Here is a 270,961-nt window from a genome sequence, read left to right on the forward strand (position 1 = left end):
AGTGTTAAAGTTTTAAATATCACTGGGTGCTGCAAGCTGACTTAGGGTCACCAGCTCCTGATTTTTCCTCAGGGTTGACCCCCGAAGCCTTTCCCATGATTGGGTATAGCTGCAAGGCAGCAGAGGTTCGAATTCAGAGTTTTCCTTCTCCTAGGTGGGTAGCCAGCCTTGGCTATCGAGCCCCTCCTGCCCGAAGCTTACTGGTTAAGGCGCCAGTTACTCGCCTTTTAATATATAATATATTCTTAAAATGAGAAATGGTATACATGTTTATTTATGCAATATAAGAATAAGTGAAATATTGTGGATGTAGTATATTTACATTAATTTGTATTATTTAAACAGCTTTAAAAAAATAATATGCCAGAAACCATTCACTAAATGACTAGTACGTTACAAAAAAAATATTTCAAGTGATAAAGTATATACATTAAAAAAATTACACTCAGTGAAACATTTTAACGTAGCGTTTAACAACTTTCTTGAGTATTTTTTTTTTATTGACCAGTAAGATCTAGAGATTCTAGCCCTACAACTGAGAAGCCATAGCCGAAATTCGCTAAATATGTTTAGAGCTGGTCACAAAAAAAAAAAAAAAAGCTATAGACAGAAAACATCAACGGGAGTCTTGGCTCTAGTCCAAAAGCCAAACAAACAAACAAAAAAAAAAAAGAATATATTTTATAGAGTCTATAATATTATGAATATTGTTGTTTATTAGCATATATTTTGTATATTTTATACAGTTTAGATTGCAAATTGTTTGCATAATAAGCTATTTTATAATAGATGCATTTTTACACAGAGAAGTAGAAGATTTAAGGGAATGTCTGTAAAGAACAAATGTTAACAATAACTATTAAACTAAAACAAATTAAAATTACCTATCTCGATCGGTGTACTTTAATAGCACAAAAACTACATATGCAGATGTTATCATATTTGACAAATTATCACTATTTTCTTTTTTCATTTTAAAAAATTAATCATAGACACTAACGAAAATTTAGAAGGTCCAGATGTCAATTTTAAAGTGCATATTTCGTCTTGTACTTTTGTTTTTTAGTTGTCAGATTCACATCTTTCTCCTCATCTGTAAAAAAACAAAACGAAAACAAATAAAATAACAAATAATAATTTTAATAGTAACAAAGTAATATTATTTAAAATGTAAAATAAACCAAAGCATCTCCTGCTCTAGCCAAAACCATTGAGCGAAAACATCGATGAGTCGTTTTACTTTTCTACCTAGAGACGGTTTGTTGAAGTTAGGTCACCACTAACACAATGGACAAACTTGTTGTCTTGTGTAGGATTTTATTTTAATTTTAAAGTTGCAATATTTATTATTTAATCTGTAGCTATGGCTCAATGTACGCACAGCCCGGCAGTTGCATAATAACATACTGAAGAGACCTAAGTTCAAACACAACACGAGATATCAATCAAGAGGATCAAAACCAGATGAAGCTTGGCAACCTGCTGACACTGAGGCGTGTTGAAAATGAATTCTACTAGGTTTCATATCATTAGACTCAATCAAAAGAAATAAAAAAAAATAACCACAATTCAACGATAAAAGGACATTCACATCAAATAAAAGCCCCTTATATCAATCTGTCACCACCTCAAAGTTGGTTCAATGCAGTAGATACCGTATCTTGATATCTGTATTTTTCGAAACTCGTAATTAAGAAAGGGAACACTTTTAACCTTGAGCTAAGAAGTTACTTGATAGCAGTCAGCATGGGCGTAGCCAGGATTTTTTTCGGTGGGGGGGTTTTGGTGGGTGATTTTTTCTCCCCTCCCCCCCCCCAACAAAAAATATGTTTGTGAGCGTGTGTGTGTGTACATAATAAATCCCTTCATTCTTTCGGAAGACGTTTATTATAAACCTTGAATAGGCTCTTCCTGGAGTTAGTGGAAAAATTGTAGATTCCCCGCCATTGCCAGCAAGGGGTTCTGGGGGAGCGATGTTTGGTACGATGGCTGGGATTCTTCGGACAAGGGACGTGAGCTTCACCGGGCAATGAGTAGACCAGACCAGACAAAAGAGATGCTTGGTGTTGCTTGGTGGCAACTTAATCGTGCGGAACAGGCGGTCCTAGCCCAGTTCCGGGTCGGACACTGTCCAATTGGTGCTTACCTCGGACGGTGGAAGGAAAATTACGACACACGGTGTCGCCACTGCATGGAGGACGACGAGACAATAGGACACATTCCTTATGAATGCAAAGTTCTGCACGAAAGACGATTGGAACAAGGATTTCATAGAGAGATAACTGGTACATGTCCGACACAAAGGCTGTCCTTGTACGGGGACAAGGCAACCTTAAAACTCACTGCTGGCTTCCTCTCACGTGCTCTAAGGGAGTAATTCCCAGCATGTTTTTCGCTGCCAATGGGGTTTCTGAATCGGGGGAGCGATGTGAGCTCCACCAGCGCGGGGGGGGGGGGGGGGGGAAGCCCCGCCGCCAAGCAATATTTCCAGTATTAAAAGCTAATAAAATTCATATTAATATCTACAGTGCATTATCCTGCAATTACTTACTGACTTAGATCCTTTCGCGTCGTTAGGCGCATTAGGCGGCAAGCTGCTTCAACAAAAATCTGTCACTGGCAATGTCTGAAGCCTCTTCCTACATGCTCTGAGAACCTCAATGAAAATGTAGCGCCAAGTTGTACTAGGATGTCCCTGTTTGCGCATTTCCTCGCAATAGCCTCCATGTCATTGCTAGTCTTATTATGCGTAATTCATTTTGTGGGAGATAACGTCCCGCAAACCTCACGCGACGCTCTGTCACAACCTTACTATGGGGTCGACTCCCAGTTTGGCATAGGATTTTCTTGATTGAGACACAATCTCTTTAACTGACTCCTAAAATCCGTCTTAGCCGCCTTTGTTGAGCTATATTTAGTGCTTTTCAATTTCGGCAGATGACTGTTCACTGCACTATATTGATGAAGCCCAGCCACTGGTAGAAATGTTTAGCTTCTATGGCTACGCGCTTGGAGTTAGGTAACTGTAGTTTGCTTTAGATTTTATATGAAAAAGGAAAGTTTAATCGTCAAAATCATTGGGGGGGGGGGTAAACAAAAAAATCTATAGTTTTTTTTTTTATTCAAAACCCCATTAGCTACTGTCATATATTTTAGTGACTGTAGTTTGCTTTGGAATAAAATTGAAGAGAGAAGTTTTCAACCTCAAAACTACTCTCTGTATGGGGGTATTTAAACTCAAAACCTTCAGAAGGGGTTATAAACTTTAAAAAAGCCCTCTGGAGGAGGGGGTTAAAACTTAAAAGTCCTCTTGGCTTGGCGACGCTCATAGGATTTTGAGTGTGTAATTAGCTTTTTTTTTTAATTGAAGATGTATTTTTTAGCTTCAAACGCCGCTGAAAGGGGTGTGGGGTTAAAATTCAAAACCCCTTTTGGCTACGCACATAGATTTTTTAGTGTGCAATTCGCTTTTTTTATATTGAAGGGGTATTTTTTAGCTTAAAACCCAGCTGAAGGGGGGTTTTAAACACAAACCCCTCTTAGCTACGCGCATAGAATCTGGTGACTGATGTATGGATTGTTTTATATTGAAGAGCGGGTTTTAATCGTAAATCTCGGAGGGGGGTTTAAAATCAAAATTTTCCTTATCTATGCTCTTGGACATTGGGGATTCTCGTTCCCATTCTTTTTTATTTCGGTTTTGTTTCATGGAAGAGGGGCATTGGATTGCGAAATCCCCAGGTAGGGGGTTTTAAACTCAAAACCATCTTGGCTGCGCTGGGGCAAGTGATGGTTTAGTATTAAAATCTTACCTAAAATAAATAGAATCAAAGCAAAAAATCAGTCACTAAATTCCGATCCCCCCCTGCGGGGGAATTTCATTTCTGGCAGTCGGTAAGAGCCGTCAGTAGAGGGCATTCATTGAAGCTGTTCACTTCAGACAGTTATTGTAGGCAGTCACTATTGAGTTATTATAAGGCAGTTGAGATTTGTGCCAGTTACTAAGTTATTACTATATTTGTCAAGTATTTCTATAAAGGATTATTACTGATTATTCTTAGAGTATGTATTTTCTTGTGGTGTTATTTTTGTATATATAAAGCATATTGATTGTGTCTGCTACATCAATTGTTATTTCCTCATGTACGAAACAGGGGTATGAACGTACAAGAATTCATCCTGACAATGCCTACTTATAACATTATAATATGAACCCAATGTCACTCAAAGACAATCTAACATAACCTGGTGACTCAATCATATAAGTATTTAGGTTTTAAAGACTAACAAAGCTATTATTAACATCAAACAAAGTACAGCAAACAAAGATTAAAATCACCTATAACTAAGCCTACTAACCAACCACCGAATAACTCTTAATGTAACAATAGGACAATATAAATGAATGGGCTTTGTTGCTGAATATAAAAATTATATGTGTCAGACGCGAATAGCCCAATTTTTCAGTAAAAGAAATTACAAAAGTCATTTCTCTATAGAAGAAGTTACAAATGCTATATAATATACAACCACAGACCTATAAATACTACAATAAATATAGGTTTTTGATTTCTAGTTACGATTTATTTAGGTAGGTGATGTTTTACTACTTCATACCAAGTATTAGAGTTAAAAAAAAACCAGGTTAGTTTCTTGTGCAACGCTATTAGCTAACACCGCATATCATCTCTCCATTAGTATATTTAGACCTATATATAAAAAATCGAATTGATCTAGTAATAGTATTGATTGAGACTAGATTGCCGAGTCTAGCCTATGCTATGGCTATAGTCAGTTTTATTAGAATAAAGTCTTGACATTACTAAAGACTTAAGTTTATTAATTATCAGATTATTAGATATAGGCCTAGACATAGGACATAGATCTAATAATACTGTAATACATTTACCATACTCTATACTTAATCTACTAGACTAGTATCAATAGATCTATTTATAATCTAGTCAATCTAGATCTATACAATATTCATTATAATAATTCTAGGCTACTTATTTAATAAGTTAGTACTTAGACTTAGATCTATTATAATTTATTAATAGATTTACTTTTCAATGCCTAGACCTAATAATAAAATTGCTAATGATGTCTAATGACTGATTATTTTTATTTATTTTTATATTAATAGGCCTACTAGATCTAGGTCTAGACTCTACTTAAATCTAGTCTAAAATAATGACTGTTGTTGATAATACGGCACGTCGGCTGAAAGTAAGCTGAATACAAAGTAAACACATATAAAGTGTTTTTTTAGGTGCCGGTACTCAGTGATAGATTAGCTAACTTTCAACAACTAATAAATTAACAATTAACGTTGAAATACAAGAAAAGTAATAATTTTACCGACATTGAAAAAAGTTGCCGGTACCCCGTACCGGTATGTACCGTCACAAAAATATATGTATATCTCAATCTTCTTTCATTTAATTTTATTTTGCGGGGTTATTGCTACTTAATACATTGATACCGGATCGATTCATATAGGGCCTAAGTATACAAGCAGGATCTCGAGCATTGGATAAATTTATTTTTTAAATACAAAGTTTTATGGAAGAGGCAATATATTAGTTGTTTTAAGTTTGTAATTTCTTAAATTCAAGCTAAAACATCGAAGCCTACATTTTTACACTCATTTCTAAACAATTAGAAGAGATGGACTGACACATAGTGTACATTGTGTACATTTGCAAAAACACAAACTCTCTTTGTAATCTTATCAGTTAGACTTTCAAAACTATTTTTAAAAAAAATAGTGATTATTTGTACTGTATAATTCTATTTATTATTCCTTTTTAGGCTGTTTGGAGAAATCAGGTATACCCATTAGGAGAAAACACGACCCCTTTACTCAAGAAAAATTTAAGAAACTAGAACAGACACAAAATAGACAGTGACATTCATTACAAACTAATATTCAAAACTGATTAGAGTAACACCTTTTTAACTAATCATTTAAAGTTTTAAATCACTACAATTTTTTGCCACAGTTATTTAGTGTATGAAATTGTGTATCGGAAAATGCCGGGAACTTGAAATAAGCTAGTCCTTAAAAAACAACACAGATCTTGGTTAAAATACTCATCAAATAAAGTACTGTAAATGTGTAGTTTCACGCGCTAGTTTCAGGTCTTTTCTTTTTATAGCCTGTATCGGGTTTGATCCCATATGCCCGTATTTTTGAGCAAAATTTTTTTCTCTATCAGGCACACTTAAAATTATAGCATAATAATGTCAGTTTAATTTAAAAAGAGAATTGAAAAATGCAAAGATATATAAGGAAAAAAGCCACTTCCGGCCCAATTTGTGATTCAACTTTTTAATCAAAGAAACGAAACGGACTAGTCCAACATAGCCCATTTAATGTAAATATAATTGAGAAGCTAAGTGCCGAAACAATGTATGATACATACATAATACTTAGTTAATAAATATCAAACAAACAAGATTACAATCTCAGAGATGGCCCCCATCTAATCCGCCGATTGGAAAAGAAATATTCTAGTATTGATTTTTTTTTAAATTAGCGGCCCCCGAAAGGAAAATAGAGGCTATTAGTTTTGCGTGGTCTGTCTGTTCGTCCGTCCGTATTGGAAATCCGACACATAATATTTTAGACCTTTCAAAGTTCTGATGAAACGGCAACTTTTTTCTTTTCCGAGAGTGAAAAATTTAATTTTTAAAATCAATTATGCAAGAGTTTTTTTTAAAATAAAATACAAAATTTTTACAATTATTCATTATAAATAGTAACAAACAAGTGAGGCTACTTAGTAAGGGAGGCGACTTTTTACCATATTTTTAACAAAGGCCGCCAAGTGCAGACTTCATATGCTAGGTTTGACAGACTGTCTAAAATATCTGAAACAGACGAGGTATCACCACAAATACAAAGCTAGGGGTCTATCAAGCTGTCAACCTCCCTACATTGCTCTATGCCTTAGAAAAGTGGACAGTGTACAGAAAACATGCAAAGACACTGGAAGAAGCTAGAAAAAAAAAAAGGAACCCGCATAACTATCTAGTTCCCCACGAAGGGGCGATAAATGTAAATATATAGGAAAATGTTTAAGCATTAACTTTTTTTTTTACTATTAAGACATTATAAGATGTTGACTTAAGTTCAAACCTAACACGAGATAGGGGAGATCAATAATGAGGATCAAAACCCAAGTAAGCTTGGCAACCTGCTAATATGATCAAAACTGAGGAAAATCTAGAAGAGTTACAAAAGCTTCCAATTAAAATTAAAACAGTATACAATTATAGTGGTCATAGCGTAAATGATTGTGTATGGATATATATATATATATATAGAAAAATGCAGGGTATCAGATACAAGAAAAAGAAGACAAATGAGTTTTACAGTTAAGACTCCGGCAAGCAAAACCAAAACAAAACGAAACGTTCAGCATTGTGACGATAGGAAAGCTAACCTGGTTCGTTCATATTGTAAGGCATGACTCACTATCAAGGTACATTACAGAGTATATGGCTCCTTTTGTCTCGAAAGGCAATGGATGCGCCCAAATGAGTCACTAGTTTTGGTTTAATCTTGAGACGGGGCAGAATCTGGTGTGGCTAATCCCTACAGAGTAGGGAGCTGGATGGAAGGGTTTAATGAAAAGCTGGCTGGATTACGTAAAAGAAACTGTTCCGGCCTATCCTACTAAGAACAGCTGCTGAACGAACTGTCACAGTACCCTTGTCTCAAATATAATGGGTTCATTCAGGGGCTATATGGGCATTCTAGCAAATGCCCGGTGGGCTGGTACCCCAATGGGACGAGGGCCACCTAAAGGGCCTCATGAAGTATTAAATTGTTTAAGGTTGCATAGTATTCTATTGAAAACCGTCATTTAAAAAAAGACTCTACAGTGTATTGCTAATTTAATCAATCACATTTTCCGAAATAATGTAAGCCTTATAGCCTTCACCAGTAGACAGTGCTACTAGTAAGCTTCATCCTATAAGGGCCTACACACTTAGCAATTAAAAAGCAGCCTAAGGCCCATACATCTTACAAAGATATTAAGTTCACTGTATTCATGCGTAAAGTTATCGATACATTATCAAACTTAACAAAACAAATTTTTATGACAGGTAGATCTAGAATTGGATGCCTATCACATGATATATAAGTTATGGGCCGAATAGTTTAGAAATGCACAGGTCGACTTTGACACCCAGTCAGGGGCGGACTGGCTATATGGGCAAAGGGGCAAATGCCCGGTGGGCCGGTACCAAATGGGCCGGTCTGGTCGCGACCAAAAAAAATATTTAACGCAGACAACTTTAAAAAAAGTGACAGCAGCAAGACACAAATGCCCGAACACGTTTTCTTGTTGTTGTTTTTTTTTTTTAAATTCTTATTACAATTAATTTTGTTTGAAATTCATCAAGAATATCAACAACAAAAAAATACACTATACACTGTATGTGTTATCATTTGCAAAACGTTAGACAGTACTTTCCGCAATGCACGAGCGGCATGGACTGCTTTGATGTCTTAAAGGTTGTGTTTGGCCTCATCATTTTGCTGGTCGGCATGGGTCTTTGATGGCAATCCCATTTTGTTTTGCTCCTTCCCTCCCCCGTCTTTTAATGGTCCCAATGAAATTTAACCAAAAAGAGGGATGAGAGAGGTTTAGTTAGAAAACATTGATATAACGCAGCAAAAAAAAAAAAAAAGATAGGCTCGACAATTAGAAATTAACTTTAACACATACACACAGCCGCGAAATTGCAAACAACCCTACTTATTCACAGCTCAATAGGGGTATAAAGCTCTTCTTTCTGCGATTTGATAAGAAAAAGTAAGTTTCTTTTTGTTTATTTTTAATAACATAGATCTAAATATTTAATAAAAAAATAAATCTACATCTAAATCAATTTTTATACTATTATAATTAATGGCAAACTTATGCTTAGTAATAATAATAAGGCTAGTCTTCGAGTCCGAAGATTAGTGAGGAATGCAGTATTTCCCTTAACTGCGCAGCCCCAGCTCAGACCAATATATTTTGACACATTCAGGGCAAACATAACCATTGTCCGCAGGTGGTCGATTTTAGATTCTACTTTCGCCGTCTGCGTTTGTCCTCGGCAGCAGATTTTTCTTTTGGTCTCAAATGTGTATCCCGCGGCCTTCGTGAGTGACCTCCAGCTGTCTCGTTCTGAGGCCGCATTCAACCAGGTGCTCGATCTCTTCTACGCCAGCCAAGGAAAGTTTGACGTGGGACGCCTCTGTTACATCGACCACCTTTTAGCTCACCAAAAAAGACTGCCTTTGGCATACGTTCGTCTCTCATACGGGATACGCGCCCTACCCAGCCTAACTATCGGACCAAAAGAAGTCCCTCTATACTGTCCATACCGGCGTTCGCAGAGGACATCGCTGTTTGTATTGCGGTCTTGCCACCGTATGTCCATGATAGAGCGCTAGCATCTTTGGTAGAAGCGCTCAAGAAGTCTTAGATTTTTCCTGTAAAGTGTCCATGTCTCAGAGCCATACAGAAGGGTTGAGAGAACCACCTCCTCGTAGACACTGATTTTTGTAGGCAGGCGGAGCGATCTGTTCCGCCAAACTCTCGCCTGAACGCGTCCAAAAGCGCTACTAGCCCTGGCCAGACGGTTATCAACTTCCCTTGAAAGTAAGGCGTCATTTGACACTATACTACCTAGATATGTGAAGTTGTCTACCACATTAAGTGGCTGTCCGTTTACAGTGATCCTTGGGGCTGAGTATGTTTTATTGGGTGACTTCTGGAACATGACTTCTGTTTTCCCGAGGTTTATTTATAGACCGAAAGAGGCGGCAGCGTATGCAAATTCGTTTACCGCGTTCTGGAGGTCATGTTCATTGTGAGCTAGCAGGGCGCAATCATCGGCATAGAGTAGCTCCGTTATGACCATCTCCTTTGTTTTTGTATGGAATAGTATACGTCGAAGATTGAACACATTGCCGTCAGAACGAAACCGGATATAGATGCCTTCGTGCAATCGCTGCCTCATTTGACCCAGCATTACGCCAAAGAAGATAGCGAATAGAGTAGGAGCAAGTACACAGCCCTGCTTCACATCATTTTCTATTGGGAAGTGATAAGAAAGGGCACCATTGTGTATGATCTGGCCTCTTTGTTCCACGTGAAGCTGCTTGAGAATGGAAAGGAACGTAGGTGGGCATCCCAGCCTAGCCAAAATCCTCCACAAACCATCGCGACTGACAGTGTCGAAAGTCTTGGTGAGGTCCACAAAGGCAGCGTATAGGTTTAAGTTCTGCTCTTTGCATTTTTCTTGTAATTGTCGCAGAACAAATATCATGTCAGATGTACTTCTACCGGCTCTGAAACCACATTGGCTTTGAGATAAGACTTCGTCCACTAAAGAGTGGGTTAGTCGGTCGAGCAACTTAGTATGAAGTCATTAATGATGAAAATTATTACAATAATTTATATAGCGCTGTCACATCCGATATTTAATGAAAGGAGTTTTATATTTTCAATAATGGGTCATGGTATATTCCTATACAAATGGCGTTTTTGAGAATGTACTAGGAGGAAGCAAGAGCTTTTCACATTAAGTAAGTGCCTCTTTAACCGTTCTACTTTCTCTTGTCTTTTAATGGAATGGGTTGCCTGAGTCAGCCAGGAAAATTAATGATTTAGCATATTTTAAGTCACAGATCACCCTACATGACTAGATTGACACTTGAAATGCGTAAGACGTAACAATTTTATTTTTTGAAGAAACGTCTGTAATCTGTAAGTAATACCAAAAAGCTTCAAACTCATTAGGCTGCTATTGTATTGTTTATAGTTTTCAGACTACATACATGTATTAATAGAATACATTATGTAATCCTACGAATGCATACATCCAGTTTTCGATGCGTTATCAAACTTTATATATTTTGTAGAGAATTAGGCTTACACCTATAATATAACACATGGGCGAAGCCGGGAGGGGAGGGTCTTCAAACCATCACTTGCCTCATACCTCATTATCTGAAAGGGAAATTTTACTTACTGCCCAGTGCAGCCAACTTAAGCAAACTACAGTCACCAAATTTCATGAGCGTAGCCAAATGGGGCTTTGTGGTTTCCCTTCCCCCTCCAGTTCAAAAACTAAAGCATTTTACCATTTTCTACCAGTCGCTGGACTCCATTGAATAGCAGATTTGGTTTTTGAATTTTTTTAGCGAAAGAGTAGCAGGCTAATTGCACTGTAGATACCTCAGAATATGCATTTTTAAAGCTTAAAATAACGGAAATAATTCTTTGTTCCGGGGCTTCGCCCCGAATCCCACTAGGAGGAGCTCACAGCGCTCCCCCGAACTTCCTAGCTGCCCTTTGGCGGTGTGTACTGTCTTTCCACTAATTATAGGAAGAGAGTTGTGATGTTGCTAGTTCAGGCTGTCTTGAAGTCAACCAATTACTCTGCAATCGTTTGGGTGTATTACATGTAGTTGAACAACAATACAAACAAGAACTGGCACATCGATTGTAACTAGTGAAGAGATGTAGTCGACTCTGATGAACAATTGTACATAGGTTTATTCTGATAAAAGGCCACAGTAGAAGTCTCTGTCACTAAACACGTCGTTACCCTGGACTATTCTATCGCTAACTGATTTTCCGGTCTCTAACCCAACATATCCCAAACGTCACTAGTCCCGTTCAATATGCGTCTTCTATGGTGCGTCGCTAAATAACTAACCTATATAAATAAGGTGTCTAACAGAGTATTCTAGGCTGGAAAAAAAAACGTTTGAAAGATTGAAAGATCCGAATATAATGAAGGTTAATTACATATACACACACACTAATATATATATATATATAAATTGCGGAGTGAGGTAAAAATCCCCCCCCCGTCCACCGAAAATATATGACATGCCATTTGTGGGCCGGCTTATATGGTAATGCCCGGGCCGATTTTGATACCCAGTCCGCCCCTGCACCCAGTCAGCCCCTTGAATCATTACACCAAAGGATTGAGGATTTCGCGATATGGAGAGCACAAACTGTAATAATAAGTGACTTAAAAGACACCATTAACATAAAACTCAGGTGTACCCAATAGAACGGTCTAAGGCTAACTGTTTATGATTGACACTAATGACCTAAGCTATTGTATCTGTTCAGGAACAAAAGTCAGGTTTTTGGCACATGATTGCATAATAGGCTGTATAGAACTACAATTTTACAAAGAGAATTAGAAGAATTAAAGCATTGTCCTTTCCACCCAGTGGCGTACCTAAGGGGGGGGGGGAGGGGGGGAGAATTTTAAGATCCCCCCGGGCCCCCACCTGGGGTCCCCCAAATGGGTGTCCGAAATTTATTTGTAAATACATAAATTAATATATTTGATTGACAAATAGTGTCATCGGGTGTCTTTCTTTTTCAACATTTATGGATTAAATTTATAACAAAGACTAAATCTAGATCTAGGTCTATCAGTACGTTGACTTTGTTGACATTTAAAAAATATTTTTCCTACAGAGATCAAATTTTTTTTTTTAAAGCTAGTTTTACATTTTAAACTTTGTTGCCACGAATAAAACTGCATGATATACACGCGAATTCCAGGTATCTTTTTACCTTTACTAATAATAGATCTAAATGGCGAGTATTTTATGGCTACACTAAGTAATCTTGAAGCAAAATTTACAGAATCGAGTATAACAGATCCAAAAGTTATTCTTAATAATGCTAGAATAGTCCATTATTCGGGTTTGGCGTCTATAATTTCAGAATTAAACTTCATACTCGAGTTATTACCCCTCTATTCATTTTTCCTTAATCCAATGGAAACTCTATTTTTATTTCCATCTAATCCTTTTGCTTTCGCACAAAACATAAACAACAAACAATGACGTAATATAATATAATATTAGCACATCCTTCCTTTTGAAGTTATTATCACATCCTTCCTTTTAATGTTTTTAAGAGTGATATCAACTAGGAACTTTAACAATTGTCCACTTCTGGTTGTCTTGACTGGCACAACAAGCTCTCTAGACGTTGGTCTATAACTGTCTGTTTCGTTTGTTCCAACAGTTTGCAATTCATTGTCTTCATCGGTATCATAGTACCCAGAGATGTCTTCATCGAAACTCTTATTCAAAAAGCGTTGATTTCTTCTGTATGTTTTTCCATCGTTTGTCTTTATGATGTAAAATCTGTGTGCTGAATGTTTATTTTATGACAACTGCTTTTTGCCATGTTTGACCTAGACGAACTCTCCAACAGAATAATCTTTAGGTAGTCTTGCTTTTGCATCGTATTTCACTTTGCTTTTCATCTGTCTGTCTCTGCATATTCAGCTACCGATAATTTCAATAGTTTGGGATCAGTTGGAATGATTCCCTGAGTCTTCTGCTTGTCAGCAGTTAAGATGGTGAATACGACAGTCCGCTTATCGGAGTATTTCTATACTCGAGCATAACAAGATATGGATCTTTCCCACTTTTGTATGCTTTGAATACTTTTGCTTTCGCACAAAACATAAACAACCAACAATGACGTAATACCATATAATATTAGCACAGAATCTTCTTCATGCAGTGGACAATTACGAATTTTTTGCCTATCTTGAATTCTGGTCAAAGCTCTTGCGCCCAATTAATATAGTTCAGAAGAAACTACAAAATTCTGGACTGCATATATGGGAAGCTGCTGAAGAAATTAGTACCCTTTCATGCTTTCTGCAAAATAATGAGAAACTGACAAAACCCAATCCATCGAAAAAGCAAAAGAAGGTAGTGAATACTATGGATTCCCTGTAATTAAAACAACCAGAAGAAAGAAAAGACTTGATGGAAAGTTGAGTTCTAATGTAGGACTGTCAATAGAACTGCAATTCAAACGTGTTGCGACAGAAGTGCGGGACAGATTTCATATGGAGATGAAGGGCAGATTCCAAAGGCTGGAAATAAAATGGATACCTTTGGGTTTCTTCTTGAACCAAGACACCTATTAGATGAAGACACGCTTATGACAAACTGTGCTACTTTTCCTGTTTGTATTGTTACAAATGACAGTGGTAGGTAGAGGTCAACGTATGACCCCGGTGAGATAACACAGCAGCGGGTGTTCTCTGGAATGTACATGTATAAACAAAGACAGGATGTGACCTTTCCTCACGTGTTATTCCAGAGGATACTAGCCGTGTTTGTGCAACTTTGGACAAGCGATTAGGGACTCTATATAAGCCAGAGAGTTAATGTGAAAGTTAGTCGTGAGTTAGCCGTTATAGTCAATACAGACGATGTAAGACGTGTGGGGCTCTAGTGGAAGAGAAATGTGTACGACTCGATGCAAGTTAACTAGGGTAGAGTTAACTGGAGTGGACTACTGTCGTTAAAGTCTATGCGGCGAACTACAGTGGACTTGAGCCGTTACAGTCGATACAGTCGATGTAAGACGTGTGCGGCTCTGATGTGGTAGACTTGAGTACGACTTGGTTCAGCTTTGGGAGACCTGGAGCGACACTGGGAAGTGTGTCGTTGGTCTGTTCTGTGGAATACGGCTCGATGCAAGTTGAGAAGAGATGAATTGCAACGAAGTGAAGAGATGAATTGCAACAAAGTATAGCTAACTGTAAACTGACAGATATTGTACAGTCTTCTACGCTACATGTTACAGTAACGAATTGTTAGAGTTAATAGTCATTAAAGTTATATGAAACTGAAAGTTTAGTCGTCAAGTTCTTTGCTGTGTTTTTATTTGTGTGCCTACTAATACATTTAGCCAGAAGATTCAGAAATACGTAACAGTATGATGAAATAAATGGCAAATCGCTTTTTCAATGATGTCATTGATGCACGAGCCCTTTTCATCAACAAACCAGTAATACAATCATCAATAGACATATTGATGAAACAGGCTTCATATGGTAATTACGTGTGCTCAAACCTTGCAACCTCCTCCGAATACCGCTAACTCATGCCACTTCCATTACGTCATGTGAGAGATCATTCTCAAAGCTCAAGCTCATCAAAAACTATCTCAGGAGCACAATGACGCAAGAAAGGCTTATCATGGCTTTAATGTCAGTGAAGTCACAAATACTAGAAAGTATCGATGTAGATGATGTTATAGATTTTTTTGCTTGCTGCACAGAATGCACCACGTGAAGCGATAACAATTGAGATTAGACACTTGTGCATTATTTAACAAATAAACAACGGTATTATTCATTAAAAGAGTCTTAATGATTATTTTTGTTAAGCTTACTGATATACTGAACCAATTTGATTTTGGCCTTATATATTTTTGCGTACATTATCTCATGTTATATGACGAATGTCAAAATGCAAGGGGCCCCCAAAGAGATCATTCCCCCCCGGGTCCCCAAATCCCTAGTTGCGCCACTGTTTCCACCCTGTAAATTGTCGATTTTTAAGAGTAACTAAAAAACTAAAACAAATAAAAATTACTTATTTCAACCATAGTCGATCAATGGCACCTACTTTAAACTCAAAATATGTAGGTTTTTATAATAATTGACAAATTATCATTTAATCTTATCTTCTTTTTTTCATATAGATTACAGACATATGTGTATTGAGAGAGGAAATTATGTTAATTTAAATGATTTATGATCACCAGAGGTCATCAACTGTTCGGTTATTGTCTTTTCTGATAGAAATGTATTTTTTGAAAGTGCAATGCAGCTCTGTGTTATTGGGTTAAGCTATATTTATTGCTAATATATGCTATTGTTATGGGCTTTAGATTAGTTATGCTTTTATTAGCTATGTATTTTAACAATATCATGGTCGAATTGTTCAGGGATATCTTAATCTAACACTAATCCACAATTATATATTAACAATCTGTATTCCATTACCCTATCTTAATACCTCTATAGTTTACATTTTCTACACTCTTGCGTATTCGACTATAATTGGCTGAGTTTATGTCCCTTTTTTACCAGTGTGGTTTTATTTGATCACTATAAAAATGCTGAACATTGTAGTGCGTGGGAGGTGCGGTCAGCACTCGGTGACACCGACCCTAATGACGCCGCCGCATAAGCCTATGTTTTGTCTAGGAGTACGGAAAAACATGGTAGCTAGAAAGGTTTCTGTTTGAGCAGCATTTGACTAGAAACATTTTTGCTGTATACCTTATTTGTCAGGTGTCAGCGAACTCTATAGCTCTGACATTTCAACATTGTGAATTAAAACACATTATTTTGGTTTCAATCTTTCTAGTTTTCTTTTCTTACAGACTTTAGGTACAGGTGATATATAATAAATGTATTTTATATTGGTCTGACAGACTTTAGGTACAGGTGATATATAATAAATGTATTTTATATTGGTCTGACAGACTTTAGGTACAGGTGATATATAATAAATGTATTTTATATTGGTCTGACAGACTTTAGGTACAGGTGATATATAATAAATGTATTTTATATTGGTCTGACAGACTTTAGGTACAGGTGATATATAATAAATGTATTTTATATTGGTCTGACAGACTTTAGGTACAGGTGATATATAATAAATGTATTTTATATTGGTCTGACAGACTTTAGGTACAGGTGATATATAATAAATGTATTTTATATTGGTCTGACAGACTTTAGGTACAGGTGATATATAATAAATGTATTTTATATTGGTCTGACAGACTTTAGGTACAGGTGATATATAATAAATGTATTTTATATTGGTCTGACAGACTTTAGGTACAGGTGATATATAATAAATGTATTTTATATTGGTCTGACAGACTTTAGGTACAGGTGATATATAATAAATGTATTTTATATTGGTCTGACAGACTTTAGGTACAGGTGATATATAATAAATGTATTTTATATTGGTCTGACAGACTTTAGGTACAGGTGATATATAATAAATGTATTTTATATTGGTCTGACAGACTTTAGGTACAGGTGATATATAATAAATGTATTTTATATTGGTCTGAAAGCGTCGGGGTAGCCAGGAATTTTGTTCGGGGGTCCGGGCACTATTTTCGGTTTTATAAAATGCACATTTTGAGGTGTCTACAGTGCATTATCCTGCTATTAAATAATTTTAGATAAAAAAAAACCCAAATCTGCTAATCACTGCACTTTATTTAAGTAGCCAAGCGACTTGGTAGACATTTGTAACCCCTTGGCTACGCTGATGGAATTTGGTGACTGTAGTTTGCTTTAGATTTTATAACGAAAAGGGACGTTTTATGATCAAAACCATCTGTTGGGGGGGGGTAAACTAAAAAATCTTTAGAGTTTTTTTTTTAAACAAACTCAAAACCCCTTTAGCTACGCTTTTAACTTTGGTGACTGTAGTGTGCTTTAGAATAATATTGAAGAGGTTTGTTTTATTTTACCTCAAAAGTCTCCGTAGGGGAGTTTAAACTCTAACCCATCTGGAGGGGTTTTAAACTTGGATCTTTCTGGAGAGGGGCTTAAACTCAAAACCCCCTTGACTAAGCTCATAGACTTTTGTGACCTTAGTTTACATTAATTCTATATTGTAGAAGTGTTGTTTGTTTTCCAAACCTCTTAAGGCTGTTTTAACTTAAGGTCTTTTGGAAGGTAAATTATTTAAACTCAAAATCCACTGGAGGGAGATATTTAACTGAACCCAACCCTAACCCCGACTACGCCCATGTCTGAAATGCTATACAATTCCATGCTGTTCTTATGTAGTCATTTTGGTTGTACTCTAGATCTAGTGTTCCTATTACGTAGTAGCCAGGATTAAGAAAATATCAAATTCTTCTTTAACTTCTTGTTTGTTTCCACGGGCTTGCCGTGTTCTTGAGTGCATACCAGACAGACTACACTCAAGTTGACTTGCCACGAGCTTTCCGGTCATGTGATCTAAAGGGACGTTACCACAAGGAAGAAATAATCCTTGCCATCACAAGTCCATGTGTTGACTTCCTTTGAATACTCCATGAATTTTATTTTCCTAAATCGCTCCAAACACGAAGATTAAATAACAAACGTTCCGTTGATTTTTTAACATAACGCACCCCACCCTTCGAACTCTCTTTTACACATGTACATGCTCACTCTTACACACTCACATAAACACTAAAGACTATATGACCTAATAGATTGAAATGTCAGAGTAGCCTGTAAAATTAATTCAACCATTTTGTTAGATAGAGCTACAAATGTATCAAGTACATTGAATTATACAATAAATAACAATTTCTTTCTAACTATTGTAGTTATCAATTTGTCGCTCAATTATCTTTTTAAATATTAACTCTAAATTATACGGATTTAAAGATATATTGCTATTAACAACTTTAATTCTACTTGACCACTCTACATTTTAGTATTCAGACACTATTGTTAGGTTCAAGTTATAAATCATCTAACCTGTAATTTTACGTATGTTTAAAAACAATAGTCAGATTATGATGAACACTGGTATTACAGTTGGCCTCCAGGAAGCCTTTGATAGTGCTTCTAGCATTTAGAATTTTTTTATATTTTATGGTTTTCAATGTTCCCATTGTCTGTGTGACATAAAACAAGTGTGTGTGTGTGTATTTGTGTACCTTTCTTCCTGAAGATAAGTCTGTATGTTTTATCTATTTCACATTACTCGATAACCCATTCAATCCTATTAAATAATCTTTGTAGTAATCTTTTTAGTGCCCCCAGAAAGGGGAATAGACGCTATTAGTTTTGTTTGGACTGTCTGTCCGTCAATCCATAATCCATCAATCTCATAAACTAGAAAATATTTGAAAATCCAACATGATGATATTTTAGACCTTTCAAAGTTCTGATAGAACGGCTACTTTTTTCTTTTCTGAAAGTGAAAATTTAAAATTTAATTTTTAAAATCAACTATGAAAGAAGTTTTTTTCATAAAATTACACCATTCTTACAACTATTCACTATAAATAGTAATAAAAAAACAGGGGTTATTTAGTAAGGGAGATCTCCTTTTACCATATTTTCAACACATTTATGCAAATGTTTTACATTTAAAAATAAAACGTTTATTGAGTGTATTTTTTTTTTCTACAATTGTATTGCTAAGTCAAATAAGTTCCTTCATACTAACTACAAGATTTACAAAAAGAAATATTTTCTTATATTTTGAAGAAAAAATCTATCTATGTATATAAGTGGAACATAATTTAAAAAAACAATTAACAAGCAGTTTTTTCATATTATCGGGTTAAGCGTACAGCATGGTACAACACATACCATACTGGAAAAGGAAGGAGAGATTGTTTTTTTACGGAAATATTTTTTTGAGGCTTTGAATAAGAGATTAGCCATTTACAGAACAATTAGATCAATTAAATAATTAATATAAGACATCAGTTAGGCCAGGTTCACATTGAACTTCTCCTTCACTTTCACATATCTCTTGGTCTGCTGGACCGTTGGGCACTGGCGGATCCAGGGGGGGGGGCGGTAGGGGCGATCGCCCCCCCTCCCCCACTCGGCCGAGTTTACACAATTTGTATACGAATTTATTACTTATGTTAATAATATATACTGATTATTTATATTTCAACCTATTTTTAGATTATTTCGCCCCCCCCCCTTTTCTAGTATTTTGGCCAATTTGGTAGGATCGGAAGGAGGTGATGGCATCAATCCGCCCCCCCCCCCCCACCATAAACTTTCGAGTGGGGGGGGGGGCGGTCCTATGTATTTCTAGAAATCACAGCTTACTAACAGAATCAATTAAATATCTATATGATTAAAACTTGTTATTGGTATTTTAACCGGTCTTTATATTTTGTCGTTCACCTGTTGGCCGATTGGAAGGGGAGGAGCGAATACCTCTACTGCCCTTCCCATCTAAACCCTTTGAGTGTGTGGGGGGGCGGTCCTACTTTTATGGAGAAATCATAGTATGTGAACAAAATTAATCGAATATCTATATAATATAAACAGGTGGAAGTGCGATACATGCAATCACCTTCCCCCCATCGGACAAATCAATACTTTTTCTTTTTGTATTATAGTAAGAAATTACAAAATTAAAAAATCTGTCACTAATATAATTTATATATGCTATAAAGTAAATTTTTATATCGAGTCGCCCAACCCCTATTCTTTAATGCAAAATGCAATCATTAGCAGAAATTATAAAAAGGAGCGAGGATTAAACAAAGCAAATTATAAACTCAAAATGTTAAATGTTAATGTTGAAGCTAAAAAGTACCTCTTCAATATAGTCGGTCTTATTTCAGGAGACGAAACTCAGTATCGAAGCTCGATAGAAGAGTTTACAAACTGGTGCACCGACAACTTTCTAGAACTGAATGTAATAAAAACTAAAGAACTTATAATAGATTTTAGAAAGAAAAAACTAACTATACGTGAACTGCAAATAAACACTACATCTATAGAACAAGTAAAGGCATATAAATATCTAGGCGTTATCATCAACAACAAGCTTTCATGGGAAGACCACCTTGGAACTCTGACAAAGAAAACAGCCCAGCGACTCTTTTTTCTATACAAACTCAACAGTTTTAAATTAAACAAGAAGATCCTTGAGACATTTTACGGCGCGACTGTACAAAATCTGCTAACATACGGAATAAGTTGTTGGCAAGGCAACGCCTCATCTAAACTGTAGCAACGTCTAGAAAACATCATTAAAAAAGCATCAAAAATTACACTCACAACATTACCACATTTAAAGGAACTTTTTGAACAAACGTGCCTAAGAAAAATCGAAAAAATCTTGGAAGACAACGGCCACCCGCTCCATCAGAACTACGCCAGGTCGTCGCGAAGTGGGCGACTGCTGTCAATCAAAACAAGAACGGAGCGGTACAAAAACTCGTTCGTACCTCACTCGGTCAGACTCTATCACCGCCACTCATTGATCAGGGAACATGAAATGCACCAAGATACCTGTGTGTAGTCGCTGAATGAACTCTTTATGTTGTCTGTTGTATTTATGTGTATTTTTCTGTTGTGTTGTCTTTATATGAGAAACGAGTCCTTGTAATCACAACAAATTTCCGTAAGGATCAATAAAGCAGTCTTAGTCTTAGTCTTAGTCTTAAATAAAAGCAAATTACTCACTCTAAAATCTATGAGCGTAGCCAAAGAGGTATTGAGTTTAAACCACCCGCCAGGGGGTTTGAAGCTAAAAAATACATCTTCAGTGTAAGAAAAAAGAAAATTACTCACTCTAAAATCTATGAGCGTAGCCAAAGAGGTATTGAGTTTAAACCACCCGCCAGGGGGTTTGAAGCTAAAAAATACATCTTCAGTGTAAGAAAAAAGAAAATTACTCACTCAAAATGCTATGAGCGTAGCCAAAGAGGTATTGAGTTTAAACCACCCGCCAGGGGGTTTGAAGCTAAAAAATACATCTTCAGTGTAAGAAAAAAGAAAATTACGCACTCAAAATGCTATGAGCGTAGCCAAAGAGGTATTGAGTTTAAACCACCCGCCAGGGGGTTTGAAGCTAAAAAATACATCTTCAGTGTAAGAAAAAAGAAAATTACGCACTCAAAATGCTATGAGCGTAGCCAAAGAGGTATTGAGTTTAAACCACCCGCCAGGGGGTTTGAAGCTAAAAAATACATCTTCAGTGTAAGAAAAAAGAAAATTACGCACTCAAAATGCTATGAGCGTAGCCAAAGAGGTATTGAGTTTAAACCACCCGCCAGGGGGTTTGAAGCTAAAAAATACATCTTCAGTGTAAGAAAAAAGAAAATTACGCACTCAAAATGCTATGAGCGTAGCCAAAGAGGTATTGAGTTTAAACCACCCGCCATGGGGCTTGATGCTAAAAATACCTCTTCAATATAAAAAAAAAAGCAAATTACACACTAAAATTATTTGAGCGTAGCCAATCCAATCGGGGGTTTTGAGTTTAAACCCCTCTCCTACAGATGGCTTTTTTTTAAAGATTAAAACCCCTACAGATGTTTTTTTTTTAAAGTTTAAAACTCCTCCAGATGATTTTGAGTTTAAGATCCCCCTACAGAGCATTTGGAGGTGGAAAACCCCCAACAGATGATTTTGACGATAAAACTTCCCTTTTCGAAATAAAATCTAAAGCAGACTACAGTCACTTAATTCCAATAGCGTATTCAAGAGAAACTACACATTTTTACCAGTGGCGGGGCTCCATTAATAAAGTGCAGTGAATGGTCATCTGCCGAAATTGAAAAACACTAATGTGGCTCAACAAAGAAGGCTAAGACAGATTTTAGGAGTCAGTTATAGAGATCGGGTCCAAATCAAAGAAATCCTATGCCGAACTGGGAGTCGACCCCTTAGTAAGATTGTGAGAGAGCGTCGCATGAAGTTTGCGGGACATGTTCTCCGACAAAAAGAATTACGCATAAGAAGAGTTGCAATGATATCCTAGTACAACTTGACGCCACTCGTTCTTGGAGGTCCTCATGGCAGGTGGGAAGAGGCTTCAGACATAACCAATGACAGATTTTTATGGAAACAGCTTGACAGCAAATGCTCCGAACGGCGCGGGAGGGTCTAAGTCAGTAAGAATAGCACATTAGGTTTTTGAAATAAAATTTTTTAATAGCAGAATAATGCTCTGCAGGTACCTCAGAATATGCATTTTGTTGGCTTTCAATACCAGAAATAGTGCTTGGTGGCGGGGATTCGCCCCGCGCTGGGGAGCTCCTAGCGCTCCCCCAGACCCCTTTGCTAGTAGTGGCGTGAGATCTACAACTTTATGGAAACAGCTTAACGGCAAATGCGCAGAACGGCGCGGGAGGGTCTAAGTCAGTAAATAGCACATTAAGTTTTTGAAATAAAACTTTTTAATAGCAGGAAAATGTAGTGTAGATACCTCAGAATATGCATTTTGTTGGCTTTTAATATCAGAAATAGTGCTTGGCGGCGGGGTACGGACACGCGCTGAGGGAGCTCCTAGCGTTCCCCCAGACCCCCTTGCTAGTAATGGCGGGGAATCTACAATTTTTCCACCAACTCAAGGAAGAACCTATTCTAGGGCACAATAAACGTCTTCCGAAAAATGAAGGGTCAGAATGTAACAAAGAATATGTACACACACACACACACATAAATACATATAAAAAAAATTTTCGCGGGTGGGGGGGGGGGGGGGTCGGGTGGGGGAGAAAAAAATCCACCGGCCAAACCCCCCCCCCCCCGAAAAAAAATTCTGGCTACGCCCATGTATATATATATGCTGAACGCACGTTTATGCATAGGGTTAGGGTGTACTGGGCGTTAGGGTTAGGGTTTGGAAAAATATCGTCCCCCCCCACTCCAAAGTTCTGGATCCGCCAGTGCCGTTGGGGCACCACACAAGAATTGTCAACCTTCTTTCTCCATTCCTCTCTGTCATTCGCCTTTGATATTGAAACCTGCCTTTTTACCTGCCTGGGTGGACCACTTCGGGAGCCGATATTGAGTTTGTGTTCCCACACAAACTTTCTTTGTAACCTTGTTTTTTAAAGTATAGTATTATGGTATATTGTTAGTAAGTTGTTTAGGTCCTTGGCTACTTTCCTGTATAGTTTAAGTGCTTGTATTTTTGTTCAGACCTTATGTAAAATTACTCCCACATTCTCTTTGTTCTGTATAAGTGTTGTTTGTTTAATGTTTCTGATAGTGTTTTTGAAAATGTAGGTTGGTGGTGGTTCTGTGATATTTACAAAAATAAACTATCTTCGGGATAACCAGTTTGATAACTAAAATTGCTGTACCACATATGTTAGTCGCTGCCTAATGAAAACTTTGGAGTGTGTTTTTTTATGGTAGCTAAAATAGTCTCACACTGCTTTTTGTGGTAATACTTTGGGTTGCTGGTCCACACGATGCAACATATTTTAAATTCTTTCTCTGTTTTAAGGTTAAATGGGATTTTAGGGTAGATTGGCCCAATGTCATAATGAAAGATTTGCTAATGTTGACTTTTGACCCGCGTGCCCTCCCAAAAATGATAAACTTGTCTGTATTTGTGGATATGTCTGGATGAACATCGGCGTAAGCCTTAACATAAAATGCGGATGTTTTAGGAGTCATAAAGATCGGGATCCGTACAGGGAAACCCTATGCCGAACTGGGAGTCGAACACTTAATGAGGTTGTGCAAAGGCGTCGCATGAGATTTGCGGGCCATGTTCTCCGACAAAATGAACTACGCATATCAGGAGTTGCGATGATACGGAGGCCAATATGAGGAAACCGCAAACAGGGACGTCATCGGATTATTTGGCGCCACACTTTCATGTGGGACCTCTGAGCAGTTTACACCAGGTGGATTGAGGCTTTAGAAATTGCCAATGACAAATCTTGGTGGAGACAGCTTGCCGCCCAAATGCGCAGACTGGCCAAATACACAAGAACTAGTGACTTTGTATATGACTAACCTCAAACACACTGAAGATGTTACTTTTATTTGTGTATGTATGTTGATCTATGTTATGTGTCTGTTTTGTTAGTAGTCTTATAGTTTCCCTTGTTCTACTGTTCAGTGTTTTTCTCAAGTATATTATTAGTGTGTCTGTAATCCTGTTAGTTTTTCATCTTCTTGTTCATAACAATAAAATGGAGTTGTATCTTAAACATCAGTGTTGTAATCAAATCTCAATAATTAATATAAAAACTTTAGCTTTGCTTTTCTTGTTTTTTGAAAGGGAGTTTTAATCCTAAAATTCCGGTTGGGTACATTTTTGGAATTTATAGACTTATGGCTAATTATTGACTTAAACGATAATAAATCTACTTTAGATTAATTTGGCGTGGAGAGGATGAAGTTTAAACTCAACCCCTTTCGAAGGGTACGTTTAAGAAATTTTATGACTGTAGTTTGCTTTAGATTTTATCAAAAAGGGAAATTTTAACGTCATGACGTCCTGGAGAGGGGGCTTTAAACTCAAAACCCCAATTTGCTACGCTTACAGAATTTGTGACTGTTATTAAGTTTAATATTGAAAGTTTATTTTTAACCTCAAAACCCGCTGAGGAGATTTTGCAAGCAAAATTCTCTGGAGAGGGCTTTAAATTTAAAGCACTCTCTTAGCTTCGTTCATAGAATCATGTGAATGTTGTTTATATTTGTCGTCAAAAACTCTGTAAAAGGGGGATTTAAACTAAAAACCTAATTTTACCTTTGCTACGCCCATGGACTTTGGTGACTGTCGTTTGCTTTTATTTTCGTTTTATAGAAGAGGGAGGTAACCTCAAAACCCGATAGAGTGAATTTTAAATCCCCCCCCTCCTTAACCTCGCTGGGGAAATGATGGTTTAACATAAACTCTCACCTACAATACCCCCCTCCCAATTCCACACCCCCTTCCCTGCGGAGAGGCTTTCATTTTAAGTGGAAGGGGTTAAACAAATATAGCTACCTTTAATTTCCCCAAACTAATATCAGTTTCTCATTAGAGTTTAGGGGAGCCATAAAAGCCACGATATTTAAAATCTCATAGTTTTCTCTTAGATTAGAACTCAAGACCACTCGGTTCGAAAGCCAATTGCTTTACAACTCAGCCATCTCTTCCCCGTAAATTAGTGTAATTACATAAGTAAGTTTTCCTTTGACTTACCTATTTTTGCACTAAAGACTTTGCCTAGCACTCTGAACTCCTCCTTTCAGTCTGTTCCCCAACGATTTGTCTGAATGCTTTTAAATTACACATAGATGTGTCTGAATATAAGTCTGGAACATTTCTTTGCGTTGGAGGGTTGACCTGATATTCCCCACTTCTATTTGCCAATCTAGCAAAACCCTTACGAAGCCATTTGTAAATCTGTGAAACATTTACAGGCATCAACATTGCTAATATTGCCACGAGCAGCCACTTCACCCATTTCTTTGGGCATTGATTTTCGGAATCTTTTTCTTTGGGGGCTTTTGGTTCGTAAACATGGATGTCATTCGAAGAGCTTTTTATTGAGACTGTCTCATTGACAGTCCAATATACCTTTACTGACTCGTTTGGGAAGCCTTTGCAAAGAAACTTTAGAACAAGTTTACATCTTGAGTCGTTCTCTCCTTGGCAGCCAGGAAGATCAGCATTTGTCCTAACTCTTTCGCAGAATATTAAGTCAGATTCTGCATTTAATTTGCACAAATACTTATCTGAAAAATAATTCAACTTCCTTTCGGGTGACGTGACATTCTCTTATTCAAAACATCCAATTCCTATGTTGCACTTTTTGGCTTGAATGTCACACAAACAGTTAAGCAAGCTGTTGAAAAAAAAAGGCATAAGAAAAAAATAATTAAAATTGTAAGTTTTTTTTTCTTTAAAAAATTTCAATGGAATTTGCTCAATATTTCGAAAACTATTGTAACTGTCTCTTTATTAGAATTCCATCTTTTACATTCGTTATGGAGTGTGTTTGTGTGTTTCTATAGTGACGTTGGGAAGAGGTTAGCAGTTGGTTTTGAATGGTGCAATGTAGGCATGGGCGTAGCCAGGGGGTGGGTAGGGGGTTCTAACCCCTTAACCTCGACATAAAAGTCCCCTGCAGGGGGAGGGAGTAGAAAGTAGTGACCGATTTTTAGCGGCCCCCGAAAGGGGAAAAGACGCTATTAATTTTGTATGGAATGTCTGTCCGTCTGTCCATCCGTCCGTCCCGTTTAGATCTCGTAAACTAGAAAATATATTTAAAAAATCTGACACTATAATATTTTAGAACATTCAAAGTTCTGATGCAACAGCTCCTTTTTTTTTCTGAAAGCGAAAAATGTAATTTTTTAAATCACTTATGCAAGCAGTTTTTTTTTTCATAAAAATACACCGGTTTTACAACTATTCACTATAAATAGTAACAAAAACTGGAAGCTCTTTAGAAAGGGAGCTGACCTTTACCATATTTTAAACGTATTTATGCAAATGGTTTAAGATTTGTGTATCAAAATTTTTAAAATTACTTTTGTATTGCCAAGATATGTAAGTTCTGTCATATTAATTACTACAATTACACACAAAAAAAAGTTATATTTTTTTTTAAAGAAAAAAAAACTATTTAGTATGCATATAAGTTAAACATAATTTAAAACAACAATTAATAAGTATATTATCATATAATTGCGAGAACCGCAACAAGCGGACTGCGCTATACTCGTCTTAACTATTTTTATTTTTTTTACAGATCTTTTTTCCTTGATGATTTGAAAAAGAGATTGACACTTTACAAAACAATTAGATAAATTAGATACTTATTATAAGACATCAGTTAGGCTAGGTTTACAACTAACTTCGAATTCACTTTCACCTATCATTTGATCTGTTGGACCGCTGGGACACCACACAAGGTCTGTCATCCTTCTTTCTCCATTCTTCCCTGTCATTTGTCTTTGATCGAATTTCATTTTGATGTTATTTTGGAAAATATTGAAACCTGCCTGGATGGACCACTTCGGTGGCCGATTTTGAGTTTGTGTTTCCACACAAACTGTCTATGTAACCTTGTTTTATTTGATTTTGTTTATTTTAGGTGGTATTTTAATACTAAACCGTTACTTGTCCCAGCACAGCAAAGGGAGTTTTAAGTTTAAAACCCCATAGCAGGGTGTTTTTTCAGTTAAATTCCCCTCTTCTATAAAACAAAACAAAAAAAAATGCAAACGAAAATTCCCAAATTCCAATAGAACAGCTAAGGAAGATTTTGATTTTGAAACACCTCCGAAATTTTCAATACGCCCTCTTCAATATAAAAAAGCAAATTACACACTCAAAATTCCATAAGCGTAGCCAAATGGGTTTTGAGTTTAAAACCCTTTCAGTGGGGTTTGAAGCCAAAAAATACATCTTTAATATTAAAAAAATCAAATTACACACTCAAAATGCTATTAGCGTAGCCAAAAAAAGGCTTTTGAGTTGAAACCCCCCATTCAGAGAAAAATACCTTTTCAATAAAAAAAAATTACCCACTAACATTCTTTGAGCGTAGCCAAGCCAATGGGGGTTTTGAGTTTAAACCCCCCTCATCAAGATGGCTTTTTTTAAAGTTAAAAGCCCCTCTAGATGGTTTTGAATTTAAAATCCCCTACAAAGACTCCAGAGATATTTTTAGTTTAAAACCCCCAACAGATAATTGTGACCATAAAACTTGCCTTTTCAATATAAAATCTAAAGCAAAGTACAGTCATCTAATTCCAAGAGCGTGACCAAGAGAGGTTACACATTTCTACCAGTGGCTGAGCCCCATTAATAAAGTGCAGTGAATAATCATGTGCCAAAATTGAAAAAGACTTTAGGATTATAGGAGTCAAATAGAGATCAGGTCTCAATCAAGGAAATATTATGCCGAACTGTGAGTCGACCCCATGATAAGGTTGTGACAGGGTTTGATGCTTGCGGGACATGTTTTCCAACAAAATGAATTACGCATAACAAGAGTTGCGATGACATAGAGGCCATTATGAGGATCAGGAACATCTCTAGTACAACTTGGCGCCACACTTTTTTGGAGGTACTCAAAGCAGGTGGGAAGACATTGCCAGTGACAGATTTTTGTGGAAGCAGCTTGCTGCCCAATGCGCCGAACGGCGCGGGAGGATCTAAGTAAGTAAGAATAGCAGATTAGGTTTTTAAAATAAAACTTTTATTGTAGAATAATGCACTGTAGATACCTCAGAATATGCATTTTGTTGGCTTTTAATACCGGAAAGAGTGCTTGGCGGCGGGGTTTCGCCCCGAATTCTGCTGGTGGAGCTCTCAGCGCTCCCTCAGACCCTCTTGCCTTTTTCCACTAACTTCAGGAAGAACATATTCTAGGGTACACTAAACGTCTTCCAAAAGAATGAAGGGTCCGAATATAATAAAGATTAATTATGTACACGCACACAAGTAACAAAGTGGCGATTTAATTACAAATACATCGACAGCCAATTCAACACTAATGGCTACATCAAATACAAATGCTTTCTTGAACTTAACAGAACTGCCTAACTAAACATTACTAGTCTCTCTAGCTCGTACAGCTACATTTTCGAGGACTCAAAGGCACCACAAGTCCTTACTGCTTTGCTGTCCTGGATAGTCCGCCACTGGAGATACAAGTTGATCACTTTCGCCGTGACTTGCGTGCGTAATATTTACGACACTGGTCCTTGCCGAACTGGCGTGTACTGTCACTTGTCACGGTTGACCACTCGTCCTGCGCTGGACTGTGGCGATTTGGGTAGGCTCAAAACACACAGGACTACACCCATCTGTGTCACCACCAGGTTTACAACACTGTCCCCTCCTTTGGTGTGAGAAGTGGGATGGGTTTCATCTTCAGACTTGTATGGAGGACATGCTTGTGGGGCAGGTTGGTAACTCTCCACATGCAAAGGTCCCTCACCTTCGGCATCAGGCTGCGCACCAGGCTTCATTCGACTAGTCTCATTGGTCTTGATCTCTAGACAGACATCTACAGGTTTCAAACCTCGCCGGTAGCTTTTATCATGCAAAATCGCCGTGACTTGCGTGCGTAATATTTACACACAGGTCGTTGCAGAACTGGCGTGTACTGTCACTGGTCACGGTTGACCGCTCGTCCTCCGCTGGACTGGGGCGATTTTCGTAGGCTAAGAACACACACAGCACTACCCTCATCTGTGTCATCACCAGGTTTATAACAATACAAACGTTAAGTCTGTCAGAAACTTGGAGAGCCACTAAAACAAATATTTAAAAGCTCCAGACCTTTGTTAACAAATGCCTACGCCGGATATTAGGAATTAGGTGGCCAGAAAAGATAACTACTATCGTTTTGTGGGAGAGAACTAGACATAAGCCAATAGCCCAAGACATCACAAAACGAAAATGGAGCTGGATAGGACACACCCTGCGAAAACCAGCTACCAATGTTGCAAGAGAGATAGGAAGCAATAGCGGCTTTAGGGTGTGGCAAATAGGGCTCAGCACGACCAGCCGGTTGACCCAGAGCGGGCCATCTGGGCCTCAGGTCTAGAGAAACTTAGAGCAAAAGTACTGTGTTGTAGCTTATCCTCGGATAGGCACCTACTCAAATACCAGGATAACAGTGATATAAAAGAAGTAAGGCTCTTTTGAGCTCCAAAAGTGCTAAGCAAAGAATTTAGGGCACTCTCCCAAACATCTGACCAGTTGAGTGATGAACGTAACATTTTTGTTGCCATGTTTTGAAAAACACAGAGGCGTAAGCTTCTCGCACGCCATTCGACGCATAAGGCTGTAAGCTTTCTCTACGGAAATCAGTTTAAGGCGACTTTCAAAGCCACTTCTCAGCAGGTGCCCACGAATTTCAGGGCTTCTACAAAGGTGTGACACCAGGCTAGACGTTGACGGCCTTGTTTTTTTTTTAATTTCCTCTTTTCGGCTTTTATGATAAGGCTGACTTTGGTAATTGTGTTTCGTCTTTTCTAATGATATAACTCACAAATATCAATTGACGTTCAGTCGACACTTTCCTTAGATGGCGAATGCCTGTGTGCGAAAAGATTTCTCTATTGGTAAATTATCTCGAGAGGATTCGAAAGATCCTTCTTAGCCATTACTACTCCAACTCGGTTTGGTTTACGCCATGGGAATACGAATGCAGCCTGTTTAATGACAGCGTCGATGGCGTCACATGTAAATTATGAGTGAGTCTGGTGTGAATGTACACTTTGGTTTCTTATAATAATGTTTTTTGTTTGGTGTAATGCACAAATTGTAAGACAAATTTCCTTACGGATAATAAAGATTATTATTATTATTATTATTATTGTTCGTGGACTCAAAAAGAAACCCAAACTAGTTTTTAGTGTGAGTACATTATTTACATCCTTTGTCTTTCAAGACATATTACGGTCGGCAACCTTGTCTTGGTTAACCAAATGTCCATTTGTAGCGTACTCGTCATATAAACATCCAGTTACGGATTTACGGCAGTGCGTCAATCCTGTGCCTAAAAATCCGCAAACCTTAAAATATACAAAATACAAATTCGTTGTTTCTTCTAAAATATGGCATTGTATCTTTAGATATTATTATTTTTTAAACGTTTGCTTTTATTATTATCCTGATGATTCAATCGGAGAGTCATACTCACGTCAGTACGTCATCATACGTGCGGATAGACAGCTGCCAAATAATTGACCTGAAAAACTTGGGGCCTTCGATGGAAAGTTATACCGGGCAGTCTTTCCAAGCAAGTTCATTTTTATCGGCCCCCGTAAGGGGAAAAAGCCGCTATTAGGTTTGTGCTAAATGTCTGTCTGTCCGTCTGTCACACTCAGATTACGAAAACTAGAAGAGATATGAAAAATATTATTTCATCATTAAATGCGGCTTGAAAAGTTTAGGTGCAACGGCTACTTTTGGTTTTCTAAAAGCAAACCGATTAATTTATAAATTAATTATGCAAGCGATTTTTTCATAAAAATACACCAATTCTAAAACAATTAGGTAAATTTAAGGGAGGCAATGTTACAATATGCTTACAAAGATGGACAATTCTTGGTCTAGTTTAGAATTTTTGTTGTTTTACATGTTTCGGATGTTCCTTCAGAGTTGTAGTCCAAACCTCCCGTAGGACGACGGCGGATGGGAGCGGGCAGGGTTTGAACCTGGGACCATCGATGAATCCAAACGACAGCCCAGCGCGCAAACCGCACTACCAGACAGCCATGATTTAGACTAGATCAAGATCTATAATTTTAATTTCTAGGCTTAAAGTGTAGATTTTTATTTCTAACGTCTAGATTGTCAATATTGCAATGTTATAAAATACTAAAACTAATCTACTATTTTAATATTTCATATTGCAATTAGTCTATTAATTATCTAGTGTTTTTTTTTATATAAATCTTATATAAATTACATCTAAATTATCCCAAATATATATTTTAGATCTAGATCTAGTAGATATAGCAATGCCTGATCGTGGGGTTAGCGCGCAAGACTGATTATCTCTACGGTCTCGGTTTCATACCCTGCTGGATGCCATCCTCAGTCGACCAGCGAATATGCGGATCCGACAGGGATCCGTCTCCCACGGGGGCCACCTCTGAGTTTGTGTGGCAGCACAAACTGTCTTTGTAATCTTGTTTATATTGAAGAGGTATTTTTTAGCTTTAAACGCCGCAGAGGGTGGGGGTTTAAACTCAAAAAACTCTTGGCTTCGCTCATAGAATCTGGTGACTGATGAATGGATAGTCTTATATTCAAGAGGAGATTTTATCGTTAATTTCAGAGGGGGTTTTAAATTCAAAATCTTCCTTAGCTATGCTCTTGGAAATGGGGATTGTCGTTTGCATTATTTGTGTGTAGATTTTTATTTCTAAAGTCTAGATTGTCAATATGTCAATATTGCAATGTTATAAAATACTAAAACTAATCTACTATTTTAATATAGTAGATATAGATATTGAGAGTGCTAAATTAGTAGTTTAATTTAGGTAGATTTACATCCTCATTCTAGTTTCATTTAGGTCTAAATGAAAATGCTCAATACCAAAAGATTATCTAAAATTGCTCTTCTGACATATTGTACATATCAAGGAGTTGTCATTCCGTAATGTGTAGGTATATTATCAATAGTAGACTATTAGTTTGTAACCAGTTTGTCATTAGATTAAGAGCGATGCCAGGTCGTGCGGTTTGCGCGCAGGACTGATTATCTCTACGGTCTCGGTTTCATACCCTGCTCGATGCCATCTTCAGTCGACCAGCGAATATGCGGATCCGACAGAGATCCGTCTCCCACGGGGGCCGCCTCTGAGTTTGTGTGGCAACACAAACTCTCTTTGTAATCTTGTTAATAAACGATTTTAGTTTCCTTTTCTCACTATTTGCATTATTGCTTTAAATTAGTTGAATTTGATCAATTATCCTGCGGCCAGCATATACTTGTTATTGTTAAAGCTGTCTGGATAAAACCACCTAACTTCTCTAATCTTAAACCTATACTCTAATGAGCGATTCTTGTATATATATATTTAAATATATATACATTTAATGTCTATAAAATTGCAAGGTCTATGTAGACAAATGAGAACAACAATTCTCTGCCTATTGGTCTTATCAGAAAATGTCAAGGTCGATCGTTTGGTTTAAAAATCTCTATTATTAAGTTTTATGAATGAAATCTTTCTATATGATGTCAAATGAAAAAAAGAAAACAAACAAAAAAAAAAACTTGACACCAATTTTTTCAATTGTCCCAGAGCAATCGTAATCATCTTCTTTTTTGAAGTAACGTCTGTATTATATAAGATAAGGAAGGAAAAAATCAATAAACATAATGAAACACTTGCGCACCATCTCACTGTAGGCTCTATTTGTCACCAAAGTAAAATCTACCTACACGGCTGTCCGCAATTAAAATATAAACAATTTATAAATAAACAAATTTAAATTAATTTTTCTTCCATAATTCCATAATAAATCTATCTACATAAGTGTTTGTAAGAGTCTGCGCATGATTAAAGTACAAAATAAAAACGATGTATGTTTATGAATTGCATTTAATACTTGAATAGTGAATACCCTTTTTATAGTGCAACTTTCATTCTTATAGCATTCACAGAGAGCTTGGTCTAATCTCTTTTGTTGGACGACTAGAGGAGGGATACCTAGAAGCAGGTTTCAATTCTGTCTTTAGGCGCTCCTGAAACATAAATCTGCTTAAGTAGCCAGAATCCCATGTCCAGGCCTGGTTGTTGGATAAAAGCCTTTCTAACGACCCACTTAGGCTCCGATTCCCTTCTGGACTTCACTGAAGGATAAGTAGGCAAGTGGCTCTAGTCAATCAACTACATCTCACACACCGTATGACTTATGTCAAAAATGTTACATGAAATATTGCAAAGAAGTATTTTTATTTAAGTCGCTTAGTATTTCTTTTAAAGAAGTAAACATTACAAGTAAAAAACAACAACAAAGAACTATACTAAACTTTAGAAATAATGTCGCAACTATTGAATTAGTTGCATAGTTAATTTTTTTTTAGTCTAATAGCGCCGCCTTCATCACTAGGCGATGACGTCATTCGCGCTATTTTATTTTTTTCTTGTGTAGTATTAGTAATCTCCCCTTGTTGCTTCGTCCTATTTTCTTGTGACGTAAAGTGAATGCGTGCTACGACTTTCGTTGTAGATCGTCTGTTTCGTTCTCTCCATCTTGTAATGTAGAGACAAGTTGTGTTTTTGGAAGCTCTTGAATTTCTCCTTGTGCTTATGTTACTGGACAGCCTTAGCCTTTGTCTTGGATATATGTTTGATGGATTTAAAGGTGCTAATTAGTGACTCGAATCCCTACACCTATATGCATAATAAAACTTTCAATTAAAATTTATTATGACTTGGTAAAATGATAGGTCAAGTAATCTTTTCAAAGTAAATTCCTGACTATCTCTAGCTTAGACAATTTAGAATAATTAACATAATCCTATTATGCAGTTGAATTATTACAATGTGCTCAATCTTCGAACTCTACCGTCCCAAAACAAAACAAAAGAAATGGCCATAAAACAGCCTCTCTACGCCTTATTGGCTCACACTGAACATGATCCTCAGCTTGCGGTCAACTATTTTGCGCTCGCTTCCGCCTTTTTTTTTAAAATTTAAACGGATATTCTGTTCCAGAAGTCACCCAATACATTCTACTTAGCCCAAAGTATGGACAGCCTCTTAACGTTCTAGTCCACTTCACATTTTAGGGAAGAATAGTTTCAAATTGCGTTTAATACAGGGGGATAGCGTCTGACCAGGGCCAGTTGTAGCGAGAGTGAGGCGGAATAAATCGCTCCGTCAGCCTACAAAAATCCGTGTCTACCAAGCAGTGGTTTTCTCAACACTTCTATATGGATCTGAGCCATGGGTAATATACAGAAAGCAACTGTTTATACTTCTTGAACGCTTTCACCAATAATGTCAGCACTCCATAATGGACAAGACTGCACTACAAATAGCGATGCTTTTGTGAATGCTGGTGTGGATAGTATAGATGAACTTCTTATATTCCGATAGTTACGCTTGGCAGGCATGCATACAAACATACATACAAACATACATACATACATACATAGATACATACATAGATACATACATACATACATACATACGCCTTACATTCTACATTATAGTATAGATATATGTATATATATTAATTTTTATATTTCGAAAACGGCTTTAACGATATTCTTTAAAATATCAAGGTATATGCATATAAATGAGAAAAAAATATTCTCAACTCATTGACCACAAGGGGAAAACTCGAGGTCGAATCGGTTTGAAAATGTTTCATTATCGAAACATTAATTCTAACTACAATGTTTTATGAAGGAAAATTTTCCATGAGGTCAAAGAAAAAAAAAACTTGACACCGCTTACGTAGCTAGGCTTACAGCAGTACACTAAAACATTTTTTGGCAAACATGAACACGTTTTAATGAATCAATTGGCATAATTGATCATTTCCGCACCATCTTATTGTAGATTGATTTGCTATGAAACTATGAAAGAGAAATAATGAACTTAAATTTGCTTATGTATGATTAGTTATTGTGTTTAAGTGCTTTATACAGTGTTTACACTTTCATTGTGTAGAGACGTGTAGGTAGCTTTGACTTAGTTTTTATTGTGCTGGTGAATTGTTACCATGTGTCTACCATGAAGTCTACTGGCCCCACAATGAACATGTTATCTAGCTCGGGGTCAACGAATTTGCGTACGCTGACGCATCTTTTGGATTAACTATAAGCCTCGGTAAAACCCCGGCATGAGCTTCTTATAGTCCAACAGTCACGCTGGGCAGGGCACGTATCCCGTATGGGTGACAAACATATGCCTAAGGCAATCTTTTTTATTGAGCTGATAGGTGGTCGGCGTAACAGACGTGCCCCACGGAAACGCTTCTTTATAATATTGGAGTGGAGAATTGTATCAGGCTTTAAAATTTGGAAAACTTTGACACTACGTATACTACAAAAACAAACAAAACAAAGCAAAACAAAATTGACAGTGAAGTCATTGCTATAATAAACGTAAAGGGGGGGGGGAGAGGAACGTCTTGCATAGACTGCTTGATATCACGTTTCTTGAAAAGAGTGCAAGGTAGAATGCGCACTCAGATGTTATACATTATTTATACATGTTTTAACAGACCCCGTAAAGCGACATATGATACAAAGTACTGTGGTATCTTATATCATAGCACACCTAACATAGCTCTCTGAAGTTACTGTATAAAATGGCATCGTTCAAACTAAAGAAATGTTTTAGGATTTGTCTCTTCAAAGCTTATGGTACCAGTTCGAATATCTTGAAATGTCTGGAAAGGGATTGGCCTGACTATATATATATATATATATATATATATATATATATATATATATATATATATATATATATATATAATGTATATTATAATGCAGCTACAATATCAGTGAGGGTAATAAAAAAAAAATAGAAACGTAATTATAATGGCTGTGTACATTATTCATTTAAACTATGTTGTCAAATTCAGAAAATACTTCTTGCATACAATTTTATGTAGTCTAACAAATGTTTTCTTTCTTCGCCGCTTTAACTATTCAATTGGGTATTTTTAATTATTCATACTGAAGTGTCACCAAAATGTCTATAAACAATTCACTTGAGCGCTAATCATGCTACTGTTAGAACCGTGAAAGAACGATTTGAAGTTTGACGGCGATTGAAGCTTTTTGCTACCGCTCTTAAAATACCCTTCAGTAGTGCTATTAGAGAATGGAATGGGTTGCCTGAGTCAACTATGAAAACAAGTTACTTGGCAGAGTTTAAGTCATTGATTAAATACATAAATAAATAGACCTAAGAACACACATGGGACGTAATCCTCTTCTTGTTTAAAGTAACGTCTGTCTTTAATAAGAAGATGAGAACAAGAGGTTAATGCTGGAGTGCTTTAATCCCTTTAGCATTGAGCCAGACGACAAGATATTTTAACAAAAATACTAAAATACATCTACAGGCTGCAAAAGTTTTGAAAAAGATAAAACTAGGAAGTACTTGAACTTTACAATTCCAATGGAATACCGATGGGTCTGAAGGAACCTTTCCCAGCCCTTTTCCTCAAATACATGTCATCGTGGTGTCTTTGAAAGAAGCTTTTCAAAACAAACTTTTAATGAACAACTTTTGAGACATGAATTTCAAATCGAGCAACTCTGTCCATTGAAAACGAAATCGCTAAAAAAATATTCACTTTAAGTTTATTTATAAGTTTTCAAGTTTGAAATCCTGAAAAGCTCATGTACGCTTTTAAATGCTAAGCTTAATAATAACAATAATTGTAATTATTATTTTGTACTGATTAATAAATTCATCGTCGTTACAAAATTAGCACTATAAAGTTTACCCGTTTGCGTTACGAGCTCTTTAAAATCTACTAAGGAAAGCATTTCAGTTGATATTAAATATTTTTGTAATCTAAAATCTTTAATTGTAACTTATGCAATAGCTAATGATAAAATGTCAGAAACAATAAAACTTTAAAATAGAATCGACGCTCAATTTAAAATTCACAAACAACTGTCAACGAATGTAGGTAATTAGCTCACTGTATTATGGCGTAATTAAAGGAGCTAAACAATATTTTTTTTTTGAGAAGATTTGAGGAGAAAGCTGACGGGATGGGGGGGGGGGCGAGAGATCCCACCCTCAACATACCGCACCGGGTGACACCCACCTTGCTGATGCCTCTGCCTCATCCTAGAAATTTCGGGCGTATCCCCGAGTGCCAATAGTTTTTCTGCATTTTAGAACTTTAAAAACGTATTCCCTTTGTGTCTTCTAAGCACTCATTCTCAAAGTAAGAAGGTTGCAGGTCAAATAAAATTAAATTTAGATATTATCAAGACGATAGTCTTTTAAGAGAGACTTTCGATGCAGCAGGGTGAACACGTTTCTAATAAGCTTGATCTTTGTAAGTTCATACTCTGTTTAGCAAGACGTCTTGAATTGGGTTTTAAGTATGTAAGGAAAAATAAAACTTTATGATATATAATTATACAAATATTTCCCCTTTCTTAATTACAAAGCTTATATCAACACACACTCTATCTGTGTCTTTGTATTGTAAAAAGTTTGTACATGTTATTTCTCCCACAACCAATCTCGGTTAAAATTTCGAACAATTATTTCTTGTACTTGACGAAACAAGAATAAATAAAACAAGGTTACAAAGACAGTTTGTGTGGAAACACAAACTCAAAATTGATCCCCGAAGTGGTCTAGCCAGGCAGGCTTCAATATTTTTTAGAAAGAACATCCGAATGAAATTATATCAAAGACAAATGGAGAAAGAAGATTGACAAATCTTGTGTAGTGCCCCAACGGTCCCACAGATCAAAGGATAGGTGAAAGTGAATGTAAAGTTAGATGTGAACCTGGCTTAACTAGTTCCCCTTTCAGACATTGTGGTCTATAGGGCAGATGATGTAAAGGTCATGTTTTTGTGGCCTACGGTTAACGAGGGTGTCATGTAGCCAGCACAACGACCAACCGCCTTTACTTTTACCCAACTAGTGTCAGGTACCCATTAAAGCTGGGTGGACTCAGATGCGCCCAAGGATTCCGAAGTTGAAAATCCCAGTCGTCACCAGGATTCGAACCAGGGACCCCCTGTTTGGAAGCCAAGAGCTTTACAGCTCAGCTACAGCGCCTCCCTTGGCCTAACTGATGTAATTGTTATGAAAATGCTCAATCTCTCATTCGAATCCTTAAGAATAACATATATTCATTAGTTCAAACAAAAATGAAAGGAAAAATGCGGTTTAAAAGATTTGTTTGTGTGTAAATATAGTACTTTGTATAACAGAACTTACATAAATTAACAATACAAATATAAAAACAAAAAGTGTTTGAGTGTTTAATAGTTAATAGTTGTAAAAGTAGTGTATTTTAATGAAAAAACTGCGTTCATAAGTGATTTAAAAAATTTGATTTTTCGCTTTCAGAAAAAAAAAAAGCTGTTGCATCAGAACTTTGAATGGTCTAAAATATTGTGATGTCAGATTTTCACTATCTTTTGTAGTTTACGAGATCTAAACGGGACAAATGGACAGACATTTCACACAAAACTAATAGCGTCTTTTCCCCTTTCGGGGTCGTTAAAAAGTTAATCAATTAGTTAACAATTGGTAGTTAATTATTTCGTTTGGTATCGAACCAGGAAAATAAATCATACATGACAAGTGTGGTGCAATAAGTGTAATTAGTTCCCTAGAGGAGGCTTGAGCACTAAGTCTCAATTCAAACGTACAAGTTTTGAAAAATGCATTTAAAAAGCGATCACTATAACATTTACAATACTCCATTCTCCTTTCCCAATTGGTCTAGACAAGTGCACACTGAGAAGCCAAAAGCATGACATTTTGCTAAACAAAAAACTATTGGTAATCGCATTGATTTGTTATTGTTAGTTCAGATCTATTACAAATTTAGTTTCATGACTGAACCAAAGTATTTGATATAATTACACTGAAAATTAATTACAATTAACATTAGCTTTGTTTTTTAAACGTATTGTTTATGTTTTTCTTTGTTTTTTAAATAATATTTACACTATGACTAAAATTCAAATTTTTAAAGTAATGAATATTCATTTTTTTTCAAAAATATTGTTATGTAGATACATTTTCTTTATCTCCTTCTTGAGATAATTTTTTAAATGCATTGTAAAATAAAGACATTTTACAAGTATTTGAAATGCATTGTAAATAAAGACATTTTATGAAGCACTGACATTGAAAACGAAATAATGCCACTTAATTTAATTTGTTAAATATTGATAATAATGTCAGTTTAGCTTGATTTCCTCAATTCTCCAATGATAATAATAAATATAATTCACCAATGAGTCGAGTGTTTACTGAAGGTAATTTACAGCCTCATGACCAAACACAAGAGGTCGGTCTACTCCCTGACTTGCACCCCACACAATGGAGAGGTGCTGTTGGTGGTAGAACAAGAGGAGCCAAAAGGATCAAATGGACAAGAGAAATGAATATAGAAATAATCAAATCGTTCTTCCATGTAAAAAATTGTGATGATAAACCTCTCCCAGGTTATAGGCGAAAACTCTTCCAGGAATTCAACAAAATATATATTCAACCCTTGGCATTCCTAGGAACATTCTCGTTGCCTGTCAGAGGGCGGTACTTCTGCAGACCTGCCAGATCACCAGAAAATTCCTCAGTGGAAACTGATAAAGGGACTACGATGAATTTTGTTTCCCTTTAACGAAACTTTACCCTGGCTTCGCCAGAGAATGAATACTCGCTCTTTTATAATAATAATAATAAAATAAAGATCTATGCATTAAACGTGCAGGAGTAAATTAGGGTATCTAGTGCCCGGGTAATGCTGAGCAGCCTCTCCGAGGCGCTCGGGGGAAAAAGGCAGTTAGAGAAAACAATTAAGCAAAGAACCACTGCTAAAAGGGTTCCCCAAGGACCCAATCTATTGCACAGGTTGTGATGAAAGAAAGCCTCGACATACATGTTAATATCCTAACACCGTTCTTCAAGGTGTCGTTTTTTTTATTAAGGAGGAGACCTGCATGGCTGATGAGGCAGATAAAAAGATAAAAGTTTCACAGGCATGATCGGCCTTTGATATCGAAACTAATCCGAGCATTTTGGGATACGTGCCTTCAGTAATAGGAATTTAATAATTGACATGTGCTTGGATCTTTCTAAGACCGAAATTTGTTCAGACTGGGATTTGGAGGCAAGCTTCTATAGGCCTATAATTTTAAAAAGTCTTCGATTCTTATGACAATTACGAAGAAGAAGAATTGAATCTAGTTACAATTCCTTTTTTTTTTTTTTTTTTTTTTACAATATTTGTGTTATTTTGCAAAAGGGCATTTTTTTCAGTTGGGTGTCACCCTTGATAGGTGATACCCGGTGAGGCACGCACTATCCGCACCCCTAGCGACGCGATTGCATCGCTCTATTCAGTGTTGGATTGTAACAAGTGTATTTCCTTGTTTTTAATTGGATTAGAAAACCTTTGAAAGACTTTTGTAGGTAGTGAAATGCTTATCTTATCTTATCTCTTTACCTTATATATTACAGACGTTACTTCGAAAAAAAAAAAGATAATTACGTTCTACGCATTTCATGTTTCAATCTAGCCATGCATGTTAATCAATGATAACTTTTCTTTTAAGTTTTAATACATTGATTTATTTGGAATAAATGGAGTATTGTCGGATTAAGACAAAGAAACAGTAGAAAGCTTCTTTAGTTAGCGATTAACTCAAGTATGCAAAACAAAAAAAAAAAAGAAAGAAAGGAAAACATACAAGAGAAATTATTCTTCTTGTTCATAATTAGTATTTTTATCAACATTTAACATTATATAGGCCTACATGTTTTTTCAGTTAATGAGTCTTTTAAGTCTGCAGTTAATGTATTTTGGGTATGACGTTAGGGCATATCATTTTTAATTTGTATATTTAAACAATAAATAGCTCTAATAATTCTAAACGTTGTAGTTACAAACACTTTACCTTTGCACAGTGGACTGTCCAAACGTTTCTATCGTACTGGTGTCTCCTTGTTTGATTGAAATCTCCAGCACTGATGTTTCATTTCTTGGTGCCTTCTGCTCAGTTGTTGACGCACTGCGCTTTGTAGCCACCTGCTGCTGCTCATGACAATACATTGGCTTGCAGAAAATAAATAGTTCCAAGCATCCTAAAATCCATATTAGTTTAGAACAAAGCATTGTTTCTTAATTGCCGATAGCCTTTGGTTGCTTTTTTTTTTAACGTTAATATAATCTTTTACTTTTGTAGTCTGCAGCAGTTGTTAATTTAAATCAAAGTCGAATGTACTGTTTACGTTAGGTTCCTTAGAGTGTCTTAAAGCAATAGAAGTACTCGTCAGAGAAGATGGACCTCAGAGGAATAAGGCGGGGCTATATCTTGCAGCTGACTTGCGTTTGATTGTTGTGCTTCCCGTTGTTAAGTCACGTGGGCGACTTGTAAGAACCATTATTTAAATGAGCTAAAACGAAACAATCACGGACGTATTCTGTTTTTTCAAAAGGGAAGTGAGAAAATGGAAAATGGGAGGTCGGACGGGTGTGGGTTGGAGTCGGAATACGCAACGAAGCAGCCAAACATAATAAATAAATAAACCCTCAGACTATGTCAAGAATAATGAGAAAAAGGGGGAGTAGAGGACAGTATTCAGTATGTGTTAAAAAGTGCAAAGACACATGCAAGAATTTTATTTTGGTTAGACAATGAAATATCAGATCAAAGAAAGGCTTTTCAAACTTTTGTTTACAATCTAACACCTCACCAGCTTGAAAGGATTACCTTAACACTTGCTTGGATATTAAGTCAGAGAAATTTTGTTGTGCATATAAATACAAGCTGCAAAGAGAGTTTGTGTTTTTGCACAAACTCAGAAGCGGCCAAACCCCTCAAAAATCCACCCTTAAGTTATCTGCTGCTAGTTAACGAAAATGATTTCAATGTAGGAATATTAGAAGCTACTTGCAATCCAAAACCTTCTTATCTAATTAAAAGTTTTGCAAGACGAGATTGTTGCCTAGTATTATTCTGCTGGCTGACGTTATTAGTATTAATCGATGAACTAATTAATTTGAAGATATAGTTCATTGTAAGCTTGGTTTATGTATGTGATTACATGCTTATCTAATACAATAGTAATCATGACCTCAGAAAGAATTTCTGCTTTTTTGTTTAGCTATCTAAATGGCTTAAGCATGTAGAAAATCACTACTAATAAACAGCAATTTAACACTTTCTATAAAATCTTGTTTCAGAAATACTAATTATATGTAAATGCAAAATACCTTCTTTCTTTTTAAAACAAAATAAAGACCCTAACCCTAACCCTAACCCAAAAAGTGTTTAAAAAAAATATAATTTAATGAGGAAAGAAAAGGCTTAAATATTAATTTTGAAATAAAAGGATTCACTTTGAGAAGAAAACAAAATAGCCATTCACCTTGCAAACTCATCGGCTCAAAATCTCTGTGAAATCTTGGAGAGTTGACAAGAATCTCGAAAAGGGCTCTAACGATTTTTCTAGAAATTTTACATTTGATATATATTGTTGGGAAAAGAATTACAACAGACTCATCGAACCATGGACGTAGCCAGTAATTTGATTCGGAGGGGGTTGGGGGGGAATGCCCCCCCCCTCGCCAATATATATATATATGTGTGTGTGTTTGTGTGAGTGTGTATACATAATTATTGTTTATTACATTCTGACCCTTCATTATTTCGGAAAACGTTTATTGTAGCCTAGAAAAGGTTCTATGGTTGGGGGGGGGGGCGTTGTGATGTCCCCCAGCGGGGTTCAAGGGGGAACCCCACCGCCAAGCTGTAGGGAGGTGTAAACTCAAAATCCCTTTAGCTACGCAATATAATTTTGTGTGCGTTATTTGCTTTTTATATTAAAGAGGTATTTTTTAGCTTTAAACGGCGCAGAGGGTGGGGGTTTAAACTCAAAAGCCCTCTTGGCTACGCTCATAGAATCTGGTGACTGATGAATGGATAGTCTTATATTCAAGAGGAGATTTTATCGTTAATTTCAGAGGGGGTTTTAAATTCAAAATCTTCCTTAGCTATGCTCTTGGAAATGGGGATTGTCGTTTGCATTATTTTTTTTTTGTTTCGTTTTATAGAAGAGGGGATTTAACTGCAAAATCCCCTGGTAGGATGTTTTAAACTCAAATCCCCTTGGCTGAGTGTTTGGGTATTTCCACATTCATTAATGAGTTTAATAAATTATTATTATTTTGCGCACCTTCTTCTAGGTCTAGATTTATATGCCTAACATTAGAATTGTATATACTTGTACTGATTAGGCTCATAAATAAGCTAAAACATACATTTTATCGTTTGAAGAAGAAATTGGGTTCAGTTAAAAAAAATAATTTTAAAGTCGATGTTGTTTTAATCAATCACTCATTAGTTATTTAAAGGTAAATTATTCGCTCTTATGAAATCAGTCATCAGTTTTATGGATGAGATATTATCTCTTTTTTTTAAAGTATTTCTTTTTAATTGCTAGTATTTAAGATCTAATCGTTTCAGATCTAAATATGGACGAACGGACACACAGACAGGCTACACAATACTTACAGAGGAAACCCTTCCAGGTAGCTAAAAAACAACAACAATAAAGCCAAGGCGCTCTATTAACTTGCACTCATAAAACCTGTTTAGATCTCCCTAAATGGGTACTTTGCATACCCTAGCTGTTTTTTTTTTACATTTGAATCAAGTCTAGCATGCGCCATATATTGTACACCTGTTTCTCTCCAAGCCTATTTAGCGGGGTAGCGAGTGCTCTGAAATAGCTGTGAGGGTATCAGCTTAATTGACATCAATTTTGAGAAAGTTATGGGATATAGCTTTCTAAGAGGGAAGTGGGGACGTTTTACGTAGTGTCTTTGTTGTTTGTTATAGCTATAGAACTTTCTATTTTTTTAAATTTAGATTGGCGAAATGTGACTAATGTAAGATACTAGCTGACCCAAAACTTTTGAGTGTGAGGAGGTTATTTTTCCCAAACTTTTTCTATCTATCTATCTATCTATCTATCTATCTATCTATCTATCTATCTATCTATCTATCTATCTATCTATCTATCTATCTATCTATCTATCTATCTATCTATCTATCTATCTATCCATACATCTATCTATCTATCTATCTATCTATCTATCTATCTATCTATCTATCTATCTATCTATCTATCTATCTATCTATCTAGTCTATCTATCTAGTCGACTAGGAAAAGATTATCTGGCTTTTAAACTCATCTCAACCGTGACTGTTATATTGAAAAATTTCGTTTGAATTATAACTTTTCCAAAGCGAAGTCTTTCTTAAAATAGTTATGATAAATTCATGTCAAATTACACAAACTCTGTCTGGAAAGGGCAAGGGCGGTAAAATGAAAACTATTAATTCTCGCTCCTTTTTATAATTTCTGCTATTGATTGCATTTTGCATTAAAGAATAGGGGTTGGGCGACTCGATATAAGAATTTACTTTATAGCATATATAAATTATATTAGTGACAGATTTTTTTTATTTTGTAATTTCTTACTATAATACAAAAAGAAAAAGTATTGATTTGTCCGATGGGGGGAAGGGGATTGCATGTATCGCACTTCCACCTGCTTATATTATACAGATATTCGACTAATTTTGTTCACATACTTTGATTTCTCCATAAAAGTAGGACCGCCTCCCCCCACTCAAAGGGTTTAGATGGGAAGGGCGGTGGAGGTATTCGCTCTTCCCCTTCCAATCGGCCAACAGGTGAACGAAATTATATAAAGACCGGTTAAAATACCAATAACAAGTTTTAATCATATAGATATTTAATTGATTCTGTTAGCAAGCTGTGATTTCTACAAATAAATAGGACCGCCCCCCCCCACTCGAAAGTTTATGGTGGGGGGGGGGGCGGATTGATGCCATCGCCCCCTCCCGACCCTACCGAATCGGCCAAAATACTAGAAGGGGGGGAATAATCTAAAAATAGGTTGTAATATAAATAATTAGTATATATTATTAACATAAGTAATAAATTCGCATACAGATCGCCCCTACCGCCCCCCCCTGGATCCGCCAGTGTCCCGGCCATTTCATCCCCAATCATTTTTTTCCTTAGTCATTGTGTAATTGTGTTGTTAAAGCTTTGTCTTTAAGCCTTCATTTCATCTAATATATAAATATGTTTATTTAGAATATTTTTTGATACTTTTGACAGTCATTATGCTGTTTATTGTGTTTTCCCCCTTCTCTTCCAGTGGCGTAGCAAGATACCCTTGGGCCCGAATTCAAGAATATGTTGATGGGCCCTCCCCTTCCCCCCCCCCCCCCATACGACAAATATTTTGTGTGACAAAGAATTCCAGTAGTTTGTATGTACCTGTACATTTACTAAAATGACATTCCAATACAAATTCATGAGCCAAGCTGACAGAAACATTGAAAGACCATGTTTAAGTACTGTTTAGCACAGTGAACACAATGCGCAAGCGTCTGGTTTTATTGAAACAATACCTGAAGGCAACTGTACTGTCTGCTCATATTGAATAACCATTATTTCCTTGGCATCGTAAGTAATTTAAAGAAAGATGGTGGTATTTTATTACTTAAGAATGTTTGTTCAGTCAATCCTGCAGACTCACAAATATGAAAACCTATAAATGACAAATTTCTTTGGGTAGTTCGTTATCGGAGTTCACAAAACATTTTCAGAAAATAATGCAAATACGCACTGGGGTTTTATGCCTCCTCATGTGGCTGGTAAGACCTATGTGAGTCCGGAATGTTCGGCTGCACACCGGGCAGGTTATTCCAGCTGGAGCTAGTGTCGTTAACCTTTCTTTTCTTTTCTGACGTTTTTATTCTGCCAGCGTTTGTTCTCTTTTCCTCGACAACTTGTGCGCCAGTTTTCACAGCGCGACGCCATGATGCTCTGTCATGTGCCCCTGTCTCCCAGTTGGCTGGGTTTATGCTGAACGCCTTCAGAGAAGCTTTGAGGGTGTCCCTGAAGCGCTTTCTTTGACAACCTTGAAAGCGCTTTCCTTCGCTATATTGGCCATACAAGAGTTATTTAGGGATGCGATGGTTTTCCATTATGCAGCTGGGACTGCATCAGGATGCATAGATGCTTTTCGAAGGACTTCAGTATCTGGTATATTGTCTTGCCATTTGACATTCAGAATTTTTTTTTTATTATACATGTCATGTGGAAGTAAGTCAGTTTCTTTGCATGTTTTCTGTACACTGTCCACGTTTCTGAGGCGTAGAGAAATGTAGGGAGGATGACGGCTCGATAGATCCCTAGCATTGTATTTGTGGTGTTACCACGTCTGTTCCAGACATTTTAGACAGTCTGCCATAAGATGCAATGGCTTTGGCGATACGCAGGTCAATTTCATTATCAATCTTTCCATTTCTGGAGAGTGTGCTACCAAGATATGTGAATCTTTCCACTGCGTTAATATCATGTCCATTTATCTTGATTCTTGGATCCGAGTAGGCTTTCCTAGGAGCAGGTAAATATAAGACTTCAGTCTTATATGTGTTAATGGTAAGGCCAAAGTCTGAGAATGCTCTTGAGAAGTCACTGACAATGCTCATTTTCAGAGCAGGCATTTAGGCCACAGTCGTCATCAAATATCAAGTCACTGCTGAATTTGTTTTTGATTTTGCTTTGAGCTGCCTCGGGTTGAATAGGCCACCATCAAATCTGAATGTTAAATTTATCTCGTTGTTTTCTCTATCTGTGAATGCATCTGTCAGCATAGCAGAGAACATGATACCGAACAGTGTAGGTGCTAGGACACAGCCTTGTTTTTCCCCGTTTGATACTTTGAAGGGCTCTTTCTTGGACACAAGCCTTCATACCATCATAAAATAGTCTCACCATGGTTATGAATTTTCGTGGACAGCCATACTTTGACATAATCTTCCAGAGTTCTTCTCTGCTAACAGTGTCGAATTCCTTTGTTAGGTCAACATATATTGACAAGAGGTCAGCATTTTGTTGTTGGCATTTTTCCTGGAGCTGCCTTGCCGCAAAGATCATTTCAATGGTACCGCGCTCTTTTCTGAAGCCGCACTGGCTTTTTGTTAGTAGACCATGTTCTGTGTGTTGTATGAGCCGATTTAGTATGATGCGTGCAAGGATTTTCCCAGCAATAGAGCGGTGAGATAGTCGCAAATTTGGCGGTTTTCTTTTTGCTTGTATAAATGGACAATTGTGGCATCTTTAAAGTATAAAGTGGTATTGACTCTTGCTTCCACAATCTTTTAATCAGGGCTAATCCACCTTACTTGTAGACCTCTGCGGGAATAGAGTCAGCTCTTGGGGCTTTTCCGCTTGCGAGCTGTTGAATGGCAAGATCGGTTTCCTTTAGCGTAGGGGTGTCATCCATTTTTTCATTTATTGGTACTTGCTGTAGCCTGTCTATGGTCGCTTCATTTATATTGGAAGGTGTATTGAGAACCTTTTCGAAGTGCTCGGCCCAGCGTTTTAGGATTTCTTCCTTGTCTGTCAATAGGATTGTCCCATCACTCCTAAATAGGACTGCTCAGCCGCTCAGGGGGCTGCCGGACTCTGCTGTGTCAGTGGTGAACGACCATATGGCCTGAGCCGCCTGTGTGCAGTGTTGCAGCTACGGCTTCCAGTGTGCCCACACCTTCAACTTCACTGCTTGCCTGTCGCCTCTGGGCTTTGGTCTGTATTTGGGGGGGGGGGGAAAGACAATTGACTTTGCGCTGGAATTTGGATTTAAGTGAGAAAGATTTGCGCAACACGTCGACCTCACTCTCTCGCCCTAAAGCCCATCCTTTTCCGGAAGCAAGATTTGGTCAAGACGTCTGGGGACAAGTGTGGGTGCAGTGACCTGAGACTTTCTGTGTGTCTTGTCCTGCTCTTGAGTGCTCTACAGCACTGTGCTGGTATTTGCCTTTCTGTCCGATTTGTCTAGTTTTGTGACGTTACGCACAGGCCGCCAAGTCCAGACTTCACATGCTAGGTTTGACAGAACCTCATTGTACTGAGTGCCATGGACACGTCAGATACCCTCTACCCAGTTAAGCCGGCCAGTCAAAGCCGTTTCCGAAGTGTGTCAGCTGCGCACGGTACAGCTTCTGGGAGCCTCAGGTGAGAGTTGGGTACCGAGTGGGGATCAAGAGTGAGCCAAGCTACCCTCAAAACGAGGGTCCACTAGAGGTGCTACCCCTCCTAGATACCCCATACACCCCTAGAAGGATATATGCCAGGGTGGAAGACAAGAAGAAGAAAAATCCGATGTAAAAGTTCACGTTTGAAAATGACATACTGTTTAAACAGGCAATACTGAATGGAAAGAATGTGAAACAGTTGGTGCATCCCCAAAAGTATTGGCAAGACGCACTTGTGATTGTAAATGACAATAACATGGCGGCACACAGTGGGACAAAGAAAGAAGCTAAAGGACGGCTAAGTAAGGCACCGTTGCAGGACATGGATGAACTAACGGGACCTTTCCAGAAGATAGCCATTGACGTCATAGGCCCGTTGACTAGAACTGAAAGTAATAGCTCATACATGCTAACGATACTTGGCATGTTTAGTAGGTACCCGGAAGCGGTGGCATTGTCGAATATAGACACGAAGAACATTATTAATAGCCTAACACAAAAGTGTTGTGGAATGCCGAAGATATTGCTGGCGGACAACGCATCTTAGTTCCGGTCGAATCAATTTAAGAAGTGGGTGGAGCAGCTGGGTATGCGGCATATGACGCCATCAGTTTACCATGCGGAAGGCAACGGAACCAGCAAGCGAGTCAAAAATGGCGCTGGCCGAAATCGTTCAAAACAACCAGAGTCATTGGGATCGGTACATTAGTTTCGTACTGTATGCACACAGGAATAATGTATACGAAGCTACACAATTCTTACCCTATGGACTAGTATATGGACGAAAACCTCGGGAGGAAGTACAAAACTTTAAGGAAGGAAACACACGAAGTACACATAAAATCCGAAGACAATGGGTAACAGTTCACACAAGAATGCTTACTAGTGCTAACAGAACAGAAGAACAAAGACTATGATATCAAAGATATACCGCTGCTGGAAGTTAACAAGAAATAAAGATGAGAAAAACTCACTTGTCGCAGCAGAGAGCAAGGGATATAAAAAACATGGTCTACGAATTCAAAGAAATGTTTTCGAGCTTACCTGGGAAGACTAACGTTGTTAGCCATGATATAAAGCTAATGGAGGATACGCCCAACTACATGAGGCCATACAGAGTCCAATAACATCTACAAGAGAAAGTGAAGAAGGTAATAGACAGTTTGTTATAACTGGGGATTATAGAACCTTTAGTCTCGATGTGACGATACGAAACTTGCATGCAAAGTTCATTTGAGTTTTCCCCAGCAAATTGTGGGAAACTTTTATTTTTAACTTAAAACAATTATCTTATTGTCCACCCATAACTAAATTCTTATAGAATTTATCTCCCCTCGCACAGTTTCTCACGGGACGAATCTCGACTTAAAACATTAACTAGCTTCTCTAGGGCTAACTCTTAATATTTGACCGCTGTTCAGGTGACCAGCACACAATGTATGTATGCATGTTATATTTGTATGAATAGATAGGACATTAATAAGGCGACGATGTATTTATACCACGGAAAGAGTAAGTTTTATCATTTCTTGTATTGTATTTGATTATGATCATACATCAGAAAAGAGTTAAGTCGTTTTGAAACAAGTAAGTGGAGAGAGAAAAATAAATACACTTGTTAATACCCGAAAAAAGTTAGGTGCATAGTGGGAGAACGAGTAGTGATAAATGTCAATTTATTATGCTAGGTGAAATGTCTGTCCTGACGTGTGAAGGAAAACAGAAATCGATGAGGTATAGCTAGACGCACCTATGGTGTTAGCACAACGAACTATGTCTATGCCTAAGGACACCTGCGGGACACCACCTTGGACAGTACCACCTAAAAACACCTAAGTAAAGTATTTGTGCGAATAAACTTGATTTTGGGACACACCAGAGGAGAAGTTGAAGCCAGAATCAAGGCTCAAGTTGTGTTGTTGTTTTTTTATGTTTCCCATACATTTCGGCCCTTGCACGATGTAAGACTAAGACGATAGGTAAAGATATTGACTGGCAATTTTTTTTGAGCGGAAGGGGAGGTTTTGTTATGGTAAGATTAGGAATTTATTATTTGTTTCGGGAATGGGGAAAGTTTTTACTTTGCGACTATAATGTCAAGGTTTTAAAAAAGACAGAACGATATAGAAGTCATCAAAAGAAGATGCTCTTCGTCATTGTAGGAATAAGTATCTTTGACGAACGTAGCTGACATTCGATGGTTCCCTTCATCGGTATTAAACGTGTTTGTTGATCAACACCAGAGTCGACTACCTCTATTGATTGTTCGGCCTTTTGCAGGTGTTATTGAATTATTTTGAGTATTACCACCAGTTTATTGTTTGTCTTCGACACCGCGGAAGCGCCTTAAAACGTACATAGCTATTCTATTCCGAAAATTTTGATTACTGCTGGCATCAAAATATTATTTATTTCTTCCAATATGTCATTACTCTTTTGTTTGGTATCTTTGTTATCTGATAAAATCTTTATAATTCTATTATCTTTATAAATCTATTATATATTGATTTGATAATCAACGTATCGATCATTTTTACCTTTTGACTATAGTTTATGACACAACTTGATCCAGGGTTTAGTTAAATGAAAATTAGTAATCAACTTTGTTTCGTATTTCTTTATTGCTGTTATCTTTTTAATACTTCACACTTACACACAGAAGCTCCAAGAAGAAAGGGTCGAATAAATGGTAGAACCTTGCCATTATTAACTTAATTATTAACATTATTAATTATTTTATTATCTGCTAAAATATGATCAACTATTTTATTGTAGCTAGTGGTAAAATCATTTAACGCAGCTCTGGTTTCAAGATGCTCGATTTTAAATTACGATTATAGAAGAGCTAGAAGTGTCTTATTATTAATGACGTGTTACTGTTTGCTTTCAAGTAAAAAATAACGCTAAATGATGTTTTTGAAATTTCATAAATTTAAACGATCGAAATAAGACCATGGCTTAAACATTAGTGGTCCTTTTGCTAATTTGATGGGGGCTGCCTCTGTAACATTGTTAATGTTTGTATTACTAAATGTAATAAGCTTACTTCTATTAGCTACTTAATATTTTAAATAAAATGTTTACTTTTGTTTTAAGAGTAAAATAATATATTTATTATGTATATATAAAATTAGAAGGCGCGGTGGTTGAATAGTTAAGCGCTGTGGTGCTGGGTTCAAATCACGATGAAGAATAGGACTTTAAATCTCGGGATTTTAAGTGCGCCCTAGTGTTCACGCCTGACTTTAGCTAGGAAAAAAAAGGCGGTTGGTCGTTGTGCTTGCAACATGACACCCTGCTCGTTACCCGTTGGTTAAAGAATAAGATAACCTTTACATCATTTTCCTTATAGATCGCAAGGTCTGAAAGATGAAATTATTTTCCTTTACTTGTGGTGGGTAAGTAAGTACCTATTCCTACAATTTAGTAAGTAAGTACCTATTCCTACAATTTAGTAAGTAAGTACCTATTCCTACAATTTAGTAAGTAAGTACCTATTCCTACAATTTAGTAAGTAAGTACCTATTCCTACAATTTAGTAAGTAAGTACCTATTCCTACAATTTAGTAAGTAAGTACCTATTCCTACAATTTAGTAAGTAAGTACCTATTCCTACAATTTAGTAAGTAAGTACCTATTCCTACAATTTAGTAAGTAAGTACCTATTCCTACAATTTAGTAAGTAAGTACCTATTCCTACAATTTAGTAAGTAAGTACCTATTCCTACAATTTAGTAAGTAAGTACCTATTCCTACAATTTAGTAAGTAAGTACCTATTCCTACAATTTAGTAAGTAAGTACCTATTCCTACAATTTAGTAAGTAAGTACCTATTCCTACAATTTAGTAAGTAAGTACCTATTCCTACAATTTAGTAAGTAAGTACCTATTCCTACAATTTAGTAAGTAAGTACCTATTCCTACAATTTAGTAAGTAAGTACCTATTCCTACAATTTAGTAAGTAAGTACCTATTCCTACAATTTAGTAAGTAAGTACCTATTCCTACAATTTAGTAAGTAAGTACCTATTCCTACAATTTAGTAAGTAAGTACCTATTCCTACAATTTAGTAAGTAAGTACCTATTCCTACAATTTAGTAAGTAAGTACCTATTCCTACAATTTAGTAAGTAAGTACCTATTCCTACAATTTAGTAAGTAAGTACCTATTCCTACAATTTAGTAAGTAAGTACCTATTCCTACAATTTAGTAAGTAAGTACCTATTCCTACAATTCAGTAAGTAAGTACCTATTCCTACAATTTAGTAAGTAAGTACCTATTCCTACAATTTAGTAAGTAAGTACCTATTCCTACAATTTAGTAAGTAAGTACCTATTCCTACAATTTAGTAAGTACCTATTCCTACAATTTAGTAAGTAAGTACCTATTCCTACAATTCAGTAAGTAAGTACCTATTCCTACAATTTAGTAAGTAAGTACCTATTCCTACAATTTAGTAAGTAAGTACCTATTCCTACAATTTAGTAAGTAAGTACCTATTCCTACAATTCAGGATTTCAACATTCGTGTTTTTATACATACATTTTATACAAATATAAGTTGTCTGTACCAGTTTTTTAAAACTGTATTAGTATCAATGTTTATTTTAAGAGCATGTAGTAGTTTCAGGCAATTTTTGGGGCGGATAAATACAATTATTTTTAAATGAAGATCTTCTTCTAATATTGTCTACTTCAATAATATGTAAATTTAATAACTTCATTCTAATTACAAAAAAAACAACAACAAACATTTAATGATTTTCTGATACTTTCTATTTTGCCTAAAATTGAAAGAATCTTAATTCATTCATTTTCTGTCTTTCTATAGCGCTACTTTCATACTTATAGCATGGTATTGAAAATAAAATAAGTATTTTTTTTGGTCGATCTCGGTCGATCATCTCGAAGAGTGTTTCTCAGTTCTGCACGTCTAAGGGAAGCAACAAAATAATATCTGGCATTTAAATATCCAAGTAATGAGAACAGTTAACGCCCCTCGAGTCGTACAAATAAAGGTGTTATCGGACAATATTTTTTAAATTAACTCTGCACTAGAATTATTTATAGTTTTAATAATTATATATTGTTGGCATTCATTTTTTTCTTGTTTAAAATAAATGATTTTTGCATTTGTTATTTGTAGAGGGAACACAGCTGCTATCTGTTTGGAGTTTATTTATTTCATTAAAATTTTACGCCTGTATTGTTGAGGTAAGCCATTTTTCATAAAAAAAAGGTTTCTATAAAATTGTTAGTTCAATACATCAAAAAAAAAAAATCATTATATTACACTTAAACGCAAGATAACGCTCTCCCGTTGTTACGATGTATTCTTACAAGCTACGATTTAAACTGTCATCTCATATTTTAGCACAACATATAGCCAGACCAGACAAAACAAAACAAAAAAGTATATAGACAGACCATAATAATTAAATAATTGTGTTTGTTTAACTAAAGCGTTTAAAGAAAAACAATATACAAAATATTAACAATTGGTTGACGAAAGAAATGTAATGAATCCACGACAGCATAATAGAGAGAGAAAACAAAATATATGCTATAAATTGCCAATGACGTATCAAATTTGTGTTTCGGGGAGGGGGGATATCACTTCGCCCCTACAAAACTGACCACACAAAAAATATGTGTCCACCAGTATTTACTTCTATTTATAACAAATAATGTTATAACTGGGGTGTTGACGTGCATAGGGGCAATCGTGTGTCTGTAATCAGCTGAAACAGTTATCACAGGCCATCGCTAGGCGATAGGTAAACCGTGAAGAATTACTAGTGGCGACTTGGCGACGCTTCAGGAAAGATCTGTGTAATTAACACTACTCATGCAGTTTACGTCGGATGTAGGTTTCTAGAAGACCTTCGATGACACGATATAAAAAGCATAGATGTCAGAGCCGAGTCGCTTTATGATTCACCAATCAGTCTGGTACAGCAGAGTCCAATACGAGAAGCGGAAACCGATAGAATTTGTCACAGAAGTACATATTTTAAACGTCAGTGAAGTTATCCATTGCCGAATTGTTTTATATAATAATATCCCTAAGAGGAAACGCCTCCGAACTGCCCCAGGTCCTTCCGACTCAGCAAGATTACGCCTCTCTCTTTTCCAGGCTAACAAGCTTTAATACGGAGCTGGAAATATGTACGAAGTCTAAGTGAAGACCCGACAACAGAACTCTGCTACAACACGACAGGAGGTAGAGACAACGTGGAAATGTTGATGTGCTTCAAGTTCCAAAGATGAATAAAGTCATCAGAGTTATTGGCAAGCAAATATCCAGTGTGCATGTGAGGACATTCATCAAGAAAAATTAAAATTAATTTCCGAAAATGGTGACAGAGGTGCTAGACAAACTTGAAAGAACTCAGATGCCAGAATGGCAATGCAGGTTCTTAATACGAAATGGAACAGTGGAAAACTTGGCCATCTAATAAAAAAAAAAAACTGCACAAATATTTCTCAACAAGTTGGGTCGCAACAATGATCAGAAATATATGCACAATCAAGTTCACAGGATTACCAGCAAAAAAGAAAAAAAGCTCCTGCTTTAAGGTGCGGAAACCGGTAACACTGAAAATGAGAGCCTCTCCAAACGTCATTCCAGTCATCGTGTTAGGGTAAGTAAAAAGTCTGAAAGTTATGGGGAAATCTGATAGCAGCGTTATAACTGCCTACAAGGTAACGGCGCCTCACGGTAACAATACATAAATGTAAGGGATATTACGTTTATATATGTTAACAAAGAAATAGATTACTGTGTGTACTTTCAGTACCACTTTATCAAATATATTTATAAAATGTACAAGAAATGTTCACAACAAATATATATATTAGTTCATTGTGTTTTTATATACTAGCTAATACAAATTAAACGAAAACATTTATCTTTATTTATAAAGGCTAAGAATGCACTTTGTATACAAATGTCACGCACATTTTTTAAAATGAACTTTTTATGCAACGTCTTTCGTGCAGTAGCGTAATGGCCGGGGCCAAACATGATACTAAACTAGTTCCCTCAAATTTTTAAATAATCATATTTATTTTTTTTTGTTTAGTGCCCCCCATAAAAAAAAAGCGCATACTTTTGTGTGTTTGTCTGTTGGGCTGTCTGACCATCACGTTTAGATTTTTAAAAATCTCTAAAAGCTAATAAAATCGTTAATTTTCCTTCCAAAACATTTTAATAGTTATAAGTATGTATAATAGATTATTCCGTGAGTTTTGTGGAAATCGAATCAACGCCAACAAATGTTTGTTTTCTCTTCTAACTTATATAATATTTAAATTTCTTGCTTAAATTTAGTAAAAACTCATGACCAATAATACGTTGTTCCAGATTTAAAAAAAAAAAAAAAAGAATATTTATGAAAATCTCTATACTGACTTATATTTCATTACATATTAAGTTGTTCCGGATATTGTTTTATACAAAATAAATTACGTCAAATGATTGTTTGAAATCGTCTAATTAACTTATATTACACTTAATATTCTTGGACAATACGCAACTGTTATTTCATTATCGATATCTGATTTTTAACAAAAACACATTTATATTAAATGATTTATGTTACAAAAGTATCGACAGTTTGTTGTTCAGGATTTTAAAATAAGAAAGTAATTTACTACACACAATTTAAGAAAACCACTTTTAAGAATATTTTTTTTCATTTTATTTTCTTGCTGAAACATTACAAAACGCATGTTATCGGTAATGAATGTTCCGAGTTTTATTTTAGAAAAGAAATTACCTATATGACATTTAATTTTCTTACCAATCGTCGCCAAAATTTAATTGTTTCAATTTTTTAATGAAAACTCTACTAACACCAAATAACTGTTGGAAATCCATCATCTAAAATTTATTTTCCGGATTTTTATGAATAATAATTGAACTCTTTATATTCTTTTTAATGTACACTTTTGTTTCATATAGTTATAATGTTTTTTGTTTGATGTAATGCACAAATTGTAAGACAAATTTCCATACGGACAATAAAGATTATTATTATTATTATTATTATTATTATTATTATTATTATTATTATATTGGTATTGAAGAAAATTTATCTAATTCTAATTTTAGCACTAAATTAATTTTCATATGAATAAGTTATTACGTGTAAGCAATTTTCAAACTATTTCGAACAGTAACTGAACATCTGTTTTTGTCTTTAGAGAAGTCAATAATTTCTTTAAAAAATGTTGAAATTATCATCATTTTTTTCTATTTATAGGTAACATAAAATATGTCCAAGGCTAACAAAAAGAAAAAACAAAATGCTAACCATTACATTTGACCAACATGTTCTGTGTTTTTTGTGTGTGGTTCAATCAGTAGTATAAGCATTTAAGTCAATTTGGGCGTCGTAATAGTACATTTTAATTCCTGTTGATTTTCAACAAAATTCGATATTATATATTATATTATATATATTATATTATATTATTTTGCAAAAAGACAATGATTTGTCTTGATTTGTTTTCTTGGGGTGAAACGCGATGATTGTATTTGTGCAATACACCTCCTTTAGTCATAGACTGGTTACACCTGGGTTTGACTTTGATCTTGTCTAGATAGATTATAATAGGCGTCATCATAATTGTGATTCGGATGAGAGCTTGTCCATTTATCGTTTACTCTATTCACTATTATTGTATTCCTTTCTTCTCGATCATCATCATCATCATCCAACTCCATTAGAGTGTGGGCTTGAGAGGCTTAAATCCTTTCTTACAAAAGCCCTGGACAGAAACCCTGCTGACTTGCGTAGTGCATATGTCACCATACAGGTCGAGAATTTTTGGTTTCCCAGATCTGTCGAGGCGGAGATCAGCAAGTCTGGGGCAGTCAAACAGAATATGAGGCACGGTTTCCTCTTCTTTCCCGCAGCGGTGGCACCGTGAATCGAAATTTGGCCATAGCTGTGAGAAATATGAGCCAACAGGACAGTGGCCTGTCGGGCACTGTGCTATAATAGCTTGCTCAGGCTTGGACAGCCTCCACCACTGGGAAGTGCGGTAAGGGCGTATTATACGTTCCCCGACTCCACGGGATTTTAAGGACTTGTCCCAGCACTCAAACCACTTTTCCATTTCTGTTTTTTGAATTAAAGCCAGGGCATGATGAAAAAATACAGCCTGTTCAGTTTTTTTTTTTTATAAGTAAAAAACGCCAAATTTATTGAATTTAAACAATTAAAACAAGACCGAGGCTTGAATAATATTTATCTATGTTTGTGTGATAATACACTTTTTCTTGTAATCTTTAGTTATATTTTTATTCTAAATTGAAAAGTTTTCTTTAATTCAGTCCTACCATATGATAATGTTGTTTTTTTTCTAGCATGAAGAGTGAAATAGCAATATCCTTCTTATCAATATGTTTCGTCTTGTTAACTCTTATCAAGCAAGGTTCAGGTCAGTTTTGGAATATATTTTTTGACTTTCATATTTTTAATTATATATTATAATTTTACAATCTATAATAAGCAAAATGTATTTATTGTGCAAGCCATTATCACTTACTAAAATAATGAATAATTTTCATTCGTCGTTAAAGTCAAAGACACAACTCTAAAATCTAGATCAGAGGTTCTCAATCTCTTAAACTCGGCGACCCTTTTTTTAATAATTTGTCACATTGTGACGGCTCTCATAAGTAAAATTATAGCTAATGTAGAGATATTATCATTCCTACGTTGATGGTTTATCATAAAGCAATAGGTAATTATAGTCTTCATTTGTATATTTCTCCTTATCTAGTAGCAAATAAAAGAAATTTTATTTTTAAGAATACACATATTTTGTTTCTTTTTCTTATTCATCATAGTCAGTATGAATAATTATTTCACTATTTTAAAAGAATAAGAATCTCGGATAGTGTTCTGAATAGTAGTATCTCAACAGTTCCAGCTCCTACCTCATCTTGGTTGCCGAGTGAACATCCCCTCGGAGGTGGCCAAAAGGAACTGGTTTTTGGTTACGGTTTTAAAGGCCAAGTGACCAATGTAAAAATAGCCACCCGACTCCGCCCCCAGCGTGTGGGGGAGCATGGCGAACCTAGTAGCCACTGCACTTGACTCACAAGGTTAGGTATGGAGGTGAAAAGCCTGGAGGTTGGTGCGCTAGAGGTAACAGCGTGCCATAAACGTTGGGAGGTCTCGGAGCCAGTGTTTCCGGAAACACCGGCATTGCACAAAGCCGCCAAGCCGACGTTGTAAGAAACGACTTCTAAAATTTTGCGCTAAGAGGAGCAGGCAGTGCCGACAATGGTTTAGCAGCCGTGGACACCAGTCCAGGGTATTAAGTTATTGCCTCACAAATGGGACAGTCCGATTTGTCTAACATGCAACCAGTACGCCCCCCCCCTGGGGCAGCCTCTCTGAATTCTATGTTCAGTTCTAAATTCGAAAAAAAGCGGGAACGGGCATGACCGACGGAATAGGCCCCGACCATACAATGGCAACAATAGGTTTATGGTCGCAAAGTGTGCTACTATTGGAAACCAATTTTTCTGTGGAGTATCACCAGAAAATGCCGACCACGTCATCCAAAACTGCTGATTTGGAAACCACTGTGCAGTTCATCTCATATATTGGAGAGACCACCCCTTCATTCTGGCTTTACAGCTTACCGGTGTTTCTGCTCGCGTTGCCAGGTACTCGTAACGTTTGTGAGGAATTCGTTAACGGCCCGTGTAGGGAAATCCAGCGCCCCTGCAGGATCTGGAATAAAGGATACGCTGACAGTCGAGGTGTTCAAATTTGGTCAGCAATTCACATGAGTAAATTTTACAACCCACCTAAATCCGAGTTGCAGTTCAAAATGCATGAGTCCTATGGCACAAGAATGATCGTTGCAGGCGATTTTAACGCTAAGTCACTCACCTGGAGGTGCCCGCAGACAGATGTCAGAGGGCGGCGACTGCTCGAGATATGCAACGAAACAATCTGGTTGTCTAGCAGGGTAAAGACTGCCCCCCCGACCTTCTTGCACACGGCAATGGGGGCGTGTTGCTGCCAGACTTGCCACTGGTGTCAGCTGGTTTAAAATTGCAATCAAGAGTGGACGTGCTTGAAGACGTCGGTAGCGACCACCTGCCGACCTTGGTCACAATCGAACTCGCAAAGCTCGAATCAAAAAAGCCCATAATCAGAACCAAAATGGGTGTATAATCGTTCTAATTGGGGCCTGTTTAAGAAGGCGTTGGATGCATTAAACGTATTTAACGACTCTTCGTGGAGGCCATTCTGAACGCCGCTCGTAGGGCAATCCCGAAGTCAGTATGGTGGGCGTAAGTTTAGGCCCTTTTGGTCTCCCGCTTTGGCACGCCTAATCCAACTAAGGAGGGCCTCACGTAGGCGGCACAGTCGTCGACCAAACGAAGATACCAGACGTGCTTATAACAAGCTGTCGGTTGAGGTAAAGAAAGCCATCGAGAAGGGTACGAGACTGAAATGCGGATAGACGACAGGCATGGAAACTCCTTAATAACTTGGCTAGGGCGAATGAACCAAAAGCAGCAGCGCCTCTGTTAACGGCTCAGGGCATGGTGGTAATTGACCGTTGTAGATCGGACGCTCTATACGGTGCCTTTGCGACCATATCTAAGTCAGCGAAGTGACATGTCGAAAGTTCTTAAGGCATCGAAAAGGCCAAAGCTAAACGCTGCATGGTCTATGGCAAAGATGAGACAAGCACATTCACTAACGTATTTACCCATAAAGAGCTAGCATTTGCACTTCAGAAGTGCAAGTTACGGAAAGCACCGGAAAGCCAGATGGTCTTAGCAACGAGACGCTTAAGAATCTTGACCCATCTCGTTGACGTCCAAAATTGGGAAGACGGTGGAACGCAAGGTCAACAGAAGGCTCGTATGGTTTCTGGAAGTGAAAGGTCTAATTGCTCCTGAACATGGCCTGTTCAGGCAGCACCAATATGCGATCGACCAGGTGACACTATTCATGCAGAAGCTGGCGGACGGCTTTCAGTGGAAAAAAACAAATCGAACTGGTCATTCAACGCTAGCGGTTTTCATCGATCTCAAACAAGCCATGACAGAGTTTGGAGGCCGGTTTGTTGTTAAAGCTCATGAACCTAGGTGTGGGTTCTAATATACTAATATGTACCCTCCAGCAAGAACTGACAATAGTGTCTTATTACGCCATGCTATAGGGCCTCGAGGTAAACCCCTCGAAGTCGGTTTACTCGTAGTTAACGTTAGGGCGTGATATAGTGTAGGAACCAGTTGAGCTCCGATGGACTACAAGATTCTGGCATGGGACAAAAAGCTCAAGTACCTCGGGGTCATCCTTGATCAGAAATTGACCTTGTGCGACAAAATCCAGCATGTACGAAAAACATCCTCCGATAGGCTGAACATCGTAAAAAAGCTAGCTGCAACGAAATGGGGAGCGAAGGCGGGTTTGCTGAGATCACTGTACATGGGTGCAGTTCGGTCTCATATGGATTACAGTCTACCTGTTCAGGTCTGGGCTTCGCAAATGTCTCTAGCGAAACTAGACGCTGTTCAGAATCAAACCATCAGACTCATATGTGGCACGTTTCGCATAACGCCAATTGCCGCCGGCGAGATCATGGCCAATGTGCCGCCGTTAAAGTTGCGCAGAGAGCGAGCCGTTCTACTAGCTCACGAGAGATACGGACGGCTGGAGGAGGGATGTCCGCTCAGAAGTCTGGTCAACAACTGGAAGGAAAAGAGTCTTAAAAATCGGCTCTGCTTCATGCATGTGGCGCGTGGGCTGGTTAGAGCGGGCTGCTCTTTCCCCGTCCGGTTCCTTCCCCCCCCTGACAAAGCTTTTGGCATGCCGACGATACAGAAGAGCCTACTTGACCCGGAGGTGACAAAGCGGTGCGATCCTACACGGCAACTACAACAGCCAGAGAGACTTTAGCTTCGTATCCGGCTGGAGTGACGACCATCTAAGTGGACGGCTCCGTGCAGACGCTCGAGGGCACTGTGAGGGCTGGGTATGGGATAGTGGTCCGACTCTCTGGCAATCCCGAAAGTGTGGAGCTGAGTGGACTCTGCAATGGGAAAAGCAGCACGAAAGCTGAGTCGGAAGCAATGCTCGTAGCAAGTAGGTAACGGAAAGAGTCGGAAATGGATCCATGGCCCCAGTGGACGCATGGTGCTCTGCCGTGCGGAACAGGCAGTCCTGGCCCAGTTCCGAGTCGGACACTGTCCAATAGGCACGTACTTTGGACGGTAGAAGGAGAACTACGACACACGGTGCCGCCACTGCGTCGAGGACGACGAGACAATAGAGCACATTATTTATGAATGCCGAGCTCTGCATGCGGTACGTTTGGGACAAGGAATTGAGAGAGAGAATACTGGTCCATGTGCGGCAAGAGGTCTGTCCTTGTACGGGGATAAGGCGACCTTACAACTCACTGCCCGCTTCCTCTTCCGTGCTTTAAAGGAGTAATTCTCAGCATGGTTCGTTACTAATGGGGTTTCTGATTCGGATAATAGTATAGTACATAAATGCTTTACTAGAATTTGAAGAATACGGCGAAAAACTTATCGTATGATTGATTTCGAACAGCTGATCTACATTTATTAAATTGATATTAAAAAAAATAATTTTTCGCCACATCACTATTAATAAGCTTTATAAACTATTTATTTCTTCGGAACATCTTCAACTTTGAATGTGAATGGACTTAAGGTAAATGCAAGCGATATGTCAGGTAGAATTGTAGAATTGAATCTCCTGTTTGCAAAAAAGTTCTTGTACAGTAGGGACACTACACTATTTCATTCGATTATTAGGGACAATATAACCTTTCTCATAAAGAGCAGACAAGCTTGACAACATCTAATTTTGTTAGGAAATCTAACGTTTTATTTTGTAGGAGAAACAATAATTTTCAGAAAAATCAAGGCATATCGCATATGATTCACGCAATGACATTTTTTCATAGCTACTTGTGACAGTGTATTTTTACTAATATTCGTCGATTCAGTGAGTTTCAATACTTTTTTGTGATTCATTCTGTAAGAAACCTTGAAATTCAGATCAAATTTCTGGCAAACTTAGAGTACTATGCAGACACCCCTGATATGTTTTAAAGCGATAATAGTGTAACAAAATTAAAAAAATACTTTTCTTTTACGTACAGTTATAGTCATTTGAAGTGGTTTGTACAAGAAAAAGTAGTCTTTAAAATCGCCATTAGTATTTGTTTTAAAGCAGTCCGCTTATTGGTGTATTTCTATACTTAAGAAATGCAAGATATAGATCTATTCCACTTTTTAATGCTTTGTTAAATACCTGTTTATCAATACCAACATACAGCTCACTTTAACCATTTGATTGAGGGTAACTGGGGCTTGATGTCGTTATCTTGAACCCCATTTCAGTAGCAAACTCTACATATTTATAGTTGTTGAATGGCATATTATCACTCATTGTTTCTAATGTCTAGAAAAAATACCTTACAGTGCAATGATTACAAATGCAGCTCTATTGTTCTCAAGTCGCTTAATTTTAGGTTATTTGGTGAAATAATGAACTACTAGCATGTAGTCATTGTTCCGCGATTCAAACGAATCAAGTGTAATCTTTTCCATTCACTGTCTTGTATAGAGGTATCGATTTTTCTTTAAAATTCATGTCATTTCCTTTTGCCTCTTACCACAATTAATTTTCTTCGCTTAGTTTGAGTTCAGTTTCCAGGCATTTGAAATGTTTTGAACGACTTTAGACTCAAGAAGAAACCTAAAATTCCACATACATTTAAATTTGATTTGTCCTGTGAACTTTTTTTTTAGAATTATAATTTTTAAAGATAAAAAAAAACACCAGCACATTAGCGTAATAACTGGAAATTTGTATAAGTAAAAAATATATCTTTAAGTTTGGGGTTTACATTGAAATAATTTTATTCTTTAAAATTGAATGCCTGTTTTAGTACATAGATATATACTAATTCATGACAAATTATTTGTTTCTATGTCACAATTATCGTTATCTAATTAATTTGTAATAAAAACGAATGCTCTCAATATCAACACGTAGCCGTTGGGCGAAAACTTTGCAAGCTTCAAAATAGCGTTCAATCAGTTTGTCAATAACTTTTTTTTTAGTTTTTGAGACACAACAGTTGTAGAAAGAAGGTGAAAAGTACAACAGCGCCTGGTGATAAAGATACCCAACCTCTGACCGCAGCTGTGTATCAAGGATTTGCCTCTTTAGTCACACGAGAAGTTGCAAAGGCAAAATATCATATCTTGATATGTGAAATGCCAAGGAAAGCAAACATGTCTAGATAAACACACGAACACGGGTAATGCATTATTATCTTCTCCTTTGAACAAACGTCTGTAATAAATAAGAAAAGATAACTTTCCATCTTTGTTCCTCTAATGTACTTAACGGAACAAATGCTACCCTTGTCATGATCAGTCTAATACTTACTCGTTGGAAGAGCTGTTATATTTATGTTGTCTACGAAAAGTTTCTTTGCGGTTGTCAAAGGTGCGCAGTAAGTGCACAGAGAAGAGTTACAACATTGTTTCGTACCTTGAGTGGGTCCCTGTTGAATAAATGGGGGCCTTAAAACAGACCTCAAGTATATCTTTGTCTGCCAAAGGGGGTTGATATGTAGAAGCGACAGTCGGTGTGGTTTGTAAGCTTCATGGAGTCATGCATAATGATTTCTTTAAGCCTCGTTATGTTCTCTAATTGCGTTGCTTCTCCTGGTTTCTTTTTTGTATTGTTTCAAAATTCAAGGATTGGCATAGAGAAGAGGGACTGTCCGGCTTGTGCTATTATAAGGAATCTTTGTGTTCTACGTCGCTTTGCAAGGTTTCTTGATTGCTTCCTCGAAGTCAACTCACATACACACTGAAAGCCAATAGTCAAACGTATCATCTTAATTTAGTAGACCCCGCCTAGAGAATATGTCTTTTGAAATTTTTTTTATTAATCTTAATAAATATAGGTACATCTTTGCTACATCAGATCTTATAGTACCTTCCAGATCATCATTTGAGCTTCATTAGGTGAAGTTGTTAAGATGTCTTTTTTTGGCCCAGATATTGTAAATCTATGTTAAAATTAGATTTTAGAAAAAGTAAATTAAGAAAGACCTTGAAGGAAATGATGACAAACAATCTTCTTTGACTCATTTTGTTGACACAGTTTGCAGTTGCAAATGATGACACGCAGATATCGCCACTGTATAGGGATCGCAAGTCTTATAATTGTTCCAGTAACGGGTGTTATCTAAAAAAAAATATAAGAAAACTTCAGCATCTTACATTCCCAGAAACATTTTCCACCTTTCTGATTACACTTTAAAGTACATTAAGACCAACTAACAACTTTTCAGGGTTGTCCAATAGCAGCATTTTCTTCTTGTTCTTCTGCTTAAGCCATACGAATTTAGAGCACTAATGACTAGATAGTTCTTTATAAAGAAGATTTACAGCGATACAATAACATTCGTTTCTATGAAAAGAGTTCAATAGATAGCTTTTGGTAGATAACATTAAAACCTAAAAAACAACAACAAAAAAAAAAAACAACAAAAAAAACAACAGCACGTATCAAAGTGCAGCCACCAGGTTCACCTGCAAGTTCGTGTCTTATTTTCATCGGCACTTTCTCGTCCTAGAACAACTTCTAATACATTTGCAACATTGCACTGTTAACAAACATGTTACATTTTGATACGTTTTTACTCCATTGAAATACTATTGTAAATGTCTAATTTTGTATTAGGACAATGCAAGATGTTGTTGTGCAGATTCCGCCCAATAATTTCTGCTCAATCAGGGTTGACTACTTCACACTTAAACTCAAATCTCTGCCCTTATATTATCATGGCGTTGTCGGAGTATATTGATAATGATGTGATCTCTGTCGAAAGAAAAGTGACAGATACGTGAGTATTTCTTTTTTATTCACTGACAAGTTCTACATAAGTAGATCTCTTTATATTACATTTTATTTTAGGGCCGGTGATTCATGCATTAAAGATCCTATAATATTTATTTTTATATGTAGGTCTATAGTTCCAACATAAATAGATCTCTCTATATTTAATTTGAGTGTTTTACCAGTGATTCCAACACAAGTATTCCTTATTATATTCATTCTTGTTTAGGGCCGGTAATTCATACATTGTTGAATTCACAATATTCAATTTTATATTTGGGCCTGCAGTTAATACATTAGTAGAACTCTATTAGTCTCTCTTCAAATTTAGTGTTCGACCAGTGATTCCAACATAAGTTGCCCACTTAATATTCGACTAAAGCTTTGAAGCAAAGCAACTAACATTAAACTTAGCTTACGAATTATAAGTCTTCTTTTCTCTTCTTGAACCTGTTCACAAAATTGTCTTTAGTGAGACCAATAAAACCTGCTTACAAAGTTCTTTCCGGACAAAGTATCTCTATCTATTTAAATAGCAGTATACACGCGGCCCGCGGGTATTGATGTGCGTGTCACTGATATAGAGTATTAGAAACAATTAAACAAAATAATAATGTTATAAGTAAAGCGAATGCATGAATGTAAAAATAGTATTAATGGTACTATTAAAATAGGTAATCAACCTAAATTTATTTTTCTTACAAAAAAGTTTGCTTGTATATATAATATATATATATATATATATATATATATATATATATATATATATATATATATATATATATATATATACATATATATATATTGTTGTAACTTAAGGTTAGGCAGTCAACGAAAAGGCAGGCAACTTAACACAGTTTAACAGGAAATAAATACAGGTGCTTATTCACTAGGGTAAACACATAAAATCCTTCAGCTTCCTCAGAGTCTTAGTACTTCCTCAGAGTCTTACTACTAAGTATACCACTCCTTTGCTACGTAACCCGAATGTGGACCAACGACAGCCTTCCCCGCTTCGCTCCAGGTCCCTACTACAACCTTCAGGCAGCACAAAAGTTGGCCTCTTAGTTTCCCAAACATTCAGACTCTTCACAATCCCTGATGCACTGTTCTTCTCTCCATTCTAGTGTCTTCCTGTTTACGTTCACTAGTGCGCTAGTGCGCACCTCAAGCACTGGTGCAAGGCAGGGTTACAACACTACCCCCACCTTAGTCTTTTCGTCCCGAAAAGAAACCTGTTCACGGTTGGTCAGTGCAGGTGGAGGTCGGTCAGTGGGAATCACAGATTGAATGGAGCGTGCTCCCCACAAAGCCATCCACACTGCTCGCTGCAGGTGCCGCTTCCTCCTTCTCCAGTTGATCTGCCTTTGGTTAAGGGGCGTCGTTTTCGTTGTCTGGCCTTTCTCTCAGTCAACACCGACGGCAGCTTCATGGCAGGAAAAGAGGCAGTGGCGGTGGTCATCAAGACCATTGGTCTTACACGTTGCTCCAGCACGCTTCCTCGATGCACCGTAGGCCCCCAGGAGGCCAGGTTGTCAAACATATAATCATGTCATATAATCTTCAAGCGTGTCCTAAAGACATGTCTTTGGGGCACGTGGGCAACGTCCTATGTGCACAAGTCCATCTGCTGCACCACCATCAGCGCTTCTCTTGCTGCTACTGGTATCAGGACAAACGTCAGTTTGATCAATACTTTGTTGGCAGGTCTTCCGGTGATCATACTCTCCCCTTGAGTCGGCCACGTCAGCACAGTTCTTATTGAACGTCTGGGTGCAGGCAGGAATCACGATGACATGATCAGATCTGTGCTCAGCGCTGTCACAACAAATGTCAGGATTTTTGTAGTAGGAGCCAAGCTTGCACGGCTCGCTGTTACAGTCATAAACAACACTACCATCAACGGCGTCTCCGTTGAGTAGCGGATTGTTTACACCTGTCGACATGGTAGCTATCTGGTCATCAGTCTTGTTCATCACGGTATCAAACGATTCATTAGTCTTGTTCAGTGAGGTAATGGTACCTATCTATTTAATCATGGTACGGATCTGCTCGTTGACCTCTTTCAGCACGGCACTCATGACCTCTCTGATATCTGGTTCTACCTCAAACAGGTAGGTCTTGGGATCCTCCCCTTCATCAACCAGGTTCTGTCTAAGACTGGCTCTCATCTTCTCTTTGTCACAGAAGATCCTCAGCTCCCTGGCTCGGAGCTCCTCTTTTAACTGTTTACAGCTAAGTTCATCTAGCTTCCTAAGCGTTGTCATTCTTATCCTTTTGTTGAGCTGCCTAAATCCCACTTCTGACACCAATGGTTGTAACTTTAGGTTAGGCACTCAACAAAAAGGCATGCAACTCAACACAGTTTAACAGGAAATAATAGTTGTGTTTATTCATTAGGGTAAACACATAACATGATGATTCGTCCTTCAGCTTCTTCAGAGAATTACTACTAAGTATACCAGTCCTTTGCTACTTAACCCGAATGTGGACCAACAACAGCTTTCCCCGCTTCGCTCCAGGTCCCTACAACAACCTTCAGGCAGCACAAAAGTTGGCCTCTTAGTTTCCCAAACATTCAGACTCTTCACAATACCTGATGTACTGTTATTCTCTCTCTTCTAGTGTCTTCCTGTTTACGTTCACTAGTGCGCTAGTGCGCACCTCAAGCACTGGTGCAAGGCAGGGTTACAACAATATATATATATATATATATATATATATATATTGAGATCTAGATCTAGTGTCTGATACAGTTTTTGACCTAGATCAAACTTAGATTCATATGTTTAAATTAAATAAAATACATTTACTTTCACTAAACAATCTTTATCTATCATTTTAAAATTGAATTTAAAATTCAATAAGCTTTTTTTTTTAATTTTAGAATATTTTATATCACCCATATAAAGCCTCATTAGTCTGTCAATTCAGCTTGTGTTTATACTGCCCATGTAAGATGTTCGCGACATCTAAATGCAACTATTAAAAGGTATGTCAACAGGGCTTCGCAGCTATAGCAAACGCATTTATGTAAAAATGCTTTAGAAAAACAAAATTGAAAGTTAATTTGATTAAATATGAAATGAATGGACTATATCTAGTATGTTTATGTGTCAAAGTATAACACTATCTTTGCAAAGCGTAGTTCTTTCATCTTAGAGTTAAATTAGACCTAGGGCAGGGGTCGGCAACCTGCGACTCGCGAGCCACATGCGGCTCTTTGGATGTTAAGTTGCGGCTCTTTAGTACCATACTGAAATATTATTTATTTTATCGAAAACAAAATTGAACAAATTAACTAAGATAAGGCACCGATTCTCTCTCTCTCTCTCAGCCGCTTGTACTTGTTCTTCACCGCAACCCTCCCAAGGTCTTCAAATGTAACATATTTGAAAGTGGAAGAACTCAACTTTCTTCTGCCTTATCACTTGATATAGATGTGTCTTGCGACATAAAAGACACGGCACAGGTTAGCTTTCTGTCAGGTATATATCTTCCCAAGGATTGCTAGCGCTCTCGTGACAAACTATAGAAGACTAATCTTATGCCGTGCAAAAATGCCTTGAAGACAATAAGAAGACAACTAAACAAAAATACAAGACGCTAAATTGAACTCTACTGTTGCCAACTAAACAAAAATAGAAGGACGCTAAATTGAACTCTACTGTTGCCAACTAAACAAAAATACAAGACGCTAAATTGAACTCTACTGTTGCCAACTAAACAAAAATACAGGACGCTAAATTGAACTCTACTGTTGCCAACTAAACAAAAATACAGGACGCTAAATTGAACTCTACTGTTGCCAACTAAACAAAAATACAGGACGCTAAATTGAACTCTACTGTTGCCAACTAATCAAAAATACAGGACGCTAAATTGAACTCTACTGTTGCCAACTAAACAAAAATACAAGACGCTAAATTGAACTCTACTGTTGCCAACTAAACCAAAAATACAGGACGCTAAATTAAACTCAACTGTTGCCAACTAAACCAAAAATACAGGACGCTAAATTGAACTCTACTGTTGCCAACTAAACCAAAAATACAGGACGCTAAATTGAACTCTACTGTTGCCAACTAAACCAAAAATACAGGACGCTAAATTGAACTCTACTGTTGCCAACTAAACAAAAATACAGGACGCTAAATTGAACTCTACTGTTGCCAACTAATCAAAAATACAGGACGCTAAATTGAACTCTACTGTTGCCAACTAATCAAAAATACAGGACGCTAAATTGAACTGTACTGTTGCCAACTAAACAAAAATACAGGACGCTAAATTGAACTCTACTGTTGCCAACTAAACAAAAATACAGGACGCTAAATTGAACTCTACTGTTGCCAACTAAACAAAAATACAGGACGCTAAATTGAACTCTACTGTTGCCAACTAAACAAAAATACAGGACGCTAAATTGAACTCTACTGTTGCCAACTAATCAAAAATACAGGACGCTAAATTGAACTCTACTGTTGCCAACTAAACAAAATACAAGGACGCTAAATTGAACTCTACTGTTGCCAACTAAACAAAAATACAGGACGCTAAATTGAACTCTACTGTTGCCAACTAAACAAAAATAGAAGGACGCTAAATTGAACTCTATTGTTGCCAACTAAACAAAAATAAAATTCTGCAGAGAGGAAAATGCGCAAATAGAAAATAACTTTAAAAAAAAAATCTTTTCAAAACCGGATACACCCAAAAGCTAGTGATTTATAGTTTCAAGTTTTTCCTTTTATGTATCAAAATCCCCATTCGGGGTAGGATCATTACAACTCTCTATAGCTTGCGCCGTTCCAGAACCAATCTTTTCATACAGCTTTATTAAGATCAGACAGATATTTAAGTTTAAAAGTATTGAATGTAAACATGGAGTTGAAGCTAGGTGCTGAAACAAAATGGGATACATACATATATTAAACATAAATGAATAGCGGCACCAGGGACCAAGTTTTTAAGAGAGAAAGTAGTGAGTTAAAATGTTACGAAAATAAGGGACTGCTCGACTCTGGATTCGACACCACCGCCTAGCAATAACGCACTAAGCGAACCTAATCTCTAGACCAGTGATGCCCAAAATACGGCCCGCGGGCCAGATCCGGCCCGCGACGTGGTTCCATACGGTATGCCGAAATGTCGGCACAAAGTGTCGAATATATAACATTAAAGAATGTTCTTTAAGCTGGTCAAATGACACGATTACTGTTAGCCATAGAAACAGATCAACTGACCCATCAACTGACCCATCAATTCATCGTCATTATCATCATCACCATCATCATCATTATCATCGTCATCACCATCATCCATCAACAATATAATCATCATCGCCGTCATCCCTCAATCAATCATCATCCATCAATCAATCAACATCATTATTATGGCTCTATTTGACTGAATATTTTTAAAGCTGCTTCAATATGATTGAAGTTTATAAGCGTCGCTTATATCTTGACGTAAGCCTAATGGAGATTACATCTAGATTTTAGATCTAGAAGCAGACCTGGACTAGATCTTAATAGTTCCTAATCAGAATGTTAATTCTAGTGTTAAATCTGTCCATATAATGAACATAGCAATAAATAGTCGCCCAAGTTTGCCATCTTCACTAACCAAGTAAAAAAAAAATGTGTACGTTTTAGCAGGTGACAGTGTCCTGGTTCAAAACTTAGAATGATCCAAAAATCTTTACAATTATTAGTTGTTGTTTTTTGTTTTAAGTTAAAAAAATATTTAAAAAAAAATGTTTGTCTTGTTTCAGCTGTGGTTAGACTTGTAGGGTTGAGTGTGGTTGCTGGTAAGGGAATAAATTTGAGTGTGGTTGCTGGTAAGGGAATCAGTTTGATGCAGCTCTACCTTCCAAAATTTAAATTTAATCTCGGCTGGTCATTCGGCCTATTCCTCATCGGACAATTCACGTTTCTCAGAGGTAGCCAGGGTGCAGAGGAGCATCTGTGTACTAGTCCGACAGTCGCCGTGTATTTTGGGCAAGGCACTGTTAATTAATCTTGATATTCATGTTTTTAAATTGGTTATAACCCTGTTGCATATATTCCACACATATTAATTAACTCAGTTCATGCGGGGTTACTCTCAGGAAGTACATATTATTAAGTTATATATCTATAAAGTAGATCTATCTAATGCCATGATTTCTAATGTCAAAAATAGAGGGGCCCCAGAAGAGGGCAAGTCCCCAGGCTCTTCTATTCAGAGCTACGCCACTAGTAAACATAATCTTGTTCAGCATGGACTTATAGGTGACAGTAGATGTGTATATAAAGGTGGTAGTAGATTTGTACATATCTCCTCGCTATATTCTGGATTGTGTCTACTACACATTTCAATTAATGCTGTAAATGATAACATAATGATAAATATAGACATTATTTGTAATATAAACAGAACAAATGTCTGAAATTAAATCTCAATAATGATCAATAGCTGTAGAGATTTTGTTCTTTTAATAAGAAGGAGAGAAAGAGAAAGAAAAAAAAAGAGAAAGAGATAAAAAAAGAGGTAAAGAGAGGGGGAAGAAAAAGAGAGATAGAAAAAGAGAAAGTAAGAGAGAGAATGACAAAGAAATAAAGAAACAGAGAGAATGACAAAGAAATAAAGAAAGAGAGAGAATGACAAAGAAACAAAGAAACAGAGAGAATGACAAAGAAATAAAGAAAGAGAGAGAGAACAAAAGAAAAAGAAAAACAATAGAAACGCAGAGACAGAAAGAGACAGAAAAAGAGATTGATAATGAGAGAGAGATAGAAATAGAGAAAAATAGAAAGAGAAACAAGAGTGACGAGGAAAGAAAAAAAAAGATAGTCATATAGAAAAAGTAAAAGAGAAAGAAAGAGAGAAAAAGAGACAAAGAAATAGAGAGACTGAACGAGAGATTGAGGACGAGAGAAAAATAGACAATAGAAATATAAAATAGAAATAGAGATGGACAAAAAGAATCGAGAAGAAAGAGAGAGAGAAAGAAAAAGAGAAGGGGTGAGGAAAGAGAGAAAGAGACAGAAAAAGCCATAGAGAAAGAGAGAAAGCAAAATAAAGAAAGCAAGAGAAAAAACAAGGGAGAGAAAAAAGAGAAAGATAGATTAAGAGAGTGAGAGAGAGAGTGGATAGTTCGTTGCATCATAATTTTACATGGTCTATTTCGTTTAAAATGGTTATTCATTAGAGTTTGGGCTGACTCTAGGATAGCTAAAACTAGACCCCCTTACCGTTTCTCCACTGCCTCCCCCAGAGCTAACGTAAAAGCCCCTTATGTTTTATCCCACGTCCCAGCAGGACATTATTCTTTAACTCCCCAGCTCCCCCACACCTCCCGCGGTCCTAGCACTAATTTGGGGCTGTTGGACTATCATCATTAAGTCTCCACTGCCTCCCTCGGGGGCTAACACTTAAAAGCCCATATGGTTCATCCCAGGTCCCACCAGAACATTAAACTTTAACTCACCAGCTCCCCCACCCAAACCGTGGGCCTAGCACTAATTTTGGGAGGGGCTTGGGGGGATGCGTCTAACGTGTTGATGTGGTGCTTGCTTTATTTGGTTAGTTTAGGCGTCCTGTCTTAGTGTGGCGAATGGATCGTATCTTGTGGAGAAAAACTGTCTACGTTTAGTGAAAAGTCTGTGGCCTAGTGTAGGGAATCTTTAGGTCCGGAGCTGTTTCGTCTGTGTTAGCACATATGCATGTTGTCTGAGAGTGCAGATAAATAACATAAAATAAAACAAACAAAAAACATCACAGGCGAACAAAAACAAACAAAGATAAAGATATACAAAAAAACAACAACAACAAACAAACAAAAAATAGCAATCAATAGTGAACAAACAAACTATTAAAATCTAAATATAGAACGGGCAAAACAAACAAACAAACAAAAAAAAAAAAAAACGACAGCAGATTATAAATAAAATATTTTGACATTTACAAAAAATTACAATACTATTAATACTCATGATCAAAATAATAATTGAAATAATAATAAGAAAAATAAATTGTATAGTAGTTATGAAATGCCTGCCTCGTATTTTTTTTTAGATCCCACCACTCCCCGAGTAGATAAACTTTACGCTAAGTGGAATACATTGTTGGCGGACTTCCAAGAAATCCGCTTCTAGAAACGCGAAAAAAAAAATCCAATCCACTAATTTTGATTAGGCGGGTTTCATTGATTAGTTATGGGTACCATTAAATATAGGGTATAGTTGCTTAAGTGAGTTCAATTGATTGAAATAATTAAATACATAAATAATAGCTTTTATATAGCGCTACTTTCATGCTTGTAGATTGCTCAGAGCGCCATGGTCCAATCTAATTTGTGAACCATGGTTTGGGAAGGGGGGGGGGGTTTAGACAGGAAGAAAGACTGTTGGAAATCCGGCTAAAGCAAGGGTCGGCAACCTGCGGATCGCGAGCCACATGCGGCTCTTTGGATGTTAAGTTGCGGCTCTTTAGTACCATACTGAAATATTATTTATTTTATCGAAAACAAAATTGAACAAATTAACTAAGATAAGGCACCGACTCTCTCTCTCTCTCAGCCGCTTGTACTTGTTCTTCACCTCAACCCTCCCAAGGTCTTCAAATGTAACATATTTGGAAGTGGAAGAACTCAACTTTCTTCTGCCTTATCCCTTGATATATATGTGTCTTGCGACATAAAAGACACGGCACAAGTTAGCTTTCTCTCAGGTATATGTCTTCCCAAGGATTGCTAGCGCTCTCGTGACAAACTATAGAAGACTAATCTTATGCCGTGCAAAAATGCCTTGAAGACAATAAGATCGATTCAAATAAACTCGTTTCAATTTCAACTGATGGAGCTAGAAGTATGACAGGAAAAAATAAAAGAGAATCTGCGAGTCTCCACGTATTTCTTACGTTTCACTGCATACTCCAGCAAGAAGTGCTGGTCAATAGCGAGCTGCGGGAGGACGTATCTAGTGGTCTACTAAATTTGTATGGAAGCTACGAGGCACTACGCCAAACAGCAGAGTTCCTTACCAGGGCACTACTGGAGACCTAGGTCTCCCTGCCTTGTCACCAATTGGAGTTCATCTCAGGTCAATAGCACTCGACCATCGTCAGTTGAAAGAACTCTTTAACGAAATGGTGACTCAATATTCCGACCTTCTGCTTCCCCATTAAGTGCTATGTCTTTCTATGGGTATGGTGTTGAAACTTCTAGCTTTGTGCTTGAATGTAATAAATACATTCCGTAGTATTATAGGTATTAATCACCCTGAATTAGAGAAAGACTAATGGTTGCTAAAATGTTATTTTATGATGGATATATCAGGAAAACTTAATAAGATGAATCTAAAACTACAAAAAAAAATGAAAAAAAAAATGAAAACACAGCCGAGTTTTAGAAGAAGATATAAGAGCGCTAGCTGAGCAGTAAAGAGCTTGGCTTCAGAACCGGGGTCCCGAATAAAAATCTTGGTGAAGACTGGGATTTTTAATCTCTGGATATTTTTTGGCGCTCTTTAATCCACCCATCTCTGTTGGGTACCTGCCATTAGTTGGGAAAGTAAAGGCGGTTAGTCGTTGTGCAGGTCACAGTAAAATATGAACTTTACATCATCTACATCATCTGATCGCAATTTGTGAATGGGAAACTTTACTTTACTTATTCAGAGCGATAAATTACTTCATTTTCTCTTTCTAAATCAATATCGCGATAAAACCAGTGCAACTGTTGACAAGAATTACTTTAGCACGGTTATTTAAAAAATTACAGATGAATTCGCTGAGAGATTTAAGCATTTCAAAACCATTCTAGCATTCATAGCAAATCCCCTCAACACAAATAGTAACGAAATCCACATTGAGCCATTTGGAATTGATACTGGACTTTCAAAAAAGTAAAAGTTTCTGGAGTGGAGAATTTACAGTTTTGAAAAGCAAACTGGAAGAGTTGGGGGTCTAGATAAGTCTGTAACACAAAAAAAAATGGACATGCAGCTTTCAAAGAAATGCCGCGAGATGAGGTACTTATATTCGACGCATGGAATTGTCTTCCAGATTGCTACAGTGAAGTGAAAAGGTTGACTATTGGAGTGCTAACTATATTCGGATCGACATATTCGTGCGAGCAAGCATTCTCTTACTTGAATATAATTAAAATTAAAGTAAGAAGCCTACTAACAATTTAAAAATTTAGAGTCGTGTTTGAAAATAAAACAAGTTATGAGCCAAATGTATCCAAACTTTCTAAAACCAAAGCCATCGCTCCCATTGAATTTGTTTGCTCAATAGTTTTGTTTTTGAAGTACATGTTAGTGTTGTATGTAAATGTTTAATTCATTTAATCTGTTTACATAGGCCTACATAAAAAGTAATTATCTAATAATCACATGTATATATTATCTAATTTGTTGTGAAAAACACTAGTCATATTTAAATAAATCGATATTTTTTGTCAGAAATAAATTGATTATTTTTTATTTATCAAAGAACTTTAATTATCCCAGTACTATTTATAGTTGGCACGAAAAAAATTGTGTGGCTCTTGAAAACCTTAGAAATTTTGTAAATTGTAATTTTTGGCTCCTTCGACTGAAAAGGTTGCCGACCCCTGACCTAGGGTTCGAGAGAATTTAAATTCTGCCCATACCTAACATTCCAGTCTTGTCTAATGAAAGAATGTACATCAGGCGTCTAAATTCACAGAAATAAGGAACGAATTTATGTAAAAAAAGCTTTCTAAACACAAATTTGAAGGTTAATTTATTAAATGTGTCAAAGTAAAAAACTATATTAGATCTAGATGCTTTCTATCTTGACTCATGTAACATGACCTAGATACATAAAATAGAAGTCCGACGCAACGATCCCATCGTGTTAAGTCAGTTCTGAACAGAGAAACCCTTTGCAAGTCCGGGACGAAGCGGAGAGGCTAGTAAAGTTTGATACAGCGGTGCAATAGTTATAATAATAATAATAATAATAATAATTATCTTTAATGTCCATATGGAAATTTGTGTTACAATTTGTGCATTACACCAAACAAAAAAACATTATAACTATAAGAAACCAAAGTGTAAATTCACACTAGACTCTCTCATAATTTACATGTGACAAAGTTTATACCAGATTGTTCTTATTTAATGATTTGATTGCCAGGGGGACAAAAGAGTGTTTGTGTCTGTTTGTCTTTGCTATCGGTGTCTTGTATCTCTTTTGTGATGATAAAATCACAAAATCCTGACGCAAAGGGTGATTCTTTATTTCGAGGATCTTGTTAGCTTTTTATAGAGGTTTGTATCAAACAACTGCCCAAATGGGGTTTGTTTTTTGCCAATGATTTTACCAGCAGCATTTAGGATTCTATAAAGTTTATTTTTATTTTTAATGCTCAGATTGCCATACCAGGCAGTGATATTGAAACTTAAAATATTGCAGATATGAGCGTGATAAAACATAGCCAAGGCCTTTTAGAGAACATTAAACGACGACAGTTTTCTTAGTAATCGCAATCTTTGCTGCCCTTTTATGCTGATGTAATCAGTATTTGCAGTAAAATTTAGTTTATTGTCTAGGATAGTACCAAGGTATTTAAAGGTTTGCACAATTTCAATAGTCTCTCCAGCTACAGAAACAATATCATTTTTACATTTAATAATAAAAAATTATCTTTACGGTATTTTTCAATGTGTTCTATTTCTTTGAAATACTCATTTACGTCTGAGCTCTCAGAGAGCAGGGCAAGAAGAGCCGCATCATCAGCGAATTTAGTGAAGGAGCAAAAAGGACTATCGGATTGAAAATCATTGGTGTACAAAATGAACCACAATGGCGATGTCACAGCCCCCTGGGGCGCCCCTGTGTTAACTATGCGTTCACCCTCTGAGATCTCTGGGTCAAAAATTCATTAGCCCATAGTATTATGTATGGACTAATCTTCAACGCTTTCATCTTTTCAATGAGTAAATGAAGTTGTATAGTGTTAAAAGCTGATGAGAAATCAATAAAGAACAATCTTACATAAGTGTTCGGTAAGTCCAGATGTTTGTAGACACAATTTAAAATATTTAGGATGGCATCGTCTACACCTTTACCCTTTTGGTAAGCAAATTGTAAAGGCTCTAACTTATTACAAAGATCATTTAGAAGAAACATTTTAACCAATTTTTCTAAATATTTAGACACAATGGAAGTAATTGAAACAGGTCTATAGTCATTCATTTCTTTTGGTTTGGAAACCTTTGGCGTTGATACGGCGTTAAGGTTGATAAGGGTGATAAGGTTGATAAGGGTGATAAGGTTGATAAGGGTGAAACATTTGTGCAGTCATTGTTACATGTTGCCAATTGTACAGTATTGAACATCAAAGATTGGCGATATTTTGGAGACCTGAGTTGTAATGCTCTTGGAGTTGGTGTAGTTTATAGAGAGTCTGAATAGTGAGAATCGTAATATCTAATATATAAAGCAGAAAGTAACGTATATGTATGTATGCAAGTATGTATGTCCCAAATCGAAATCAAAACTATTTCAACAATCTTGATATAACTTGACATAAATGTTCCTTGGATGCAAACGGGAAAATTAACACATGTAAAGTAGCCCTAAAACAAGTGAGAACAAATCCCCCCCCCCAAAGAAAAAAAAAATTGTCCAGCTCTATGAACGTATTATAACTTCATGGGTCTAGGTCATATACTCATTTTTATGTGAGCCGATACTGAAAGGTCATGCATGCGCAGAGCATAGAATGTCGCGAAGACTACATCCAAATTTAATTCTAAGAACTACACTTTGCAAAGATAGTTTGTTTTTTTTTTACTTTAACATATGAAAAGACAAAAATATAGTCCATTCATTTAATTTTTCATTTAATAAAATTGACCCACAAATTTATGTTTTAAAAACAATTTTAAATAAATTTCGTCTGCGAATTTAGACGTCTAGACGTACTTTTTAATAGCTCCATCATGTTATCGCTTCTTTCATTTGACACTACCGAAGGGTCACGCAGAACAGAAGATCGCATGAAGGCTAAATGTGTAGATCTAATTTTAAGATGGATCTACTGATGCTAAATGTGTAGATCTAATTTTAAGATGGATCTACTGATGCTAAATGTGTAGATCTAATTTTAAGATGGATCTACTGATGCTAAATGTGTAGATCTAATTTTAAGATGGATCTACTGATGCTAAATGTGTAGATCTAATTTTAAGATAGATATAATGTTTGCAAAGATAGTTTTTACTTTTACCTATGGACATACCATTATTTAATCAAATTAACCTTTAAATTTGTGTTTCAAAAACATTTTAACATAAATTCGCTATAATGACGAATAGCTTTAGTTGTGTTTTTTATACATTTTATTGACTCCATTCATAATATTGCTATCGCTTTCCATGCGCCGCGTAGTGATACTAATGAAATTAACATTAGATGTCATGATATCGCGCATTTAGTAAAGACGTATTAATGAATTAATAAACTACATAATAATACACATAACTTTACAATGTGCTTTTTAATGCATAATACAACTACAAATTTGGTATTATTTTAAGTCTCTATTTTCAATATTCTTCATTCTCTCGGATTTTCTTATTCGCAATTAGACCTCTTAACAACATAGTTACATCTGTAACGGATGCATGTGTGATCAAATGTAACTGAAGTATTTCTAAAGATGATTATTTATCCTAGATGCGTGTGTACCTTGTTTGACGTATTTCAATCGCGAGTTCTTGAAATCATGCACACCGTCACAAATATAGATACGGTACTAACAGGAACACAGACTCAATGACCAACTTCAAACAAACGTTTATTACAGAATGGGCCACAGTCTAGTCCGTCTTTAACATGACGTTTACCCCTTAAGAGTCTAGCAGTAACTGATTCTATAAGTCAATCTTAACCTCTAACCCCAAAGTCTATGTCGTCATTCTAAAATATCCGTTCACTGTCAGTACATTTAAGTGCGTAACCCAACTAACTAAACTAGCTATCTAACACATCTATACACAACTACAGTGTAAAAAGTTTATAACGTGTGGAAAATTATACCAATATAATTTGACACGGCAAAAAGCTAAGATGATACTCTATATGGGGGATATTAAATATATCAACATAAAATACGAGTTCAAAATGCTTAGTCATTGACTAGGCTACTATGGCATTCATATTTTTTAGATTCTAGATCTACATGAAATAAAAAAAATGCTTTTTTAACAATCACACCTATACACAATCATTCTTTGCATGGGTAAACCATGATTTTAACCATCTACTTCTTATAGTAACCTATATAAGATCTAAGTAAATAGGCCTATTAGCTTTAAATATCAGAGATCTTGATTAGATATAAATCTACATTGATGTTAATCCATTGTAATAGTTTCTATATCTAAATATGGGCCTATATAAAATGTTTTGATTTAAAAAAAAATAGGTCGATTAGCTAGCTATTTTAATATTTATAATGTTTTGACCATAGACTTATATATTATACTAGACTGGAAACCGGAAATAAATTCTTATCCGCGACTGATCGATTCACAAACCTATACATATATATATTTATGTACGTAAACTCTTTCTTAAGCTCTAAGGAGAGTCGCCCCAATCAATCTTAGAAAAGTAATTATCTTTAGTTTTCAAAGTTTAGGAATAATGCAAAATCATTTCTCGGATATTGACGCAAATACATGAAACAAAGCCACTTCCTGTTTCTTTCCATTGAGATAATGTTTCAAAAATCCTAGATCGAAATAATTCATGTTGAATTAAATCATCTTATGTACATTGGAATAGATTGATTACCTAGATCTTTCTAGATTACGTATCTAAAAATCGCAATATAATAATTATGAGACGAGAGTACTCTTATTGTTAATGTTCAATTACTAGATCTAAAAAATTAAATTATATGTTACATAGTTTAGGGTTGAAAAAAACAAGAACTCTACTTCTTATAACTACTTTACAAAATAACGCCTTGATCCAACTTTCAAAAAAATTTTCACGACATTTTTTGTAGTGTTAAAAAGTCTCCATGTCCAGTCTAGGGTAATATATATAAGTCTATGGCTTTGACATACCTGCGTTCCTTTATACTTATGACAGTATTATTTTGTTAAGTGTTGAAACTTCTTAGCGACATCATCGAACAACATAGATTCTGTATATGTCCGATTATGCATTAACTTTAAAAGGTCTAAACTTAGTCAATAGTTTCTATTTTTAGAAGATGGATTCCAAAGGACCGAAAGCACACACGCAGTCTTAATTGATTAAAAAACAGGCATATGATAAAGTATGGCGGCCTGGTTCGCTTTATAAGATGTACGACATTTTCCTGACTCTCCCTTCACGGCGAGGCTCTCAGCTTGGAGCAGCTATTTATTGACCTTGGTGTAACTTTAGATCGCAAACGAATAATGTTGAGCACATAGAGGAAGTCGAAAACTGTGCATTGTGCCCGAGCAGTCTTCAACCAGTGTATTTAGGAGAAGTCCGATCATAGATAGACTGTAGTCTAGGAATCTATGACTCTATGACAGCTTTTGAATAGCTAAATAATGTACAGTCCCATGCATTAAGATTTGTCTGTGGAATCTTTAGGATAAGCCCAGTAAATGCAGCTGAAATAATGACTAATGTTGGTCCACTAAACCTTAGGAGGGAACGGTCAATACTGAATTTCTTTGAGCGGTATAAAGGCTGGAAGAATACTTCCCAGCTAGGAAACTAGATGATAGTTGGAGATGCAAACTTTCAGACCTTGTGGTCTATAGGGCAGATTCTGTGGCCTACGGTTAACGAGGGTGTCATGTGGCCAGCACAACGTCAGGTACCCATTAGAGCTGGGTGAACTCAGAGGCGCCGAAGATCCCGGAATTATAAATCCCAGTCTTCACCAGGATTCGAACCCCGGTTCGGAAGCCAAGCGCTTTACCGTTCAGCCACCGCGCTTCCAACAACAAAACATTACACTATTTTCATTGTCTTCCCCCTTTGTGATCGACACTGCTTGAAACTAGTATACTCTAACGCCACTTAGCTAGGTCTTTCATCTAACAACCTTCAAATGCAGTACTTAAGACAATTAATGCCTTCAAACCCAGTTCCATTTATGCATATACTGATGGGTCGGCATCGATAAGCTATTGAGGAGCAGGCTTTGGAGCCTACATCAATTTTTTAAAACTCTGGTTCAGGTCCAAATCTTTGGAACCTCTGGAAGTGTTTGCAGTTTTAATGCGAGGCCATGGACATTTGAGGGCAACATAGATTGTCGTTGTCATTGAATCAAAACCTGTACTACAGGCTTTGCAAAGCCCTGGACCATGACCCCCCTATAACAACATAAAGCAATGCTATGCCACCCCTGTAACAATGCAAGTGGGTACCGAGTTACATAGGTGCGACTGGCAACACCATTGCAGACTCATTGGCCTATTGTAAGGGTAAACACCACCCACCAAGAAGGCTGTGAGTTTTATCAAACTCTGGCTTTAATCCCAAAAAAAGAAACGGAACAGTAGTTTGAGTGCTGAGGCAAGTCCCAAAATGCCCGTGGAGCACATTAGACGCCCTGACCGCATTTCCCCGTGTTGGAGGCTGTGCATGCCTGAGCAAGCACAGTGCAGGACAGGTCACTATCCTTTGACTCATATTTCTCACGGCTACTGCCAAATTTTGACTCAAGTTGTCCCCGCTGCGGGGAAGAAGAGAAAACAGTGTCTCGTATTCTGTTTGACTGCCCTAGATATGCTAATCTCCGTCTCGACTGGTCTGGGAAACCAAAACTGCTCGACCTGAATGATGACATGTCTGCACTATTCAAAACATCAGGGTTTCTGTCAAGGGCTTAGGCATGGGAGGATTGGAGCCTCTGAAGCCCTCGCTCAAATGGAGTTTAATGATGATGATTTGTGATTTCTTCGTGTTTACAATACTTGAAATCTTCATCTAAAATATTTCCGCATAAAGTAATTAGGTAATTAAAATGTTAACCACACAGCTTAGTACAATATCAAAATATTATTACCTACTATCCACTATACTGCTAAAGGAATAAAAGCACAGTTCTGCTACAAAGCACTCTTTCCATTCTGAGTTCCATGGAAAGTTCTCTTACTCTCTCGTGGATACTCGGGTTTGGTGAAGTTCTAAATGCGCCAAAACTGAACCTAAGGGCGGGATTTTAAATTTGATCTAACATTATTTTTCTGCTTTATGTATTACAAGATTCATAGTTAAGCATGGATTGAATCAAATTAGATGGGTTTCTTTTACGTTGCAGTATGCTTGGTTACTGCTATTAAATTAGATAAATTAAACTATTATCATTCATACAATTTAGAATTTGTTATGATGTATCTGCATGTTCTTGCCATACGTGATTATTACAAATTGATCAACATAGAAAGATAACTTTACGTCTGCTGAGATAGCCTTTATAATATTGTTCATTGTAATGTGAAACAGAGTAACTGATGCGATGTTTGAGGTACAACAATCTCCTACTCATAATTATCATAAGAACGAAAGGAGTCCCACTAGCCCAATAAGCTCAAATAGCGCAGAATGTCAAGCTTCCAGGCATATTTTATACCAAATACTACAACTACCAGGTGTTCTTGCATAACATAAGCATCCGTGACCTTACAATGTTGTATGTTGTGGTTTCTCCATGCCGGAATCACAACTTATATCAAGTTTGAGAGTATCGTGTTTTTCTAGAGGGAACAAACCTGCATATAGTGGAAAATCTTTTTCATAGTATTTTTTAACATGCAGCATGTTAATGCTATTGGATGAAGATTAGTTGGGTATGATCTATCTATTTTAGACTTAAGGAATGGTTTAGAAAATCAACTGATTTCCATATACTGTTTTATACTTTAGTAGGGGTAAGGAAGGATCTACATATTTTTAAAGAACTGGTAGCGAATTTCATCTTGCCCAGGTTATTTATCATACTCCTAAACTGAGAATGGCTTATTAAATTTACCACTGTTCTCTAAAACGAATTTGATGGGATACTTTTTTTCCCTGAATTTTACTTTATGGATCGTTGGGGTGTAATCAGAAGTGGACAGTGGCGTCACTGGGATGGGTGTCACCCGGTGCGGTAAGATCAGGGTTATCCTCCCCCCCCCCCCCAGCGTTTCACTTATTCTTCCGAAAAAAAACTATCATTGTTCAGTTTTTTATTAGAAAAAAAAACAACAGTTCGTTGATTGCTGCTACACAACGTTAAAATAAGTATCGATTTTATTTTAATTAGTGTTTGTCTCTGAGATTTTATCGTTAATTATTAGGCCTACATATATTAACATCTAAGGTTTTAAAATTAGAAACAAATTAAACATCCAGTGAACAAGCTTTCCTTAGTAAACATTAAACAGCTTTTAACGGAAACCTTTTAACATTATAGTCACATATAATGGTAGTTTCCTGAGGACGACTAAAGAAAAAATGCGACTTTACTAAAACTATATTGACCGGTACAAACACTTGAAAAGAATTCGTTTTTATTCTAACATTTAAAAATCTACAATAACTTTAGAAAATAAAAAGTTCAATTTCGTTTTTATGATTTCAAATTTGAAAACTTATAAATAACTTTAAACTCAATATCTTTTGCAACTTCGTTTTCAATGGATATAATTGCTTGATATGAAATTCGTTTTTCCAAAGTTATTAATAGTTGTTAATTAACTTTAGGTTTTGAAAAGCTTCTTTTCACATGACGCCACGTAGGCATACCACCTAAACATTCATTTGGCAAGAAACAGTTAAAGGCTTAAATCTAAGGTTGGTAGTGATTCGTTGACGTCCTTCAAAACTTTGCTGCATTGTAGTATTCTAGTTTTGGTAATTCTGTTTACATATCTTGTCGTCTGGCCCAGTATAAAGGAGATTGGTGCATTCAGGTATTAATCTATTGTTCTATATAATAGAATAGTGAACCCGGCATCTTAAGATTATTTTCCTGTTATTTTCATATTGTTAAAATGTATTTTCTATTGCAATTACATGCTAGTTTGATTTGACAGAAGTTATCTAAATAACATTTTGAGCTAACTTGTCGCATATTTCGTAGAGTAAATGTTTAAGTGCTCTAGTAGCTTAGCTAATAATGAACACTTTAATTTGAATGTACTCTTGTGTTTACTTGACTTTTTCCTCAGTACATCTGCCAATAAGAAAGTCAAGCAATGAAAGGTATACATGCATTCACAGACAGCTGACAGCTGTCTTTGCTCTGCTCCTCTAGTGTTTGTATTTTCAGAGCGATGGCAAAGATTTTCGCCGTCACACTTTCATAAAATTGTTCCATCATGAGTCTAACAGCAACACGATGAGCACATCAGCCAGCGAGTTGTTCATATGACACTCTATTATTAATTCTAATATCCCATCGATTGCTAAAATCGGCAAAGAAAGAAAACATTTTTCTAGAAAATTGAAAAAATGTATGCTAAAAGCATTTCCTGAAGAATTTTGACCACATAACTTAAATAAACGGTGTACACATCCTTCAAATGTCTTTTCTGTTCTTCATTATTACTGCCTGCACTTCTTCATGAATCCTTGATATTGTAGCTGCAATACCATGTCCCTGAGCTCATCATATCAATACTTTAAGCCCATCTCTTTCCAGGAGTATTAAATTATCAGAAATGATACCATCAGCTTTTAGTCCACTTAAAGAGGAATATCCTACAACATTTCTGTCATTTAAACATTACCATTGCAATTGTTAATATATCTTACAACTTCAGAGATCTATATTAGGTGTGGTGTAATGTAATATACCAGAGTACCTTGCAACATTTATGTCTCTTAAAAATATATCCCTTAAGTGGTTTGTTAAAACATTTATAAACTCTGAGTTTTGGTACAAGCTTGGAAAGTTACTTTTTTTTGGCATCGCTGCCTTGCAATTGTATAAGTTATTATTTCAGCACTGGGTCTAATTTAGAAAACATTACCACATTCCCAAGAAAACAATTCCATTATTCAATGAAAAAGTCTTCTTCAATTCACCACCATATACCAACTTTTGTTTTACTAGAAACAATGCGATAGTAAGCAATCTATAAATACAAGATGTTTCTCTGTTTTCCCATCTATACGTCAATCATAGCAATGACTTTCCTGTCAATTTTCTAAGCTAAAGTCCTTTCTAAGCTAAAGTCCGGATGCCAAAATGTTCCAAATTTGAAAGCCTGATAAATGTTCTTCAGTCTTCTCGCGAGTTTCTCATTGTGGACATGCCCACTGTTTTTCAAAACAAGAATATTGATTTTTTCCCCATGAAGAAAAGTTTTCTTCAACCATTCTTATGATTTATGATCTTGCTACAGTCACATTTTAAAGTTGTTAGGTGTTTATTTTTGGAAAAGTGCATTTTTTTCCACTCGGGTGTAACCCCCTATCGGGTGTCGCCCGGTGCGGGCCGCACCCCCTTAGTGACGCCACTGGAAGTGGATAATCCATCCACTGTTGTGGATGCAAAGCATTCGGCAATATCTTTGAGGTATGTCAAATTCAGTTAGTCCAAGATCTTTTAAATGCTCTATTGTATTTGATTACTTCCCTTTCATTCGCCTCACTAACTTAAAAAATGTTCTAGTAGAAGTTTTGGTATATAGATTATCATTTCGATGATCTTTTAGTATGTCTTGCCTTGGCTCTAGGTACTAAAATAGGTGTAGGCTTTCGTGAGAAGTATTCGTCATGAATGTAGCCTGACGTTTTCCTTCAATAACGTCTTTTAACGAACTGCATTAAACTATAGTTTTCTTGGTCCTTTAGGATTTGGGGAGAGTAAGGGTGCAACTTTCCTAGCAATAGTAAGTAGTCTGCCAGTAAATAATATCAGCTAAACTCTGTTATGTAAAGATGTTTTCAGTGATGCTAAATGCATTGTTCTTAAAACTGAACCAATCATGGAGATTTGATCGAGTCAGATTAACCGTTTGACTATCACTGAACACAATATAAAACAAATATATTGTTATAAACCTGGTGGTGGCACAGAGAGGGGTAGTGGTGTGTGTGTAGTCAGCCGACGCAAATCGCCCCAGTCCAGCGCAGGACGAGCGGTCAACTGTGACCAGTGACAGTACACGCCAGTTCGGCAACGACCTGTGTGTAAACATTACGCACGCAAGTCACGGCGATTGTGATCATTCTGAATTGTCAAGAACGTTCCATCCGATTCTAGAAGGCCAGTAGAGACAGTATATAAGAGCGAGTGTGTCAGAGGGACTGGACTTCACGTTACCTCGCAATGTGACCAGTACGAGGCGAAGTTAGAAACAGTACGGTGTGTGAAGTCAGGCGGAGCAAGGCTAGGTTTTTGGACAGTTTGTGTAATATTGTTGCCAACTGTACAGTGTTGTATTATATTTGAAATTAAATTGCTACTGTTACTTTGGAGCCCTGAGTTGTGAGGTTCTTTAAGTTCGTTGTGTCGTGTGGTGCAGTTTGAAGAGAGCCTGGATAGTAGTGAGATTCGTAACAATATTATTAATGCTAATTAATGTTTTCTTTTCAGATATTCATGGATGTTTCAAGCTAAAAGAGAAAACTCAGATTTGAAATTCATCCTAGCTTTTTACAGTTATCTAGGAAATAGAAAATTTTATGAAATGTATCAGAGTCCAGCGAGAAGAAGAAATTTTATTCAATCGTGCATAAGGCATTTACGAGATAATCAATTTCATGGAATGACAGTAGAATTACTATTTGGTGCTGGGATGAGAACTCCACAACATTACAGTAGAGATCGTTTTGCAGACTTTATGCAGGTTAGTTTGATTGACATCTCAGTGTATTTCTTTTCTAAGTTTTAACCTGCTTAAAATAATTCAATTGTTGCTTTTGATCATCTGAAAATGTAGCTTAAAAAACGTAAACATAAAAACGAATTACTTAAAGAAAAAGGTGATTCTGATCACCAATGTCAAAAATGTAAGATCAAACTCTTGTCCACATCACAAAGTCCTAAGGACTCGCAAAGTCATTCCTCCAGGGAACAGTACCAGGAAAAAGAAGAGGAAGAAAAAGAAAGCAATGGGGTGAAAACATCGAAGAATAGACAACCTGCCATTGAATGATATTCTATCCTAAGCAAAGGAAAGAGAGGAATGGAGAAAGACGGTTGACAGATCTATAATCTAGATTTAGACTAGAATTCTTTACCAAGTGGCTCTTACAAGACACTGGCCCCAAAACACCCAAATTTTCAATATATAAATGAGAACGAGGAAGAAGAAGACCCACGTGCATTTCCGCATTTTCAGCAATTTATCAACAACATTGAGTTTAAAACATGCTTCTCATCATTTGTTGTCCTAATTACTCGTTCTATATTCTTTTAACAAAACCTCCTTCTTCTTTAGGGTAGAGATGACCTGCTTCGAACCATGTTAAAAAAGAAGCTTAGTCAATATTGTCACCTTGTGATAATAAAATATTTTCTTCCCATTGGCGAATCTCATTCCTTTCGTCGTCTAAGCCAATATTAAACTCATCATTATTTATGTTCAGAGGAGTTTTTTCGGAGCCGTATTTGCTTAGGAAGGAAACTAGATCATTGCTGGAGGCGTTTAAATCTGATTCATTTTTTAAAACTTGCATCTTACACAATGTGTAGATGCTTTGCAATCCACGGCTTCATCTTTCCTGGGTAGGTATAACCTTATAGTGGAGGACTTAGTGTGCAAACATTAAAATGTGGTTATTAGTTTTCTCGTGTCTTTATCAATATTATATAGGTTGATGTTACTCCATTTTATGCTACAGAAAGTGTAAATGAGTACTAGGCGGCCCATTTTTTTTTTTTGATAAGGTCAATGCCAGACAGATTAGTGTTAAGAATTTTATTAACTCTGGTTATATTTATAAAGAAAGTCCTATTTTTAGCGGCCCCCGTAAGGGGAAAAAGCAGCTATTAGGTTTGTGCAAAATGTCCGTCTGTCCGTCTGTCCGTCTGTCACACTCAGATCTCGAAAACTAGAAGAGATATGAAAAATATTATTTCATCATTAAATGCGGCTTGAAAAGTTTAGGTGCAACGGCTACTTTTGGTTTTCTAAAAGCAAACCGTTTAATTTATAAAATTAATTATGCAAGCGATTTTTTCATAAAAATACACCAATTCTAAAACAATTACGTAAATGTAAGGGAGGCAATGTCACAATATGCTAACAAAGATGGACAATTTTTGTGTATTTTCAATATCACAAAGTCAAATATATTTTTAAAATGTACAGGAAATGTTTACAACAAATATAAATAATAGTTAAAGATGTTTTTTCTGGTCAACTAGCTGCTAAAATTAAAAGAAAACATTTCTGTTTGTTTATAAAGGCTAATAATGCACTTTGTATGTAAATATCACGCACATTTTTTTAAATGGACTTTTTATGTAGCGATTTTCGTGCAGTAGCGTAACGTCGCAACATGATCAGGTACTAAACCAATTCCTTAAACTTTTTTAAAAAATCAGATTTTATTTATTTTTTGTTTAGTGCCCCCATCCGAATAAAAGAAGATTATTTTTGTGCGTTTTGTCTGTTGGTCGGTCTGTCCGTCACGATTAGATTTAAAAAACTAGAACTCTAAAAGCTATTGAAAATCTAATTTACCCTTTAATGTTCCTCCCGTAACATCTCAATAGTTTTAAGTATCTAAAAATTGATTGTTCCGGATTTTTTTTTGCAAAACTAATCAACCCCAACAAATGTTTGTTTGCTCTTCTAATTTATATTACATTCAATTTCCATTCCTAAACGTTGCAAAAACACATTATCAATAATATGTTGTTCCGTTTTTTATGTGAATAGCATATTAATGCTAAATCAAAATCTCTATACTGACTTATATTTCATTAAGTGTAAAAATGTTCCGGATATTGTTTAATAAAAAATGAATTATGCCTAATGATTGTTTGAAATCGCATAATTTACTAATATTACACTTACATTATTTGACAATGCGTCACTATAATTTGGTTATCAATATCAAATTGTTCCGTATTTTCATCTTTAAACAAATTTTAAAAATATTGACAATAGGTTGTTCAGGGCTTTAAAAAAAAAGTAATTTACTAGAATTGATTACTGAAAATTACTTTTTAGACATTTAATTTTCTTGCTGAAACATAACATAGAAGTTTTGTAATCGATAAAGAATGTTCCGGATTTTGTTTCTTACAAATCGTCGCCAGAAATTTCCGAATTTATTTAAAAATCTACTAACGCCAAATAATTGTTTGAACTCCTCTCCTCTAATTAATAAACAAATCATCTTCTCATTTACGAAATAATGTTTTTTCGGATTTTTATGAAAAATATTTTAACTCACTACTCTCTTACAGTACATTTAACTTTCTACCTAAAACATTAAAAAATCTAATTATCGTTAATATTATGTTCCGATTTTTAAGGTAAACAGAATCCAAACACCAAAGTAAGGTATGAAAATCTCTCCACATGGCTGTAGTACATCTAATTTTTATACGAGACCATCCAAAAAATTTAATTAACGGTATTACATTTATCTGAAATTCTCTTTTTCTTTTACTATTTATACAAACATCCGGAACAATCTATTATATAAACTTTTCAATTGTGTTCATATCTAAAAATTATTGCGATGTTTTGAAACGTAAAATAAAGGTTAATCAATTTTAATAACTTTTAGTTGTTGTTTTTTTTTATATCAAGATGACGGACAGACCGACTGACAGACAAAACGCAAAAAACAATGCGGCTTTGATCCTTTTTAAATAAATTCTATTAGAACTCAGTGCACCAATGTATATGAACCCTCCTCAAATATCTCGTGTAAATAAAGACATTTTTTAGGGTACCGGTACTAGCCTATTGTGAGGTAATGGAATTTTTTTTTCTTTGACGTCATATGAATGAACTCTTTAAATGTAGTGTTAAAAGAACGCACTCGGTGCACCAATGTCTATGAACACTCGATAAATGGCTCGTAATGATGAAGGTGATTTTTATTCTAGCTAGGCCGTGTGACGTAGTGTTTTTTTTTCCTTTGACGTCATATGGAATGAATTCTTTAAAAGAAATGCTAAAAGAACGCACTCGGTGCACCAATGTCTATGAACACTCGATAAATGGCTCGTAATGATAAAGGCGATTTTTAGTCTAGCTAGGCCGTGTGACGTAGTGTTTTTTTTTTCTTTGACGTCATATGGAATGAATTCTTTAAAAGAAATGCTAAAAGAACGCACTCGGTGCACCAATGTCTATGAACACTCGATAAATGGCTCGTAATGATGAATGCGATTTTTAGTCTAGCTAGGCCGTGTGACGTAGTGTTTTTTTTTTCCCTCTGACGTTATATGGAATTAATTCTTCAAATGAAATGATAAAAGAACTCGGTATAGTAATGTTTATTAAGCCTCGTTATGTAACTCGCGTTTAAAAAAAGAATATCTTGATTTAGATCTAATCTAGATTTTTTAAACTAGATCTAGATTTTTATTACTGTATATCTAGATCTGGATTTATATTCTAATTAACATTATTTTAGAGTCTAGATCTAGAATTTCTAGATCTAGTTTAGACTAAAAGAGACTAGATTAAGATGTAGAATTTCAATTTCTAAACTTAAAGTGTAAAAAAAAAGTGTAGATTTTCATTTCCAAACGTTTTGATCAATATTGCAATGTTTTAATATACTAAAACTAATCTACTATTTTTTATTTAATTTAAATTTACGGCAAATGAATCTTTGAAACATTATTACTTTTGACCATCAAAATTAAATCACCTCTTGAATATTATTTGCGAATATGCAGATCCGACAGGGATCCGACTTCGACGGGGGCCGCCTCTGAGTTTGTGTAACACAAACTCTCTTTGTAATCTTGTAATTTTTTGTTTTTGTTTATCGTGGCATTTTGGTTTATTAATTAAGGTATGTAATTTTGTTGGTTTCTGTATAGAACAGTTAATAATCCATGTATAATAGTTGAGACGCACTTTTTGTACATTAAGTACCAACCCGAAACCGCTTGTAGCTGCATGTAGCTATAAAGATAGTGGGTTAATTGTTAGGCAAAACAAGAGCGGAGATAGAGAGTCACCTTGGTATATTTGGTTTTATTATGTGGACAGAACCTAATTCATCACCATTGAAAAGTAAGTTTATTTTCCAATTATCCATACAGGCTCTATATAGCTTTTTTATATTCTTGGGCTGATTCTATGGATTTCCATGGTTTTTAATAGCCAGTAATCCGGAACTGCTTTTTTTTATTCTATGTATAATATATATGTAATTTTTTTCCTCTATTATTTGGTATACTATGATTCCATCAATAGTCAGCTGTAACTTAAAGGCTATTGACTCTTCGATGCAACCTTATTGTTTTTCTCTGCTAGTAGTTTATTTATATTATTATCAATATTTCGTTAGAAATGAACGAGTATTAATTATCTGGCGCTGCTAGGGTCGAGTTTCGTTAAAGGTAAAAAATTCATCGTAAACCCTTTATCAGTTTCCACTGAGGAATTTTCTAGTAATGAGTCTGCAGCAATACCACCCTTTGACAGGGAACAACAATGTTCCTAGGAATATTAAGGGACTATTATTTTTGAGGTCAGTTGTTATTATCCCCTCGGTTGATATAACAAGGGTGTATATTGTTATTTGCATAACTTCCGTAAATGCTTTATCTCCAAGGCTAGGTTTCCATTATTATTATGGTAGAAACGAAAGATTATTCATTCTCTGGCGCTGCCAGGGTCGAATTTTGTTATTATTATTATTTATATTATTATTACTACTACTTTTATCATTGCTTTTATTATTATTATTTTTTACTATTATTATTGCCATTATTATTTTTTTTTATAATTCTTTGGCAATTAACTTATTAAGAGTGATCTTTTCCCTTCGCATGTTCTCATGTAATTCAAGAGGCTAATTCTTAATACTCAACTACGGAATGATAAGTTAACATATAGCCTGTTTTGGTTTCTTCCAGACAGGCTACAAGTACATCATATAGCCTGTTGAGTTAATCTGTCAATAAAGGAAGTTAGGCGAATATCAATGAGGTCTCGATCAGTATTTAAGTCAGGACACATTACCCGTATGTTTCAGCTTGCGAATCGCATTAATGTTGTGGACATTCTTTTGTTTAAATTGGCAGGTGAAAGTGAGCAGCTTCGGGTATTATTATTTTGTCATAAAACTAAAGGGCTGGATGGATTAAGACAGGTAGTATCTATGAAATGAGGTAGAAGAGTTCCTCTTAATTCGAGAATAGTCTTTGGAGTTCCAGTTAATGACAGTTGGGAACTTGTCAACTTCGATAAAGTCCAGTATGAATCGGCGTCAAAGGCGCCATTATCTCATTGGTCGTTAGAAAGACTTTTGTCTAACGAACAGGCTCTTATTCCCAAGTCCTGTTTTAGGGCTCACAGCAGTATTGGCACGTTATTCCTCAGCCCCACTAAACGCAAGAGTCATAATGCAGAGCTAACGATGATAAATTTACTTCGAATTCCTAAAATATAACCACCACGTTCCGTGCAGGGACAGAAACTCCAGCTAACGGGACACTGATGTCGGCCCTTTTTGTGCAACGGTGTGGCGGTCTTTTTGCTCTGGGTGACTGGCTTTTGTTCCATTTCCACCCACGAGTGAATAAAAAAAGCTCAATTAGGGTATCCTTCTAGGGCCTTGTTTGCATCGCGTTCTTAGCCTATCCAGTTCCACCTCTAAACGTTTCCAGGGAGGCGCCACTCTCAGGCGATGGGTGATGAATCCTCCGGGAACTTGTCACCGTAACTACCAATCTGCAGGAATTTTCTATGACATTAATGTCATTTCCATTGCTGGGGTAGGGTAAGCCTGGGCTGAAAATGTACAAAGTTTTTGTCTGCCCACTTCTCAACAGAAGCTTCTTTTCCATACTGACTGGAATGAAAGGAATCAAACACAACCAATTTTGGGGTAAGTTGATTGGAGGAATTTAATTTAGAGAAGCGGTCTTACCCTTGTCCCTTGACTATACCGCTTTAAAACTAGAATTTTTGGTTAAAGTCTAATCCCTTAGCCTTAGACCTTTAATGGGCACACAAGACAGTGAAGCTATTAACCTACAGTAAACCTACAGGATTTTTTGTAAAGCTAGCAGGGCGTATCCGCACGCCCACTGGCCATGACTGCCCCAGATCCTGTGGTCAATTTTTTGAGACACCTGAAGATTAGCTTTAGGTTTCACACCCTCAAGTTCGGTCTTTTACCATGAGAAGGTGTTGCATTGGACATACTGTTGATAGGTTAAGCAATAGGGAGACTTATACGTTGCTTCCAAATTTCAGATTCTCGCCAGCGGAGGGAACAAGATATTTCTACCACACTCACTAGACGCTTGACAAAGAGTTTGTAATAATTATAGTTGATTGCTTTGTAAAACTGCATTGTAAATATATTGTTCGCCCTAATTCGACACCCTACAGTTAGTAACCAACATATGACCCACTAGTTACGTTACCCTCCACAATACCGCTGCATATAGAATTCAATAAGGATAATAGCAATAAGGATTTCAAAGCTTAAAATTTCTTTAAACTATCATTTTTAACTAAGAAACCAAACCCAAACAACTGGCCATAGCGGTGCGGTTCGAAGAAGCGCTTGCAAAACTCAAAACTTTCTGGGAAGACAAAAGCATAGCACTTGACACTAACGTCCATTTTTTGAGTTCTTTGGTCATGGCAACATTCATGCATGCTAACGAGCTACAGATATAAATCCTTGCAACACAACTAAAATGCAATAGAAAGACTCAAATTATAACTTACAATGAACGCATAAACTATTAAGGAGACGCGAAGCAGAATCAGCATGGCAATATCCTGCTGACAACTGTGAAAGAAACCGCAAATTAAAATCTCGGGCCAAATTAGTTTCGACAAAGCTCACAAAGACCTTCAGGTAATAGAAATAGGATAAAAAAAGAGGCAAACAGAAAAAGCAATGGAAAGCCTACATTACATAATGGAAGTGACTATTATAAAATAAAAGATTATAATGAAATCAAAAGCTAGAGAGGACTAGAGAAAAACGTCAAAAGATCATGCCTAGTGCTGCGATGGTCGAACAGACTAAATAGTAGATAAAGGTGAATGTTTTAGGCTTGCTGGTTTAATCATATTTTTTGTTGCATTATCTTTAAGGACATTCAAAATGCTTTCACCGAAGAAGCTAGACAATCAGGGAAACCAAAACTTTTGTTATTTGGAGACTTGCACTCCAAACTAACATACGTTGCCGAAGATTTTGATGTGCCAAGAATTTACAGGTTTGTAAAGTATAAAGTTAGCTTCAGTTCTTGGATATTTTAATATAATTGAATTCACTTAAAATTAGTTTTATATCTATACATTTTAACATAATACCTTTTGCATAAAATGGAGTGTGACATGTTTATGATTTATAGTCATGCACTGCAAAACGTGCATAGATCACAAGGAAAAATTCTGAAGTCTTGGAAGCAGACATGGGATCGTTACCTTCTATTGTTCCTCCTATAATTGCTTCAGACTGTTGGGGTAGTTTCCACAACCTGTGTGATAATATACGTGAAGTCCTCCTCCTGAACATGGAGCCCCCGGTTGAAATGGGTCGTTTTCGCTGAGTCTTTAGCGGCCTCAAAAGATAAGGCGTATATCAAAACATTGCTTGCCCTCGTTTCCCACTCAATCAGATGGCCTTTTTCAATTCCATGTCATGAACACCATCGATAATCGCATCCGTTACGCGAACGCCTAAGATCTCTTGGGTTAAAGTCGGATAAGCCAAGCGTGCCAGTGATTCGATATCAGCCATCAACTCTTGTTTTCCTGTTTTTTTTTTGCTGCTATTGCACCTATAAACCTCCTTCATGTGTTCGTCTCCAAATCGCAATTCAATACTTCTAACAAGTGCCTCATAATCTTGCTGGTCGCTTACTATCTGGAGCAATTCAGTGGCTTTCCTCGTAACGCAAGCATTAATCCAGTGGCTTTTTCTTCGTTTGTTATCTAGTTTTTCATTTTTGCAGCCGCCTCAAATTGTCTTTTATAAACTGTCCACGAAACTGTACCACCAAAGATAGGTGGCTTGGCTTTTTCAGTTGCCTCGCTGGACCCTGAATTTACTTTTGCGCCTTTAACCTTGCCCGGCTGGACTCTGACTGCCTGGAACTCGTCGCTAAGGACTTGAATCTTTTGCTCAATCTGCACTGTAAGCTCCGACTTCACTGCAGCGACTTCATCCCTTAGCTTACTTCTGAATTCCACCATATCTGTTTTCTGGCTAGTCGCAATTGTTTGCATTGACCCTAGAAGCTCTTTTTTCAATTCACTCAATATTCCGTCGAGATCAGTCTTCACTTCAAACTCGTGAGTGTCCGGGTCAAACTCATCTTCTTTTAAAGGCCTCTTACAGATGGCTAACAAGGGCTTCTTTCTGTCTAGTCGCTTCTATGTCTCGCCACTTTAGCTCCTTTCGGATTTCGTTCATCTGGAGTTCCTGAAGGCGTTTAGCAGTAGACATTGTAAATAGAGTTGGCAGGATTCCACTTGTGACACCAATAGTTACGACTCTGGAATAGACTAAAAAAAGTTAACTTATCGATTTTCAGATCGCCGATATCCTTCTGATTGCAGAAGCACAATCACTATGAACAGTTAATACTTTAAGTAATAGAAATTATTTCACAGTTCTCCTAATAAAATTTACAGATCCCTATTCACAAAAACCGATTCAACAAAACAATCCTCGGTCAAAATATAAGTGATATATATATATATTGTGATGGATGACTGTCTGACTTGTAGTTAATTGTTAATGGCTGTCAGATTATGACAGAATACTCTACAGATGTCTGGGTTTCTTGTGGGGGGTGTATTACAATGCGATTAACTCACAAGAAAACAAACACCATCTGTTTTAACAGTGAACAGACGAGTCAGAAAAACCGTTGAACAGTTTAAAGAAGGTTTAATTCACAAAAGGCCACAGTCGATGTCTCTGTCGAAAAAATACGTCCTAACCCTATGGAATCCTATCACCAACTGATTTTCTGTGTGTAAGAAGCCTCCAACCCAACAAAGTCGAAGCGTCACTAGTCAAACTGTCTAACAATATATTGTTACGAATCTCACTATCCAGGCTCTCTGCAAACTGCACCATACACCCCCAACTTAAAGAACTTGACAACTCAGGGCTCCAAAGTAACGTAACGCTTTAATGGTTGAATAAATAACAGCCAATACTGTACAATGGGCAACACGTACACTGTACAAATATCTCTCCAATAACACCGTTCCGCAGTATCAACTCTTGCACTGGCCTCTCCGTCTCGTTCCGGGCTTGCACTGGGTTCAACAGTTCAGGACTGACTTCACACACTAGGCTCGTTGTGTCGGACTTGATCACAGACCAAGATCAAGACGCCGTTCGCCTCATTTGTACTTGATAGTACTCCGCACTGAACCGTCGTAATGCTCCGTACAGAACCACACCGCTGAACTGTGCTGTAGTCAACCGGACTGTAGTGAACCGGGCTCTGAACCCCTGCCGTGAACCGTCTTGACTGCGACACCTCCGCTCTTATATAGGGTCCCTACTGGCCTTCTCGAACCGGACAGAACGCCGCTCGACGTTTCTAGGTGGTCAGATGACTACAACTCTCGTGACGCTCCTGAGCTCAGTTCACGACGTCGATCCTTCCCGGACCGCCGTCGATCCTTCCCGAACCGCCGTGTTGACAGTCGTCTCGGCTGATAGTCGTAACTCGTCACGGTTGACCGCTCGTCTAGCGCTAGCCTGGGGCGATTTGCGTCGGCTGACTACACACACACCACTACCCCCATTTGTGCCACCACCAGGTTTATAACAATATATATATATATATATATATATATATATATATATATATATATATATATATATATATATATATATATATATATATATATATTGGTGTTACACTGTTATCCCTGACTAACCAATTCGAAGTATGGTGACTTTTTTTATGCTGTTGAGCGTTTGTTAACTCATCTTTTTTTGTAAATGTGTTCAGAAACATGAGGACTTGAGGACATTTTTCACAGTGAATCGGGATATGTAAATTTGATTCAAAGATTGTGACATTATTTCTTTGTACTGGGAATATTGATTTATAATAGTTGGATTGTGCTTCTGCAATCAGATAGATACTAGCGATCTGAGAATCGGTGAGTTATTTTCTTTATTTCAATCCCACGTCTTAACGAATGGTGTTCAAGCGGGATATCGGCTACTTACCAACATGTCTACTTCTAAACGCCCACATGAGCTTCAGATTAACGAAATCCATAAGGACTTAAAGAGGTGGGAAATCTTAGCGTCAAGAAACAATGAAACTTTCGTTAGTAATCTGAGATATGGCTTGAAAGAAGACGGATTTAACCCGGACTTAACAAGTTGGAAATGAAGGCTGATCTCGGCAGAATATTGAGTGAACTAAAAAGAGAATTGCGAATGGTTTGAAACCAGATCTGGAAAAATTCAGAAGTTAAGGGAGGAAATCGCAATGAAGTCACAGCATACAATAGAGATGGAGCAAAAAGACTAAAGCCTTTAACAACGAGGTCCATGCAGCCAGAGTCACGCTGTGCAAGGTTAAACACATATAATCTAATTCAGAATTGAGCAAAGCCATTTGGAAAGTCAAATCACCTATTTTTGAAGGTACAGTCTCGTAGAAAGAGTTTTTGAGGCCGCTGCTTAAGTGAACAACTTGAGTAAGAACGATGAAAAAAAGCAAGGATTAATGTTAGCGTTACGAGGAAAGGCCTCTGAATGGCTACAAATATATAAAGACCTGCAAGATTTCAAGGCCATTGTTAGAGCAATGAAATTGCAATTTGGGGACGAACACATGAAAGAGGTTCAAAGAGTGCAATCGAAGAATCGAGAAAATGTATAAAGAACGAACATTTTCTACTTACAATGAGGGTTTATGTACTTTTAATCTGTTATTTGCATGACATTATTTTGTAATTGATCGCTTTGCTTAATTGTAATACATTAAATTATATTTTTATCAATACTTTCAGCTATTCGGATTATGTGATATTTCACGCACCATGGAGGGGTAAAATGTTTTGGACAGGTGAAAATGGACTTGATCGTCTTCACCCCAACAGAATTTATAGAATAGACCCAGAAGACACGTTAAACTTAGTAAATTTTTAAATAAGTTATAGTTTTTATTATTTAGTTTCATCATTAGTACCTGATGATTGAGCCTCGCTCGGATGAATAATTTGTTAATGAAAATTGTCCATATGACGTTAAAGGGAAAAAAACTTGACACCGCTTACGTCACTAAGCTTACAGCCGTACACTAAGACTTTTCTTTGCAAACATGAACACGCTTTAATGAATCTATTGGCCTAATTAAACATTTTGCGCACCGTCTTATTGTAGATTGATCTATTATGAAAATATGAAAGAAAATGATTGAATTTTATTTGTCGATGCATGATTAGTTATTGTGTTTTAAAGGCTTTATACATTGTTAACACTTTAATTGCGTAGACCCGTAGGTAGCTTTTACGTTGTTATTTTGCTAGAAAATTATTGCAATGTGTTCATGCTTCGAAGTCTACTGTCCCTTAACAAATCATAGGAAATGGTCATAACACAGCTTCTCTACGCCTTACTTTCACACACTGAGCAAGTCAAAGTAAGGATAAGTATAATAAGTGAAAATTAAAATTTTGCATTAGAAAATAAATTCGTCCTTGTATTACATTTTTATTAAATGAATGCTGACAATGCCGTTTTTTATCGAGCATAGGATTGGCGTTTACCATATTGATGGACACCCCAAATTGACAAATTAAATTTGTTTATTTTAAGAACATTTTAATAAGTTTTCAGTAGATTTTATTAATTTCAGGAGATTGCCAGGACTTGATCGTATATTTTACAATTGCAGGAGATTTCCAAGAGACCCTTGAAAATAAAGAGAACACGGGATCCCTATATTGTTATTGTCACGTATCATTGTCAATATTTTTATTAATATTTTTAATTATTTCAAATCAACTTAGCTCGGGGATAAAGGTCGCTGGTTTTCTCTATGACGTAGTGACACGCGTCAATTAAGTCAAGAGAAGCGTCGTCACGTGATAGTAGATTTTATTGATTGGAGAAGAACCGGATGTGGGAGGAGAGACGCTATCTGTTGAACAAAGAATCGAGAGACAATTTATTAATTCCTCAGTCTCGTGTTGATATTCAGAAAGTGTAGTTGCTTAGAATCCAGAATTTTGAATACAGAATACAGATACAGTTTATTTTGTAAAATACTGTACATATCGTGTTCCTAAGTTTTAAATTAAAAATTTCTGTATTTGAATCGAAAGGATCTTCTTCATTGAATCTAATAGTTTATAGTTAAATAGATTCATCATATAGAATCCCCGGCAAGTCACAGAAGTTTATTTAATCAGCTGACGTCTTCAAGAAAGATCTAATATATTAGCACCTCTCAGCACCTTGGATACATTAGCACTACTTAGCACCTTCAACTTCAATACGAACCGAAGCACAATCAAAGCAAGAATAACATTGTGCTATATATACAACATCAATAAAAAAATAAACCTACGACATATACCAGAACAACCTGTGACAGTTATAATGGTTTGAATTAATAATTTACACCTAGAATTAGCTCTGGGATTATGAAAATTCGAAGCCTACTGCGGCCGCGTAGGTTGCAGGGGCCTAAGGCCGGCCCTAATGATATCCCGCTCTCGGTCAACAAATTTTCCTTACGCTGCCACCTCTTTTTATTTAACTATAGATCTCGGTAAAATGGAAATCATGTTCCAAAAGTCAACCAATAAAATATACTCAGCACCAAAGATCACTGCGAATAGACATCTCTTAACGTGGTAAACAACTTCACATATCTGGGAAACATAGTATCAAATCACGCATTGCTTAAATATTGATATGTGTCTAATCAGGGTTAGTCGTGCTTTTGGACGCCTACAAGCGAGAGTGTGGCGAAATAAATCGCTCTGCTGCCAACAAAACCTATCTTTGTGGATCTGTGAAATGGGTACTTTATGAAAAGCAACAAAGATATTTGCACATTATCATGGACATATGGTGACAAGACCGCACTACAAACAGTAAATTTTTTGCAAGTGGTTTAAACTTCTAATAGTCCGACAGTCAAGCTGGGCAGATCACATATTCCGTTTGGGAATTGCCAAAGGCTTTTTTTTTAGTGGCTGTAATGTGATCGGTGTAACAGAAATGTCCCAAAGTAACGCTTTTTTTTTTAGAATACTAACGCGATGTTTTTGAGTCTCTTAGGAAAAATATGTGCGTTTTTATTTTGTTAATTGGTGTACGTTTTACCAAAAATGCAGAGATTTTGTATCAATTTCTGCTTTGTACTAAAACCATACTGATTATACTAATTGCAATACCCTGAAAATACTTTCTTCGAAGCCAATAAAAGCCTAATATTTTTACGCAAAAGAAATAAGGTAAAACGATACGACGTGAGCATTGATTTTTCTATACCGTTGAGGGACCTTAAAGACCTTCTGTTCTAATCGCTATGTTCAGTTACTTTTTAGAATTGAAGGAACACAAACAACTCTTCAGATTGGTAGATTTTACCCGATCGTTCATTTCCGTCATTACACAAATATTTACAAAATGACTTCGGGTATATATCCTTACTTAAAAAAAGTATTCAACTGAGCGAGGCACGGCAACCTTATACTGTGTACTAAAATTATTAAAAAAAAAAAAAAAACTCCACTTATCTTATTCATGGTAAACAAGTAACACAGACTAAAAACGCGAAATACCTAGGTTTTATAATAAATGAAAATCTGACAAAGCATTACGTTTATTAAAAGAAATTTCTATAAATCAAATAATAACATAAAACGAAAATGTTTTTTATTCTTGGTTAGGCCAATAATAGAAAATCTTCTGTTGTGTACCATATATGTATATATTTATAACCTTGTTTAGGCTAATGATAGAATATGCATTCTCTCTTTGGGACCCCTCAACTCGAGAAAACATGAAGAAACTGGAACAGACACAAAATACAGCAGTGAGATTCGTAACAAATGCATATTGTTATGACATGGTTAGGAATTAGTTATTTGTTACGGGAATAGGGTAAAGTTTTACTTAGCGACGATGACGTAAAGTTGGCTAAAAAACAAGAACGCTCTAAGTGACGCTAAAAGGAAGACGCTTCTTGTAGATTAGTAGACTTGAGTACGACATAATTGACATCGGACGATTCCCTTCTTGAGTATTAAACATATTTGTAGAATAACATATCAGCGTCGACTACATATTTGATTTTTTCGGCCTTTCGCCGGTGTTACTGAAGTAGTTGAGTTCAGCGTTACTTCCAGTCAGATCTACACTAGACAGATTGCCAAGAATCAACACAGCGCGAAGGCCTTAACAATATTCACATTTTACTAGAGTAACACCTTTAGTAAAATCATTAAATTTAGAAAGCCTTCTCAGGAGAGAAGACTCAAAATAAAGTAGTTATTATACATAAAATACTGGACATAAACTTCAAATACACAAGTAAAATTTAGTATTATACCGAGAAAGACACAAAGATAAAGGCACATTCCTCGTTCCATATGCTAGGACAAATTTGTACAAGCGCTTCTTTTTCTGTAGTGCTAGTAGAGCATAGAATGGGTTGCCTTAGCCAACCAGGAAAACCAATGCATGACGTATTCATCTTTATTTAAGTAACGCATATATTTTATAAAAGTTTGAGTGCCCGTAATCTTTCAAGGATTACTCTCCCTTTATTTCATAAGAGCTAAATTCCAAACAGTTGAATTTTTAAAAGCAAGGTCTATTCACAGTTAAAATATTAAGGGAAGTAAAAATTTTATAATTTGCTAAAAATCTTTTGTAAATATTTTGTGTTAACAATTTTACAAATTAAATCATAATAGACAACCCAACCTCCCGGACAAAGCCTAACACCTTCCCAGGGTCGAAACTACCGAACATTGTTTTCAAGTTGTGCGCTCAAGAAAAAATTCTCCTAATATCCTGGTATCTGGGGGAACCAATGAGGATATGTTACACGGTGAGACTAGAGTCATAGTACTCACAAGGTGGGGGCACCTCTCTCTTCAGCACAAAGGAGAGCGTGATGTAGGTTTGGACAATCCTAAGTCTGGACATGGTCGTTCTACCACGCCTTGTCAGACCCTTATGTGGGCCGCCACCTGATATCTGCCACAACCTGTCTTAGTTGTGGGTCTGAGCCTCCCACCGATTCTGCCACTCACGATAGGTGGCAGAGGCAATACTTTGTCTCAGGACCGAGCAGGGAATTAGGGTTCCTGACACCACTTGATTTAGGGCTCTCTTTGCTTCTCTGTCTGCGGCTTCGTTTCCCTCTATGCCCACATGGGAGGGAATCCAGATGAAGCCAACATCCCTATGGTCAGCTGTTATTTGGTCCAACAGCTTTAGGCACTTATGTACCAATGGAATGTCAGTCTTTATCCGCCCCAAAGCTTGCAATGCAGATTTGGAGTCGGAGCACATGATAACTTTTCTCCTTTCTGATGCTTTGACGGCAATTAGTGCAAAGTGATATTGCATGTAATTCGGCCGTAAAGATGGAGCATCCATCGGGGAGTCTACAGGAGATTGTTTTGTTCCGAAAGGAGCAGGCACACGCGACCTTTCCATCCATTTTTGTAAATGGTGCCACAATCACCGTAGCTCTCCTGCAGTTCCTTAAAGTGGACTTGTAGTATGCTTGGGTCTGTATTTTCTTTTTGAAATTAAGGAGGGATACATTTAATTTGGGCCTATTCATCAACCAAGAAGTGTTCTGTGGGATTTCTATTTTTAGAAATTTGGTCAATGGGTGGGGTTAAATTTTGGATGGATTCTCTCATTCGAAGGCCCAACATCTGTATGACGTTAGGTCTTCGATTGTATAGTTCTACATCTGTTTTAGAGTCCGAAAATTTAAAACCGTTATCATTTGCCATATTTTGAATTGTAATTGTAATTTTCTTTCTAAAGTATTCATGTTTTTTCCATGTCATCAACATACAGAGAGCACTCTATACCAGGGAACAGAGATTTTAAAATTATTTTTATTTTAATGTTAAAAAGGGTAACTGAGAAAATGCTGCCCTGGGGTACGCCCATTTCCTGGTCATAAGTGTCAGAAGCGGAGTTGCCCACTCGAACCTAAAATTTAGGAATTCCCTCACAAAGCAGGGAAAGTGTCCCTTAATTCCCATAAGCTTCAGGTCACGTAGAATGCCACATTTCCATGTTGTATCATAAAGCATTTCTATGTCGAAAAATACAGTTACTAGATGTTCTCGTCTAAAAAATGCATTTGTGATGAAAGCTTTCAGCCTTACCAGGTGGTTAGTTGTTGTCAGCCCATGCCGGAATCCGCACTGGTAGTTGGAGATTACTTTATTTCTCTCAAGGTACCAGAACAACTTATTGTTTATCATCCTTTCCATGGTTTTGCAGATACAGCTTGTTAGTGCTATTGGTCGTAAGTTAGCTGGGTCAGAGCCATCTCTTCCCTATTTAGGTATCGGTATAACTGTTCCTTTTCTCCAGCTGTTTGGAAAAGCGCCTGTTTGCCATACTCAGTTATTGATGTTTAGCAGGATTGCTAGTGAGGGTTCGGAAAGATGCTTGAAAAACTGATAATTGAATTTACCTTCTCCTGGTGCTGTGTCATGTGATTTGTCCAGCGAGTCCCTCAGCGAGAACGGTTAGTTATAATCTTCATTGTTCTCTGATCTGAAGTCAACTGGGTTTCTTTCCGCTCTTTTTTTTGTTGACTTTTTGGAATTCTGGTGTGTAGTGTGCAATTGATGATTTATCTGCTATTGAGGATGCAAGGCAGTCAGCTATATCTCTGGGGGACGTAACAGTTTGTCCTTGATTTTTGAAATGCCCTATTGCATTTGATTCTTTCCTTTTGATCCGCCTTACTGCCTTCCAAACCGCTCTAGTAGAAGGCCTCTGCTGGTAGCTCAGCATGACCAGAAGGTTGACCCAGAGCGGGCCATCTGGGCCTCAGGTCTAGAAGAACTTGGAGACAAAATACTGTATTGTGGTGATTTGTCCTCGGATACACATCTACTCAAATACCAGTATCTCTTTATCCCCTTTACCCGTCTTAGTCCACGGCAAACGGACTGTTATAAGACGTAGGGTGATTTTAAAGATAAGGAGACAGAGTGATGGGTATGAAGGCAGACTGAGAAAAAAGAGGAGGCAGACACAATGATAGAAAAGAAATAGGGCACTATTGAACTCCAAAACTGCTTAGGAAAGAGGAGCGCAGTTTAACTTCATGTTTTGTGACGCAATATTATATAAGATACTATACAAATTACTATGATATAATAACTATTTATTCTATTTTTTTCCAAAAGGACTACTTTGTCAAGCAGATTGTTTCAATAGGAGCAATAAAGTCAAAAACAATAGTCCATGTTAATTTATTGAGTGCAAAGTATTATAATGGTGTTCCGCCTATAATAGAGGCACAGTTCAGTTTTGCCTCATTTATTGATTATGGTGAAGTAAGTTTTTTTTATTTCTTTTAACATCCAAAAGTGGAAAAGTAATCATTAATAACATTAAGATGTCTATCTCAATGTCCTTCCGTCTGTCATTGATATATATATATATATATATATATATATATATATATATATATATCATGGGCGTAACCAGGAGGGGATTTTTGGGGATCAGAATTTAGTGACTGATTTTGCTTTGATTTGTTAATTTTAGGTGAGATTTTAATACTAAACTATCACTTGCCCCAGCACAGCAAAGGAGGTTTTGAGTTTAAACCCCCCCTACCAGGGGTTTTTGAGTTTAAAACCCCTACCTGGGGGTTGTGAGTTTAAAACACCCTACCAGAGGGGTTTGAGTTTAAAACCCTTACCGGGGGGTTGTGAGTTTAAAACCCCCTACCAGAGGGGTTTGAGTTTAAACCCCCCCTACCAGGGGTTTTCGCAGTTCAATTCCCCTCTTCTATAACACAAAACAAAACAAGATACAAACGACAATCCCCCAAATTTCACGAGCACAGTTAATTAAGATTTTGATTTTTAAACCGCTTCCAAAATTTCCGATAAACCCCCTCTTCAATATAAAAAAAGAAAATTACACACTCAATATTCTATGAGCGAAGCCAAAGGGGTTTTGAGTTAACCCCCACCCCCTCTTCAGTAGGGTTTGAAGCTAAAAAATACCTCTTCAATACCCGGTATAAAAAAAACGCAAATTACGTACTCAAAATGTTATGAGCGTAGCTAAATGGGTTTTGACTCAGTTTTGAATTTAAACCCCCCTTCAGTGGGCTTTGAAAGTTAAAAATACCTCTTAAATATTAAAAACAAAGCAAATTATACACTCAACATGCTGTGAGTGTATTCAAAGGGGTTTTGAGTTTAAACTCCCTTCCAGAGAAGTTTGACGCTAAAAAATAGCTCTTCAATAAAAAAAAAATTACACACTCAGAAATCTATGAGCGTAGCAAAAGTGTTTTGAGTTCAAAGCTAAAAAATTTATTTTCAATGTAAGAAAAAAGCAAATTACGCACTCAAAATGCTCAGAGCGTTGCCAAAAGGAGTTTTGAGTTTAAACCCCCTTCAGAGTGATTTGATGCTAAAAAATACCTCTTCAATATAAAAAAAAATAAATTACACACTAAAATTATTTAAGCGTAGCCAAGACAATTGGGAGTTTTTAGTTTAAATCCCTCTCCTATAGATGGCTTTTTTAAAAGTTTAAAACCCCTCCAGATGGTTTTGAGTTTAAAATCCCCCTACAAAGCGTTTTGAGGTGGAAAAGTTCTATCTTCAATATTATTCTAAAGCAAAATACAGTTACTAAATTCTATGGCCGTAGCTTAATGGGGGGTTTGATTTAAAAAAAACAACAACATAACTCCCACGCTAACTGTCCGTTCGTTTCAAGAGCAAAATCCCTCCCATGTGGACTACACAGCAACACAGTGGTTACGTCCACATGCATCATCGGTGACTCATAACCTTGGCCTCTGACCAGTGATGACGTAGGCCGCGATCTGGTCAGAGCCAAGGCTTTGTATCTCCAAGGCGCCGCGCCAACTGCCCCTTTTCCCCAAATTTCCCAGGTCACCCCTCTCTCGTTGTAGCCTAGGTCCCCTGGTCACGGGACAACAAAATAAACATTAAAGCACAAAAAAAATACTTATTTCCCCTTCCAATAATAAAATAAATCTAATTCAACTAATTAAAATATATTAAAAACATTGCATTAGATCTAAAATATAAATAACAGTAAACAAACTTAAAACTTTCCACAATAACTAAGGCCATGGTAGTGGACTGCGGTTGTTCTGCTACACGCACACAAACGGGTGTGGGCTCACAGCGGTTTGTGACAATAGTAACCGTGTCACAACAATATATATATCAGGTCACGTCTAGGGGTGATCAGCCACTGGAAATATAGAGTTCCTCATTTATTTTCAAGCCTATCATTTTTGTAGCATAGTTTGTAGCTTCTGTAAATGCATAAATTGCTGTAACCAATGACACAAGTCTACTGTGAGTTTGATGGCTTATAAAGATCTTACTTCTTTGCCTTATTTTAAATGTTCCTTCTCTCTGTTCCACTGTGTACTTCCTTTATTCAAATATCATTGATAGGCCAATATTGTAAAATGTCGTTGTTTAGAAAATAATAGCAAAAATAAATGCAACTTGTGTACAAGCCAAAAGTGATATTGAAACGATTAATTAAATTTTTGCTGATATAGGTACATTTGTATACCATACATTATTCCTAATATTAGTTTTGGATCAATGGACTGCACTTTTTAATTGCTTCAAAATGTATAGCCCAAAATAAAAATGCAATAATAACCAAATGTGAAGCATCCGTTACTAAAGGTTTATTTCACAGTAGAAGTACTACTGGAGAAGTGAAAATATTATAAAAAATATGCCGTTTAAGGCAAGTGAATTTTATGTCACAGTAGAATTGCCACTGGAAATTAAATTTTTATTGTAGAATAATTTATTTTCTTAGTTGAAGTGTTATAGTTGAATGCCAGTGTTGTTTTAGTGGTCTTATCTACTGCGCCGGTTTAGTAGAGAATAAAAATGGTTGGTTCAATCTTAGAACAAGACTTTGATTTTGAGATAGAGAAATGGAGGTATTTACTGACCTTATGACACATAAAAATTCTGATTCCAACTTAAAAAGTTTTGTTGCTTTGTTGATTTTATTTGAATTGAAAAGAATCTTCACTTGATGTTTAAGATCCTTAACTAAGTTGGAGATGCCAGATGTAACGATATTTTTATTTGAGTGCTAGATGTGATGATGTCTTAAAATTACAATGAGATTGTGTTGATCAGAAAATACGTTTCTAATATTATAATTAATAATTTTTTATAGATTTTCACTAAACACTTAAACAACATCGTAATGCAGGAGATTGAAATGCAAACTATAAATTCAAAACTAATGAGATCCTTTAACAATAAATACAAAGCTTTTATTCTAGAACTAGTTTTCACTTGAAGAAAGTACTCATTGCACAATACAATTTAGTTAAACAAAGTTACTGTCGTCTGTTAAGCCCATAACTAAATATATCAGTTCTTAAAACAGCTTTAGCCATCCACCTCTCTATCTGCATTTGCATAAACACTCCTTCCCCCCCCCCTCTAAGTTTCCTACCCTGGCTGCCTTTATGGTTATGGAATTAACTTGCACGCTATTTTTTCAAGAAACTCATTAAAAAATAACTGTGACCTTGCTCTGCAGACGCTATAAAAATCTAAACTAAACTTATCGTAAACGCTGTTTTTTGGTATATATATATATATATATATATATATATATATATATATATATATATATATATATATATATATATATATATATATTGTTACGTATTTCTGAATCTTCTGGCTAAATCGTAAACGCTGCTTTTTGGTATATATATATATATATATATATATATATTGTTGTTACGTATTTCTGAATCTTGTGGCTAAATGTATTACTAGGCACACAAATAAAAACACTGCAAAGAACTTGACGAATCAAATTTCAGTTTCATATAACTTTATTGACTATTAACTCTAACAATTCATCACTGTAACATGTAGCGTAGAATATCTGTACAATATCTGTTGGTTTACAGTTAGATATACTTCGTTGCAATTCATCTCTTCACTTCGTTGCAATTCATCTCTTCTCAACTTGCATCGAGCCGTATTCCACAGAACAGACCTACGAACCACTTCCCAGTGTCGTTCCAGGTCTCCCAAAGCTGAACCAAGTCGTACTCAAGTCAACCGAATCAGAGCCGCACACGTCTTACATCGCCTGTATCGACTGTAACGGCTCACTCACGACTGCCTTTCAAATTAACTCTCTGGCTTTTATAGAGTCCCTAATCGCTCCTCCAAAGATGCACAAACACTACTAGTATCTTCTGGAATAACACGTGAGAAAACGTCACATCCTGTCTTTGTTTATACATGTAGATTCCAGAAAACATCGGCTGCTGTGTCATCTTTCCGGGGTCACAAGTTTTGCCCTCTATCTGTCACTGGACATTGCTAGTACCTTCTGGAATAACACGTCACATCCTGTCTTTGTTTATACATGTACATTCCAGAGGACACTCGCTGCTGTGTTATCTCGCCGGGGTCACACGTTAACCTCTTCCTGTCACTGGTCATTTGTAACACTGCCCCCTTCCTAGATCTGTTCGTAACGAACATATTCTACTTCACCACGATACTGAGGATATCGATCGACGATCAAGTAGGAAGCTTTGGTGGTTGCCCCCTTCTCATGGATGTTCTTTCAATCTGGCCGTTGTCCATCTTCTTTCCATAGAAGAATGGGAGCCAAATCCTCATTTTTTTCAACAGGTCCTCACAAATGTTTTCATCAATCTTGGTATGGAAACATCGACCTTAAGATGACGACATTGGGCACTCTTGTCGAGAAAATTCATCAGCATTCTAACAAGTTCGTGCTTCACTGACTGAGTTTTACATTTTCAAGCATCTTTTTACAGAGCTTCTTCAGAGATACACAGGTTCATTACAGTACAGCAATATTCACATGTTCTTCTTTTAAACATCGCAACTGTATTTGTGTTTGGACGATGCCTGTCGAATTGATCTCGTACAGTTCTATCGCAGATGGTTACTCACTACAGTTCTGACATCTTAAACTAGTTTTTTTCTGTCCTTTTTTTTTGCTTCTAACTTAATTATCGTTCTTCTAAAACATATGTTATACTTCATTAAACCTATTCTCATGAGGGATGTTCTTAGATGATTCTTGAGCGGCTTCATATGAGAACGTGTACAAGGCTGCGCTGGCTTTACACTTTCAACTGATTCGTAAGGCTTTTTTCTTTGGTCTGATGGTCCCGGACAGAATCTTTCTAACAACATGGGCTGTGGAGTTTCATCGGTGCAGGTGGGGTCTATCAGTGGGAGAAGTGGTGGGCTTGTTATCTAACAACATGGGCTGTGGAGTTTCATCATTGCATGTGGGGTCTATCAGTGGTAGAAGTGGTGGGCTTGTTTTCTAACAACATGGGCTGTGGAGTTTCATCAGTGCAGGTGGGGGTCTATCAGTCGAGAAGGAGTGTTCTTGTATCTTGATCTTGTTAGAGCCATCCACGTTGCACTCTGCATGTGTCGCTTTCTCCGCATCCTCCATTTGATATTTCTTCGATTGCGTTGATGTCGTTGTCGTTGTTAGCTTTCTTGTCGATCAATGCATATGGAAGCCACTTATCACATAGGAAGGTATTGCATTTTATAGCTGTAGTCATCAAGACTAATGATCTAACAAGTTGCTTCAGCATTATTCTTCGATGGGTGCTTTGCAAATGAGCTGCTAGTCAACTTGAAGACAAGTTGTCAAACACGTCATCACCTTCATCCGAGTCTGGAGGACTCGACTGTGGGGCAGATTGATAACATTCAACGTGCAAAGGTCCATCAACTTCAGCATCAGATTCTATTGTGTTTCCGTGACTTTCACCAGGGCTTCTCGCGCTGATCTTGACAGCTGGACAAGCTTCTGTTAAGTCCAGAGCTTGTTGGTGTGTTTCTTGGCATTTACAGTCTTCTTGCAAAGCTACGTACGTACAGTTCTTGTCAAACGCATGGGTGCAATAATCAAGCTTCGAGCTCCTCTCGTAGACACTGGCAGATAGACAGAAGTCTTTAAGGCCCACAGCAACAGGCTTGGACGCAGACACAACGTTGTCTTGATCTGTTTGGCTGGTTGAGGTACTCAAATCAGGTTTATCTGTAGCTAAGGCTTTGGTCAAACTATAGTTTCTGCAGCGATCTCATTCTGCTTTTCGTTGAAATAGTAACAGCTACCGTCTCTTTTCATTTCTTGTGGGCCACATTCGTTTGGTTTGCTATCACAGTCACAGACAGCACAACCACCACCAGCATCCCTATCGTAATTGTCTGTATCGCCACATCCTTGGTTAAGGGAATTCAAGTGCTCAAGAAGCTTTTTAATTGTTGTATGTTAGTATATTTAATTTCCCCCATATAGAGCCTAATGCAAAATTTAGTCTTGGTAACAAAACAAAGAAACATGGAGACTGGTTTGAAGCAAGTCATCCAAAAATGGAAACAGCCACTAGAAACAAGAGAGCAGCCATGCTAAAATACAAGAAGGAGCCCACCCCTAGTAACTTACAAGCGCTCAGATCTACTCGAAACGATGCCCAAATAATAGCTAGACAGTCTGCAAACAAATATTGGCAGGACCTATGTGAAAACATCCAATCCTGTGCCAACTGTGGTAACATCAGAGGACTATATGAGAACATGAGAAAAATCATTTGGACCTCACACTAGCAAGTGTGCCCCCCATAAGTCAAAAGATGGCTCAATCATTAGTGATCGTGCACTGCAAACGAAGCGATGTAGGAGCACTATGCAGAACTTTACCAGATTGAAAATGTCATCTCGCCAACTGCTCTGTTTAACTTCCCAACACTTTCAGTTTTTAGCGAATTAGAAGAAACACACTAGGTAAAGGAACTGAGCACAGCCATAGACATGCTTGCACATGGGAAAGCACCCGGAGGAGATGTTATCTGAAGTCATTCAGACTGGAAAGCATGCCCTAATCAAGCCACTAGACAAACTTCTAATTTTGTGCTGGGAGCAAGGAATAGTACCCCAGGAATTGAAGAATGCCAACATAGTAACAGTTAACAAAAATAAGGGCGACCTCTCCGATTGTAACAGTTATAGAGGTATTTCACTTCTTAGCATAGTTTGGAAAACTTATGTCAGAGTAATACTAAAGCGGCTACAGATCTTGGCAGAACGAGTTTACCCAGAATCGCAGAATGGCTTTAGAGCCGGTAGATCCACAACAGATATGATCTTCTCCCTGCGGCAGCTACAGGAGAAAAGCGGAGAACAAAGGTAGTCACTCTTTATAGCTTTTATTGGCTTGACCAAAGCGTTTGACCTGGCATCTTCCTTTCAGTTGTACTCACCAGCGCTTTTAAATCCCTGGAAGATGGAGTATATATCCAAAGTAGATCCGATGGAAAGCTATTTAAACCTGACACGCCTTAAAGCCAAAACAAAGAGACGACGTATCCTGATTAGAGAACTGCTGTTCATTGATGATGCCGCACTCATAAGTCATTCACAAGAAGGATTGCAGAGGTTTGTGAATGCTCTGGCAGCTGCTTGTCAATAGTTTAGTCTTACAAACCTTTCCAAGACTGAAATCTTGGCACAGTGATACACACATTGAAAATCACACACTTATGGTGGTGCAGGAATTCACATACTTGGGAACAACAATAGCCAGCAACCTAGATTTAGACACTGAGCTGACAAAAATAGTAGGGAAGGCTTCTGCAGCAATGGCAAAACTCTCGAAGCGTGTGTGGAAAAATACCAAATTGACCACGGCAACAAAAATCCTTGTCTACAAAGCCTGCATTCTGAGCACACTTCTTTATAGGAAGTTTTCAGTATTCATCATCAAAAACTTCATAATATGCTTCTAAATCTTTAAAGTTTTAATAGTTTTTTTTCAAGGATAAAATTATGTCTGAATGAGGTTTAACATCAAACTTCATATTAGCTGCACTCATGGAACTATGTAACTTAATTAGTTTATTTTTGCAAGTTTTCACTAACGTGGATTTTATGGTATAGTTTGGGGATGAGACCACTGGCGGATCCAGGGGGGGGGGGCGGTAGGGGTGATCGCCCCCCCCCTACTCGGCCGACCCCCCCCCCCCGAAGGGGGGGGGGACGGACGAATTATAGTATAGAATTCACACAATTTGTATGCGAATTTATTACTTATGTTAATAATATATACTAATTATTTATATTTCAACCTATTTTTAGATTATTTCGCCCCCCCCCTTCTAGTATTTTGGCCGATTTGGTAGGGTCGGGAGGGGGCGATCGCATCAATCCGCCCCCCCCCCTCCACCGTAAACTTTCGAGTGGGGGGGGCGGTCTTATTTATTTGCAGAAATCACAGCTTGCTAACAGAATCAATTAAATATCTATATGATTAAAACTTGTTGGTATTTTAACCGGTCTTTATATAATTTCGTTCACCTGTTGGCCGATTGGAAGGTAAAGACCGAATACCTCCACTGCCCTTCCCATCTAAACCCTTTGAGTGGGGGGGGGCGGTCCTACTTTTATGGAGAAATCATAGTATGTGAACAAAATTAGTCGAATATGTATATATTATAAACAGGTGGAAGTGCGATACATGCAATCCCCTTCCCCCCATCGGACAAATCATTACTTTTTCTTTTTGTATTATAGTAAGAAATTACAAAATTTAAAAAATCTGTCACTAATAATTTATATATGCTATAAAGTAAATTCTTATATCGAGTCGCCCAACCCCTATTCTTTAATATAAAATGCAATCATTAGCAGAAATTATAAAAAGGAGCGAGGACTAATCGTTTTCATTTTACCACCCTTCCCCTTTCCAGACAGAGTTTGTGTAATTTGACATGAATTTATCATAACTATTTTAAGAAAGACTTTGCTTTGGAAAAGTTATCATTCAAACGAAATTTTTCAATATAACAGTCACGGTTGAGATTATTTCAAAAGCCAGATAATCTTTTCCTAGTCGACTTTTTCCAACCTTTACTCTATCTCATATTTTTCTAGTTAAATAAATTTAGGACTATAACTCACAATTTATACTTGAATTTTATTGAATATTATTAATCGAATTTTATTTTTCGGCGGCGATCCTGAAAACCTTAATCTAAATATGTGGGGTATCTTATCTTTTCAAAGAACAAATCGGTTTTATTTGCAATGTATTAAGGGACTATAAATTCATATTAGAATATTTTTCTCATTATTCAAAAGGCACTTTATAATAGAATGAATAATGAGCTGTAGGTCAGGAGAATGCGTTACTGCAGTGAAGAATGCCAGAAAACGCTTTTAGCGTCGTGGCTTCGCCCCGAACCTCACTGTTGAGTAGGCTAATAAGCTGTAGATGTCAGGAGAATGCGTTTCTGTAGTGAAGAATGCAAGAAAACGCTTTTGGAGTCGGGGCTTCGCCCCGAACCCCACTAATACATAATGAGCTGTAGATGTCAGAAGAATGCGTTTCAGCCGTGAAAAATGCAAGAAAACGCTTTTGGCGTCGGGGCTTCGCCCCGAATCCCACAGATAAGTAATGAGCTGTAGATGTCAGGAGAATGCGTTTCTGCAGTGAAGAATGCAAGAAAACGCTTTTGGAGTCGGGGGGAACACCACTAATAAGTAATGAGCTGTAGATGTCAGGAGAATGCGTTTCAGCCGTGAAAAATGCAAGAAAACGCTTTTGGCGTCGGGGCTTCGCCCCGAACCCCACTGATAAATAATGAGCTGTCAGAAGAATGCGTTTCTGCAGAGAAAAATGGAAGAAAACGCTTTTGGGCGTCTCCCCGACCCCCACTGAAGAAGCTTAAAGCGCTCTACCAGACCCCCAAGCTTGCAAGAGAAAGACTGTTTTTTTTCTGTTTTTTTCGCCGAAGATTGAGAAACAGTCTTATTTTATTCTCATATATCGAATATATATATATATATGTATATATATATATGCTGTACGCACGTTTATGCATAGGGTTAGGGTTTACCGGGCGTTAGGGTTAGGGTTTGGAAAAAAATCGCCCCCCCCAACTCCAAAGTTCTGGATCCGCCAGTGGATGAGACAGTGGCGTAACTAAAGGGGGGGATGGGGGGAGAATTTTAAAATCCTCCCGGGCCCCCACCCGGCAGGGCCCTTAAATGGGTGTCCAAAATTTATTTGTAACTACAACATAAATTATTAATACACTTGATTGACAAATAGTTTCAACGGGTGTCTTTTTTTCAACAGTTATGGATTAAATTTATCACAAAGACTAAACCTAGATCTAGGTCTATCAGTACGTTGACTTTGTTGACATTTTAAATATATCTTTTCCCATTTTAAACTTTGTTGCCACGAATAAAACTGCATGATATACAGCGAATTCCAGGTATGTTGTTACCTTTACTAATAATACATCTAAATGGCGAGTATTATATGGATACACTAATTAACCTTGAAGCAAAATTTACAGTATCTAGTATAACAGATCTAAAAGTTATTCTTAATAATGCTAAAATTGTCCATTATTCGGGTTTGGCGTCTATAATTTTAGAATTCAACTTCACACTCGAGTTATTACCCCTTTATTCATCTTTCCTCAATCCTATGGAAACTCTCTTTTTATTTACATCTAATCCTTTTGCTTTCGCACAAAACATAAACAAAAAATAATGATGTAATATCATATAATATGAACACATCCTTCCTTTTGAAGTTATTATCACACCCTTCCTTTTAAAGTTCTTAAGAGTGATATCTACTAGCAGGGCCGGCCCTAGCATTAGCGGGGTCCTATACGAAACGGATCGCGCGGGGCCTAGTCTGGGTAGGGATAAGCATAATGTCAAAATTATTTTTTTTGAATTAGAAAATAGGCCTACTTTCGTCTTTGCAATAAATATTTATCAAATGAAAGCTCGCAATGCCACTTTTATTTATTGGCACCCCAAAATGTCAATTTCGTCTATTCTTCAGGAGATGTGAATAAATTCAAAAAAAAGTTCAGGACTTTATCGTATATATTGCCTTTTCCTGAGATTTCCTGGAGGCCCTGGAAAATCAGGAGGTCGCGAAAACCCTGTTATTTTAAATACGTTATAATTGTTTAATTTAATAATGTACACTTGGAATTAGCGCGGGGCCTACTGTGACCGCATAGGCTGCAGTGGCCTATGGCCGGCCCTGTCTACTAGGAACTTTAACAATTCGTCCACTTCTGGTTGTCTTGACTGGCACAACAAGTTCTCTAGACGTTGGTCTATAACTGTATGTTTCGTTTGTTCCAACAGTTTGCAATTCATTTTCTTCATCGGTATCATAGTACCCAGAGATGTCTTTCATTGAAACTCTTATTCAAAAAGCGTCGATTTCTTCTGTATGTTATTCCATTTGTCTTTATGATGTAAGATCTGGGTGCTGAATATTTTTTTATGACAACTGCTTTCTGCCATGTTTGACCTAGGCTAACTCTCCGACAGAATAATCTTTAGGTAGTCTTGCTTTTGCATCGTATTTCACTTTGCTTTTCATCTGTCGTTTGTTGAGTAATGTCTCTGCATTTTCAGCTACCGATGGTTTCAATAGTTTTTGATCAGTTGGAATGATTCTCTGAGTCTTGTACTCGTCAGCAGTTGTGATGGTGAATACGGCAGTCCACTTATCGGAGTATTTCTATACTCCATAGCATAACGAGATATGGATCTTTCCCACTTTTGTATGCTCCGAATCCTTTTGCTTTCGCACAAAACATAAACAACCAACAATGACGTAATACCATATAATATTAGCACAGAATCTTTTTCATGCAGTGGAAAATTACGAATTTTTTGCCTATCTTGAATTCTGGTCAAAGCTCCTGCGCCCAATTAATATAGTTCAGAAGAAACTACAAAAGTCTGTACTGCATATACGGAAAGCTGCTAAAGAAATTAGTACCCTTTCATGCTTTCTGCAAAATAATGAGAAACTGACAAAACCCAATCCATCGAAAAAGCAAAAGAAGGTAGTGAATACTATGGATTCCCTGTAATCAAAACAACCAGAAGAAAGAAAAGACTTGATGGGAAGTTGAGTTCTAATGTAGGACAGTCAATAGAACTGCAATTCAAACGTGTTGCGACATATGCGCTGGACAGATTTCATATGGAGATGAATGGCAGATTCCAAAGGCTGGAAAGAAAATGGATACCTTTGGGTTTCTTCTTGAACCAAGACACCTGTTAGATGAAGACACGCTTGTGACAAACTGTGCAACTTTTCATGTTTGTATGATGAAATAAATGGAAAATCCTTGGGGGAGCTACCACCTTCTACCAAGCGCGTCGCCAGGTGGCGGATAGGGGAAAGACCCTTAGATATAAAGGTTAGCTGTGAATAGCAAATAAATAGCCGCGGACCAACTGGTTTGCAGTCATGGAGGATGAGGTGAAGTATTTCAGTGGTTAGAATATTTACTAAAAACATCTCAGAAATCCAGGGAAATGATTGCAAAAAGCGAGTATAGGGCGCTCTAACTCTAAACCCGTTAGCTAGGGATAGCAGTTCATCTAGGAGAGAAAACTCCAAAAATAAACACCTGCTGCCTTGCAGATGATCTTGGATGATCAAAGGCTATGGGAGCACACCCAGAAAGAAAAGCAGGCTGAAGTCGGAGTCAATGGTCCTCCTGGCGCATAACACATTGACACGCAACCTCATCTATGTTGGAGGAGAACGATGAAGAAGAAGAAGAATGAAAAATCGCTTTTCAATGATGTCATTGATGCACGAGCACTTTTCATCAACAAACCAGTAATACAATCACCAATAGACATATTGAGGAAACAGGCTTCATATGGGAATTACGTGTGCTCAAACTTTGCAACCTCCTCCGAATACCGCTAACTCAGGCCACTTCCATTACGTCATGTGAGAGATCATTCTTAAAGCTCAAGTTCATCAAAACTATCTCAGGAGCACAATGACGCAAGAAAGGCTTATCATGGTTTTAATGTCAGTGAAGTCACAAATACTAGAAAGTATCGATGTAGTTGATGTTATAGATGTCTTTGCTGCACAGAATGCACGACGTGAAGCGATATCAATTTAGATTTGTCACTTGTGCATTATTTAACTAATAAACAACGGTATTATTCATTAAAAGAGTCTTGATGATTACTTTTTGTTACGTTTACTGATATACTGAACCAATTTGATTTGGGGCTTATATATTTTTGTGTACATTATCTCATGTCTTATGTCGAATGTCAAATTGCAAGGGGCCCCCAAAGAGTTCAATCCCTCCGGGCCCCCAAATCCCTAGTTACGCCCCTGGGATGAGATGTTAAACTCTAAGCTAGAGCTTCACTCTTAGACTTTGGTAAATAGTAGTTTGAATTGGAGAAGGTTTTTGAGTTCATAGAGGGTTGCTTAAAAACCCCTTTTGACTGAACGGACTCTACTTAATTTAAGCGCAAAACTTCTGGAATTTATATCGGGATTATTTAGAAACCCTACCTCACCCCCTCATGTACTCGCTCGTAGTACTAATTTTGAGGTGAACAATGATGTTAAAATGAATATCATTTGTTTTGACAATAATGGTATGAAAAAAAAACAACTTATTGGCAGTTAATATGTTTTTAAATATTTGTATAACAAATAGATAAACTAACAATGAACATTTCCTTTTTTAGGTGTGTAACATGGTGAGAAAAGGTGGTCAAATTAGACGTGCATCAAATATACATCCTTATCATCTGTATAACCGCTACTTGGTATTTTTTGATGATGAATTGAGTGTAAGAGAAAGGGTAATTTTTTTTCGCAAATATATGTTTTGTTTTTTACCATACTTTTTTTTTAAACATTATGTGAAGATTTGTGTGTGTATTTCTCCTGTCTTTATCTAATATCTTTTTAATATGCTCTAACTTGAATAGTCTCATTTTGATACAATAATTAAACAATTCTAGTTGCTCATCTTTTTGAACAATCCAGCCTCCCATGCTCAAACTATTATTTGGCATGTCAATGGCAGTCACATAATCAATTATTCTGGGATAGACATCCAAATACAAATGTATGCTTTTTTTTGCTAAACACGAGAATCTTATCAAGATAATTATTTTTTTCAAATCAGCTTAATATCCGAACAAGCTAAGATACTCTTAAAAGATATATTTTGAGAAATTGGGTAGGGGTGACTTAGGTGACACATCTCCACTTTACACAGGTGAAGTCAAACATATGAAGACAAGACCTTCACCGAGCACTTTTTGTTGGCATCATGCAATCATCTCCCTTTGACTAGTCATTACCTGTGACACCTATCCCGCCCCCTCTTTTCAGGGTGCATTTCACTACTTGCACATATTCTTTCTTCCACCCTTTTCTCTCTCACAGGTAAGACGATAATCTGTTTCTACTTCTCTTGAAATCCCTTGGTGCTAATTTATAATCCTTAATCTTTAATTCCGAGAGCGGGCCGAGGGCTGCCCTTGTTTTCACTCTCTTCTCCTACTTGTTTATAATCTCACGCAGTTTGGAACATTCACTAATCATTTGTCCAGCACTTTGACAGACTGGCAAAACTTTTGCCATTTCAGTCTTTTATATTGTTAACTGAAAATCAGGTGTAAGTCTATATAAACAATTTTTAAAAAGCGATGAAAAGATAAAAAGATATGTCTTTGTTTTTAATACGTTTAGTGCTGACCACTCAATAAAGTTCTGACGTTGTGAGCTTGAAAATGAATGTAGAGCTCGTCTACAAAAAGATACTGTTAACAACGACCTTGTTCTGAATCAACTAGGCCAGTACAGCCATAGAAGTGATGCTGTAAACAACGACCTTGTTCTAAATCAACTAGGCTAGTACAGCCATGGAAGTGATGCTATTAACAACGACCTTGTTCTAAATCAACTAGGCCAGTACAGCCATAGAAGTGATGCTGTAAACAACGACCTTGTTCTAAATCAACTAGGCCAGTACAGTCATGGCAGTGATGCTGTTAACAACGACCTTGTTCTAAATCAACTAGGCCAGCACAGCCATGGAAGTGATGATGTAAACAACGACCTTGTTCTAAATCAACTAGGCCAGTACAGCCATAGAAGTGATGCTGTAAACAACGACCTTGTTCTAAATCAACTAGGCCAGTACAGCCATGGAAGTGATGATGTAAACAACGACCTTGTTCTAAATCAACTAGGCCAGTACAGCCATAGAAGTGATGCTGTAAACAACGACCTTGTTCTAAATCAACTAGGCCAGTACAGTCATGGAAGTGATGCTGTTAACAACGACCTTGTTCTAAATCAACTAGGCCAGTACAGTCATGGAAGTGATGCTGTTAACAACGACCTTGTTCTAAATCAACTAGGCCAGTACAGTCATGGAAGTGATGCTGTTAACAACGACCTTGTTCTAAATCAACTAGGCCAGCACAGCCATGGAAGTGATGATGTAAACAACGACCTTGTTCTAAATCAACTAGGCTAGTACAGTCATGGAAGTGATGCTGTTAACAACGACCTTGTTCTAAATCAACTAGGCCAGTACAGCCATGGAAGTGATGATGTAAACAACGACCTTGTTCTAAATCAACTAGGCTAGTACAGTCATGGAAGTGATGCTGTTAACAACGACCTTGTTCTAAATCAACTAGGCCAGCACAGCCATGGAAGTGATGCTGTAAACAACGACCTTGTTCTAAATCAACTAGGCCAGCACAGTCATGGAAGTGATGCTGTTAACAACGACCTTGTTCTAAATCAACTAGGCCAGCACAGCCATGGAAGTGATGCTGTAAACAACGACCTTGTTCTAAATCAACTAGGCCAGTACAGCCATGGAAGTGATGCTGTAAACAACGACCTTGTTCTAAATCAACTAGGCCAGCACAGTCATGGAAGTGATGCTGTTAACAACGACCTTGTTCTAAATCAACTAGGCTAGTACAGTCATGGAAGTGATGCTGTTAACAACGACCTTGTTCTAAATCAACTAGGCCAGCACAGCCATGGAAGTGATGCTGTAAACAACGACCTTGTTCTAAATCAACTAGGCCAGCACAGTCATGGAAGTGATGCTGTTAACAACGACCTTGTTCTAAATCAACTAGGCCAGCACAGCCATGGAAGTGATGCTGTAAACAACGACCTTGTTCTAAATCAACTAGGCCAGTACAGCCATGGAAGTGATGCTGTAAACAACGACCTTGTTCTAAATCAACTAGGCCAGCACAGTCATTGAAGTGATGCTGTTAACAACGACCTTGTTCTGAATCAACTAGGCCAGCACAGTCATGGAAGTGATGCTGTTAACAACGACCTTGTTCTGAATCAACTAGGCCAGCACAGCCATAGAAGTGATGCTGTAAACAACGACCTTGTTCTAAATCAACTAGGCCAGTACAGCCATGGAAGTTATGCTGTTAACAACGACCTTGTTCTGAATCAACTAGGCCAGCACAGTCATGGAAGTGATGACTCGGGAGAAAAATACGATAAAAGAATTTTACTATTCGGAAGAGAATATATATGCTGCTGCACTATAAACCCCCTCCACCCAAGAAAAAAAGTGTTAATAACTTTGACTATTCTATGCAAGATTACTTTGAAATATGTGTGGCTGTCTGGTCTTGTGTAATGTTAGTGATTGAACAATAATTAAATAACAAAGTAAAATAACGGACAAAAATATCTCTAGTTCTGTATCATTCTTTTTTGAAGAATTAATAAATGTAAATAATAATGTGACAAAAACTTTTCGCACCAAAAACGTCACATGCGCCAAAACGGTCGCACCAAAACGGCTGCGCCAAAACGCAGTATCGGTCCGTGAATTATTTCCTAATTATTAAACCTGGTCTCTCTTTACTATGATAAATAGTAGACGATAGGGAATGAAAATCTGGTGCATTGAATTCCTAATGTTATAGATAGATTTTGGTTTGTGACAAGGAGAGTGCGGTAGACTAGAAAAAAATCTGAGAAACACTGCTATATTTCAACAATTGCAGTTGTTAATTATTGAAATATCCCCGCTTTTACCCTTCGTTAATTGAAGTCCTAGGAACATGACTATTTTTTACCTTTAGTTTAAGCATTTAATGATGAAATCATAGATCTATATATTTTATATCTAGATTAGGGTTCCCGGTCACTTCATTCCCGGTCACTTCATCCCCGGTCATTTCATCCCCGGTCACTTCATCCCCTGGTCACTTCATCCCCCGGTCACTTCATCCCCCGGTCATTTCATCCCCAATTAAATATTTTATATATAAATATGATTATGTAGAATGCTTTCTTTTTTACATTTTATGACATATTACTAATGCGTTTATAGTGTTTCCTCTTCCACTTTGTATTCTTAATGAGAAATCTAATATTATATGGTAAATCTGGATGTGTACTTAGCTATAGCGTAATGATTAAAGGCCAAAGTGTAGTGCAAAGTAGTGGAAATCTTTTGAGAGATAGAAGTGCGATTAGAATAATTATGACCTTGCCGCTGATAACTTATCATCAAAGGCCAATGTGTGGTGCAAGTAGTGGAAATCTTTTGAGAGATAGAAGTGCGATTAGAATAATTATGACCTTGCCGCTGATAACTTATCATCAAAGGCCAATGTGTGGTGCAAGTAGTGGAAATCTTTTGAGAGATAGAAGTGCGATTACAATAATTATGACCTTGCCGCTGATAACTTATCATCAAAGGCCAAGCTGTGGTGAAAGTACGACCATGTTTCACTTTATTTGATTTTTCAATCGGTCTTTCTTGAAAATGGGCGAGTCATTTTTAGCCTTGTAATAAGGTTTTATTTTTTTTCTAATAAAGGCGGACTTCCTTATAAACATTAATGTTCTGTTGTCACAGATTAATAATAAATTACTGTAGACGTTACTAATTAATAATGATAATAACAAGACTGTCTTTATCAAGGTAGACATATATAACTAACTTTTTATTTCCGTCCGATTCTTTGCTTTCGCATAAAACATAAACAACAAACAATGACGTAATATCTTCTAATATTAACACAAAGTTACAAATTGTGTTATAGGACTTTATTTCTATCGATATTTCATTTCTACACGTATATATAAGTATGTATTTTGTTTATTGATATTCATTCTACAAATTGAAACTGGTGGGGGGCCTCTAGTGTTGTGAACATACCCGTCATGATGAGGTTCCTATAGCCTTAAAATTAATTGTTTGAGTGCTTATTGGAAATAATCTTGCATGTATATTTAGGGTGTCACTCTCTATCTCTTTCTCTCTCTCTGTCATTTAAATAAAAAAGGAATACATTTAATATTGCTCATTTAATGCTTTTTAAAATTACAATTTGTTAGATAAAATTATCAGGTGATGAAAATATCAGGGGATGAAGTGACCGGGGGATGAAGTGACCAGGGGATGAAATGACCGGGGGATGAAGTGACCGGGGGATGAAGTGACCAGGGGATGAAATGACCAGGGGATGAAATGACCGGGGATGAAGTGACCGGGGATGAAGTGACCGGGGATGAAATGACCGAGGATGAAGTGACCGGGGATGAAGTGACCGGGGATGAAGTGACCGGTCACCCTAGATTAGACCAAAAATGTCGTGAATTATTTTTTTTTTTAAAGTTGAAACAAGGCGTTGTTTTGTAAAGTAGTTATAAAAGGTAAAGTGTTTTTTTCAACCCTAACCTATGTAACATATAATTTAACTTTTAGATCTAGATCTGGATCTAGTTATTGAATATCAAATTATAAGAGTACTCTCGTCTCATAATTATAAGTAACAGGTGGCCGCGCCTCGGTAGGTTCAATAATTTCTTAAAAAAGGTTATACACCCGAAGTAATTACGAAAATGAACAATCGGGTAAAGACTATCTAAAGAGTTTTTTTTTTTAATCTGTTAGTTCTCAATGTAATTGTACAATGCGATTAGAATAAAAAAATTCTAAAGTCCCCCCCCCCTCCAATAGTATAGAAAACCACAGCTCACATCGAAAAGTTTTACATTGCATCTTTTGCGTAAAAATATTGGGCTATTATTGGCTTGAAAGAACGTATTTGCAGTTTAACTTCTAAAATGGTAACATTCTGACATTTAATATTGCAATTATATTCATTATGGCTTTAGTACGAACATTAACTGACGCAAATCTCTACGTTAATGGGTAAAACAGGCATTTTGTGACAAAGTAAAATGGCGCATATTTTCTTAAAAGACTTAAATCATTGCAATAGTTTTCTAAAGAAACGTTTCCGTGGGGCACCTCTGTTACGCCTAACACCTTGCCTTTGGAATATGTTCGACCCCATACGGGATACGTGCCCTGCCCAGCCTGACTGTCGGAGTATACAGGCTTTTGCCATCCATCCATCCATCCATGGAGGGCATATGGCCTGCTTCAACACATCCCTCCATTCAGATCTCTCTTGTGCCTTTCGTCACCACGCCCTAACTCCAAGCTTTTTACCGAGGTTTATACTTAAATCAAAAGAGGCTGAAGCGTACGCAAACTCGTTTACCGCTAGCTAGATATCATGTTCAGTGTGAGCAAGTAAGGCGCAGAGAAGCTCTGTTATGACCATTTCCTTTGTTTTGGTACGGGAAAGTAGACACCAAAGCATGAACACATGGTAATAATTCACCAGCAAAACAGTAATAATAATAAAGTTTGTCTTCGAGTTCGAAGATTAATAATGAATGCAGTATTTCCCGTGGCTACGCAGCCCCAGCTGTGACCTACGTATTTTGACACATCCAGGGCAAGCATAACCATTATCTGCCATTGTCGATTAAAATTTTCTTTTCGTATCTGCGTCTGTCCTCGGCATCGGATTTATTTTCTTTTGGTCTCAAATGTGTCCACGGCCTTTGTATAGAGGGAATTATTAAAGTCCGACAGTTACGCTGGGCAGGGCACTATCCTGTATGGGAGACGAAACTCATATGAACGTATGCCAAAGGCAGTCTTTTTTGGTGAGCTAAAAAGTGGTCGACGTAAGACAAAAACGTTTAAAGACCAGCTTAGGCGTCAACTTGTCTCAGCTGACATAGAAGAGAGCAGCGTTTCTTTTTTCACATTTCACGTCATGGAAAATTTTCATTCATAAAACATTCTAGACAAAATTAAATTTTCGATAATGAGATATTTTCAAACCGATATAACAATCGACCTCGAGTTTTCCCAATTTGGCCAATGAGTTGAGAACTTTTTTCTTACTAATATGCACATACCTTGAAATTTTAAATAAAATCGTTAGAGCCGTTTTTCAAATAAATAATATATATATATTTATTTGAAAAACGGCTCTAACGATTGTGATACAAACAAGAATTGCTCGCTAAAGAGTATAGGATTTTGCAATTTTAAGATACATAATCTAGAAATATCTAGGAAATCAATCTTTTTAAATGTACATACGATGATTAAAATCAATAGACATAAATTATATACATCTATGATTTTTGAACACTATATCAATGTGAACTAACATGAAATAGCTTTGTTTCATATATTTACCTGAATGGTTTTGTGATTAATAGCCCATTTTTTTTTTTAAATTAGTAAAATGAATGTGCATTGTTATTAAACTTAAAAAACCAAGACAGAAAAGATTGATTTTCATAGATTTGGCGCGACTTCCCTTACATCTTAAAAAATTATATTTCTAAAGAAAGATCATTGGGGGGTGGCGATAGAGTGAAAAGGATTATGGATTATACACCTAAATGAGTGACCTTTTGCTACACAGAACACAAAGCGCGAGATTTCATAGCCTAGTAAGTCGACAAAAAAAAAATGTGTAAAAAAAAAAGTACAAGACTAAGAGTTATGTACATTAGCGTAAGAGACACTACCGGGCCTATTTTTAGAGGAAGAACTAAACAGTCCTTATTTTATTTATGAAGTCCCTGGCACTCAATTTATTGATAGACATTGACCAGTTTTTAACCCTAAGAGATAATCACATTATACCAAGAAAGCATACTACACTGTAAATAAATATAATAGTTTTATTACTTTTCCTCACGTTTTAACTTGAATATTGCTCATGCGTTAATTGTCATGATTTGATAACGATATTCTTAATAATTTGTGAGTGTCAAGTAACTCCTCTTTATTACTGTTTTTTTTTTGTTTTACTTACGATGCTTACTTAGCCACTGTATGTCAGTTCGGGACGGCTTAATACCGTGCCCTTTTATTACAGTTACAGACACCACGGATATCAAATCAGTAATAATTAAGGCAGATGTTTCTTACATACGTTCTTTGCATAATAAAATAAAAAAAGATGTGTATTTTTTTGTCTTCTATTAAAACCTTTAGAAATAAAGATAATTTCATTGCTTCATTCTATTGACTTACTATATAACGAAAAAAACTTACAGTAAAGTTTAAAAATCGCATATTAGAAATTGATTAACAGTACCGCAGTTAGATCTAGCAGACAAAAAAATTATATAGGAGTGTTAAGAAACACTTGACCTCTGTAGCTAGTGTAAGGGTATAATGTCATCCTGGTGAAGACTGGGATTTTTCATTTCAGGATCCTTGGGCGGTTGGTCGTTGTGCTGGCCACATGACACCCTTGTTAACCGCGTTGGCCACAGAAACAGATGACCTTTACATCATCTGCCCTATAGATCACTAGGTCTGAAATGGTAACTTTACTATATATATTGTTGTAACCCTGCCTTGCACCAGTGCTTGAGGTGCGCATTATCGCACTAGTGAACGTAAGCAGGAAGACACTAGGAGAGAGAGAATAACAGTGCATCAGGGATTGTGAAGAGTCTGAATGTTTGGAGATTAAGAAGCCAGCTTTTGTGTTGCCTGAAGTTTGTAGAAGGGACCTGGAGCGAAGCAGGAAAGGCTGTCGTTGGTCCACATTCGGGTTGCTATCTAAAGGACTGGTAAATTAGTAGTAAGACTCTGAGGAAGCCGAAGGGTGTTATGTGTTTGCCCTAGTGAATAAACACACATATTTATTTCCTGTTAAACTGTGTTGAGTTGCCTGCATTACGTTGAGTGTATAACCTAGAGTTATTACAATATATATATATATTCTAGATTAAGTACATCAAAAGTTCAGGATTTGTTGGTTTTGTTGTTCCTGATTTAGCAGCAGATGACTTTAAAGAAAATTGCTGGCTAGGTAAATGGCCTCTGGTGCGAGCTATCAATGAAGAGTGCAGGTAAATAAGTAGCACATTTTAAATTATTTTTCTATTAAAATTATAATTAATTTTTTTTCAACAACTTTTTAAATAAATACTTAACTTATAATTATAGAAATAACATAAGTCATTATTAATATAGTTTTTTTTTTAATTTTAAAAATTAAATACAGAGAAGGTCAAGTGTGACCAATATTCATTATAATTGTTGCTTTTCTGTCTCAACTGGATTTGGATATAGATTATAAATCTATATCTAGTCTTCCTAAATGAGATTTAATAAATCCTAATAATTTATTCTTTCCAATAAATAAAAATTAATTTTAATTGAATAACTTGTTAAATATTTAAAGCTAGATTGGTCCTAGACAAGATTTAGATCCACTTCTTTGACTAGTATTTCTACCTAATACTAAAGATAGACCTGCAAGAAACTGTTTTGTCCAAACATTGACAACTACTTAGTCTTAGCGATTCTTCAAAAAAAAATAATAGAGAAACAAACGAATACAAAATTTAAAATCTTATAATACTACAACTCTTTAGTAATTTATATCCCAGACTTTAAAAACTAGATGTCTATAAGTTTAACTAGCACAAGTGTAATTCACCAATGCACCAGTGTATTTCAAAAATCAGCATGAAACTTGCTCTCGCTATTTATTTTAATACTTACCACAAATACTATATATAACACTTTTCACAAAGATGCTTGAGTTCTATCATGGACATACGGTGGTAAGACGCACTAAAAACAGCGATATCCTTGCGAACACTGGCATGAACAGTAGAGAAGAACTTCATGTGGCTCGACAGTTACGCTGGGCAGGGTACGTATTGGGGACGAACGCATGCCAAAAGCAGTCTATTTTGGTGAGCAAAACTTTGGTCGATCTAACAGAGATGCCCTATGTATACGCTTTAAATACCGGCTTAAGAACCGACATAGAGGAGGGAATCTGGTGGCATGCGGCTTCAGAACAAGTTGGCTGGAGGTCACGCACAAAGGCCGAGATATACACATTGGAGACCAAAAGAAAATAAGCTACCGAGACAGACGCAGACGGTGAAACGAATCAAAATCGACTACCGGCGGACAATGGGTATACCATTTTAGCCTCTATGCACTAATGCTTCTTACAGGGATAAATGGTAATCATTTAATGTGCCTCCATATGAGTTTACTGTGCACTATATATTAGGCAACAAAGATGTGTCATGGTAATTCGTAAAGTATGAGTTACCTCAATTTACACCTGGACTAAGCTTTTCAAAGGGAAACCTAATCCACTTCAACTAAATGTATTAAGACTAACAAAATTCCCTTATCAAATAACTTTACTAAAGCAGTAGTGCCAAAGCAACTTAAAACCCTAGTAATAAACTTAAAAGCTTTAGGAATAAATCAGCCAACTTAGACATTTTTATTAAGAGAAAAACATTGACGTATTTGCAGGACAGAAACATGATTAAATCCTAAATATCTATAACTCAGAATTTTCTACATTTTAAGTTTTTTTTAGAAACTATAGGGTGGATAATTATTGAGGACTTCTGTTAGAATAAAAAAATATAATAATAAGGCAAACTCAAATTCGGCCCCGAAGTGGTCCACACTGGCAGATAAAATGACAGGTTTCAATATTTTCAAAAAAGAATATCAGAATAAAATACAATTAAGACAAATGACAGAGAAAAATGGAGAAAGAAGGTTGATAGATCTTGTGTGGTGCCCCAGCGGACCAGCTCACCAAAGGATATTTGAAAGGAATGTGAAGTTAGATGTAAACATGGCCTAACCGATGTCTTATAATAAATATCAAATTGATCTAATTGGTTTGTAAATTGTCAATCTCTTAGTCAAAGCCTCAAGAAAAAACATTTCCGTAAAATACAATTCCTTTAGTTTTGTGTTCCGTGGCGCTGTGGAGACTTTGCAGTTCACGCGATAGTGTGAAAAACTACTTATTAATTATTGTTTTAAATTATGTCCAACTTATTGGAATATGAAATAGATTTTTTCTATTTAAAAAAAAAGTTAACTTTCTTTTGTATAGTATTCAATATGACAGATCTTACATAACTTAAAGATACAATTGTAAGAAAAATAAAATATTTTTACCAAAAATCTAAAACCAATTATACAAATGTGCTACAAAAATGGTAAATAGTCAAAAAAGCTTAGTTAAAAGTTACTAAAAAGCTTCCAGTGTTTGTTACTATTAATATCGAATAGTTGTAAAATGGTGTATTTTTATGAATTGATTTTAAAAAATTAGATTTTTCGCTTTCAGAAAAGAAAAAAAGTAGCCGTTGCATCAGAACTTTGAATGATTTAAAATATCATGATGTCCGATTTTCATTTTCTCTTCTAGTTTCTGAGATCTAAACGGGACGGAAGGACTGACGGACAGACGGACAGTAAAAAAAAAATTAAAAATATTTTCCTTTTGTTAAGTTCATTATAGCCCTAGCACGGCACCGCAGTTCAATTATGCCCAACTTATATACATACATTTTTCTCTTTAAAAAAAAGTTAACATTGTTCTTGTGTAAATGTATTCGATAGTATAACAGAACTTTTTTAATTTAGCAATACAAATGTAAAAAAAAAATATTTTTTGACAAAAACTTTAAAACCGTTTGCTTGAATGTGTTAAAATAAGGTAAATATTAATCTCCCCTACAAAAGAACATCTAGTGTTTTTTTTTATTACTAATAGTGAATAGTTGTAAAAAAAAGGTGTATTTTTTATATATATATAAAAACTACTTGCATAAGTGATTTTAAAATTTCAATTTTTTGCTGTCAGAAAGGAAAAAAGTAGCTGTTGCATCAGAACTTTTAATGGTATAAAAATATTATGCTGTCGGAGATTCAGTATCTTTTTTAGTTTACTAGATCTAATCGGGACGGACGGACGGACAGACATTCCACAAAAAACTTATAGCGTCTTTTCCCCTTTCTGGGCCGCTAAAATCTTACGATCATGCATTAAGCCTAAAAAAATGAAAACAACAAAACTAATAAAAGGAAAAGATAACTGAACACATATTGATAATGAAACTAAAGCTAACGTTCTAAATACATTTTTTTCCATTAGAAATGTCTGGCCCATCTGGCAAAGACATATTACTTTATTTTAACCTAGTGGACAACATGGGAGATATAGTAGTACAAGAAAAGGGAAACCAATAACATAAAACCGAATAAAACGTTTTGACCTTATGATATTCCACCAAGCTTACACAAAATACTAGGCAATGAACTAGCACCAGTGTTCAAAATACTTTTTCAGGCATCTCATTATCAGGGCAGGGTACTTTAAAATAGGGAAGAAGTTATAGTCAGTCCCCTATTTAAAAAAAATGGAAAAAAATCTGACCTAGAAAACTACAGACAAGTACCACTAACCAGCATCAAATTTAAATTTCCAGAACACATAATGTAGAGTAACACCATAAACTACTTCATCTCATTTCGTCACTGCCCATGGTCCCATTTGGGACATAGGCCACCAACCAACTTGTTCCACGCGTCTTGGATCACGGCGAGTCTCTCCAACTGTCCGCACGTCTGCTTGGCATGTTTTTTATATAACGGCGTCATGTATTCATGGGCCATCCCTCTTCCTCCTTCCTTGGGGTTTCCAGGTTAGGGCTTGCCTTTATGTGTTAGATATAGGCTTGCAAAGGATGTGACCCATACATCTCTGAATGATATCTTCTTCAATTCGCTGCTGCTTTTTTCCTTGTCACAGCTCTTCATTCAATAATTTGTCCGGCCTGATGGTCATAGAAATCTTCCTTATTGATGAATACCTGGATTTTTGTCATGGTGGTTATGATGGTACTCCAAGTCTATTCTTTGTAAAGTAGTATTGGCTTTACAAAGGTAATGAGGAGCCTCATCTTGGTGGAGGTGCTTTTTTCACTAGATCCCCAGGTGTTCATTAGCTGATGTAAGGCTTCTGACATCTGTATTTGTTTCTCCACAATTGTCAAGGTAACTGCCGAGATAAGTTAAACTTTCCACCTCTTCCAGCACCTTGCTCACTCTAGCTTAACTGTCCGCAACAACGCTTATTTTTTCCTGCATCTGATGTTTTGTGTAAGAAAGAAGAGCGAATTTATCTGCAAAGTCGAGGTTGTCTAGATATTTCAACAGTGTCCAATGTGAACCGTTTCGGTTCTGATCTGATGTTGTTTTTTTTGCGACCCAATTTATGGCTAGTAGAAACAAGAAAAGAGGGAGTGAGGAGTCTTTTCTCACGCCTGCTTGGACATTTAATGCGTCTGTCAGTTGTCCGCCATGTTTTTTTTTGCCAATCATCCCGTCATATGACTTCCGGATGATATTAATAAATTTTTACGCACTTCATCGTGTAGTAATAATGTTCAGAGGGTCTAGCTGTCCACGCTATCAAACGCCCTCTCGTAGTCTATAAAAATGACGTAGAGTGTGAAGTTCCATTACATGGACTGATCCACAATGATGCGTAGCGTTGCAATCTGATATGGGCATGATATGTTGATTTGTTCGCTGGCTATATATTGTTTAACAATCCTCTTTGTTTGTTTCTTACTTATAAAAGTAATAAAAGAGAGGCCCACAAGTAAGCTCTTTCCCACACATTTGTTTGCCCAGCTTATTCTAATAATTATTAAATTAAATTTAACCTAATCTTTAATTTGAGTATCACTTCTTGAACATGACCTACGGTAAACGCCGATCTTACGCGCGATAAAAAAACGGCGTTGTCAGCTTTCATTTAGTAAAAATGTAATGCAAAGAAGAATTTATTTTCTAATACAAAATTTTAATTTTCACTTATTGTCCTTATCCCTACCCCGACTGAGCCGCGAGCAATTCATTTCACATTGGGCCCGTAAATATTAGGGCTGGCCCTGGGTATCATGTTCAGTGTGTGCAAGAAATGAGTAGACAAGCCGTGTTATGACTATTTCTTGTGTTTCGGTATGGGATAGTAGACTTCGAAGCTTGAACACATTGCAATAATTCACCAGCAAAATAACAACATAGTAAAAGCTACCTACGGGACTAAGCAGTTAAAGTGTAAACAATTTATAAAGCCTTTAAAACACCATTACTAATCATGCATCGACATAGTTTCATAATAGATCAATCTACAATAAGAAGGTGCGCAAATGTTTAATCATGCCAATGGATTTATTAAAACGTATTCTTGTTAGCGAAGAAATGTTTTAGTGTACTGCTATGAGCCGTAAGCGGTATCAAGTTTTTTCCCTTTGAAAATTTCATTCATAAAACATTCTAGCCAAAATAAATTTTTCGATAATGAGACATTTTGAAACCGATAAAACGGTCGACCTTGAGTTTTCTCGATGTGGTCAATGAGCTGATAATTTTTTCTCACTAATATGCACGTACCGTGAAATAAAAAAAAAATCATTCGAGCCGTTTTCGAAATAAAAATAAATAAATAAATAAATAAATATATATATATATATACGACTCTCCTACTATCCAGGCTCTCGTCGAACTGCACCACACGACACAACGAACTTAAAGAACCTCACAACTCAGGGCTCCAAAATAACAGTAGCAATTTAATTTCAAATACATTACAACACTGTACAGTTGGCAACAATATTACACTAACTGTCCAAAAACCTAGCCTTGCTAGGCTTGGGCAATAAGTAAGACACAATAAAAGCTCTCAAGCTCTTAGTAGTCTTTAACCCTTAAGGCGCGTGTGGTAGTTTAGCCTCCATTGTTTAGGCACTCATTGTAAAACAGCTCAGCACTTTAAGGGTTAAATTTCTGTTAAGAAATGGATTATCACTGCAAGACACTAATTATGAGCACAAATTAGTCCATGGTAATTAATTTACTAAAAGGCAGGACAATTTATTATTTTATAAGATACCTTATTAAAAGTTTTTATCTAATACCTAGTAATATTGCATTTAATTTTAATACAGATAAATCCTTTACATAAGAAAAAGAAAATAAAGTCATTCCTTTAATTACATTAAAGGAAATTAAGTCTTAAGCACTTCATTGACAAAAAGGTTTTTACTTAATTTTTTATAGTTTTCATTGAACTAAAATTAAACTTTTAACGTATTATATTCCTAATGTTTTTAAAATAACAGTTATAGTTTTTAAAACTTATTTAATGTTTTTATAACTTATTATTATAGTTTGAAGATATTTTGAATTTTCTAAGCTTTTGATGTATTCTCAAAATTAAGGTGTTTTTTTTTTCATACTCTAAAACCTTTTTTATTTATTTATTGCTTTATGGAAATGATTTTTTCTATACTTATTTATTTTTCTAGATTCCAATAAAATTATCTCTTTTTTTTTATAATTAGTTTAATGTAAAAATTATTTGCACTTTTATTGTAAAAACAGTTTTCTGAATAGAAAGGAAAAAAAAATATTTCTAAAACAATTTAAAAGAAATACAAAAATAATGATTACTCAATAGCAATTATATTTTCCTACAACTCTGACAATTTAAAAAAAAATAAATAAATGCACAAGTAGATAGCTTTTATTTTTACAAATTAAACTGGCAGCCGTTTCGCTAGCAACAACATTTTCATTTTTTTTTCTAGATTTTGAAAGGGTACTTATTCTATTTATACATTAAATCAATTTATGTTTTCATTAGATTTGAAGTAGACATAAAAAATAGTCTCCAAGCGTTTCCCCTACCCCTAAGTATTAAAAATTATTTTTAAAGTATTTTTCTATGTATTTTATTTCTATGAAATATATCTAACGCCTGAGCTCTCTAAAAGAAGAGCAAGTAGAGCCACATAAACAGCAAATTTTGTAAAGGAGCAAAAATAATATGTGATTAAAAATCATTAGTGTATAAAATAAACCACAATTGCAATGTCATGGTACTCTGTGACATCCCTAAGTTAACTTTACGTGTATATGATATTGCTTTCAGTACAGTATTATATAGTAACTTTGTTTATTAAAAGGTTAGCTTTAAATCTAAATTCGATGAATTGCATTTAAAACAAATATTGTACATTTGTTTTGCAGAAAATCTTAACAATCTTACAATGATAATAGAGAAAAAGTAAAAATCAAAGAAACAAACCTTGGATTTGAAAATAACACTGGATTTAAAAACAAACAAACTGGAAAGCTCTTTTAACATCTCGCATGAAATATGTGTTTTATTTATTTTTATTTTGAAGACTGTAAAAATGGAGTAGAACGGAAGATTATACTTGATAATTTTAATGTTGCGTGTATATGTGTTTTTCTAAATTAATTTCAATGATCTATTTTTCAAATAAATCTTTCCTGCTTTTAAGTATTGATTTTTTTCAAATACATTTTTGTCATAATGTGTTGAACGTTATGTGGTTGTTAATTTTTAGCGCTAAAGACATATGGGGGAAATATTGCTGTGTATTTGATTGGTAACTTAATGAAGAATGAAGTAGCAGACAATAATTTAATCAATTGCAAAAGCCTATACGACATTCAAATGTTGCTGTACACAGCTTCCTCTTTAGCTGCTATACCTATGTGTATGTAAAGCGTACCTTTCTCTTTAGTTGTATCTACTGTGCATCATAAGCGCTGGTACAGTTCTAAGTACTAACAGTATGTATGATTCTTGTTATCAGCTGTTTAAAGTTTGGGATAATTACTATATTGTGTTAAAGAGAAAAGGAAAATACGTAACGTTAATGAGACAACATCTGTGTAATTCAAACTGCATTGATGGACAGCGAATGTTTTGGCATTTTTAATAATATTTAAGATTTTAGCTCATGGCAAAATACTATAAATATTTAGATTTTTAGTGTATCTTAGAGTACAACATACAGCAAGTATAAAGCTGTGTTTTTTAGTGGTATATACTTTGTTTTCTATTTAGTACTAAGAAATCAAATTTTCAAGGGTCTAGTAGTTACATAAAATTATTTCTAAACGAAAGAATAACTACTACAGTAGCACAAGAAACCATATTGCAAAGATAGTTTGTTTAATAACACAACTTTAGAGGCGGCCCCTATATGATTCCTGTCAAATTCGCCTATTCGCAAGGAATATTCTAGACGGGATTTTGTAATAATAATTCAAAGATTTATTGTGCGTTTAATTTTTTCTTTTGGTTATTAATGTTGTACATGTTTTGGGTGTTCCTTCAAAGTTAAAGATAAAGCATCTGAACCTGTTGGTATTCCAGCTAGATTACTAAAAAAATAAGCAATGAGCTAGCATCAGTAATCAAAATACTTTTAACCAAGGCAGAGTACCTAAGGACTGGAAAGAAGCTTATGTCACCCCTCTATTAAAAAGGAGAAAAATCTTACCAAGGAAACTACAGAACATTTTTACTTATCAGCATAAAATGTAAAATCCTAGAACACATAATATGTAGCAACATCACAAGCCACTTAGACAAACATAATGTCCTTACTCCATACCAACATGGCTTTAAGAAATATAGATCATGTGAAACACAACTAATAGGACTAATTGATGATTTTTCAAAAGGTTTAGATAACAGTGAGCAAATAGATGCTTTCTTACAAAATTTTTCCAAAGCTTTTGACAAAGTTCACCACCATAGTTTGCTTAAAAAAATATTTTGGCATTGATGGTCCATTGGTCCATTGATGGTCCATAGCATCAGTGAATTAAAGATTTTCTTATAGGGAGAGAACAAACTGGCTCTAAATCAACACCAATAACAGTAAACTCAGACGTACCTCAAGGAACAATTTTAGGTCAACTACTATTTTTAATTTACATAAACGATTTACCAATTTGCATTAGTTCATGAACAAAAGTCAGATTATTTGCAGACGATTGCATAATATATTAAACAATAAAGCAACACAAGATACAGAAATTTAACAAAGAGAATTAGATGAATTATAGAAAAGGGAATCAAATTTGAGCATGTCTTTCCACCCAGAAATATGTCAGTTATTATGAGTAACAAAAAACTAAAACACATTAATTCCACTTATCTTATTCATGGTAAAACAGTCTGTGACATTTTACGACTCGAGAGACAATCTCTTACCTTTGCAACTTCTTGTGTGACTAAAGAGGCCAATCCTTGAAACATAGCTGCGGTCGCAGGTTGGGCATAAGTAATTACCAGGCACCATTGCATTTTCACCATTCTTTCTGCTTCTGTTGTGTATGGCATCTGCAATCCTTAACCCTTCCTTTATACTCTCTCTCCATGTGGATCTATCCAGTGCCACCTCTTCCAAGCTGCTAGTGTCGATTTTGAAGAGCTTCATGTCGCGTTTGCATACATCCGTATAAAGTAAAAGTGGGCGACCAGCGGCTCTCCTGCCTTATATTAGATCGCCATACAGTATGTCCTGTGGAAGTCGACCTACAGGCATTCTACAAACGTGGCCAAGCCAGCCAAGGCGTCGTAAGTAGAGACTGTCTTGGATTCTGTTGCAGGTATCCCTCCAAAAGTTGTTAGCACATTGTCTAGCCATTTGTAACAAAGGGATCAACAATTTCTAGTGGTTGGCCATTAATGCTTACTATGGGTGCAGTGTTTGTGTCTTGGACAAGTATCTTTGTCTTGCTTTGACTGATGTTTAAGCCGAACTTCTGGCAAGCAGCAGATAGTTTGTCAGCAAGGGACTGTAGCTTAATATCAGAATCAGCCACAATAGCTGCATTATCAGCATACAGGAGTTCCCTAATAAGTAACTTCTTAACCTTGGTTTTTGCCCGCAGCCTTGATACATTAAATAGTTTTCCAGAGGATCTTATATGGAGAAACATACCTTCGTTTATGTCGTTGTACGCATAATACAGTAGACAGGAGAAGAATATGCCAAACAGATTAAGTGCGAGCACACATCCCTGCTTGACACCACTGCAAACCTCTATATTAGATGGGAGAAATTAAGAGATGTAATCTACAGTTCGGCAATCACCGCCTTTGGGCCTCAAAAACACAAAAAATATAGACTGGATTGAATCTAGCACATATGGAACCCTGCATCGTGAAAAAATGATCTGCACGCTTCGCTCACAAGGCAAAACCTAGCCCAAAATCTTTGGATGCCTTCAAAAGTGCTATTAAAGAGGCGAAACAAATGGCTAGACAATGTGCTAACAACTTTTGGAGGGATACCTGCAACAGAATCCAAGACAGTCTCTACTTACGAAATAGCAAAGCTCTGTTTGATGGCATTAAAGCGGCCATGGGTCCAACAGAGTCTAAGCCTGCTCCCCTTCTATCCAAATCTGTAGAAAATATTACAGATCAAACCAAGCAGCTAGAACGATAGACGATGCCACACAGAATACAGTAACGATGTCGCCCTGGCTTCTCAACCAGACCTTCCAGTATTGGAATGCCTAGATGAGCTTCCGAGTCTTAGTGACCTCAAAAAAGCAATTAACTGCATGCAAAATAGAAAATCTCCTGGGGGTGATGGTATCCCAGTGGAAGTAGTTAAAGTCAACGAATCACTCTTTCTCCCTGAACTCAATATTCTCCTCTGCCTCTTTTGGGAAACAGGTCATGTCCCACAGGACATGTGTTACGCAACTGTAGTCACAATATACAAGAACAAAAGGGATCGGAGTGACTGCAACAATTATAGGGGTATCATCTCTCTCCTCAGTATAGTGGGCAAAATCTTTGCTAAAGTGGCACTATCCAGGCTGCAAGTGAAAGCTTCTAGAGTCTACCCAGAGTCGCAATGTGGATTCAGGAGTGGTAGTTCCACTATAGACATGATATCTTCCCTACGACTACTGCGGAAAATTTAGAGAGAGAGACAAACCCCTTTTCATCCTTTTTTATTTATCTGACTAAAGTCTTTGACATGGTCAGCAGAAGTGGCCTTTTCAAACTTCTAAGAAAAATAGGTTGCCCTCCCAAACTACTGAAGTTCATTGAGTGCTTTCATGAGGAAACTAAATGTACTGTCAAATTCAATGGTAAACCAGCAACACAGACTAAAAATGCAAAATCCCTAGGTGTTATAATAAATGAAAAACTGTCATGGAATCCCCATATTGATGAAACTATCAAAAAATCAAACAAAGCATTAGGGTTTATTAAAAGAAATTTCTATAACTCAAATAAGAACATAAAACTAAAATGCTATTTAACCTTGGTTAGGCCAATAATATGGTTTAACCCGGCATCCTCTGTTTGAGACCCATTTACTAAAAAAAAACATTAAGAAACTGGAACAGACATAAAATAGAGCAGTGAGATTTATAACAAACAAATATTCACATTCGACTAGAGTAAAACCTTTAGTAAAATCACTAAATTACGAAAGCCTTCAAGAGATATATTACACATTACGGCACGACAACTACTGGATATATACAATGTCTGACGAGCAATTTTAGATAATCTTTTGGTATTGATTTGTATTTTTAAAAAAAGAAAGAATAAGTATCGAGCTTGTTGTCGCGTAGTATAGACAAGTGTCTTTTTCTTTCTCCTAACTCTTTTTTTTTATTTCCTCTACTCGTAGTATGTGTACGGGGCGAGAGTGTCTTGTATATTTTTTATTTTGAATTGTTTTGCTACGTCACAAAGTCCGGTGACATCTATCGGTCATTCTTTGTCATGAGGCAGTTCACCCTCTGAATTTGGTTGTAACGGACGGTGTGTTGGCCCGTTATTTGTTGGTACCAGTTTCTCGGACTTATTATTTAGTTCGATTCTTGGGACCCCTGTTAAAGGTGAGTTTATGATATCTATTATTGTATGTTGTATGAGGTTGTCACTATTTCTATTTTTAGTGTAGAAGTTGAGAGTATTGTGTTTATTTCGTTTATAGGGTGCCAGTGTTGGAGTTGTGGGCGTCGCTTGCCGTCTCAGAAATATAAATTACAGTTTTTTTCAGTGTTATTGTCAAATTGGCGATTATCTGAGGTCTAACTTTACTATTACCGAGGTTGGCAGTTTTGTGACGCCAGTCGGTCAGAGTCTGGTGGACCTTAAAACCAGGGTGACAAGTTGATAGCAGTAGCAAAGGTGCTTAAATTAATTATTGAATAATATCTTTATATATACCTATTATACATATATATATATATATATATATCTAATATATATATATTGTCTATTTATCATCCTCATTGTACATACACATATATGTTTCATACAATTAAATTCATTTATTTTTGTTGTTATTTAAACTATTCACCTAGTTGGTTACTGTATGTACGACTGTGTGTGAGTGACGTTCTTGTCAGGTTGAACCCCGGGACCTTAATAGTATACAGCTAGTTAACAACCCAAATAAATCTTAAACCTGACACTTGTACTTCGGCAACGTCTGATCGATGTCTAAGCATGTAACCAACAGAGATATTGGCATTTTCATTTAAATGGAACTAAAATGAGGATGCAGATCTATCTAAATTAATCTTCTTATTTAGCACTCTTAAGATCTATTTATTATTAGATCTAGATCAAAAATATGAATCTGGAATAATCTAGATGTAATTTAAATAAGATTTACGTAAAACAAAATCTATTTAATTTATTAATATACTAAATGCAAAATTTGATTTTAAAATAGTAGTTTAATTTTAGTATTTTTTAACAGTGCAATATTGATCTAGACATTTGGAAATAAAAATCTTCACCTTAAGTCTAGAAATTAAAATTCTAGATCTTGATCTAGTCTAAATAATTGTAAACTAGACATAGACATTCTAGATCTTGAATCTACAATGATTTTAATTAAAATATAAATCTTGGTGTAGATAGTTTGGTCTACATGGATAGTTTATTAGTGTGGTAGCTGCTAGTTCCAGTGCTTGCCTTTTTTTCTCTATGGCTGTCTGAGAGATTGCCAGTTACAAATGATAAAGTTACACGGCCTAGTTAGACTAAAACAAAGTCATTATCAATACGAGTAAGTTGACAATATTGCATAGACTGGTGCTACGAGTTTTTTAAGCATTTACATATAAGGTATTTTCTCCTCTTTAGCTTTAGCTAGAGAGATCTTCGCAATGGAATTGAGATGTTTCATAAGGATCCTAGGTATCACATTTAAGGACCGAACCGATGAATTAAGGACAGGATTACTGCAGTGATTGGACCCCATGCTGACTTGCTAACTATCGAAAAAAAAAAACGCAAGCTAAAAATCTATGGCCATATCACAAGATCTTCAGGGCTCGTTAAGACCGTCCTTCAAGGAACAGTACCAGGAAAAAGAAGAAGAGGCAGACAAAGAAAGCAATGGGAAGACAACATAAAAGAATGGGCGGGCATGCCATTGAATGAGGTTCTAACTAAGGCTAAGAACAGAGAGGAATGGAGAAATGTCGCACCTATTGCTCCCCTTGTTGCTACGTCATAATTTTTTATGACGTAAATTGAAAACATTCGTCTGGTGCATTCACGCCATGTTGTTAGACTGAAGCAGGCTATATTCTGTTCAGCTATTGAATTTATTATTATTATTATTATTATAGCTTTTATATAGCGCTTATAGCATGCTCAGAACGCTTTTGGTCCAATCTCATTTGTGGACCAGTGGGGGGGGGGGGGTATCTAGGAGTTGGTTTTCCGTGCTGCTTTTAGGCGCTCAGTGCTCAGTAAACACAACTCTGCCCGAGTCCCACCTTGATCTGATATTGGTAATTCTGTATATGGATTCGATTGTATTCGTATTTTGTATATAGATTAGAAGATTAGAAGAATATGTTCTTTATCTTTCTATAGGATCCTAGGTTTCAGGAGTGAGATCTCAGTTTTAGGTTACAGGACAGGTTGTTCATCTCAGGTTTTCTGTCTAAAGTTTTTGTTTCAAGTTTTGGGACTAACTTCGAGTCTGAGGTTCCAGATTCCAGACGGCGAGTTGCTATTTCCAGACCTGGTAATGCTTTGTGTATTTGTGAGCTTTGGATGCTACTATAAACTATTACTTATGGATCGTCGATGAACAGTATCCTGGCTGGACTATTGAACTACGTGTATTGCCAGTTGTTGTCTTGAAAGATCGTCACTGTGTGGACAATATTATGGACCTTACCTTATAAGTTAAGGTGATTGTATTGTTTTTTTAAATATTAATTAAATATTTATGTAATACTATTACAATTACTGAATTTTCCCATCAAATTGGATCTATATGCATTATATTTTCTTTATCATTATTATTGATCATATATCATTCTAATTGTAGAAATATCATTAGATTAAATTCATAATTTTATTTAAATCATCATACACATCGTTTATTGGTTTATGTATCACTGGTGTGTATGATGTGACTGTCGGGCTGAACTTGGACCTAAAATATTCAAGCTAAAGTAATTTTAACACATACACACATTATAAATTAAAACTTAGTAATTAATACAAATAAGCCCTGATAAGATGGACGGTCGACAAATCTTGCATGATACCCCAACAGTCCAACAGACTAAGAGATAGGTAAAGGTAATATAAGGAATTTATTCCATATGACGTCATTTAAAAAAATTATATTTCCTCACAATTTGCTAGTTAGACTAAAAATGCCTTTATTAACAAAAGAGAGTTAACAAGGATCCATGGACATAGGTGCACCGAGTTCAAATAGCGTAAAATTTCATTTAAATATATATATATAAACTAAAGCCAGGTATTCATCTCATTTACATTATTCTATCCATAGTTGCTTTTTAAGTAAAAGAGGCCATATATTGGTTATTTATTATTTAGTTTGATATTGAGCAAGCGAAATAGCTTCGACATTATTGAGAGAAAATGTTGAATGTGCAGAGTTCTTCCCCTGATTAGTATAACTAAGTCAAACAAAGGGGAAAGTTTTTCATTTTGAAGTAATTCGGCATCTTTTCATTTTTCTTATCTGTCAATAGGACTGTCCTATCAGCATTTAGTAGAGGGGATTGGCATGCGCATCTTCTTTTGGTGTACCATAAGAGATTGTGAGTTTTGTTTCTAGGAACGCGTTTTTGTTGATGTCATTTTGCTTCCTTGCTTTGCTTTTGTTGTGTGCTGAGGCTGGATCTTTTGTGAGAGTTTATCTTCTGTTTTCTTCCCCAGTATTGGGTCTAAGTCAGTTATTTACTTTATTACTCTTCGTGGTGTAGCTCGAAATTCGTTGTTCCTTTGATCGTGTGGACGGCGAGCTCAAGGAATATGTATTTTCTTAATAGGGACGCAGGCTTGGGACTCTGTTGGAGTCAGGCTAGATTGGTCGGATGGCTGTGTTGTGCCTCCATGGTTTTAGGTTGTGAGCTTCGAGTTGTGACACTGATATTAAGGTGTGCTATGTTATTTTGAATATAACTTATACTAACCTTGTAAATGCACTATTGATATTTATTCATTATTTTTGTCTCATTATAGGCCCTTTCATTAATTCATTAAACTTTTGTTTGTCATATAAAACCTGGTTATCAAATAGTATACCTTGCTAGTTTTTGTAGTTGCTATTGATACTCATTTAACAAATTACTTGTGTCGAACCTCGAGCCCCCTTCTAGGTAGCCAAGCCAAGTTCAAGCGCACTTGGCCTCTCGACTACGCTTCTTATCAAAAAGGTAATGTACTCAATAAATCCATTAAAACAGTTAATAGCAAGTTAATATAAATAGCTCAAATCGTAATTGGTTCTTATGTTGTAATAGATGTTGGTGTTACATGAATATAATTAACTTGTCATCTTTACATACACAAAAAAATAGACAAATAAACTAAATTAATGATAAACAAAGTTTATTCCTTTGCCCTAACAAATATAGAAATTCGTTTAAATCATAGAATAGGATCCGAATTTAATTGGATAAGATCGGTTCAAATAGGATAAGATTTGATTAAATCAGATCTGATTGAATCAGAAACGGATCCAATTGATTTCAATAGGATCGAATCAGATCATATAGAATTTCATCTAATCCGTTGTAATCTTATCTGATTGGAATCGATCATTTTTTATTGGAATTGGGTTAGGATCATATTTGATCTTATCAAATAATCTGAGAATAAAATGTTATTCGATTGGTTCTGATTAAATTAAATATTTTGTAATCGTATCAGATTTTATCTGATTTTGATCTAATAAAATTGCGCTCTATTAGATTGGATTGGATAAGATCAAATCAGGTTGAATATAATTGAGCCTGTTAGATTCTGAAGAGCATTGAACTGCTCCAAATCATATCGGACAGAATTTGGATTTGATAACTTGAATAGAATCTTAATCGAATCTGAATGGAATTGATCGAATTGGAATGTGTCTGTCGGAGTCAAGAGCCAGTGGTTATACTTATAAATCGTGCCCAGGACTATAGAAATGTTGATCTTTAAACAGACTCTGTTATGGTGTAAGATCTTATGCCCTAAACTTCTTTAGTGAAATTAAAACCATAATAATAATCTCACGTTTTGTTGTTTATTCCTTTGTCTTTCTATTGTCTTTTTGTGTCTCCTCCCCCTCCCTCTCTCTCTCTCTCTCTCTCAATGTTCGTCTCTGTACTTCTTTCTCTGTCTGTCTCTTTGTCTCACTGTTGCTTTCTGTTTCTTTATTCTTTCTCAAGCTTTCTATCTCTCTTTCTGTCTCTTTTCCTTTCTCTTTCTTTATCTCTTTCTCTGTTAGTATGTTTTCCACTTGTTTCTATATCTCTTAAGTACCGCTCCTTCTCTCTATTACTCTTTCTTGCTTATTCTATCTCTGCGTCTGCATTTTCAGTCTTTCTCATATTTTTTCTGCTCGATGTGTCACAATTATATATTTGTTTTGTTTAGTATTTGGCAGCATTATATTGTAAACACTGTCAGCCCAATGACTTATATTTTTATAACCAGCTCATATGCTTTGCTATGACTAGTGACTATTTGTTTTACAAAAAAAGAAGCTATTTTATGGGCAGAACAAACTATTGAAATAGATATTTGATATCTACTGATCGACACAGAGCAATTTTCTGTAAATGTTCCCATAACAAAAGTGCTAATCGAAGATTTATATATATATAATGATAGATAGGTAGATATTGTAACTTAACTGTGACGATGGTCAGTGTAGCCCTATGTGTTAACAACTGCCACATGCCTATCTGCGTAGCTACAAAGGAAGGATGTAAACAATCCCTGTCTAGATCAACGGTAATATGTTTATCGGAAGATAGACTGTGTGTTTTTTTCGACAAGCTGGGGTCAAGGCAGTCAAAGTCAGTGGAGGACCAGCAGATTCAAGGCAAGAACGAGATTCAAGTAGAAGTAGTGTATATTTCATTATTTATTACTCTCATTAATGTGTCTCGCTGGATAAAAGCCCAATTGTCAGGTTCTTGACTCAGCTATATCGCTATGTCAAGGTTTTATAGAGAATCGTAACAATATATACATATAGGAAATGTAGATTTTGGTATAAACAAAAGTGCATATCGATGTTTTATTTATTTTAAAATAAAACACCTTATAGTTATTTATTACTCTTAAAAATACCTAACATGCATTGAATATCTTGAAATATTCACCTGTATTAAATGCAGTTAAAACATTATTTGTATAAAGTAGAAAATAATATAAATGAAATTAAAATATTGCTTGCAAAAATTAATTTAAAAAATACTGTTGTAACCCTGCCTTACACCAGTGCTTGAGGTGCGCACTAGCGCACTAGTGAACGTAAACAGGAAGAGACTAGAACGGAGAGAAGAACAGTGCATCAGGGATTGTGAAGAGTCTGAATGTTTGGGAAACTAAGAAGCCAGCTTTTGGTGCTGCCTGAAGATTGCAGAAGGGACCTGGAGCGAAGCGGGGAAGGCTGTCGTTGGTCCACATTCGGGTTGCTGTTTAAATGAATGGTAAATTAGTAGAAAGACTCAGAGGAAGCTGAAGGATGCTATGTGTTTGTCCTAGTGAATAAACACCTGTCTTTATTTCCTGTTACACTGTGTTGTGTTGCCTGCCTTTACGTAGAGTGCCTAACCTAGAGAGTTGCAACAACTGGTGTCGAAGTTGGATTTGGGCAGCTCAACAAAAGGAAAGAATGGCAACGCTTAGGAAGCTAGATGAACTTAGCTGTAAACAATTAAAAGAGGAGCTCCGAGCCAGGGAGCTGAGGATTTTCTGTACCAAAGAAAAAATGAGAGCCAGTCTTTGGCAGGCTCTTGTTGATGAAGGGGATGATCCGGAAATATACCTGTTTGAGATAGAACCAGATATTGGTGAGGTGCTGAACACCATGCAGAACTGGTTAAGTGAACTTTGTACCTTCCAGGATTCGATGAATCATTCTATGGACAAACTGATACGTAACTTGCAAGGCCAGATCAATCCTGTAAGAGAGAGGAGTCTAACATCATTCAACAACAATGAACCGCTACTCATTCAGGACTGTGGCTGTACTGATAGTTACAAAGAATGCGTCAATCTTAACAAGAAGCACACAGATGAACAGAAAGAGACAGTCGAAGCAATAGAAGAAGTCTGCTACGCGACTGAGACTTTTGCTGTACCAGCTTTGAGTGCAACGACGACCTGGACAGAGCAGGAAAACTTTGAGCCTGCGTTGGAGCCTGTCACTTTGGACCTTAAGGACCCCTGTCGATCTGCCAGTACCTACGAGGGGAACTTGAATTTTGATTGTTGCATTCAGACGGTAAGCAACAACTGTACATGCGGGGCTTCACGAAGGGAGTGCAAATGTCAAGAAACCCATCAACAGGGTCTGAAACCAGTGGACTTCGATACTTCTGTTTTCACCAGCGAGAGAGGCCCTGAAGGTGGTCAGAAGAACCATGCAGCTGATGAACTTTTGCACCTGAAACGTTGTAAAGGTGCCTTACAGACAATTCTCCCTGAGACGGATGAGGCTGACAGTTTGTTAAACAGCGTAGCCTCATGTGGGTCTACAGCTCTTTCACGAGTCATCCTTAGCAAGGGCCTGATGAAGCACAGTTATGAGTTAACTGCATTAACAACAACAAGAGCTGTCACTACCACTCTATGTGTCAGGTGGCTGACGCCAGCATCAACCGTCAGGATGGAGAGGCCACGTTTTCGACATCGTATCGAGAGAAACTTGGTCAACTGGAGAAGGAGAAAACGGCACCTGCAGAGAGCAGTGTGGATCGCTTTGTGGGGAGCACGCTCCACGCAATCTGTGACTCCCACTGACAGACCTCCACCTGCACTAATCAACCGTGAACATGTTTCTTTTCGGGACGAAAAGACTAAGGTGGGGGTAGTGTTGTAACCCTGCCTTGCACCAGTGCCTGAGGTGCGCACTAGCGCACTAGTGAACGTAAACAGGAAGAGACTAGAACGGAGAGAAGAACAGTGCATCAGGGATTGTGAAGAGTCTGAATGTTTGGGAAACTAAGAAGCCAGCTTTTGGTGCTGCCTGAAGATTGCAGAAGGGACCTGGAGCGAAGCGGGGAAGGCTGTCGTTGGTCCACATTCGGGTTGCTGTTTAAATGCATGGTAAATTAGTAGAAAGACTCAGAGGAAGCTGAAGGATGCTATGTGTTTGTCCTAGTGAATAAACACTTGTCTTTATTTCCTGTTACACTGTGTTGTGTTGCCTGCCTTTACGTAGAGTGCCTAACCTAGAGAGTTGCAACAATACTTATTTTTTAAATAGTTAAAGATATGAAATAATATAAAAGATATTTATTCTGCACATAGCTTAACAAATTCTCCACTTGGGTTATCGGGTAAATAGGCCCTAATTTTGTTAATATTTATTCTTCTAAATAATAATGTCTCTTTATTTTGCGTTACAAAATTGCAGTAGGTTTCTTGTTGTTTTTTTTCTTAGTAAGAGTGTTTTAATTTTGTGTGTGTGTGTGCCATAAAAGTATTCTTTGTTGAATCAGGCATAGAAATCATTTATTTCATAAGAGAATTTGTACTAGTTTTCTTTTGTGGCATCAATTACAAATATAAAGTAGTTAATATATTAAACAAATGAAACTGCTAATTGTAAAAGGTGAAACATCAAATATAGATTATTATTTTCTAAAATATACTGATACATTTCCATCTTTTTCTTTTACCTGTCTCACAGGTACTTCTACGCCACCGAATAAAGATCTTTTGTTTTTTCTTAATTCAAAGATAAGCTCTTTATTAAATCATTCTAAGTTTTTGACAAACCATTTATAGTTTTTGAAAATAAATAGGAGCCTATATATGCTTTTTTAAATACTCTAGTTACCACTAATCTAAAGCAGAGAAATTTGCAAAATTTTTTTGTTCAAATTTGTTGTGTTCAAAGGTAAGCTTTTATAGATAAACATAAATTCACACAAAAATGTTTCCCAGTGTTTAAGGAAAGTCATAAACATAGTCAAAAATTCTTGTTATTTTCTTCTGACCTATTTTAAATGTTATCGAATAACATTACTGATCCTGTGTATGGTTTCCAAGGTCTCCAAGCCTACTTTTATCCAGAGGTGCAAAGATATCATGGTCGATTGCAACTATTTATGTAGAAAGAGAATGGGCGGTTGGTTCAAATATGAAATATGAAACTGTGATTTCAACAAAAAAAAATAGCAACGAAGTATAAGGATGGCGGGTGGGAGGGGAGGACGGTAGTGACGCAATTGCTCCCATACCCCACCAAATAGGCCAACTTTCTGGGATAGGCGACTGTCGGGACTTAGTTGAATTAATTACTAAGTATTACTTTGTAATGTGTGTATGTGTTTTAAGTACTTTAACTTTAAGCTTGAACATTCGACTAGTCCAGTGTTTCCCTAAGTTTTTCTCTAACGGAACACTTCGCACATTCCGAAAATGAGGCCGAACACTTGACTTATTTTAGAGGTTGAATCATTTCTTATTTGTTTATATAAATCAAATAATACTAATTAAATCATAGTCAAAATTAAGATTTTTTTTCAAAGTAAAAAAACTGAAATTTAAAAAATACAGAGATAATCATATGAACAATTTTTTTTTAATGACTTGTGTGTCATAATATTTTAGACCCAAAGTCAGCCCGACAGTCACATCATACACACCACGTTATACATAAATCAATAAACGATGTGTATGATGATTTAAATAAAAATATGAATTTTATCTAATGATATTTCTACAATGAAAATTATATATAATCAATAATAATGATAAAGAAAATATAAATGCATATAGATCCGATATGATGTGAAAATTCAGCAATTGCAATAGTATTACACTGAATATTTAATTAATATTTAAAAACAATACTATCACCTTAATTTATAAGGAGAAAGTTTTACCAAGGAAACTACAGACCAGTATCACTTACCAGCATCACATGTAAAATCCTAGAACACATAATATGTGGTAACATCATAAACCACTTAGATAAACATAATGTCCTCACCCCATTCCAACATGGCTTTAGAAAATATAGATCACTTGAAACACAACTAATAGGACTAATTGATGACTTTTCAAAAGGTTTAGATAATAGTGAACAAATAGATGCTATCTTACTAGATTTTTCCAAGGCTTTTGACAAAGTTCACCACCATAGTTTGCTTAAAAAATTAAAAACTGGAAACTGAGACTTGACACTGAGTCTAACACTTAGACTGACACTGAGACTGGAACTGAGACTGACACTGAGACTCCTAAACAGGGGTCAAGATAATCCAATAAGAATATATCCAAGGAACAACGATAAGACTATTCAATATCAGATCCAAGGAACAACGATAAGACTATTCAATATCAGATCCAAGGAACAACGACAAGACTATTCAATATCAGATCCAAGGAACAACGATAAGACTATTCAATATCAGATCCAAGGAACAACGATAAGACTATTCAATATCAGATCCAAGGAGAAATTCCAAAAGCGACTTGTCTCATCCACACAAGATGGAGAGAATGAAACAGACGATTTATGACGAAAGTCATACCGCGCACTCACACTACGTCACAAAAAATAATAAGCAACAAGGAGAGATCATTCCACTAGCCTACACAGGAAAATATTATTTAGCTCAGATGACGTCATCAACTAGTAATGAACGCGGCGTAAGCAACCAATTCAATAGATGCGACAATCTTGTGCCAGGGTTTCGGTCTTAGAGAGGCTTACAGTAATGCTAAACTCTTTGACAAGCAGCTGCCAGAGCATTCACAAGCCTCTGCAATCCTTCTTGTAAAAGAGATATGAGTGCGGCATCATCAGCGAACAGCTGATCCCTTATCAGGATACGCCGTCTCTTTGTTTGGGCTTTAAGGCCTGCAACGTGAAATAGCTTTCCATAGATCAACTGTAAATATATACTTCATTTTCCAGGGATTTAAAAGCACTGGTGAGTACAACTGAAAAGAAGCTGCTGAACAGTGTTTGAGCCAGAACATATCCTTGTTTAACTCCGCTCTTGATGAAGAATGGCCTAAAGGCGGAACTGTCAAACTGTATAGTTCCTTGCTTTTTTTCATGAAAAGATGGCACTAGTTTCCTTACCTGTTTTGGACATCCAATTCTCTTTAAAACGGCAAACAGACCGATTCTGATGACAAAGTAAATAGCATTGATCAATTCAAGAAAAGCTCTAAAGAGGGACTGCATTTGTTTTCTGCTCCTCTCATGCAGCTGCTGCAGATATAAATTCATATCTCTTGTTTATCTACCGGTCCTAAAGCCATACTGCAATGCTAGGTAAACTCGTTCTGCCAAGATCAGTAGACGGTTTAGTATTACTCTAGCATAAGCCTTTCAAATTATACTAAGATGTAAAACGTCAACGGGGGCCATCTCTGAATTTGTGTGATAATACAAATTCTCTTTCTAATCTTATTTATACTTATATTTATTTACGACAAAACCAATTTCTATACATTTTAATTTTAAAATACAATTTACTTTATGTGTCAATAAAATAAAATGTTTAGAAACACTTTAAAGTATTTTATCTTAATATTTTTAACGCTCTTAAAACGTATTATATTTATTTATCTTGTTTTTTTTTCCTAGCATGAAGAGATCTCTTCTCTTATTCTTACTGTTAAGTCTTGTACAACAGAGTCTAGGTAAAGCTCTAAATTACTCTATATGATAGATATGAATTTATATATATATATATATATATATATATATATATATATATATATATATATATATATATATATATATATATATATATATATATATATTGTTACGTATTTCTGAATCTTCTGGCTAGATGTATTAGTTGGCACACAAATAAAAACACAGCAAAGAACTTGACGACTAAACTTTCAGTTTTATTTAACTTTATTGAATAATAACTATAACAATTCGTCACTGTAACATGTAGCGTATACGTCTTACATCGACTGTATCGACTGTAACGGCTCAAGTAGTAGTAGTAGACCACAGTAACGATGACTGTCCTCCTCTTTTCACATGAACTCTCTGGTTTATATACAGTCCCTAATCGTTTGTCCATTATTGCAAAAACACTTCTAGTATCCTCTGGAACAACATGGGAGGAAACATCACATCCTGTCGTTGTTTATACATGTCGATTCCAGAGGACACCTACTGTCACTGTTCATTTGTCACAATGCCCCCCTTCGTAAATCTGTTCGTCCCCTGGAACAACACGTGAGGCACGTCACATCCTGTCTTTGTTTTCACGCATAGATTCCAGATAACACTCGGTGCTGTGTCATCTCGCCGGGGTCACACATAGTGACCTCTACCTGTCACTGTTCATTCGTAACAATATATATATATATATATTGTTATGACCCTATTGGCGGCGCAAAAGGGTTAACTATAGGCTCAGCTGACGCACACGTGAATCACTCAGGTCAGCGGGGCCATGGACAAGGGACAGTACTACGATTACACGATTATACGCAAATATGACCAATGTTATGGATGTGATCGAAAGCCTGCGTGTACGAGTGACACAGTGTGTAGGAAAGCGGCAGTTCAAGACCGGAGAGCCTTGAAACCGGGACTGTTAGTCAGCCATGAAGTCGGTCCTGGTCGAGTCCTCAAGTGTTATGTACGAGTCCAGGAAGAAATAGAGACAGTAGAGTTCAGTACGGTAGTAGTAGTTGATTGTGTTGCCAATTGTGTCGTATTGGCTGTTTTATTTGACCCTTTATAAAGTACCAGATTATTGTGGAGCTCTTGTTGTCAGGTTCTTGATGTGTTGTGTTGTGTTTAGCAGTGTTTACAGAAGGCCTGAGTAGGAAGAGAGATCGTAACAATATATATATATATAAATAAATAAATATATATATATATAAATAAATAAATAAATATATATATATAAATAAATAAATAAATAAATAAATATATATATATATATATATATATATATATAAATTCATATATATCATATAGAGTAATTTATATAACATATATATAAAGGACAATGTCAGATGTTTATGTGCCATCTACACGCATGGTCTACAAAAGCGTCAAAAGTGACCACTTCTGACATTGATGTCAATCTTTGTCATTACATTATCATCTCATTCGCGGAGTATATAAATGATGAATTCTTTCAACATCAGAGAGTCCGGGATACGTAAGTCTATTTACCACCTTACAGCTTTTTGTCATGAAATTTTTGTAATGTATATATATATATATATATTTATAGTGTCTCCGACAAAATAGCGCGGACAAAATAGCGCGGACAAAGTAGCGCGGACAAAAAAGCACTAAAATATAGCGCCGACAAAATAACTCGGAAAAATATTTCTGAGTCATTTTGCAAGAAAGATATCGTATTATTTTTTTAATGGTATCATTTTTTTTAGTCATTTTGCAGGAAACACTTTAGATATTTTAAAATATAAATGTGCAGACAATATGTTAGAATTATAATAAACTAAAATGAAGAATTTCAAAATATAGCATTTATTTAAATTCTGAAAGTGCACTTCACAATCACGCAAAGATACTTCCATACTTGTCAGATACACACCCTTTAAGAAAAAAAAGTACTTCTATCCAAATCAACACTCCTAAACTTTGATATGTAGGTGATGGTGTTAGAAAAAGGCGGACTGGAAATAGCAAAATTAATGTTTAAACTGGTCACTCACTGCCTGGGATAAAACAAACATTTGAAGGTATAAGAAATGTGATCGCCATCATAATTAATCATGACACACTTAACACTTTGCCAATGTTGCGGCAAGAGTCGCCCTGGTTTGATCAAAGAGAGATGCCGCAGATAATCAAGATTTCTAATTAGACTATAACACATCATCATATCTAGCCCTTGAACCTCATTTCACCACATTTCAAAAACTTTTTTCTTTTTTAAACAAGTTATACATTTTAAAAATTGGTGAAAAAGGAGAATGAGATACAATTTTAGAGTCCTCTGTTTCTCTGCAGATTTGGCATACTTTTAGATATTTTAATATTGAAGCAGATAGATACCCTAGATACTATAATGAAAATGCTGCCCAGGACCTTCACTAACACATCACATATAAGTATGCGCTATTTTGTCAGTGCTATTATGTCGTCACTATTTCGTCGGGTCACCATATATATATATATATATATATATATATATATATATATATATAAATATATATAATAGCTTTTCTATAGTGCTACTTTCATGCTTATAGCATGCTCAGAGCACTGCCAAACCCTAACCCTAAACACTATTCTGATTGAGTCCGGTGTCGAGCCTCGAGCCCTCTTTATAGGTAGCCAAACCAAGTTCAAGCGCACTTAGCCTCTCGACCACGCTACACACACACACACACACATAAATATATATATATATATATATATATTGTTACAAATGAACAGTGATAGGTAGAGGTCAACGTATGACCCCGGCGAGATGACACAGCAGCTAGTGTTCCCTGGAATCTACATGTACAAACAAAGACAGGATGTGACGTGTCCACACGTGTTGTTCCAGGGGACGAACAGATCTAAGTAGGGGGACAGTTACTAATGTCCAGTGACAGATAGAGGTCACAACTTGTGACCCCGACTTGATGACACTGCAGCGAGTGTTTTCTGGAATCTACATGTATAAATAAAGACAGGATGTGACGTTTCCTGACATGTTATTCCAGAGGATACTAGGAGTGTTTGTGCAACTTTGGAGAAGCGATTAGGGACTCTATATAAGCCAGAAAGTTAATGTGAAAGTCAGTCGTATGGAGTCGTGAGTGAGCCGTTACAGTCGATACAGACTATGTAAGACGTGTGCGGCTCTGTGGAAGAGAAATGTGTACGACTCGATGCAAGTTAACTAGGGTAGAGTTAACTGGAGTGGACTACTGTCGTTAAAGTCTATACAGCAAACTACAGTGGACTTGAGCCGTTACAGTCGATACAGTCGATGTAAGACTTGTGCGGCTCTGATTCGGTAGACTTGAGTACGACTTGGTTCAGCTTTTGGAGACCTGGAGCGACACTGGGAAGTGTGTCGTTGGTCTGTTCTGTGGAATACGGCTCGATGGAAGTTGAGAAGAGACGAATTGCAACGAAGTGAAGAGATGAATTACAACGAAGTATAGCTAACTGTAAACTGACAGATATTGTACAGTCTTCTACGCTACATGTTACAGTAACGAATTGTTAGAGTTAATAGTTATTAAAGTTATATGAAGCTGAAAGTTTAGTCGTCAAGTTCTTTGCAGTGTTTTTATTTGTGTGCCTACTAGTACATTTAGCCAGAAGATTCAGAAATACGTAACAATATATATATATATATATATATATATATATATATATATATATATATATATATATATATATATATATATATATATATATGTTTATATGTATATATTTAAGCCTGCAAATTCTTAGTGGAAAATACATTAAACTTTGATTGCTAATTGATTTAATTCCTCTTATCAGCTTATGGATTATTTATGGAGTCAAAGTAAAAAACAATTAAAAACGCATCTTGGAAATGGCTTTAAGTTTGACAGTTGATTTATATTTAAAAAAAAAGAATTATTAGATTATTGACCTGACAGGAAAAAAAACTATAATTTTTTAATTAAATGTTTTTAGGTCTTACCTTACCTTTACCTATCATTTAGTCCTTTGAACCGTTGGGGCACCAAGCAAGACACGTCGACTGTCTTTCACCATTTCTCTCTGTATTTCGCCTTAGTTAGAACCTTTCACTGGCAGGCCCGTTCATTATTTTATGTTGCCCTTCTGTCTGCCTCTTCTTTTTCCTGGTACTGTTCCCTGATCAATCCTATAAGCGATCTCTATTCTAATTTTAGTTGAACAAGAGACTTGGACTCTTGGTATTTAAATATATTTTCACTGCACTACATGCAAAACACCAAGTGACAAAGTGAAACTAAATATATTATAACGTTTTCAACAAAACATTTTATTATTTAGAGATTTTTATTGAATATTTCATTAACAATGTTTTGAATGAAATAATTAAAGCAGAAATCAATCAAATAATAAATCATTTCAACAAATCAAAATTCAATCCACGTAATAAGTTATCAACTAATAAGCAAATCATGTCTTTAAAAAATCATGGAAAATCTAAGAACTGTCTTATTAAGGAAAGGAAAGTTGCCCTTTCAGACCTTCAGATCTATAGGATGAATTACGTAAAAGGTCATCGGTTTATGTGGCCCATGCCAGCACAATGACCATCCGACTTTACTTTTGACCAACTAATGTCAGTTATCTATAAGAACTGGGTTGACTCAGCGGCACTTACATCTGGGAAGAAAGTGATACTGGATAAATCTACATGGTGATCGAGCATAAAGGAAGGGTCTCCGATTGCAAATACCATAGACAACAGTATTAGAAATAATGGAATTACAAGGGCGCCTGATGAGTAGGTTAACCATGTTTCATTTCCGTAGAGTGCTCATCACAAAATGGTAGACTAAAACTTTGGTATTGTTAGTCAGAAAGATATTGTATGTATTCTTTTCAACAGCTTTGACATGGTGCCTATTGCCTTTGCTGTCATGTTGTTGATGTCTTTATGCAGTAGTTATGATGAAGACATCATAACAAAAATAGTCAACATTTTTCAGTGGTTGGCGATTAATAATAATAATAATAAAAATAATAATGGCCGCCGGAAGCTATGGCGTGTTTTCCTTCTCTCTGACTCAGTGCACTTTTTAGCGAGATCAAGGAAGTATTTGTACTCTAGACTTTACAAATACTGAAGTACTGCTACATGGTTGTAGGTCTGCATGTATTTAGGATGTTTTTATGCATTGGGTTTGAAAACTTTCTTAGTTTTAAGATCACTTCTTATCCTAGGCTAGGGACGCCATTTTCGCTGCGTCACTTCCATGATTACTAGACCTAGATCTAAAAAGCTTGTTTACTGAGACAGTAGATCAAAATAAACTAGTCAACGCACGTTCATTTTTTTATCTTCATTTTTGAGTTTTGAGGAAATAGAACGGACCCATTGCTTCTTCCAGGACAGCGATGAATATGAAATAAATTAGGCGGTAAATATTATTTACCAATGAGTCGAGTTTTACTGAGGGTAATTCACAACCTCATGACTAAACACAAGAGGTCGGTCTACTCCCTGACTCGCACCCCACACAATTGAGAGGTGCTGTTGGTGGTAGAACAAGAGGAGCCAAAAGAATCAAATGGACGAGAGAAATGAATATAGACATTATCAAATCGTTCTTCCGTGTAAACAATTGTGATGATAAACCTCTCCCAGGTTATAGGCGAAACCTCTTCCTGGAATTCAACAAATTATATCCTAATCTAAACCTTACAGAGCAGAATGTTGTAGACAGAAGATCTGTAATAATTTAAAAATGTTATTTGACCCCTGACGTGATAAGAAGAGAAGTAGGTCATGAGCTTCAGATACAAGAGCTCATCTCAGATATAAACGACACGCCCACACAGCCGACCAACGAAGACATTAGTAGAACACCCAACCAACAAGAGAATGACCCAACATCGGCAATAAGCAATGAGCTACACTCAAAATTTTCTAATCTTATAGACCGTTATAAAAACACCAATCTTAACTCTAGGCCTCGTATTCCCAAGCTAAACATCAAGAAAGAGACAAACACATATATTAATGAAATAAATAAAGTCTTAGCCAACCATTTTGAAACACCAAGAAACTAGTTTGAGACACACCTCGCTATATACTGCGCCGCTGTGGCTGTCACGGAGCTCTCTGGACAAAAGACCTTCGAGCTAGGCCCAATTAATCAGAGACCAAAACAACATGTGCCAGCATGGAAAAGACGCCTTGAAGACAATATTAATCAACTGAGGAGCCAAATGGATACAATTGGACAATATCTGGGAAACAATCATTCCGCGAAAATACTTAACAAAATGAAGACAATACTAAGAACAACTGGAATCAAATTGACGGACTGTGATAGCCACGCACGACTCTTATGTTTGAAAGATACTCTGAGACAGAAAGCTAAACTAAAGGGAGCTAGGTTAAAGCGCTACAATGAAACCACCAAAAGAAAGGAGCATAACGCTTTATTTCAGCACATGAGAAAACAGTCCTTCCGTAAACTAGCTGATAATGGTGCTGACAAAATTCAAACCATTGATAGCACTAAACACGGCTCCTTTACCGACTACTGGGCGGCGCTTTGGTCCGACCCGCTACATTACAATGTGCAGGCTGACTGGATCGAGGAAATCCAAACTAAAAACAACCTAATACCAGAAATGCCTGATGAGGATTTCACAGCTGAGGAAGTCTCAGCAGCTATATCAAAAACCCACAACTGGACTGCTCCTGGGCCGGACAATATACACAACTTTTGGCTGAAAAAACTTACAGCCGTACATGCACCACTAACATCAAGTTTTAACGAGCTAATATCAGAACCGTCTTCAATGCTGTTAGAACTCACTGAAGGGAGAACATCTCTCCTCCCCAAAAAAGGGGATCCGAACCAACCATCAAACTATCGCCCTATCACTTGTCTGTCAGTGGTGTATAAACTATTAACTTCACTTTTAAAAAGTAAAATGCATAAATTTTGTTCTGCCCATAAGCCACTAGCAGATGAACAACAAGGTTGCATTGAAGAGTCGATGGGCTTTAAAGTACAGCTAACTATAGATGGTATTATATTGCATCAAGCTAATAGAAGAAAGAGAAATTTACACATGTGTTACATCGACTACAAAAAAGCTTTCGATTCAGTTCCGCCTGATTGGCTATTAAAAACCCTGGATATTCATAGAATCAACCCAAGAATAAAACAACTATTGAAAGTCTGTATGAATAATTGGAAGATAAACCTGCACCTTAATCGTGATAAACTAGGTTCTGTGCACATAAGAAGAGGTATATACCAGGGTGACTCACTATCTCCACTCTGGTTCTGCCTAGCGATTAATCCTCTATCTACATTACTCCAAGACTCTACAAACGGTTTTAGGGTTGACACTAAATGTACAAAATGTGTGTCCCACTTATTATACCTGGATGATCTAAAGCTATATGCAGAAACCGAGCAAAAATTACACATCTTAATCAAAACGGTAAAATGCTTTAGTGACGATATCTGTATGTCTTTTGGCCTGGATAAGTGTGGCATCATAAGCATTAAAAAGGGCAAGGCAACGAACACCTACATTGAATTTGAAGGCATCGAGGAATTGAACTCCGCCTCTATTTATAAATATCTTGGAATAAACCAGAATGCCAAGATAAACCATAAGAAATTAAAAGAGGACTTTCTTGGCAAATATAGGCAAAGAGTTAATAAAATCCTCATAACCAAACTGCCTGGCAGTAATCTCATCACTGCAATAAACAGCTGGGCCGTCCCAGTGCTCCTTTACACGTTCGGTGTGATCAAATGGACTGACACAGACCTACATGACATTGGCAGACTCACCAGAAAATTACTAACCAAGTTTCGATGCCTACACCCCAAGTCATCCACCATAAGGTTATACCTGCCCAGGAAGGATGGGGGTCGTGGATTGCAGAACATCTTCAAATTGTGTAAGATGCAAGTTTTAAAAATACGATCAAAACTGCTCGCCTCCAGCAACAAATTAGTTTCCTTCCTACGGAAATACGACTCCGATGCAACCCCTCCGAACCTACACAACGCTGATGTCAATGTCGGTTTGGACGACGTAGGGCATGAGATTCGCCAATGGGAAGAAAAAACACTCCTCGGAAAATTTCCGACTTCACTACATGGGGACAACATTGATAAGGCTGCTTCCTTAACATGGCTCAAAACAGGTCATCTCTACCCTGAAACAGAAGGCTTTGTTACAGCAATACAGGACAGAGTAATCAGGACAAAAAATTACGAGAAGCATATCCTGAAACTCAATGTTGTCGACAAATGCCGAAAATGTGGGCGAGTCGATTGAACACATTATGGCAGGATGTCCAGCCCTATCAGAATCAGCCTACCTAGGTCGCCATAACCAAGTTGCAAAGTTAATACACCAACACCTGGCTTTGACGTACAAATTGATCGGCAAGGACACTCCCTCTTATTATAAATACTCCCCGCAAGAGGTTCTCGAGTACTGAACATCTGCTGTACTGGGATAGGCCTATTTTGACCGACTAAACGGTAGATTTCAATCGCCCGGATCTGCTGTTCATCGATAAAAAAGAAAAAACCGCTACCATTATCGATATCGCCGTACCACTGTCTCATAATTTAAGAAAAATTGAGATAGAAAAACAAAGAAAATATGGGAACCTAGGCTTGGAGATTAAGCGTCTATGGAAATTGTCCAAAATAACAATATACCCCATTGTTATATCAACCGAGGGGATAATAACAACTGACCTCACAGACATCTTCAAGGCCCTTAACATTCCTAGGAACATCTTCGTTGCCTGTCAGAGGGCGGTACTGCTGCAGACCTGCCACATCACCAGAAAATTCCTCAGTGGAAACTGTTTAAGGGACTACGATGAATTTTGTTTCTCTTTAGCGAAACTCGACCCTGGCAGCGCCAGAGAATGACTACTCGTTCATTTCTAACATAATAATAATAACTGTACTGGGATAGGCCTATTCTGACCGACAAAACGATAGATTTCAATCGCCCGGATCTGCTGTTCATCGATAAAAAAGAAAAAACCGCTACCATTAACGATATCGCCGTACCACTGTCTCATAATTTAAGAAAAACTGAGATAGAAAAACAAAGAAAATATGGGAACATAGGCTTGGAGATCAAGCGTCTATGGAAATTGTCCAAAACAACAATATGCCCCATTGTTATATCAACCGCGGGGATAATAACAACTGACCTCACAGACACCTTGAAGGCTCTTAACATTCCTAGGAACATCCTCGTTGCCTGTCAGAGAGCGGTACTGCTGCAGACCTGCCACATCACCAGAAAATTCCTCAGTGGAAACTGTTAAAGCGATTACGATGAATTTTGTTTCTCTTTAGCGAAACTCGACCCTGGCAGAGCATGAAAATGACTACTCGTTCATTTCTGACATAATAATAATAATAATGATAATAACAATAATAACCGATTTCTAGAAAAATAGTCTAACAGAAATTTGTTGGACATCTCAATCGACCAACATGGTTATAATAGTAATCGGCCCAAAAGCCGTGAATATAATGACTTTGTTATTTTTGCATTAAATGTGTCAGTTTTCATGTGTGCTGTTTATTTTCATTAGTCTACAATGAAAATGCTAACATTTATGAGATTGCACAGTTAATCCTTTTCATTAGAGGAACTGCTTAGAATTTCAGCATTTTTGAAGAAACTATTAGCCTATAAAAAATATATTTATTTCTTGAATCTTGAAAACAAGTTCTCAGATTTTCGAAACTTAAAAACATTGTACAAGATTTTTTTTTAAAAAGTTTAGTTTCCTGAGAAAGAGCAGTTAGTGTGATGATACTAAACGTCTCTTACAAGTACATTTGAACTTCAGCTCAAGGACGAATAGTTTCCTAGCTTAGTAAATTATATCAGTCGATTCGAAATAAAATTAAAGCTTTTTACATTTCAGTTAGAAAACGTGAATTCGATTCAATTTCCACTTTTTATTAAAGAGAGAAAGAATGGAGAAAAGAAATAGTGAGCGAGCGAGGTTCATAGGAAGACAGCAGAAAGAGAGAGAAAGAACGAGAGAGATTAAGAGAGAAATGTATGCCTGCCGCATCTTTATGTTTAAAAATCTACAACTGGACAGTCTTGGGTTCTTAAAAATATCGATGTCTTAATAAACTTATTGCTGTACACAATGAAACAATGAGAAGTAGGTACTTTGTTTACTTTTATGGCATTTTTTAGTAAAATGTCACTATGCATGATGAAATAATAATACAGCTGCTATGATTAAGTGATATCTTTTATCAAATTGAAGCGTAGTTTAAACATTTTACTATGTCTTGTTTCTTTTAATCATTTGTAAACTGTTACGTGTGCAGCATAGTGTGAATGTGGAATGGTGCGAATGCGTATTGAAAGGGTTAGAGAAAGAGAAGAATCCAAGATGGAATAATGTGAACTAAGTTATTATTGATATGTTATTAATGGTTTCTCAACATTAAAATATTCTTCATCTACTAAATATATATATATATATATATATATATATAAGTTTGCTGTACATAATTAAGAGTCTCATCAGCTCTGTACATAAGCCTAAAGCTAAATTGTTAAACATGTAAGGCCTAAATGTCAAGAGGCTATGTACGCTTGAACTTGGCTTGTCTTGGCTACCTATGAAGGGGGCTCTAGGTTCGACACCCGACTCGAGCAGAGAAGTGTTTACTAGGCGCCTAAAGGCAGCACGAAAAACCTTCTCCCAGTTACCCCATCCCACTGGTCCACAAATGAAATTGGACCGTAGCGCTCTGAGCATACGCTAAGCATGAAAGTAGCGCTATCTAAAAGTTATACTAAAAAGATTACAAAGATTGCATTGAAGTCACCAATCCTGGATAAGACTGAATTTTTAATTTAGGGATCTTTGGGCACCTCCACGTCCACCCAGTTTTAATGGGTACCTGACATTGGTTGAGGAAAAATAAAAGGCGGTTGGTCGTTGTGCTGACCACATGGCACCCTCGTTAACCGTGGGCCACAAAAACAGATGACCTTGACATCATCTGCCCTATAGACCGAAAAGTCTGAAAAGGGAAGTTTAGAGGAAGTGTCTGTGGGAGGAGCTAAGGAAAAACGATTTGGTAGAGAAGGATTTTGAGTTTTTGTTTCGGGCTGTAACAAGTGACAAGTCATATATTTTATTAGTGTGGAATTGAAACGTGTACAGTCTAGTCATATATTTTATAAGTGTGGAATTGAAACGTGTACAGTCTAGTCATATATTTTATAAGTGTGGAATTGAAACGTGTACAGTCTAGTCATATATTTTATAAGTGTGGAATTGAAACGTGTACAGTCTAGTCATATATTTTATAAGTGTGGAATTGAAACGTGTACAGTCTAGTCATATATTTTATTAGTGTGGAATTGAAACGTGTACAGTCTAGTCATATATTTTATAAGTGTGGAATTGAAACGTGTACAGTCTAGTCATATATTTTATAAGTGTGGAATTGAAACGTGTACAGTCTAGTCATATATTTTATTAGTGTGGAATTGAAACGTGTACAGTCTAGTCATATATTTTATAAGTGTGGAATTGAAACGTGTACAGTCTAGTCATATATTTTATAAGTGTGGAATTGAAACGTGTACAGTCTAGTCATATATTTTATAAGTGTGGAATTGAAACGTGTACAGTCTAGTCATATATTTTATAAGTGTGGAATTGAAACGTGTACAGTCTAGTCATATATTTTATTAGTGTGGAATTGAAACGTGTACAGTCTAGTCATATATTTTATTAGTGTGGAATTGAAACGTGTACAGTCTAGTCATATATTTTATAAGTGTGGAATTGAAACGTGTACAGTCTAGTCATATATTTTATTAGTGTGGAATTGAAACGTGTACAGTCTAGTCATATATTTTATTAGTGTGGAATTGAAACGTGTACAGTCTAGTCATATATTTTATTAGTGTGGAATTGAAACGTGTACAGTCTAGTCATATATTTTATTAGTGTGGAATTGAAACGTGTATAGTCTAGTCATATATTTTATTAGTGTGGAATTGAAACGTGTACAGTCTAGTCATATATTTTATTAGTGTGGAATTGAAACGTGTATAGTCTAGTCATATATTTTATTAGTGTGGAATTGAAACGTGTACAGTTAGTCATATATTTTATTAGTGTGGAATTGAAACGTGTACAGTCTAGTCATATATTTTATTAGTGTGGAATTGAAACGTGTACAGTCTAGTCATATATTTTATTAGTGTGGAATTGAAACGTGTATAGTCTAGTCATATATTTTATTAGTGTGGAATTGAAACGTGTACAGTCTAGTCATATATTTTATTAGTGTGGAATTGAAACGTGTACAGTCTAGTCATATATTTTATTAGTGTGGAATTGAAACGTGTACAGTCTAGTCATATATTTCTTCAGTTGTGAAATTGATCTAGTATTAACATGAATCTATAATTTAATGAGCTTTGAAAGAGATTGTTCATTTGATCTAGTTTTATTTTGTTCATACTGTATATTGCACTGATTCCTAGTTATTGAATAAAAGTTCTGTATTTTAAAAGACAGGATCTTCGTTATTTGAATCTCTAAGACTTATTTGGATCTAGAGATATAGCTATAGAATCCCCGGCAAGTCACAGGAACATCTTGTAACCTAGCTAACATCTCAAGAGAGCTGTGACAATCAGCTATGCAGGGGAACTAAGGAATACATGAAAACAGGACAAGGGGCTAAGAGCCAAAAGAGTTCTGGAACCACTAATTTCAATCTATAAAATACAATAAATTTAGTTTGAAATGACCTGGCTCCACAACGAGGATACATAATCTAGATACTTTATTATATTTTCTCTTGTCTTGTTTTCTTTTATTGTTGTTATTTTATTGTTGTTTTTTATTGTTATTGAAATTTTATTGTTATTGTTATTCCAGATATTCTTGGATGTCCACCGCTAAGAGACAAAACTCAAGATTGAAATTTGTATTGAATTTTTTTAGTTATGTTGGCGAAGAAAAGTTTTATGAAATGTACAAAACGCCAACTAAAAGAAGCAGCCTAATACAATCAATTATACAGAGTTTACGTAACAATGGTTTTGATGGATTGGCATTACAATTGGCAGCCGGCATAGGAACTACTGAACCAGAGGATTACGACAGAAAACTCTACGCTGACTTTTTAGAGGTTATCGTTTCTACTTGAATTTTATTTCTATTTCTATATATATATATATATATATATATATATATATATATATATTAATGGGGAATTAACCATTAGAAATGAAAAGCAATAATATATTTATCACTAAATGAAATATATGCCTAAAGATTTTGGCTCTGCAAATTATTATTTTTTCAACTAAATAAAATCCCAAATAACATCCAAGTCTTCGAAACATAAATTAGCCAATGTTGTGGCTATGCGAGAATATAGAAAATTATTATGGAGTGTATGATTGTGTGTACTGGATAAATTTTAAAGGATTGGTGGCATGAGCAATGCGTATAAAGGGACTTAGAAAACTTAGAAAATCTTATCTTATCTTTTATAATACAAAAGTTACTTCAAAAAAGAAGATGAATACGTCCTAATAAGAATTATTTATTACCCTTTAAGCTTATTTATTTTAATTTATCAGGAAAACAAAAGCATGTAGATATTTGTTAATTTAAATATGGTTAATGTTGCTTATAAAAGGATACACAAATTAGGGCCTACTTCATAATATTACTAATGTTAGAACGTAAAGCTATAATAAGTAGTATTAAAATTTCATCATCATCATCATATGTTGTATAATCTGGCTTATGTTGTTAACACAATTATGATTAGATCTCTAAGGTAAACAAACAACTCATTTTCCATTCATCATTTGGTGTAAAATTGATGGTTTCTTTATATAGTAAACTAATTCATCGGAAGTCATTCTTCTAGCACTACCCTGCAACCAAGGACGCCTCAGTGTACGGGACTTATGTAATTGAAAAATGTAGGCGTGGTGCGCACAGTTGGCAGTCCTGTATATATATAGTCTATGTGTGCTACTGTCCAAGTCTCTTTCGTCAGTTCATGTGTCGTTCTAGTTTAATAAAGCCTTGTTTTAGGTTACCTTTCAGTGTTCCTTTATTTCCTATTAAACCAAATTTAAATCCTCTCTTGCGAAAGTTTTGGGCAGTAACCCTGATGATTTTTGAAGAGCATATATGTCACATGTCGACTAGTCCCAGCATACACATTACTTTTTCTTGTATTAGTTTCTTGTCGCCTGATCATGGTGGAAACTCACAACCTGCTCAATAGATTGTGTTAGCCCTAATGCACCAAGAAGTAAGCAATGGTGTTGCTAGGGACATCTATATAACTCTTTGAAACACTGCATTATATCGGGGGTGTAATGGCGTTGGTTTATATTCTGTGAAGCCATTATGACAGTGTCGATATTGCATGGCTTTCAAATCATTTAGTAAAGTTTTTTAGTCCATAACCACGACAATGTGTGTTGACCTCACATTTCCCTAATCGAGTAAGGAGTCAATAACATATAGCAATTTTCCTCCCCACAAAAAAATTAAACATAATACAAAGATTTTCACTGAGTCACAGCCAAGAAACTTAATGTATGCTCTAAAGCCCGCTTTTCCAGAGTCTCTTGATGCCGACCAATCAGTATATTCAAAAATTACTTTCTTCTTAAAGGCGTTGATGGTCTCCTGTGCTAGTATATGAAGGTCATTAAATGAAACCTTAGCTTTTTGGCATAAACTAATCTTTGTAACATGAGATGGTGTGTGTGTGTATGTTTGAGGCCACCAATTGTTAAGTAGTATGTGGGATGACCTATGTAGAATATACAAACTTATATGTTACTAATGTAAATCTGTCAAAGGTAAAGTGCAATCTTGGTTTTATAGTGTAAATCTCTCTTAAGTACAATCTAGGTTGTATAGTGGGTAGATGTTTGTGTTCATGTATTTTACACCATCAACTTGTCATTAGGCTCATGTTTTAAAGGCCACAAATCGTTTCTGGTTTGTGACTAATACAGAGAGTGGCTAAGTTTATATCTTAAGTAATACCAGTAATAACGAGGAGTTACTTGTCACTCTTTAATTATTATTAAGAATATTGGTATTCAATCAAGACACACATAACACAAGAGTAAGATTTGCCTGGTTAACCACGTGACAGTACTATTTTACAAGCAATGTAAACTGCTTTAGAGTTGTCCATTGTTTTGAAATTAAAGTAATGCCATATAAATGATGACTTTTTATCAGCCATTATTATGAACGTCTAATTTAATAAAGGCCCTTACAAGCCACTTTTATACCCTGTATGCCCTAATTGATATTTCTCTCCAAGTAAACAAACTTAGTGTTATCATCTAGTGACCTCAAGACAGTGTCAATATGTCTTAACAATTTATATCCACTATGGTACAAATATACTTGTTACAACACATTAGAAACACAAAAAATCCGAAAAAAAAATTGCCCCCCCCACCCCAATTTTCCGATTGTCTAAGGCGACCCCAGCAAATGATCATTCGACCCCCAAAGGGGTCGCCGCCCTCTGGTTGAAACCCCCTGTCTTAGGGGATTTAAACGATTTAAATTAATTTATTATGTAATTTTTAACATTAGTAATACTGTTATAAACCTGGTGGTGGTACAGATGAGGGTAGTGGTGTGAGTGTAGTCAGCCGACGCAAATCGCCCCTGGCCAGCGCTAGACGAGCGGTCAACCGTGACGAGTTACGGCTGTCAGCCGAGACGAGTGTCAACACGACGGTTCGGGAAGGATCGACGTCGTGAACAGAGCTCAGGAGCGTCACGAGAGTTGTAGTCATCTGACCACCTAGAAACGTCGAGCAGCGTTCTGTCCGGTTCGAGAAGGCCAGTAAGAACCCTATATAAGAGCGGAGGTGTCGCAGTCAAGACGGTTTAGAAAAAAGGCTCAATAGAGCACAGTTCACGACAGAAGGTTCACGACAGGGGTTCAGAACACGGTCGACTACAGCACAGTTCAACGGTGTGGTTCTGTACGGAGCATTACGACCGTTCAGTGCCGAGTACTTTCAAGTACAGTTGAGACGGCTGGCGTCTTGATCTTGGTCTGCGATCGAGTCCGACACAACGAGCCTAGTGTGTGAAGTCGGCCCTGAACTGTTGAACCCAGTGCAAGCCCGGAACGAGACGGAGAGGCCAGTGCAAGAGTTGATACGGCGGTACGGTGTTATCGGAGAGATATTTCTACAGTGTACGTGTTGCCAATTGTACAGTATTGGCTGTTATTTATTCAACCATTAAAGTGTTACGTTATTTTGGAGCCCTGAGTTGTCAAGTTCTTTAAGTTGGTGGTGTATGGTACAGTTCGCAGAGAGCCTGGATAGTGAGATTCGTAACAATACTATCGTTTTTGATTAAGTAATAGTCACATATGGATATTAACTATTTTTATTTTTAATAAACTTAACCAAATTTTGTACCTTTCTCAGCATCCCGTGCACGAGTGGGCGCCAAACAGTTTATGAAACGATGGCCTAATAATTTTAAAAACACACAAAAACAAGATCTTGCACTCTAGATTGTAAATTGTCTTTTCATTGTCTATTTTATTGCAGCTCTTTTCTAACAGTTTCACTTAGATCTATATACTTTTCATGAATTCAAATCTAGAATTCAAATACATGTAATTAATTTTGTAAACAAAAAAAATGACTATATCATTAGAGTGCCAATTATATCTATAGCACGATAATAACATCAAATAAATAGGAGTGGAAGTTTTTTGTAGAATTTAAATAAACTTAACGATAATTAATATGAAATATCAAGAAATAAAATAAGTAATTAGATTTATGTGAAATGTTTGTTGAATTATATTTTCCTGATCAAAAAGACACAAAGATAAAGACACATTCCTCGTCCCATATGCTAGGACAAATTTGTACAAATGCTCCTTCTTCCCTAGTGCTATTAGAGCATGGAATGGGTTGCCTTAGCTAGCCAGGAAAACCAGTGACTTGGCAGAATTTAAGTCATTGGTTAATATACATGACTGAATGCACGACGCGTAGGACGTAATCATCTTCTGTTTTGAAGTAACGACTGTATTATATAAGATAAGATATGAATTATTGTTTTTTTCTTAATTCAAAATGTCCTTAAAATTATATTTGTCTGCAAACTATTTCAGAAGACAAATATCGATGTGACGCCCCACTGAGAAAGGCTCTTAGGGAGTGATGCCCTTAGCCTCCTCACTACATTAATGCGTTTTCCGGTTATAGGGGCAGGTAATCTTCTGCCCAATTTCTAATTTTATATGCCAAGAGCACATCCCTTTCTTTCTCCTTCGATGAAGTCCAGTAGGGAATCGGCGCCGGAGGCGCCATTATCCCGTTGATGGTTAGAAAGGCTTTTATCCAACCACCAGGCCTGGACATGGGGCTCTTCACCCCTGTCCTGTCTGAGGGCACCCAACGGTAGGCGGCCATATTGGTTGACTGAATGGGAAAACCGGGCCGTGCCGTGTACACAGCGCGCCGTCCCCGGTCTCAGCCCACTCGCTATAAGTGGCCGAGAACAGCACTAACTGCGGGGAGCTTGTCTCATATTCCTATACTGTAACCGCCACAATTTCGTGCGAGAGTCGCCACTCCAGGCTCCTGGTACTGATGACGACCCCCTTTGTGGAACGGCGTGGCGGACTTTTTGGACTGGGTTGCAGGTTACTTGTTCCATTCCCACCCCGAGTGAGATAAAAAAAAACAAAAGCTCACCCAGGGAGACCTGCTAGAAGGCCTGGTTCGCTACTCGTTCTTTGCCTGTCCAGATCCACCTCTGGATGTTTCCACCGGAGGGCCACGCTGAGGCGACGGGTAGCTGGAATTTCCTCCGGCTTTCTTTCTCCAAACTTTTCCAACATACTTAAACATTTGAGGGGTGATATCATTCGGCCCGGTAGCCTTTCTGAGCTATGTATTTCCATTGAGCTCATCTTTTTTTAAAAATCTTTTTCAATGTGTGGTTCGTTTTAATCTATTTTTTTTTCATCAGCTTTATCAATGGCTTTGTACACTTTGGGCTTTTTTTGGTAGCCTTGTTGATTGTAACAATTTATTTGTTCAACAAAGAAGCAATTTTTCTCTCTAAGGCAATGGCTACCCCAATTGAGTGACAGTTACAGTTTTTGTACACACCAGATTTCTTAGAAGACTCTAGGCTTTAGAGCCATTGATTAGATCTAACTTTGCATAGGTTAAACATTCTTGTTTTTCCCAATTAATACACGTTTTAATTAGTAAGCTTTCTGTTATATTTTTGCTTGAGTGTTGAATTGTTCGGGGTTTTTTTCGACCTATAGACTAGCCCTTTTTCGAACCGTAAGAAGCTTGCTTACAGATCCAGACTTGTATGTATGTTTTCAAGTAAAGTGTCGAAAAGTGTTGAATGTGTTAAAATTCAATTGTTTTGTTAAAGAGGAAAAAATGTATGGATTTTGTTTAAAGTTATGAACTTAAGAATTGTAAAAGAAAGATACATAGTTAAATTTATAAATAGGGATAGATAGATAAATAGAGATAGAAGGATAGATAGATAGATAGATAGATAGATAGATAGATAGATAGATAGATAGAGAGAGAGGGATAGATAGATAGATAGATAGAAGGATAGATAGATAGATAGATAGATAGATAGATAGATAGATAGATAGATAGATAGATAGATAGATAGATAGATAGATAGATAGAGAGAGAGAGAGAGAGGGATAGATAGATAGATAGATATAGAGGGATAGATAGATAGATAGATATAGATAGATAGATAGATAGATAGATAGATAGATAGATAGATAGATAGATAGATAGATAGATAGATAGATAGATAGATAGATATGACACAATTTCCCAATTCATAGTCTCCTTTCATTTATCACAGTTTACTTTCAAAATACTTTACTTTTTCGGCGGATGGAATTGTTTCACAATTCCTGATGTTAAATTTAACCTTTTTGTCAATGAGTTTGTCATACAGAAATCACGCTTGTGAAGCAATCAGTTTTTTTCTATTACTATCTGCTTAAGTATTAACAGTTTATTTCCATCTCATGGCTTGAACCACACTAAAAGTCAGGACGTTAAGATAAGACGATAATTCTATTCCAAGCTTTAGATTTATTTAGTGGCGTAGTTATGATCCACTATCAATTCTGGGAAAGGAAATTAAAAAAAAGGAAAAAATATATTTTATGTCATTTACATTTGTATAAATGTTAATTAATATTTATCCTCCTAAATGCTATACCGGCTACCTGACTGATTTAGGATGGCACTAAGTACACCAAACTCAAATAAGTACCTAAAATTATATAAGTAAAGATTGGGCCTTATCCATATACATATAAGGAATAAATATAGGACTTTAGTTAGGAAGTATTCCATTAGCTTGATATACATAAAATAATACAATAAGGAATACTAATAGGTCAAATAGGCCGCTTGTTCTCTAAATGGCTTTTGAAAAACCCTTTTTATCCGGATTTAAATTGCGAATATTTTAAATCGGGAAAAAAGCTGACCATTTACAACATAATCTATAATAAGGTTTAAACTATAAAATTAACAAGCATAATACACTGTTACGAATCTCACTATCCAGGCTCTCTGCAAACTGCACCATACACCACCAACTTAAAGAACTTGACAACTCAGGGCTCCAAAGTAACGTAACACTTAAAAGTCAATAAATAACAGCCAATACTGTACAATTGGCAACACGTACACTGTACAAATATCTCTCCGATAACACTGTTCCGCCGTATCAACTCTTGCACTGGCCTCTCCGTCTCGTTCCGGGCTTGCACTGGATTCAACAGTTCAGGACTGACTTTACACACTAGACTCGTTGTGTCGGACTCGATCACAGACCAAGATCAAGACGCCAGCCGTCTCAACTGTACTTGACAGTACTCCGCACTGAACCGTCGTAATGCTCCGCACTGAACCACACCGCTGAACTGTGCTGTAGTCAACCAGACTGTAGTGAACCGGACTCTGAACCCCTGTCTTGCACCGTCTTGACTGCGACACCTCCGCTCTTTATATAGGGTCCCTACTGGCCTTCTCGAACCGGACAGAACGCCGCTCGACATTTCTAGGTGATCAGATGACTACAACTCTCGTGACGCTCCTGAGCCCTGTTCACGACGGCGATCCTTCCCGAACTGTACTGCTGACACTCGAATCGGCTGACCGTCGTAGTTCGTCACGGTTGACCGCTCGTGGAGCGCTGGCCTGGGGAGATTTGCGTCGGCTGACTACACACACACCACTACCCCTCTCTGTGTCACCATCAGGTTTATAACACTGCCCCCTCCTTAGATCTGTCCGTCCCAGACAGAATCAACATCATGGCATTGGCTGTGAAGTTTCATCGCTGTAGGTGGGGGTCGATCGGTGGCAGTTGGCTTGCCTCTTGAGCTTGATGGACCCATCCATGTTGCAGTCAGCTTCCTTCTTCTCCTCCAGTTGGCCTTCACCTGTTTGCCTCGACGTCGTGCTTTCATCGCCACCCACGTTGAATTTAGTAAACGTTTTCTTCTTTTCCTCTAGTTAGCCTTCATCTGGTTGCATTGATGTCGTGAGCGCATCGTCATCCATGTTGCATTCAGGAAAAGTCGCATTCTTCTTCTCCGCCAATTGGTCTTCATGTGACTGCAGTGATGTCGTGGTTGCATCACTCTCTTGTTCGGTATTGAGGGCAGCCGCGAAGAAGGACTGGGATGGGCTGCAAATCCACAGGACAGGGAATTGTGGAACAGGTCATCATCTTCAGCCTTGTCTGAAGGGCATGCTCGTGGGGCAGGTTGGCAACACTCCTCGTGCAAAGGTCCCTCGTCTTCGGCTTCAGGCTCCATTCGGCTTTCTTCACCACCATCAGGACCTCTCTCTCTCGTCTATGTATCGGGCCAATCACTTGTTGGTTTCAGACCTTGTCGATGACTTTCGTCTTTCAAATGTCCATCAATGTCAACGTCAGACTGCCTTGAATTCTCTTTACCACCATCAGGACTTTCCTCTCCAGTCTTGGCAGCTGGACCAACGTCTGTTAGGTTCGGACCTGGCTGGTATCTCTCGACTTGCATATGTCTCTCAACGGCTTCGTCAGGTTTCAATGGGTCCTCATGATCACCACCAAGGCTCAATATTTCTTCCATCTTTCTTTCTTTTCCCTTCTCAAATTAAAGACCTTCATATATGTCATTTGCTTTTGTCCCTATAATTGTTAGAAAGGTGGCCACTCTGACCTCCTCTGATTCTTCCGCCAATTTAGTGGCTCCGGTGAAACTTTTGCCAATTAGCGGCTATATTACATCGAGTGGCTCGGGTACAGGAAGGAAATTTCTAGCCGCCCTTGTAAGGCGTAGCCCTGTAATTGTTGCCTATTAATTATTGCACAGAATAAACCTTTATCTACCGATTAATGATTACCTCTGATAATTAATACACCGCTGCCACCATGTTAATTAAAATCTAGGTTAACAGTCAGCAATAAACAAACAACCACAATAAGTCTTATCATGGGCGTAGCCATGGGGGCAATAACCCCCCCCCCCCCGAAATGAAATCCCCCCCCTAAATCATCACTTACCACAGCTCAGCCGAGTGGGTTTTGAGTTAAAAATCCTCTACCAGGGGGTTTTGAGTTTAAAACCCCCTACCAGAGGGTTTTGAGTCCAAAAAAACCTATCAGGGGGTTTTTAGATAAAAATTCCTCTACTAGGGGGTTTTGAGTTTAAAACCCCATGCCAGGGGTTTTGAGTTTAAAACCCCCTACAGTGGTTTTGAGCTTAAAACCCCCTACCAGGGGTTTTGCAGTTAAACCCCCCTCTTCTATAAACAAAACTAAAAAAATGCAAACGACAATCCCCATATTCCAAGAAAACAGCTAAGGAAGATTTTGACTTTAAAACCGCCTCCAAAAATTACGATAAACCCCCTCTCAATATAAAAAAAGCAAATTACACACTCGAATTTAACCCGACCTCTCCAGTTGGGATTTGAAGCTAAAAAGTACCTCTTCAATATAAAAAAAACAAATTACAAACTATAAAATCTATGAGCTTAGCCAAAGGGGTTTTGAGTTTAAAACCCCCTGCCAGCAGGGTTTGAAGCTGAAAAATACCTCTTCAATTTAAAAAAATATAAAAAATTACGCACTCAAAATGCTATGAGTGTAGCCAAAGGGGGGTTTGAGTTTAAATCCCCCTTCAGAGGGTTTTGATGCTAAAAAATACCTCTTCAATATAAAAAAAAAGCAAATTACAAACTAAAATTCTTTGAGCGTAGCTAAACTAATGAGAGGTTTTGAGTTTAAATCCCCCTCCTCCAGATGGCTTTTTTTTTTAAATTAAAAACCCCTCCAATCTCTCTCTTCAATATTATTTTAAAGCAAACTACAGTCACCAAATTCTATTACCGTAGCTAAATAAGGTTTTGAATTTAAAAAAAACAATAAAACTTCTGAGATTTTTTAGTTTAAAACCCCTCAACAGATGATTTTGACGATAAAACTTTCCTTTTCGATATAAAATCTAAAGCGAAATACAGGCATGTAATTCCAAGAGCGTTGTCAAGAGAGGTTACAAATTTCTACCAGGGGCTGGGCTCCATTAATAAATTGTGAATAGTCATCTGCCGAAATTAAAAAACACTAAATGTGGCTCAACAAAAATGGCTAAGACAGATTTTAGGAGTCAGTTATAGAGATCCGGTCTAAATCAAAGAAATCATATGCTGAACTGGGAGTCGAACCCTTAGTAAGGTTGTGACAGAGCGTCGCATGAGGTTTTGCGGGACATGTTCTCCGACAAAATGAATTACGCATAATAAGAGTTGCGGAAACAGCTTGCCCAAAAATGCACCGAACGGTGCGAGAGGATCTAAGTCAGTAAGAATAGCATATTAGGTTTTTGAAATAAAACTTTTAAATAGCAAGATAATGCACTGTAGATACCTCAGAATATGCATTTTGTTGGCTTTTAATACCAGAAACAGTGCTCGGCGGCGGGGCTTAGCCCCGCGCTGGGGGAGCGCTATGAGCTCCCACAGACCCCTTTGCTAGCAAGGGCGGGGAGTCTACAAGTTTTCCACTAATTCCAGGAAGAACCTATTCTAGGGCACAATAAACGTCTTCCGAAAGGGTCAGAATGTAATAAAGATTAATTATGTACACACACACACACACACATATATATATATATATATATATATAATTTTTTTCCGCGGGGGGGGGGGGGGGGGGGGGCGGGGGATCCAATACTTTATTATGTTGAACGCGTGCACCTTTGCGCACCATATTAACAGCCAGATTACTTTTGCTTATGTATCTCACAATCTTGGAGTTTTTTTTGGTTCAACACTATCTTTCAACCTACAAATACGCCAGCACTACAATGGTATTTATCTGCAGCTGCGCAGATAAGGCCAGATCCGACTATATTTGACGACGGATTCAACAAAAAAGCTAACTTTAGCATTCATACTCTCCCGTCTTGACTACTGCAACGCCGTGATAGCAGGTATACCTGATGACAAAATCGCAAACTGCAGCAAATTTAGAACTACGCTGCATATTATTAGTCCTACGGAAAACAAGACGAAATTCTACAACAAGGTGGTCCACTTTATAATCAATACATCTACAATAAAAAAAATTACTTCTACTTTAGTAAACTGATCACTCCATATGCTTCTCAGAGAACGCAGCGCTCCATGGACTGAACGCTTCTAGTGATTCTACGTTTCTCCCTCAAACGTTACTTTTTGCGGACTTTTTCACTACAGGGACCAAAAGTTTGGAACATACTCCCCATTGCTCTCAGACAGACAACATGCTTCATTACATTCAAGAAGAACATAAAGACCAATTGGTTTAAAAAAAATTAAGTTTGTCATTTTAGCTTTCGTGATTATGATTGTAACGCTATCAAATCACCTTTAGCCTACATCATGTTTGTTATCAGAGCTCTATCAATTAAATTATTGATATATAATGATATAAAATATATTTCTTTATTTTATATTTCTGGAAGTCTTTTAAGAATAAATATTGAAATAAGATAATTTTAAAGTATTTCAACCGTTCACATTGTGTCCAATTGAATTTAAAAAGATATTATGCTAATTCTAATAGGCTATCCGAAATGCCGTTGACGAAGAAGCCAAAAAAACAGGCAAACCTGGACTTATGTTATTTATGTACTTTTCTCAAACACCCAGAAATTTAGCCAAATACTTTGATGTTCCAAGAGTGTACAGGTATTTAAAACATTTTATTTTGTGTGTAGTTTAGTATTTCAAAATCATTTTTATCTTTGCAACCAACTTTCTTTTTGTCACTTTGTATAAATAAACAAAATTCTGTTACACGTCAATAATTCTTACACATCTAGACTATTTCTAATTTTCAATATTTACCAATAGATTTTTGCCTACACTGTCACTTAAGTTTATCTTATAATTAATTATTATATATTAATTTCACCCTAACTATTTCCGCTTGCTATGTCCAACTTTACCACTAAATCCCACCTTTCCCTCTTCTCGCTCAACTAAATCCACCACATTGGCGACCACCCCTTTCTTTTATCACTCCTTAAAGCAGGAAAGACAAACAATGTCCTTCTACGGACGCTGGTCATGGGCGCCAGGTGTCTGGCGGTCATAATAGACACCACATTGGTAGTGCCCTGCAAACCTACCTTACCCCGCACTTCTGGACTCGCTTCACTCTTTGCTGTACTTTTTTCTCCACCCCTACCCTCATCTTTTTTTGGCATTTCCAGTTGCGACTTATAATCATCAAAAGTCGATCTATCCTCGTGGTGGAGAATCTTTGATTCCTGGCCCCACAACCTTCGCTCATCTCTTTCGACACCTTTATAAATCGTTTCTCCAGCTCGCTGGCAGATTTACTCCAAACTGGAACTACAATACATAAGACGACTGAAGGGGAGTCCGCAGAAAGCATGCATCTTTTTGGGAAGTCCTCTAGTGGAAGTCTACAAGTGATAGCATAGGGATTTCTTTGTGGCTTTATAGTGATTTCGTTTAGATTGTTCCTGATTTTATTACCTTTAATTTTGTTCTATTTTTTTTTTTACTTTTGTCTTACCTTTTTTTTAAAATAACGTTTGTGTTCATATTGTCAGGAGCAGGTATGGCGAGAGTGATTGTGTTATTTCTTTGTACTATTTAAGTATGAAAGAGTTATATCCCTTTGTTTATTTCTCCTCTTCTTCCCCCCCCCCAAGGCATGAATGTGAACAGTATACACGTGATGTCTTTGAATGGGGGTTTCCGTTGGTTGTTAGAGTGAATTGGTAGTTCGTTATTATGTTCCTGGACTGGTGTTGTATGTATAAATTATAGATTGGAGTTTGATATCATTATTTGTGCTCTTTGATTTTCTAAGCAGTAAAGTATCATTATTATTCCATGGATTTAGTGTTATTATGGAGTTGGAATTAAATATATTTAATAGTAATTGATCCTAACTGTATAACAATTCTCAAGCCCCTATCGAGCCATAGGAACCAAGTCCAGCCAAGATTAAGTGAACCCTAACACATATGTTCATATATGTGCAGCCATTTTTTTTTATTGAGAATAGGAATTTGGAGGAAGGTCTCGTCCATCCTCCAGGTACCTTACTTCTTAAATTGTCCGGACAGAAGGCAGTCAGAGCCACTATGGCGTCAATTGTTGCCGCCTTAGGGCTCAGACCGGAGGAAAAGGTTCCACTGTACTTTTTTTGAAAATCCATTTATTTGGTACCCGCTTGTTTCCTTGCCGGTCGTGAGGACTCGTATCAATGGAAATATCTTTGGAACGGAGGATACCTTCAGGGTGAAAGTGACCACCCTGGAGAAAGATAAATTTAACTGTTACTCTCCAAATCTAATATTTTGATTTCTAGACTTAAAGTGTAAATTTTTATTTCCAAATGTCTAGAGTCTAGATCAATATTAAATGTTATAAAATATTAAAACTAAACAAATCTACTATTTTTAAATTTAATATTGCGTTCATTCTATTGATAGATTATCTAGGCTTTTTTTTAAAACATAAATCTAATCTAAATTACATCTACATTATTTCAAATTTATATTTCATATCTATATCTAGATATAGATTTTTAGAATGCTAAGTCAGATTATTAGCTTAGGTAGATCTACATTCTCATTCTAATTCCGTAAAAATGAAAATGCCAATAGCTCTGTTGCTAACTGTGCTGGGACATCGAGCAGACGTTTCCAAGTACAAGCTCGATGCCTTGTTCTTTTCTTTTTGTTTTTCAATTACAAATCATTACCAAAATATATTCTAAAATGGCTTGTCTGACATATTGTGCGTATCCGGCAGTTGTCATGCCGTAGTGTGTAGTATATCTCTTTTTCTTAATAGGAGACTATTAGTTTGTTATTAAATTAACAGCAAAGCCTGGTCGTGCGGTTAGCGTGCTAGACTGATTATCTCGACGGTTTCAGGTTCATACCCTTCTCGCTGCCATCCCCGTAGTCCAGCGGGAGGTTAAGATAAGCAAGAAAATTGTCTCTAACTTTGAAGAAACATCCGAAACATGTAAATCATTTTACAGCAAAAAAAAAAAATTACAACGCCAAATATATTTTTGAAACATTATTACTTTGACAATAAAAACAAAATCACGTCTTGAATATTCCTTTCGAATAGGCGGATCCGAAAGGGATCGACAGCGACGGGCCTGCTCTGAGTTAGTGTGATAACAAAAAACTCTCTTTGTAATTTTTTCGGGATTAGAGCCTGACGACTAACTGACTGACGGACAGACCCCTTAATACTAACTGTTGCTTTTTCGCTTTTATGAGCTGCAAAAAAACACAAAAGACATATCTTTAAAAATACAAATTGTATGAGTTTATTTGTATTGATCATTTTCTATAAAATGAAAAATATTACGAATTTTAGAATTTTTAAATAGTAATGTAGACCTAAAACACTTTCAGATATATGGATTTCGTTATAATTCACGGATTTCTTTATTACGAAATCTATGTTGGACCTTCGAAAGGGATTGATATAGTTCAAGGTCATACAAACAGAATATACAGTTTAGATCCAGAAGATGATAGAAGCTTGGTAAGTTGAAAATTGCACTATAAACATCTTTTTTTTGTTTAGTTACTAGGAATTGAAACTAATTGTATCAACGAAAAAGATTACAAATAGATTGTATGCTATGACACAAACTAAAATTTAGATATACATGTTTTAACAATTTCAATTAGATTATCAGAATATATGAATTTCAAGCTACCAATGATGAAAATCTTCTCAAACTCTATATAATAACAGTTATACCAAATACAGGACATCCTGTTTGTCCCCTATCTGCATACGGCTAGTGTGAAAGTGCATCATTGTGCACATGTAGATAAATGGGCTATTCAATATTTTCATTACAACTATAGAGTCCTAGTGAGAGTGCATTACTAGTTCTTGCAAATAAAATTAAAATAAAAACTATTTTGCACTGAACCATATTACTTTGCTCCTTAAAGTGTTTACTATAGTCGGAACATTCACTCCTTCGAACTCTCTTTTTTTTTGGCCCGTGAAAAATAATATCTGTCCAAGTGAAATGAAATGGGCCATTCTTTTGCCTTTTCAATCTTTCCCTTTCTCTCTCTCTCTCTCTCTCTCTCTCTCTCTCTCTTTCTTTTTTTCTGTCTTTTTCTGGAACTCCAAATATTTTTTACACCCTGACCATCGTAGTTTTCCTAAAATTTTAACTTGATTAGGAACGATCCGCTTTATAATGCACTCCCCAATACACATCTATTTCTTTTCACATTATTAAAAGAAACAAAATTTTAAACCCCTTCGTTTGTGGAAGCGCAATTTAACACATTATCCCCCACATTTTTTTCTTTTAAATATTCAGTTTTATTGGACCACATAAGACATTACAAAAAGAATTTATGAAAAAGTCTATATTAGATCACACTGGCAGTGTACACTACCAGGAAGTGGCTCCGTGAACAAATGTGCAAATATTTTTTTATCTTTAAGATAGAAAGATAAGGTCTAAGATTGCAAAACACAAAAGTAAGCATTTTTATTGTTAATGTTTTAATGTATAGTAAAACAAAAGCATGAAATGTGCAACTATATCCGGTACAACTTAGTACTAACCAGGTATATATTCTACAACTGAGCAAATAACAACTGGGTTGTGAGATATTCAATGATTATATTCTATAAAATATTTTAATAGTTGAAGTGAAGTTGAACCAAACACACTGAGCATCTACTGTTATTGGATATGCTTATTAATTATGTAATAATCAGAAATTGTTTTTAATATTATTTTTCTTTCATTGATTCGTGATAGTTGGCTATTCGTGAGTGACTCAATTTAAAAATAATTATACATTTTTAGAGATGACATACTAGGGTTATACAAAATATGGTTTGATATACCACTATGAACAAATACAAAATTGTGTGGCTCAATTGTCATTAAATGGCAAATATGGGTTGTCTTTTCATTTATTTACTATCAGAAATCAGATTAAAATCTTATTATGTGACGATGTCTTTGTAAACTGTTTGAAATCCTTTATAGAAAAAGTAAATATTAATTAATTATTACTATAATTATTTTCACATAGACTTATATTTATCAGATTATAATTTACTAAATTAAACAAAATTATTTTAAAATGATAGTCTCGGATAAATTTATTTAAAAAATTATATTAAAAATTTATAGATAAATAATTATTGCATTAATGTTTACATTTTTCAAATGAAAACCTTTTAAACATTAAAAAAATTAGTTCTATAATTTCAAATTTTATGTGAATGTTATTTATCAGTTAGGAATGTTAAAGCACAAAAATCTAAGTTTTAAATCAAGTAATGATTATTGATGATTCATATGCCAGTAATTGATTCCTTTAGTAGCATATACTAAAAAAATACACTGGGAGTGTAGGTCACAAAACTAAATTTAAAAGAACATCATTACATATTAAATCAATTAGATATTTAAATAATAAAGAATACTTTATGTTTTTAAATCTTTTTATAAATAATTCATATAAATGTGATATTACTTACATTTTCCAAACTGGTTTCTTTTTTAGCGGCCCCTGTAAAGGCTATTAGGTTTGTGCAAAATCTCCGTCTGTCCATTTCATGGGCGTAGCCAGGATTTTTTTTCGGGGGGGGGTTTTGGGGGGGGATTTTTTTTCTCCCCCCCCCCGCGAATTTTTTTTTAATATGTATTTATGTGTGTGTGTGTGTACATAATCTTTATTACATTCTGACCCTTCATTCTTCCGGAAGACGTTTATTGTGCCCTAGAATAGGTTCTTCCATGAGTTAGTGGAAAAATTGTAGATTCCCCGCCAATACTAGCAAGGGGGTCTGGGGGAGCGCTAGGAGCTCCCCCAGTGCGGGGCGAAGCCCCGCAGCCAAGCACTATTTCTGATATTGAAAGCCAACAAAATGCATTTTCTGAGGTATCTACAGTGCATTTTCCTGCTATTAAAAAGTTTTATTTCCAAAACCTAATGTGCTATTTTTACTGACTTAGACCCTCCGCGCCGTTTGGCGCATTAGCCGTCAAGCTGTTTCCATAAAATTGTAGATTCCCTGCCATTACTAGCAATGGGGTCTGGGGAGCGCTAGCGAAGCCCCGCCGCCAAGCACTATTTCTGGTATTGAAAGCCAACAAAATGCATATTCTGAGGTATCTACAATGCATTTTCCTGCTATTAAAAAGTTCTATTTCAAAAACCTAATGTGCTATTCTTACTGACTTAGATCCTACCGCGCCGTTCGGAGCATTTGACGTCAAGCTGTTTCCATAAAAATCTGTCACTGGTAATGTCTGAAGCCTCTTCCCACCTGCCATGAGGACCTCAATGAATGAGTGGCGTCAAGTTGTACTAGGATATCATTGCAACTCTTCTTATGCGTAATTCATTTTGTCGGAGAACATGTCCCGCAAACCTCATGCGTCGCTCTCTCACAATCTTACTAAAGGGTCGACTCCCAGTTCGGCATTGGATTTCTTTGATTTAAACCCGATCTCTATAACTGACTACTAAAATCTGTCTTAGCCATCTTTGTTGAGCCACATTTAGTGTTTTTCAATTTCGGAAGATGACTATTCACTACAGCTTATTAAGGGAGCCCTGCCACTGGTAAAAATGTGTAACCACTCTTGAATACGCTCTTGGAATTAAGTGACTGTAGTTTGCTTTAGATTTTATATCGAAAAGAGAAGTTTTATCGTCAAAATCATCTGTTGGGGGTTTTCCACCTCAAAATGCTCTGTAGGGGGATCTTAAACTCAAAACCATTTGGAGGGGTTTTAAACTTTAAACAAACGCCATCTGTAGAAGAGGGGTTTAAACTCAAAACCCCCGATTGGATTGGCTACGCTCAAATAATTTTAGTGTGTAATTTCCTTTTTTTTTTTTATATTAAAGAGGTATTTTTAGCATTAAACCCCTCTGAATGGGGGTTTAAACTCAAAACCCTTTTTGGCAACGCTCATATCATTTTGAGTGCGTAATTTGCTTTTTTTCTTACACTGAAGATGTATTTTTTTAGCTTCAAACCCCCCTGACGGGGAGTTTAAACTCAAAACCCCTTTGACTACACTCAAAACATTTTGAGTGTATAATTTGCTTTGTTTTTATTATTAAAGAGGTATTTTTTACCTTCAAACCCCGCTGAAGTGGGGTTTAAACTAAAAAACGTCAAAACCCATTTAGCTACGCTCATAACATTTTGAGATCGTAATTAACTTTTTTTTTATATCGAAGAGGGGGTTTATCGTAAATTTTGGAAGGGGTTTTAAAATCAAAATCTCCCTTAACTGTGCTCTTGGAATTAGGGGATTTTCGTTTGCATTTTTGTTTTGTTTTGTTTTATAGAAGAGGGGGGTTTAACTGCAAAAACCCCAAGTAGGGGGTTTAAAACTCAAAACCCCTAGTAGGGGGGTTTAAACTCAAAACCCCCTGGTAAGGGGTTTTAAACTCAAAACCCCATTGGTTGTGCTGGGGCAATTGATGGTTAAGTATTAAAATCTCACCTAAAATAAACAAAATCAAAGCAAAAAATCATTCACTAAATTCCGATACCCCCCCTCCCCCAAGGGGGGGGGGATTTCATTTCGGGGGGGGTTTGAACCCCAAAAACCCCCCCCTGGCTACGCCCATGGTCCATTTGTCATCTTCTAGATTGCACTACAACTTACTCATGTTTACATTTGTTCAGTATTTTTTCATTTAATAACATAGGAATAAACCAGGCCTTTCAAAATAAGTACTATGAAAAACGACTACCAGCTTTATAAATTAAGATTATTTTTATAATTATTAAAATATTACTTGAATTAATATTGAATTACATCAGGAGTGGGCAACTTTTTTTTTGTACCGAGGGCCACATTAAAAAAAAAGTTTGGGAATGGCTGGCCGCATATATGTATATATTTTAGAAAGATACGCTAGCTAAGTGTTTAGAATATTTTTAATTCATATTGACACTGTATTATAGTTACGTTTCTTTTTTTTTTTTTTTTCACACTCCACGTTGAAAAATTACAACAAGAGTTTGCAATTTTTGAAACCAAATTTACGATTCTTTTAAAATCGCTGTTGTCTTTTTATATCACAATATCCCCACAAATATACAGTTGTACTTAATGTGCAGTATTTTACTTTTTACACTCGTGCATAATGTTCCGAAACTGTGAAACTAGCTTACTAGTTGCTAAACATGTGATAGCTGTCAAATTACAGCCAGTTAACATTGACCCGTGACTGGCCGTGATTATACTTGTTTAGTTTTCACAAATAAATGTTTGCTCACTGACTGAGACAATAATATATGTTCCGGAAGTTGAATGACGGGAGGAGCGAAACCTGCTCTTGTGGAGCATCACCAGAGAATGCTGACCATGCCCTTCAATGGTGCATACTAAAGCAAGAGAATCGAAAAAGACTCTACAAAGACTATTCGGAGAACTGCATATCCCGAAACCACTGCGCGGTTAATCTCAGATATAGAATTATTGATCTGATTTCTCCAACATGTAAAATGAGAAAGAAGAAGAAGAAGAACTGGTGTATGTGTACCCTAATAGTGAGAACAGCAGCAAAGTTTTTTTTTTAAGTGTGGAAATACAGCTTCTGGCACCCTTAAGACTCCCGTGGTAGCACTGACTGGAACTTCTCTTTGCTTGGAGTTATGTCCTCTGGAGCTGAATCGGCTTCTGCGATAAATGGTGAGCTGATGGTATTGAAGACAGGTTCTTGACGTCTTAAAACTTGCTATTATAAATTGCACAATTAAGGAATCTTAATAAGTGTTGTACTTTTAATTATTTCTCTAAAAATAGTTTCACCTTTCAGCAAAGGAAAATGACCAAAAACGCAAGACAGCAGGGTTTCTGTCCAGGGCTTTTGCTAAAGAGGATTTGAGCCTCTCAAGCCATCACTCCAATGGAGTTTGATGATGATGATGATGATTTACTTTTTCTTGCCTGTAGCGATGGGGAAGCCTTGTTTGAAAAGATTTAACATGCATTTATATTTCATATGTTAACAACCAACTAAAATAATAGAAAACATGAAATCTGTCTTCCACTCTTCATTAGAAATATTGGTAACAAAGTTACAGTCAATGTCCTTCAAGTAACATAACAATTTCTTCCTTGAGATTTTATATCTCATTTGCCTTGCCCATGCTAAGCTAACAGATACATTGGATTATTTTGTTCATAAATCGGAACTCCCTGTCGTTAACACCACCTAGCTCTACTAAGTTTGATTATTATGAATGCTTCTTCCACGAATATTGTTAACATTTTATGCCGTTTTGTGCAAACTTTCCTGTTTAGAGTTTATGGTTGGGATATTTTAATTAAAAAAAAATATTTTTCTCAGTCAAAGATCGAGCTTCATCAATTGTTACACTTGCCATCTTGTTCCAAGCCTACCCAACACTCAGAGATTGTGTCTTGAAACGAGTGTACTGATGTATAGCCAATAAGCATAATCTTCTACTTAAAACTTTTAGAATGAGACATTTTCAATAATTAATATAGATATTATTTTTAATATTTGCATTTTTATATGTATATACTTTGGGCACACCTAATTTCTATAGGTGTCGCATAAAACACTTTGGCGGGCCGCATGTGGCCCGCGGCCCGTAATTTGCCCACCGCTGAATTACATGCTAATAGGTTTAAAAAAAATGTTCATCACAAGCTTTATATTTTTCTCTGACGTAATTTTGACGTTAATTGGAAAAACCTGTTTTATAACGTCCACCCAGGACACAAAAATGCAACATACTTTTAACTTCTATCCCTAACCAATAGTTCAACTTCAATTCTAATTTCTAATGGAGAGGCCAAGTGCGCTTGAACTTGGCTAGGCTTGGCTAGCTAGAAGGGGGCTCGAGGTTCGACACCCGACTCGGGCAGAGTTGTGTTTACTGAGCGCCTAAAACCAACTCCTAGATACCCCCTTCCCCCCACTGGTCCACAAATGAGATTGAACGTAAGCATGATGGTAGCGCTATATAAAAGCTATAAATATAAATATATACTAGATAATAGGTTTAAAATATAATATTTGTTGCATAACCTATAGTTCAACTTCAATTCTAATTATATGATAATAGGTTTAAAATATAATATTTCTTGCATAACCTATAGTTCAACTTCAATTCTAATTACATTATGATAGGTTTAAAATATAATTTTGGTTGCACAATCAATAATTCAACTTCAATTTTAATTACTTCTACCCCTAGGACTACGATGTCAAAAAAATCTTAAAATTAGGTGGAATCAAGTCAAAAACGATCATCGGTTACAATATAATGGCCGCCTATTATGTCGTTTTTTCCTCTTCTAGTACATTGTATCGTGGCTACAAAATTGATGATTATAGCACAGTAAGTACTTGTTTATTTTAGAACATTAAATATAAATATATTGTTACGAATGAACAGTGATAGGTAGAGGTCAACGTATGACCCCGGCGAGATGACACAGCAGCTGGTGTTCCCTGGAATCTACATGTACAAACAAAGACAGGATGTGACGTGTCCTCACGTGTTGTTCCAGGGGACGAATAGATCTAAGTAGAGGGACAGTTACTAATGAACAGTGACAGATAAAGGTCACAACTTGTGACCCCGGCAAGATGACACTGCAGCCGATGTTTTCTGGAATCTACATGTATAAACAAAGACAGGATGTGACGTTTCCTCACGTGTTATTTCAGAGGATACTAGCCGTGTTTGTGCAACTTTGGACAAGCGATTAGGGACTCTATATAAGCCAGAGAGTTAATGTGAAAGTCAGTCGTATGGAGTCGTGAGTGAGCCGTTACAGTCGATACAGACTATGTAAGACGTGTGCGGCTCTGTGGAAGAGAAATGTGTACGACTCGATGCAAGTTAACTAGGGTAGAGTTAACTGGAGTGGACTACTGTCGTTAAAGTCTATACAGCGAACGAACTACAGTGGACTTCAGCCGTTACAGTCGATACAGTCGATGTAAGACGTGTGCGGCTCTGATGTGGTAGACTGGAATACGACTTGGTTCAGCTTTGGGAGACCTGGAGCGACACTGGGAAGTGTGTCGTTGGTCTGTTCTGTGGAATACGACTCGGTGCAAGTTGAGAAGAGATGAATTGCAACGAAGTGAAGAGATGAATTGCAACGAAATATAGCTAACTGTAAACTGACAGATATTGTACATTCTTCTACACTACATGTTACAGTGACGAATTGTTAGAGTTAATAGTCATTAAAGTTATATGAAACTGAAAGTTTAGTCGTAAAGTTCTTTGCTGTGTTTTTATTTGTGTGCCAACTAATACATCTAGCCAGAAGATTCAGAAATACGTAACAATTGGTGTCAGAAGTGGGATCTTTCTGGCTAGGATGTATTCCACCAAACTTCTTAATGAACTTGACATGAAAGAACTTAGACAAGAGCTTCGAGAAAGAGGTCTACAGCTTAACGGAAATAAGGAAACTCTAACAGCACGTCTCAGACAAGCCCTGTTGGAGGAAGATGAGAATCCAGACACTTGCCAATTTGAAATCAAACCTTATACGATGGAGCTCCTGAGAACTTTGCAATACAAAATGAACTCGGTGAAAGAGAGCATTAAGGAGATAGAATCAGGAATCAACAATAGATTTTCTTCATTAAACCAGTTGACCAAAGCCATGAATGAAAATGAACAAATAGCTACCACGCCCAACAAGACAGAAGAACAAATAAAAGATCAAACGAGAATCATGATTAATGAGCTGCTGAACACCCGGCAGTATCAGATTGAGTCGACTGATGAAAGAGCTACACCATTGATGAACAACGAACAATTTTCCAACCAAGGATGTGGCGATACAGACAACTACGATAGGCATGCTGGTGATGGTTGTGCTGTCTGTGACTGCGATAGCAAACCAAATGAATGTGGCCCACAAGAAATGAAAAGAGACGATAGCTGTTATTGTTTCAACGAGAAGCTGAATGAGACAGTTGAAGAAACAAGAGAAGAGACCTATAGTTCAACCGAAGATTTTGCTAGAGATAAACCTGATATGAGTACCTCAACCAGCCAAACAGATCAAGACAACGTTGGGTCTGCGTCCAAGCCTGTTGCTGTGGGCCTTAAAGACTTCTGTCTTCTATCTGCCAGTGTCTACGAGAGGAACTCGAAGTTTGATTGCTGCACTCATGCGTTTGACAAGAACTGTACGTACGTAGCTATGCAAGAAGACTGTGAATGCTTAGAAATACACCAACAAGCTCTAGACTTAACAGAAGCTTGTACAGCTATCAAGGTAGGCGTGAGAAGCCCTGGTGATAGTCAAGGAATTACAATAGAAACTGATGCTGAAGTTGATGGACCTTTGCACGTTGAATGTTATCAACCTGCCCCACAGTCGAGTCCTCCAAACTCGGATGAAGGTGATGATGTGTTTGACAAGTTGCCTTCAAGTGGACTTGCAGCTCATTCGCAAAGCACCCATCGAAGAATAATGCTGAAGCAACTTGTTAGATCAACAGTCTTGATGACTACAGCTATGGAATGCAATACCTTCCTATGTGCTAAGTGGCTGCCATCAGCATTGATCGACAAGAAAGCAAGACAACGACATCGACATCAACGCAACCAAAGAAATATCAAGTGGAGGAGGCGGAGAAAGCGACACATGCAGAGTGCAACGTGGATGGCTCCAACAAGATCAAGATACAAACCCACCCCTTCTCCCACTGATAGACCCCCACCTGCATTTATGAAACTCCAGAGCCCATGTTGTTAGAAAACAAGCCCCACCACTTCTCCCGTTGATAGACCCCCACCTGCACTAATGAAACTCCATAGCCCATGTTGTTAGAAAGATTCTGTCCGGAACCATCAGATCAAAGACGAAAGCCTTACTATCAGTTGAAAGTGTGAAGCCACTAAAGAATAATTTAAGAACATTCCTCATGAGAATAGGTTGATGAAGTATAACAAAGGTTTTAGAAGAACGCTAAATAAGTCAGAAGCAAGAAGGACAGAAAAGAAGTAGTTTAAGAAGCCAGAACTGTGAAGTGAGTAACCATCTGAGATAGAACTGTACAAATAAAACTGTACGAGAATATCAACCCAACAGGCATCGTACAAACCCAAAGTCAGTTGCTGTTGTAAGAAGAACATGTGAATATTGCTGTACTGTGATGAACCTGTGTATCTCTGAAGAAGCTCTGTAAAAAGATGCTTGAAAATGTAAAACTTAGCAAGTGAAGCACGAACTCGTTAGAATGCTGCCCAATGTCGTCATCTGAAGGTCGAAGTTTCCATACCATGATTGATGAAAACATTTGTGAGGACTTGCTGAAAAATGAGGATTTCGCTCCCATTCTTCTATGGATAGAAGATGGACAACGGCCAGATTGAAAGAACATCTCTGAGAAGGGGGCAACCACGAAAGCTTCCTACTTGATCGTCGATCGATTTCATCAGTATCGTGATGAAGTAGAATCTGTTCGGGACGAACAGATCTAAGAAGGGGGCAGTGTTACGAATGAACAGTGATAGGTAGAGGTCAACGTATGACCCCGGCGAGATGACACAGCAGCTGGTGTTCCCTGGAATCTACATGTACAAACAAAGACAGGATGTGACGTGTCCTCACGTGTTGTTCCAGGGGACGAATAGATCTAAGTAGAGGGACAGTTACTAATGAACAGTGACAGATAAAGGTCACAACTTGTGACCCCGGCAAGATGACACTGCAGCCGATGTTTTCTGGAATCTACATGTATAAACAAAGACAGGATGTGACGTTTCCTCACGTGTTATTTCAGAGGATACTAGCCGTGTTTGTGCAACTTTGGACAAGCGATTAGGGACTCTATATAAGCCAGAGAGTTAATGTGAAAGTCAGTCGTATGGAGTCGTGAGTGAGCCGTTACAGTCGATACAGACTATGTAAGACGTGTGCGGCTCTGTGGAAGAGAAATGTGTACGACTCGATGCAAGTTAACTAGGGTAGAGTTAACTGGAGTGGACTACTGTCGTTAAAGTCTATACAGCGAACTACAGTGGACTTCAGCCGTTACAGTCGATACAGTCGATGTAAGACGTGTGCGGCTCTGATGTGGTAGACTGGAATACGACTTGGTTCAGCTTTGGGAGACCTGGAGCGACACTGGGAAGTGTGTCGTTGGTCTGTTCTGTGGAATACGACTCGGTGCAAGTTGAGAAGAGATGAATTGCAACGAAGTGAAGAGATGAATTGCAACGAAATATAGCTAACTGTAAACTGACAGATATTGTACATTCTTCTACACTACATGTTACAGTGACGAATTGTTAGAGTTAATAGTCATTAAAGTTATATGAAACTGAAAGTTTAGTCGTAAAGTTCTTTGCTGTGTTTTTATTTGTGTGCCAACTAATACATCTAGCCAGAAGATTCAGAAATACGTAACAATATAATCAACTCACTCTGTCTCTCTGTTCAAAAGGTAATACACGTTATTTTTTCCACACCAAATCTTAGATCAAGCTGAAATTTTGAACAATTATTTCTTTTACCCGACAAGACAAAAATCTATTTAAAAAAAAAAAAAAAAAAAGGTTACAAAGACAGTTTGTGTGGAAAAGCAAACTCAAAATCGGCAGCCAAAGTGGTCCACATAGAGTCTTCACGTGGATTCAACCACGGGTTCCAAGTGCTTTACCCTCAGCCACAGCATTTCCTTATATTTATTTAGCGTACACTTATATTTTTGAAAATAATAATTATTAACCTTATCCATACATTCAAAATTAATACTATGTTGCATGTAATAAAAAGGAACTATGGCTGCCTGGTCGTGCGGTTTGCGCGCTGGACTGTCGTTTAGATGTATCGATGGTCCCGGGTTCAAACCCTGCCCGCTGCAATCCCCGGTCGTCCTGCGGGAGGTTTGGACTCGGAAGTTAACTATCTTTAACTCTGAAAGAACATCCGAAACATGTTAAACCTTTTACAAACAAACTAAAAAAGAATTATTCTTCTTACAAAATTAGATAAATTGGTAAAACGAAAAAAAAAAATTCTTGACCTACTTTAGCTAGTGAGCTAGCTACGTTGTGTACAAATGACTTGACAAGAAATTCCCCTCGCAAATAAAAAAATTAATATCTCCACTACCATTTGTCATTCAAACTAACTACACCTACTTCTAGCTAGATTTAAACCTAGTTATATATCTAAATCTAGATTCAAGATCTAAGTCTTAGTCCAGACCTAGAACTAGATCTAAGTCTAGATCTAGAAATAGATCTAGGTCTAGATCTACAATTAGACCTAAGTCTAGATATAGTATAGATCTAAGTCTAGACTTAGTCTAGATTTAGTATAGATCTAAGTCTAGACTAAGTCTAGATCTAGAACTAAATATAGAATCTTTATATAGAATCTACTATATCTAGACTAGAAATCGTATGAATTTACATGTTTCATCCGTAAGTTACTAAACCTAGGCCAATGTTAAGATCATAAATAGTAGGCTAAGTCTGTTGTTATCGGTTAATGGTGTACTATGCTAATCGTATCCGATTTATTTCTTAATGTGATACTATTGTTTACATTATAAATAAATCTGCACCACTAAGCTGTCAGAAGATATATTATTGCCTTAATAATTAAATATGTGTTCAAAATATTAATACATTTATATTATAAATAAATGTAGATCTGTGCTCTATTTAGTCTTATTTAGACTGTCAAGTGTAGGCCCCTATAATGAGGATATGTCAAAACTGTGTACTATATGTCTGCTTGTGTATTTTTGAAACTTATAAATAAATTGATGTTCGTATCAAAATTATTGTTTATAAACTACATTTGAATCAGTATTCTATTATTCGAGTAAGTTAATAAATGGAAAATATATTTTATAATAATCCATTGACAGTTTTATTATTGTGACATTACATGCAAATTTTTGTATCAATGCGCGAATCTATGATTGAAGCTTGAGTTATTAATGAAGAAGTTCATTAACATTTTTAAAATAGTTACCTCCCCTGAAGTTTTTCATTGAAAAGTGGTGTAATTTTTGAAATATCTGCTGGCATATATAATTTTAAAAATAAAATGGTTTACTTTCGATAAAAAAATGTAGCCGTAGCCTCAGACCTTTGAATGATCTAAAATATAATGATGTTCGATTTTTATTTCCTCTTCTAGTTTCTGAGATCGAAACAGGACGGACATACTGCTATATGGCTAGTTTAGTTAGTTTAGTTATGCACGTTAGTAGACCGACAGTGAACGTATATTTTATAGTGAGGACATAGACTTTGGGGTTAGAGATTTTGTTAGACTTTTAAAATCAGTTACTGCTTGACTTTCAAGGGGTTAACATCGCTGTTATTGACGGACTAGACTGTGGCCCATTCCGCATTAAACATTGTTTGAAGTTTCATCTTGAGTGAACTTGGTTATTGAGTCTTTGTTCCTGTTGGTACCTATTCATTATTGTGCCGGATGTCATATTCTAGAAACTCGCAATTTGTAAAATTTTTGTATCTTGTGTTGTTTTTATTGTTCTATATATTATGCAATCGTCTGCGAATAATCTGACTTTTGTTCCTGAACTAATGCAATTTGATAAATCATTTATGTAAATTAAAAATAGTAGTGGACCTTGAGGTACACCTGAGTTTACTGTTATTAGTGTTGCCATTTATTATTACAGTTTGTTCTCTCCTTATCAGAAAATCTTTAATCCACTGATGCCATGGACAATCAATGCCAAAATATTTCATTTTTTTAAGCAAACTATGGTGGTGAACTTTGTCAAAAGCTTTGGAAAAATCTACTACGATAGCATCTATTTGTTCTTTATTATCTAAACCTTTAGAAAAAGTATCAATTAGTCCTATTAGTTGTGTTTCACATGATCTATATTTCTTAAAGCCATCATGGTATGGGGTGAGGACATTATGTTTGTCTAATTAGTTCATGATGTTGCTACATATTATGTGTTCTAGGATTTTACATGTGATGCTGGAAAGTGAAACTGGTCTGTAGTTTCCTGGGTCAGATTTTTCTCCTTTTTTAAATAGGGGGGTGGGTGACATTAGCTTCTTTCCAGTCCTTTGGTACTCTGCCCTGGTTAAGCGATGGCTAAAAGAGTATTTTGAACACTGGTGCTAGCTCATTGCTTAGTTCTTTGAGTAATCTAGCTGGAATACCATCAGGTTCAGATGCTTTATATGGTTTGGTGTTGGCTAATAGTTTTTGGATTTCATTTTCTTGTACTACTATATCTTCTATGTTGTCTACTTGGTTCAAATTAAGTAATATGTCTTTGTCTCTTGGGGCTGAGAATGCTGATGCAAAGTATTTGTTTAGGATGTTTGCTTTAGTTTCATTATCATTATGTATTATGTTATGTTCATCTTTTAATGGCGCTATGCCTGTTGTTTCCATTTTCTTAGACTTAATGTATGACCATACGTTTTTGCTGTTATCTTTAGATATTACATTGTTTATGTACTCACTCTGCAGCTGTCTGCTTACTTTTTGGGTTAGGTGTTTAATTTTTATATACTTTTTGTAAACTCTTTCTGCCTTAGTTTCTTTAAATTTTCTATATAGGTTTTCCTTCTGTTTACAAAGCTTCTTTAGTCTATTATTAAACCAGCATTTATTTATTTTGTTTCATGTGTATTTAGTTGGTATATGATTTTCTATAATGCTTTTAAGATGGTTTTTAATGAAGTTCCAGAGGTCATCAACTGGTAGGTTAATGTCTCTTTCTGAACGTTTGTTGAAAGTTTAATGCAGCTTGGTGTAGTTGTGTTAGGTTACATTTATTCCAGAGCAAGATTTTTGTTTTGGGTTTTGTATTGGCTACTGCTTTTATCTGACTGTGTATTTTTATGATCTCATGGTCTGATAGGCCAGGGATAATATCATAATAAACTACTAATCCAGGTCTGTTGGTTAAGAAGAGATATAATGTGTTGTTTAATCTAGTTGGCTTTTTAATGATTTGATCTAAATTATGAAAAGCTTATTTATATCCTTAAGGTTTTGGTGTGTATCTATGGTTAGTGTTTTCCAATTTATATCAGGTAGGTTGGAATCACCCACAATAAAAAAAAACTGCATAATAGTATCTAGACTCTAGATCTAGATCTAAATATATGTAGACCTACAAGCAAATGTTTTTATTAAAAAATGGATTTAGGTTGATTAGCTTTTTTGATAGCTCCATTTATATTTATACTATTTTTTAAATTCACGCATTCGCTTTCCTAAGCATTATTATTTCGTTTAATTGTTTCCAAAACACTCTGTGACTATATCGACAGTGATACGCAAATTAAGACCCGCGGGTTGCGGGTAATATATGTCTAGTGACTAAATATATATATATATATATATATATATATATATATATATATATATATATATATATATATATATATATATATATATATATATATATATATAGGCCTATATATATACGCAGTTAACCATAATCGTTAGGGTTGACATTCTTCTTCTAAAGGTGTGTGAGGCAATAAGTAAAGGTGGCACTGTTCAACGTATTCCAGAAGGAGCACCTTATCATATTGACGGGGATTATTTGATTTATTATGATGATGAAACCAGTGTACTTGAAAAGGTATGAATTTCGATCTATGGATTAACTAAGGTACTGTGTTTTTGGTTCAGATCGCTATGAAAGCTTTAGAATTGACTTCTTTTTAGAAATTCCAATTATTATAAATCCAATAGTATCTGATGCTTTATAAATGTATGAACAATCGCTTTAGTTTTTTTTTTTTTAATTAAGATTGTACTTGGGCTTTTGTCAGAAATATTATCACTTGGCATGTGTATTTTGTAATTGTTATATGAACTTAAATTTTAGGTTTTGTTAAAAAAAACAGCTCTGTATCTTTTCTGTCAAATTACGCAGGTCGTTATTGGGTTGTTGTGGTCACGTTAAATACTGCACTCATCCATAATCCTCGTCCTTCTAAACAATCTCTTTACGACTAATAAGTGTTTTAAAAAAGATATGCTACGTCAAAAAGTTACATCAGTTTTGTAAGCGACAGAACTGACATTATGTATTATTTGTGTATTAGTATAATCAATGTGTCAATCTATTGATACGTGTTAATTAGACACTTTAAGTCTTGTTTGTTTCTAATAATCGTGGCATCCTAATCCATGCTCTAATGGCAGTAGGGAAAAGGGGCACTTGTAATAGAGCATTTTCACTTTAAAATAACCAATTATGTTGTTATAATATGGAGATTACATGATGTTACAGAATATCTTAAGCGCATATAAAGATATCACTCAGGTTTCAGGTCTCAGAATTTATCCATTTCATTAATTATATCAATTTCTTTTACCAACCTAGTTCATAAAAACTCTGCACTACCTTTTCCATTCTGTACGAATTCACTTTTCCATTTGACCCTGTCAAATTCAATTTAGACAGAATTTAATTCTCTTTTGTCAAGTTTTATTGAACGTATTACCAAAATACCCCCCTCCTCAATCACTGAATAAGCATAAATGTATGATGGAAGGGACTTTACCTCTGTGACTAGCATTGTTGTTTTGAGTGTTTTGTAGTCGATTTCTGAGGTATGGGGGTTTTAAGTTGAGTCAACATTTGCACAAATTTGACAATTAATGACACAAAGCAAAAATGCAAGCAACTAATACTGTAAATACAGATATGTACAATGATTTATTGAAAAGATAAGGGAATTAAAATAGGGTGGTAGTTATAATGAAAGATTTACGTGAATATAGGAAATTTATTCACTGTAAATTTAGGCACACAGAAATTTAGGCAACCGTAAAGTTAGGCACCCTGAAGCTTAGGCACCTGATAATTAGGCACCTTTTTGACAACGAGGAAATTGAGGCATCGGAAAATTAGGCACTCTTAAATAGCGACCTAAATTTAAAAAAAAAATTAAAAAGTTTAAACGTATATTTTTTCCTTAGACTATGAACTATTGGTAGCATTATACAAAAAATAGCTACCATAACAATTTCTTACTGCATTTTCATGATACAAAAGTAAAGCTGACAAAGCGGGAAAAAAAAGAACAATCACGAGATTGCAGGAAAAATCACATTATATAATATAGATATGAAAAGATTCAGTGGAGGGGAGGTAAAGATGATGCCCTGCATACTTAAACTTGTAATATTTTAGACCCAAGTTCAGCCCGACAGTCACATCATACACATTCAGCTGTGCATAAACTAATAAACAATGTGTATGATGATTTAAATAAAATTATGTATTTAATCTAATGATATTTCTACAATGAAAATAATATATGATCAATAATAATAATAAAGAAAACATAAACGCATATAGATCCAATATGATGTGAAAATTCAGTAATTTTAATTGTTTATGTTATAAAAATATTTCATATATGTTATGTCGCTCACTATGTCAAATGTAAAATTCACATAAAAATGTTCTCAACAACATAACGTAATCACTGATACACTATAACTTTTTGCAGTGTGTATCAAGGCCAACAAGATGATCCAATGAGCATGCGTCGTATTCATACCAAAACTTTCTTGTATGCTCATCTCTTGAAAATAGTTGAACGCTCACAGCACATTGGTCTGTGAAGCATGTGCTTGCTGGTTATTACTATCCATGATGCCTGTCGCGTAGTGTCTTTTGCTTTGTTTGTCTTTTTCTTCTACTCGTATTACTTGTACGGGGAGAGAGTGCCTTGTATTTTTGTTTTAAATTGTTTTTGCTACGTCACAAAGTCCGGTGACATCTATTGGTCATTCTTTGTCACGCTTGACGAAAACGGGGTTATCCCCGGAAAACCCTGAATGAGCTTGAGGCGCTCCCCCAAACATCTTATCTGTCCAGTTAAAGGACAAACGTAACATTTTTTATTGTAGAATGTTGAGAAAAACAACTTGACCATCTGGCCATTCGATGTATAGGGCTGGAAGTTCTCTCCAAAGAAATCAGTCTAAGGTGATGTTCACAGTCACTTTCAAGCACACGAAATTCAGGACTTCTCAAAAGGTGTGACGCCATGTTGGACGTAGACAGCCATGTTTTGCCTTCCACTTTTCGGCTTTCTTGTTAAGACTAACTTTAGTAAACGTGTTTTGTCTTGTCGAATAATATGCCTCAATGATGTCAGTCGATATTCAGTCGCCATTTCCATTAGGAAAAGATTTCTCTATTGGTAACATTATCTCGGTATGGTATTCGTAGGATCCTTCTTAGTCATCATTGCTAAGCTTCTTTTCAAATTCACTTCTCAATGCGTAGGTGGCAGTTGTCATAATGATTGTATTAATTAGGTGTAATTTTAGCTCCAAGCTTATTGATAAGCCGTACTTTTTGAAAGACGGCTTCTGCTTTCTAATACGACTTGCAACACCATGATATGCGTCTCCATCATTTGAGATTATCCTGCCATAATAGGTTCACTTTTTTATTTGTTCTAAATATGTATGACAAATATTGATGGGGGCTTTGGGTGACCTGTTCCCAATATGCATAGCTTTGAGGGCGTCTTTATCTGTCATCTCGTGTATACATTTAATTGTATTTCAAAGTAATGCTATGTCGTCTTCAAAATCCAACTCGGTTTGATTTTTGCATTGGGAACTCGAATGCAGCCTGTTTAATATATTTCTGTGACATGTCGATGGCTACAAGGGGGATAAGATGCATCCGTCTCGATAATGATCAATTCGACCATCTGTTGTGATAACAGCTTCTTTTGCTTTAGGCATGTCGCTGAATCCTGACAAATTCTTGCGAGATGCCTTATTCTCTTGTGTGACAAGTCAAAAGCTTGCTGTCAGAGTCGCTCAATTTTATCACAGCATAAATTATTATTTATCTTTATTTATTTATTTTATTTTAATTAATTCCCCATCCTACCCCAAAATTCTCCACCCGCACCACCTTTTCCTCTCCAGGCTAGACTTAGTTGACCACATTGGAGATAGCTAGGCCGCGTCTTTCGACTTATCTTCCCTTGACCGGGGCAAAGATACACACAGTCTCTTTGATCTTACCGGCCGGATGTCTGACGGGCGCAGTTGAAGTCACCATCCCCTCCCCCTTTTCTACGTCTCTCTTTGATCTAGGAGACCACGCGGACCAACACGCCCATTGACCTTTCCAAGGTGCGACTCCCACCTCGAGTCTAATTCACCCACGTGTAAAATAATTATAAGCCTAGGACATTTCCTGTTTCCGCCCGCATTTTCCAGGCCTATATAAAGTAGACCCAAATGAAATCAGACCCTCTTATTTCTCATTCTCAATGAACAGTTGAGTCTGGACTTTATCATTTATTCTCCCTCCTAGAGGAATACCTGGTGGTAAGCCGAACTTAATCACAAGTTTCATCTTGATAACTTTTGTGCCATTTCCATTTGGATAATATCATGTGTATTTTGCTTAGTTCATTTATATTTAATTAGTGCATTGTGTATTTCTCACTGGCTTAAGCAAGAAAACATAAACATGTCCTATGTATTTATTTGTGTATTGTATTACTCTACGTTGCTCAATTGATCGTTGATGCAACCATGTATATATTTGTACATCTTATTTTATTTCCTTTATCTCGGTTGACCGCCTTGATAATTTTACTAGCGCACTAATACTGCGTCTAGAAAAGAGTTATGAGTTATCTCCCCTGTATTGAAGTATCTTTCCTGTAGTCATTTAATTCTAACGAGAGTTGCGCCGCTTGAACGGACACCCTCCCCATTCAAGCGCGCTCCATTGTTCTCGACCGACGGTCATATGTAAACAAACCGTCTTGGTCGCTGACCACCGCCCAATTCAACCCCCCCCCCCCGTTCTTTCTCTATCCACCTGTGTTGTTTCTGTGAGATTATTATTTCCCCTTCTATGTACATTTTTATATTATTACTTTCCCTTTTATGTACATTTTTATATTGCCACTATCAGCCATCTATTTTTCCAAATCCCATTTGCCATCATCTCCATTGTGCTCAAAAGCAATTGTACCAATCTGACGAATGCACCTAAGTCGAGGGCATCGATAAGATGCATGAGAGACATGTCCTAACTTGTCTTTATTTATCCGCAGCCTCCCTCAGGTGTCTGCCTATGTGCTGAGTGCTATTCAGCACTGCACTTTCCTACTGAGATCTGCCTATTTGTTTGATATCGAGAATCACCTACTACCTTTGTGCTTAGTACTGTTCAGCACTGCACTTGCCTATTTGCTGTTTAGTGTCCACACGACACGACTCAACAAGTCATCAGATCACTACGCTATTTGCTATTGAGTATCATCTACTGCCCACGTGGATCTACTCAACTCTACTACTTGGCGCTATCGGCCTTACCCGCCTATTCGACAGCCCACCTGTCAACTTATTAGGTGCGACGTCCCTATAGACTCAGATCTGTGCGAGACGTCATAGCTACGCCAAACCCTCTGCAACTCACTGGACTTATCCTGACAACTACGCTGCCCACGGCAGATCAGCTCTGCCCACAGTAACCTTGTGCCCACGGTAGCCTGCCACCCGCCCTACTGTGCCCACTAAAGATATTAGGTTTTGGGATTGAGACTCCACAAGAACTATATCACTGGCGTCCCTCTATCCGCTAGAGCGCCACCTCCAGCTGCAGAACCTTAAGCCAGGACACAGCCAGCTGCGACATCAACATGACAACCAGCTAAGTTCAGAAGACAAAGTGACATACTCTCTTATTAAGTGCCAGAGTGATGATCAAAATTAGTGTCAAATAGAGATAGATGCAAACCCTCCCCCTTTTTATTCTTATATGTAAATATTTATGTAAATGAATATTCTTCATTTTAACTTTGTATCTTTCTTTCATTGCTTGTCTTGTTGCGTGCCTGCTCCCGGTTTATATGCTGACGGGTTGGTGTGTGATAGCTTTAAAAATAATCATCCCCTAGACATTAAACGCGCCAAACACACATCATCTTCCCCAACCTGTCACATCTTGCTATTTTTCAAAGTGATTCCGATGTACGCTTTCAAACTTTATTTAAATCTACAAAAACAACATCCTTTATTGTTGGTAGTCCAGGCTTTGCTCGACGATGTTTCGCAGGACGTAAACCTGTTCAGTGCTTGAATTGCCTTTTTGTAAGCAGCTGTAGTTGAATTTTAAAAACCTTTGCCGTAAGGAGCTCTTAAATAATCTCTAATAAAATATGTTTAATTCGATGTTTCTCAATTCAATAATTGTACATTTTTAATCTATGTAATAACTCGATGAACTGTCAACGCAATGACATTGTAAAACAGAATTTAAAAAAAAACATTTTCGTGTGTAACCAATCAATGAATTAGCTTAAAGTTTTAGTGTTCAACAAAAAGAAATAAAGTAAACAAGAGTTCTTTGGGTTATTTTAAGGGGAGATTATTTTTCCTTGGAAAAGGGGGGGGTGTTTGACACCCAAATTCGACGCACCGTTTGAGACCGACCTTAGTGACGCCACTGCTGTGGACCCCACTTTGGAGAGACACTTCCGTTCACAAATATCGCAGGTCAAGGTGGCTTTCGCTTTGGTGGTAGAGGAACTGGCCATTTTTCGTATGGTACGCTTTTCTTCCAGAGCCTAGGCCAGTGTTTCAGTGTTTCTTCCAGAGCCTAGGCCAGTGTTTCTCAAACAAGATTTGCAGATGTGCCGCGAGAGTTTTCAGAACGCCATACGTGCAGCGTTACACAGGTCTGCCTAATATTAAATGTTTATTTTACGTTGCGACGACATCCCCAATTGTAACGACCAGTAATAGTAGTCCGCACTCTCCCATTGTCTCTGCCCTGCAAAATCGGATCGCTCCATTTAGACGGAAGGGTGATAGCCATTCAGGTTATGAAATTTTCAAAAAGAAAATATATACTTATATTATTACAATGACTAAAATGAAGGCCGCCTAAGCAGACGCACAGCAATTTTTGAATTGGTAAGGATAGTAATAAGCGATGCGTTTCATGTAAATTTTTTAGGTGTATGCTAATAAGAACAAGTAAGTTACCACTAAGCGTTATTCATTGTTATTCATGGAGAAATACGTTAACAAGAATAAAACTGCGAAAGCGTTAAATGAAAAGCAAGGAACCAAACGAAGGTACAAAGAAGATTGCATCGGATATGGTTTCGTATCTTCGGGACCTGAAGATGCTCCATTGCCATTCCGTCTGTCGAATGAGGCACTTGTTTCAAGCAAATTGAAGAGAAACTTGGAAACAAAACATCCAGCTGTAAAAGCGCAACCGAAGGAATACTTTAAAAAAAAAAGGGCTTAACAAAATAAACAAGCTAAGAAACTTACGAACTACCTAAAGCTGCCAGTAAAGGGATTGATTGCAAGTTATAAGGTTGCTCAGTTATTAGCAAAGCGCAAGAACGCGCATACAGATACTGAATCAGTCATTGCACCAGCTTTAGCAAAAGTTGTTGAAACTATTCTAGGACCCGATGCCGCCGAAAAAGTTATTAAAGTTCCTTTGTCAAATGATACTATCTCACGAACAATTGAAGACTTATCGTCAGATCTAGAACATCAAATCTGCGATCAAATCAACAAGTTATATCCAGCAATAAGCTTATATCTTCATGGTTTTGTTAATTTGGATTTTCAGTACTGTCTGAAATCAAGTCTAAGAAAAGAGAGAGACTTCTTACAATAGTCGATGAATTGTGAGTTTGTCTATCGACCTTGGAGCCTCGATTAGATCGCATTTCCTCTCAAAAGCAGGCACACCTTCCACATCGAATGTAATACTTAAAAACAAGTCAAATAATTTATCAATTTGTTATAAAACAACTGTTGCTCTTCTTGGTGTGCCGCGAAATTTTTGTAGTTTTTTTACTGTGCCGGTAGACAAAAAAGTTTGAGAAACACTGGCCTAGGCCCATGTTATTTCGCTGTCCATAGCTTTCTTGGTCACTGTCTCTCTCCATCTAATGCGGTCTAGAGCTATGTCTTCCCAATGGTCAGTATATAATATATATGTTCATTAATTTAATGTTTCGTTTTTATTACATTCATATAACGGAGGTTGGGGCGACCGGTTTTTCTTGAGCCAGTCTCGAATTATCCGTAGAGAATGACTTTCAGGATGCGAATGTCCTCCATCCGGTGAACATGTCCAAGCCAGCACAGGCGGAGTTGTATGAGGACTGTAAAGATGCTGGTAATACCTGTTAGCTCAAGGATCTCAGTATTGCACTCTCTTTCTTCCCATGTGATTTTCAAGATCCTACGGAACATCGCAAATGGCATAAGTTTAGTTTTCTTTTTTGCTTTGCTTAGATGCTCCACGATTCACTGCAATACAATAGCGTACTCAGAACGCATGCCTTGTAGACTTCCAATTTGGTCACTGTAGTGAGCTTCTTGTTTTCACAAACTTTCGGTCGGAGTCTAGCGAGGATTTTGCGGCCTTCCCTGTGCGTTTTTTTTTATCTCCTCTTCTAGAGACAGGTCATCTTTAATTGCGGATCCAAGATAGCAGAATTTATTTTCGGCATCCCGCTTATTATCCTCTCTGAGGATGGAGGGTGGTCCCCTAACGACTGTTTTCTTCGTGCTAGTTGTTAAGCCAAACTCTTTATGGGCCTGAGAGAAGAGGGACATTGGTGACTATAGATCATCTTGTGAGTGCGCCACTACTGCTGCATCGTACGCGAATAGCATATCTCTTACGAGTGTGCTTCTGATTTTAGTTTCGCACTCAGTCTGACAATATTTAGTAGTTTGCCATTAAATATGGAATGGAGATAGATGCCTTCAGTGGATTTGTCAAACGCGTTGTGGATTAGCAGTGAAAATATTATTTCAAAGAGGGTTGGGGCCAGGACACATCATTGTTTAACTCCGCTGTTTATACTGAAACATTTGAAGCAGGCACCGTTGAACCTCAATGCACCCATCATATTTTGGTGAAAGGAGACAATTACAGTTAGCAGCTTGGGTGGACAGCCTATTATCTGTAAATTTTTAAAAAAGGCCATCACTGTTGACTAGCTTGAAGTCAGGTCGATGCACGCGATGTACAAAGGCATTCTTTGTTCTATGCACTTTTCCTGAAGCGGGCGGATTGAGAAAATCATGTCTATTGTGGATCTCCCTGAGCAAAAGCCGCACTGTGATTCTGATTAGACCCGATCAGCGACTTTTTGAAGGTACTGTGCCACAAGACATTCGGGATGCTAAATTCGATACCATGTACAAAAACAAAGGTGACAGAAGCGACTGCAACAATTACAGGAGAATTCCCCTCTTAAGTATTGTAGGCAAAGTATTTGCTCGAGAGATAATTCCCAGGCTATATCATATTATAGCTGTATAAAACTGTCATATGATAATTCAATGTTTAAATATGTCTTTATATGTGTTTAGGTTTCTTTAGGTTATATTTTTCTACACATCTTTGCAATTCCTGCCCCTTTTATATTTTGTGGCATTTAATATTTTATCACTTATACTAAACAAATATATCTGTTATAATATGTACGCTACTTTGTGTGCTGTTTTCTAACTTGTTTTGCACACAATTTAGTCGCAGCTGAATGGTGCTTAAGTAGCCAAATTCGACTAATGGGGCAATCAAGTGTAATCTAGCCAACTCCGTGGAATGTTCGGAGCGCTGTCGGACATGTTGAGTACACTGGTTGTCCACAGCATCCTAAATTCAGCTCCAGCTGTCTTGAACCAGTTCTGCCACTTGAATTAATTGACAAGGATCGTGAGTGTAATATGACGCAGCGCAAATCATTGTAATAACTCCATCGTGCAAGTGACATTCTTATTCTCAGGTAGGTTGTGAAGTGGCAGGTTTGGATGCACTGGCAGCCAAATATACAAACCTACATTAAAGTGGCTCAGACTATGATGTCACTTTCCATTGGGCATGACAGCACTGGAACTTCGCAGCCGTCTAAGCATCTAAGCAGAAATTTGTTTAAACATGCATTGCTTAGATTCTAAGCCAGAAGAAAGGTATAGAAAAGGTGCAATAAAAATTGCCTGTCTCCCATGACTCTGGCCAGTCTCACGTGGTTGCTGGTGATCTCACTAATGCGGGAAAAATGAAACGAATCTAAATCTCAAGAAAAATAAAATCCCAAAAACTTGAACTCACGTTTGGCGCCTGGTTTGTCCGTACTTTCCAAGACCGTGATAAGACAAGCTGTCCAAACTGTTCTTCGGGCAAGAGACCTATCTAGACTGATTTTTTTTAAAGTTAAAAGACTCGAATTCTTACTTTGTAAAAAATGTTTTACATGTTTCGGATGTTCCTTCAGAGTTGAAGATAGTTTACTTCCTAGTCCAAATCTCCCGCAGGACGACGGGGGATGGGAGCGGGCAGGGTTTGAACCCTCGACCGTCGATAAATCCGAACGACAGTCCAGCGCGCAAACCGCACGACCAGGCAGCCATTTTCAGAACAAATATCATAATGAAATTCTATCAAAGGCTAATGACAGAGAAGATTGGAGAAAGAAGGTTGATCTTATTTGGTGTCCCAGCGATCCAGCAGACCAAAGAATCGGTGAAAGTGAATGCGAAGTTAGATGTAAATCTGGCCTAACTGAAGTCTTATAATGAATATCTAATTGATATAATTGTATTGTAAAGGTCAATCTTTTATTCAAAGCCTCAAGAAAACAAAATTTCTTTTAGTTTAGTGTTCTGTGTGCATGGATCTATGTTGCAGTTCACGCGATAATATGAAAAACTACTTATTAATTGTTGTTTTTAATTATGTTTAACTTATACGCATATTAAATAGATTTTTTCTCTTAAAAAAAGTATACATTTTTTTGTCAATGTAGTAGTTAGTATGACACAATTTACGAAATTAGCAATACAAAAAATCTCAACCGTTTGCATAAATGTGTTAAAAACATGATAAATAGTTATCTCTCTTACTAAATAGCCCACATGTGTTTGGTACTATTAATAGTGAATAGTTGTGAAAAAATGGTGTATTTTTTTTTGTATAATTTTTTGCTTTCAGAAAAGGAAAAAGTAGCCGTTGCATCAGAACTTTGAAAGGTCTAAAATATCATGATGTCGGATTTTCAATATGTTTTTTAGTTTACAAGATCTGAACAGTACGGACGGACTGACACACCATACAAAACTAATATTTTTTTTTCCTTTTTCGGGGGCCTCTAAAAAATTGAATCTAAAATTAGAAGCCACTACGAAATATTGTCAAAATCTATCTTTTTGCATAAAAGTAAGGCAACATTTGTATGTGTATAAAGCTGTTTGTGGCTGTTATTATAGAGCGTATGGTTAAACAGCAATATGAGATCAAAAACAAATATGGTAACATTCTAACTATTTCCCTACATATTATCATATCATTAAACTGAACCCCAACTCAAACTTTGGAATCAAACCAAACCCGACCCATGCTCGTCATTGAAGCTAACCGAACCTACATTTCAATCTGACCAAGCCAAACACGAACTTTATAAGATTCGATTCCAATCTCTACACAAGCCTCCTCATGATAGTACAAAACTAATGTGCCAGCTAAGTGTTTATGAAAATAAAAAGTCTTATAGTAATCTATTGTTAGTTTCAATTCATTAAACCATTACCTACTTCTCTACACAAAGTATAAACTTATATAAAGAGGACTAATTCAACTTATGCAACCATGTTCAGGAAGTAGAAGTTCTTTCCCTTGTTCGAAATCAAACAAAATAAATGATTATCAATATTTAATTAACTAATTGGTTAAAAAATATATTTATTCCTGTTTTGTCAGGAACAGGAAATGATTGAGCAGTTTCATCTTGATCAGAGATTGACTGTGAGAGCTAACATATACAAATACAAACTTTTATCAGACACACAGACAAAAACAGTGTTAAGTTATATAAGCTTTGTAAATATAAAGCAAAACAACAGTTACTAAAATTCCAAGGTCTTTTTACTTGGGGGTGGAGCGTTGACTCTGAACTCATTTAATTTACGGTATTTCTCAAATGACTGCAGTGTTATTATTAAGCTTAAATACAAATGTTTAATAACACAGAATTTACATGTTGCAGCATAGAGAGAGGACGATAGAGAGAAAGAAAGAGAAAGACAATGAAAGAGAGAAAAGGACAGGAAAAGAGAGAGAGACAGTTCTTAATGATGGGGCTGATAAGAAATATTACTTATTTAATATTTTAATATTAAATTAATAAGCTAGACAATTTAGAGATTGTATGTAACCCTAACTAACTTTTTTTTGGAGAAGGAAGAGAAACGTACTTCTAAAGTGTGAAATGTTGCGTCCAGAGAGAGACGGAACGAAAGAGAAGAAGTGAAAAAAAAAGAGATAAAGTATGTTAAAGAGGAGTTTTAAAATGTGAGGCGTTTTATTTTAAGGGCAAAAAGAAGGTTATGTTTGAACACAGATAGCAGAGATAATGGTTGGCTCGCCACGAGATTGACATCTTCAACGCCAGTTGATAGGAGAAGTGTTAGAAAAAATGTGTATGTTGAAGTATTGGGTACTTAATTTACTTTTTCTTTGTCTAGTACCTAAAAAAGTTTGGTTCATCAACTTATGATAACTTTTTTTGTTTTTAAGGTTAAATATGTTAAAAGGAATGGCTTTGTTGGAGTTTATATTAGTGATCTTTCTGCGGATGACTACAAGAAAGGCAACTGTGGAAAAGGAAAATTTCCCCTTATCCGAACGATGTACGAATTTTGCAGGTAATTGTTAATTATGAAATAATAAGAAATATCCTTATATTACATGTGGTATTTGTTGGGTATAAAATAGTAATATGAAATTTTTATCTTAGAGTTATGTATATATATACTAGCTGATAACTGTGCCTCGCTACGCTAGTTGGTATATATATCTATTTCTTTCTTTCTTTCTCTCTCTCTAAATAAATAAATATATATATATATTGTTAAACACCTTGCAATGCTCAGCCCAGTCCGAGCTGGTGCAGAAGATGCGCACTATTAGAGACTAGACTGAGTAGAATGTTGTCATTAGAAAGAAGATGAGGATGTTCCACCCAAGTCTGGAACTTATAAAATGGTGTGCTCAAGACAGATGATGTTGTATATATTTGTGATGTCCTCCGTGAATAAACATGTTTATCGTTTTGTTGCCTCCCTTAAGTTTTTACATTGATGTCAGAATTGGGATTATAGGTGACTCAACGCCAGGAGGTTAGGATTGGATTTCAATGGCATCCTTAAAACCACTAGACCAACATTTAATTAAAGAGCTTAAGCAGGAACTTCGTTACCGATGTCTGAAGCTTGGTGGTGGCAAGGAGGTGCTTACAGGTCATCTCAGGCAAGCTCTGATCAATAAAGAAGAAGATACCGAGACCTATCTATTTGAAATTGAGCCGGTTATTGTTGAGCTCCTTGGCAAGATTCGGGAAGGTATTGATGCAATGCGTGAACAAACAAACAGGATGGGGAACAAAGTAGGTGAAATATTGTAACGTTTTTCACTATCCAGACGATTTCCGTCTGTTGTCTACATACACAACTACCCCCATCTGTGTGACCACCAGGTTTTTTACAATATATATATATATGTTTACTTTGAATACTCTTGAGCCCCTTAAAAAAAACATTCCGCTTTACAGCGCTCTTCCACCTCAATCACGACATCTATTATAAAGTATGCACAAACACATTTTAGGACCCATCAGTTTTTCAATTGTATATTCTAATAAAACTACAGTCCTTGAAATTTAAATCATATATCTATACCTGATACTTTACTGTTGAAATAATTGGTACATGTGTATATCTAAACACTTTTAAATTCATCAATAAAATGGCCCATATTACAAAGAGACTCCACAGATGACACAATTTTCTCTCTCTTATATAATGAGTCTCCTTTATTTTATCTCTTTTAACCTTCCACCAAAAGGCGCGCAAATCCATATTATGGATTATCCACAAACACACGAGACCATCGTTATAGCAGGCCTGATCACTGACCTGCAACGTCGTTACCTTCTTATCTACCTGTATCTACCACACATACAATTATTTTTAATTAAACGCTCCTTTCCCAACAATACCCATTTTGGCCCTTGTATATTCATTAGTACAGCTGGTATTACTATAGTATCTCTATTAGCAACTTATTTTATTAGTTATAGATCTAAATCTAGATCGGCACCTTATTTAGAATAGAAACCATATTATACACACACACGCTTGTTTTTCAAAAAGGTGTTTTCATGTTTTTCTTGTTTTTTATCTTTAATCATTCTTAACAACTTCTTAACAACTTCTTAACAACTTTTCCCCCCTATTTGCGTAAAATTGTTATTTGAAATAGTTCAAGGCAAAGAAATACTAGTGTCTTCGTACTAGCCCAGGGGTCGGCAATCTGCGGCTCGCGAGCCACATGCGGCTCTTTGGATGTTAAGCTGCGGCTGTTTAGCTCCATGCTCAAATATTTATTTTATCGAAATAAAATTGAATCGATTAACTAAAATTAGGCACCGATTCAATCTCTCAGCCACTTGTACTTGCTTTTCACCCAAACCCCCTCCCTATGTCTTCAAATGTAACATACTTGCAGGTGGAAGAACTCAACTTTCTTCTGCCTTATCAATGATATAGATACGTCTTGCGACATAAAAGACACGGCACAAGTTGGCTTTTTGTCAGGTATATGTCTTCCCAAGGATTGCTAGCGCTCTCGTGACAAACTAGGGAGAAGATTTAGCGAATGTCGTGCAAAAATGCCTTGAAGACAATAAGATCGATTTAAATAAACTCGTTTCAATAGCAACTGATGGAGCCAGAAGTATGACAAGAAAAAATAAAGGAGAATCTGCGAGTCTCCACTCATTTCTTAAGCATCAATGCATACTCCAGCAAGAAGTGCTGGTCGAAAGCACTCTACTATCGTCAGTTTAAAGAATTTTAAAACAAAATGGAGACAGTATTCCAACCTCCTTTTTCTCAATGAAGTGCGATGGCTTTCTACAGGTATGGTGTTGAAACTCCCAGATTTGTGCTTGAATGAAATAAATACATTCCTAAATGAGGATGGTATTAATCACCCTGAATTAAAGCACGACAAATGGTTGCTAAAATTCTACTTTATGATGGATGTATCAGGAAAAGTAAATAAGATGAATCCAAATCTACAAGAAAATGAAAACCCAGCCAATGTTTTGGTAGAAGATAAGAGCTGTGGCTGAGCAGTAAAGAGCTTGGCTTCCGAACCGGGGTCTCGAGTTAGAATCGTAATGAAGACTGGGATTTTTAATCTGTGGATATTTTTTATCGCTTCTAAGCCCACCCAGCTTTAATAATTACCTGACATTAGTTGGGGAAAGTAAATGTGGTTGGTCGTTGTGCTGACACCCTCGTTAACCGTGGTTCACAGAAAGAGATGACCTCTACATCATCTGCCCTAAAGATCGCAAGATTTGAAAGGGGAACATTACTTAAAGAGCGATAAATGACTTCATTGTCAATTTCTTAAGCAATATCGCGATAAAACCAGTGCAACTGTTGACAGGAATTACTTCATCACAGTTATTTTTAAAAATTAAAGGTGAATTTGCTAAGAGATTGAGCATTTCAAAACCATCAAAACCATTCTAGCATTCATAGTAAATATCCTTAATTAACACAAATAGTAACGAAATATATATTGAGCCATTTGGAATTGATACTGGACTTTAAAAAGTAAAGCTTTCGGGAGTGGATAATTTACAGATTTGAAAAGCAAGTTGGAAGAGTTGGAGGTCCAGAAATGTTTGTACGTTACGCAACAAAAGTGGACAGCTTTCCAAGAAATGCCGTGAGATGAGGCACTACTATTCGACGCATGGAATTGTCTTCCAGATTTCTACAGTAAAGTGAACAAGTTGGCAATTGGAGTACTAACCATATTCGGATCGACATATGCATGCCAGCAAGCGTTCTCTTGCATGAAGATCCACGTGAATATGTAAACATTAATGCAACGTCTACTCTACAGGGCAAAACAAAATATAAACATTATGTTTTTTTTAGGCTAGTTAAAAATCACTTAGGATTTATTAATTGTAGCATGGTATATGTATATTGATCTAGACTATTTCGTTATTACGAGAGTTTGCATTTATTATTACACAATAAAGTCTGTAAAGTTTTTTGATGAAAGGTAAAATCATCTTAATCAATCAAAGTGGTCTGTTTCCAACTCCACTGGCCCACAGTCCACCCCATAATTCAAAAGAAGGAAAGTTCACAATTGTATGAAAACATTTTTGTTTGCTCTTTGACATGTGACATCATCATCATCATCATCATCATCATCAAACTCTATTTGAGTGAGGGCTTGAGAGGTTCAAATCCTCTCTTGCAAAAAGCCCTGGACAGAAACCCTGCTGTCTTGCGTAGTGCATACACGTCACCATACAGGTCGAAAATTTTTGGTTTCCCAGACCTGTCGATGTGGAGATCAGCAAGTCTGGGGCAGTCAAACTGAATAAAAGGCACGGTTTCCTCTTCTTCCCCGCAGCGGAGGTACCGTGAATCGAAATTTGGCCATAGCCGTGAGAAATATGAGCCAACAGGACAGTGGCCTGTCCTGCAATGTGCTATAATAGCTTGCTTAAGCCTGGACAGCCTCCAACTTTGGGAAGTGCGGTCAGGGCGCCCCTTGCGTTCCCAGACTTCACGGGCTTTTTTGGACTTGTCCCAGCACTCAAACTACTTTTCCATTTCTGTTTTTTTGAATTATAGCCAGGGCATGATAAAAACTTACAGCCTGTTCAATTGGTAGAATTTGCCCTCCCTGGTGGGCCAATGAGTCTGCTAAAGGGTTGCCAATCACACCTATGTGACTCGGTACCCACTGCATTACTACAGGGGTGCCATAGCGCTGATTTATGTTGTGGGAGGCCATGATAACAGTGTCGATATTGGAGGGCCATGGTTCAGGTCTTTGCAAAGCCTGTAGTACAGGTTTTGAGTCAGTTACCACAAAATTCTGTGAGCAGTGCGAATTATAATCTCTTTTAATTACTGTTAAAAAGCATTGCAACGAACAATAATTAGTCTAAAATCTTTTAGAAAGGAACTGATTTTTTAATTTATATATATATCTTTTTTTTTTCAGCAAACCTTGAGAATATGATAATATAGATAAAAAGTTGAAGAATTAATAAGCTGCATTAAAATACTTGACAAATAAAGTATGAACTTAAGAATTTTTTGAAAAGTTTTTTTTTTATATTTTTCATTTTATTGATCTATACTTTTAAAAGTGTGAATTATTAAAGATTTCTGCTAACAAAAAGAGCAGTGAGCTTTACAGTAAGAAGAGGAAGTGTAAGAAAGAAATGAAAAAACTTTTTAAAAAAAAAAGGATTATGGCCAGATTTACAATGATGGAATATAACACCCACTCTAAAAGGAAAAATCAAAACTTAAAGAAAAAATTTAAACTTTAAAAAAAATAAGCATACTTTACATAAATAAGATAAAATGTTATTATAGGAACACACTCTCTAATCATATTCTAATATATCATTTCTCAAGAAGATCTTTTTCATTCAAATCTTCAAAAAGAGGTAGAGCGTAGGGGCATCCAAGAGATATTTCTCTAGTTTTCCATTTACTTAATTCTGGTACTATTGAGAGCATCACCTTTAACTACAACTGTTAAACAGTGGGTACAACAAGTTGTAGACATTAAACCTACGTCTAGAAAATGAGGACAATGTCTTTTAATAAGTGTTTGTTCTAAAAACGTAGATGTTTAAGCTCTAGTAAATAGCAAAGTTGTGTGTTCTAGCTGATTATTTCGGACGAAAAGACTTTTTTGTTCCTATTTTGAATTTTCTCGTTTCCTCACTTATTTTGCAGGTTGTTGTTTTTTTTTGTAATAATTAAAAAAAAGGTTTGTTGAAAAGTTCATTAAAAGCAAGTTAGAATATAAATTAAGAAATGTATTGACGAAGTCTGTCTAGTATAATGTCTGTGTTTAAACTACAACGAATAGTAGGACCACACACATCATGGACGTAGCCAGGATTTTTTTTCGGGGGGGGGGTGGGCTTGGGGGGGATTTTTTTTCTCGTATTATGCGTAATTCATTTTGTCGGAGAACATGTCCCGCAAACCTCATGCGACGCTCTGTTACAGCCTTACTAAGTCCCATTTCGGCATAGGATTTCCTTGATTTAGACCCGATCTCTATAACTGACTCCTAAATTCCGTCTTAGCCATCTTTGTAGAGCCACATTTAGTGCTTTTCAATTTCATTGCACTTTATTAAATGGAGCCTAGCCACAGGTAGATATGTGTAACTTCTCTTGACTACGATCTTGGAATTAGGTGACTATTTTTTTCTTTAGATGTCATATCGAAAAGAGAAGTTTTATCGTCAAAATCATTTGTTGGGGGTTTTAAACTAAATTATATCTGGAGTTTCTTTGTTTTAATTCAAATCAAATTACGCACTCAAAATGCTATGAGCGTAGCCAAAGTGGGTTTTCAGTTTAAAACCCCCCTCCTCCAGATGGCTTTTTCTTTAAAGTTTAAAACCCCTCCAGATGGTTTTGAGTTTAAAATTCCCCTTCAGAGCGTTTAGAGTTGAAAACGTCTCTCTTCAATATTATTTTAAAGCAAACTACAGTCACCAAATCCTATAATCGTAGCTAAATGGGGTTTTGAATTAAAACAAAAAAACTCCAGAGATTTTTTAGTTTACAACCCCTCAACAGATGATTTTGACGAAAAATCTTTCCTTTTCGATATAAAATCTAAAGCGAAATACAGGCATGTAATTCCAAGAGCGTAGTTAAGAGAGGTTACAAATATCTACCAGTGGCTTGGGCTCCATTATCAAATTGTGAATAGTTTTCTGCAGAAATTGAAAAACACTTAAAAAGGCTCAACAAAGATGGCTAAAACAGATTCTAGGAGTCAGTTATAGAGATCGGGTCTAAATCAAAGAAATCATATGCCGAACTGGGAGTCGAACCCTTAGTAAGGTTGTGACAGAGCGTCGCATGAGGTTTTGTGGGACATGTTCTCCGACAAAATGAATTAAGCATAATAAGAGTTGCGGAAACAGCTTGCCGGAAAATGCGCCGAACGGCGCGAGAGGGTCTAAGTCAGTAAGAATAGCACATTAGGTTTTTGAAATAAAACTTTTTAATAGCAAGATACCTCAGAATTTGCATTTTGTTGGCTTTCAATACCAGAAATAGTGGTAGGCGGCGGGGCTTCGCCCCGCGTTGGGGGAGCGCTGCGAGCTCCCCCAGACCCCCTTGCTAGCAAGGGCGGGGAGTCTACAAGTTTTCCACTAATTCCAGGAAGAACTTATTCTAGGGCACAATAAACGTCTTCCGAAAGGGTCAGAATGTAATAAAGATTAATTATGTACACACACACACATATATATAATTTTTTTCCGCGGGGGGGGGGGGATCCCCCCTAACCCCCCCCCCCCCCGAAAAAAAAACCTGGCTACGCCCATGATTGTAAGTAATTATATTTTGTTCAAAAAATGTTTAAATGTGAATACATAGGCCAATATATATATATATAAAGAGACAGAGAGAGAGAGAGATAGGTAGGTAGGTAGGTAGGTAGATAGATAGATAGATAGATAGATACGTTACTTTGTCATATAAATCTTAAACGAATCTTGACACTATTTCTTCTCTGAATTTCTCTTTAAAGTTTGGTATACCATATTTTCTGTGAAAAACAAATGCAAATAGGAAGTTACCTCCTTAATATTTATACTGACTCTATTTTGCGTGATACTATTTAAATCAAGCATTGAGGACTACATCAATTTAATTTGTAGAGATCTATTTTTGAGAGAGTACCATCACCATTTTAAAACTCCTAGCTTTTACAATATATAATTTTGGAGAAAGTTAAGTTGCCACTTAAGCCTTACATCTAAAAACATTTATCAAAAACTCAAAAATATAAATAAAATATTTATATATATATATATATATATATATATATATATATATATATATATATATATATATATATATCATGGGCGTAGCCAAGGGGGGGATTTGGGGTTCAACCCCCCCCCCACCGAAAGACGACTTTAGTGACTGATTTTTTGCTTTGATTTTGTTTATTTTAGGTGAGATTGTAATGCTAAACCATCACTTGCCCCAGCGCAGCCAAGGGGGTTTTGATTTTAAATCCCCTACCAGGGGGTTTTGAGTTTAAAACCCCCTACCAGGGGATTTTGCAGTTAAATCCACCTCTTCGATAAAATAAAACAAAAAAATGTATACGGCAATCCCCAAATTCCAAGAACACAGTTAAGGAAGATTTTGATTTCAAAACCCCTCCAAAATTTTACGATAAACCCCCTCTTCAATATGAAAAAAAGCAAATTATGCACTCAAAATGTTATGAGCGTAGCCAAAGGGGTTTTGAGTTTAAAACCTCTACCAGGGGTTTTGAGTTTAAAACCCCCTACCAGGGGGTTTTGAGTTTAAAACCCCCTACCAGAGGTTTTGGCAGTTAAATCCCTCTCTTCTATAAAACAAAACCAAAAAAAAAACAAGGTTACAAAGACAGTTTGTGTGGAAACACAAACATAAAATCGGCCCCCGAAGAGGTCCACCCAGGCAGGCTTCAATATTTTCAGAAAGAACATCCAAATGAAATTATATCAAAGACAAATGAGAGATAAGAATGGAGAAAGAAGGTTGACAGATCTTGTGTAGTGCCCCAATGGTGCTGCAGATCAAAGGATAGGTGCAAGCGAATGCAAAGTTAGATGTGAACCTGGCTTAATTAGTTCCCCCTTCAGACCTTGTGGTCAATAGGGCAGATGATGTAAAGTTCATCTGTTTTTGTGGCCTACGGTTAACGAGGGTATCATGTAGCCAGCACAACGACCAAACGTCTTTACTTTTCCCCAACTAATGTCAGGTACCCATTAAAGCTAGGTAGACTCAGAGGCGCCCAAGGATTCCGAAGTTGAAAATCCCAGTCTTCACCAGGATTCGAACCCGCGACCCTCGGTTCGGAAGCTTAGCGCTTTACCGAGCCTCACCTGGTCTTTACTTTATGTAATTGTTTTGAAAATGTTGTATCTTTAATTCGAATTTTCGAAAGCTATACATTAATTAAAAGCTCAAGAAAATGATGTTTATAAGATTACTATTCGTTTTAAATTAGGTCTAACTTATAATGCATACAAATTAGCTTTTTCTCTTTAAAAAACTGCTTGCTTAACTGATTTTAAAAATTAGATTTTTCGCTTTCAGGAAAAAAAAAGTAGCCGTTGCATCAGAACTTTGAATGGTCTAAAATATTGTGATGTCGGATTTTCAATATCTTTTCTAGTTTACGAGATCTAAACGGGACGGACGGACAGATGGACAGACGGACAGACATTTCGCACAAAACTAATAGCGTCTTTTCCCCTTTCGGGGGCCGCTAAAAATGCAAACGACAATCCAAAAATACCAAGAGCACAGTTAAGGAAGATAATGAATTTAAAATCACCCCCCCCCCCCCCCGAAAAAAAATCTTGGCTACGCCCATGATATATATATATATATATATATATATATATATATATATATATATATTAGCGCAAAGGGCACCGCAAATTTTCATATTTATGCGTTAATTATATGCAATATTCGAGGAAAAAAAGTAGACTCTAAATTTAGAAACTACAATGAAATAGGTACTGTCAAAACTCTTTAACTTTTTGTGGAGCATGAAAGGAAGGCAATATTTTTATTTGTATAGAGCTGTTTGTGGCTGTTATTATAGAAAGTATTGTTAATTAGCATTATGAGATCAAAAACAAATATGGCAGCATTCTAACTATTTCCCTACATATTATCATAACATTAAACTGAACCCCAACTCAAACTTTGGATCAAGCGAACCCGAAACATACTCGTCGTAGAACCGAACCGAACTTGAACTTGAATCTGACCAAACCGAAATAAACACGAACTTGATAAAATAACTTCAATTCCCATTTCTACTGAAGTCCCCTCAAGCCAGTACACTAACGAATGAGCAAGTTTAGTGTTTATAAAAACAGAAGGTCTTATAGTTATCTATTGTTAGTTTAAATTATTTAAACCATGACCTACTTCTCTACACAAAGGATAAACTACTACAAAGGGCTCTAATTTAACTTTTGCCACCACATCTAGGAAGTACAAGTTCTTTCCCTTGTTCATTACAAAACAAAATAATCGATTACCAATATTTAATTAACTAATTGGTTAAAATATATATTTATTCCTGTTTTGTCAGGAGCAGGAAATAATTGTGCAAAGTTTCATGTTGATCCGAGATTGGCAGAAGTATAAATAACATGTACAGACTTTTAATCAGATACATAGACAAAAACTGTGTAAATTACTATAAGCTTTGTAAATATAAAGCAAAACAACAGTTGAAAAAATTCCTCAACCTTCCTGCTTGGGGATGGGGAGTTAACCCTGAACTCCATTGCTACGCCCAAGCTGGTATTTGATCTTTTGTATTTAATTTAAAATGTTTCTTAAATTGCTACAGTGTATCTTAAGCTTAAATACAAATGTTTAATAACACAAAAATAGACTTCCGTCTGTTTTAAAGGTATATTTTTTTCCCTAAATATGAGATGCATGTTTTTGAAAGCTGGGCAGCATAGTATACATATAATTTATTGGTTGCAGGATAGACAGAATGATAGAGAGAAGGATAGAGAGAAGTTCAATGGAAGAGATAAAAGGACAGGAAAAAGAGAGAGAGAGAGCGAAAGACACAGTTCTTAGTGGTGGTGTTGATAAGAAATATTGCCTATTAACCATGTTGATATTAAATTAATACGCCAAAGAAAATTCAGAGATTGTATGAAAGCTAAACATCCGTCTAGTCTTCCTAAACGTCGCTATTTCTTATTACTATTCAAAACAGCCTACTTCTAGATAAACGCCATGTTGGTCTCCTGTTCGCCTAAATCTACTACGTCATTTGTCTGTCTTACTACGTCACTACTTTTACCGTCGCTAAAAACAGTACACAATATATTTGTCTAACAAAACTAACCTACTCTCTAAACTACTACATTACACCAGCATTAAGTTGAGCAATGTGCAAATAAAAAAATCAACAAATTTGTTATGGCTCGGAGAAGGGTATACGAAAAGGTCCAAAAGAACCCAAATAATCCAACACTCAGGCAGAAATACAAGACTCAGCCTAATAGTCAAAACGTCTGTTAACAGGGAAAAACAAGAACGTTGGACCAACACCTGTGAAAGGTTAAACCTAAGGGATAGCTCTAAGGCCTGGAGTCTTCTGAGAAATCTCTAAAATGCTGGGCGTACGAAAACAGCAACCCCATTATCTTCACCCAGTGGGGTAACCATTTTATCAAAGAAGAAAATTGTCATCTTGTTGAACAAATATTTTCCTTTGTATAATAAACATGTAAATAATTTTACATATATACAAAGTATTTGTTGCCTGCATTTATAACGCTGTGCCTGTATGTAAATTTGAGCAAGTGTGAGTTCTCAAACTATAAAAACCCCTTGACACATTAAAACGGCCAACTTTTAAACCACCTTGTCGCAAAAACATTCTGAAAAAGAACCTCACGGACAATTAATAGAAACATCTGTAGGCTCACTCAATGGGCGCAGGTGCTAAAAAGCAAAGAGAAATAGCTGGCAGTGATAATGGTTAGCTCGCCAAGAGATTAACACCTTCAAATCCAGTTGATCTTGTGGTAGAAAAATGGTAGAAAAATGTGAATGTTAAAGTATTAGGTATTAGGTACTTCATTTACTTTTTCTTTGTGTATTTTTAAAGGTTAAGTACGTAAAAAGGAATGGCTTTGTTGGAGTTTATAGTACTGACCTTTCTGCGGAGGACTACAAAAAAGGCAACTGTGGAAAAGGTCAATTCCCCCGTATCAGAGCGATGTACGAATTGTGCAAGTAATTGTTAATTAGGAAAGAATAAAAAGCATCCTAACATTTACAAGAACAGTTACGCCTTATGTGGTATTAGTTGGGTTTAAAATGATAACTTGAAATATTTGTCTTAGAGCTATGTATATATCCTAGCTGATAACTGTGCTAAGCTACGGATTAAATTGTGGGTACATTTATCTATTTCTCTCTCTCCCCCCTCTCATTTTCTTTATATATACATATCATGGGCGTAGCCAGGATTTTTTTTCGGGGGGGGGTTTGGGGGGGATTTTTTCTCCCCCCCCCCCGCGACCCCCCCCCCCCCAGCGAAATTTTCTTTTTATATGTATTTATGTCTTTATGTACATAATCTTTATTGCATTCTGACTCTTCATTCTTTCGGAAGACGTTTATTGTGCCCTAGAATAGGTTCTTCCATGAGTTAGTGGGAAAATTGTAGATTCCCGCAAATACTAGCAAGGGGGTTCTGGGGGAGCGCTAGGAGCTCCCCCATCGCGGGGCGAAGCCCCCGCCGCCAAGCACTATTTCTGATATTGAAAGCCAACAAAATGCATATTCTGAGGTATCTACAGTGCATTTTCCTGCTATTAAAAAGTTTTATTTCAAAAACCTAATGTGCTATTCTTACTGACTTAGACCCTCCCGCGCCGTTTGGCGCATTTGCTGTCAAGCTGTTTCCATAAAATTGTAGATTCCCTGCCATTACTAGCAATGGGGTCTGGGGAGCGCTAGCGCGGGGCGAAGCCCCGCCGCCAAGCACTATTTCTGGTATTGAAAGCCAACAAAATGCATATTCTGAGGTATCCACAGTGCATTTTCCTGCCATTAAAAAGTTTTATTTCAAAAACCTAATGTGCTATTTTTACTGACTTAGACCCTACCGCGCCGTTCGGAGCATTTGACGTCAAGCTGTTTCCATAAAAATCTGTCACTGGTAATGTCTAAAGCCTCTTCCCACCTGCCATAAGGACCTCAATGAAAGAGTGGCGTCAAGTTGTACTAGGATATCATTGCAACTCTTCTTAAGCGTAATCCATTTTGTCGGAGAACATGTCCCGCAAACCTCATGCGTCGCTCTCTCACAATCCTACTAAAGAGTCGACTCCCAGTTCGGCATAGGATTTCCTTGATTTAAACCCGATCTCTATAACGGACTTCTAAAATCTGTCTAAGCCATCTTTGTTGAGCCACTGTACATTTAGTATTATTCAATTTCGGCAGATGACTATTCACTGCAGTTTATTAAGGGAGCCCTGCCACTGATAAAAATGTGTAACCACTCTTGAATACGCTCTTGGAATTAAGTGACTGTAGTTTGCTTTAGATTTTATATCAAAAAAAAAGTTTTATCGTCAAAATCATCTGTTGGGGGTTTTCCACCTCAAAATGCTCTGTAGGGGGATCTTAAACTCAAAACCATCTGGAGGGGTTTTAAACTTTTAACAAACTCCATCTGTAGAAGAGGGGTTTAAACTCAAAACCCCAGATTGGATTGGCTACGCTCAAATAATTTTAGTGTGTAATTTGCTTTTTTTTTATATTGAAGAGGTATTTTTAGCATTAAACCCCTCTGAATGGGGGTTTAAACTCAAAACCCCTTTTGGCAACGCTCATAGCATTTTGAGTGCGTAATTTGCTTTTTTTTCTTACACTGAAGATGTATTTTTTAGCCTCAAACTCCCCTGGCTGGGGGTTTAAACTCAAAACCCCTTTGGCTGCATTCATAGATTTTAGTGTGAGTAATTTGCTTTTATTTATATTGAAGAGGTACTTTTTAGCTTCAAACTCCACTGGAGGGGAGTTTAATCTCAAAACCCCTTTGACTACACACAAAACATTTTGAGTGTATAATTTGCTTTGTTTTTATTATTAAAGAGGTATTTTTTACCTTCAAACCCCGCTGAAGTGGGGTTTAAACTAAAAACTAAGTCAAAACCCATTTAGCTACGCTCATAACATTTTGAGTGCGTTATTAACTTTTTTTATATTGAAGAGGGGGTTTATCGTAAATTTTGGAGGGGGTTTTAAAATCAAAATCTCCCTTAACTGTGCTCTTGGAATTAGGAGATTTTCGTTTGCATTTTTGTTTTGTTTTGTTTTATAGAAGAGGGGGGGGGGTTAACTGCAAAAACCCCAAATAGGGGGTTTAAAACTCAAAACCCCTAGTAGGGGGTTTTAAACTCAAAACCCCTGGTAGGGGTTTTTAAACTCGAACCCCCCTTGTAGGGGGTTTTAAACTCAAAACCCCCTGGTAAGGGGTTTTAAACTCAAAACCCCATTGGTTGTGCTGGGGCAATTGATGGTTTAGTATTAAAATCTCACCTAAAATAAACAAAATCAAAGCAAAAAATCATTCACTAAATTCCGATCCCCCCCCCCTTGGGGGGGGGATTTCATTTCGGGGGGGGTTTGAACCCCAAGAACCCCCCCCTGGCTACGCCCATGATACATATATATCCATCACAAAAACAGTATAAGATAACAAACAGGATTAAAGGCTCAATGACTAAGTTCACTCCAGATGAAAATATAACAAGTATAACAATCTTTAATGTCGAGTCATTCACTACCACGATGTTATCCTTTTGAGAATTTAGCAATAATTGATCTAAAAGTCTATCCTAATCTCTAACCCCAATGTCTGTGTCGTCACTATAAAATGTGCGTTCACTGTCGGTCTATTATAGTGCGTAACTAAACTAACTAAACTAAATGTATTAGTACCAGGATGACCTATCCAAGCTCGGTTCTATAATACATTTAATTTATTACTTACTGAGATAGGGTTGAAAAGAACATGACTCCGTGTCGTTCAGAGGAATTTAAAAAATGTAGGTAGCTATTAACTCTGTAGTCAAATATTTAGCAGATGATCGAAGAACAGGACCATGCGTTCATAATTGCAAGGTTAGCAGAAGCTACAGATTTAAGATTATACAAGCTGTTTTTCTTTTAAATTAGGAATTACAATTTGATGGCAATAAAAGGAAAATGAAATGAAAAATGTTAAACTTCAATCCAAAAGAAGCTTTTTGATCACTATTATTTGTTGAATAATATTAAATTACAAAAAAATAGTTTTTTCTTAAATGACAATTTGATGTAACCAAAAACAGAAAACAGATGGCAGTTGTAATATGTAAACCTTTAGTAACTAAAGAAGATTTTTTTTAAATAACATTAGATGTAACCAAAATAAAAAACAGAGATCACTGGTATTGTATTTTTAAGTGACTTCAATTCAGTGAGCAACGTTGAAAATATTGAATATTAATAGAATATTTTTATTTCTACCATTTTACTTTCACTTCAAGACATTAACTTGAATAGAAACTTTCTTACACACATTCAACTCTTTGTGAAACAGACACACTAACAAGATAAAATGTCAACTATGTAGTTATCAATTTATAAAGTACAATTACATTAAACATTCCTGTAAAAGTTCTAATGATATTATACACACATTTGACTACTTTACAAAATGTTTAGAATTTAGCCTTATAGTAATAGTGAATATAAGCCTAGAAAAAAACTAAACTTGCACAGCTATTTTTTTAAAGGTATTTCATTACCTTACTTAGAAATTCCCATTGCTTAATAAAAATGAGTTAATGCATGATCAATGCCTTTCAAACAAAATCATAAATAACAATTTTTGTGACATAGAAGGCAGAAGAAAACTATTGGCACAAAGAGATACATAGCATTATTAAAAAGAACAGATAATAAATGTAATATTCATGCATAATTTTTTTTACCTAAATGTAATGACCATATATACAACTTGGATACTTGAATGTAATGACTATACATAATACTTGATTACCTAAATGTAATGACAATACATTCTACTTGGCAGTACTTGGATACTAAAATGTAATGACTGTGTGTAGTTGCTGAATGAACTCTTTATGTTGTCTGTTGTATTTATGTGTATTTTTTCTGTTGTGTTGTCTTTATATGAGAAAAGAGTCCTTGTAATCACAACAAATTTCCGTAGGGATCAATAAAGTAGTCTTAGTCTTTGTCTTATTACTTGATTAACTAAATGTAATGACCATACAAACTACTTCAGTATTTGAATGTAATGTAATGACCATACATACTACTTGGGTATTTGAATGTAATGACCATACATACTACTTGGGTATTTGAATGTAATGACCATACATACTACTTGGATACTTGAATGTAATGACCATACATAAAACTTTGTTACTTAAAATTTACTTATCATACATAATACTTGAATGTAATTACCATACATAAAACTGTGCTACTTAAATGCAATAAGCTTACATAATACTTGGTTATCTAAATTTAGAGACTATACATAATACTCAGTTACTTAAATGTAATGGTATTAGAAAAAAAATGTATACTTAACTGCATTATTAAACAAAAATTACAATACCCAAGAGTTTCCTAGAGAACAAAAATAAATTGATAAAAAATATAATCTTGGAACAAAAAAGATTTGATTTATGAACAAAATACATTTTGAGCAGTTTCACCAAATGTTCACAATTATTAGATCACTTTTGATCTCTATGATCTCCACTTGTTTCGTTGCATCGATATTACAGAAATGTAAGACATATTTTTTGTTTTGATCTGATAAAATAAAACTGTTCTTTGGTAAACACTAAAGAACTCTACTTCTCCCAGATATAAATTGTAAGGCTAGAGTGGATTATTTGAAAACATTTTAAATTTTTATAATAAAGGTATGTAATATCCAATGAGATAAAACAAAAACAATTAGGTCTGTGGATCTTGCAGTGAGACACGCCTTAGGTACATTATTAAATCTTCCTTGAGTCAGTTGAACGCTGGTCATAGAGAGAGTCTAATGTTGCTCCAAAGCCACGGTGCTAGTCATAGCAATGTCTAATGAGGACTTCCAATCTCTGCTTCCCACTACCACTTGCTATCCAGTACATCAACTCTCAGGTACAAACAGGCTGTACTAGGAATATCCAAATTAATCTTATAATAAAATTGCAAACAATAATAATATTTGTGTTTTAAATTACATTCACGACATAAAATAAAGGTCGAAATTATACATCATTATGATGTTTGACTAACAAATATTTGTGTTATAATGTTTAACTAATTTTAGAACTGAAAGCATGAACTCTATGATGTTTGACTAACAAATAGTTGTGTTATAATGTTAAACTAATGTTAGAACTGAAAGCATGAACTCTATGATGTTTGACTAACAAATAGTTGTGTTATAATGTTTAACTAATGTTAGAACTGAAAGCATGAACTCTATGATGTTTGACTAACAAATAGTTGTGTTATAATGTTTAACTAATGTTAGAACTGAAAGCATGAACTCTATAATGTTTAACTAATGTTAGAACTGAAAGCATGAACTCTATGATGTTTGACTAACAAATATTTGGGTTATAATGTTTAACTAATGTTAGAACTGAAAGCATGAACTCTATGATGTTTGACTAACAAATAGTTGTGTTATAATGTTTAACTAATGTTAGAACTGAAAGCATGAACTCTATAATGTTTAACTAATGTTAGAACTGAAAGCATGAACTCTATAATGTTTAACTAATGTTAGAACTGAAAGCATGAACTCTATAATGTTTAACTAATGTTAGAACTGAAAGCATGAACTCTATAATGTTTAACTAATGTTAGAACTGAAAGCATGAACTCTATAATGTTTAACTAATGTTAGAACTAAAAGCATGATTCTATGATGTTTAACTAATGTTAGAACTGTAAGCATGAACATGATGTTCAGCCTATTCATAGCGAAGTGTATTATCAAACCGAGTACATAGTTGGGATTACTTTACCCATACCACCGTAGCATTGAGTGAAATATATTTCAGCATTAGAATGAGTTGATCTCAATTTGAGAATGTGGATATTTTACAACTAATCCAATCCCTATTTCCCATCCTCATTTGTTCAAAGAAAGAAAAAAGGAACTACCAAATGTTTTCAGCCTTATTCTAGATATTTATTGGAAAGCGTTTTTTATAAATAGTTATAACACAGTACCTATAGATAAATATCTAGTAAATTAACTATTATTTGTATCTCCTAATCAGGGGCGGACTGGCTTTATGGGCAAACGGGCAAATGCCCGGTGGGCCGGTACCAAATGGGCCGGTCTGGTCGCGACCAAAGAAAAAAAAAATTCAATGCAGACAACTTAAAAAAAAAAAGTGACAGGAGCAAGACACAAAGGCCCAAACACGTTTTCTTGTGTTTTTTATTCTTATTACAATTAATTTTATTTGAAATTCAACTAGAATAAAAAAAAATATACACTATACACTGTACGTATTATCATTTGCAAAACGTTAGACCGTACTTTCTGCTATGCACGAGCGGCATGGACTGCTTTGATGTATGCGAAGTTGTGTTTGGCCTAATCATTTTGCTGGTCGGCATGGGCCTTTGATGGCGCTCCCATATTTTTTTTTTTGCTCCTTCCCTCCCCCGTCTTTTGTTGGTTCCATTGAAAGTTAACGAAAAAGATGGATGAGAGATGTTAAGTTAGAAAACATTGATATAACGCAGCAAAAATAAATACATAATGATAGGCGCGACAATTAACACTTTAATAATACGTAATAGAAATTAACTTTAACACATACGCCTACACACAGCCGTGAAATTGCAAGCCACCCAACGTATTCACAGCTCAATATGTGTATAAAGCTCTACTTTCTGCGATTTGAAAAGAAAAAGTAAGTTTCTTTTTGTTTATTTTTAATAACATAGATCTAAAAATACTACACTTAAGGCTAACAAAAAAATTATTTAATTAAAAAAAATCTAGATCTAAATCAATTTTTATAATATTAAAAATAATGGCAAACTTATGCTTAGTAATAATAATATGGCTAGTCTTCAAGTCCGAAGATTAGTGACGAATGCAGTATTTCCCGTGGCTGTGCAGCCCCAGCTGAGACCTACATATTTTGCCACATCCAGGGCAAACATAACCATTGTCCGCAGGTGGTCGATTTAGATTTTCTTTTCGCCGTCTGCGTTTGTTCTCGGCAGCAGATTTTCTTTTGGTCTCAAATGTGTATCCCGCGACCTTTGTGAGTGACCTCCAGCTGTCTCGTTCTGAGGCCGCATGCAACCAGGTGCTCTCTTCTATGTCAGCCAAGGAAAGTTGACGCCTAAGCTTGTCTTGGAAGCGTTTCTGTGTGGCGCCTCTGTTACGTCGACCACCTTTTAGCTCACCAAAAAAAGACTGCCTTTGGCATACGTTCGTCTCCCATACGGGATACGTGCCCTACCCAGCGTAACCATCGGACCAAAAGAAGTCCCTCTATACTGTCCATACCGGCGTTCGTAAGGACATCGCTGTTTGTAGTGCGGTCTTGACACCGTATGTCCATGATGGAGCGCAAGCATCTTTGGTGGAAGCGCTCAAGAAGTCTTAGATATTTCCTGCATAGTGTCCATGTCTCAGAGCCATACAGAAGGGTTGAGAGAACCACCACCTGGTAGACATTGATTTTTGTAGGCAGGTGGAGCGATATGTTTCGCCAAACTCTCGTCTGAAGGCGTCCAAAAGTGCTACTGGCCCTGACCAGACGGATATCAACTTCCCTTGAAAGTGAGGCTTCATTTGACACTATACTACCTAGATATGTGAAGTTGTCTACCGCATTAAGGGGCTGTCTGTTTACGGTGATCCTTGGGGCTGAGTATGTTTTATTGGGTGACTTCTGGAACATGACTTCTGTTTTCCCGAGGTTTATAGATAGACCGAAAGAGGCGGCAGCGTATGTATACCGCGTTCTGGAGGTCATGTTCATAGTGAGCTAGCAGGGCACAATCATCGGCATAGCTCCGTTATGACCATCTCCTTTGTTTTTGTATGGGATAGTAGACGTCGAAGATTGAACATATTGCCGTCAGAACGAAACCAGATATAGATGCCTTCGTGCAATCGCTGCCTCATTTGACCCAGCATTACGCCAAAGAAGATAGTGGATAGAGTCGGAGCAAGTACACAGCCCTGCTTCATGCCATTTTTAATTGGGAAGTGATCAGAAAGGGCACCTTGTGTCTGATCTGGCCTTTTTGTCCCACGTGAAGCTGCTTGAGAATAGATAGGAACGTAGATGGGCATCCCAGCCTGGCTAAAATCCTTCACAAACCATCGCGACTGACTGTGTCGAAAGCCTTGGTGAGGTCCACAAAGGCAGCGTACAGGTTTAAGTTCTTCTCTTTGCATTTTACTTGTAATTGTTGCAGAACAAATATCATGTCAGATGTACCTCTACCGGCTCTGAAACCACATTGGCCTTCCGATAGGACCTCGCCCACTAAAGAGTGGGTAAGTCGGTCGAGCAACTTAGTATGAAGTCATTAATGATGAAAATTATTACAATAATTACAATAATTTATATAGCGCTGTCACATCCGATATTTAATGAAAGGAGATTTATATTTTAAATAATGGGTCATGGTATATTCCAATACAAATCGCGTTTTTGAGAATATACTAGGAGGAAGCAAGAGTTTTTCACTTTAGGTAAGTGCATCTCTAACCGTTCTTCTTTCTCTTATCTTTTAATGAAATGGGTTGCCTGAGTCAGCCAGGAAAACCAATGATTTAGCATATTTTAAGTCACAGATCAACATACATGACTAGAATGACACATGAAATGCGTAAGACGTAACAATCTTATTTTTTGACGAAACGTCTGTAATCTAAAGTAATACCAAAAAGCTTCAAACTCATTAGGCAGCTATTGCATTGTGTATAGTTTTCAGACTGCATACATATATAAATAGAATACATTATGTAATCCTACGAATGCATACATCCAGTTTTCGATGGGTTATAAAATTTTATATATTTTGTAGAGAATTAGGCTTACACCTATAATATAACACATGGGCGTACCCGGGAGGGGAGGGTCTTCAAACCATCACTTGCCTCAGACCTCATTGTCTGAAAGGGAAACTTTACTTACTGCCCCAGTGCAGCCAACTTAAGCAAACTACAGTCACCAAATTTCATGAGCGTATCCGAAAGGGGTTTTGTGGTTTCCCTTCTCTCTCCAATACTAAAACTAAAGCATTTTATCATTTACTACCAGTCGCTGGACTCCATTGAATAGCAGATTTGGTTTTTGAATTTTTTTTTAGCGGAAGAGTAGCAGGCTAATTGCACTGTAGATACCTCAGTATATACATTTTTTAAAGCTTTAAATAACGGAAATAATGATTGGTTCCGGGGCTTCCCCCGTACTCAATTGGGGGGAGCTCACAGCGCTCCCCCGGACTCCCTAGCTGTCCCTTGGCGGTGTGTACTGTCTTTCCACTAATTATCGGAAAAAACTTTTGAAAGAATGAAAGATCAGAATGTAATGAAGATTAATTACATATACACACACACTAATATATATATATATAAATTGCGGAGTGGGGTAACCCCCCCCCACACACACACACACCGAAAATATATGACATGCCATTTGTGGGCCGGTTTATATGGTAATGCCCGGGCCGATTTTGATACCCAGTCCGCCCCTGCTCCTAATATTAATCTTCTTTATCTTAATTCAACACTTCCTTCCACAAAACGTTCCGGATGTAATTTGCGTTGTCTCGGGGAAGAATGACTTTCAAACAACTTTGTCATTTCACTCTTGAAAAGGCCACATACAGCATACCATGCATAAAGACTGGGACCCTGAGATCAACTCCAACGAACTGGAATGTTTGATTTGTGGACTATCATGGCGAAAGCAGAGGTCACGGGAAATTGATGGCGTTGCATTGTACATCCAGGTTTCCCCTTACTGGAATCTAGAGTGATTCTGGAAATGTGAACTTCCTTTCCAAAATGTTCGCCAGTTAGAACCTTAGCAATAATTATGTTGTTGCAAGGTTCAGTGATAATGAGTCTCGTCCCATTACAGAGTCCTTCTTAGTAACATGATAATGGTGTATTTTTCATTGATCAAATTGACATCTTTGTTTAAGGGAGCCAGAATTGCCCTGTCTTTCATTTTTTTCATAACTTTGATCTGCCAAACAATCCCCATAGACTTCGTCAATAATGTTTGTTTTTTGAGATGACATCTTGTGGTAACAAATTTGAAACTGATTCATGTGTTAGGGGCACACTGAGTCCAAATGTTTTGTCTGCGGTGCGTCCATTAGGCAAAAGAATGGATGGATGAACGAAAGAAGTGACACATCTAAAAATACGCTCTTAGTATATGCTTTGTTTTTTAAAAAGGTATTTCATGTTTTTCTTGTTTTTTATCTTTCAATCATTCGAAAAATTTCTTAACAACTTTTTCCCCCTATTTGCGTAATATTGTAATTTTGAAATGTTTCATGGCGAGGAAATACTAGGGTCTTCGGACTAGCCAACTCAGTGATATAATGCACATTTAACTGGAGATTATATCTTTGAGTCGATTTCAATAACATTATAACGAAAAATGTATTACAAATTTAGAGTCTCAGCGTCATGTTTTAGATGTACGCGAATATGTTAATACTAATGCAACTTCTACTGTACAGGACAAAACAAAATATAACATTATTGTTTTTTGTTTGTTTGTTAAAAATTACTTAGGGTTAATCACCTGTAGCATGGTATATGTATATTGATCTAGGCTATTTCGTTATTAAGAGAGTATGTATTTAGTATTACACAGGGCATAGCCCACATGGCCAGTCCGCCCCAGAATTCAAATGAATAAAAATTCACAATTGTATGAAAACAATTTTTTGCTTTATTTTTTTATTTTTTATTGATTTTTTACTATATCTTTTTTTTTTCAGCAAACCTTGAGAGTATGATAATATTGAGAAAAGTTTTAAAAAAAATAAGCTGTATTAAAATATTAAACAAATAAATTATGAACGTAACAATTTGTTTGTAAATTTTTATTTTGTTATTTTTTCCGTTTCAAAAGTTATTAATCTATACTTTTAAAAGTGAAAATGATTTTGAATAACAAAAAGAGAAGTGAGTGTGATAGCAAGAGGAGGAAGTATAAGAGAAAACATAGACATATAGAAACAAAAGAATCAGGGCCAGATTTACGACAATGAAATACATGGCATTCCCCAGAGCATCCCACTCAAAAAAAAGGCTTGTTCCGAAACAAAAATTGTAAGAAAACATGAAAACTTTTAAAATAAGCATACTAGTACTGAACAAAATAGAGAAAATGTTATTAAAATAACACAATCTCTAATCATACTCTAATATATCATTTTCAAAACGATCTTTCATTCAAATCTTCAAAAAGAGGGAGAGCGTAGGGGCATCGAATTTTTTTTTCTGGTTTCCCATTGACTTAAATCAGACACTATAGATAGCATCACCTTTACCTACAACTTTAAACAGTGGGTAAAACAAGCTGTAGACGTTAATATACGACTAGAAAATGAAGACAATGTCTTTTATTAATTGTTTGTTCTAAATACTTAGTTGTTTAAGCTTAGGCTGCCTAACCTACTAATTACAATGTAATAGATTTATGTTTTCAAAAGCAGACAGCCTTTTCTTTTTTTTTTTTAATTTTAAATACTTAACCTGAGTGAAATGTCAAAGGTTATATCTTTGTGTTAAAATAAAAAAAAAATTATTTTAAACTCTCTAGACAATAGCATAGCGTTAGAGCATCGTTATGTGTTCTAGCTGATTAGTTCTGACTAAAAGACTTTTTTGTTACTATTTGAATTTGTTTTGCCTTCCTCACTTATTTTGCAGGTTTGAGATTTTTGTTTAAATAATTAAAACAAGTAACAAATGTAATATACAAATCAAATTTTTTTGAAAAGATCATTTAAAGCAAGTTAGAATATAAATTAAGAACAGTACTGACGAAGCTTGTTTAGTATAAATGTCTGTGTTTAAACTACGATAAATATAAAAATACAAATGGATCTACTATTGCTATATTCTTCAAACATAAAATGCACAAACATGTTAAAATTATATTATAAAAGGTAAAATAAAATGTCTGTTATTGTATATCTAAAGTTCAAAATGTTGTTCAAAAGAAAACATAGATTTAAACCCCTAGTAAAAAGATCTTGTAAATATAAAAGTGTAATACAGGAATCAAAACTAAACTTATAAGATAACATGGACATAATTAGATTTTCCTTAAACTTTAAACAATACGTTTATATTTTGAAAGTTATTTTTATTTATATTGATTGCAATAGTATCTATGCTAAGCACGTTACAAATAAGTAAAAGAAATCTAATACGCAAAAAAATAAAAAAGTAAAGAAAAATAATCACAAAACCTTGGGCCCATTTTAACATTTAAATTGGTTTAGAGGAGCAATATAAATAGAAGTAGGCCAGGTTCCCTTTTATCATAACGTTAGCTTTCAAAGAGAGAGTCTAATAAGTACACAATAAAAGTACCTATTTATAGTAAAAAAAAAATAGCTATATATTAATTTAAATAATTATATTGTGTTCAAAACATGTTTAGATATGAATACATATATATAAATATATAAATAAAAAACAGTATATATATATATATATATATATATAAATCAATTGGTAAAGTATAGTTGAGGCTTATAATTACTTAAGACCATTTACATGTATATAATAGACGAATTGAAACCCGTTCTGCTCTACGGTTGAAACCCGCTATTTTATTTTAGAGTATCCATCAGTTATAATCTTTTCGTCTGCCTGCATTATAACGCTCCCAGCCCACAATACACACACACACTACTTTAAAAAGGAACACTCCCACCCCACAATACACACACACTACTTTAAAAAGGAACACTTCCCACTGAACAAGACATTTTTTTGGACCCTGTGTATTTAGTTGAAAGGCAGTATTACAATAACATCACATGTTTTTGTTGCGTTTTTCAATAGAAAGCCAATATACCCAACCACGAACTTTTAAGGCAACTCTTTGTTTTGTTTTGCATGACTAAAATGAAAGGCCAGTAAAATACAGTTTAAAAGAAGCTTAGCTTTCTTGAAATCACTCGTTGCTTATAAACATATAATAATGCTCTCGCGCTAAATAATTTTTAACCAGTAAATCTTGGGAAGTACTGATAAATGATTTCTAGAAAAGTCTAGCGTAACAGTTTGAAACTTAGTTTACTCTTATCGAATTGTTTTTTTTTTTGTTTGCTAGTCATACATCAAGACTTTTAATCCAGAGATATGACTAACAATCTAACAAAAAACATAGCATAACCCATCCACAAACAAATACCCCCCCCGAAAAAAAAACTCACACAAAACACCCACTCTTTTAGTAAGACCCTTATAGTCAGTGTGGCAATTTTTAGACTTTTAATTTTTAATTTAGAAAAGAGGCCTACTTGTAGATCCAGATCTAGTCGTTTTAAAATTGTAAAACTTTAACTACAGTTACTACAGTCTTTACATACTGTAGTAAATTTCTCCACACACACAGGTGATGAAAGGATAATCCTTCACATTCACTATGACATTAACCTAGATCTAGAGGAGAATAAGATTTAAAATCTAGATCTAGATCTGTGTTGAAATAAATAATAAATAAATAGTTTCAAAACTGGAAAAGTTACGTACCAAAAAAGTGTCAATAAGTGCCATTAGGGGAAGAAATTGTAGTATTATACTTTAAACATCTAGATGTCAGCTTTCAAAACATATTGGGAAGAAATTGTAGTATTATACTTTAAACATCTAGATGTCAGCTTTCAAAACATATTGGGAAGAAATCGCGGTATAAAAAAAATTGTTTTTAATGTAAATTTAACCCCAAAAAATTCAACCTAAAAATGGCTTAGTTGTTCTAGTTCTTAGCAATAAATGTTTAAATTTTCATATTTTATCGACTACGGCAAGTGGGAGAATTAGTGATCATCATTTCGATGTCAGGGCTAAGTATTCTCTATGGTAGATATATAACTTCTTCTCCATCATCTATTTCTCGATAGTATCAGTTCGTACTCTTGCTATTATAAAATAAAATATGTATGTCCGCATTAAATACAGAAAGTCAGAAAATAAAATTAAGTTGATATTATATATGAAAACATAGGCCAATATACGTAAATTAAAGCACGAAGATGTTTTTAAAATGTTAAGGTAATTGAATTTTAAACTGTAGTTTAAACAATTATTGTGCAAAGTAAGAATGTACGTTAAATGATGTTTAGGCGAGGGATCCTTATTGAAAAATGTCATCTTCGTGCAAGATTAACAACACCATCAGTGTAAAAAAAAATAAGAATCATAAGTTTTTTTTTAAATTTTACATTGTTATTGTTTTTATGTCAAAATAAAATATGAAGGTTATTTTTTTTTAAATTATTAGTTTTTACATTAAGTTCAGGAAAAAAAGAAGATTCTTATTTTTGAATGTAAGATATTTGGCATATACTGGATTAGAAGTCAGTATCGTTTTCTTTAGCAACCAGCTGCTTGAAAGTAAACGTGTATAGGGGATTGTCAGGTTCATCGTCACAAATGGCGTTACCTGAAAATAAAACAAGTACAAATATAAATTTTAAAACATTTATACAAATTTTTAAAAAATATTTGGAAAAGTACTCCTTTTCAGACTTAGCAGATGATGTAAATGTCTTTTTATTTAGCCAACGGTTAAACAAGCAGGATGTCAAATGGTCAGCGCAACAACCAACAGCTTTTACTAATTGATGTTAGCTACTATAACTGGGCGGACTCAAACATCCTGAAATAAAACATCTTGGTTCGCAAGTAAAATGCTTTTCCAATCAGCCACCACATACCAACCAGTATTACAGGGTCATTACTTTAATGGATTTCGGATTTTCTGATAGAAAAAAAAAGTAATTATATGGCTCTAAATCAACACCGATAACAATAAACTCAGGTGTACCTCAAGAAAGTCTTACATTTACTTCTATCTCTAAATTTACATAAATGATTTACTAACTTGCATTAGTTCAGTAATAAAAGTTAGATTATTTCCATAATATATAAAACTAAAAACAACACAAGATAAAGATATTTTACAAAAAGAATTTGAAGAATTACAGAAAAGATGATACGAACTGTCGTCACAATGATTGCAAACTCCAATCTTCATCTCTACCATCCCATGACGTCAATGAAGACCTTTTGGCTAGGAAGTTTTGAGGAAAGAACTTACAAAACAAACATAAAGTAAAGTAACTTTACAAATAATTATGATTAATGGGATACAACTAGATTTATATTCAGGGGTGGTATTAGGATGCACAAGTTGTTGCTACTTAGTTAGGCAGACGGTATTGATAAAGGACTATGGGATTAGATGTGAAATTGACTTCTTCTTTAGAGACCGGCGGAGCGATGTTTTGTATTAAGAAGTGATTTTCATAGAGCCGTGTAATAATCAGATGTATAAATAAAAAAAAAACTTTATATTTATCCTTTATTACCAGCTTAACGAGCTATATCTACATTTTTACTTTTTGCAAACAATAAGGGGCATTTATGAATAAAACTCGGGGCTGCTGTGGCTGAGTGGTTTAGCATCTTGCTTTCGAACCTGGGGTTATGGGCTCGAATCTCGGTGAAGACTGGATTTTGAATTTTGGGATTTTTGAGGAGCCCCTGAGTCCATCCAATCTGCTTGTAAATCGTTGGTCAAAGAAACAGGTGACCTTAACATCATCTGCCCTATAGACCGCATGGTAAAATAGTTACACAGACTTAAAACTCCAAATACCTAGGCGTTATAACAAATATAAGCACTTATCATGGAATCCCACTATTAATGAAATTAAAAAAAAAAACTTTATAGCTTATTAAACGAAATATTTACAAATCAAATAAGAACATAAAACTAAGTGTTATTTAATAGAATATGCATCCTCTGTTTGGGACCCCTCAACTTAAGAAAACATTAAGAAACTAGTGCAGAAATAAAAAAGAGCAGTGAGATTCTTAATAAACGAATATTAACACTTGATTACAGTAACACCTTTAGTAAAATCATTATCTTTAGAGACCTTTTAGGATAAAAGCCTAAATGTTTTATAAATAGAACACTGAACCCTTATCTTCAAATACAAAAATAAAACGTAATAAAATACCCAGAAGGACACATACATAAATTTACATTTCATGTTTCATGTTTCAATGCAAAGACAACTTAGTATAAATACTTCTTCGCTATTGCTATTAAAGCATGAAATGGGTTGCCTGAGTCAGCGAGGAAAACCAACGACTTGGCAGAGTTTAAGTCATGGATTAACATGCATAACTAGATTTACCGATGGACAGTCGTAGGACTTAATCATCTATCTTCTATTTTAAAGCAATTTCTGTATTTTATAAGATAAGAAGACAAGATAAATTTCGGTAATCATTAAAGCTAAACAAAATTAAAGAAGATTTTGTACAGCAATAAACAGTCTTTGATTGGTTATTATTTACAAGTCGATTAGTATATCATTACATTAAAAACGTCCTCTTTTATTATGAAGCCAAAGAATTACACAGAACAATCGGATTGTAAAAAATATATTGTGGGTTCACGTAAAGCATACATGTTTCTTTCTGTAGCCATCTGTATGCTTCAATGCTCTCTATTAAATGGAGGGCAAGTTTATAATTATTGAGATTACAATGTTTTATGATTGATGAGGCTGTATATTTTTGGAATAAATTTGGTATGTAAGAGTTGAATTACTCAAAAAGGGTTACATAGATGTTTTTCTAAATCTTGTTTCTTGTTGTCAAGAAATATGCACATCTATCAATGATTCCTTCATTTGTTTTTAATAGAATTAATTATTTTTAAGACTTTAAAAAAATATCCTTTAATGTTATCCATTATATTAAAAGTACATAGACTAATGGACTGCTAATGTAAGACCTTAAGGACATAAATGAGCGTTTCATAAAAACTTTACACAACCTAAGTTTAGATCAAATCATTAAGAAACCAACTAGATTAAACAACACATTAGATTTTAACCAACAGACCTGGATTAAAAGTAGATAATGATATTATCCCTGGTCTATCAGACCATGAGATCAATAAAATACACAGTCAGATAAAGAAGTAGCCAATATAAAACCCAAAAGAAAAATCTTACTCTGGAACAAATGCAACCTAACACAACTACACCAAGCTGCATTAAACTTTCAACAAACATTCTTATCAGAAAAGACATTACTCAACCAGTCGATGATCTCTGGAAATTCATAAAAAACTATCTTAAAAATATTATAGAAAATCATATACCAACTAAATACAAATCAAACAAAATAAATAAATGCTGGTTTAATAATAGATTAAAGAAGCTTTGTAAACAGAAGAAAAACCTATATAGAAAAATTAAAGAAACTAAGGCAGAAAGAGTTTATAAAAAGTACATAAAAATAAATTAAACACTTAACCCAAAAAGTAAGCAGACAGCTGCAGAGTGAAAACGTAAACAATGTAATATCTAAAGATAACAACAAAAATCTATGGTCATACATTAAGTCTAAGAAAATGGAAAAACAGACATATCGTCATTAAAAGTAGAATACAAAAAAACACATAATGATAATGAAATTAAAGCAAACATCCTAAGCAAATACTTTGCATCAGCATTCTCAGCCTCAGGAGACAAAGACATATTACTTAATTTGAACCAAGTAGACATCATAGAAGATATAGTAGTACAAGAAAATGGAATCCAAAAACTATTAGCCAACATCAAACCGAATAAAGCATCTGGACCTGATGGTATTCCAGCTAGATTACTCAAAGAACTAAGCAATGAGCTAGCACCAGTATTCAAAATACTTTTTCAGGCATCTCTTAACCAGGGCAGAGTACCAATGGACTGGAAAGAAGCTAATGTCACCCCTCTATTTAAAAAAGGAGAACATCTGACCCAGGAAACTTCAGACCAGTATCACTTACCAGTATCACATGTAAAATCCTAGAACACATAATATGTAGTAACATCATAAACCACTTAGACAAACATAATGCCCTTAATCCATACCAACATGACATTAGGAAATATAGATCATATGAAACACAACTAATAGGACTAATTGATGATTTTTCAAAAGGTTTACATAACAGGTGCTATCTTACTAGATTTTTCCAAAGCTTTTGACAAAGTTCACCACCATAGTTTGCTTAAAAAAATAAAATATTTTGGCATTGATGGTCCATTGCATCAGTGGATTAAAGATTTTCTGATAGGGAGAGAACAAACTCTAATAATAAATGGCTCTAAATCAACACCAGGTGTACCTCAAGGAACAGTCTTAGGTCCACTACTATTTTTAATTTACATAAACGATTTACCAAATTGCATTAGTTCAGGAACAAAAGTCAGATTATTCGCAGACGATTTAATAATATATAGAACAATAAAAACAACACAAGATACAGAAATTCTACAAAGAGAATTAGATGAATAACAGAAATGGGAATCAAATTGGAGCATGACTTTCCACCCAGAAAAATGTCAGTTATTAAGAGTAACAAAAAAACTAAATCAAATTAATTCCACTTATTTTATTCATGGTAAACCAGTAACACCGACTAAAAACGCAAAATACTTAGGTGTTATAATAAATGAAAATCTGTCAAGGAATCCCCATATTGATGAAACTATTAAAAAAAATCAAACAAAGCATTAGGGTTTATTAAAAGAAATTTCTATAAATCTAATAAGAACATAAAACTAAAATGTTATTGAACCTTGGTTAGGCCAATAATAGAATATGCATCCTCTGCTTGGGACCCCAACTCAAGAAAACATTAAGAAACTGCAACAGACACAAAATAGAGCAGTGAGATTCACAACAAACGAATATTCACATTTGACTAGAGTAGTAACTTTCGTAAAATCACTAAATTTAGAAAGCCTTCAGGATAGAAGACTCAAAAGTAAAGTAGCAATTATACATAAAACACTGAACCAGAATCTTCAAATACAAAACAAAATTTAATAAAATACTCTGAAAGACACAAAGATAAAGGCACATTCCTCGTCCCATATGCTAGAACAAATTTGTACAAATGTTCCTTCTTCCTTAGTGCTATTAGAGCATGGAATAGGTTGCCTGGGCAAGTCAGGAAAACCAGTGACTTGTCAGAATTTAAGTCATTAGTTAATATGCATAACTGAATGCATGACTCGTAGGACGTAATCATCTTCTTCTTTGAAGTATTATTGTTACGGTCGTAGCGCAGCACGGTGTGCATGAATAAAAGGTGCGAATTTGTGTAATGAATGGAAAGGATGTTAAAAGGGGGAAGCCGAGAGAAATTGACAGGAAGAGAAATGAAATGTTCATGTTTATATAAGTTGTAATATTAAAGTATTTTAAGAGTAATAACCTGAGAGAGTATTATTATTTCGAAGAGAGTCTTGTGTCGTAACAAGTGGCGCCCAACGGAAAAGGCAAGACCTGCGTGATATCGGTATCTAATTCCTGTCTACTGAGGTATTACTAGTACTACAAAGTGAAACAAAATCTCTAGATCTATTAAGATTGAGAGATTTAGCGTCATCTAAATCTCTAAAGCTATGTACTAGACTCACTGGTAAACATAAACCTTTAGTTGAAACTTAACTAAAAACATTATTGCTGAATTAATCAATGGATTAACATGTAGATTTAGATTTATATCAGTAGAATTATTATGACGGTCAATTCTCTACATTCACCAATGTGAAAACGTCAAGGATTACCCACTGTATTTGGATGTACTATGAATTTATTAAAAACAAATAATGATAAAAAAATAAAAAAATCATGTCAGTGGCTGCTGAAGTACATGTTCACTATTCTGGCGGGTCATAGTTCTCAACAATAACCTTTAACATTCAATATTGATGGAAATTTGTACGATCATTAGCACTGCTGTGGGCAACACTAGTGAATTTTGATTACGGTGGAGAACAGTGCCCATTTAGGACCAACGAATGTACACTGACCACGGCATATAAACAAACAACGAAAGATTCATATCACCGGCAGGGAATATACACTAGCATTGGAAGTTATACCAGCAGGAAGAAGAGTATTCCGGGAAGTAGATACATATTTGGATTCGAATAACATTAAACGTTTGTTTCATTACATTACATTTAGATATGAACATTGTTGGGTACAGGCATTAAGTATATGAGAATCAAATATATTTAATGGATATGGTCAGATAACTCGATAAAGAAAAAAAATACAAATGGCGGATAAAGCTGAGATAGTTGCGTTGAAAGAAGAAGGGAGACTATTGGAATTAGAAGGAGCAGAGCTGAGAAAATATGTACAAGAAAGATTAATAGAAAGAGAAAAACTAGTCAAGGAAAAGGAAATAGAGAAAGAGAAGTTAGCCATGGAAAAGGAAATAGAGAAAGAAAAGTTAGCCATGGAAAAAGAAAGAGAGAAAGAGAAGTTAACTATTGATAAAGATAAATTAGCAATGGATAAAGAAATAGAGAAAGAGAAGTTGGCTATCAGTAAAGAGAAATTATTTATGGATAAAGAAATTGAGAAAGAGAAGCTAGGTATGGAGATAGAAAGGTTTACCATAGAGAAAGAAAAGTTGGAAATAAAAAAAGGAAAAGCTAAAGATGAAGGTACTGGAAAGAAAAATGACGTGTCTGGAAATAAATTGTCAAAATATAAAGGTACAATGTTTGATGAGAATAAAATAGACATAGATATTTTCTTAAAGAAGTTTGAAATTGAAATGAAAGAATTGGCTTTTCCAGAAGATAAATGGACATTTTTGTTATCGAAGTCATTTGCAGCGGAGGTACCGTCAAAGATTTGCATGAATCAGAATAATTACCAAATAGTAAAGGAGCAATTACTACGAACATTTGGAAAAACTGAGGCGTTTTATCGTCAACAATATGTTAATTGCACCATTGAAACCAACGAGGATCCCCAAACTTTTTTAGACAAGATGAATAGCTACTTTGACAATTGGACAGAGTCATCAAGAATAGAGAAGACGTTTGATGGACTAAAGGTATTCCTTATGCTGGATAAAGTCATTTATGAGAGTCAGGACGAACTAAAAATATTCCTGCTGGAGAGAAAGCCAAAATCTGTTGATGAGATTGTAAAATTAATAAGGGCCTACAAAGTGGCACATCCTGAAAAAAAGTTAAACAGAGGTAGCGATATTGAAGAAATAGTAGCATTTAATAGAGCTAGAGAAACACAAGACAGTTATAGCAACAATAGAAGATTTAGATATTAAGGACAGAATAGGTTTAGAGGACAAGGAAGGAGCCTAATAGATAGTAGACAAGGCCAGTATAATAGCTACAGATATCAAGGAAGATATCAAGGAAACAGACAGCGAAGATATGACGGCAGAAGAAATGGAAGAGATCAAAGTTTGTCCTTATTGTCGAGTTCGGGAAGTCTAGATTGTTTTCAAACATTTGTAGGAAATAAGGCTGCAAGAACGATAAGGGATACTGGGAGCACTATTTTTGGAATAAACCGAAAATTGGTTGAAGATCATGAATATACTGGAAAAACCAAAGCATGTATTATGTTTGATGGTAAAACAGTTCGATTACCCGTGGCCCGAGTGACATTAAAACACCGTATTATACAGGGATCGTAGAGGCATGTGTTATAGATCATGATCAAATTGATTTGATTATTGGCAATATACCAAACATAAAGAAGTGCACGGAAAATGAGGTAGAAGTTTGGAAAAATTGTTGTGGAATGGCCACTACTCGATCCTGTAGTAAAGATGTAGAGGAAGCAGACTTGGCAAAGTTGTTCGAGTTATCAACTAAGGAAAAAGAGCAAGATGAAGAACAACATGAAAACACAGAAACAATTGAAATCAAAGACATAGGATTTAACAAAGAAAAATTTATCACAAAACAAAAAAATGATCTAGAGTTACGCCAACTAGCAAAGAAAGGAGGTAGAGGAGGAAGATTCTATGTAGAAAGAGGAACTCTTGTTTGAGAGATTGAATGGCATGGAAAAAAAAGTAATCCAGTTTGTGGTACCCAGAGAATTCAGGCAGCTTGTAATGGAAAATGGACACGATATAGCACACACAGGACATCTGGGACTACACAAAACGAAACAAAGAATATTTCAGAATTGTTATTGGCCATCAATTAATAAGGACATAAAAAGTTATGTGACTTCGTGCCAACTATGTTCTAGAAAAGGAGCAAGAAACATAAAAGCACCATTACAAAGGGTGGATGTACCAGAGAGACCATTTAGCAAGATAGCGATTGATTTAATCGGTCCAATGCCAGTGGTATCAAATAGGGGTCACCGTTATATCCTAACTGTGATAGACGTGTGCTCCAGATGGCCGTAAGCTATCCCACTGAAACGAATTGAAGCCAGAGATATAGTACAAGCATTATATACGTTGTTTACAAGATTTGGATTTCCTAAAGAAATATTGTCAGATAGGGGCACTCAATTCAACTGTCAACTGGCTACAACATTCGTGAACATGTTTGGGATCCAGCAAAGGTTTACAACTTCGTATTATCCACAGAGCACTTGTGAACGTTTTAATGTCAATCTAAAGAAATCATTATATAAAGTAATGGATGATAAACCCAAAGAGTGGGATATGGCAATACCGTCAATACTATTTGCATACAGGGAGAGTCGTAATGAAACAACAGGGTTTTCACCATTTCAAATGATTTATGGAGGAAATCCACAAGGTCCAATGACAATATTGAAAGATTTGAAAACCACACAGGATCATGTAGTAAATAATGACAGTTATGATATTGTGACAGTAACTAGAAATCAGATTATAAAGGCATATGAAGAAGCGGATAGACAGATGCTAGAGAGAAATGAATTAACACATTCCAGAGTGAATGAACATAGAAAAATGACGGAATTAGAGGTAGGACAAGATGTTTTGGTCTTACATAAGGATAACAATAATGCTTCGGGCACAAATTGGCTGGGACCATACAAAGTAGCAAGGAAAATTAGCGATATGGATTATGAAATAGACATTGATTCGATGTTAAAAATATTTCATGTGGATTTGTTAAAAGAGTTTAGACCAAGACAAAGAAGTGAAGAAAGGAGTAAAGATGAGTCAATGACAATTAGTGCCTGTGTGACGGAAGAAACGGAGACAGAGGAAAAGTTTAGACCAATAGAGACAGTGGTAACAGAAAGTAGGCAAACATGGAAGGATGTCGTGGTGAATGGAGCTTCTCTTGATAGAGTTAAAGAAATCAAGGCACTAATTGAGGAGTATAAGAATATTTTTACGGATTTACCTGGAAAAACAAGTATTATAGAACATGATATCAAGTTAACTGGCAAAGTACCGAATAAACTGCCACAATATACGATCCCATTACACCATAGAGAAACATTACAGAAGGAAATTGATGAGCTACTAACACTGGGAGTGATAGAGCCATCTAGTTCACCATGGGCTGCACCAGTCGTGCTTGTTAAAAAAAAGTGTGGCAACTTAAGATTTTGTGTGGATTATCGACAGTTGAATAAAGTCACACAATTTGATTTATTTCCAATGCCACAAGCAGAAGAAATGTTTACTAAGCTAAAAAATGCAAAGATTTTTAGCACGTTGGATCTGTCAAGAGGATACTGGCAAGTACCTCTAAAACAAGAAGCTAAACCATTATCGGCATTTAAGACACCTTCGGGCATATATCAATGGAATGTGATGAGCTTTGGCTTGGTAAATGCTCCAGCCACGTTTAACAGAATGATGGCCAAATTATTCAGCCATAGAAGAGACACAATTTGTTATTTAGATGATATATGCATTTTCAGTGAGCAATGGGATGAGCATATACAAAGCCTTGGAGAGGTTTTTAAAATTATCAAAGAAAACAATTTAACATTGAAACCAACAAAGATAAAAATTGGTCTCAGTGAAATTTCATTTTTGGGGTATAAGATTAAAAATGAGTACATTACACCACTGGAAGAAACAGTATCAAAAATATTGGACATTAAGGTACCAAAGACAAAGAAGCAAATTAGAAGCCTTTTGGGTCTATGCAACTTTTATAGAAAATTTATTTCAAATTTTTCAGAAATAATTGAACCACTAACAAATCTGACAAAGAAAGGAAAACCTAACAATATAGTGTGGACGGAAGAATGTCAAGAAGCACTGGAGACATAATTAAAACTTTCTTTTCTGGGGCACCGATTTTGAAATTACCTGACAATACTAAGGAATTTATTTTGGCTACAGATGCATCAGCCATTGCAATAGGAGGCTGTCTAATGCAAAAATGGAATGGTGTCCCACATCCTGTTTTATATGTGAGTAGAAAACTGACAGCATCTGAGTTGAAATATGCCACCATTGAAAAGGAAGGACTAGCCATTGTATGGTGTATAACAAAATTAGGGTTCTATCTACTGGGAGCTAAATTTGAACTATGGACGGATCACGCTCCCTTGGCCTTCATTAATACAAATAAACTAGGGAACAACAGAATAGCCAGGTGGGCATTGCAACTTATGGATTATAACTTTGAGGTCAGGACAATACCAGGGAAAGACAATGTGATAGCTGACACTTTATCACGGTGTACCTATGAAGAAAAAGAAATGGAAGTAAGGAAAGGAGCTAGGCCACGTCAATTTTGTTTCTGTTGGTTGGTCAAAAGAATAATGTCAGTAAAATCATTTTGGTGAGAACACAATGAATAGCAGTGTAATGAATAGACATTTATAACAGATTGGAACATTTTGAAAATGTACACATATTACATGTATGTGTCATCGAAGACTGTATGGATTGACGAAGCTTTGTTACATGTGCGAGGTGTCGAGATATTAATATATGGTGTTATATTGAGAATTTGATGAAACTATTGTTAGATATTTAAAATATATTATTACACTTAATTAGTTAATTATAGTTAATAATTGTGAATTATGAGATTCAATCTGATTGGTTCTTTGGGGAAGTCTAGACATTATACATTGGGATGGATGTAAGTAATTTTGAACCTAAAATAATAATGTAGAGAATAGTGATATGTAATTTTGCTGTTGGAATTTTGTTTTGTTATTGTTGATTTTTACCTGGTTTAAAAGAATGAGAATTAATGAAGATAATATAATTATATTGAACAGTGATTTATAATTTTATTTGATATTTAAAAGACGTTCGATGTACATCGAACTTGGCAAACAAAGGGGGTGTTACGGTCGTAGCGCAGCACGGTGTGCATGAATAAAAGGTGCGAATTTGTGTAATGAATGGAAAGGATGTTAAAAGGGGAAGCCGAGAGAAATTGACAGGAAGATAAATGAAATGTTCATGTTTATATAACTTGTAATATTAAAGTATTTTAAGAGTAATAACCTGAGAGAGTATTATTATTTCGAAGAGAGTCTTGTGTCGTAACAATTATATAAGATAAGATAAAGTAACAATTGACTATTAATTTTATTTAGCAAAATTATGAACTCATTGTAGAAATACATACAAGGTTGGTCAAGAAGTCTTTAGTTGTCAATTTGACATAGAAACAGAATTTTTTTTTAAAATCTAAAATCTAAACATTTATAACAAAATAACATTGTCATTATAACTGATTGAAGGATATTTTTATAAACATGTAATAATTACCATCTACTGTCAGTTGTTAAGAGTAACAAAAAAACTAAAACAAATTAATTCCACTTATCTTATTCATGGCAAACCAGTAACACAGACTAAAAACGCAAAATACCTAGGTGTTATAATAAATGAAAAACTGTCATGGAATCCACATATTGATGAAACTACAAAAAAATCAAACAAAGCATTAGGATTTATTAAAAGAAATTTCTATAAATCAAATAAGAACATAAAACTAAAATGTTATTTAACCTTGGTTAGGCCAATAATAGAATATGCATCCTCTGTTTGGGACCCCTCAACTCAAGAAAACATTAAGAAACTAGAACAGACACAAAATAGAGCAGTGCGATTCATAACAAATGAATATTCACATTTGACTAGAGTAACACCTTTAGTAAAATCACTAAATTTAGAAAGCCTTCAGGACAGAAGGCTCAAAAGTAAAGTAGCAATAATACATAAAACACTGAACCATAATCTTCAAATACAAAAACAAAATTTAATAAAATACTCTGAAAGACACAAAGATAAAGGCACATTCCTCGTCCCATATGCTAGGACAAATTTGTACAAATACTCCTTCTTCCCTAGTGCTATTAGAGCATGGAATGGGTTGCCTGAGCTAGCCAGGAAAACCAGTGACTTGGCAGAATTTAAGTCATTGGTTAATATGCATGACTAAATGCATGACGCGTAGGACGTAATCATCTTCTTTTTTGAAGTAACGTCTGTATTATATAAGATAAGATAAGATAAGATAAGATCTAGGCCGTGTCGGTCAAAATCTGATGCGGTTATCTCTTCACATCTGTCTTTAGCTCCCAAATATTTCTTGTTTAAACCAATGTCAGTTTTATTTATAGTTTCTAGCTTGCAAAGTGTGAGACAGAGGTGCATCTTATCTCCCATCCTTTTCCTCCTAGCCATCGACTACATAATGAGGAGAGCAATGAACCAGAGACTGGTAGTTCATGGCCTGAACATGTCCGATAGACGAACTTGGACTTTGCTGATGATGTTGCACTACTCGGGGCTACAAATAAATGCATTCAAGAAATGACGGAGAGCCTAGACAGAGAGGCACCCAAAATTGGCCTTCGCATAAACTTGGATAAGACTTAAATTATGCGAGTGGGACATAAGGCAAAGGATGTCCCCGTCAGACTTGGCGAGTCAAAGCTTGAAGAGCTGGACAAGTACACGTACCTTGGCAGCATCATAACAAATGATGGAGATGCCTACCATGATGTAGCGTGCCGAGTAGGAAAGGCAGGGAGCATTTTCCAAAGGCTGCAGCCTATTTGGACAAGCCAAGCCATTGGACTCGAGACAAAAATACAACTTCTCAATACAATCGTCATTCCAACTGCTACATATGCATGTGAGACATGGAAGTCATCTGTTAAGTTTTAAGTTTCAATATCACTGCCTGGTATGGCAATCTGAGCATTAAAAATAGGAATAAACTTAATAGAATCCTCAATGCTGCTGGGAAAATCATTGGCAAAAAACAAACCCCATTTGGGCAGTTGTTTGAGACAAACATCTATAAAAAAGCTAACAAGATCCTCGAGATAAAGAATCACCCTTTGTGTCAGGATTTTGTGACTTTACCATCACAAAAGAGATACAAGACACCGATAGCAAAGATTTCTTATAGTTTCTTATAGTTATAATGTTTTTTGTTTGGTGTAATGCACAAATTGTAAGACAAATTTCCTTACGGATAATAAAGATTATTATTATTATTATTATTATTAAAATTGAGAAAAGACTAAATGTGGCTCAACAGAGATGACTGAGACGGATTTTGGGAGTCAGTTACAAAGATCGGGTCTCAAACAAGGAAATCTTATGCCGAACTGGGAGTCGAACACTTAGTGAGGTTGTGACAGAGCGTCGCATGAGGTTTGCGGGACATGTTCTACGTCAAAATGAATTACGCACACCAAGAGTTGCGATAACATGGAAGCCAATACGAGGAAAGTGTAAACAGGGACGTCCTCGTATTACTTGGCGACACACCTTCATGGAGGACCTCAGAACAGTGGACACCAGCTGGGAGGAGGCTTCAGACACTGCCAGTGACTGATCTTTATGGAGACAGCTTGCCGCCCAATGCGCCGAACGGCGTGGGAGGACCTAAGTCTAAGTAAGTAAGTAAAGTGACTGACTGTCTTCTTTTAATGCAAATATATAGACAAATTTGATTTATATTTTATATTTTAAAAAGAACTACCCAAGAATAAAATACAATAAAAAGAACAGAAACCTTTCAAGAGAATTATTATTGTATCATGAAAGTTAAATATTTGTTCCATTATTTTTAGTTTTAAAGTGTTTGTTCAATCCATGACTGCACAATAACAATAACAAAAAACAAATTCTATGCATACAGTTTTGTACAATAGATTAGTTTGTTATGTAAAAAGTAAAAAAAAAAAAACAAGTTATAGTTAAGTTGAAAAGTTTCGCCGTGTTCTACATTAGATCTTACCAAACGATTTGGAACATAAAGCTTGTAAGTACATGGGGGTGGTGGTTATGTATTTTAATTTTGTAATTATTGCTTTAGGATATTGAAGTTGAAAGCCTTGCCCCAACGTAGCCAAGGAGGATTTTAAGGTTAAACCATCCAATCATTAAAAAAAAAATAAAGCAAAACTACTTTTAGGTTTACCAATGGGATTGAGAAATCCCCAGCAAAAATAAATAATGAAAAAAAAATACTTTGACCGAAATCTATTACAATATCAAGGGCAGATGCTGTGGTAAAACCAGCAAATCTAAATAGAAGTAAAGCTAAATTACTGTCACCAAATTACATCGTATAATTAGCATAACTAAATTAACGCCTTCTGAACACCACAAGAAGACTTTTTGTTTCAGTTATCGCTTTACAACCAGCTACTTTATCCCTAGTAATTTATCCCAATTCACAGTAACCTAAGTCCAGGCACTTATATCCCAGAACTTGATCCCAGTCTCTTTACCTCCAAACTTTAATTCCCATGTTTTGGAATTAAAATATTTAAACGTAATAGTTATGAAATCATAAAGAATTTAAATAAATTCAAAATAGCTTATTTTATATCAACATTGTAGTAAATTTAACACTCAAAATAAATATACAAATAAAAAAGCAGTAAGACTTTACAAAGTTTGTCATTATAATTTCAAGAGTTGTACTTGATAAAAGTTTTCAAACTGTATCTAACTATTATTCTTGGGTAGCTCATTACGTTTCCGGGGTCTTCCTCCAAGTATTCTTTAATGTTATCAACATACGAATAGAGAAAATCGAAAGGAAATTACTTGTCAGGGAAAAGATTCGTTTAATGGTGTTTATTATATTATCCCTTATGTACCTATTTCAGAGAGACGTGTCAAAGCCAGTCCATTTTATATTTATTAAAGAGTAGTTCAACTGTTGTAGATTATAGGCCGCGAATACGTTGAGTTTATAGAGAAGGCAAAACATTTTTAACTAACAAATATTAATATGTATCATACATTATCTAGAGATAAATTTTAAATTGAAAAAACATTATCTATACAGAAATACGCCTACCACTAATACGGAACCAAAATGACTTTTCGTTTGACGGCGTAGAGGAAAGAAGTTGTGTGGAAAGGTTTCAACGGGATATTCCTTTCAATTCGCATTTACTAAGCCTTATATTTCTAGATATCTAGATTACTCCTAGACTTTCACAGCGCAATTCATTTTTACATTAAGGATGTCGGAGCATCATATTACGCAGCATTTACATTTCAAGATGCATTGGACATTTTTCTAGCGCATTGCGAGTATTTCAATTATTTTGAGGTTATTGTAATAATGGCTAATATAAAATGTACATTTATAATTTCCTTACAGTTACCTACCCACACGAAAATCACACAAAGTTTTTTTTGTGTGGAGGGGAAATGCAACCAAAAAATAAATGTCGCTATAGATTGAAACTCACCCTTGTTCATTTGAACGTTTTGTTTACAGGCCTCGGAACTTCTGAGTGTTGGCTGACTGTCATCTTTTAGAATACATTCTCTCTTCTGACACAGACGAAACGCATTCTTGTGTTCTAATGGTTTTCTGTTATCAATGCTTGTGGATGCATGCATTGGGTGCACAAGAGTTCTTTCATTTGATTCACTTTGATTATTGCCGTTATCGACTGGCATGTTAGTGGGATTGGATAATTGTAGAATTCGGCGGCGTCCGATAATGACAAAGATTGTCAATACGATCGCCACAATAGCCAAAATGACACAAATCGCTACGAGAACCCATGCTACGACAGTCATACTGCTTGACTCGTTTGGTTTCTGTGGCTTTTCCGGGACTTTTTCATCGCAAACTCTAGAGAAGACACTTTCAACTTCTTGTGACCATGTTGTAAATGCAACTGTCTGTTGCTTTGTCCAATAGATGGTGAGGGACTGGGAAGGAAACAGAGGGCACGAGGCACGCAATACAGCAGAACACATGTAATGCTCTTTGGTATCACAGCCAGCGAATGTTGCCTTCGTGTTCATCCTCTTACAGGAAATTAATTCTGCAGGTTCTAGACTCAGCTCACAGTGATATTCATTGCCAAAATAATTTCTTGTCCATTCATTCTCGTCCAACTTCTCCATGTAAATTGTCTCACCTTTTATATCACATGCTTTGTTGTCTAAGCCACAGAGACAAGTGGAAAATCTGTGAAAAGATAAAATGAACATGAAAATGAAAAGAAAAAAATGCCCTTCAACTAAAATGTTATCTTTCAACTCGCTCTATTGAATTGAAACATTAACTGTTGCACAATTGTAGCCCAGAGGTTAGGTACGCTTGAACTAGGTTTGGCTACATCCGACTTGAGCAGAGTTGTGTTTACTGAGCGCCTAAAGGCAGCACGGATAATCTTCTCCAAGATACCCTCACCTTCCAATGTTCTACAAATGAGGCAGAACCGTGCTATAAGTATAAAATTTGGGCTATAAAAGCTATTTTTTTAAAGTTGAGTAAACATTACTGATGAATGACAGATTTTGTTTTTATTGGGTTACCAAACATCTAGAATGACGAAAAGGGAGATCAAAGCCTTACAATGTAGAGGTTTAAAAGTGCGATAACATTTTCTAATGTAATTGATTTAATTTATCAAATAGTCGTATTTAACATTACTTTAATTTTTTTAAATGTCTTTAACTTGAAAGTTTCTCTCTTCTGTCCATAGAACGTAGATTGAGAACCATAAAATACTTTATCAAAGATAATATTACGCCAACAATGCAGATAATCAAATCTTAAGGAGCTCTGTGTAACAGGGCATGGATGTTGCCAGCATTTTTCTTTTGGGTGTGGGGTGATTTTTTCTCCCCCCCCCCCCATATATCTATTAATCTTGATTACAATTTGACCCTTCATTCTTTCGGAAGACGTTTATTGTACCCTAAAATAAGTTCTTCCTGGAGCTAGTGGAAAGAACGTAGACGCCCCGCCTTTGCCAGCCAGGGGGCTGGGGGAGCGTTGTGAGCTCTTCCAGCGGAATTCGGAGCGAAGCCCCGCCGCCAAGCACCAATTTCTCGTATTAAAAACAATAAAATACATATTTTGAGGTATGTACAGTGCATTAACCTGCTATTAAAAAAGTTTTGTTGAAAAAACAAATCTGATATTCACTGCACCTTATTAATAGAGCCCAGCGAATGGTAAAAAATTTTAATCCCTCTTGGCTACGCTCATGGTGACTGTTGTTTGCTTTAGATTTTGAATCGAAAAGGGAAGTTTTATCGTCAAAACCATCAGGTAAGGGGTTTTAAACCAAAAAATCTCTGGAGTTGTTTTTTTTTTTAAACAAACTCAAAACCCCTTTAGTTACGCTCGTAGAATTTTGTGACTGTGTAGTCTGCTTTCAAATAATAAGTAAGAGGGGATTTCTAACCACAAAAGTAATTGTAAAGGGGGGGGGGTTAATTCCTTCTCCCCTAATTAACGAAACCATCGTTGATTTAAACCCATTAAATTAATTTTTGGTTTTACAAAGTATAATTTGTGTTATATAAAAAGAGCATGCATTCTCCTATGATTCTATACCAATAGTAATGTGTTCTGATTACTCACAACAATGTTATTGAATTATAATCATAACAGGGTAGAATGTACACATGTGAAAGATAAACAATTCTGTCAGGACGTGGGAAAATAATTACGGAGATAAAGAGTTAAAAACCATCTGAAAGGGGTTTTAAACTTAAAACCCTCAATGTTAGGGGGTTACACTCTAAACTCCCCTTGGCTTCGTTCATAGAATTGTGTGTGTTACGTTTGCTTTAATTTTATTTTGAAGAGGTGGTTGAAGCTTTAATTTTATTTTGAAGAGGTGGTTGAAGCTTTAATTTTATTTTGAAGAGGTGGTTGAAGCTTTAATTTTATTTTGAAGAGGTGGTTGAAGCTTTAATTTTATTTTGAAGAGGTGGTTGAAGCTTTAATTTTATTTTGAAGAGGTGGTTGAAGCTTTAATTTTATTTTGAAGAGGTGGTTGAAGCTTTAATTTTATTTTGAAGAGGTGGTTGAAGCTTTAATTTTATTTTGAAGAGGTGGTTGAAGCTCTAATTTTATTTTGAAGAGTTGGTTGAAGCTTTAATTTTATTTTGAAGAGGTGGTTGAAGCTTTAATTTTATTTTGAAGAGGTGGTTGAAGCTTTAATTTTATTTTGAAGAGGTGGTTGAAGCTCTAATTTTATTTTGAAGAGGTGGTTGAAGCTCTAATTTTATTTTGAAGAGGTGGTTGAAGCTTTAATTTTATTTTGAAGAGGTGGTTGAAGCTCTAATATTAAACTCAAAAGCCTCTTGAAGGGGTTTTAACAAAAAGCCCTCTGGAGGGGTTTTAAATACAAATCACCACATTGTTACGCTCATAGAATTTGCAGACTGTTGTATGCTTTAGTCTTGTAACTAATATGGGGGTTTTGTGCTAAATTTCAACTTTATCCCACAATAGGTGTAAGTGAAGTAAAGTGTTCACACTTTTTACCAGACAAATAGAGTTGAGTTGATACAAGCTTTGTTAAGAAAAAGAAATGATAAAATAATTATAAGGTGTTTTCGTATTTCAATTCCGAGTGTCAGGTTCATCAAATTGATTTAAAGTGCCACCCAGTTAAAAAATAGAAAGAAGAATAACGTTATTCATGATGAATTTGTCTCCAACAAAAAACAATTGATAGAAAATGCCACGCATTCCCTTCTATACTTTCCTGCATCTTTTAATTTATGATTGTAGACTAGCTAGAAGAAGAAACTAAAGAAAATTATATTTATTATTTCTTATTACTTCTAAAATACATTAGCACCTTTAAAGAAATTTTCTATTATTAAAATTGAAATTGCATTTAGTATATAGGCCTAAGCATTTGAACGTACACAAATATTTTATGATTAAGAAATCCTTCTGTTCATTTAGTTTTTTGTTTCTCCTTTTAAAAATGTTTTTATGCTAAATATCTTTCTGAAAAAGACATTACTTTTTTTCCTAACTTTGATGTTCTCATTCTATTAAAATTGCTAGTCTTTCTATAGAATGTCTAGGCTAAGTAGGAAATTTAGAATCAATTAGTAATTTGTCTGAAAACGCATTCCGTAGCATTGCATTGAATGCGTGCATTTCGCACTTTGCCTGAAACATGTTGTTATAACTCTGCTTGTGGTGCGGGCTAGTAGTGTATGTATAGTAAGCCGACGCAAATCGCCTCAGACCAACACTAGACAAGCGGTCAACCGTGATGACTGGCGAAGTTTAAAGTGTCATCACTACTCAGGCCTGCCAGACATGTGATCAATAGAATGTTCGAGTGACGCTCCGTCGGTTTCTGGAAGGCCAGCGGGAACGTTATTTAAAGAGCGAAGGTGTCACAGACAAGGTAGTTCACTGCAGAATAGTCTTGGTTCAGGGGTGTTGTGACGGTTCGGTGCGGAGTGAGTCAAGACACCTCGTGAGTACGAGATGTCGTCTTGATCTTGATCTTCGATCAAGTCTGACACAACGACCCCAGTGTGTGAACTCAGTCCCTAACAGTGGAAACCAGTGCAAGTCCTGAACGAGGCGGAGAGGCCCGTGCAAGTCCTGAACGAGGCGGAGAGGCCAGTGCAAGTCCTGAACGAGGCGGAGAGGCCCGTGCAAGTCCTGAACGAGGTGGAGAGGCCAGTGCAAGTCCTGAACGAGGCGGAGAGGCCAGTGCAAGTCCTGAACGAGGTGGAGAGGCCAGTGCAAGTCCTGAACGAGGCGGAGAGGCCAGTGCAAGAGTTAATACGCAGGTACAGTTGTATTGCCAACAAATACAATTATTACAAAAATCAAAAAGTGATATTTTGAATACATATTATAATTCTAACAGATCGTTATGGAGAATGAAACTATTTACGTTTTGCTTTGGTAATACGTTTTTGACTATGCTAAAATCCTAATTGTAGGGGGATTCCTTTCTTATGGAGATACCTGGGCAGGAACCCCGCCTTCAGTCACCCACAATTCAGCCATCTATCTATCTATCTATCTATCTATATATATATCTATATATCTATCTATCTATCTATCTATCTATCTATCTATCTATCTAACTATCTATCTATCTAACTATCTATCTAACTATCTATCTATCTATCTGTCTGTCTATCTATCTATCTATCTATCTATCTATCTATCAAACTTTCTATCTATCTATCTATCTATCTATCTATCTAACTATCTATCTATCTATCTATCTATCTATCTATCTATCTATCTATCTAACTATCTATCTATCTAACTATCTATCTATCTATCTGTCTGTCTATCTATCTGTCTGTCTATCTATCTATCTATCTATCAAACTTTCTATCTATCTATCTAATTATCTATCTATCTATCTGTCTATCTATCTATCTATCTATCTAATGTGTATCTATCTACCTATCTATCTTTCTATCTATCTAATATAATCTATTGTTGTAACCCTAACCATTTTTACAACGTGCTTAGTAAAGTGATTTTTAGCGGCCCCCGTAAGGGGAAAAAGCCGCTATTAGGTTTGTGCAAAATGTCCGTCTGTCCGTCTGTCCGTCTGTCCGTCTGTCCGTCTGTCACACTCAGATCTCGAAAACTAGAAGAGATATGAAAAATATTATTTCATCATTAAATCCGGCTTGAAAAGTTTAGGTGCAACGGCTACTTTTGGTTTTCTAAAAGCAAACCGTTTAATTTATAAAATTAATTATGCAAGCGATTTTTTCATAAAAATACACCAATTCTAAAACAATTACGTAAATGTAAGGGAGGCAATGTTACAATATGCTAACAAAGATGGACAATTTTTGTGTATTTTTAGTATCACTAAGTCAAATATATTTTTAAAATGTACAGGAAATGTTTACAACAAATATAAATAATAGTTAAAGACGTTTTTTCTGGTCAACTAGCTGCTAAAATTAAAAGAAAACATTTCTGTTTGTTTATAAAGGCTAATAATGCACTTTGTATGTAAATATCACGCACATTTTTTTAAATGGACTTTTTATGCAGCGATTTTCGTGCAGTAGCGTAACGTCGCAACATGATCAGGTGCTAAACCAATTCCTTAAACTTTTTTTAAAAATCAGATTTTATTTATTTTTTGTTTAGTGCCCCCATCCGAATAAAAGAAGCTTATTTTTGTGCGTTTTGTCTGTTGGACGGTCTGTCCGTCACGATTAGATTTAAAAAACTAGAACTCTAAAAGCTATTGAAAATCTGATTTACCCTTTAATGTTCCTCCCATAACATCTCAATAGTTTTAAGTATCTAAAATTGATTGTTCCGGATTTTTTTGTGCAAAACTAATCAACGCCAACAAATGTTTGTTTGCTCTTCTAACTTATATTACATTCCATTTCCATGCTTAAACGTTGCAAAAACACATTATCAATAATATGTTGTTCCGTTTTTTATGTAAATAGCATATTAATGCTAAATCATAATCTCTATACTGACTTATATTTCATTAATTGTAAAAATGTTCCGGATATTGTTTTATAAAACATGAATTATGCCTAATGATTGTTTGAAATCGCATAAGGCTTTTAAAAAAAGTAATTTACTAGAATTGATTACTGAAAATTACTTTTTAGACATTTAATTTTCTTGTAAAACATAACATAGAAGTTTTGTAATCGATAAAGAAAGTTCCGGATTTTGTTTCTTACAAATCGTCGCCAGAAATGTCCGAATTTATTTAAAAATCTACTAACGCCAAATAATTGTTTGAACTCCCTCTTCTAATTAATAAACAAATAATCTTCTCATTTACGAAATAATGTTTTTACGGATTTTTATGAAAAATATTTTAACTCACTAGTCTCTTACAGTACATTTAACTTTCTACCTAAAACATTAAAAAATCTAATTATCGTTAATATTATGTTCCGATTTTTAAGGAAAACAGAATCCAAACACCAAAGTAAGGTATGAAAATCTCTCCACGTGGCTGTAGTACATCTAATTTTTATACGAGACCATCCAAAAAATTTAATTAACGGTATTACATTTATCTGAAATTCTCTTTTTCTTTTACTATTTATACAAACATCCGGAACAATCTATTATATAAACTTTTCAATTGTGTTCATACCTAAAAATTATTGCGATGTTTTGAAACGTAAAATAAAGGTTAATCAATTTTTTATAACTTTTAGTTGTTTTTTTTATATCAAGATAACGGACAGACCGACTGACAGACAAAACGCAAAAACAATGTGGCTTTGATCCTTTTTAAATAATATCTATTAGAACTCAGTGCACCAATGTCTATGAACCCTCGTTAAATATCTCGTGTAAATAAAGACATTTTTTTTTATGGTACCGGTACTAGCCTATTGTGAGGTAATGGAATTTTTTTTCTTTGACGTCATATGAATGGACTCTTTAAATGTAATGTTAAAAGAACGCACTCGGTGCACCAATGTCTATTAACCCTCGAAAAAATTGCTTGTATTAATGAAAACATATTTTAGTCTAACTAAGCCGTGTGACGTAGTGTTTTTTTTTCCTTTGACGTCACATGGAATGAATTCTTGAAATGAAATGCTAAAAGAACGCACTCGGTGCACCAATGTCTATGAACACTCGAGAAATGGCTCGTGTTGATAAAGGTGATTTTTAGTCTAGCTAGGCCTTGTGACGTAGTGTTTTTTTTTCCTTTGACGTCATATGGAATGAATTCTTTAAATGAAATGCTAAAAGAACGCACTCGGTGCACCAATGTCTATGAACACTCGATAAAAAGCTCGTAATGATGAAGGCGATTTTTATTCTAGCTAGGCCGTGTGACGTAGTGTTTTTTTTTCCTTTGACGTCATATGGAATGAATTCTTTAAATGAAATGCTTAAAGAACGCACTCGGTGCACCAAAGTCTATGAACACTCGATAAATAGATGAAGGCGATTTTTAGTCTAGCTAGGCCGTGTGACGTAGTGTTTTTTTTCCCTCTGACGTTATATGGAATTAATTCTTCAAATGAAATGAAAAAAGAACTCGGTATAGTAATGTTTATTAAGCCTCGTTATGTGACTCGCGTTTAAAAAAGGAATGATATCTTGATTTAGATCTAATCTAGATTTTTTAAACTAGATCTAGATTTTTATTACAGTATATCTAGATCTGTATTTATATTCTAATTAAAATTATTTTAGAGTCTAGATCTAGAATTTCTAGATCTAGTTTAGACTAAAATAGACTAGATTAAGATGTAGAATTTCAATTTCTAAACTTAAAGTGTAAAAAAAAAGTGTAGATTTTCATTTCCAAACGTTTTGATCAATATTGTAATGTTTTAATATACTAAAACTAATCTACTATTTTTTTATTAAATTTAAATTTAAATTTACGGCAAATGAATCTTTGAAACATTATTACTTTTGACCATCGGATGGCTGCCTGGTCGTGCGGTTTGCGCGCTGGACTGTCGTTCAGATTTATGGATGGCCCAGGGTTCAAACCCTGCCCGCTCCCATCCCCCGTCGTCCTGCGGGAGGTTTGGACTAGGAAGTAATTATCTTCAACTCTGAAGGAACATCCGAAACGTGTAAAACATTTTACATCAAAATTAAATCACCTCTTGAATATTATTTGCGAATATGCAGATCCGACAGGGATCCGACTTCGACGGGGGCCGCCTCTGAGTTTGTGTAACACAAACTCTCTTTGTAATCTTGTTGTTTATGCTGTTGGGCGTAAATGACCTGAGCTAGTTTGTAAATATGTTATGAAACAGAGTTATGATTTTGCATTTCTTGACTAGGATTGAGGATTGTTTTCTTTAATTTATATTATAGAATCGGGATATGTACATTTGATTTGGAGATTGTGGTATTATTTCTTTTTTACCGGGAATATTAGTTGGCTTGTGCTTCTGCAATCAGAGATCGGTGAGTTATTTTCTTTAGTTCACCCCCAAGTCTTAACAATTGGTGTGGAAGCGGGATAACGCCCGCTCTACTTACCAACATGTCTACTTCTAAACGCCTACATTAGCTCTAGATTAACGAAATCCGTAAGGAGTTAAAGGCGGGACATCGTAGAGTCAGGAAACTAAGAAGCCCCGTTAGCTGTCTGAGAGATGCCTTGAAAGAAGGCGGGTTTGACTCGGACACTTAGAAGTTTGACAGAAGGCTGACCTAGGCAGAATGTTGAGTGAGAAAAAAGGGAAACTTCTAGGGTCAATACGAGCAATGGCGACTGGTTCTAAAAACAGGTCTGAAGGAATTCAGAAGTAAGTTAAGGGAGGAAATCGCCGCCGTGAAGTCACAGCTTACAGCAGAGATGGAGCTAAAGATTAAAGCCCTTAACGACGAGGTCCAGGCAGTCAAGGTCGAGCTGGGCAAGGTTCAACGCATAAAAACAAATTCAGGATCGAGCGAAGCAACTTGAAAAGTCAAGCTACCTATTTTTGATGGTACAGTCTCGTGGACAGTCAATAAAAGACAATTTGAGGGGGCTGCTAACGTGAACAACTGGAGTGCGAACGAGGAAAAAGCCACTGAATTAATGTGAGCATTCCGAGGAAAGTCTCTGAATTGTTACAGATAGTTAACGACCAGCAAGATGACGAGGCCATTGTTAGAACAAATGAATTGCGATTTGAGGACGAACACATGAAGGAGGTTTATAGAGTGCAATTGAAGACTCGGCAGCAAAAACCAGGAGAAACACTACATGAATTGATGGGAGATATCGAACGACTGGCACGCCTGGCTTATCCGACCTTGACCCAGGAGATCTTAGACGTTCTAAAAACGGACCAGTTTATTGATGATGTTCTTGACCCCGAATTGAAGAAGGCTATCACATTAAGTGGAAAAAGAGAGGCAAGTGATGCTTTGATATACGCCTTATCATTTGAGGCAGCTAAAGACTAATAAAAAACTACCCACTTCAGTCGGGGGCTTCATGTTTAGGAGAAGGACCTGACGCATATCATCAGACAAGTAGTGGAAACTATAGATGACTGACGGACTTAGCTAATGCCCAGAGCAAATAGACCGGTTGTTCACTGCTGGAATTGCATTGCTCCTTGCCACATTCAGAGATATAGTACTCAAGGATATGCTGGCCGACCAAAAGAGAGAGAGAGAGAGATGGATGTATAGTCACCAGGCCAACATCCTATTTCAAAACCAGGAAAACTAGATTCTGCTGGTCTCGCGGGACGGATACTGGCAGAGAGATTTTCAGAAAGCCCTAGGCTTATCATACCAGTGGCCGTCCTAGGAAAAAAATGAAGTCTGAGAGTACAAGGGAAAATGGGAGTTCGTTTTTGAAGATTTCTATTAGATACGGGCGCATCGAGATCGATAATTCATCCTAGTCTTATTGAGGATAACGTAATTCATGAAGTAAGTGGCTATTCTATAAAAACAGCTAATGGAGAACTTTTGCCAGTTTTAGGACAGATCACTGTAAAGATTGAGATATCAAATCAACCTTTTAGTCATGAATTCTTAGTCGCCAATATCATGGATGAGTGTATTCTGGGACTAGACTTCATTCAGATATTTGGACTCTCCTTGAACATTGGGAGTGGCACAGTGCAATATGGAAATCTTGAAATTCCATTGCTAGGGAACGACATGGAAGAAGAACAGATAAAGAGGGTCTTGATAACGAAAGGTACCAGCATACCCGCAAAGTCTGAAGTCATTATATGTGACACAATAGACGGTAAAGAACCTGTGTCTATCACAATCCTTATAGAGCAGTCAAGGAAGCGCGCAGTAGACTGTCTGTGGGGAGAAAAATGATTTTTAATAGAAACAACCGAAGGATACCTGTTTGGGTTAGGAATTTTGACACTTAAGCTTGCAACCTTCAGAAAAAGAATGTTACCGCCTTCTGTTGTCCAATGGAAATTATTGCATCGTGTGATGCAGTGGTCCCTGTAGCTAGCACCTCGTCATGTGATTCTCAAGTTGATCGGATCCTTGGAGATGAGGGTGAGGATCTTTCAGAGGAGGAAGAGTGCGGTAGGTATAGGAAAATGTGCTGGAGTTTGAAGTCGTGCCAGACAGATAAAATGGACTCAACCGAACTGATTTGTTGTTCCAGGACGAGGTTGTGCACCTTGATCGGTTGCGCCGGTATTGTGAGAAGACTAGAGTCTATTTGGGAAGAACAGTAATAGGGAGGGGCAGTGTTGTAACCCTGTTCTTCCCTGACTAATACTTTTTTCCACGATCGAAGTAAGGTGATTTATCTTTATGCTGTTGGGCGTAAACGACCTGAACTAGTTTTAAATGTGTTAAGAAACTGAGTTATGATATTGGATTTCTTGACTAGGATAGAGGATTGTTTTCTTTCATTTGTATTAGAGTTTATCCCCACGTCTTAACACTATCTATCTATCCATCTATCTATCTATCTTTATATCACTATTTATCAATCAATCAATCATTTATCAATCAATCAATCTATCTTTCTATCTATAACTGACTATTTGTTTATCTATCTATCTAACTATATATATATATATATATGTATCTATCCATCAATATATAGATAGAGAGCTAGAAAAACAGATAGAGAGATAAATAACGATATATGATATGCATCTTCTTTTTGAACGTTGTTAATACTCACGTTTTTATCATGCCTCCATCGAATTTTACTATCCTTTGTGCATTTGGGGTGCTGACGACCATTTTCATCAATACATGATTTTGAGACATTCCCGCAGTCATCTGAGTTCCTGAAGAGTTTCTGTGTATAGTAATGTCATTTTCTTTCCCATTGGCTTTTACACAGTTCGAAAAGGAAATGCTCATCAAAAACAACACACCAATGCTTGCTAGTTTAAATAACATTTTCTTCGCCGTTTTAATGGGGTTTTTTTGTACTGAAAAGTTGATTAATTTCGAAATATTAGAACGCATATAAGTCCTTTAAGATTGAAAACCGATGTATGGTATTACGCTCTTTATATATTAACACATATTATTTAGCACTGAGAAAATGTATAGATGCATTTAAGAAGCGCCGAATCCTTTCGAGCAGGGAAACGTAATAACACCGCAGCTAAACAATAGGTGTAAGTTGTGAACGTTTCTTGCTGTTGTGGCTGTCGTTGTTAAGGAACTGTATACAAAGTCACGTGGGAGGTTTTCAAAAACTCAGAAATTTAATTATACCTCAAAGGAATCGATTACTGGCAATTAAAAAGAGAGAATGCAAATTGAGTTGTTTAGAGACAAGAGACGGTACAGGTGTAGAGACAGTCACGTGGGCAGATTGCGAATAGAGTTTCTTTTGTGATCTTTTGTTCCTGTTTTAAAACGATTAACATATAAATAGAGATCATCCTTACTCTCTAGTTTAGAGAAATCGAAAAGAAAGAACAACGAAACGGGAAAGAATAGTTATACTAGGCCCGCCTCAACATGGGATAGGGGGACACAAATCAGAAAGGGGAGGGGGAGAGCATCAACATAAAATGCGGGGGGGGGGACACGTTTTTGTATGCTGCAGAAATCATCGTGTGGATGTGTTTGAAAGGTTGTATACGTGTGGAGGGGAATGCATTTGGACCCACTCATACCCAGTTGTCTCGGGTCAAATATTTTGGCTGGCAATCTGGTTATTATGTATTGTTGATAATATAAGTATTAAAAGACGTTGAGGTCATTTGTTTTAAAACAAAAATCGATACGGCAGGTGAGACTTTTTAAAAAAAGGAGTTTTAAGCAATTCACTTTGTTACGTAATTAAAATTAAGCAGAGCCTCAGAGCCTCAGCTAACGACCACACTTTGTTTTTGGAAGGTTATTACCCGAAATGTTTGGTATCCAAAACAATTTTCTCCAAACAAGGACATGAAATAGATTTAATTGGTTCACATACCATGTTGATTCGCTTATATATGAATGTCATGGCTTTTACAGTTGTGTTTTTTTAACCATTATAGTTATAGTACCAAAAAGGGAGACAAATAATTATAAAAAAAAACATTTTAAAAAGCATTTAAACATACTCAAAATTGAGTAAACATAAGAAATCATTTAGTAAATTTAATATAAGATGCATAAGAAAACACCTTTCTTACCACGATGTTATGGCGATGGTGGTTATAGGTGTTGGAAATAAGAATAAGGAGTGGAAGTACAGCTTTTAAAGGGGATTCCCCATCCATGAGTGCAAGTGACATTAAAAAATCGGTGGGTCGAGATTTGTTTCAGAACCCGATTTGCATGTGCGTTATTTATTCAATGTACATTTTCAACAACATTTTTGGTTTGTATCTGAAATGTACACAATGGAAGTATTTCTTTTGCCAAGTTTCCACTATACCTCAAAATTAGTAAAAATCTCGCATTTTGATATGTTTAGACCAGACCCTTTTATGTCCGTTAGAACTTTTAGCGGTCTTTTAATTTAAAAAAATAAAAAGCAGAATAAGAAAGATAAAATATTTAAAAAAGTTTCCTTACAATTTTTTTTCTGATTATATCTAAAGTAGCACTTTTTTTTTCAAATTTATAATATTCTGCATTTTAGTGGTGTTCGCAGAAGATACTGTTTTCATTTTAAGTACCCCTTTTTGATTTCTGCATTTTAAGATTGAGCACAATTTAAAGGTATGAGACAGTTTGCTTTTATTACGATTCTTCATGTTAGCTTGCAAACTTTCATGGTTTTTAATGGGTGAACATTGGGTGGACGGTTTTAACTGTTTGATTAAAATTTTAAACAGCTGTTGGGAAAGAATAACGACCAAATTGGCCACACTGTGAAAAGTCTTCTTTAACCGTTGTAATGTTTTTCAAAATATAATCATTTTAAAATAAAAATCGTTTTATTCTAAGCAAGGCTTCAGCGGAATTATCGCACTCTTCCAAATGTTTTTGTAATCAATATAAAGTAAATATAACTATAGCAGTTCATGTACATTTCGCGCTTTGTTTTATGTAAAAATGAGCTGGACTGTAATAGAGAAAACGTAATTGTGCAAGATCCTAGCAAGAATTACAAGAAATAAATTAACCACCATCAGCTTCCTACTCGACTTAGTGTGTTCATAAACAGAACAAAGCTACCGTTATTAGAGTTTGATTTGAAGAATATAAAAGTCCTAGGAAGGTTTAGTTTGACTGGTTGTGTGAAGGTACAACCCAAAGACCGTGTATTATAACAAGTACCTTATCTTAGCTGACATAGAAGAGAGCACCTGGTCGCATGCGCCTCAGAACAAGACAGCTGAAGGTCACTCACAAAGGCCGCGGGAAACACAGACGGCGAAAAGAAAATCTTAATCGACCACCGGGGAACAGAGGCTATGCTTGTCCTGGATGTGGCAAAATGTGTAAATCACAGCTGGAAATACTGCATTCCTCAATCTTCGGACTCGAAGACAAACCTTATTATTTAAAAGTGTAGATGTTTATTTAATTAGCCGGAAAAACGTGTGTTGATGAAAAAAGTTGGTGAAAAAAAGATCTATACTTATGTGTAATGGAAAGCGTAGATCTTTTGTAATTCAATCCTAATTAAAAATGAGATCCGGTCAGCCATTCAACTGTACAAAAATATCGCTCACACATCTACATGTATACCACTGCTTGCTTCAGCCTAACTAGAGCTGCTTTAGTCGGTGTATTTCATTTTTCGGAAAATGCCCCATAAGCTGCCATCTTTTTAGTAGTTAGTTGAGCAGCGACATTATATTGACTAGATATTAAATGACATGGATTTAAAGAAAGGACATTATATTGACTAGATACAGGGCTGCCGGGAGGGTTTTGGCCGCCTCGTCTTCATTCAGACGGAGCTGGAGACTGCACCTAAAGCGCTCTTTGATTAAAATCCATAAAAAAATGTTTGTAGACTATTCCTTTTTTCCTTTCATATTCGCATCGTTCTTATATCCCCATGCCCTCTTAAGATATTTTCAATTTTTCATTTATATTAATTAAACACTATGTATAGAATCCAAATTAAAGTAATAAAATTTCACTAAAATGAGTCTTTTTTAGCGGCCCGCGAAAGGGAAAAGACGCTATTAGTTTTTGTGGAATGTCTGTCCGTCCGTCCGTCCCATTTAGATCTCGTCAATTAGAAAAGATAGCGAAAATCAGACATCATAATATTTTAGTCCATTCAAAGTTTTGATGCAACGGCTACTTTTTTTTTCTTCTGAAAGTGAAAATTCTAATTTTTTAAATCACTTATGCAAGCAGTTTTTCTCATAAAAATACACCACTTTTACAGCTATTCACTATTAATAGTAACAAACAATGGATGCTCTTTAGTAGGGGAAATATTCACATACCATATTTATAATATATTTATGCAAATGGTTTTAGATTTTTTGTCAAATTTTTTTTTTACAAATGTATTGCTAAGCTATGTAAGTTCTATCATACTGACTACTACATTAACACAAAAAAATGTTTTTTTTTAAGAGAAAAATCTATTTACTAGGCCTATACATATAAGTTAGACATAATTTAAAATAACAATTAATAACTACTTTTTCATATCATCGCGTGAAGTGCAGCGTTACGCGATTTGAATGATATACATAACTAAAGGAATTTTTTTTTACGAAATGTTTTTTTTTCTTGAGGATTTGAATAACAAAACAATTAGATCAATTTGATATTTGTTATAAGACAGTTAGGTCAGTGTCACGGATGAATGTGTGTATGTATGTATGATCTATTTTTACAATCTGCGCGAATGACCGAAAGTGTGCTGGTTGTGAGAGAGAGACCAGCGTGTGTGATATGCAGTAAAGCTGATTAAAGTGTTTGGTCTAGTGGTTTCATTGTTTTATTTCGTTAACTAGAACTGAACCAGGGACACCTAGACGTATCGAGACCTAAAGTAGATTCTATCGAATAATTATTATAAATATAATAGAAAGCTGTGACAGTCAGGTTCACATCTAACTTCACATTCACTTTCACCTATCTTTTGGTCTGCTGGACCGCTGGGGGCACCACACAAAATTGTCAACCTTCTTTCTCCATTCTTTTCTGACATTTTTCTTCATAGAATTTCATTCTTATTTTCTTTCTAAAAATATTGAAACCTGCCTTTTTACCTGCCTGGGTGGATCACTTCGGGAACCGATTTTGAGTTTGTGTTTCCACACAAACTGTCTTTGTAACCTTTTTTTTTTTTTTAAATGTTGCTTCCATAAGTTTTAAGCGTTGTACAAGTCTCTTCGTGGAGGTAAAATTGAAGGTTTCCGATTAAGTCGGAAAGGGACCCCTGAGCTAGACGTGTTCTGACGTTTCCAACTTTAAAAATTATTTTTCCTGGCGTTTACCACCCCTTTTTTCTTGTAGTAAGAAGAATGACTATGTAAAAGGCCAATTGTGATGTGTTTTATAATAAAGAAGCAATCCTGGCCGATATATTATTATGCGAGGGACATTCTAGGTAGGCCTACATATTGCGAAAGGACGTTTGCAATGTGCGTGATCTTTTTTTTATAAATATACTTCGTATTAAGTATAACGTCTCTGTCGTGGACCTTTTTTTCACACAAAGGTCGTCACTAAAATGAAATGCAAAGGATAATGGAATCATTAGATTTGATATAAAATATTTAAGTAAGGTTTTATTATTAAACAGAAAAATTAACAAGATTACAAAGACAGTTTGTGTAGAAACACAAAGTGAAAATCGTCCCCCGAAGTGGTCCACCCAGGCAGGTAAAAAAGAAGGTTTCAATATTATCAGAATGAAATTCTATCAAAAACAAATGACAGAGAAGAATGGAGAAAAAAGGTTAACAGATCTTTTGTGGTGCTTAGAGGTCCAGCAGGCCAGTGTTTGTAGGATCTGATGTACTAACTCGAATGCGATAAAATGTAGAACTACTTATTAATTGTTGTTTTAAATTATGTCAAAATTATACACATACTAAATAGATTTTTTCTTTATATGAAAATAAATAAACATTATTTGTGTGAAAATATAGTATTTAGTATAACAGAAATTACATAACTTTACAATACAAATGTAAAAAAAATATTGTTTTTGACAAAAAATCTACAATCGTTTGCATAAATGTGATAAAAATATGGTAAATAGTCATCTCCCCTAATAAAGAGCCTGCCGTGTTTGTTACTATTAATAGTGAATAGTTGTAAAAGTGATGTATTTTTATGAAAAAAACTGCTTGCATACGTGATTTCAAAAATTAGATTTTTCGCTTTTAGAAAAGAAAAAAATGGCCGTTGCATTAGAACTTTGAATGATCTAAAATATTATGATGTCGGATTTTCACTAACTTTTCTAGTTTACGAGATCTAAACGGGACTGACGAAAATACGGACAGACGCACGGACAGACATTCCACACATAACTAATAGCGTCTTTTCCCATTTCGGGGGCTGCTTAAAAAAAAAAACGACTGATACATGATATAGAATTTTTAAAGATAAGATATTTCACGGACCGCATTAACGTGAATGTGTATGAATCCAATGGCAAAAGATTCAATTGGCTTTTTAGTATTCCATATTGTAAAGCATATTTCACGAGGTTTAGCCATCACTATGAGAGTCTTTCTAAATTGTAACTATTTAATAATTATTAATAACTATAATGTTCTATTATACACGTTTTTGATGTTTTTTTTTACTACAGAATGTAAAACCGGAAATTGGGGACGTAACTGTGTAAATCAATGTAACTTTCAATGCAAAGATCAATCTTGCGATAGAGTTACTGGACTTTGTGACTACACTTGTGACAGTCTTACAAATCTCTCCTGTCCTGCTGGTAATTTGTTTTTCTTTCAATTTACTTTGCTTGAAATGATTTTATAAGACTGTTTTTTATTGAAAAACAAAGTGACACAGTAACAAATTGATGAGTGAATCAGGTGTGTGGATGGTTAAGGATACGGAACGACTGATGAATGTACAGATGAATGACATGCAGAAGGACTGTCAGAGAGACAGACATACATTCATGCATGCATACAGACAGACGAACGGACGGACAGACAGTCAGACAGACACAAACCGACAGACAGACAGACAGATAGATAGATAGATAGATAGATAGATAGATAGATAGATAGATAGATAGATACATGGGCGTAGCCAGGGGGGGGGTTCTTGGGGTACAAACCAGGGGGTTTGGGGGTTTTAGGGGGTTTTGAGATTTAAAAAAAACATATCAGGGGGTTTCGAGATACAAATCTCTCTACCAGGGGGTTTTGAATTTAAAACCCCCTACCAGAGGTTTGCAGTTAAATCCCCCTCTTCTATAAAACAAAACAAAAAAAAATGCAAACAACAATCCCCAAATTCCAACAGCACAGTTAAGGAAGATTTGGATTTTAAAACCCCCTCCAAAATTTACGATAACCCCCCTCTTCAGTATAAAAAAGCAAATTACACATTCAAAATTCTATGAGCCTAGCCAAAGGGGTTTTGAGTTTAACCCCCCCCCCCCCTCCAGTTGGGGTTTGAAGCTAAAAAGTACCTCTTCAATATAAAAAAAAAGCAAATTACACACTATAAAATCTATCAGCGTAGCCAAAGGGGTTTTAAGTTTAAATCCCCTCCTCCAGATGGCTTTTTCTTTAAAGTTTAAAACCCCTCCAGATGGTTTTGAGTTTAAAATTCCCCTACAGAGCGTTTAGAGAAAACTAGTCACCAAATTCTATGATCGTAGTTAAATGGGGTTTTGAATTAAAAAAAAAAAAAAAATCCATAGATTTTTTAGTTTAAAACCCCTCAACAGATGATTTGACGAAAAAACTTTCCTTTTCGATATAAAATCTAAAGCGAAATACAGGCATGTAATTCCAAGAGCGTAGTCAAGAAAGGTTACAAATTTCTACCAGTGGCTTGGGCTCCATTAATAAAGTGTGAATAGTCTTCTGCCGAAATTGAAAAACGTTAAATGTGGCTCAACAAAGATGGCTAAGACAGATTTTAGGAGTCAGTCATAGAGATCGGGTCTAAATCAAAGAAATCATATGCCGAACTGGGAGTCGAATCCTTAGTAAGGTTGTGACAGAGCGTCGCATGAGGTTTTGCGGGACATGTTCTCCGACAAAATGAATTACGCAAAATAAGAGTTGCGGAAACAGCTTGCCGGAAAATGCGCCGAACGGCTCGAGAGGGCCTTAGTCAGTAAGAATAGCACATTAGGTTTTTGAAATAAAACTTTTTTAATAGCAAGATAATGCACTGTAGATAACTCAGAATATGCATTTTGTTGGCTTTCAATACCAGAAAATAGTGCTCGGCGGCGGGGCTTCGCCCCGCGCTGGGGGAGCGCTGCGAGCTCCCCCAGACCCACTTGCTAGCAAGGGCGGGGAGTCTACAATAACCAATAAACGTCTTCCGAAAGGGTCAGAATGTAATAAACATTAATTATGTACACACACACACATATATATAATATTTTTACGCGGGGGGGGGGGATGCACGAAAAAAAATCCTGGCTACGCCCATGGATAGATAGATACAGGCAGCAGAAATGACTTTGACATAATCAGGCCTCAGGTCATCGTTGTGACATTTGCAGCAATCGTCAGGCTTCTTGACTTGAGAACCAAGCTTGCACAACTCGTTATCACAGCCCCACATAGGCTACCGTGATCAGCATCTCCATTGAGTAACGGATCGTTTATCCTTGTCGACTAGCTATCTGCTCATCTCGTTTATCCTTGTCGACTAGCTATCTGCTCATCTCGTTTATCCTTGTAGACTAGCCATCTTTTCGTCCCGTTTATCCTTGTCTACTAGCCATCTGTTCGTCTCGTTTATCCTTGTCGACTAGCCATCTTTTCGTCCCGTTTATCCTTGTCTACTAGCCATCTGTTCGTCTCGTTTATCCTTGTCGACTAGCCATCTGTTCGTCTCGTTTATCCTTGTCGACTAGCCATCTGTTCGTCTCGTTTATCCTTGTCGACTAGCCATCTGTTCGTCCCGTTTATCCTTGTCGACTAGCCATCTGTTCGTCTCGTTTATCCTTGTTTACTAGCCATCTGTTCGTCTCGTTTATCCTTGTCGACTAGCCATCTGTTCGTCTCGTTTATCCTTGTTTACTAGCCATCTGTTCGTCTCGTTTATCCTTGTCGACTAGCCATCTGTTCGTCTCGTTTATCCTTGTCGACTAGCCATCTGTTCGTCCCGTTTATCCTTGTCGACTAGCCATCTGTTCGTCCCGTTTATCCTTGTCGACTAGCCATCTGTTCGTCTCGTTTATCCTTTTCGACTAGCCATCTGTTCGTCCCGTTTATCCTTTTCGACTAGCCATCTGTTCGTCTCGTTTATCCTTGTTTACTAGCCATCTGTTCGTCTCGTTTATCCTTGTCGACTAGCCATCTGTTCGTCTCGTTTATCTTTGTCGACTAGCCATCTGTTCGTCTCGTTTATCCTTTTCGACTAGCCATCTGTTCGTCTCGTTTATCCTTGTTTACTAGCCATCTGTTCGTCTCGTTTATCCTTGTCGACTAGCCATCTGTTCGTCTCGTTTATCCTTGTCGACTAGCCATCTGTTCGTCTGTCTTGTTCAGCAGGCCATATATCGGTTCATCAGACTTGCTGAGCCTGGTACCTAACGTTTCACCTGTCTTGTTCATCACGGTACCAATCGGTTTATCAGTCTTTGTCAGCATGGCTCCCATGTCTTGTTCGGTAGGGTTTATATTGGTTCATCTATCTTGTTCAACATGGTACCTGTACTAACCCGTCTAATCATAGCACAGATCTCTGGTTTATGACAGCTACGATATCTGGTTTGAGTTCAATCAGGTACGGTACGTGTTCTTCCTCTTCATCCACCAAAGCCCAAAGCTAGCAGAAGACGTTCTTTAAGAGTTTTGTTGTTCCTTTCAAAGTACTTTATTCCTCGCCATTTCAGCTGTTGTTGTAGTTCTTTCAGATTAAGTAAATCTAGCAGTTTTACAGAAACCATATGAAATTCCACTTCTGACACCATTATTACGATCTCTCTCTTTCATAATCAGGCATTCTGTAAACACTGCTAAACAAAACAACACATATAACTTAAGAACTTGACAACAAGAGTTCTAAATAATCTGGTACTTTAATTAGGAGTAAATAGATTAGCCAATGAGACACAATTGGCAACAAATGTTAGAACTTAACATCACCGTAGTAAACTCTACTGTCTTGTTTTGGTCTTGTAAGTTTCATTCGAGGGCTCCACCAGGACCGACTTCATGGCCGAGTAACAGTCCCGGTCTCCTGACTGTCTTGTTTTAATTAAGCTGCACTGCCTTACACACTGTCCCTTTTCCACCAAGGCTTCTGATCACATGACCGTAACACGGGTCTAATTAATTGGAAAGTTCATAACAGTACTGTCCCTATCTATCGACATAACACGCTAAAATGTAGTACTGGCCAGTGGCACATATGTCTGCTGACCATACACAGTTAACCCTATCGTGTCGCCAATAAGGTTACAACAATACTTTAATTTACAAAAAAAAAGAGTAGCTAAAATGTAGTACTGGCCAGTGGCACATATGTCTGCTGACCATACACAGTTAACCCTATCGTGTCGCCAATAAGGTTACAACAATACTTTAATTTACAAAAAAAAAAGAGTAGCCTACATTTATAATCGTTTAATGAAATATGCATATTTTTTTTTAAACAATATTGAACAGTATGATAATATTTTTTTTTTAAAAGTAGTTTATTTATTTTACACAGAGGTGGATAGAAAAAAAACAAACGAAAGTTAAAAGGACAGACAAACAGCACTAAAGCAATATTGGGTTTTCTCCTATTTTAAAGCTAAAAATAGTCTTTGTGATTTAACTTTGCACACGAAGATTTAGTCGGATGATTACAAGGCCGAAGTTCGGATCTGTTCAGTAAGAAGAAACTAGCGAGGTCCTGTCACTTAATTCCCGTCACTTAATCTCTGCTCAATAAAAAGTCCTGCCTTTAAATCTAGTCAGATTCGCCGCTACCTATTGTGCAACATGTGCATTGCACGCAGGCGGCCAAATGTAGGGGGCAGCCAAATCATTATGCCAAGGTTCCTTTTTTAGCGGCCCCCGTAAGGGGAAAAAGCCGCTATTAGGTTTGTGCAAAATGTCCGTCTGTCCGTCTGTCACACTCAGATCTCGAAAACTAACGGCTACTTTTGATTTTTTAAAAGCAAACCGTTTAATTAATAAAATTAATTATGCAAGCGATTTTTTCATAAAAATACACCAATTCTAAAACAATTAGGTAAATGTAAGGGAGGCAATGTTACAATATGCTAATAATGATGGACAATTTTTGTGTATTTTCAGTATCACTAAGTCAAATATATTTATAATTAGAAAATGTACAAGAAATGTTCACAACAAATATAAATAATAATTAAAGGTGTTTTTTCTGGTCAACTAGCTGCTAAAATTAAAAGAAAACATTTCTTTTTGTTTATAAAGGCTAATAATGCACCTTGCATGTAAATATCATGCACATTTTTTAAAATGGACTTTTTATGCAGCAACTTTCGTGCAGTAGCGTACGCACGTCCCAAGACACTAATCCAATGCCTTAAACTTTTTAAAAATAAAAATCAGATTTTATTTATTTTTTGTTTAGTGCCCCCATCCGAATAAAAGAAGCTTAATTTTGTGCGTTTTGTCTGTTGGTCGGTCTGTTTGTCACGGTTAGATTAACAAATAACACTAAATGCTATTGTAAATCTGATTTAACCTTTAATTTTTCATTCAGGAATATTGCTATAGTTTTAAGTATCTATAATAGATTGTTCCGGATGTTTTGTGAAAAACAAATCAATGCCAACGAATATTTGTTTGCTCTTCTAACTTATATTAGATTTTATTTCCATGCTTAAACGTTACAATAAACACATGATCTTTAATACATTGTTCCGGTTTTTTAATGTAAATAGCATAGAAATGCTAAATAAAAATATCTATACTGATTTATATTTCATTAACTATAAAGTTGTTCCGGATATTGTTTTATAAAAAAATAAATTATGTCAAATGATTGTTTGAAATCGCATAAATGACTAATATTCCACTTATATTCTTTGACACTACGTCACTATAGTTTATTTGTCAATATGAATTGTTTCGAATTTTTAACTTAAATCAAATTTATGTCAAATGATTTTATTTATCAATATCAATTGTTCCTAATTTTTAACTTAAAACACATTTATGTCAATGACTTTATTTTTTTCAAAAATATCGACAATAGGTTGTTCAGGATTTTAAAATAAGAAAGTAAATTACTAGAAACGTTTATTGAAAATCACTTTTTAGACTTATTTTAGAGTAAATTTTTTTGCCGAAACATAATAAAAGTTGTTTAATTAGTAAAGAATGTTCCGGATTTTGTTTCAAAAAAGAAATCGACCTACATTAACTTGATTTTCTTACAAATCGTCGCCAAAAATGATCCGAATTTTATATGAAAAATCAAAATAACGCTAATAAACGTTTGAAATCCCTCTTCTAATAAATAAAACAAAAAATTTTCTCATTTACGAAAATTGGTTGTTCCGGATTTTTAATGAAAATTTTTAAAACTCTATTTATGTAAAATCGCACTTCTCTCTCACACTACATTTAACCTTCTAGCTAAAACGTTAGAAAATGTAATAATATTATGTTCCGATTTTTAAGGAAAACAACTTCCTAACACCAAAGTATGGTTTGAAATCTCTCCAGAAGGCTATGGTACATCTAATTCTCACAACAGACCATCCCACAAATTTAATTAACGGTATTTGATTAATCTGAAATTCTTATTTTCTCTCACTAAAAATGTATAAACATCCAAAACAATCTATTATAGAAACTTAAAACTAATGCAATGTTTCGGAAGGTCAATTACATTTTAATCAGATTTTCAATAGCTTTTACTCTTTTTAGTCTTTTTATTTGTCGCTATTAACATGACGGACAGACAGACTGACAGTCGAAACAAAAAAAAAGCGACTTTAATCCTAATATATATATATATATATATATATATATATATATATATATATATATATATATATATATATATATATATATATATATATATATATATATACATATTTAGTCTAACTAGCCCATCAAATGAAATGCTAAAAGAACTCACTCGGTGCACCAATGTCTGTGAACCCTCGAGAAGCTTATCGTATAGATGACATTTTTTAGTCTAACTAGGACGTGTGACGTAATATAATTTTTTTCCTTTGACGTCATATGGAGTTAATTCATTAAATGAAATGCTTAAAGATCTCATTCGGTGCACCATTGTCTATGAACACTGGACAAGCTGCTCGTATAGATTACGTTTTTTAGTCTAACTAGGACGTGACGTAGTGGATGTTTTTTCCTATGACGTCATATGGAATAAATTCTTTAAATAAAATGCTAAAACAACTAGTAATGTTTATTAAACCTCGTAAAGTGACTCGCATTTTAAAAAGACATAATAGCTAGATTTATATCTAATCTAGATTTTTTACACTAGATCTTGATTTTTTACACTAGATCTAGATTTTTTAACACTAGAGCTAGATTTGTTACACTAGATCTAGATTTTTTTTACACTAGAGCTAGATTTACATTTAAGTTCTAATTAAAATCGTTGTAGAATCTAGATCTTGGTCTAGTTTAGAATGTTTGTTGTTTTACATGTTTTGGATGTTCTTTCAGAGTTGTAGTCCAAACCTCCCGCAGGACGACGGGGGATGGGAGCGGCAGGGTTTGAACCTGGGACCATCGATGAATCCAAAGGACAGTCCAGCGCGCAAACCGCACTACCAGACAGCAATAATTTAGACTAGATCAAGATCTATAATTTTAATTTCTAGACTTAAAGTGTAGATTTTTATTTCTAAAGTCTAGATTGTCAATATGTCAATATTGCAATGTTATAAAATACTAAAACTAATCTACTATTTTAAAATTTAGTCTATTGAATATCTAGTGTTTTTTTTTTACATAAATCTATCTAAATTACATCTACATTATCCCAAATATATATTTTATATCTAGATCTAGTAGATATAGATATTGAGAGTGCTAAATTAGAAGTTTAATTTAGGTAGATCTACATCCTCATTCTAGTTCCATTTAAATGAAAATGCTCAATACCAAAAGGTTATCTAAAATCGCTCTTTGACATATTGTATATATCCGGTAGTTGTCATTCCGTAATGTGTAGGTATATTATCAATAATAGGCTATTAGTTTGTAACCAGTTTGTCATTAGGTTAAGAGCGATGCCTGGTCGTGCGGTTAGCGCGCAGGACTGATTATCTCTACGGTCTCGGTTCATACCCTGCTTGATGCCATCCTCCGTTGACCAGCGGGAGATTTTACATTAATTTTTTTTTTACAACGCCAAACGAATCTTTGAAACATTATTACTTTCAACAATCAAAACAAAGTCACGTCTTGAATATTCCTTGCGAATATGCGGATCCGACAGGGATCCGTCTCCCACGTGGGCCGCCTCCGAGTTTGTAATCTTGTTGTTTTTTTTTAAACATATTTTAATTTATCTTCGCTGAAGCATTGCTCATTTCAGAACTGTCAAATTTCTTTCATTACAGGCGGCTTCCGAACGAGACAGATGGAGATCACTTTCAAAGGCCGCGGGATAAACATTTAAGGCCAAAAGGACAGACGTCGACGGCGAAAAGAAAATCTAAATCTACTGAAATGGAAAATGGTAATGTCTACGTTGTTTGTGGCATAATATGAAGGTCGCAGCTGGGACTGCGTAACCAAGGGAACTACTGCATGCCTAATTAATCTTCGGACTCGAAGACAAGCTTTATTATAATTATATTGAACGAATCCCAACTGCTATAAACGCTTTACACATAACCTAATTCATTCAAGCGAAGCAAAGCATTGCATTGACCGGAATTTTTTTGTTGTTGTGATAACTTGTTGTTTGAGACACGGAAAAAAAAAAGTTTGACCTAGACCTTGAGTGCAAGCCAACGTGTTATTATTGGAGTTCTTGTTCACACATGGAGTCTAGATTCTATATCTTTTTTAATCATCTACTTTTTTGGATAATTTAATGTGATTC

The 270,961-nt window shown here is 36.1% G+C and overlaps 2 protein-coding genes and 2 long non-coding RNA genes across 10 annotated transcripts; 3 read left to right on the forward strand and 1 right to left on the reverse strand.

The window, feature by feature from the left end:
• Positions 1-720: 720 nt before the first annotated feature.
• Positions 721-41,925, reverse strand: LOC129926592 (uncharacterized). The gene is made up of 3 exons (XR_008778291.1): positions 41,462-41,925; positions 25,544-26,189; positions 721-1,093 (listed from the first exon to the last, which is right to left on the reverse strand). It is a non-coding gene; the product is annotated as an uncharacterized LOC129926592 (long non-coding RNA).
• Positions 41,926-53,763: 11,838 nt separating this feature from the next.
• On the forward strand, positions 53,764-134,440 carry LOC106077516 (acidic mammalian chitinase-like). Of its 7 annotated transcripts, none has more exons than XM_013238255.2 (10): positions 53,764-53,867; positions 58,030-58,103; positions 65,441-65,603; positions 87,171-87,423; positions 94,843-94,967; positions 98,752-98,878; positions 105,157-105,306; positions 118,606-118,722; positions 127,005-127,129; positions 134,163-134,440. In XM_013238255.2, exons 2-10 carry the CDS (start codon positions 58,031-58,033, stop codon positions 134,170-134,172), a joined length of 1,143 nt encoding a protein of 380 aa, XP_013093709.2. In that variant the 5' UTR covers positions 53,764-53,867; position 58,030; the 3' UTR covers positions 134,173-134,440. The 7 variants fall into 7 exon arrangements, with proteins under 7 accessions (XP_013093709.2, XP_055889807.1, XP_055889804.1 ...); XM_056033829.1 differs by lacking the exon at positions 53,764-53,867 and adding an exon at positions 54,793-55,297 and having other exon boundaries at positions 65,495-65,603; XM_056033830.1 differs by lacking the exon at positions 53,764-53,867 and adding an exon at positions 54,794-55,297 and having other exon boundaries at positions 127,057-127,129.
• A 4,410-nt stretch (positions 134,441-138,850) lies between these two features.
• Positions 138,851-142,559, forward strand: LOC129926978 (uncharacterized). The gene is made up of 3 exons (XR_008778682.1): positions 138,851-139,128; positions 140,836-141,158; positions 142,278-142,559. It is a non-coding gene; the product is annotated as an uncharacterized LOC129926978 (long non-coding RNA).
• A 4,703-nt stretch (positions 142,560-147,262) lies between these two features.
• LOC106075430 (oviduct-specific glycoprotein-like) lies at positions 147,263-209,031 on the forward strand. Its single transcript, XM_056033716.1, has 10 exons — positions 147,263-147,349; positions 150,059-150,114; positions 151,451-151,610; positions 163,065-163,317; positions 174,336-174,460; positions 177,190-177,322; positions 184,031-184,174; positions 192,307-192,423; positions 204,409-204,536; positions 208,939-209,031. Exons 2-10 carry the CDS (start codon positions 150,060-150,062, stop codon positions 208,946-208,948), a joined length of 1,125 nt encoding a protein of 374 aa, XP_055889691.1. The 5' UTR covers positions 147,263-147,349; position 150,059; the 3' UTR covers positions 208,949-209,031.
• The last annotated feature ends 61,930 nt before the right edge of the window (positions 209,032-270,961 follow it).

The sequence above is a fragment of the Biomphalaria glabrata genome, chromosome 6 (genome assembly GCF_947242115.1).
Source record: "Biomphalaria glabrata chromosome 6, xgBioGlab47.1, whole genome shotgun sequence".
Taxonomy (NCBI): domain Eukaryota; kingdom Metazoa; phylum Mollusca; class Gastropoda; family Planorbidae; genus Biomphalaria; species Biomphalaria glabrata.

Coding starts and splice junctions, on each gene's coding strand:
- LOC106077516 (XM_056033828.1), top strand. CDS start 55,083: ATGGAACAGTGGAAAACTTGGCCATCTAATAAAAAAAAAAAACTGCAC. Junction 94,968..98,751: donor GATGTGCCAAGAATTTACAG/GTTTGTAAAGTA, acceptor CAATACTTTCAG/CTATTCGGATTATGTGATAT. Junction 105,307..118,605: donor CATTTATTGATTATGGTGAA/GTAAGTTTTTTT, acceptor TTCCTTTTTTAG/GTGTGTAACATGGTGAGAAA.
- LOC106075430 (XM_056033716.1), top strand. CDS start 150,060: ATGAAGAGATCTCTTCTCTTATTCTTACTGTTAAGTCTTGTACAACAG. Junction 151,611..163,064: donor CATCAGAGAGTCCGGGATAC/GTAAGTCTATTT, acceptor TTGTTATTCCAG/ATATTCTTGGATGTCCACCG. Junction 174,461..177,189: donor GATGTTCCAAGAGTGTACAG/GTATTTAAAACA, acceptor AAACACTTTCAG/ATATATGGATTTCGTTATAA.